The following is a 264593-nucleotide window of genomic DNA, read 5'->3' as shown; positions in this document are numbered from 1 at the left end:
GGTGAGACAAAGCAGCCTCACTGATGAGCGCGGTGGAAAACGCGGTCTTAACCATCCCAGCTCTGCCACCAGCCGGCTGGGCAACCTTGGGCAAGTTTCGTAAATTCTAAGCCTTAATTTCCTTACCTGGAAGGTAAAAAAATTTAAAAATTGGAATGTCATATCCAGCACCCGGGTTGCTGCATCACTTAATGGGGAAATGTGTAACAACACAATGCTTGGTCCTCTACTAATGTGAAGGAAGGAGGGAAGGAAGGAAGGAAGGAAGGAAAGAAAGAAGGAAGGAAAGGAGGGAGGGACGGAGGGAAGGAGGGAGGGAGGAAGAAGGGAGGGAGGGAGGGAGGAAGGAGGGAGGAAGGAAGGAAGGAAGGAAGGGAGGGAGGAAGAAGGGAGGAAGAAGGGAGGGAGGAAGACAGGAAAGACACGGTTGCTTCTGGGTCAGTGGCCTGATCTAAGCAAACTTATATTTTCCTTCTCTGGTCCTTAGTAAGAGTTTTCATATCTAGAAAATGAAAAAATGACCTTCCTAAGTAATCAGCAAGACTCTTCGTCTGTGAAGCTTCTTATTTTTTCATATTAGCTGGATGGCGATCGATTGTGGCAGATAAAATGTTCGAGTTGGAAGGAGAACAATAAGAAGTTCGGCTCAGGAAAGCACACCAATTAGTGTCCCTTCAAAGCAGTGGTTCTTATCCATATTTTTGGTCACACATGTAAGATGAAAGCTATGGACACTGTCTCAGGAAACATGCTCAAGGGCACATGGGTGCACATACGGGTGCACCTACAAAACACACACATCTACACAACGCTGACTCAAGTTTGCAAACAATTTTAAGGGGTCCATGGCTGGTCCCCTCTGAGAGTGGTCTACAACTCCCTTTTGCTTTCGAGAATCCAGGACCCAACAGGTGTCCATCCATGCAGAAGACCAGAGATCCTACAAAGCAAACCAGGCCACTGGGAAGTATGTTCCTGGTGTGAACTACAACCCAAGAAAAGTGCTAGAATATCTGTATTTAAATATGACTTTTTTTTTAATAGAGTGTCTATTGGACCTGAACTTACTTAGAACACACCCTGGAATATGCTGAAGCAGATGATCTATGAGTTTCTTTCCACCTTTGATGTTCCTAAGCAGAAAGGAGGAAAACGGCTTTCCTATGTTCGAGGATGAGAAAACTTAAATGATTTAGGAGCAAAAACAGGACAAATACTTGAGATTTTGCTCAATAATAAGCTAGGAGTGACTACACAATGCCTGCCAATCTCTTCATCCCTTCTATTAGGCCCTGCACACTGAGCAACCTTGCTTTGTGGGACCCAACCACCCTGAGCACATTGGACCAGGGATGCTGAGGATGTGACCTGGCAGCTGGTCCCTGCTCAGGCTGTGGCCATGATATGGATCTGAAAAGCTTAGATGAGATTGCTTGATTATTACCTTCACAAATGCCATCTTGAGTCAGAGAGAAGGCAAGTCAGGGCCAGAAGAAGCTGAGGCCAAGTTCAAGGTGAAGTTTTAAGGAAACAAATGAAAGTTGAGTGGAGGACGACCCATTGGAAAAAAGAAGCAAAGAAACTAAACAGGCTTTAGGAGCAGAGAAGGGGCCATGAAGCTGACAGAGAAGTCTCTAGGGCTAACCTGACTCCCTGCCTTTCCAAGGGCACATGAATCTCCACAAATCCTCTTACATATCTTGAGTCTTTGCTTCTTGCAACCGGAGAGGCTTAAATATGTAATGTGGTGTCAAAACTTGAGGGACAATGTCTTGAAAGAAAAGAATATATTTAATTCACCTATTCATTTAAACAACAAACTATTGCAGGCCAGGCCTTGTGCCAGAGCATAATATGATCCAGTCCCCATCAAGGAGCTCATGGGGTGGGTAATGGGGGAGAATTTGAACAAAAATATGTTCTAAACCAAATCTATACATAATGGCGGTCCAGTCAGTGCAACACAGAATTTTGTAGAAGGGCACTTTATGCAGCCTGAGTGGAAGAGATCAGAGAGACTTCCTAGAAAAAGAGTCCTAGAAAAAAGGGTCACTGCCGGTACATCAGGGTACAGCCAAAGAATAGGCACAGAGGCAAGGATTAGCATAGTTTGAGGAGGGTGGCAAGGAATGCATTGGACACAAGGTCATGGGAGACTGGGAAAAGGGAAGTGGGCATGAATCAGACAATAGTTGGCTTTGGGTCAGGGATTAAACAGAAAGCGGAAGAGAGGGGCATGAGGGAACTTTCTGGAGTGATAGAAATGTTCTATATCTTAACAGGAATAGTGGTAACACAGGTAAATAAGATTGTCAAAACTCATCCAACTGTACTCTTAAAATTGGGTCATGATATGGTCTATAAACCATACCTCAATAAAAGGATGGACTCTCAAAAGCAAATATTATCTTGCAAAATGGTAGAGGGACATGGTACAAAAATCAGCTCCTCCCATGACTCAGTCAGGTAAGTAAACATTCCATCATCATCATCGTCACCGTTGTCACCAGTGTCATCAAAGTCCTCCTCCTCATTAACAAAGAGGTGTTGTTCAGGGCCTAAATCGGGATCATGTTGCCCTGGATACCATTCAATATGATCTACATGGACCTGAACCTTGTCCCCCGTAGGATAAACCTTATCCAGGCACAATGGTCATCCCTATGGCAGTGTCCCTTAAAAGCCAGGTCTAAGGTCACCTCCCAGTAAAATGTCCCCGGCCAGCTCAACAGTTTAGCTCAGTTCACTGTTCTAAGTGCTGAGGAGATAAGACTTTAGAAAGCCATGCTCCCAGCTCCCAGCTCCCAGATCAGGAAAGGAGTCAGAATGTTAAATAGTTTATTCCCACATGGTGGATATATCATATCACTTCCAGGTAAAGACATCATGAAGGTTCTTCTCAGAGGTGGGGCAGGGTTAAGGTAACCCCTAAAAGATGTCAAGGCACCCAGAGAATGACAAACATGGAAACCATTGCTATTATCCAGGAGCACCTGGGTGGCTTGGTCAGTTAAGCATCTGCCTTCAGCTCAGGTCATAATCCCAGGACCCTGGGATCTAGCCTGGCATCCATGGGGCTCCCCACTCAGCAGGGAGCTTGCTTCTCCCTCTTCCTTTGCTGCTCCTCTTGTTTGTCCTCTGCCAAATAAATAAAATATTTTTTAAAAACACACACAAAGAACAAAAAGGGCTGGGAGGCCAGAGCCCCACTGGAAGGGCTGCCTTGCAGAGCTGTCATCTTAGAGGGACACAGCCATTGCTAGATAGGATGCCAGAAGAATACTCTGACTTGCTCTCCTCCTGATGCCTCCCATTGCTCAGTTCTGACCAGAAGCCAGGGGGCAGCGGAGCCTGGATGATGCATCCTGTTGGGGTCAGCCTGCTGGGGTCAGCCTCCAGGAGCACAAAGCCATGCAGATGAAGGCAAAGGATTCAGAGGTGGGAGGGACATGGGGTAGGTAAACTGTGAAATAGCAGCATGACATGCTAAATGTCTTTGATAACACAGAAGCCCGGAGGCTAGTTGATCCTGTGTCCCCCAGTTGATCCTGTGCCCCCTACCCCCAGAGTTGACCCTATGTCCCCCAGTAACAGCCCCTCCCCTACCTGCACAGATGTCTCCCTGACTCAAACAGAAATCATGTTGAACTCATCTGACTTCCTGGCCAACTACCCCTTGTTTGCATTTCATATTATTTTGTCTTGTTTGAATTTGTTATGGGGATTGCATTTGCAATCCTACCAAATCATTTAGAGAAAAAACATCTTACATGCATGAATGTTTCTTCCTAGCACCTGCTAGAGAGGCAATAGCTCATGAAAATATATTCTGTAGGGAAACCAGAGGCCCCTCTTTTCCCACAGTGAGCCTACCAGACCAGCCAGATAGAATCTTTCTGTGCACCCATTGGTCAGCTCTGGTTCAGTAATAAAGCAAAGTGTGGGTGAGACACACACCCCCTTCTCTCTGTACTTTCACCTTCAACACAAAGAAACTATTTTAGACCTCAGCAAGCTGGCCACACCTGGTGGCTCTGGCTGTTTGATTGGGGAGAGTGAAAGAAAAAGACTTGGAACCTTTGTGGAAGGTTCCCTGTCTCTTCCACATCCAGGGATTGCTCAGAAATTATCTTGGCCCATTAGAAGCCATCAAAAGTACAATATATCATGAAGTACATTCCTATGAAAACCCTATTCTTTATCTTTTTTATCCTAAATTACATTGTTTGGATAAACCCAGAGATCATACCTTTCACATGGATCACCAGAGATAAACAGGTAAACAGTACAAAACCACATCTTGCTCGGTCCCCCCCCCTTCCTTCCAACTCTTTGGGGCACACGGCTGTCTATCTATGGACTGGGTCATGCTGGAATGTAAGAATGACATCTGCTACTTTCTGGTAAAGGGTGCTATTACTTTACATTACAGTAAATTTGGAACTGTGGAGTTTTTAAAAATGACATTAAGAGAAAAGGCACTTTTCACAACTCGAAGTAGGCTTTGGTTTTAAGACAGTGTTGGGGCTAAGGGGAGGTGTGAAGGCCTCAAGGCACAAGATGTGTGTTCTGGGCCCTGCTCTATTTCTCATAGGATGTGTGACTTTTTTTAGACAGATTTATTGAGGTGCAATTGACACACACCAAAAAGCACCGTATTTAAAATATACAATTTTATAAGTTATATACCATATATGTGAAACCACACCTATGATCAAGTAGGGGACATATCCAAAACCCCCAGAAGTTTCCTTTGCGACCCCCCTCCCTGCCGTCCCTAGGCAACCACCCTTTCTGTCACTATCAATTAGTTGGATCAAATCACCTAATCTCTGATCAAGTCACCTAATCTCTCTGATTCACTAGTTTCTTATTAGTAATAAGAAAGCATCAGATTTGATGAATTCAGAAGTCCTCTCCTAATTTTAAAATCCTATGACTTTAGTATTCTAAGTAGAATAAAAAGCTCCATCAGCCCCCAAGGCTGGCAGAGTGAGATTTAGTGCTCCCTGCAAAGCAACACCCCTCAGAACCTAAACCAGCCTCCCCAACAATGGGATTCCAAGTAACAGACATTCAAAAGTGCAGAATGCCCATAGGATGTCACTCATATATGGAATTTAAGAAACAAAACAGATGAACATAGGGGAAGGAAAGGAAAAACAAAAATTAAGATGAAAACAGAGAAGGAGGGCAGCCCGGTTGGCTCAGTGGTTTAGCGCCACCTTCGGCCCAGGGCCTGATCCTAGAGACCCAGGATCAAGTCCCATGTCAGGCTCCCCGCATGGAGCCTGCTTCTCCCTCTGCCTGTGTCTCTGCCTCTCTCTCTCTCTCTCCTCCCTCTCTCCCTCTCTCCCTCTCTCTCTGTCTCTCATGAATAAATAAATAAAATCTTAAAAAAAAAAAAAAGAAAACAGAAGGAGACACACCATAAGAGACTCTTAATCATAGGCAACAAACTGAGGGTTGCTGGAAGGGAGATGGGTGGGGGGATGGGTAACTGGGTGATGAGCTTTAAGGAGGACACATGATGTGATAAGCACTGGATGTCAGATGCAGCAGATGCATCACTAAATTCTACCCCTGAAACTAATAATACACTGTTAACTAAATTGAATTTAAATTAAAAAAAAATAAACTAAAAAAAGTGCTGAGGGCCACCATCTACATACCCCAGCCATTCCTGTCACAAGTGATCAAGAGGGGTGGGGATGAGAGGCAAGAAAGACCCCAGGAAAATGTACCACTCGGCACTCCCCAGTAGTCTTGGATTCACTGAAACCCTCTTCTGTTGTCAGACATGCCAGGCCCATCCTGTGAGTGTGCTGAAACCGCCTGCACGCCAGCCCCCCAGTTCCTCTACTGACACTTGGATTATCCCCCTGCCTGTGCAGGTGGCTCGGGCACCACAGCACCACAGCTCGGGTCCCCAGCCCCTCTTCCTGCTGCCAGCAGCCATCACCGTCTTTCTTGAAGAGACCAGAGGGCAGCAGAGAGCAAATGTCTTTTTCAAGGCTTTCCAAAACAAGGGATTTTTCAAAATCCGGGCCCCTTCTGCTTTCCCCTTGGTTTCCCCAGGAACTGCAATGTCTGAAAGGGTATGAGAAGACAGCCCACAAAGAAAATAAAAACAGTAACCCCTGCAAGAATATCTTTTAGCCTCTATAATTTCCACTTTTTTCAGATATTGCATTTGAAAACTACTTCACCCCTGTTCATTTATTTCTCTTTGCTCTCAGGTGTGGGTCTAAAAATGCTTTCTCTCCCTTCTTTCCTTCTTCTCTTTCTCTCTAGTTAGATAGAGAGACAAAGAGAGATAGAGGCAGAGAGATGTCTGGATACATCACCTGATACTTCCCCTTTATCATCTAGCATTTATTACATTTTCAGTAACTATTCCTACTTTCTGTGCTCTCTGTGTTGGAGAATATTCAGTTTTGTCCAACTAAGCCTTTCTCGAGCACCATGGCTGGGAGTGGGGTACTGTGTTAAACACCTATGGTATGAAGATGAATAAAGATACAGTCCTCCCTTTAGGGTATTTCCGATGGGAAAGAAAGATATAATTCTAGGATCAGAACCGTGGAAAAGCCTGTTCTGCTTTCCCTCTCTCTATTTCTCTTTGGCAGCCAGTCCTTCTGGGTTCAAACCTCAGGCCACTTTACAGATACCAGACTTGGTGTCTTGTGAAAAGTTCAAAACCTTCAAACAGGAAGGAATGAGGAGTGGCTGCTAGTGAGTATGGAGTTTCTTTTTGGGTGATGAAAATGTTCTGAAATTAGACAGCTGGTGATGGTTGCATGACCTCGCGAATTTACTAAAACTGCTGAACCGTACTCTCCAGAAGGCAACATTTATGGTACGTGAATTGTACCTCAATTTTTAAAAGTGCAAACCCAGAGAATTAATTTTCCCAAGCCATTGCTATTAGAACGTGCCTCCCTTTCTCAAAAAGTTTTAGTGGCTCTCATTCACCTCCCTAATAAAGTTCATTCTTTCAGGGTCAGGCCCAATCTGATTTTTCAAACCATGGTTTCACTGCTCCTCAACATGAGGGTCCTTTTCTAGCCAGGCCTGAAATTTGCTTTTTCTCCAGCGTGTCGTGGATTTTTTTCACCATTATGTCTTTTCTCTTGCCAGTCATTCTGCTGATAATCCCTTTGTGCGTGTATTTGACAAATGAAAGGCTCTCTGCTGCCTTCCATCAGAATCCAGATCAACTTGCATCATCCATCAAAGGGGATGCGTCCCTGCTCCCCACTCCTTCCTGGTTGAGTCTATACCACCTGTTTTCCACTCATGACTTTGGGTTGTAGATAACTGAGGATTATCTTATATCCCCCAACTCATCAATGAGTTTCACCAAGAATAAGGGCAGCCGGTGCCTTGTAAGTAGTGGTTTCTCGATTTGGATTTTTTTTAAAAAAGATTGTATTTATTTATTCATAGAGACAGAGAGAGAAACAGAGACACAGGCAGAGGGAGAAGCAGGCATCATACAGAGAGCCTGATGTGGGACTTGATCCAGGATCTTCAGGATCACGCCCTGGGCTGCAGGCGGCACTAAACCGCTGCACCACCGGGGCTGCCCCTCGATTTGGATTTTGGTTTTGGTTTTGGCAGGAGGTCGATCTGATTTTTGGCATTGCCAATATCTGTGGTATAAATGCTTGTACTGATGTGACATTAGTGACCGCATATATACTGCATGGGAGTCGGAAGTCCTTCTCTGGTGTAGCACCAAAGAGTGCTAAGGATTAGCAAAACCTGAATTGGGGCATAGTTAGGTAAGGAGCAATTAGTGAAACCACTATAGACACATAGAGATGGATGGAAATTAAGATGGGCACACTAATGCTTCAGCAAAGTTTGACTTAAACGTTTTTTTTTTTTTTTCCTCTTCCTCATTTTTAAAGCCTCCTGCTCCCCTTCAATTGTTTTTCTGTGGAATCTTTTCTTCCAGGAACTTGGTGTCGATATTGACATCCTGTTGACCTCAATGTATACTTGGTAATGAGACTCAAATGGCTGGCATCACCGGCACTAGTGATGACACCACCTTGAAGATGTGACCAACCCAGCTGGCATTACGGACTGGATTCCTATGGAAACTGCCCAGATCCTGTATTTTTCTATAAAAGCCCTCAGCTTTTTACCGCAAGTGGGTCTGCAGTTTTGAAGGCATTAGCCTGCTATGCCCTCCTTTGCTGGGCAAAGTAATAAAACTATCCTTCCTCTTTATCTCCAAACTCTGTGTTATATTTCAGCTCCAGAGCACAGAGGTCAGTTTTCGGACTCAGTGGGAAAACTTTCTAGCAATTAGAATTGTGCATACACTAAATAGGTTATCTCTTGGACCGGGAAACTGAGTGTCATTGGAGTGTTCATAGTTTACATGACCATGGTCTAAGATGAGATCTACATCACATTTAGTGGTAAACTATATAAACCTGTCCATCTCTTCCAACTCTAAGACTTTCTGGGTCTCAGATAGATATGGCTCCAAGGCCATATGACAGAGAAATGGATTTTGCTATAACTCATCCAGCGTTACCATCAGAGATTAGGCAATCACCCATTAGAAAGTTTTCCTGGGGGGGGGGGGGCCAGGTGGCTCAGCGGTTTAGCACCTGCCTTCAGCCCAGGGTGTGATCCTGGAGACCCAGGATCGAGTCCCACATCAGGCTCCCTATGTGGAGCCTGCTTCTCCCTCTGCCTGTGTCTCTGCCTCTCTCTCTCTCTCTCTCTCTCTCTCTCTCTGTCACTCATGAATAAATAAATTTTTTAAAAAAGAAAGTTTTCCTGGCTAACCTCATCTACCCTCTCCCTATAACCTAATGAAGCCTTCCCCTCTTAAGCTCCCTCTCCACTTTGCATTATCTGTGTGAATTTTGCATACGAGTATTGGATTTACAGGGTGGTATCTGATATCCTGAGAGTGGATTTGATCTCTCTCAAGGCAATGCTCATTGCTCCCAACCATCTCCAAGGAAAGAGATGCATTCTAAATCAGGAAAAGGAAACAATAATTCCCAAAGTCCACCTTAGGTACCAGTCTACTGCTGGAACTCATTTGCCTGCTATATGAGAACAAGTCTCTGGCCAAGATAAAATGGAATCTGTAATCCCCAGGAATCAGGCCATTTTTTGTAAGAAATTTTTTCTAGCTTCATGCGGCTTTCTCTACTTCCCCTTTATCATCTAGCATTTATTACATTTTCAGAAACTATTCCTACTTTCTGTGCTCTGTGTTGGAGAATATTCAGTTTTGTCCAACTAAGCCTTTCTCGAGCACCATGGCTGGGAGTGGGGTACTGTGTTAAACACCTATGGTATGAAGATGAATAAAGATACAGTCCTCCCTTTAGGGTATTTCCGATGGGAAAGAAAGATACAATTCCAGGATCACGTAGAACATGATATTGCGAATCCGAGAGGCAAAAGGAAGAGTAAAAAAGGGAATGGTGGTAAGGGCTTGCTCAGAGGCAAACAGTGATAATAGTTGTCCATAACCAGCATTAGTACACCTGCTTCATTCATTAATTCCCACCACAACCCTATGAAGCAGATGTCTATCATTAATATCCCCATTCAACAAATAAGTAAGTGAGACTCAGAGAAGGTAAAAAACAAGCTGAAGTCCATGCACTTACTAAGCAGCAGAACCAGGCCTGGGAACCTGGCAGCCAGGCTCTGACTTCGTATCTTACTGCCCGGCCATGCTGGGCTATCCTGATTAGCCAGACCTGGGTCATGTGCTCACCCCAGAAGTAGACTGAGGCTTAGGTGGTTTCCCCCCAGAAAAAAAATCATAGTGTCAAAACCAGAAAAAAAAGAAAACTGGTTATTGGGCAAGGAAAATCAGCAGTTGTCCACTGCAGAATCATTTCAGGAGTGCAGCTCTTCCTCTTGGATTCTCTGCTTGGGATAAATTTTCCATAGATGGTATCTCACTGGGTGGAACCTAAAACACATTAAATTGCTCTTGATATAGGATGCCAGGTAGTTTTTCAGCAGGATTGCATATTTACATTCTGTTTGCCAGAATAAACCTATCTCACCACATCCTTATTTGTGTTAGATGCTATTATGTTTAAACCTAGATAATTCTGGGGCACCTGGGTGGCTCAGTTAGGCATCTGCCTTGGGATTGGGTTGTGATTGCATTGTGATCTCTGGGTCCTGGGATCAGACCCCGGCGGGGTGCCCTGCCCAGCAGGGAGTCTGCTTCTCCCTCTCACCTTGGCCCTTCCCACTGCTAGTGTGCAACCCAGCTCTCTCTCTCTCCCTCTCAAATAAATGAGTAAAATCTTTTGTAAAAATAAAAATAAAATAGGGGCACCTGGGTGGCTCAGTGGTTGAGTGTCTGCCTTCAGCTCAGGTCATGATCTGAGATCCTGGGATCGAGTTCCCCATCAGGTTCCCCACGGGGAGGCAGCTTCTCCTGCCTATGTCTCTGCCTCTGTGTGTGTGTCTCTCATGAATAAATAAAATCTTAAAAAAATAAACCTAGACAATTCTAATTTTATTAGATTCTGTATTTATATTTGCATCATCTTCCCTTTCTCCTTTCTAGAGCAGAAACTCTAAGTAAGAGAGTATATAAAAGTTGATTCAACACCAAGCTCTGAATCAACAGATGAGCCAGTTAGGGACCCTGGGGGTGGGGAAGGACAGGTGTGCCCACTGATCCCTGCAGTGTTAGGGGACAAAGGGCTGGGTCTTAGAGAAGAGAGAAGCAGGAGGTCTAGCTCCCGCCTGGGGTTCAAATTCAAAAGGTACTTCCTATGTAAAACCTTTCTAAAAAAATCATTTATGGTCCCTTCACCCGTGTTACCATATTAAAGGTAGATTTCATGCCAATAAAAAAGGTATGTGTGTATCCATAATAATAATAATAATGATAATGATAAAACAGCTAGAGGGATGCCTCAGAAGCTCAGTGGTTGAGTGTCTGCCTTTGGCTCAGGGCTTGACCCCGGCCTGGAGATCCAGTCTGTGTCCCTGCCTCTCTCTGTTTGTCCCTGCCTCTCCCTCTGTGTCTCTCATGAATAAATAAATAAAATCTTATAAAATCTTATAAAATCTTATAAATAAAATAAAATAAAATAAATAAAATAAAATAAATAAAATAAAATAAAATAAAATAAAAATAACAGCTAGAGGGGCACCTGGCTGGCTCACTCAATAGAACATGCTACTCTTGATCTCGGGGTTGTGAGTTCAAGCCCCACCTTGGGCATAGACCTTACTCTTAAAAATAAATAAATAAAAATAAAGTGCATTACTTAAAAGAGAAAAAAAAATCAGCTAAGAAAACTGTTGAGACATTCTGGGGTGCCTCATTATGAGGCCCACATCTCCATTTTTCTAAATCGTGAGGATAACTCTATCAGTAATGCTGCCGGATGCACACGTCAAAAGGACCAGTAGGGTGCCCCCAAAGACACTGATCGAGGTTCCACCGCGCGGGGCCGGAGCCCCCTTTTCTTTCCCGCCAAACCGCGGCCGGGCGTCCAGACCATAGAGGCGAGGTGACCTCCAAGGTCCTAGAGAGGAAACGCGACTCTCGGAGGAGGGACTTCCGCCGGGGGCCACTTCCGGTTCTGCTCCGCCCGCCGTAGCGGGATGCGGTGTTCCCCGATGGCCGCTCTCGGGCTCCCGGCTCTGCGGAGGCGAGCGAGGTGGGCGCGGGCCCCAGAAGGCGGGGCGCCAGCTCGGAGGGACCCTCACGCCGCGGAGCTGGGGGGCTTCCCGGAGCGGCCACCCTGAAGCCGTGGCGCCGGGGCCTCTGTCCCCGAAGTGATGCCTCGGGACGAGCCCCTCGGAGACCCGGAGCCGGGGCTTGTGCCCTTGGGATGACTTCTCGAGGCCCTCGCGGTGGAGTTCAGGGCCCGATCCCGCCTACGTGAGACCACGACCTCCTTGTCCACTTGAAACAGGCTGGTAACGGGAACAGAAGCAGGTGCCTTAGTACTTCATGGTGTCCGGGTCGGGGAGACGGGAGTCGGGTCCAGCCGGGAGGCACGGCGGCCGGGGAGGAGGGGGCAGGTGCGGGTGGAGGGGTGAGAGTGCCCGCCCTGCGGGAGGGGAGGGGGAAGGCTCGGAACATGCCCCGACGCTCGCCGTGCCGGGTTCCGGGTCTCCCTGCCACCCGCAGACTGCCGGAGCGCTTGAACTCCATTGTCCTCGATTTTATTTTTATTCGGATATTAACAAAAAAAAAAAAGTTTTGTTTATTCCTGAGAGAGAGAGAGAGGCAGAGACACAGGCAGAGGGAGAAGCAGGCCCCATGCTGGCCCCATCCAGGATGACGCCCCGAGCTCAAGGCAGACGCTCGATCATTGAGCCGCCCAGGTGCCCCTCTCCTGGGTGTTTTGTTTTGTTTTTCTTTTTAACTTGTTTTTTTATTGGTGTTCAGTTTGCCAACATATAGCATAACACCCAGTGCTCATCCCCTCGGGTGCCCCCCTCAGTGCCAGTCACCCGGTCACCCCCACCCCCCATCCCCCTCCCCTTCCACCACCCCTAGTTCGTTTCCCAGAGTTAAGAGTCTCTCATTTCTGTCTCCCTTTCTGATATTTCCCACTCATTTTTTCCTCCTTTCCCCTTTATTCCCTTTCACTATTTTTTATATTCCCCAAATGAATGAGAACATATAATGTTTGTCCTTCTCCGATTGACTCTTTGACTCTTTTCACTCAGCATAATACCCTCCAGTTCCATCCATGTCGAAGCAAATGGTGGGTATTTGTCGTTTCTAATGGCTGAGGAATATTCCGTTGTATATATAGACCACATCTTCTTTATCCATTCATCTTTCGATTGTCCTGTTTTTTTTTTTTAATTTTTTAAAATTTTTATTTATTTATGATAGTCACAGAGAGAGAGAGAGAGGGGCAGAGACACAGGCGGAGGGAGAAGCAGGCTCCATGCACCGGGAGCCAGACGTGGGATTCGATCCCGGGTCTCCAGGATCGCGCCCTGGGCCAAAGGCAGGCGCTAAACCGCTGCGCCACCCAGGGATCCCCACTGTCCTGGGTTTTAAGGCGAGGATAGCGTCTGCCGTCAGGCCCGCCGTGTGTTGACCATAGGTGGGTGAGAGTGGGATGGGTTCTTTGGTGAAACAGATTCACCTTCGCTGCTGTCTTAGAAGATCGTGTTGTGGAATATTTCACATAAAGCTTTTTTTTTTTCTTCTTCTTCTTCTTTTTTTTTTTTTTTATTCATAGAGACACAGACACAGGGAGAATCAGGCTCCACGCAGGGAGCCCGATGTGGGATTCGATCCCGAGACCCCAGGATGACGCCCCAGGCTGCAGGCGGTGTTAAACCGCTGCGCCACTGGGGCTGCCCTCACTTAAAGCTTTTACCATGATGTGCTTACCATCGTGGGCAGGTTCAGTGTTGGATTTGGAGTAGGGTCAATTGGCACAGTTACTAGTAAAAACACTGAACTGTTCTGAAAAGCGCTGCAGTAATGGATTAATTCGTCTGACTTTGTTTAGCCCCCTGTTTCTCAAGCATTTTGAGATTTTTGAGTAACACCCTATTAATAGCTCTCCAGTGGGGGGGGAGGGTGTTTTCTTTTTGTTTTGTTTTGTTTTTCCCAGAACACATTTTGGGAAATACTGACAGATCATTCACTTGGACACAGACCTGCTCAGAAGGCACTCCCCCTTCTCAAATTTCAGAAGTACTTTTTTTTTTTTTTTAAATCATCTCACTGGATTTTAGGAAGGCTAGTTGGTGTTTGAGAAAATGGTCCATAATTAACAAGTATTGCAAACCATGTAACATTTGGAAAAGGAAGTAAACCCTCTTTGGCTTTCCTCCTACATAGGTCATGGACAGTGAATAATATATCAATATTATTGAGCAAAATACTGTCAATATATAGTTATAAAACAATGGGAATAATTTAGGGGGAAAAAAAAAGCCGGTGAATTGTTCCTAGTGAAAATTCTACAATTAAGCCGCCTTAATGACAAACTGAGGAAATTTGTTCATGGACTCCTAGAAGGACCTACTTTAAATAGAATGTAGCTAAAAACCATTTAAGGGAGTTGTATGTGTGACATTAAGTGACATTCACTGGAAACTTGCAATAACATAGAATAAAATGTAATACAAGGGTTGTCTTGAACTTTGCTCAGGATTACTTAGTTACTGAAGTTACTGAATAAGCTCTTAATGAGGTAGTTTCATGTATTTGGCACAAACTTCTGTCAGAGCTTTGAAGTAACTTTCTAGGACATTACTGAATTTGCAATTTCGAGCAAAACCTGCTTAAAGATGAGGGTAAAAATAGGTTGGAGTGCCCTGGCTCCATTGTGTAGGGCCAGAAACCTAGTTTCACTAGTTTGCACAGAGATAAGCAGGCTCCAGGAGACAGACTAATGCTCACCAAACTCAAAAGGGACTGATGTATAAACCTAGAGTGTGAGTGAATTCCTTTCTAGTGAAAAATAACAATTTTCAGTCATCTGTATGATTTTTTTTGCCAACAGGGTGTACCTTCCTGAAAGAAGATCTATGTGGGGGACCAGACTGTTACACTAGGGTGTGTTGTATGGAAGACAACTAGCATGAAATCAACAAGGAGAATGCTAGCCAAGTTTAATGGCATCAGGTGTCTTCACTCTACAGATAAACCTATCAGATCGGCTAGATATTTATTTCCATGGGTAAAAGGCACTCTCTCCCATGGTGCTAGAGGCAAGATAAAAATTTGTCTTTTTGAATATCCCTTTTGGAGACTCTCTTCCCATATTCTTTCTCAAGCTAGAGTACAAAGCAATTAACTTGGTTTAAGCTCTTCTGTTAACAGCTTCTCTCCAGCTGTCCCTCCTTGAAGTTGCACCCTGGTCACCGAGTTAGGATTTGAGGTCCTTTTAAATAGCCTCTTTGTCCTTTCTGTTGATGATTGATTTCATTCTATATATTTGATCTCTTTCAAAGTTTAAGTATTGGGACACCTGGGTGGCTCAGTGGTTCAGCATTTGCCTTTGTCACAGGTCGTGACGCAGGGTTCTGGGATCGAGTTCCGCATCGGGCTCCACGCAGGGAGCTTGCTTCTCCCTCTGCCTGTGTCTCTGCCTCTCTGTGTCTCTCATGAATAAATAAATAAATTCTTTTTTTTAAAAAAGGCTCCCTTTGAAGTTTAAGTGTCGATTGGCCCTGTTGTTGGTTCGAAGCCTTGGGAGCTTCCTGGGTGAAATTTGAAACTGTTCTCCATACACAGCGCAAGGAGGGACCAAAGGCAAAGTGCAGATTGCCAGGTAATAAGCAAGGCTTGTCATGGGTGGTGGTAAGATGAGTAGATTGCATCCACCCACCAGAGTCTTAAAAACTATTCAGAAGCCTTAATGGGGATGATCGGTCATGTGTACTGTCCAGATGATCTCAACACACATTGCTGTCTCAAGGTTACATGCTTGAAAATGGCTCCCACCATGGGAACAGAAGGCAGAATGTATACTCTAAGGGTGAAGGACCCGATTGCGCAGGTCCAGCCTCAGGGTCAACTGGTAATCAGTGTCCTCTTGATGATTTCCTCCAACACCCATTTAACCCATCCAAGAACCAAAACCTGTGTTTATCTATTTACTCAACTTTCTTTTATGACACTACTTGATGTTAAGACTAACTGCATATAGTTTTCTAATCAGATAAGACCCTTCAACTCCATTAGGTACAGAGTCAAAATTCCATTTGCCCATTGTTGCAATATAGCTATAATTATTTAGATAGCTCTTAGGTATTTTCTCCCATTTCTAATGATAAATTCCAGTAGTGACTGGCTTTCTGTATATTTTATATGTGCTTCAAACAACAGTTGTCGGGATCCCTGTGTGGCGCAGCGGTTTGGCGCCTGCCTTGGGCCCAGGGCGCGATCCTGGAGACCCGGGATCGAATCCCACGTCGGGCTTCCGGTGCATGGAGCCTGCTTCTCTCTCTGCCTGTGTCTCTGCCTCTCTCTCTCTCTCTGTGACTATCATAAATAAATAAAAAATTAAAAAAAAAAAAAAAAAAAAAACAACAGTTGTCATTTATCTACATTGGTCATAACATACTTGAAGAGTGGCCCTAAAGAGCATCTCCAGGAATTTGAAGAGCTGGTTTTTGGGGTTTGACCTCAACAGTACCCATCTGACAAATGAATACTCAAAAAGGACCCAAGAACCTAGGATCCCCATCCTCCACCTGAGCAAGAGAAGGGTGGAAAAAGACGACTGTTGGGGGCAGAAATGCAACCAGGAGAATAACACCAGGCAAGAGATCTTATGTCAGTGCTTTAGAACATTCTCATACCAGGTGATGCCAACAACCTATGAGATTTTGAGCAGGCTCCAAGAGCTCTGTTATGAAAGGCTGAATCCAGACATTCACGTGGAAAAGCAGATACTGGAGCTGCTCACACCACAATAGTTCCTGATTATTTTCCAAGAGGATGCCAGACTCCTGTGGAAACCTCACCCACCGAGTGCAGAGGGTGCTGCAATTGTTTTAGAAGCTCTTGGGGAGATAGTAGGGTAAGAGGCAGGAGGTTTGGGCATGTGGAGAGTTGGGGAATGGGGATGCCGAAGGCTAGGACCACCAAGCTACAATAAGATGCGCAGTCCTAGCAGTGGGAGGAGATGCTAAGATGGTCTCTGCCAGGCTGGACTAAAAATACTGGTCACTGATCTTACTCCCTTAGAGCTTACCCTACATCTTACTGCCCTTGGAAATGAGTGAAGATTTGTCTTTGTCCAGGTTCCTGGCACAAAACCCTGGTAATCTCAGCAGTGTTGAGAGTGTCTTTTGGATGCTGAAGAGATGGCTGGTGGCTGGAGGCCCTGAGGGCTGATACCTAGAAAGACCAAGGCTTGACTAGAAGGTTGGAAGTTTCAGCCCCATCCCCTGACCTCTACAGAGGGGAGAGGGGCTAGAGTTAATCACGTATATCCAATGATTTGAACAATCATGACTACATAATGAAACCTCCATAAAAACCTGGGTTCAGGAAGCTTCAGGGTTGGTGAACACATCCAGGTTCTGGGAAGGTGGCTCACCCTGAAAGAGCTTGGAAGTTCCAAACACACCACCCACCCTCTTGTACTTTCCCCTGTGCATCTCTGCCACTTGGCTGTTCCTAAATTGTATCCATTCAAATCAACCGGTAATAGTAAATAAAGTACTTTTGTGAGTTCTGTGAGTTGGTCTAGTGAGTTACTGAACCATGTGCATGGGGTGGTATGGATTTACAGCCAGTCATCAGAAGTCCTGGTGACCTGGGACTTACACTGGCATCTAAAGTAGGGGCCGTCTTGTAGGACTGAGCCTTAAACGTGTGGAGTCTGATGCTAACTTCAGGCAGTGTCAGAACTGAATTGAATTGTTAGACACCCAGTTGGTGTCAGAAAACTGGGGAACTGATTGCTATCAGGAAAGGAAACATAAAACAAAAAGCCCTCATTCATGAATATAGATGCAAAATATTCAATAAAATATTAGCAAATAAAATCAAGCATCCAGGGGCACCTGGGTGTCAGTCGGTTAAGCATCTGCCTTCAGCTCAGGTCATGATCTCTGGGTCCTGGGATTAAGCCCCAGGTTGGGCTCTCTGCTCAGTGGAGAGCCTGCTGCTCCTTCTCCCTCTGCCTCTCCAGCACCTCCCCACACTTGTGCTCTGTCTCTCTCTCAAATAAAATCTTTAAAAATAAATACATAAATAAAGCCAATCTTAAAAAAAAAATCCAACTAGGGTTTATTCCAGAAATGCAAGGATGATTCGATATTCTAAAAATCAAGGTAATTGATCACAGTAGAAAAAAATTCATAAAACTACGTCTTGTTGTGCTTCACTTTATCATACTTCACAGATACTGTTTTTTACAAACTGAAGCTTTGTGGCAATCTTGAATCAAGTGAATCTATCAGCTCCATTTTTCTAATGCCATCTGCTTGCTTCATGTCTTTGTGTCATTCTGTAATTATCACAATATGTCACGTTTTCTTTTTTAAAAGATTTTATTTGTTCGTTTATTTATTTGAGAGAGAACGCAAAAGGAGAAGAAGCAGCAGACTCCCCACTGAGCATGGAACCTGATTCAGGACTCAATCCCAGGACCCTGAGATCATGACCCAAGTAAAAGGCAGACATTGAACCAACTGAGTCACCCAGTGCCCCTTGAAAGCCCTTGAAAGAGGGCTTAACTAGCCAACTAATCCAGAGAGAGAAATTTAATTGAATCCTTCTTACGAAATCAGTTCTATGATTGCTAAAAAGAAAGAACGTAATCTTTGTCCTCTGGGAGCTGGGGTAGCAGTACTCAAGACAGAGATCAACACAAAACACAGGATAAAATGTGTCCCGCGTGGGCCTTACGGATCCAAGCCGCACAGGACCTCAGGGGGAGCAGAGATTATCAGGATGGTCAGGGAGTGCTTTCTGGGGGAAGGGGACTTTGAAGGGAGCCCTCCACATGGCCAGGCAGAGAGGAAGGTATACATTGACCTGGCTGCGCTGGAGGAAAAGAATTGGGCAGGGGAGCCCAGAATTGGAAAAACTCGACCTGCCCCCCACCACCATCACCCAACCCACCTGCTCCTGAGGCTGGAAGGCAGGGTGTGGGACAAGGTCCTAAGTCAATGTGGGGAGTGGGGGCTGGGATTCCTATTTCATCATGTCGCTAAGCCAGTATTTGCAGCTGAACCACCATCCTGAGAAACCAGCTAGAATCAGGTGCAGAGCTGGGATCAAGTGCGCTGTCAGTTGAAACCAGTCCAGACACAGTGGCAGCCAGCCTGTGAGAAGGGCTGGGGCCCAGGTGGCACCCAGGTGGCACCTAGGGCTCCTCGTGCAAAACCGGCTGCACGCTTCATCTGCACAGACACTTTCTTGGCTCACGGATTGCTCTGGATCGGTGGCAGCATCTTGGCCACTGGGTCAGCCAGATGCCCACCGCAGCAAGGGAGCAAATGGGAGGGGGAGGCTGCTTCACCCAGACATGGGGGGCTGAGGAGCCATGGGCTGTGGGGGTCACTCCATGTGGAAGCAGCCAGAGATGCCGTCTTCCCCAACACACACGCACACGCACATCCTGTTAAGCCAGCATTAGTTTCTAATGACACGGCCAAATACTTCCTCCTTTCACTCATAACTTTTCAGGTTATAAATAACTTTTACAGAAAATACTATATTTTACTGGATGAAATGACCATCTTCTTACTAGAGAGTCTGGTTTGGTGGTTGCGTGTGTGGGGGTCCTAAGCAGCAGATGGAGGAGTTTTACCCACTTGGCCAATTAGAAATTTAAACTTCTCTGATAATATCAGCAGGTTGCTTTCTCTCCCTTTGTGTTGAAAAAAATCAATCTATGAAGAATTGGAATCTGACCTTCAAAGGGGATCAATAAGAACTATTTTTACATGGCCAAGGGAAAAGAGGCAGATTTCTTGCCAGCGGGGTCGGGGGGGGGGGGGAGGGGTCACACTTTGTACAAAGGAAGGTTTTGCTGGGGAGAAGGGAGCGTGTGTGTGCCATGTAGATTTTTCAGGAGTTGCCATGGTCTGAATATTTGTGTCCTGCAACAGTCATAAGTGGAAACCGTTAAAACCAAAACCAAATGAAGACCAGCCTCGAAAATTCCCTAAGCAGAAAAAGAAAAAAAGAAAAAAAACAGTTTAGTCATACAGGCAAAGGTTGATGTAGCTTATTTTGCAAGGCTAACTTGACCGGGTCATTTCTTGCTTATGCCTCTGGAAATTATCAGCAAAATGTGAACTGTTTCCCCAGGCTGACGTGAGGTAAGCGCTGCCGACTTCCTCATCATTTAAGAAAATTCTATTATAACCAATAACTGTAAAGAATAAACAGTCACTGCCTCCATGCTTTCTAAGCTGTTTTTTTTTTTTAAGATTTTATTTATTCATGAGAGACACACAGAGAGTCAGGGAGATAGGCTGAGGGAGAAGCAGGCTCCATGCAGGGAGCCCGATGTGGGACTCGGTCCCAGGACCCCAGGATCACAACCTGAGCCAAAGGCAGATGCTCAACCACTGAGCCACCAGGTGCCCCTCTAAGCTGTTTTATAACAGTATGTCCCTGAGCCTCATGCTCTGCTTTGGTTTGAGTGCTCCCAGTTTGCAAACTGTCTTTTTGGTGTGGGCACAATAAACTTTTACTAATTACCACTGCGGTGATTTGCTAGTTTTATTTCTGTCAAGTCTTTGGTCGATGAGATCATGCCCTCATAAAAGAGACCCCAGGGAGCTCCCTTGACCCTTCCCCCATGTGAGGACACAGCACAAAGTCTACGACAGGGAAGAGGGCTCTTACCATACCCGACCATGCTGGCACCCGGGATCTCAGACTTCCAGCCTCCAGAACTTCGAGAAATACATTTGTATTGTTTATAAGCTACCCAGGCTGTGGTATTTTGTTCCAGCGGCCTGAATAGACTAAGACAAAAGTCTTCCCACTAGGGCACAGAATAATTTTCCTCTGACCTTTTCCAATGTAAATTCATTTAAGTGGTTCCCTAAAAGAGAATTATAATGAATCTCACATGCAGAACATATGCCTGACTCCTAAAGTCTCAGAGGTGACCTTGGCCATCTCCTTGTCTTTTTTTTTCTTTTTTCCATCTCCTTGTCTTAAATGAGCACTGCCCACCAACAAGAGAAAAGTCCACCTCGATTTTCAAGCTCTCCTCCAGAAAGGGTGTTGCTGGGGCATTTCTCTGGGCTCCCCTCAACATGGTGTTCTGTGTGCATCCCTCCTGAGGTATCTTCTCTTATTAGACACAGTGAAGACCACCCCCACCATTACCCCCATCATGCACACACACACACACAAACACACACACACACACACACACACACTCACACACAGCATTGTCCAGACCACAACTTCCTGGCTTTCTAGAATCCTGACTTCTCCACAACTAATTCCTGAGGCCGCAAACAAATGCTGCAAGAAAAAGGTCATCCTTAGCCTATCTGACCCCACAACCAGCCTAGCATTTCTTTTCAGATTCCAGCTGACTGAGGTATGACATCAAGCATTTCAAAGAATCCAGACCATCACTACAAGCATTTCAAAAGCAATAGCATCAATATCCTGTCCACCCACACTCATGGTTTCTCCTCATATTAAGTGGCTGTCACTCTATAAGACGTCTAGGAGCAGAGTGTTCCCATAAACCAGAGAGGGCTTCCTGGAGACCATACTAATCATGGCCTTTGTTGTGCAAAGATGTAATAGGATCCCAAACCACTGCACTCCCTTCCCCACGAGGGACTCACATCCTAACTCCACTGCTGCCAGACACAGTCTAAATGCCCAAGTCCCATAAGCCTGGTTATCTGTGTCCAGCCTCAAAAAGTCCTCATTTTTGTTATATCCTCACTAACCACTGAGAACCTTTCTCAAGTATTCAAGAACCTCCCTCTAGAAACAGAACCGCCTGTTGGCCATCACCATCCGACTCTGATCAACAACTGACACACAAGAGATCCACAGCGTAGTGTATGTCCTCCTGCTCCTACATCCCGCCCTCCTCCGACACCCTGTCTGCCTCCAGAACACCCTTGCATTCTTCAAGACCCAGCTAAACCACCACAGAATCTTCAGAATCCTTTCACGATATTCCACCCAGAATAAAGTGAACGATCACACTTAGGCACCTCCTCTATCCTCCAGGTGTCTGTCATGTGATGAGCGGTGATGAGCCACTGGACTGGCGTATGTGGCTGTCTCCCACTACTAGACTAGAAGCCACTTGCAGACAGGGACCGTGTCTTGAATGTCTTTGCTATCCTAGCACCTAGCAATGTCCAAAACACTGAAGATGCCCCATAAGTGTTTAATGCATGGAGGAATGTAGAGATGACACAAGCAATTCTATATCCATCCAAGCCTCCTTATGATCGCCACTCCTGGGCACCTGGGTCGCTCGGGTTGAGTGTCTGCCTTTGGCTCAGGGCGTGATCCTGGGGTCCTGGAATTGAGTCCCACATCAGGCTCCCTGCTTCTCCCTCTGCCTGTGTCTCTGCCTCTCTCTGTGTGTCTCCCAGGAATAAATAAAATCTTAAAAAAAAAAAAAAATCCCTGCTTCTTGTAGTCCTTGCCCAAGTGTCTCCCCTACGTTGAAGAGAAAAACATTTTAGAGGCCTGGAGGAATGTTTTGTCCAGCTCACCCCTAGCTGGTCAGAGCTGCCGGGACAGGAGATAGGCTGCAACAGGAGCAGAGCCCTGTGGGTGCCGGCGGCCACACGAGGCTGCCTCATCACGTTCTTCTGACTACTGCGTGTCCTCAGCTCACTCCCTTAGGCAAAGCTCCTGGATTGCAGACTCTCCACCTCTTTCTGCCACTTTTTTTTTTTTTTTTTTTTTTTGAGAGAGAGAGATGGAGAGGAGCAGAGGGAAAGGAAGAGAATCTTAAGCAGGCTCCACACCCAGCACGGAGCCTGATGCGGGGCTTGATCTCATGACCCTGACATGACCTGAACTGAAATCAAGAGTCAGTTGCTTAACCGAGTGAGCCACCCAGACGCTCCTCTTTTCTGTCATATCTTAAGTAAGACCAGGAGCCCTCTCTGGTAGGGTGCCAGAGATCAGAGGCAGCAGCAGGGGGCTGGTGGGCCTGTCTACCCAAGAGTTGCCTTGTGCCTGAGTTGGGGAGATGGCAGCCAGAGGAGAAAGAAGTGACCTCCTGACCAGTTACCTTTCTCCCAGTCCTTGACGACCCTGTCACTTCCTAGGCAGCCAGAGTTGCAGTGCACACAGGAGGACTTGAGTGAACTCTCTCAGCTCAGGGAAAAGAAGACAACCCATGCTTGCAACCAAGTGCATGCCTCCTGTGGCTCACATCAGACTGGGCTTTTGCACTTGGTTTTGTTTTGTTTTTAATATCTTATTTATTTATTCATGAGAGAGACAGAGAGAGAGAGGCAGAGACACAGGCAGAGGGAGAAGCAGGCTCCACGCACGGAGCCCAACGTGGGACTCTGTTCCCAGTCTCCAGGATCACGCCCGGGCTGAAGGCGGCGCTAAACCGCTGAGCCACCCGGGCTGCCCTGCACTTGGTTTTGACCTTGAATCTGACCACATCACTCACCTGCTCCAAATCCCTCCTTGGCTTCTTCAGGGGGAAATGGGACCACCTTTGGAAGGCCCAGGAGCTGTACGATCTGGCCTGGCCTGGCCTGCCTCTCCAGCCTCACACCCACCCCCCTCGCCCCCATATGCTAAGCTCAGCAATAGCACAACCTGCCTCCAGACTCAGACACGCCGCCGCCCCACCTGGGTCTTCCCTCCGCCCTCTGTGCCACAGAGGTCCTCGCCTCGGGGCGCCTTCCCCTACTCCTCACACACGACTGGAAACTCCTACGCCCGCTGCGGGCTGCACACTTTGTGTTTTTACTGTTGCAGCGACACCAGCTTCACTGCACCGCACCAGGTCTTCCAGTCTTGGTCCTTAACAACGGGGTCAGAACGGGACCTATCTCGCGGTGTGGGTGCGAGGGCCGATCCCGGGGAGCGGCGGCAGGTGGCCGGGGGAGCGAGCCAGGGGCGGGGGAGGGCAGCCGGGACCTTCACGCGCAGGTTACCCGCGGATCACCGGAGCTGGTGTAGGGCCCCTCGGACAGGCTCTTCGCCCTCCAACATCCCGCCCAAGCACTGCTGGTTCTGGAGGCCCAGGGGCGGCTTGGAACCCTGGAGAGGGAACGTCGTTAGTACAACACGCGCGAGGCGCTCAAGCCCCAGGGGAGCCCTCCACTCCCGGCCCCGCGCCCCGCACCCCGCACCCCGCGCCCCGCGCCCCGGGCCCAGGCCCCCGACCGCGCTCACCTTCTGCAGAAATGCCATCCTCGGCCTGTACTGCTGGCCTTGGTGTCGGATCGTCATCCCGGACCCCGCGCCGAGTCAGAGCCAGGACGCCCGCGGCCGGCAGCAGGGGAAGCCCCCGGCGAAGGCGGCCGCCAGCCCCGCACGCGCCGCGGCGTCCCCGGGGGAGGAGGGCGGCCCCGAGCGCGGGGCGGGGGCGGGCGCGGGGGCGGTGGCGGCGGCGGCGGCGGGAGGCGGGAGGCGGGGGGCGGGGGGCGGGGGGCGGGGGGCGCCCCTCCACCCGGCCTCGGCCCCCGCCCCGCCCCGCCCCGGGAAAGCCGCGGGGCCCCGCCAGCCAATCAGCGCGCCGCGCCGCGGGCTCATTAGCATGCGCTGCGCTGCGCCGCGCCCACCTGCCGCCAGGGGGCGGGGTCCGGCGCCCCCCCCCCCCCCCCGGCCCCCCCCCCCCGCGGAGCCGCAGGTGAGCCCCGCGGTCCCGGGCGCCGCCGGGGAGGCTCGGTCTCAGACAGCGGGCTTCGGACCCCATCCCTAAACCTGGGGGAGGTGAAGACCGTACACCGTGGGGTCCGGATCCCGGGCTGGCCTGCCGCCCGGTCCCTACCGTGTGGCCCTCAGCAGGTTGCTTCAACTTTCTGAGCATCGGTTCCTCATCTAACCGGAGGCGAGCGGCTGAGTGGTGAGAAATGACACCTGTCTGTTCAGGTGCTTTGAGGTCAGAAAGAAGGGCGGAGGTAACCGGCAGTGGAGTATGGTGGCCGCTGAGGTGTGATGCTCACCTGCCGTGGGCTGGCTGCGAACCCTGGACTTCCCCTAGCTTTAGCATCTCAAGCAAGTTATGGAAACTCTTCTGGGCTTCATTTTCTCCATCTGATCGGTGAGGCTCGTGCATCCTCCTTATCTGTTTTTTGGAGGGGTGGGCGGGCAGGGGCGGTTTGGTTTTAAGATTACTGAGCTAATGCACGTAAAAGGCTCAGCGTAGTGACTGACATGTGGTGAATAGCAGGTAAACCATAGTTTCTCTCATGTCTCTTGGGACACTTTCTTAAAAATCACCATGCCTAGTGGCTCCCCTGTATGCATAGTCAGAGAGGTGTCATCTCGGAATAATATGAGAACTCTAGTAGTAGTAGTAAATGGAGGTAAGGGTGTATATGTATATAGACTCTGGAATCGGGTCATTTGGGGTCAAGTCTCAACTCTGGTACTTACTAACTAGCTGTGTGTCTTCCGGCAAGTTACTTAACCCTTCTGTGCTTCGGTTTCTGTAAAACGAAGATGGTGCAATGACTGCCTGCTTCAGACAGTTGTTAAGGGAACACGAAGGAGCAAACAAATGAATATCAGTTGTTACTATTATTAAAATTTATATGATTAGAGACGCCTGGGTGGCTCAGTGGTTGAGCCTCGGCCCTCAGCTCAGGGTGTGATAGTGGGGGTCCTGGGATGGAGTCCAGCATCGGGCTCCCCTCAGGGAGCCTGCTTCTTCCCCTGCCTACATCTCTGTGTCATTCATGAATCAATAAATAAAATATTTTAAAAATATATCTGTATCATAAAGAGTGCATAATAGTAAGCACAAAACTTGAAATGAAATTAAGCTCAACTTGACAGTTACTTCCTTCCCCTTGTTCTCAATTTCCTCATCTATAAAGGGAGGGGTAGGACTAACCAATCCCTGGCAGGGTGAGACCTCCCAGGTCAGAGACACAGGATTCTCAGGATCCAGGACATGCCTGAGTTTCATTTCCAGAGCCGGGCAGCTGGAGCACGACACATGGAAGCCACTGTCAGAAGCGGGCAGGTGGGTAACTGCCATAAGCGGTGCCCTCAAAGATCAACTCTTCAGATAATCTGGTTCCCATTCTGGAGGAAGAACCAAGTTCCTCCCAAGCCACCAAGATATCTTAGCTCTGACTTTAAGTGCTGGAAAACGGTTCCAGAAACCAAATTCCGAAGTCTGGTTGACTCATAGGGAAATGACTTGACAAAAAAGCCAAGAGCTATGGCTCCCAGTCCTAGCAAGGCCACTGCATTGGTGTATGACAGCAGAGAAAGCGCTCATTTCACCCCGATTTTCAAATTTATTGGAATGGGTTGTGCAAAGTAATTACAGAGTCTGTTTAAATGTGTGGGTACCTGTGGTTATTTCTTCACTATCCTCTTTTGTTGCTTTCGGCTCCCTTTTTTCTTGATTAGATTGGATCATGGATTACCTATTATTGTGAGACTGTGTGTGTGTGTTTACTTGAGAACCAGGTTTTTCTCTTTTTTTTTTTAAGATTTTATTTATTTATTCATGAGAGACACGCAGAGAGAGGCAGAGACACAGGCAGAGGGAGAAGCAGGCTCCATGCAGGGAGTCCGACGTGGGACTCGATCCCAGGTCTCCAAGATCACACCCTGGGCTGAAGACAACGCTAAACTGCTGAGCCCCCCGGACTTCCCGAGAACCAGGTTTTTATGTAAAAGTTAGGACTTTAAGACCATCTAGTTTATGGATATTTATGTTGTTTAGGTGAGTTAACAGATATGAGAGGGCTCTGTAAACTAGAACAAACTTTAGGTATGTAGAATGACCACCTGCGTCACTTGACACCTCTTCTCCTGACCACTTTGTGGTCCCACAGTGACCATGTTTGGGTGGTAAATTACACACTCACCCTAATCACATGTTACTTTACACTCTAACAATAGCCTAATTGAGCCACCACCTCATTTCCTCGCTGTGGGAGACATCATGGGGCATCAGAGAGAGAATATGACCAGGACTCGGGACATGGATTCTGATCACAAATCTATTCCTGACCCATTGTGGGACTTCAGGCAAGACACATCAGCTCTCAAAGCCTCAATTCCTGGTCAGAGTCTCCAGTGCTTCCCAAAGCTTGCTCTACCAAGATGCTTCTCAGACATTAATGCACACACTAGTCTTCTGGGGATCTTGTTTAAGCGCAGATTCTTATTCAGCAGGTCACTGTGAGGCTGAGATTCTGCATTCCTAACAGGCTGCCCGTTGATGCCCTCCATCCGAGTAGCAGGGGTCTAAAAAAGACTTGGTCCACAGACTATAAATCAATATGACATTTAAAAAAATACAAGAAAGGGATTATAGCAAAACACATTCAGAAATTCATATGCCTACTATACTTTAAAGGGATTGGGGTGCCTGGGTGACAGAGTCGGCTGGGCATCGGACTCTTGGTTTCAGCTTGAGTGGTGATCTCAGGGTCTTGAGATCAAGCCCCACGTAAGGCTCCATGCTTGCCGACCCACCCCCAAAATAAATAAATAAATCTTTTTAAAATTTTAGAAAATAAAGGGATTGTTCACTGCAGGGCCTTTAACATACTTCCAAAGAGAATGACTTTAGCAACTCGGAAGAAAAGATTTTTCATAAAGACAAAAGTGTCTATTTTATAAACGGATGTAACAGAGCCAAGAGGGCAACCAGTGTTCCCAGGCTCATGCTCAATCCCTCTCCCACATGAATAGATGAAGTCTTTGATTGCTTGCCATATTTAAACCTCATTGCAGGGAAAATGTTTCACCCGCAGCTCCCTCCACATCCCCAACCCCCGACCCTGGCTGGTATTTTGGATTATGTTGCTCCATCCATGGTTAACTGATCAGAGACAATGAAGTAGCTGACCCAGACCATCACCAGTCCATAGACTGGCCAACAACCTGTAACCTGGCCAGATGTAAAATGATGACCTGGGGAACCAGATTATCACTCTTGGAAATGGCCACTTGAGCCAGTTAGTAGGCAAGGCCAAGCCTGAAGAGAAGCCCCAAGCTGGAATCAGGCCCATGAAGAGGTAAAGCTATAGGTGAGCTGAAGTAATGAAGGAGAAAAACTGGGGAGCCTGGGGTGGATATGAGAACAGAAAAGCAGACCAGAGCAATGTGAGGGAACCCCACGAGCTCTTAGAACCGGAAGTGTAGGCCACAGGTGGCTATTATTGGGTCACAAAGAGAAAATCATATCATCCTTAGTTTTTGGTGGAGGTGGTGGCTCCACCTTACAAGAATGATGGAAACATTGCATGGTTGTGCTTCAGCCAGATGTTTGTGGACCAGAGGGGAAAAACATGAACTTTGCTTCCTCTCCTCCAGGAAGCCCTCAGCAAATTCGCATCCAATTTGTAGCAATAGAAAGACTTTATTGCAATCATATCTTCTCTCTGGCCAACCTCACCCTGTACCTACCCTGGTCTTGACTCCATATTTCATTTGTTTTCCTTGCCTTAATTTATAATTTATAATTTACCATTGTGTATTATGCATCTTCTGTATGCTGCACTGACTTAATTGTGAAAGGAGATGTGGTAAAAATAAATAAATAGATCAAATGAGAGCTAACTTAAGTGGATTCATGTCTGAATGATTGTGTCCCTGATTCCCCCTTAAATGTTGGTGTGGGCATAGATTTCATCCTACTAAAAATCAGAATGATTGGATGATAACATTGAGGACACGGCTTTCAAAGATGCAAAAGAATGGCTAATACATTAGAAAATCCCATTTGCATCCCAAAGTTCTCACCAGTCTGAGCTTAATCCTGGGCGCCTTTGAGAGTTGATCAAATGCCCTCACTGAATCAGCATCTCTGGGCAGAACTCCAGTGTCAGGATTTCTAACTCCCAACAAAAGACCTCATAAGGACTAGCCACGTGAACATCTTTTTGAAAAAAAATCATTAGTTGATCCAAAAACTGCTGCCAAGGTATTGGTCCATGCTGTTCCCCTGCTATGTATCATAGGAGAAATTTCTTTCAAAGTGTAGTACCAACAAAAATTTAGTCTCCCCTGCTACCCTGCAAAAAAAAAAAAAAAAAAAAAAAAAATCCCACAATGTTTCCTTTTCCCTGATCAAGAGATATGTGTATCATGTTTCTTTTTACATCCTGATCAGCAGAACACTCCCAATCAGGCATTACCCTACTCGGAACAACAGGAATTGACATTTAATTTTTAATTTTTAATTTTTTCTCCACTCTGTTTTCCTATTTGACTTCATATACTATTGGTTTTATTGGCTGGGTTTTTTTTTTCTTTTGGTAAGCCACAACAACGTCTCTGAAGTGACTTGGGATATAAATAAATTATATATGAAATGATGAGTGGGAGGTGGCTTGATGAACTGCACAAGATGGGGGAGAAAGGAAAAAATGAGCAATCTGAACACTCTTCAAGATTCATAACTTTATCGAAATTGAACCCACATTGTTTTCTTTTAGTCCATGATACCTGCTAAAGGGAGAATAGTGTATTGAAAGGTATTTGACTTTGATAAACATCTTGCTCTCCCTACAAAACGATTGATCAGAGTACATCTGTCCATCTGAATTGATTGGCTTAGCTTGAAATAGAAGGATGTCTCATTCTGCAAGCCTGGATCTCCTCTCTCCTCCCTGCTCCTCCATCATTTCCAGGTGAGATGGGTGAGGGAGGGAGGCAGGAAGGGGGGAAGGGAGGTAGGTAGGGATGGACGTGGATGGGTGCCAGGACTTCAGGGATTTCAGAATAACCTGACCTAAGTAAGACCTCCTAGTCATCCCCAGTATGCCATCCTATAATTAGGAAAGTTTCGCTCCATCCTTTCCATCTTAAGGAGTAGAGTTCCTGCGATGGGTCCAGAGGGGAAATTTCCCAGAAATACTTGTTAGAAATCGTCAAAGGGAAATATGACAATACTGTCCCATCTTCTGAACCCTCTCCCCATAAAACACCACAATCTGCCTCCCTTAAACCACAGCCAGGTTTAGCAGGGTTCTGCTAAATAATATCAATGTCCTTGCTGTTACAAGTCTCTTTTTTCCACTGTCAATAGACATGCTCACTACCAAAAGTTTAGAAATAGAGAAGAGCAAATTCTAAAAAATGCAATAGTATGTAATCTGGGAAAAGAGATTTGAATGTCCTGAAATGCAAAAGGACGTACTGGGAGGCAGGAGACACGTATTCTGGTCCCAAGGCTGCTACAGCTAGTGGCCTGGGGCAAGTGATTTATTCTTGATTTTTTTCCCTTATAAAAGGAAAAGTTTGGGCCAGACACACCCACTGTTCTAACACCCAGGATCACAGAACAAACAGGCAGATCCTGTATCATGACTGCCTGGGTTTACACTCCCAGTGTTATTATATGTGAGTTGTTTGAGCCGAGGTAAATTTCCTAAGCTATCCATGTTTTGTTGTCACCAACTATAAATGAAGGTCTTACATATTGATGGTGTGGTGAACTTTGGCTACTATTATTATCTTCACCATGGGCCAGTCGGCCTGTCCAGCCATATCTAATGTCACACAAGACCTCTTTTCTGAGAACCATATGCCCTGTGTTGTCTACACGGTTTCACCTTGAACCCCCGTGTCACTCGGGAATCTCAACTTTGTGATGTCCAAAAGTAAGTGAATAATCCCCATGCATTTCAAACCTATGCCTCCTTCACTGTTCCCTATCTCAGCAAATCAGACCCATACCCACCCACTTGCTCATCCCTCAAGCCTAGGAGTCGACCAGAGACCTCTTTGCCCCTTCCTTCTGAGATCTGATCAATCAAGTTATATTGACTGTCTCTTTAGTGTTTCTTTTATTTTTTTTTAATTTTTATTTATTTATGATAGTCACAGAGAGAGAGAGAGAGAGGGGCAGAGACATAGGCAGAGGGAGAAGCAGGCCCCATGCACCGGGAGCCCGACGTGGGATTTGATCCCGGGTCTCCAGGATGGTGCCCTGGGCCAAAGGCAGGAGCCGAACCGCTGCGCCACCCAGGGATCCCTTTAGTGTTTCTTTTAAAATCTACTTCTATCATCTCCCCTGCCACCAGCTCAATCCAAAGTATCAGCCTCTCTTGCTTGGGCAACTACAATGATGCCTAATCAGATCACATTCATTCCTGGCCCCGCACCTACTTCTAGCTTCCAATTCTTTCCTCTCATGGTGACCAGAGCAATTATTTTTAAACTCTGTATTTGGACATTTCACCCTTCTGCTTTGAGGGCCTCGGTTATCCACTGTAGTTCTTAGAAAGAAGCCTATTTGTAGTGAGTGCTGCATGACCCCAAAACCCATCCCATGTCCCTCTCTCCTCATCTTTATGCCTCTGCCACACTGGCCCCCTTCCCATTTCTGGAAAATCCAAGCCTCATTCTGCCGCAGGCTGTCACGTATGGCCAAAATTCTTCTTCCCTTACCTTTTACCTGGCTAGCTTCTCATCCTTTGGGTTCTTGCCAACATGTAACTTCCTCAGGCAAAAATCGTCCGTGACTCCTCCCCCCGACTGGTCTAGGTCCTTCCATTATGCCTTTTCTGGGCCCACTTTCCATATTTTTTTTTTAACTTGGTAAAGGAAAAGGTTGGATTTGTACACCCACGTTCATGGCATCTTTGATCACAATAGTCCGGAGATGGAAGCAACCCAAGTGCCCCCTCCCTCTCATTTCTCTCCATCGATGAATAGATAAGTAAAATTTGGCCTACACATACAACCGAATATTTTTCAGCCTTTAAAGGGAAGAAAATTCTGAAACCTGCCACAGCATGGTTGACAATAACATGATTCTCTCCGTGTTGCTGGAATGTCAGTCCCAGGAGGGCAGGGGCTTGCTTCTTTTATCCGAGTACCATAGCCAGCCAGTGCTTGGCGCCATGCCTGGCATAGAGCAGGCTTTCAATCAACACATGAGAGAAGAAGGAGATTCAGAAAGACACGCAGAGAACAGACATGAGGGAACCGTGTGGCCCAAGGAGTCTCAATTTCTGTCTGTTGAGCTCCAGCCCGTGAGAGGCCCAGCTGTCCCTTTGACTTTGCCACCTGCCCCTTGGATTCACGGACATGTCACTACAATCCCTTTACCTAGGGTGGCATGAGGGTCTTTCTGTTTCCCTGGAACAGTGCTGGAGGCATCGCTTCTCCTTCAAAACCCTTCAAGGCCTTTCAGGCCTGATGACAGCAATCACAAATGCCTGTGACATCAGCCAGTTATGAGCCAGGCACTATTTTAAGTGTTTTATTATTTATATTTTTAAAGATTTTATTTATTTATTCATTAGAGAGAGAGAGAGGCAAAGACACAGGCAGGAGGAGAAGCAGGCTCCATGCAGGGAGCCTGTGTGAGACTCGATCCTGGGACTCCAGGATCACACCCTGGGCTGAAGGCGGGCACTAAACCACTGAGCCACCCAGGGATCCCTATTTTAAGTGTTTTAAAGACCGCTCACTTCATTTTCCTGACAACCCCCAGAGGGAGGTACTGTGACACAGTCCCCATTGTTCAGGCGAGAACCTGATGGGACAGACACAGAACTAGGAAGTCGCAGAGGTGAGGGATTCAAATCTGACAGTCCAGCCCCAAAGTCCCAAAGTTAATATGTAATTATTATACTGCGTTGCAACCCCCCCCCCCCCCCACACACACACACACACGCTGGTGAGTTCAGTATAAATGTCCTGTGAAGACACAAGACACACAGCATAGCTAGATGCAGGGAAAGTTGGTTCTCCCTGCTCGAAGTGTTCTTCCTCCACTGTGGCCCTACAAGAAAGCTACAATTATGATCCCCATCTTACAGTTGAGGAAACTGAGTCAAAGAGGCTTAGAGTCACCAGCTCAGGTCACGTAGCCTTGAACAGTAAGCAGCGGAGCTGAGACTCCCCTTCACCCCCACCCCAGGCAGGCTGGTTCTAGAGTGAACACTCTAAACTCTGCACCGGGCTGCTTTGGCCCAAGTGGACACCAGCTGATGACCCCAAAGGACACTGGCTACCAACAGGTCCCAGACTCTGGGGTTTTGGGGTGCCCAGTGTTCCTGTGCCGGGCACAGACTCGGTCCTCGGGACCTTCAGCCCCTTCCTTCTGCTTCTAGCAGACAGCATCGTTCCTCAGGAACAGATGGGGGAGCCCGAGCCAGCGTCCATCCTACAGTGACTTTCCAAAGCGAGGGGCTTTCCAGGGTTCCGCCCAGCTGCCTTCGGCCCCTGCCTTTCCCGGGGAGGGCTCCTTCTGGAAGGGCGCCGGAAGATGACTGATCTTGGATAAGCAAAGGAAATGAAAGCGGGAGCACCTGCGAGCATTTTGACATTTGTGGGTTTCCCTTTGTGTATGTGGACAGGCTGTGCCAGATCCCAGCCCCTCCTCCCATTTCTCTGCTCAACTCAGCTTCCCTGCCTCCCTCCCCTCCCCCCTTTCCTCCCTCCTTTCTGGCTTTCTCCTTCCCCAGCAACGCTAGCTGGCACCTTGGCCTTGGAAACAGTAGCTCTGCCCCTTTGCCTCCTCTGTCTCTCTCTTCGGTGGGCAGCCGGCCCTGCTAGGTTCAAAGCCAAGGCTGCTCTACAGACAACAAACTTGGTTTTTTGTTTTTTTGTTTTTTTTTTCCAATTTGAACCCTGAGAATTTATCTTCCTCAAAGATTGCTAGCCTCCCTTCCTCCCAAACTTTCTATGACTCCCAGTTGCCTCCCCAATAAGGACCACACCCTCCTCCTGACATTCCAAGGTTGGCCCACCCGCACCAACACTCCCCAAGACCCTGTTCTACTATGGTCAGTTCAGGTGACTTGCTTCCCCCCCCCCAGTCCCCGCACATGTTTTGTTTTGTTTTTAAGATTTTATTTATTCATGAGAAAGAGAGAAAGAGAGAGAGAGAGAGAGGCAGACTCCATGCAGGGAGCCCGACGTGGGACTCCATCTCAGGACTCCAGGATCAGGCCCCGGCTGAAGGCGGCGCTAAACCGCTGTGCCACCGGGGCTGCCCACCACCACCCCCACCCCACCCCCGCACATATTAACCTGCTTTTGGCTCTGGCCTCTCCCTCTGCCTGAATCCCCTCCACCCCATCTTCTGCAGTTGCTGCAACCCCAAAGCCCCCTTTGGGAAGGTCTCCCTGCACCCCCATCAGAGCCATGTTTCATTCTTCTTCTTTGGCCCTGGTGCCTGCCTGCTTGTGACACTGGCTGCACCCAGAGTGCCACATCCTCTCTGGACTGCAAGCGTCCCCAGGGGTGCAGCCGGGGGCTCCAACCACTGCCTCACACCCCTCACCCTGCCCCTGCATTGCACACTTCTCCACGACCCACCTCTGCCCGGCTCTAGAAACCCCCTTCCTAAACAGACTCCCCTCTGTCCTCCCTCAGTTCCTCTCCCTGCAGAACTCTAACTCCCAGGACACCACCTCTCTACTTTTCCCCTTCCCCCCCTACCCCCTCTGCCCCTAGGCCACAGCACTGGTTGGTTCCCTGCTTCCTCGGACACAGTTCCCTCTGCAGTTCTCCTACACATCAGCCCTGCTCTCTTCTCAGGCCTGACCAAACCTCCATCAGTCTCATTCTCCACAGGCCACATGGCATTAGTTTGGCTAAGCAGCTGGCAGCCTTGACCCCCTCCCCACCCCACCCCCTCCTCACACTCATCTCTGAGAGGGTAAGCTACAGTTCTCCTGTTTAAGGCCACCGTGTCCAGCTGTGTGTGCTCTTGGGTCTGCTTCTTACTCTCTCCTCTATGACCTTGCTCCGTCCTGGTACTCTCTGCCTCTGTCTCTGTCTCTGTCTCTGTCTCCATCTCTTCCCTTGGCTACAGGCCTTGCCAAGAATGGTCTGGTAAGGCTGATGGTATGGATTGAATTGTGTCTCCCTTGCCCCAAAAGACATGTCCAAGTCCTGATACCCAGCAGTTCAAAATGTGACCTTATTTGGAAATGGGGACTCTCCAGAGGAAATTCAGTTAAAATGAGGTCAGGTGGGCCCTAACCCACTATGATTGGTGCCCTTATCAAAGGGGGAAGTTTGGACAGAGGGAAGTCAATGTGAAGACACACAGGGAGAAGAGGGCCAGGCAGGTGGAATGATGCATCCACAAGCCAAGGGGTGCCAAGAAGTGCTGGCAAACACCAGAGGCCCAGCAAAGGGGGACTCTCCCCTGAAGCTGAGAGTGTAGCCCTGTCCACACCTTCACTTAGAACTTGCAGCCTTCTGCACTGAGACAGTGCCTTTCTGTTGCTTCGAGTCACCCAGTTTTTGTACTTTGTTAGGGCAGCCCTGGGAAACTCTTGTAGGTGGGGATGCTGACCCTAGGAAGGGCTTCAGCATCTCCTCGCCATGAGGCCAGGGGTCTGATGATACCAGCTGAATGTGGAGCCTCCCTGAGAGCCCGCTAGAATACTAAGTGCCTCCCTACTGAGTTAAAATTGTGCTCTCAGGACGCCTGGGTGGCTCAGTGGTTGAGCGTCTGCCTTTGATCCCAGGGTCCTGGGATTGAATTCTGCATCGGGCTCCCCACAGGGAGCCTGTTCTCCTTCTGTGTCTCTGCCTCTCTCTGCGTCTCTCATGAATGAATAAATACAAATCTTAAACAAAAAAATTGTCCTCTCAACTGGCTCTAGTAACCCCAGAGTTCCGTACCATGTGGTAATTTATAAACCTGAGGTTCCCCCCAAGACATATCCTAAGTACACTCAAATCCCCAGCTCCAACTCCAGGACCTAATGCCAGCAGGCTCCCGGGGCTATGCACAGAGTCAGTCGATTCTGGCCAGCGAGGGTAGCAGGCAGCAGCAGCCCATGGAGAGTTTGGGGTTGCAAGAGGCATCCCCAAGCCTGGCATGGCTCTTCTGCACATCCACGCAGGCCGGCCCATGGCACACATTCAGTCTCATGCCGCAGTCAAGATAACCACGCAAAAGCGAGTGATGTGCCGGGGGGTTCTGCAGACTGTTTCCCAGGGGTGACTCATAGTTCCGCAGAGAGTCTCAGGCTGGAACAAGAGCCTGTGCTTTCTTTCCCTTCTTCTGTCTTTCCAGGAAAGACAGGAAGCCCTTGGAACAGGACGTAAAAGCAATTCTTTTTCATCTAGCTTGGCATCCTGCTTCCAGATGCAAGAGGCCAAGCAGGCCGCAGGGATGACATTCAAGTGACCATGACCACGATGTTCCTATTTGAAAACAGGAGCCCAGCAACCGTACTCCTCCTCCCCTGTCCAGGCCTTTAAAGTGGTCTGATAATACATTCTGATTTTATCCGTCTTCCTCACTAGATGTCAGCACCTCGGAAGCAGGGAACCTGTCCTATTAATCTTTAGGGGCTGAGATTCTGTTCCTAGCAGGACGTCAACAAATGTGTGGTAAAACGAAATTTTAAAAAATATTTATTTATTTATTTTAAAGGAGATGGAGGGTGAGAGGAAGAGAGAGAAGGAGAGAATTCCAAGCAGATTCCCCACGGAACGCAGAGGCAGATGGGGGCTCCATGTCACCACCCTGAGATCATGACCTGAGCCGAAATCAAGAGTCAGATGCTTAACGGAGTCACCCGGGCACCCTGGTAAATTGAATTTTTAAAGCAGTTATTGAGTTAGCAGGTCAATGGTGGAGCAAAGTGCCACAAAAGACCTACTCAGTGGAGGTTTGCCTGCCACCCATTCTGTCAGGCTCCTTCTTGCACTCCTCATGGTGACCGTCTTTTAAAAAAAAATTTTTTTTTTTTAGGACTCCTCGGTGGCTCAGCGGTTGAGCGCCTGCCTTCAGCTCAGGGTGTGATCCTGGAGACCCGGGATCGAGTCCCACGTCGTGCTCCCTGCATGGAGCCTGCTTCTCCCTCAGCCTGTGTCTCTGTCTCTCTCTCTCTCTGTCTCATGAATAAATAAATAAAATCTTAAAAAAAAATTTTGCAGACAAGTTGTTGCCTTACTTCCAAGGTGGTCACTCCCATCCTGCCAAGTTGGTGCTGGCTCTTGGGTGGAGGCTTCGGTTCTTCTTTACATGGACCCCTGCATGGGCCCCTGCATGGGGCTGCCTGAGTGTCCTCACGGTATGGTGGCTGGCTTCTCCTCCAATGAGGGATCCAAGAGAGCAAGGCAGAGACACGGTGCATGGTATTATGAAACTTCATGCCACAAAAACCCATCAGTTACACAGGCTGGCCCTGTTCATTTGGGGAGGGGCTACCCAAGGGTAGAGACTCACGGGGGGCCATCCTGGAGGCTGGCGACCACAAGTCCTCAATTGGGTAGCAAAGACATGATGAGTTCCATAGGAGTTCAGGTGAGAGGGAGAAAAATGAAATGCTCGAGAATGTTTGAATTTTTTTTTTTTAAGCTAGATCTTGACCATTTCTTTTCTTCTCATATTCCTTACGTCTGTTAGCACTTGGGAAGAGAGGATGGTATGACTTTTACAACCAGAAGGGCGAGAGGGAGGCAGGAATTATGGAGAAAAGCTAAGAAGGGGTGAGCAGGACCTGTTTAGGGGATCGTAAGGGAGAGACTGACACTGGGGGGGGGTGGTGAAAAAAGTCTAGAAACAAAGAAGCAGCTGGCTTTGCTCAGAAGAACCCCAAAGCCAAGTAAATAGGCTGAAACTAGCTGCGGTAGGAAGTAAACGTTGAGGGCATCAGGCTTGGGCTAAGCACATTTTCAAAATGCCTGCAGGCTTGTTTGATGTGGGGGAGTTGAGGCTGGGTGATGGATTTTTGAAGGTGAAAAATATTCTCCTGTAAGGGACATTCACTTCAATGTGAGCACGCCCTGGCGAGGTCAAGGCAATACCAGGAAATGGACTTTAATAGCTTCCTTATATCAGGGTAGGAAGCTTCAAGCTGATAAGAACTGCGGAATCAAGTATCCCACTTGGAGGAGGAGTCTCCCCAAAGGAAGCGTTGGAGTGGGAGATAGTCTGTGTTTACACAGCACGCCAGCGATGTCTGCAGTTTATACAAACTGTACATCCTCAGGCCTGCAGAAGATAGACCCGCCTCATCTAGAAAAACCCATGTCAGCTGCCCAGCCAGCACTGGGAGGAAGTGCCTGCCCAGACCCACCCTGCCAGGAGCCTCAGAGCTGCCTGGACACACCGGGGGCTGGACCTTTCTTGCACACTCTTGCCCCCATGCTGGACACTGCAGTGCTGGGTAGGACCACGACGGTCACTTACGTATCCCTTTCATGTCCTGAATGGACCTACCTGTTGAGCCCTTCCAGTTATTCCCATCAGCATTAGAGAGGCCCTCGTGACCACCCTAAGACCTGACTTTGGTCCACGTATCAAGACAATAATAAAACCTAATGTTTGTAGATCAGTGTCCCCGAGAGCTCTGAGGTTGAGGCTGAGGGATTTGCAGGCCCTGGAGCGCTCCGTGAGCTGAGAGAGGAGGCGTGGGCCATGCATTTCTGGATTTGAATCAGCACCTGCCCTTGAGCCTGACCTCAGCGAGTGCATTTTACTGCTCAGAGCTTCAGTTTCCCCTTCTGAGAAATGGGGAGAAGGCTAACAGATGAGGAGCTCTTGGACAGTGCCTAGCATCTGGCGAGAGTTGGTAGACGATGACCACCACCGTAATCTCATTTATTAGTCCATTATTCCTCCACGCCTCCTGGGCTTCATCTGGATGTTATAATCCAGCCCAGAAGGCCTTCCTTCCCAACCCCCTCTTCTTCTTTCAAAGCTGTGGTTCCAGGGGCGCCTGGATGGCTCAGTCAGTGAAGTGTCTGATTTTGGCTCAGGTCATGATCTCAGGGTCCTGGGATGGAGCCCTATTTTGGGCTCATGCTGAGTGGGGAATCTGGTTGTCCCTCCCCCTCTGCTTCCCCCACCCCATTTGTGCTCTCTCTTTCTTAAATAATCTTAAAAACAAAAACAAAAACAAAAAAAACAAAAACAAAAGCCCTGTGCTTCCAGAGAGGCCCCACACAGAGCTCCCTGGCTGGCTGAGATGTTCTCAAAGGTCTGGGCAGCTGTCCCTGCTGCCACCACTTAGCACAGTAATGGCTGGTTGACCAGTCGGCTGTGCCCACTGTAAGCTCCTCACAAACTCATTCTCCTCATGTTCTCCCACATGTAGCACACATGTGCCTGGTCCAAGCAGGCACTCCCCACATGTCCAGACAATGCATTGCGGGGTGTGTTTCACAGTGCCAGGCCAGATCCGACTGTGTGCCAACAGCCCCAGGAGGCTTGCTTTTGACCTGGGCCATTGGCATGTGGAGACAGGAGATGACAGCAATTAGGGGGGCCCAAGGAGCAGCTTCCTTTCCAGCAGAGCCTTCCCCCTTCCATCTAACAAAACGTGAATTCACAGTAGAAGTAATGCTTTTCCCAGAGAAGATGTCAGGGGTATGAAAAACTAGCCAGGGAATGGAAGGTTAGACCTTTCCTCTGGTTTGTAAAAAGTCCTTAACTCTGCTCCAGCCTAGACCCAGCACCCCAAAGGGTTCCCTAGAGCTAAGGAGTGTCTTCTACAATCTCAGAAACTCTGGGCAAAGTCCAGGGTCACCGCGTGATTCAGAGGGTGGAGTGGGTGTTATAAATTCTACATTTGTATAAAAAAAATCCATAAAAAACACAGTCTCCCAGGCCTGGATTCAGCCATTTGTCTTAGGGGAATTGCTTTCTGATAAGCACCAGCATCCTCCTGGTCCCTTAAGCCATTCCATGTCAACCAGGTCCCCCAAGCGTACAGCCCCCAAACCTCCCACCATCTAGCCCCTTTCCTTACCCCCACTCTGAAGAGTCTCATCACTTTCTAATCCCTGCTGGGTCTCTGGATGGTTCTCTTCAGTTCCACACTAGCCAGGTGCAATCACTCACACCTCAATTACCACAGCCATCTCCAAACTGCTTTTCCTGGCTGCTATCTCTCCCCTCTCTGTCCCCTCATGGGCTCCATCTGGAGTGACAGGACACAAGTCACCCACCCCTTGCTTAGAAATACTCCAGTACCAGGCACCTGGGTGGCTCAGTAGGTTAAGTGTCTGAGTCTTGATTTTGACTTAGGTCATGATCTTAGGGTTGTGAGATTGAGCCCCACAAAAGGCTCCACACTCAGCAGGGAGTCTGCTTGGGATTCTCTTTCTCCCCCTGCCCCACCTGGTGCTTCTGTGCTGCTCTAAGTAAATAAACAAACAAACAAACAAATAAATAAATAAAATCTTTAAAAAAATACCCAGTGGCTCCTCTTTAGTCACAGAATAAAATCATAGCATTGTAACCCGGGATCCAAGCCCTTCCCAACCTGATTCCACTATGCCTCTTCAACCTCAACTGGTTGGTTCTGATCAAACCAGCTCCTGTGTTGTCCTGGACACACACCAGGTGCATACCCACCTGCCTGGAATGCTATTCCTCACCCCTTTCCTTGTAACCAGCCATTGAAGGTTTCTGTCTATTTCTCATGGGTTGGCCTGGGAATTAACCACTAGCTCCATGTAGCTCTTGAGCACTTGAAATGTGGCTACTGACACTAAGGAACTTAATTTTAATTTTTTAAAAAGATTTTATTTATTTATTCATGAGAGACACAGAGAGAGAGAGAGAGAGAGAGAGGCAGAGACATACGCAGAGAGAGAAGCAGGGTTCCTGAGGGGAACCTGATGTGGGACTTGATCCCAGGACCCCAGGATCATGCCCTGGGCTGAAGCAGATGCTCAACCATTGAGCCACCCAGGGGCCCCAGGAACTTCATACTTCAATTTTTTTTTATTTTAATTAATTTGGAGACTGATATTCAACTCACTTATTGGAAAATATTTGTGTTTGGAATCTACTTTTGTGAATCTACTTCTTCCACTCTAAATTTTATGAAATCTAAACACAGACCAGATAGATATCTCTGATGACAATTCAGCCTCTGAATTGAGATTGCCATGAATGTAAGATGCACACTGGGTTTTTAAGAATTTGTACAAAAAAAGAAGAATATAAGATATCTCGTTAATAATCTTTATATCAAGGGATCCCTGGGTGGCTCGGCAGTTTCGCGCCTGACTTTGGCCCAGGGCGCAATCCCGGAGTCCCGGGATCAAGTCCCGGGATCGAGTCCCGCGTCGGGCTCCTGGCATGGAGCCTGCTTCTCCCTCTGCCTGTGTCTCTGCCTCTCTCTCTCTCTCTCTCTCTCTCTCTCATAAATAAATAGAAATAAATCTTTAAAAAAATAATCTTTATATCTATGTGTTGAAATGATTTTTGGGGTATATTGGGCTTAATAAACTAGATTGTTAAAATCAATTTCACTCCTTTCTTTTCTTTTCTTTTCTTTTCTTTTTTCACTTTTCTAATGTGGCTGCTAGAAAATTTACAATTACATATGTGACTTGCATTATATTTCTCTTTAACAGCCATACTCTAGACTCCAGATCCCTGAAGCCATGATTAGTAAGTTCATTTAAAACTTAGCATATGTGGGCTGCCTGGGTGGCTCAGTTGGTTAAGCATCTGACTCTTGATTTTGGCTCAGGTCGTTATCTCAGTCAGGGTCATGAGATTAAGCCCATGCCCTCTCCCCTGCCTTTTGGGCTCCATGCTTAGTAGGGAGTCTGCTTGAGATTCTCTCTCTCTCTCTGCCCCTCTCCCTACTTGCTATAAACAAACTCCTTTTATAAGTGCTAAAAAAATTAGCATATGTAACTTTGCATTCAAAATTTTTTTTAATATTATATTTATTTGAGAGAGAGAAAGCGTGCACACTAGTAGGGGGGAAGGGCAGAGGGAGAGAGAGTGAGAAGCAGACTCCCCACTGAGAGGGAGCCCAACTTGGAGCTCAATCCTAGGACCCCGAGATCATGACCTGAGCCAAAGGCAGACATTTAACCCACTGAGCCACCCAGATGCCCCTAAAAATACTTTTATATAACAAAATCCTTTTAACAGCTTTTAACCCCCAATGCCTCACAGCAAATGCTACTATTATCTGACAGCTATTTGGGGCCAGGTCCTTTGTGATGTGTTTTACATATGTGATGACACTTAATCCTCCCAGTAACCCAGGGAGGCGTGGGCATAATTGGCTCCATTTTTCAGATAAGGAAAATGAATGAAGCTCGGAGAGTTTAGGTGGTTCATGCCAGGATCCTGGTGATAGATGGATACAAGAGATAGCAGAGCTGGTATTATGAGCCCACACATGCCCAGTTCTTGCTGATGTTCTGTGTGACCCCGGCTCATGCCTGATGAGAATGGGCACCCACTAAGTATCTGCCGTCACTCAGGTTGGAGTTTTTCATGACACTCACGGACAAACTCCACCATCCTGTTGGCCTCTCTGAGAGCAGGCTACTTGACTGACATCCATCATGTGACGGTGTGTCCTAATTGCCCCACCCCACACATGCCCTCCAGCTAGGTCAAGGCACTCAGTAACCCATACTGTGATATTACCTAGCCATTCCAGGTTAGCGTAGTAGGTAGCAAGGTCTGGGTCCCTGGTTCTGACAAGTCTGGCTGAGCCGAAAATGTGCTCCCTATTCCTTGTATAGATCCCTCCAGTGCTGGAGGGCAGCAAACCCAGCTGGTCACCCTTAGAAATGTAGGAAAGTGTCTTGGAAGTAGGCACATGGTTGCATAGGCCTTTAAATTGCATACAGTTAGCGAGCCTTGCAATAGGACACAAAATAAGTTAGCTGTGTCCCTTGCCTCAAAAGGCCCACATTCTTGAGCAGCAGGTGAGGGAGGGACAATCGTGGCCTAGCATCACCTGTACTGTGACGGGGCGGAGCGAGGATGCTGTAGGACCACAGGGGCCAGGTACTTCCTTTGACCAACCTGGGGAGGGAAAGAGGGACGGGAAGGGCCGGGAGGAGTAAGGAAGCAAGGGAGCTGGGGAGAGGAGGGTGGGAGATGGGGGAAGATAGTCTGGAGACCCAAACAGGGAGAACTTCAAGTGTTTCCACCACTGCTGGCCAAACTGGAAATATGGCTGGTACTGCGAGAACAGGCGTGAATTTTACCAAAAGAATAAATTGCCAAAAGAAACATCTCCCTAAGAAAATGCTATTATTTCACAAGAGGGTTTACTGCAGGTTGGACAGAAACACCTCCTAGCAGGCTGTCAATGAAGTGCCCATGGGACGCCTGGGTGGCTCAGCGGTTGAGCGCCTGCCTTCGGCTTGGGGTGTAATCCTGGAGTCCTGGGATCGAGTCCCGCATCAGGCTCCCTGCAGGGAGCCTGCTTCTCCCTCTGCCTATGTCTCTGCCTCTTTCTCTGTGTGTCTCATGAATAAATAAATAAAATCTTAAAAAAAAAAGTGCCCACTATTATTATTTGCTCCATGATTTATGGAGAAGGTTAAATAACTAGGAGTAAGGCCATGGAGGAGCAAATCTTCTGGGGACCCAAGACAGAAATGGAGGTCTAGAGTTCATTCAGATTTTCCATCAGAACTCACTGTACCTTCCCCTCTGTGAGTCTGTTGGGTCAAGTATGCTTGTCCCAGGGGAAGTTAAATAGCCCCCAATCCCAAATCCTTAATTGTAACAAATTAGCATCCATGCTATGTGATTCTTGGAGAGAAAACTGCCTAAGGCAATAGGTGTTAATCTTTCTAAATCTGAGCACCTAGCCCCTTCTGCCCTCCTAAATGCACAGAGTTCTGAAATTACAGAGGATGAGCTCACCTAAAGGGCATCACACCCTGCCTGGGGCAGTCCCGCACTGCTCCCTCTCTTCTTAGAGCTGGGTTTAACTTCTGGAAGCCCTTAGCAGAAATCCAGGGTGAGGGAACGACTGAGGACTGTATCTGCTAGTCTATAAAGCACTCATTGATTGACTTCTTGCCCAGAGTGGCCTTGGGCAGGGCAGTGATAACCCCAAAACTTTGCAGGCTTCTACCAGAGGGATGCAAAAGTTCCCAACCAAGGACTGGCTCATGGATGACTTAAATGCAGTATTTTCAGCCATTTTCTCCCCTGGGATCCACTTCAAGAGCCCGGGAGCTTGACCATTTCTGAGGATTAGTTTAAGCTCCATGTCTGTAAAATGGGGGCAATTTAGAGCCCCCTAGCAAGTACTGCCCTTAGCTCTGGGCAAGAGAAGTCTTTACTCCCCCTGTGCTTTAGAGGGTCCTGCTCTGGCTCTTTCCTGGTGCTGTCCCTACTTGAAGGATAAGACCAAGGGACCCACCCAGCAACTGGGCTTCTCCCAGAACAAAAGCCAGGTACCCAGGATGCCAAAGTACCTTATTTAAGCAGGCCAACTCTGTTTCCCTGAATGTGGCTCTGTCCTCAGGGGCGACTGCACCACTGGTGTGCCCATTGTTAGGCCCAAGGGCTGTCCAGTGGTGTCTGTTGGTGGGGGTGCGGTCAGTGCATGGGCTTGTCGGCAGAGGTATCCACATGCATGTCCACGAGGCATCCCTCATTACCCATGACTTTCGTGACAAAGACACCAGTTCGTCAATTGGACAATTAAACATTTGACAAAAGGACACATGGTGACATGACTAAAAGCCTGCTCTGTTATTTTCTATAACTTCCCCCCAAAAACTCTAAGATTACTAGGTCTGCTTTACAGATTGGAAAACAAAGCCCACGCTCTTAATTCACTGTCCCAACATCTCCACTTGAACCTCTGCTCTCTGAGCTGATTCCTTACACGCCCAGTACTAATGGGAACTAACAAATCCTGCCCTTGTTCAGAGTTCAAATTTGGGGGATAGTCCCCAATATACATGTATTTTCTCATTGTTGTATTAGATTCTTTTGACCAGAAAGAGGTCCTGTTGGAAGGGGGGGGGGCACATCAGATGCTATGAATGAATCTGAGCAGAAGAATACCTTGAAACTCAGAGAGAAGAGCTCAGGAAAGATCAGGAGACTGTTCTGACCAGGACAACATGGCTAAATCTTCAAAGCATTCTTGAGGAAGTTTGGATGCTCCTTCTTCAAATAGTCTAAAACTGAAACTCTCATTTCTGGACAGAGATTGAGTGTTTGTTCTATAATCTGATTCTCAGGACAAATCTTTATGCATAAATGCTCCCATTTTACAGATATAAAGGGCGAGCCTAGGGGCAGCAGGGGAGGGGTTGGGGGGAGCTCAGCAGTTTAGCGCCAGCTTCAGCCCAGGGCGTGATCCTGGAGACCCAGGATCCAGTCCTACATCAGACTCCCTGCATGGAGCCTGCTTCTCCCTCTGCCTGTGTCTCTACCTCTCTCTCTCTCTGTGTGTGTCTCTCATGAATAAATAAATAAAATCCTTAAAAAAATAAAGGGCGAGCCTCGACTATGTTGAGTTCTCACCGAGTTCCTGCACCCATATTACATTCCATCTCTGGGAAACCAGCAAAGCGACCAGCACACAATCTGATATGATTTGTATGATTTAGGCAGAAAAGAGGATGACCTCACTACTTAAGAGATTTTTTTTTTTGACAGTTCTGTGTATTAGCAAAGACAGAGGGAAAACAATCCTAAGTGCAAAATTGCTTGACACAAAATTGCTTGACAAGGGGAGCAGCTTCCACCTTGCTTTTATTTCGTCCTCCCATCTTCTCCTGGGAAGGCCTGCATACCCCTCCCAACAGCCAGGAGAAAGCTAATGACTAAAGCAAGATATAGAGACCTTGGTGACAATGCTTCAGCTTCTAGACCTTCGATTCTGTGATTCTGACTCAGCAGCTGCCTTTCCCTGAAGCTGACCATGAGCTAAGCTTGCTTTTCCTTAGCAGCTGACACAGGAGTTTGGAGGCAGAGGTGTGGGTGACATCATTTGCTTCAGGAGCCCGGCTGCCACATTCTGACAAAGTCTGCACGGACCATTACTTCTCTGGGTGAGCTCTTACTGCTCAATGGTCACCTTGACCAGCTGACCCACCCTCGTATTCATACTGAGGAAAAGGCCGGATCTACAGGCCAGGCCATGACGTGTGATGCTACCTGGCTAGCCAGCTGGCCAGGAGTGTGGTTCTTGAAAGCAGCAGGTCTGAGCCTGCAATCCAGTGTTCTGATTGAAACAAAAAAAACAAAAAAACAAAACAAAAAAAACCAACCTTGCTTCCACCAGGTTGGGAGCAGAGGATTTTGAGATGCAGGAAGAAATGGAGACTTTGAAGCCTTAAATCTCTCTGGAGAAACAGAACTTATGTTAAAGATACCTGTGTCTGGCAAGGGGCAGTCCATTTACAGGCAATAAAACTAAAAGTATCCCTCATCTTTAAAAGCTCTGAGGGAAAATAAAGGAGAAGGACCGAGCAGGATGTTTTGAGTTTCTCAGAAAGAATCTCAGATTTACAGGCAGAGCTTTTTGTTAGTGGCATATAAATAGACTGCCCATAAATGAGTCCGATGCAGTAAGCAAGGTGTAAGGGTTTAATATGGGGGCTGGCATGTGTCTTTAAGACAGTACAGGCTTCTGACTTCAGATAAGCCGAGTGAGGTCACAGCTGGTCAACAGCAGCTCATGGTTCTTTCTCAGAGGCTGAGAAAAACACAACCAGTAATTAAAGTCATGTTTTCCATTAATAACAACAACAAAACCCCCCACCAACAATGCAATTCCACATGCCTCGTTTCATAAAAACTTTCCACATGAGAGGCAAATTTCATCACACGCAAAACGTTGCCTCCTCACATCTCACTCACGTTCAGGGAACGTCTGGGGTTTACGCATCGTGTAAATACTGCCATAAGCTTGGCTCCTCTTTTCTAAAGTCTACATCAGCCACCTGGAACATTTGACAAACCAGGGGCTGAGCTCAAAGTATGGAACATCTTACCAGAATCAGCCTGAGAGCTGGTGAACTTCAAGATCACAGTCAACTGGAAAGGGGCTGGAGAAATAGACCAACCGACCAACCAACCAACCAAACTACTGGATTCTGTGGTGCCTCATGGTTAAGCACAATTAGCTTTTTTTTTTTTTTTTTAGGTTTTATTTATTTATTTATTCATGAGAGACACACAGAGAGAGGCAGAGACACAGGCAGAGGGAGAGGCAGGCTCCCTGCAGGGAGCCCAATGCGGGATTCGATCCCAGGACCCCGGGGTCACGACCTGAGCCAAAGGCAGATGCTCAACCACTGAGCCATCCAGGTGCCGCCACAGATAGCTTCTTGTTTCTTAAGCCTGAACTTCATCCAGCTGGACATGTGGGGCACAACTGCAACTGTGGCGTATCTTTCTGTGGCAGAAAGAGCACTGGATTCAGAGTCAAAAGAGGGAGGGCCTTCTGGTTCTGGCTCTGCAACTGGCCAGGTTGAATGAGGCTTAGAGTGTGTCATTTTTTTTCCCCCTCAGCCTCCCAGAGTGAGACAGGAGGTGAGTGAGGGTGATAATGGGTGTTCCTAGTCAAGCTATTGTGAGCAGAGAATGAGATAAAGTAGGTCAAAGTACTTTGGGGTGTTTAAAACATTCTACACGTAAGGGATTTGTGTCATGGGAGGGCTAGGGAATCCCCTTCCTTTTCTAGTGTGAAAAAGGAAGATATGAAAAATCCATGCCTGTTTTATATGTAAGAAAGGATTAGAATCCACCTATTTTACATTACTGATGAGGCAAAATGGAGTTGTACAGCAAGAATGTCGGATGTGTTGTCATCCTTATTAGAACATTAACACAAGGTTTAACCATCAAGTAATGTGACTGATTTTTAAATAAACATACCTAAATGGGTGGTGTCTTATCCTGAGTGGTGAATAGTCACCTGGACAGGGGAAGCACTTACTTAAATTGTATTTCCCATCATTCAAAAAAAGTTTTTTAACTCTGCTTTTGGAATTGTTCCTAGAGCCTCTGGCTTATTTTTCTGAATATGTCTGAGGGTGACAAATTTTTGCCCTTTTTGGATAATAGTGGTTTTTGTAAATAGCCCACAGTTATCTGGCATGAAGGTTGGTCAATGAGCTAAAAAATACCATTTTTTTTAATTGTAAAAAAGCTGTGACTATAAGATAGGAAGCCTATCTTACAGTTCCAACAGAAGAGTTGCAAGTAGTTGGTTTCAAGGATTGGCAGTATTGCTGGAAAGGGCTGGTATCCTCCTGAAGTGACCATGTCAGAGAAGAAAAGCCATTGGGAAATGTGTTTCTACACTTTTAGTCACATCTTCACTATCTTGTAAGACTGTTTGCCACCAGACCTTCGGTTTCCAGAAAGAATAGAGCATTGCAACTAATCAACCATTCATTTTATCACAGCTCTTCAGGGCTTTTGAATCCCTCATTTGCCTGTGGATTAACTGGCTAGCAACAAGACAGATGTTTCCAAAGAATGAACATCTGGCTCTACTGGAAATACAGCATCTAACAGATTCTGTTCTAACCAATAGACTCTGTACTCCTTTAAAAAGTTTGGATTTTTCCTTTTCAGTTGTGAAACAATCTATATGGAAATGAAAATATCACGAATATCATTACAATGTAACCAGAAGCAACTGCCAGAGTAGATTTGCTTCTGGTGCAATAACTTACATTATTTTAAAATAAACACGATCACAGGTTCATTCATTGACTACTGGACTTCAATGTTAAATTATGCCTTTTATTTTTTTTATTTTATTTTTTAAAATTATGCCTTTTATGGGAAATAACTATTTTCTCTAATTCATATTGTGGTAAAATTCACATACCATCAAATTCATCATGTGACCATTTTAAAGTGTACAGTTCAGAGCATTTAGTACATTCACAATGTTCTGCAGCCGTCACCAATGTCTAGTTCTTAAACATTTTCATCACCTCAAAAGGAAACCAAACTCTGTAACCATAAGCAGTCACTCCCCTCACTCCCTCTGCCTTCCCTCCTTCAGCCCCTACTGATTCACTGTTTCTATGGATTTGTCTGTTCTGGACATTTCCTAGAAGTGGAACCTTACAACATGTGGCCTTTCATGACTGGCTTCTTCCACTTAGCATAATGTTTTCAGGGTTCATCCATATTGTAGCATGTGGTCATTATTTCAGTATTTCAATTTCAATTAGTATTTCATTTCTTTTTAATGGCTGAAAATTCCATTTTATGGATATACTACATTTTGTTTACCCAGTCATCTATTGATGGGGTGTTTATATCTTTTGGCTATTCTGAATACTGCTGCCATGAACATAGGTGTATAATTTTTTGTTTGAATATCTGTTTTCAATTATTTTTTATATATGGCCAGGAGTAGAATTGCTGGCTCATATGGCAGTTCTATGTTTGACTTTTGGAGGAACCACCAAACCTCTCACTCACTTTTATGCTTTTAATTTCAAGGTGGCTTGATGACAGAAGCAGTTGGACTGCTATAGCTGAACCTCGTGCCGGGCCCAAAGATGTCCATTTTTCAGAAACACCGACTAGAGCAGCTACAGTTGATCTGAGCCAACCTCGTTCTAACACAGGGTTACAGGCAGGGCTTTGAACAGCTTTCTCGGCTGCTCTGCATGTCACAACATGAACTGGCTGGGCAGGAATACCTTCTTGCCTCCTAGGCTCCCTTGGTTCTCCATTACACTGCACACGCTTTGGGAAGAAGAAAAAAAAATATATGTTAACTACCTAACTTATAGGCTTCTCTCCTGATTTTGCAGAAGAGTTCAGACTAGCATCTGGAGTCCACCTAGAAACGGTGCATGTGGCCTTTCATGACTGGCTTCTTCTCTCTCCCCTGTCGTGGGCAGAGGTCGGAGGACAGGACCTCCTGAACACAGTTGAGACTCTAGAGAGATTTGCCATCCAGGGTAGAGTTTTACCATCCATTCTGCCTGAAGGCACCACCCAGTGATTCTGACCCTATCAACCCATAGATACTGGAGCTGAACCTACCGTACTTTGTATATTATAGATTGTCCATTCTATGGGCTTGGGCAGGACAACAGGAGATAATCCTACTATAGCCATTCTTTTACTGCAGCCTATTTACTGAGTCATGCATAAGGCTTCTCAGCCATTAAGCCAACCTGACAGTAAACTGGCACTGATTTTTTAATTTAAACTTGTCATGGGCAGCTCAGAGTGCTGACCTCTTACCCCAGCTCCCTAACGCACGGGTAGCTTTGGAGCCACAGAGGCCCCGATCAAACAGCATTACCTTTGCACTGCCCAGAAGAGAGACAAACCAAAGCGGCTGTTTCCACTTGCAATGAAATACTGAGAATAAAGAAGCTGGTTTCCGGGGTCCTTGCTACGCACGCAGTCTACCAACCCAGCTGTCACTTGTTGCATGTCCCCTTAGCAGCCCTTTCAGGTGTCCTGGCCTGAATCTGCTGTTAGGACAGAACAAAAAAAAAAAAAAAAAAAAAAAAAAAACAACTGCCTTGGCTGCTCACATCCTCTGTAATCTGGCAGGAAACCGAAAATTTGCCTGCTCCGGTCCTCAGTCTTGTTTGCTTATCTGCTTCCTTGTAGGGAAGAGTCTGCTTCTCGGTGTCCGGTTTAGGGGGATTTTCACCATGACCTCACTCGACGCAGCCACCCTGCACGCTGGCTTCGGTGCGGCAATTCGGGTGGGAATCCACATTAAAGAGACGTGATTAACAACCCTCCTCCCACGTCTCCGATGAACGTCAACTCCAGTTCCTTTCCCTGAAAGGAGAATCTTTTTTTTTTTTCTTTTCTAAGATTGTATTTATTTATTTATGAGAGAGAGAGAGAGAGAAGCAGGCTCGCCTTGGGGAGCAGCCCCATTCGGGACTCAATCCCGGGACCCCAGGATCGCGCCCTGAGCCAAAGGCAGATGCTCAACCGCTGAGCCACCCAGGTGCCCCTGAAACAAGAGTCTTTTGCAGGATCCGAGAATACCCAAAAGAGGTGGGGGCTGGAGAGTGAGAAGGGGAGGACTGATGATGCTTGGATGTCATCACTGGGCATCTCCCAGGCTTGGGGAGACCACCCCGGGGAAAGGCACCAAAGCCTTGCAGGCTCGCGCCCAGGCTCTCGAAAGCGGGCGCGCGGACGGTGACAGCAGGCGGCGGGCGCGGTAGGACAGCCCCAAGGGCCGGGTCTGGGAGCGGGTGCCCGGCCTCCAGCGCTCGGGGAAGCGGCCCCCCGCGCAGCAGCGGGTGCAGCTAACTGGAGGCAAACAGAACGTCGGGCCCCGCCCGCGCGCGCCGGGGCCGGCCGGAGCCCACGTGACCGCTCCCAGCAGCCCCGCCCCCGCCTCCCACTCCCGCGCGCGCCCAGCGGGCGGCAGCGGCCGACGCCCGGGCCGCAGCGTGACTCCTGGAAGCCGAGCGCGGGAGGGGGCGGGGGCGGGGCCGCGGCGTGCGTGCGTGCGTGCGTGCGCGCTCCCGGGAGGCGGCGCGCGCGCACGCGCGGGGGCCACCGCCCCTCCTGGGCCCGCCTCCATCCCTCCCTCCTCCGCTCGCCCGGCCCGCCCTGCGAGTCACCTCTCTGGTTCCCTCCCTCCCCGGGCGCGCTCGGGCCGCCGCAGCGCTCCCCGCCCTCGAGCCTCGTCGCAGGAGCCGCCCGCCGCCCGAGGAGGAGGAGGCGGTGGAGGGAGCCGGAGGGGCCCGCCGAGGCGGCGGCGGCGGCGGCGGCGGCAAGATGGCGGACTTCCTGCCGTCGCGGTCCGTGCTGTCCGTGTGCTTCCCCGGCTGCGTGCTGACGAGCGGCGAGGCCGAGCAGCAGCGCAAGTCCAAGGAGATCGACAAATGCCTGTCCCGGGAGAAGACGTACGTGAAGCGGCTGGTGAAGATCCTGCTGCTGGGCGCGGGCGAGAGCGGCAAGTCCACCTTCCTGAAGCAGATGCGGATCATCCACGGGCAGGACTTCGACCAGCGCGCGCGCGAGGAGTTCCGCCCCACCATCTACAGCAACGTGATTAAAGGTGCCGGGCGGGGGGCGCGGGCGGGGCGCGGAGGGGGCGCGGAGGGGGCGCGGGCGCGGGCGGCGGGGCTGGGCGCCGCCCTCGTCCGCTCGCGTCCCCGGCCGGCGGAGGACCCGGCCCGGCGGGCGCGGAGGGGGCGCGGCGCGGGGTGCTCTCGCCCGCGGGGGGCGGGGGTGCCCGGGGCCGCCCCGCTGGCCTCCTCGCCGGCCGGGCGCGGGTCACGGCTGGCTCCCCACACCCCCCTCCCCCGCGGGCCTCGCCCCCCTCCGACAGGGAAGTGAGGCGAGCCGGGCGCCTCGGGGAGTGGGGCGATCGCCCTGCCAGGCCCGGAGACCCGAGAGCCAGCCCCAGACCCACACACCCCGCGCCCCGCGCCGGCCTCGCCTCCCCTCCCCTCCCGTCCCGTCCCGTCCCGTCCCCGGGTGGGTGACCCGAGTCACATGGGGTCGGGGCTGCTCCCAGCCCCTTGCCGCTCCTGAGCCAGGGCGTTCTGGAACCCTCTGCAGAAGGAAACTTTTGCCCGAGACTTGTCAAGGGCGGAGGGTGACAGCCCCTGGGCCCTTCTGGGCAGAGATGGGGGAACCTCAGGGAGTCCTGCGCCCTGTGCTGGCATCAGGAAAGAGTAGACCCGTACAGTTAGTCTGAAAAAAAATCAGCATCGGTGGTTTTTCGCCCCATTGTCACGGTCGAGCAGGATGTTTTGCCTGTAATCACTATGCAACACGTTCCACTCTCCTTTTTTTTTTTTTTTTTTTTTTGCTTTAATAATTGCGGTGGACGGAAGGGAAGGGGGTGGGGGTGGGTACCACCACTTGCTCTGCTACTTAGATGAAGCCTGTGCGTTGGTATGAAGAATCTTTGGCCTAGAAAGTGATGCGGAGCCTGTGCAGGTAGAGTCCGTGAATCACTGTCGGCGTGGGTCATAGGCTCTGCTTCCGTGGGAGAGTGTTTCCACGATTAAACTTTGCTCCTAAATAAAAGATAGACAAGGGATTTTATTTCTGGGCTCTCAGAGCTTTGGAAAAGATGGTTCTTATTTTATTTCAGCGATAGTTAGGCTCATTTTTCTCAGCATCAAAGCATCTTCCTGCTTTCTGAAAGGCGGCTTGGCAAATTTGAGATACATAAGGTGCATCAGGAAACCACCATCTGGGTAGCGATTGTCCTTGTTTCAGATTTCAGCAGATTTGCAAACAGTGTTTCTTTAAGTGAGATATTTTTGTTGTTGTTGTTGTTCAGGAAGTTCTTAAGCAACTCCTTCTCATCACTTTCTTTTCCTCCCAGGATTGAGTAGAGGAAAACTACCCCCCTCCCTCACCCCTTCTCTCCCTCTCTAGGAGGCGGGGGTCGTGGAGTAATGAGAGGAGAAGAGCGCTAGGCCAGGGGCTCACAGATCACAGCCAGCAGCCTCTGAGTCCTGGCACTGCTACAGTTAAGCTGTATAAAACAATCGAATTTATCCCATCTTACTGTTTAGCACAAAACTAATTAAGGTCTCTGTCAAGGCTGTGGGCTCCGCCTTGCCAGTCCTTAATTGAAGGTACCTTTGTATCCTGATGCAGCTGAACTTAAGGAACTATGTCAGTGAATAGAATCAACATGTTAACTGATTATGAGCCACGTAAACACCTGGTCTTTACTGTGCACTGGGTCCTAAGTGTGACCTACTTTGAACGCTGGTTATGGGATGAAGTAAGTCACTAGATACCTAGTTTTTGTGTTGGCATGATCAGAAAATTGACAGCAACACGGTTTTTCAGTTATGGAGACAAATGACTGAATAGGCATGCAACTGTTAATTAAGATGAACCAAAGGTAACAGTTTAGTGATTAGAGATAATGGGCTTGAATTCATCTCTGTGAGTTGAAGTCTCTGTGTATACTTTTGGCAGTTGCCCTTCCTCCCTGTTAGAGAAATCTAAGGCCTTCCTGTGACTTATGCTTGGTTTGGGAGTTTTTGAGTTTTGAATGTGTTCTTAGAGGACTTGGTGTTGGGGCACCTGGGTGGCTCTGACTCTTGATTTTTCTGCTCAGGGCGTGATCTCAGGATTGTGAGATTCAGCCGTGCGGCAGCCTCTACACTCAACTTGGAGTCTGCTCGGGATTCTCTCTCCCTTCCCCTTGGCTCCTCTGCCCTATCTCTAATAAATAAAATCTTAAAAAAAACCACAAAGAAGACTCAATGTTGGGTGCTTGGGTAACAAATAAACTCCAAGTGATAATGTTTGACTCCTGGCATTTCATAAATATCTTTTTGAGGGGCTTAGAAAATCTTAGCTGCAGCTGTTGTTTCCCAAGCCTGGACATCTGGCTGTGCAGTGTGATTTCTTTTTCCTTCACTGGTTTTGGTTCTCTTGTGACTACCTTCTATTAAAAGTTTATAATAACTTATTTTATAAATGAGAGCATGTTAAAATTCTTCAGAAAGAGCAGTTGTGTTAAGTAGTATTTGCTTTTCAAGGCTCTAATTTTGTGACTGTGAACAAGTGTTAGTTTTTTTAAGCTCTGGGAAGTTACGGGTGTTTGTTTCGACGTTGGCCTCCATTTGTGGAGGAGGTAGGCTTGGAATGGTTAAGCTTCAGAAAAGAATACTGGAATAGAATCATTGAGGATATCTAATGACTCCTAGCACACCTTTTTCTTTCTTTTTAAACAAAGGTATGAGGGTGCTGGTAGATGCTCGAGAGAAACTTCATATTCCGTGGGGAGATAACTCAAACCAAGTCAACGGAGACAAGATGATGGCGTTTGACACCCGGTCCCCCATGGCGGCCCAGGGAATGGTGGAAACTCAAGTTTTTTTGCAGTATCTCCCTATCATAAGAGCACTGTGGGCAGACAGTGGCATACAGAATGCCTATGACCGGCGTCGAGAATTTCAACTGGTAAGAGATCTGTTCTTTTACATTGTTGTCATTTTATTTTAATGACATGTACCAGAAGCTGATTCTAACATACTTTTTTCACTGACTTCCACATTAAAATGTCTCCAGAATTCTAGTCTCAGAAATTTGGATTGGAATATAGAGGAGTTTCTTACTGAGGCAAGATAAAAATAAGGTAAACCCCATAGATTTGGTGAAGCAGTTATGTTTAACTGGTCATTTTTCCTTTTTGTAAGTAAGAGGATAGTGATTTTCTTAGACATTTTCTCCTAATTTTATTCTAGTTTTGAAAATAATCTCCTCCCAATTGCAGCAGTGATATTCATCCTTTTAAAAAATTCATCTTCTACTCTCAGGCTGAGAGCCCGGTAACTACATCTAGTTGTTCAAGTGTGTCTTTTATATGGTCTTTTGAGGTACTCATTTTATGATACAGATTAATTCATAAAGAGTTTGAAGCCCTTGATAACATTTAAGTCATTGTACTTTATATGTTTGCATAGTGTGTGTATTTCTCTAAGGTTTCTCAGCACATATTACAAAATGTTTCTTCGTTAAAAACATAATCTTAGACTACGGTAAAGCTTTATAGGTGTTACAAAGCACTGTAGGTAGGGTAGAAAAGAAAAGATCTGATCTAGTTTAAAGATACAAATAATTATTGATACAATAATTATTGATAGTAAAGATACAAATAATTATTGAAATTGATTTTTTTAAATCAAGTGTTTTGCAGTTTAATTGTGAATGCTTTGATTGTGTTCTGGGTTTTATTTGCCAAAGACCAGAAAGATCCCAGGAATGATAACAATCTAGACTGTAGGCAGTTTGGAGGTAGTTCAGATTTGAAGTGTTTTACTGTAATATGATCCTGAAAAAGTGACAGTTAAAAGTAAAACTGCTTAGAAAGTTGTTTAGTGATGTCACTGGCATTAAAGTGATACACATTTATGGGTGTGGCTACAAAATGATACACAGCCAGCAGTCTTTGCTATTACAGTTTGTACTCAGAGCAGCCTTGGCTACTAAAAAGTTCTAGAAACATGTTCATGACAGCATTTTAAAACTGATTTTAAATCTTAACTTTCTCTGAATTACGGCTCTCTCAGACACCATATAAATGTAGCACTTGATCACCTACTGTCTTGTATAGTTCTCCTCTTTGATGTGTGTATCTTGTCAAATAATTTGTCCATTAATCAAAGACTCATGTTATTATTAAAATCAGGTCACTGGCAGCATTCGTCATATATTGACAATTACGAATTTAACTTGACAAGTGACCTCTGTCCAGTTCTCAGGCTTGTGGTTGATTTTTGTCCTTTGGTCAGTATTTCTTAAAACTGATAGTTCCTACACATACTGCTGCTCCTCACCTGTTGTCACCCTCCCTCCTGTTTTTAAGTGCTGTTTATTCTCCTTTTTAATTCATTGATCACACTTTGCACTCTAAGGTTTCTCAGGATGTTATTCATTCTTCCAGGTCAGGGGAGAACCATCCATCTGTAAAAGCATACAGTTCATATTGATTGGATGAATAAATAGCTGTACTCTAAGAGTTTCTGTAGGAAAGTTTTTTAAGTCCATTTATCTAAAGTTGGGCCGCACTTACACTTGAATTTGGATATTTACATCTTAATAGTTTTGTATCAAGACTGTCATGTTGGGGCGCCTGCATGGTTCAATTGGTTAAGCATCTACCTTCAGCTTGAGATCCAGCCCCACATGGGACTAGCAGGGAGCCTCCTTCTCCCTCTGCCTCCCCCACCTCCCTGTTCATGCACACGTGCTCTCTCTTAAAAAAGTAAAATCTTTATAAAAAAAAAAAAAAAGACTGTCATGTCATCGTAGTCAAGAAAGCATTCCTAAGTATTTGCCATTAAGAACAAACAGCTAAAACCACTCAGGATGAGGACCTACATGTTTTTTACTTGACCCAGTTAATGCTTTAGCAGCAAAGGTCTTGAGCACAAGGAGAGACAGGTTCCAGAAATACTTTTTGCCTCATAAAAAGTAGGGGCAAAATAAAAGAGGAACAGGGAGAGATGTAATTTTAAACCCCTGGAGGACAGGAATTTTTTTCCTGTGTATATCCTTGGTGGTGTTAATGGCGCCTGTCATATATTGGAAGGGTTGAGTCACTACGTCGAATTAATGATTCTTGTGCTTATGGATGCTGTGTGGTGCTTGACACAGTGTTAGACACAGAGAAGGCACCTGGCTCATTTAAAATTTTTCTCATGATCCTCTTCGATTCCTTTTCTTTTCTTCTCTACACACATCAAATCCCAAGTCCTGTCTTTTCCACCCTTGAAAAATCTCTTGCATCCATTGCCTCCTTTCCCCCTTTCCATTAATGTCTTAGTACCTCTTACTTGGACTCCCAGATAATCTTATTCAAACACAGCATGAGTTTGTTCAAAAAGCTATACTCATTCTCCATTACTTCCAGAACAGAGTTCAGCCTCTTAGAGTCAGTGTATTCATCAGTTTCCACATACCTTGCTTTCTATCTGTCTGCTTCTGTGGTGGCTGTCTTTATAAGGTCTTTCTGTCAGGGTTTTTCATTACTGTATCTACGCAGTAGGTCTTACCCTTAACGTAGAAAAATGGTAGTATTTCAGTGTGACCAAACATGGTCCATGGACCCCTTGTATTAGATTCACTGGAATGCTTGTTTAATAAAAAATGAAATGAAACAAAAACAGAGTTCTAGACTCCCATCGCAAGAGGATCTGATTCAGGAATCTGGGATGGGACCCAGTGATGTGTATTTGTGGCAGACAGTCATGGATGATTTGGATGAATTTGCTTCTTGGCCACCCTGAGGGACAGTGCTTTAGGATCAGAGATTTCTCCAGCCCTCCTGGCTGAAGCGTTTCTCCCTGCCCTGTGCTCTCCTTTGGTTGCCTGCGCTCCACTTGTTTGCACTTGTATTTGGTTCTCCTACTTAAGTAGAAGCTCCGTTGGTATGCCTAGTTCATCTTTTTCTCTCTTGCTAGCATAAGCCTGACACTTATTTTATTTCCTCATTTTTTTAGACATTCTGAATTCTAAGTTCTTCTGGAAAAAAAGAGACATCCCACATGAAGTGTCTTCTGGGAAATAGGAATCATTTCTGGATGCTAGCTTGTCAGTTTTCTAGGAGATGAGAAGTCATTGTCTTACAGAGTCATAATTTTCTTTTTATGTTTGCCAGTGTATATTCTTGAATCTTGGATAGAAAAAGTAAACCATCAGGGGAAAAGGGAAGAGTTAGTAGAAAAATAAAATGTCTTTTTTTTGTTTGTTTTGAGTAATGATTATTAAACTTAGTATGCAAAGTGAAATGCAAAAAAAAAAAAAAAAAAAAAAAACCCAAACAGGAACAGTTCTTAAGCCTTTTTGTGGTTTTTCTTGCTTAGGACGAACAACTGCCTTGTAATCAGTCTTGGGGCACAGGGACTAGGGCAGTGGTATCGCAGCTTAGGTTTTTAACCAGCCATTCATTTGTTAGTAATAACTTCGGGTGCAAACATGAATGTTTTCTTTTCCAAGTTCCCAAAGGCAAACATTTCCTTTTCTGGTTAGTTTCATTATGGGTAAACTAAATAGTTTACTGTAGAAAAAGAAAAATCTAAGATTTACATTGCTGTGATAGCTTTTAAGGTACCTTCCTAATTTTTGTAAAGTTGCTCACAGAATAATACAGCCTCAGAAGCGGTCTCTTTTAGTACTGGTTTATATATTTGTGATACTGAGCTTTGACTGTACATTGACTATGGCCTGCCACTGTACAAATGAGAGACCCTCTCTTTGGAAAAACTTGTGTGGCTGTGTTTGGGGAATTTGGTCACTTAGAAGACTGGAGTTGGGAGTGGGGGGTTGGCTGGGAAGTGATACAACTGGAGATGTGGTGCAAAAGTAACAAAATGACCAGGAATCACTGCCAGTTAATTTTTTTTGGATGTTTAATATCCAGTTAGTTATTAAGAAATATAAGCAACGTTCCTAGAACTGGTTCTATAGGGCAGGAAAGTATGTGCCTGGGAGGGACACTCCAGGGCTTCCTAGTTTCTATAAACACTTGAACTTGTCAGCATTAATACAACTTCCTGTAATGATCTTTGTAATTCCTGAAACCAAAGTTACTTTCTTTGTTATTGTGGTACCTTTAGTTGGACTTAATTTTTCTTGCTCAAGTAGTACAGTTTGTGCTGATGATAGTTAACACTTCTCCAGGCCCATGAGGTCGTTTATCCCTTGAGACAGAGCTTCTCTCAGTCTGGGCAACAGAGTAACTATTTAGTCTCACTCACTGACCTGGAAAGAGGAGCTGAGTGCTAATAAGTAAAATAGAAACTTCAGTTTGGGCTCAAATATTTATTCCTTTATTTGTTCTGCAAAATGGATTTGAAATACTATAGAATTAGAGGCATTGGTTTATTCTTTAATTCTAATTTGGGTTGGCTTTAAATAGTGAATCAATTACTACTTTTCAGTCATGAAATACCATGTTTCTGTTGGAGAAGGAATTGATCTATTTTCTCTGAATAAAAGTCAAAATAGGACTTTGATTTCAAGCTGCAAAAAATATCCTCTGATTTTAGGATTATGGTAAAATATTTGAGCACATATAACAAAAGAAGTATTTATACTGTAGAGATTTTTAAAATTCAGGCCTCTATTGATAGAATTGCCTTCTGGTGAATTTGATCAGATGAAAGTGGTTTCGTTTTATCCAAATCTTAGAAACCCAGAGATATTTATAGTACTGTACATTAAAAACAGAGGATTCTTTAGGCACATGCTGATGGTTTTAATACGACTTTGTGAGATTGTGTGTGTGTGTGCATTTACATGCATATGTATCTCTTCATATATTATGTCAGTGTGTTCATGTTTATATCTTTATTTTATTTTTTTGTGAAAGCTTAACTAGTGGGATGTCTGGGCTCTAGGTGCTGAAGGGCATTGTAAAATACAATGCCTGCTTTCTTTATATTACTTTTTACTGCTAAATAAAACTAGTGGTGTAGTAATTTATGCTGCTGTGAAAGTGTTCATTAAACACCTAAAGGATGAAGCAAGAAAATGGTTTTGTTATGGAAACTAGACTTTAGTTTCAGAATTCCTTACTAGAGTGGACCTAACCCGGGAGAAAGATTCGTGGCCTCTAGTTTAAGAAAACCATAATTGCCCAAGGCCTCCCTTAATTAAATATTCCCTGTTCATCTTTCATAGGTAGGCAGCAGCCCAACTAAGCTGGGGTACCTAATCATATTAGCCCCAAACAGGTGCCAGTTTCTTTCTTTAGAAAATTAATTCAAAGACTGATAATTATATCACTTTTTAATACCTTATATTTTATAAAAATTGCTTATATTTTTCAGAGTCCTTATCACATATATTATCACATAATCCTTCAAATACTGTGAGAGGAGTGAATACATGCTTTTGTCTCCATTTCACAGATGAAACAATTCAGATGTAGAGAGGTTTCTTGATGCTTCAGATCATAGCTAGTAAAAGAGGATGGAACCCTGATCAGCTGTCCACAGTGCTGGCCAGTGGACCATTGTGAACCACTCAAGCATTATATCTGTAGAGCATTCTTTCCTTCCATGCCCAGCCTCTTCTGGCCAACACCCATGCACACAAATAATTAACATTCCCCTAGAAAGTTCTAGCACACTGTTTTGAATATGTGTAAGGTTTTATTAAGACTGCATGGCGTTCTACTGATGGATACACAGTTCTTCTATTCTGAACTTTTATAATGTCCTTGTGCCATTCCTTCTTTATTAATTTAGATTATAGTTATGATCCACCATTCATCATGATAAAGGCTGTTTGAGTCTTCACCTCCCTGAAATACTGGTGACCCTCAGCTGATGTCCCATCAGTGAACATGGTTTATAATGTGTGTCCTGAAAAATGAAAGTTTAATGGCAACCTGTTACATGAAAGGCAATTAATATATTTTTCTAGGAAAGTGTCATTTGGAAATTGGCTCATATTTGGCATACAGTTGCCCAGATTTGCACTTGGTATGGAGAAGGGGGTATCAGAACACTTGTATTCTGTTATTTTAAGAACTCTGCAGTGTTTCTCATGTAGTCGTCACAGTTTTTTTTTACTGCTTGTGAGCATTCCAGATTGCAGTTTGTTGTAAGTTTTTATTCCAGTTAGAAACTACCTTTTATTTTTTAAGTGCATATTTCTGGATATTGACAATTATTTTTATTATCTTATTTGAAAATACTTGGTATTTTCTAGCTGTATGATAGAGTTCACTTTTTTCATTATTGGGAATATATATATATTCTTTTTTTACAAGATGCTTTTTTTTTCCCCCCCAAGAGAATTTTTCACATCCACATTAGCAAAGCATTATTAGAATGGGCTGATAGGGATCAAGAAAATAGTGATTTTTGTTTTGAGAACCGGACTTTAGTGGCCTTGGCTAAAGTTACTGGTCTGTTGCAGTGATAGTAGTTGTTTATCTTAATCTTTCCAATTTAATCTCTTTCTTTGGCAAAATGAATAGAAAAGATTTTTAAATCCGTGCCAGGAGTGAACTGTTTCATCCCCAACTATTACACAAGAGATGTAGAAAACTTTAGTAGAAGCCCTCTTCATTGATTTATTTTGGCTTTAGGTCTAAGTCATAAGATCTGTATTCTTGGTTTTGCTACATGAACCTTTGTATCTTCTAAACAAATTAGAGAATAACCATATTCAAATTCATTGATTAATTTTACATGTTGTAAAACATTTTTACAAATCGTTTTAATGTGATGACAATAAACTTTGACATGTGGCTATCTGCTATGCACTGGGATGACGTGGAACTGGATGACCAGCTAGAACTTGTGTCCTGGCTCTGCCCTTCGGTGTGTGATCTTTAGCCAGTCCCTCAGCCTTTCTTTTTCTGAAATTGTAAAAGGGGGACTATTTGAGGACCTATTATTATTAGTTGTAGAAATTACATGAGGTGATCCATATAAAATAAGCCTGTGGCACAGTGCCTGACTCCTATTAACCATATTATTAACATTTGCTGTTAACATTTCTAATAAACCCTATGCAGATAAACCACAAGTAGCTTTTTTTAAAAAAATAAACCCCTATAGACATTGATTTGATCCCCTCTCTGAACTTGATTACCAATATGAAAATCCTGGAATCCAAAAAAATGCAGACTATGACTCATGTTCTCATTACACCGTATGTTGTCTCTACGGAAGGTAGAACATCCAAGAGAGAATTGAGCTCCTCAGCATTGCTGTATTGGTTATTGCCTTCTTGCATCATGTCACTTGATTTTTAATCTGATGTGTAGGCTGAATTAACCAAATCCTTATCTTCCTGCTGGCAGCACAGTGGGGGGTAGCCTTTGGCAGAGGTGCAGGTGCTCTGCCTCTCCCACGGAATGTGCTTTTCTGCTCTGTCTCTGCGGTGACCCTCCACCCATACACACGTGTTCTCTCTCCCTTCCGTGTCCCGTGCCTGCAGCTGGTCGAGGCTTTGCGAGTACGCAGGTCGAAGAGGGTATTGGGACTTCTTTCCCAAGGTAAAAAAAATATATATATTCCTTACAAAATACAGAAGAGTGTTTTTTAAGATTTCACATTACTTTTTGTGAAATTTTATAACTTTTGATCATTATGTGTAAAAACCATGTAAAACCATTAGTCTAAGGGAGAAATACCTGTTTCCTTATGGAGCAGAATAAACAAAATTTCAATCTGTTCCCCTAAAGAAAAAAAAACACTTTTTACAGATTTTGGTATTTAAGAACAGTATCAGTCAACAAAACAGTGTTAATTCTATTGCTAAAATAGAATACTGTCTTTGAGTTTCTTGAGCCAGAGCAGCCATATTTAGCCTGTTAGTAGGATATTTCTCTTCTCTTTTAATCCTTCTAGAAAGGTTAAGAGGGCTAGACTAATGAACAATTGGTGTGAGAGACTTTCACTTTCCTTTTCAAGAGTCCTGGTTACTCTTTTCTTATTCCCTGGATAATCTTTTTAAAAATTATTTTTCTGTTAAGCAAGACACACTACCTAGTAGGAGTTGCATAGGGAGTCTGTCATCTTACTTCATTGTATGATTTTCATTTAGGCTTCATGATGTAAAGTGTAGTTGTATCAATTTATTGATATTAAGTAAAAGAAAAATGGAAGCTGCTAGGTTTTCCTAGTTGCTAGAGAGTCACAAGTTAATTGCTTGACCAACTCCATGCTATAAGAGGTCTAACAAATGAGAAGATCATGCTTTTAAATTGCTGTTCAAATGTGAGATGGTCCCTAAATTCCTGTTTATTGATTTTTAAGAGCCTAAGTAAGTGAATGCTGTATATTCACAAAGCTGATCTATCCTTGTTTGTTAGCTACAGCTTCAAAAATTATAGGGACTTTATACCACTTAAATGCTACACACTTCAATTCTAGACTAAGGCCAGAAGAATTATATGTACTTGCTTAATTTTTTTCCTTGACTTTTTAAAATTATGTTATGATCACATGTTGCAACCAGTTTTAAGTTTGGTGTTAAAATTTAATAAGAAACCAAGATTTTTCACCTTGTTAAATAGCATTTTGCACATTGGGCTATAATGTAAAATACCTTTGTTTTGAAAAAGAAGGCTCTTTGTTTTTTTTAACTTTCATTCTGTAGAAATGCATTCTTTTGAAGGGAATGTGTATGTTCATCTTATTTTATTATTTTTTTTGTTTAAGTTTTATTTAAATGGTCTCTATAGCCAGTATGGGGTTTGAACTCATGTCCCCGAGATCCAGAGTCATGTGCTCTTCCAATGAGCCATCCAGGCACCCCTCATCTTATATTTTTATATGTAATTATATTTTGTACTAAATGTAAGTATTAAGGTTTAGAGCATTATTTTGAGCATCCATTTTCATTATGGTAATTCTTTTCTCAAATAGATAAAGTGAAGAGCAAACATAAAAGACACTGTGGGTAAGAAGGCCTCGAATAGCAGATTTCAGATCTGTTCTTTAACAAGTCTTAGTAACAGCTAACTGATAAAGCTCTCAGCAGCTATTCAGTAACATGTTATTGAACACCTATTAATGAGCCAGGCCCTTTTTACTTGCTGAATATTAGGTAGTGAATCAAATGAAAGCAGTATCTGTTCCCATTGATCTTGGTAGTTGGAGGAATCTACATTAATATAAACAAACAAATAACTATTCACACGTGGTAAATGTTTTGAAGGGCCAGAAGAGGAAGTGGTAAGTAAACAAGAGATTGGTCTGAGGAGGGGACCTGTAAGTAAGGACCCCGTGGATGAGAAAGGGGCAGCTGGCGAAGACAAGGAAGGTTCAGCAGAAGGCATAGCAGGTGTGGGGACATAGGTGGGGAAAAGCTTTCCGGAGTGTGGAAATTGGGGGCAAATGAAAAAACAGTGATCAGTCAGCAAATATCTGTCAAGAGCCCCTGGATGCTAAGCGGTTCCAGGGTTAGGAGACTATTGCTGAATGAGCAGCTTGTCATCAGTGGTAGCTGGAAAGATGGAGAGCAACAGTGGTTTCAGGGAACACTTTGTAGCGAGAATCATGGGGATCTGACAGATTGAAGATGAGAGGAGGGAGGGGAGGCATATGTGAAGAGTGACTCCGCTTGTGATTTTAATAATGAGGTGGATGGTGGTACTTTTTGCTGAAATGAAAAGATTAAAGATTGTGTGAGAAAGTAATTTGAGGGGGAAGATTAAGACTTTAGTTTGGACATATTAGGTTGAGATCTCTGTGAGACATATGGATGGAATTAAGTAGACACTTTGTGATGCATGAGTCTGGAATCCAGAACAGAGCTCTGGCCTATAGATAGAGATCCAGGAGTTACTTGTATTGGGGTGATATTTAAAGTCTATAGAATGTGTACATTTACTCAAGGAAGGGGTGTAAAAGAGGATAAGGCTCAGGATGGAGTCTTCAGGAACCTTTAGACCACTTCAGAACATTCAGAGAGGGGAGGGGATGCAGGCAGACACAGCCAGAAAGGTAGGAGAAATTCAGGCACATGTGGGATGCCATGGGAGCCAAAGAAGTGTTTCGGAAAAGAAACAAATGGACAGCAGTGCCTCCTGCCACTGTGGTCTAGTGAGGCAAAAAATAACGGGAAGATTATTGCTGACTACAGCAGGTGACCTGGTGAGGGAGAAGCCTGGCTGCAAGGGCTCGAAGCGGGAAGAGAGGTGAGGAAGTAGCAAAGATTCACTTGAGATGAATCTGACTGTTCTCATTTCCCTTTAGCAGTACTTTCAGCCACCTGGCTTTGGTAGGTTGGGCTTTTTCAAGACTTTCAGAGTTCAAGAGGAGATTGTGTTTATATTAACCAGTTTCTTTGAATCTCATTCTCTCAGAAGCAGAGTTTTTACCAGTTAATAATACTGTTAATGTTAGGCCTGGCAAACACAGAAGAGTTTTTTACTTCATACTTGATTGTTTTACTTATGACCATTTCCTGTTCAGTGAGGGCAATAACTTGATCAGTTAAACACATTTGTTCCTTTGTTCCTTCAGCAGATATGTATTGAGTACCTGCCCACACAGTATTCTGGGCTGAGTGGGCCTTGGGGGCTCAAACTGTGTGTGTGGCTGCCTTCATGGAGGCTCTCAGTCAGGTGGAAGCCAGATAAGTCCACCCACGGAGGTTGCCAGTGATAGGATAAATGCTATAGTATATTGCATTTGCTGCTTTTCTGCCAAGAATATCCAGAATCGCTAAGTGTTTACTAACCTAGAAAAGACCTATAAAAGAGTACCTGAGTCCAATTCACTTCATTTTATACATAAAACATTAGGTCTGGAGAGGTTAAGGTTATAGCTAGTTTTGATTAGAGCCGTTATTCAAGCTCAGGGCTGTACGACTCCATAGCCCATGTCTGATACTCCCTACCATGCTTTCCTGCATCCCTTTAATAATATGGTTAACAGTAGTAATTTGGAAACAGGAACTGATAGGCCAATATAAATTTGGAACTATTTCCCACATTCATCAGTATTCAGAAACATTCACAAGTTGTATTGCTCTGCTGTCTGACATGATTGATTGGCACATAGGGGAAGGGAAGGTAGTTAATGCTCTGGTAGGCTGTGTGGAGCTTCTCTGTTGCCAAGAGTTTGGGATGATGAATTGAACAGTAACCTGGAACTAAAGTGATCTGGATTTTCCCCTAATCTGCTGTGTGATTTTAAGCATAGAATTTCTTTATTAATGTTGATTGTTAATGTTAATTAATTTTGCAATTATTGCATGTTTGAGTTGTGGGGATTTCAAGATGCATTGTAGCACGTCATCAGAGAGCAGAACTTTCCATCTGGTGTGCATTCACAAGGACTCTGACAGGCCCCTCTATTTAGATAGCAGGGGAATTGAAACTGTATTTGGGAAGTATGTCCTGTGTTGGAAAACTATTCTTTTTTCCTTTTTTTTAACACTTGAGGTCATTTCTTTTTGAAAATTAAAAAAAAAAAAAAAGTACTACTGAAGATTCTAGTTCTGGCAAAGCTTAATGTTTCTTTATATGCTGCTGGGATTATATATAATTGACCCTTATCAAAAAAGTATTTTAACTTCAAAGAATTTTTACAGAGCTCAAACCTCTAAGCTTTTTAAGTGTTATGGTTATGTGGAAACTGAAAAGTAGGAAAGTTTTGGTTTTGTTTTTTGAGGAAATTACTTACAGCTTCCAGAATCCAGATTAGCTCTTTTTAAAGTTTAAATTTTAAAACCTATACGTATGTCCATTGTAGAAAATCATCCAGTTGGCCCCTAACCACCATCCTAAGACATCTTTGTTGACATTTTGCTGTATTTCCTTCCAATATTTGAAAACAGTATTGGAAGTGGAGTTAAACGTTCCTGTACTTTCTGTACAATTTTATGTCCTGTTCATTTAATATTGCAATGTTAGCATTTCCTGGAGGAGGTGATTTTCTCAGAGAACTGATAAGGCATCTTTCAAGAAATGGATGTGAATTTCTGACTTACATGTAAAATTCTTTCTCACCTATATTTTTTTAGGAACAGAACCTGGTGGTGCTAAATGGTAACATGGAATATGGGCTAAATCTTACTGTGTTGCCACCCAGTCTGTTGGACCTAGCACCCCATCTCCGCCATATTAAACTTTTTCCTCATATTTAAAATTTGTATTTAATGTTTAAGGGAAGATTTTATTTTATTTTTATAAAGATTTTATTTATTTATTCATGAGAGACACAGAGAGAGGCAGAGACACACAGGCAGAGGGAGAAGCAGGCTCCATGCAGGGAGCCCAGTGCAGGACTCAGTTCAATCCTAGACCTCCAGATCATGCCCTGAGCCGAAGGCAGACGCTCAACCACTGAGCCACCGGGGTGTCCCTGAGGGAAGATTTAAAAAGGAACACTGACTTCCACTCAAGCCTATATTATTTTAAAGAAGGGGCTGTAGAGTTTAGAGAATGATTGATACTTAAGATAACAAAATTGAACAGTTTATGTGTGTGAGGTCCATGCACATGAGTAGAAGATACATATGTAACTATACACACTCATTAAATGTAGTGCTGCTACACTTTTCTCTCTTCAGGATGAAATGTTTTAATAAAAATAAGGTTCTTTTTGTGATTTCTGTAGTAGAATTACTAAACTGTATGGTACATTTTGTATGAATTGGAATTTGACAGGACTACAGGAATACTCTTAGAAAACTATGATCATTAGCCTTAAATTATTTTGATGATAAGCCTCACTGAAAAACTAGATGCAAAAAGGAACATTATTAATTTGTGAGCAAGAGCAAGAAAACGACATTTACAAAATAAAGTGAAAACTTAGTTCTGTCCAAAGATTTTTTTAATTTTGTGCACTAGTTTGTTTTTATAGTTTATATACAAGGAAAATGGAAATTAACTGCCTAAATTAGGCAAAAGTATTTTTGGGAAATTCTATTTAGGCTACTATAAACTATCTTAGATTAGTCTGAAGAAGTATTTAGTTTGAAAAAAATGTTTTCAATACTGGGGTGGTTTTTAAATAACTAATTTTTGGCTCTTTTGTACGTTTTAAGTGATAACACACAGAAAATGCTAGCCAGAATTTGAAACTGCATTCAGTTGGAATCTACTGAAGATTGACCTGTTTTCCTTTGACAAAAATAACTTCCATATTTTTGATATAAGTAAATACTGTCTTGTTGCTTGTGGACCAAACATGCACAAGTGATGGTACTTTAAGTAGGCTTTCATAATGAAGGTGAAAATATGACCCTCATTCAAAACATGTGCTGTGTATCACATCAATACTTTATCATGCTTTTTTTCCAGAGAAAAATGAATAGGGAAAGCTATTTTTTAAAACAGGGTAGGTCTTCTCAGAGATACAGAATAATAGGTCCTTTGAAGGACAGGCAAAATGAGATTGTTGGAAGGGCACAAAATGAAAGAAGAGCTGAACCTGCCCCATGGCAAGCTCAGAACCAAGGGGAGGGTTTTGTGTGTGCCATGTGTGCATGTACTGTGTGTAAAACTAGCCTGTTTATCATATTTTAGTTTGAAGAAAAAAAAATTAATGATGGGAGGAGGGGAGACTGGAACTCGTTCGAGTATATTTCAAATATTTGAAATAGGATGGTTTCAAGGTCTTTTCACTTTAGAGTCATTTTCAAAGCTATGAACAAACTCTCATAATTAGGCTAGGTTTTATGTTTACTGTCTTTAGGAAATTAAGTATAATGTTAGAATCTTAGATTTTAGATAAATAGCATGAGCAGAGCAGTATCTTGGTAACTTTCATATTTTCATATGACTATGTGACGAGAATAGAGAAAGGACAAATAGGATGAGAAACTGAGTCTTTAAATAATAAAAAATGTTACCTTCAGCCTTTGTTATTAGCCACATCCTCAGATGGAATGAAGAGTCTTCTTCATTCATTAACTAGTTTTAACCCCAAACTTTTCTGGTTTTGTGCCTTATTTATATTTGGCATTTGATTCTTACTGCGAACTTACATAAGTAAATGCTAGATGGAAAGGCTTATATTGCACAAAGTCTATTCATAGAATATTGCCCTAAGTCTCCTTATTTAGATATGGCTTCACCATATTTGCTGGACTTAAGTTACTAGTATACAAATATGAATTACTGATTTAAAAAAAAAAAAAAACATATAGGTTGGGGCGTCTGGGTGGCTCAGTTGGTTAGCGTCTGTCCTTGGCTCAAATTTTGATCTCAGGGTTCTGGAATCAAGTGCCCCCCCCTCCCCATTTGTGCACATGTGCTCTCTTTCTCTCTCAAATAAATAAAATATTTTTAAAAATTAAAAAACATATAGGTCAAATGGATGTTTCCTTTTGAATAGGTTTCTCTAAATGTATGCTTAATGAGCCTGCCTAATGAAATAAATATTCAGGAGGCTTTGATCTGGCTTAGTTTGGGGGATTATAAGACAGATGAAAATTTAAAAGACATATTATGGGCATACCAAAACTTTATTATGGCAATTGAGGCAGTACAATATGGCAGTACAATTCACAGGTGTAATCAATTTGAGGAATAAACAGATTTCTAATTTTCTCTCTTATCTCTTGTTTCTTTTTTTTTTTTCCTCTTTGAAACATTCCGAACTTGCTTTTGAAAGACTTAATATGTATGGGAAGTGTGTAAACAGCTTTAAACCACAGGACTTAGCCATTTTAGAACACAGACATCTATTTTGTAGTTTACTAGTACTTCAGGAAACGTTTTGCTGTTTATAGCATTTGGCTAGTGGTTGGTTCTCTATATAAAGAGAAACTGGGTATTAACTTTGAGTTATGTCTCATTTTCAGAATCACATGTATACCTAGATTTCAGAAGAAAATTTCTCACTGCTTAAATACCTTGGTAATATAGATTTTCTCTACTATTTCTTGTACTATTATGTTTATTTTTAAAACAAAACTAGGGGCACCAGGACGGCTCAGTTAGTTGATTTTGGCTTAGGCCATGACCTTGGGGTCCTGGGATCAGTCCCTGCATCAGGCTCCCTGCTCAGCCAGGAGTCTGCTTGTCTCGCTCTCCTCTCCCACTGCTCCTCTCCCTACTCACGCTTGCACGGGTACGCATTGTCTCTTTTTCTCAAATAAATAACTCTTTAAAAAAAGAAAATGAAACTCTTCTAGGTAATGATGGTCTCATAACTAAAAGGGCCTCAACATGTAAAAATGGGATACTTTTTAATTCACTTTTTTTTTCCTAATTGACTTTTTTCATTGAGTTTTCTGCCACTTACAGGCACACCTAATTGGCCTGCAGTTAAATTGTAAACATTTTACAGGATTAAACGATGGCAGTTTATTTAGTAGTACACCAAAATCTAATACATTACTTATACTTTGCATATGATTGAATTTTATTTGACCCTTTCATCCCACAGTGTAAAGTTTACCTGTTTACCAGATAAAAAGATAGAATTCTTTTTATCAAGCACCTTGAGTTACTTTATCTTATCATGCAAAGTAGAAGTGTCTGTTGTAGAAGTAAAATTATTTTGAAGATTTAATTGAGGTTTTCAGTTCTTCAGGGTCCTGTGCTAAAATATAAGTAGTGGTTCTAATCATTTTTTTCATTTGTGCTTTTATAGCAGTTTCACAGTGTTATACTTGGATTACCAGGCTCATCAATTTTGATCATAAAAATTTCAGAGAGTTAGCTCTGAAGGCTGTAGAGTCTGGCAGACATTTGAAAATAGGCTCTAGGGATGCAGAAAGGAAGGCAACTAGAATGGTAGTAAGGTATGTCTGAGTTACCAAATCAATTTTTAAAAAGAGAAAGAAAGGGAAAGCTCTACTTGTAGGCTTAAGGCCACTGTTTATGTCATAATTCAGATCTGTCAAAGGAAGGCCTAATGTTTTACCTGTGAGACCTAGTTGAACGAAAGTGATACTTGAAACTTACTCTTGCAATAAGTTAAAGCTAAGTAAGTTTCTAATCTAGTTTCTTAATAATCTTGGCATTTTTGCAAGGCTTAAAAAAAACCACAGCTGATTTCGTGTAATCAATACTAAAAGTCATGAAATTGATACAAAATCCAATTTTGAGTAAAATGGGTATCCAGATCTGAACTGATGCTGGAATGGCTACATTAGAGGCCCTTCGTTAGGAGCTTATTAATAAGATTTTTGATTTGGTAGATTTGTGGTGGACCTTAACCAACTGAGCCACCCTGTGACCCTGGGAATTAGTATTTTTAACAAGCATATTAGAAGTGCTGAGGCACTGCCAGATATAAGACAATAGGTCTAGAACTGAAGTCAGAAAACTGTTTCTGAAAAGGGCCAAGTTTTAGGTATATTTTAGACCTTGTGTGCCAGCAGACAAAGTCAAGGGCATTATGTAGGTATTTATATAACAAGAGAAAACACAATTTTCCACAAGTTTTTTTGTTGGTGAAATTCAAAAACAGAATAATAAAAATTGTATACAGTGTTTTGTAGTGTAGGTTTACTAATGAGAAGAGTGGAATTCTTTTGGAGATGAATAACATTTTGCTTAATTGGGGTTCAAATGTTAGTGTTCCCTATCATCAAAATTAGTTGCAAATGTTCATTAATGCTGATCTGTAGTGAGATTTTACACATTTTTCATCCTTGAAAAAAAAAAAAGTCTTTTCATACAGATAGGTACTGCCAAATGAGCATATGATTTTAATTGCTTGGAAGACATTTATAGAATTCTGTTAGATTCTTCTTGGTTTGCCTCCTGGCATGTTATTTACATTGCAAATTACCCGTTTCCAGTTGACGGTTATGTGGAAGCTCCACATTGCGCAGTAAAGTGGATTTTTAAAATATGAAAATCCCCTTTGTACTTGCATTGGGGTCTGCAGGATGCTATAGGAACTATAGTTTAATTTTGGAAAAATGTAGGCTGCCAATTTGTGAGGATAGAGGCCTCACTTCTTGTTTTACTTTTGAGAGCAAATGAATTATATTAAAGCGTATTGAATGAATAGTATAAGTGTTGCAAAAACCGTTTGCCTTTGAATTTGGAGTTGGATTCCTTAAGGTATATAACCAAGTCTTATCTAAAGCTAATTTCCGGGATCCCTGGGTGGCGCAGCGGTTTGGCGCCTGCCTTTGGCCCAGGGCGCGATCCTGGAGACCCCGGATCGAATCCCACGTCGGGCTGCCGGTGCATGGAGCCCGCTTCTCCCTCTGCCTGTGTCTCTGCCTCTCTCTCTCTCTCTCTGTGACTATCATAAATAAATAAAAAAAAAATTTTAAAAAATAAAAAAATAAAGCTAATTTCCAAAGCCATTCATGGTCTGCTTTAGTGACAGGGTCATTCGTATTCAGAAAAAATCAATTTCATCCGTTCTAAAAATCTCAGTAAAAATTTACCTCTGCTAAGCTATTGAGCAGTGTAATAGGACAAACCAGAATATTCAGATTCTATTTTTTACAAAAATTTATGGAACTGATGACAAGTTCGTGGGAGTGAATTAAATTTATTGTTGACACTTCTGGTTCAGAAACATGATAGACCCCTATGGTTCTTCACACAAAGTACCTAATCATGCAATACGGAATCATTTTTACAGTCTTTCTAAATTTGTCTTTTTTCTGCTGCGCACATACTTTTACTACCATCAGTTGTAACACATACTGGCATATTGCAATTTAGTTTGTACTGCTTTAGACTTTTCTCAGCTTCTTTGAAAGGATTCTCATCTGTAGTTCTCCCACACAGACTATTCAGACAGGCGAATTTTTCAGTCACTTCAGACTTGGCACTGATTCCTGGAGTAAACAACCACTGAGCAGTGAAGGTAGTCCTTGCTCAACCAGCAAACTGGAACCACTTGGAAATTGACTTTAGTTTCAGTCTCTTTCCATCTTTTACTTTTGCAAAGAAATCCTGCTGTGATGAACTATTCCCTTTCACATTTTGTGATTTCTGTTGTTGTTTTTGCTTTCCTGTGAGTTGGGATTATTTTGAAGAGTGTTTAGTCTGGTAATGTGGACGTGCATTATATTCTCTTAACAGAACCACAATGTCACTGCATAATAAACACAGTGCTTTTCTGTCAAATTTGCTGTATCAAAATTATCCACATACCATTGTGCCTCAAAAGCAGGACATTTAAAGTCCTCTTTTGCTTTTTGTTTTGATGGGTATATGTTAGTAACATAGTAAAAAAAAAAAAAATCATGCTATGGCACTCCCAGTGACATTGAGATATTTTCAGGCTATAATTGTGTTAGTGCATTATGTCGTGCAAAGTGAAGAGAGCTCCACACACAGCCTGTGTCATGACCACTTGTGGCTCCTGCGGCGTGGAGGAGCCTTAGTGCATAAATAAATGACTGAGGTCGTGCTCCGATATAGTTTTATTTATGGACACTGAAATTTGAATTTCATATCATTTTCAGATGTCATGAGGTATTCTTTTGATTTTTTTCCCCTCAGCCATTTAGAAATGGGCTACATGAAAACAAGCAGTGGGCTGGATTTGGCCCTGGGGGTCATTGTTGGAGGATCCTTCCTCTAGAATATAGTTACATAAGAAAAATAATCGAATAGCTCTCAACCAGCCTTTCCTTCTGCCACAATAGTAATTTACTACCACGGCTGTACTTGCATAGATTTTTCCTATAGTTCTGCAATGAGGGTAATTTTTAAAATTCTTATTACACATTGCCAAGTTGCTATATCTAGAATATGCATGCCTTGCTTTTTAAAAATTTGTATATAAATCCAGCTTAAATTCCACAGCCTTTTGAAGTTGTAAATTCTACATGCTGTCCTTTATACATTTTAGCTATGCAGAAGAGAGATTGGATAAATCTGTCACTTGTTCAGGAACTGGGCAAATAAACTGCCAAGCTTCTCATACTATGACTACACATTTGTTTAATATAAATTACATTCTAATTTGTGTTCTCAGCTTCTCTGTTACCTTTAAACTCAGGGCCTCTTATTTTGTCTCAAGCAAAGAAAGAATCCTTATAACACATAATTTTTGTGAATAGGGGGAACGACATTGAGGTGATTCCTAGTTTTGACACAACTTACAAAATACAGTTTGTAGAATGAATAGGATTTTTTAATTCAACAGGACACTGGAGCTAATCACCTCTCTCATCTTATTCTTGAGGTAACTTAAAGCTCACTGATACTATTTTGTGTCTAGAACCCAAGCCCACTGGCTGCCATGCCATACCCAGTCAGTACTCTGAAGAGAGGAAAAAAGAACCAAGGGATGACATGAAATATCTTATATTTTAAAAGTCATAGGTGTGAAAAGCCTTTTTGCAATTTTATGAAAATTTCTCTTTAGTAACATAAAACAAAGTGGGGAAGGTAATAACAGAGTCTCAGGTCATAACCAACAAAAAGTGAGTGTTAGGCCCATGATGTGTCTTGTCCAACACATGAAGTTACTTCTATATTAACCAAGAGATTTTAATATATGTGCTGCCGAAGTGGGCACTCTGTATTAACCAAGAGATTAAGCAACATAACTTGAATAATGAGTCACAACAAAAGTGAATTTAAGATTAATAGATGCAGAGATATAGGGAAAGGAGAACTTAAATTTAAACCAATTGTGTAAACTGAAATTGTTGCCTAGAGCAGAACTTCAATAATTATCCATGGAACCATGAAACTTCCTCATTTTATTGACATTAAACTGAGGCCTGGAGAAGTTTAGAAATTTGCCAGAAGTTTAGAAATTTGTGTTAGAGAAAGGACTAGAATTCACATCTTTTCCTTGAAGTTAATAGTAGACAACTGGAAGACTTTTTGGTCACTTCTGAAGCTATTAGGAAAAAAATATTTGAGGGAAATTTCCCCCTGGGAATTCATACTTCATTCACCAGACATTTTTGGGGAGGAGAGAGAGGAGGCTACCAGGTGTTGGGTGCCGAACTAGGTACAAAATTTGCCTAAGAGCAGTAAAGCAGGAACAGAAGGTGACCTTCAGAACCTCTTAGGCTAACACAGAACAGAGATTCTAATACTCATTTTCTATGTCTTTCGTAATTACTTTTTATTTTTATAAAGATTTCTTTATTATTTATTCATGAGAAACACACACAGAGAGAGGCAGAGACACACAGGTAGAGGGAGAAGCAGGCTCCATGAAGGGAGCCTGACATGGACTCGGAGATCCTGGGACTCGAGGATCATGCCCTGGGCCGAAGGGAAGGCAGGCACTCAACTGCTGAGCCACCCAGGCATCCCTGTCCTTTGTAATTAGATTGCAAACAACACATATATTTTTTTTTAATTTAATTTTATTTATTTATGATAGGCACACAGTGAGAGAAAGAGAAAGGCAGAGACATAGGCAGAGGGAGAATCAGGCTCCATGCATCGGGAGCCTGACGTGGGATTCGATCCCGAGTCTCCAGGATTGCGCCCTGGGCCAAAGGCAGGCGCCCAACCGCTGCGCCACCCAGGGATCCCCAACACATATTTTATATTTTTAAATTTGGAATTGTTTTGAGATTATAAAAAGACAGATTTTCTCTTTTTTTTCTCCAGTAACACCTTCTAAAGCTACTGTGGGAGATTTCTCCTATGAAAATACTCATCCTTTTATAGCACACACATGTTTGCACATGCTCGTGTGTGTGTGTGTGCGTGCGCACATGCCTTTGTGTGCATGAGTTTAAATTTGCTTGTTCACACTAGCTTAATTTGGGGGGGAAGCACTGACCTCTTAACAAGGAAACATTAGTTTACAGTCATGCACATTAAAAGGTTCTGAAGCCGTTTTTGTGTCCCACTCTGGATTTTCTGACTAATGGAAGGATCCATAGTATTACCTGTGGTCCAAAATGGTGAATTAACATCATTTTTTATGTTTGGGGAGTTATTTTAACCATGATCTGTTTTTCATAGGAATAATATTTTAAAGTATTTATACTCTGAATAGATACTGGCTGAGTGATAGTGGCATAGTCAAAGTATAATCATTTGGCAATAGGGCACTTTATTTGGGACTTTAAGTACTAGAGATAATCCACACTATCAAATGTGTGGAAATTAATTATAAATATTTTATATAGTCTCAAGTGCACAAAGGACTGTGTAAATTACACCAATGAAGCTTCCTTCGGTAGAATTTGAAATTTAACAACATGCACATGGATATATCACTAATTACTATCATTTAATTTGGGTGAGATTGCGAATTCCCAATAAACAGAGGCCTGTAGTAATTTGAACCTAAAAAATCTCAGATACACTCCAAGAGAATGCACTTAAATCAGGATGCATTAAGGAAAAACACTTTTTTTTTTTTTATATTTGTAACACCAAGAGATGAACAATTAGGAACAATTTTCTTTTCCTTTTTTAGAAAGAGAATATAGTCACTCATTGAGCTACAAAGCTGTCCTTTCCATATTTAAATAGAATAGTTAAAGCATACGTAATACAAATGCATTTTTATAAATCTTTGAGTCCAGATTTGTTCATGGAATTACAAATTTTTTGGATTTCAGAAAGATAATACAGTGCATGTACTGTTTATTATGCAGTATCCATAGTTTTGCAGCAAAGCATTTGAATAGTTTTACTAAATAGGAGAAATAAAGACTGTAAAGAAACACATCAGTTCAGGTCAGGTTTTGCTCACAGTTAAGTGCTGGAGGTAAGCTTACCAAAAAACTTGTAGATGAGGGGCTGTCATTTCTTTGCAACCTTCACTCTGTGATCTCCTATTGTAATTTAGCATTTAATGGTGTAAATATGTCATATGTGGTGATTATATTAAAATAATAATTATTTGATGAATATAATATCATTATATTAGTTTACTAAAGCTTATTAAATCATTTCCCTAATGATAGGTGGAAAAGTGGACTTCCAAACCTTACTATCATAGGTAGCACTAAGTAAAGTATCTTTTTGTTTGTAGCATTTTGTTTATATTGAATAAATTCCTTACAATGGGTAAAAAAAAAGTTCATTAAAAGTTTCCCTCATACTACTTAAAACTTTCTCAAAACTTTGAATTTGCAATCTCACTAGAATGAGTATAGCAGCTTCTCTGTACCCTTGGAAACAGTGGGTTGGTCATAAGCCTTTATTTTTTTACAGGGGAAAGGGGGAGCTTGCTGCTTTAGACAATGTGCTCATCTTAAGGTGACTTTAACTTTCATTTATCTGGCCATTAGTTAAGATAAACAGTACTAATTGAAATATGTTTTTGTTCAGTTGAACTTACATTGTCAATTTGGATATGGAACCTGTCGTTCTCTGTGGTACACAGAGCCCCATTGCTCTGGGGGGAAGGGGGTCTGAAATGAGAAGCATTGGGGATCACAGCGTGGAGCCCGTCAGAGTTTGCACCTTAGTTTATTACAGACTCATCCGCAAAAGATATCTTCTCTGATCTCGACTTAGTTTATTTTCATCATAATTTCACACTTGTTGGGTAGGAGAGAGTCAGTAGAACCTTTGTGGCAGTGAGTAGTAAGCATCTTAAAAATGTTTAATCTCTTTGCCTTAGTAATTCTTTTGAGATCACTCAGCGCATAATTCAAGAGCACATACAGCTCTACTCAAAGCTATTTATCACAATATTGTTTTTTTTAAATGTTAAAAATGTTTATTAAAAACAATGCAAGTATTCAGCATTAGATCAGCAGTTATTTAACTTTTTACATAATAAATACCGGGAATTATTTTGACTATTAAATTTACTTAGGTTATTTAAGTGGAGAAATCAGGACACAAACTTGTCTTTAATTATTTCAACAATGTGAATTATACAAAAAGGCATTGGAGGAAGATGTCCTGAGATGTTAACTGTGATCTTTCCTGAGTGCTGGAAGTGATGGCTATTGCCTCTTCCGTCCTTTGTACCTTTATCTATCAGTTTCCACAGTGAATTTATAGCAGAACCTATAGTCGACCAAGATCTTCAGATGATTTCTCCTATATGTGAAAGAAGCACTACCTTCAGGAAGTTGTAGAAGCAACAGCCATGGGCAGGCGGAGTGCAGGGCTCTGGTGGTAGAAAATGAGCCGGAACCTAAAAACACAGGGAAAACGTCCTGAAAGAGCCCTTCTTGCCCCACATGGCTCCCCTCTTCTCTGTCCTCTGTTCAAGTAGTTCCTCCTTGGATGTATTCTTATATAGTGTAGATATTCAAAATTAACTGGAAGTCTAATAGATATTGGGGCCCAGAGAAAGTAGGCTGGTCCCTCAGGAAGAGACCCAAGGAGACATGAAGCCTACGGCAGCATTCAAAATCTTCTGGAGCAAAGCGTGTCTGTCCAGACAAGTGCCTCTTACTGAAAGATTTTACGGTGTCCTCACCTCATTTCTGGTTTGCTCTGTCACTAAAGATAACCACCATCAGTGTCAACTTCAGGTAGATAAATGTAGACAAAAAAAAAAAAAAAAGAAAAATGTAGACAGAATCCCCCATAAATTATAGTTGTATGTTTATCTCAAAAGCAGTTTTTACCTTTTATTTAATTACATCTTCCCTTTGGATATCTAGATTGTTCTGTCACTAAGTGTACATGTCATCTTGTCAACCAAGAGTGTCACTGGGGGACTGCCTATGGCATTTGTGAAGTTGACCAGGCTGGAGCTCTGGCAGAGGCAGACGTTGTATATGTTCTTAGTGGGGTTAGTTGTACTGTCTGAAATTTGTAACTAAACAAACTGTTTGGATTCAGTGTACGACCAGACAGTTTAATGTAAACTGTTGTAACAAAATCTTCAATTTCTAAGCTCTAATAACTATTTTCTTCTTGTTTTAGGGTGAATCTGTAAAATATTTCCTGGATAACTTGGATAAACTTGGAGAAGCAGTAAGTTTTTGTTTATGTTTATTGCCATTTGAAAGCAGTAGTCAGGATATTAGTTGGGAGGTTTAGAAAAATTATGTATTAAGCTGTTTGCTTCCTCCTCCTTCCTAGTGGCAGTATCCAGACTGTCCCTGCTTCATTTTTTTTTCCCCTCTGTTATCCAGATCTCTGCCATTTCTGCGAGGAGTGCTTTATCCACCAATTCATGAACATAAAACTGTTTAGAGAAAGTTTATATTTGAAAATGAGATTGTACATTATCTGTTCTACCTCAGGGTGTGTGTGTGTGTGTGTGTGTGTGTGTGTGTGTGTGTGTGTGTGTTGGTAAGCAGAAACAGAATACAGTGGGTTGATTGATTTCAAAACCTTTTAGCAAACGCTGTTTTTCAGTTGAGCAAAGGCCTGCTGAAGAGACTCCATGAAGGAGGAGAAGGAGTCGCCCTTGGAAAGAGAGTTGATGATTTTCCTCTTGGCTGGCACTGTGGCTGGCTCTGGCCGCCTGGGCCTGCTACAGACAGGGCAGCTGCTCTGTGTTCTCGGGGGTGGACTCAGGCCAAAGACTGGAAGAAAGGTTGCTGTGCTCAGAAAATGTTTGAAAGTCACTGCCCTAGAGTCATTTGTTACCATCTAGATTTACTGAAGCATTATTTGCCTCCTCTTAAAGCAGATTTCTGGTAATACCTTTTAATATAGTCTTACACGTTCTTTGAGATTCACTTTAAAAATAAAACTGAAAGAAACACGAAATGAAGAACCCACTGCAAGTAGGAAAGTGACATATTCAAGGACACATGATAATCTACCTTCTTTTTGCAAGATAACATTTAAATTCCCTTATTTTGGATTTTACTAAATTGCACTTGTCTGCACTTAAGCCAGTGTTTTTTTCTCATGCCTCTTTCCTAGATACTTGTGTTCCAGAAGTTGGGCTCTCCATATTAATGGGTTTTTACTCAGTCCACATCATTGAAACTTGGTATTAAGAGTTTATTTCATTGTCTCTTTCCATCTGGTTAGATTGTGAACCTTAGAGTTACATTATAGACCCAAGTGGAAAGAGGAAAGCCTTAGTAGGTAAACTAATTTTTAAGAGTTATTTAGGGCAGCCCGGGGGGCTCAGCAGTTTAGTGCCGCCTTCAGCCCAGAGCGTGATCCTGGAGACCCAGGATCAGGTCCCACGTCGGGCTCCCTGCATGGGGCCTGCTTCTCCCTCTGCCTGTGTCTCCGCCTCTCTCTCTCTCTCTCTCTTTCTGTGTCTCTCATGAATGAATGAATGAATGAATGAATGAATGAATGAATGAATAAATAAATAAATAAATAAGTCTTTTTAAAAAAGGAGTTATTTAACAAAAAAAGGGGGGGGGTATTTCATATTTTCTAACCCAAACAGTGCTGATTTGACCTGTTCTCAATTTGCCTCTTCTTGTAAGCTTTCCTTGAATGTGCCATTCAAATTAGGTCCCTCCTCTTGTGTTCAGTATCAGCCCTTACTTTTTTCAAAAATCATTGCTCTTCTACAGTTGGTTTATTTATTTATACGTTTACTTGTCTTTTACCTGTCTCTTGCCATAAGGTCAAGGACCTCATGTCTTGATTGTGAAGAGTTTGGTTCTGGATGCCTAGTAACGATGCTTGGAATACAGTAGGCACTTAACAAATAGCTCTTGAATTAATGACTCTAGGCCAACTCTAGTCAGTCTGTATTAGTCTTAGGTTGAGAACAATTCTGAGGCCACATCTGTAATAAAATAAAAAATGTGCGGTGATTCATTTGGTAGGTATAAAGGAGGGGAGAGTAAACCGGCTGTGTCACAGATTGGCCATTCATTCTATGCATATCAGACAAGTTCCACGATTGCCTTTGCTTCTCCGTCTCTGATTGAAGTACCAGGGCATTGAAGCCCTGCTGTGTGCCAAGCCCCATGACCCTCTGGGGAGTGGAACCGCACAGGGGCCAAGGATGTGGGCTCTGCAGCCAGACCACTTGGGTCCTGAGCCCAGTTCTTTCACAGACTAGCTCTGTGTGACCATAGGCTTCTCTAAACCGTAATTTCTTCATATCATGGACATAGAAAGAACCTGACCTCAGAGTTGTGGGATAATTACATGAAATAAACCCCATGTCTTCATCTGTTCAGGCTGCCATGACAAAACACCATAGACTGGGTGGCTTAAACAACAGACATTTAGTTCTCATAGTTCTGGAGGCTGGAAGTCTAAGATGAAAGTACTAGTATGGTTATTTTCTGGTGAGGACTTTCTTCCTGACTTGCAGACTATAGCCTTCTTTCTGTGGCTTTTTCACATGGCTTTGACTCAGTGCATTCATGTGAGGAAACAGAGATCTCTTACTCTTCTTATAAGACCACCAAGACTATCTCATTAGGACCCTACCCTATGACCTCATTTAACCTTAGTTATGTCCTGTAAAAGCCCTTTCCCAAAATACAGTCACATTGGGGTTAGCATATGAATTTTGGGGGGACATAGTCCATTCAGTCTGTAACACTCAGGTATTCAGAATAGTGCTTTGCATGTAGTAAGTGCTCGTTAGCTGTTGTGTTCTTTGTTCCCTGTTTTTAAGGAATTCATTCTAGTCAGAGACAAAATTATACATAAAACAAGCAGAGGACAAATAAATGATACCAGTCATGAAGATAAGTATTAGTTCGGGCAGCCCTGGTGGTGCAGCAGTTTAGCGCCGCCTGCAGCCCGGGGCGTGATCCTGGAGACCTGGGATTGAGTCCCACGTCGGGCTCCCTGCATGGAGCCTGCTTCTCCTTCTGTCTATGTCTCTGCCTTTCTCTCTCTCTGTGTGTCTCTATGAATGGATAAATAAAATCTTTAAAAAAAAAAAAAAAACTGTCTTAAAAAAAAAGGTAAGTATTAGTTCATAGAATGGAGAGACATATTCTGACCCGGGAAGTTGGAGCTACCCCATAAGAGTAAGTGAATCTAAACTATCTGAAGGATGAGATGAATTTAGATATGTAAAGAGATGCGGCCCACCAAGACGGGAGACAGCTGGATATGTTTAATTTTAGGCACATCCTTCGGCAAAGGACCTGTGACGTTCTTGACTTTAACTTATAAAACCAGATTTTTAGAAGGCATAGCTTGGGTCTGGATACATTGTTTATTGTAGTTGTACAGTTGTGCAAGTGAATGGTCATGTAATGGTACCAAGATGTGCAGCTTTGGCAAGTCTTGATGTGAGGCTCTGTGGTAAGCCTAGACAATGTAGAGCAGAGTCTCCGGTTCCAGAAAACTAGGAGTAAAGAGGTTCATGAAAACCAGTCAGCAAAGTTTGGATCGGATGCAGTGAGGTACCTCCAAGTGAGTTCTAAAGTTATGACGCAGGAGGGTTAGTTTGAGAGTGGCTTAGGGATGGAACCAAGAGATGCGAGACATTAAGGGCAGGGAAACTAGTGAAGAGGTAGTAATCCACACCCAAGATGCTAAAAAACAGGAATAGCAGAAATAAGGAGAAACAGGGTTTGAGATAAAATAGGTAATGCAGAGAAAAGTCCTTAGTCTTCCCCCTAGACGGGGGAGTCTTACCGCTGGGATTGTTAATGGAGCAGGAAGTAGAAAGGAGAACATGCTGGTTGGCTTAGAGGAGTTGGTTAGGAAGAAAATGAGTTTTCTTAATTGAATATGTGTGTTTGTGAATAGATTGTCAAGTGCAGAGTGAATGGTGAGCATTTAAAAATGAGAGAGCGGCGGAGGGGGCCTGGCCCGCCTGGGCAGCTCAGTCGGTTAAGCAGCCAGCTCTTGGTTTTGGCTCAGGTCATGCAGGGTCCTGAGATTGAGCTCCACATTGGGCTCCAAGCTAGGTGTGGAGCCTGCTCCCTTCCCCTCCCACTCCCCCCCCCCCCGAAAAAATAAAGATAATAAAGAAGATAATAAATAGTAAGAGAACCAAGGGACGTAACAGGAGCTCACCCAGCTATCTCAGCCTTCTGGATTCCTTCTCTACAGCTAGACTGTGCGGCGCATGCACAGTATGCCGGCCGGCCCAGGAGCACTTCCCTGTTGAGCTCATTTAGGCCTCACAGCCCCCTTGTGAATGTTACTGTCTGTATTTCACCAATGAGGAAGTGGAGATGCACTAGGACTAAAGGACTTGGCCAGGGTCACACAATTAGTATGTGAAGAGCTGGCTCTGGAACTGCCAGTTCTCTACTCCCTGATTCTGCCAGAGCAGCTAACAGTTGATTACATTGTATTGGTTTGGGGGCTTCCTAGGAATTAGCCTTAGCTTCCTAACTAGATTGTTAGCTTCTAAGTGAGCAAGAAGAACTTACAATTTTTATGGAATTGGAAAATTAACAACTACCCAGAGCTGGCATGTTTCTGAAGCAGTTGGCACACGTGCACTGCAAATTTGTACTGCGTTTCTGGAAAGCAGTTGGGCTTTAAGTGTCCAGTGTCATCAAAATATTCATAAACTTTGGCTTCCTAATCTTATTTCTGGTTATTCAGTTTAGGAAATCGTCCAAAGAGGGGAAGGGATGGTTACGTGTGTGAGAATTTTAATTGCGGAATTTCTATTAAGCTAAAAAATTGGAAGCAGCCTTAATGAACACTGGTCGGGGGTATGTATATAAATGACAGTACATTAATCCATTTGGCACATTTATACTCCTTTAAAGTGAAATACAACTGTCTCCGTGTGCATAACAGTTCATGATGAAATGTTAAGTAAAGTAGGGCAGGCTAAAAATTGTGGATGTGCTGATTGTAAGTAAAGTAGTTAAGTATGTGAACAGAAGCTAAAAGGAAGCCTGGAAATGCCAGCATGTTTTATGGAGGCCTAGCATTAGTTAATAAATGGTTATGGATTACATATAACTGAGAACTGCCTACTTTTTTTTAATGCTTAACTCCATAGAACCATTTTGAAGAAATAGATTGTAATGAAATTTCAAAATTATATTACACTATTTGGAAAAGCATAAAATACACCGTTGTAACAGTCAGCATTGTTTGAAAATCTTGCCTTGATTTAAAAAAGGAAAAATTGACCTTGACAATGAGCATTAAAAAGCTCTCCTATTCAGTATTGCCAAAGAGCCAAGTCAAAGTTCTGGAAACACAGTAGCCTGAAAAGAAGGAACCAGTTATACTGCATCTGGAAGTACGCTGTCTGGAGTAGCTGGTGACTTCTGAGACTAGTGACTTCTGAGACTAGCAACTTCTGTCTGTCCAGGGTCTCAAAGCTGACTGGTCCGCTTCACAGAGAAGGGCTCATCTGGTTTTTGCATAAGCTCTCCTCTGGGGCGGCCGGCCCAGTGTGGTCCCCTCCACCTACTTCACAGGCCCAGGCACTGACAAAGTGACTCCTTGTGTCAGAAGTGAGAAGGTGGGAGCACAGCTGCTTGGGCCGGATGCTGGAAGCACACCTAGGAGGCCACCCGAAGTAAATCCAGTGCATCGGCTTTAGTAGAAGTGCCGTTTGCCATGCACATGGTGTGGCTGCAGTGATCAAGTGGAGTGACCATTGTGGGAGTTTTATTCGTGGAGGGTAGGGCACAGGAAAGGATTGTTTAGAAAGAGCTAGAGAGAGGTAGCCAGAACTGTGCGCCAGGAGGTGGCCTTCACGAATTGGCGCTTCAGCCCTCCTTGCTTTTCACAGAGAGACAAGAAGCAGGTTGGAGGAGTGAGTAGGAAGCCCTGGGCCACTCTGGCCGGAGCAGAGGGTGGGTCAGTAAGGAGTAATATTAGGGGTAGAGACACGACAGTAGGCAGGGCAATGGGACACCTGAGAGTTAAGACTTCAGTCTGGGGATCCCTGGGTGGCGCAGCGGTTTGGCGCCTGCCTTTGGCCCAGGGCGCGATCCTGGAGACCCGGGATCAAATCCCACGTCGGGCTCCCAGTGCATGGAGCCTGCTTCTCCCTCTGCCTGTGTCTCTGCCTCTCTCTCTCTCTCTCTCTCTCTTTGACTATCATAAATAAATAAATAAATAAATAAATAAATAAATAAATAAATAAATAAATAAATATTAAAAAAAAAAAGACTTCAGTCTGAAGATACTGCAGTAGTGAAAAACATAGAATTTTGAACCAGTCTTCATACCCCAACATTTTAATATATCTTGGCATTTTGTAATGAGAATAATAGTGTACTGATGCTTTAATTCAGCCAGAAGTTATTAAAAAGATAAGTTTGTGTGGCGCCTGGGTGTCTCAGTCAGCTTAGCATCTGACTTCTGCTCAGGTCATGATCTCTGATCTCAGGGTCCTGGGGTCAGGCCCGCCATCCCTGGCCCTCTGCTCAGCAGGGAGTCTGCTTGTCCCTCGGCCCCTCCCTCTGCTCATGCCCTCACATGCTTTCTCTTTCTCATGAATAAATTTTAAAAATCTTTTTTAAAAAATTAAAAATAAGTTATTTGCATATCCAGTCATTCAACCAGTTAGTAGTTCATCAGAAACGTTAATTACTTCTGGGTTACTGAGTGTAAAGCAGTTTTTTTCTTTTCCAGGATTACATTCCATCGCAACAAGATATTCTGCTTGCCAGAAGACCCACCAAAGGCATTCATGAGTATGACTTTGAAATTAAAAATGTTCCTTTCAAAATGGTTGATGTGGGTGGTCAAAGATCAGAGAGAAAACGATGGTTTGAATGCTTCGACAGCGTGACATCAATACTTTTCCTTGTTTCCTCAAGTGAATTTGACCAGGTGCTTATGGAAGACCGACTGACCAATCGCCTTACAGAATCTCTGAACATTTTTGAAACAATCGTCAATAACCGGGTTTTCAGCAATGTCTCCATAATTCTCTTCTTAAACAAGACAGATTTGCTTGAGGAGAAAGTGCAAATTGTGAGCATCAAAGACTATTTCTTAGAATTTGAAGGGGATCCCCACTGCTTAAGAGACGTCCAAAAATTCCTGGTGGAATGTTTCCGGAACAAACGCCGGGACCAGCAGCAGAAGCCCTTATACCACCACTTCACCACTGCCATCAACACAGAGAATATCCGCCTCGTGTTCCGTGACGTGAAGGACACCATTCTTCACGACAACCTCAAGCAGCTCATGCTACAGTGATGGACAGAAGACTGCCCATTTTAATCCCTTTTGTCCTCTTGATTGTGTTCTGTTTGTTTTGTTTTTGGAAATAGCAGTTTACAACAGGAATGAGAAAAATCTTGATTCTAAGTTTAACTTCTTGGAAATCTTAGTCCTCCTCCTGCAGACTTTGGTTTGTGGCTGGCTGAAAGCTGCTGAGTAACAATCGCCGATACCTGTCGATGTTCAGTCTTTGATCTGTTTCACTGTGGCTTCCCTTTGAGGGGGTTCTAGTTTCCTGCCAAGCCTCTGACTAAATAGAGTTCAGGCTTTAGCTTTTTCCACTTCTCAAACTGAATTCTGTAGTGCCAAGTATGGAAGGTGTCTTCGAATCTCTTGGTATGAGGTTAAGAATATTCAGTTCTGACACAAGCAAGGTCCCTTTTTTCTGTCCTGTGCACGGCAGCGACACTTGTGCCTCGCTTTACGGCGACCTGTTTTGAAAGGGCTATTGGAAAAAAAGTTTGATCTAAGGACTGGCATTCTGTAGCTTTACACAGATTTAGCCTTCCATGTTTTTTTTAATTGCTTATATAGCGACAGTTGTTTAGTTTTAAAATTTCTGTGGTTTCTGAAGGTAATGTTCTTAGTGTTTTAAAGTTTACATAAGGATTCCTGGTCTGATGCTAATGGAAGTTCACAAATGGTACGGGGCTGGGGGAGGGGAGCAAGAGGGAGCCAATGCCGTACAGAGTATTTTGATGCAAAGTAATGAGTGAAATATAGTGTGCCCTTTTCATATTTAAATATCATATAATAAATGTGCCATATGTGAAACATTCTGGCCGTAGCAGCAGCTATAAAAATTGCAAGTAACTTGATAACAGAGCTTTCTAAATAAACATACCGTTTCCAGGATGTTACGTGCTTTACGCTCAGACTTGTATGTCCTGTCTTGGAGGATTCGGGTCCTCACTGCAGAGAATCACTGTTGTACCATCACAGAACATCTTTCTTTTGCTCTCCTGTCTATTCCCATCAACTCCAACTGTGGCATATATGGGAGTTTTTATTTGGAGCTTGCCAAGGTCAATGTTTTCCTGTCAGATGACTCAAGAAGGCATTATTTGAGATTTGTGTTCATTCTTGGTGTGTCTCCTAAAACATACACCTACATGTTCATATCATTATTGCTTATGAAATTCTAGCTTTATTGAGGTACATTTTGAATGTTTTGGGGATACTTCTAAGAATAAGCAGTAATTTTTTTAGGTCACACCGAAATATGATTGCATTTGACCTCACCACGTATGAAATGAAAGTATACCCTTGCAGCAGCTTTGTGATCTCAGATGTCATGGTGAACTCATCAGAGGAACTGGTTTGCAGTACTGAGAATACTGCCTTGTAGGTTGTGTGTGGTGTTAGACCAGGACTAGAGAGGCAAATGCCCAAGGCTGATGACAGTTTGGAAAATCTGACAGCTTTTCTCCTTTTCCTGAAAATTGTGATTAAGACTGTGATACCTGTCACTTTACTGTAGAGCTGTGTTCTCAGGTATTCTGTTGGCTAGAAAGTCCTTGAAAGATTGGTCAACATTAAGGATCATGCAGCCTTTCCAAGATGGTGGCTCTTGGTTGGTCTGCAGTCTAGTGTGAGAGTAGGACTTTTCAGTGAGCTAACCAGGGATTGTTCGTAACTGTTCTTGACTTTTCTTGCATTTGAAATTCCACCATCATTTTATCCATAGTAACTTTCAGTGTTTTCATGCCTTGGTCATACACGAGCTACAGACACGTAGCCCTGCATCATAATGCAAGTCTTCATAGTATACAGTTCGTGCATGTTTGAATAGTTCTACATCCAGTGCTTCTTGCCAAAAAGAATATAGTGTTTAAATTCACAGAATTAGAATAACTTCAGTGCTAGTGAATGTCTGAATATGCGCACAGTAACATTGGGACTTTTTGCTGGAGAGTCTTTGTGTAAATTTCGCAAATAGTTTAGTTGAATGGCCCAAACCATTGAACTTCAGTGAAGGCTAAAGTAAGTTCCCTGTACAAAGAGCAAACTTGGTCTTATTTAGGTTATATTTAAGATCTGTGATACGAACCATAAATCTTGCCTGACAAAGCAGCAATCACCAAGACTACCACCAAGAAATGTTACAACACCGAATAGATATGGTATGATTTTGGGAATTTGCAACTTTCTTTCCTGATGTTTGTGATGTCTCAACTTTTTTTTTTAAATAAAATCTAGACTATATTTTGAGGCAGCAGATTACTTCTATTTAATGGCAGGCTTGTTTAGACAGTGGAAGTGTGAGGTCTCAGTCTGAAGCCTTCAGCTCCCCATTTTTTACATACTGTATTTAAAACCAATTGAAGGAGTCTTAATACCTGTATTATAAAAACTAGATTCTTTTGAAATACCACTATATGAAGAAGAAAATGAAATTTAGTGAACCAGATTGAAAGGGGGCTCATCACTTTACTATGCCAATATCCCTTCATCTCTAAAACAGTGGTTTAAAGTTCTTTGAAGTGTGTTTGCCTTTTTAAGTCTTAATGGTTATGATTTGGAATAAAATGTGCCTAATTCTCTATTACATTGTGTTCCTAAATCCAAATGTCTTCTCGTTGAATTCTTAAGAAATGTCACAAAAGTGTCTTCATTGGCCTTGAAGAAATGTATAAGTATACAGAGTTGCCTTATAAATCAAAGAACACCACAAATTTGGGTCTCTGTTTTTATAGGGAAATGGTTTTGCCAAATGTTTTCTGAAGATCCACATGATATAAGGCTTGCCTCTGCCACTTAAATATCATTTTTTAATGCCCCAAATCATTGCTTCCTGCCAAATAACTGTATGAAATCAAAGTCTTCATGTTAATGTTACTGTCTGGAAAAGGTGCTTGGTAGCTGCAGAGCAACCACAGCCAAAGAAGGTGAGGTTGAATGAAAAAGATCACCCGTTTTTGTTGTTTTCTTTGAAGTTGCACTGGTGCATGTTTTACATAGTGAAGATCCTCTGGTTAATCTCTCAAGCTGAGGTTGTTTAGGGAAATCCTTTTTCAGTTGGTGGCAGTGGTTGGTTTAAAGTTGAAGGAAGTAAGAGTATGTTAATACCAGAAACGATTAGAAGTATTGATTTAGATGCAACAGAAATGATTACGCCCTGTCATTTTCTTGTAAAGAGAGAATGAGTAAATCTTAACTCCCAGTGTGTACCCAAGTACGTGTATTTATGCTTTTGATGAAATGTATTCTCAGCCTTAGTACACATATCCGGTTATGCCTTATTTATGTGAAGAATAAAGTGACCAAGTCATGTTCTGTTATGTTCTGAAATTCAAATCACTATTTGAGAAGGCCTCAAATTGGTGCTTTCATTATGTAATGATTCATTTAGACGAAACCCCAAACCACGCCATTTGAAACAAGTTTCTCTCCGTTGCAATTTGTAGCAATGTTATTTCTGTATATGTAAAATAAGAAGGCTAAGGATCAGTGTTAACTCTTAATTTCTTGTTTGAATCCATGAAATCATGCCTGTAAAGCTCAGTCAAACATTTGTAACAAACTCCCCAATAAATCTAGAGAAAGTTTGCTCTGTTACCTTTTTATTGCTATTAGTTTTCTTGAGGGAATCAAGAACAGAAATTTTGCATGTGTCTTTTTCAGTTGGAAGTTTGACCTAGAACTAGGTCACTTTATGTCGTTTCCCATCATTTCATTCGTCGCACATGTTGTGCTGCTTCCCTGTAAGGACTGATTTTCTTTTATTGATAGGATGCAGGCTGGCCTTTCAGCCTAGTAAACATGAAAGGGGGGGCTTGTATGAGAGTGGGTGTGTATGAGTCTCCGTGTTCTGAATAAGGCAGAAGGTAAAATATATACCCATTATTTTATGGTACGAGGTTAGGGCTTAATAAGTTTATAATAGAAATTGAAGTCTAAACCTGGACATTTTAAACAGGTTGGACTTTCTGGCTTTTTCAAGTACCATCAAAGCAATGGTAGCCTTAGGCTGGTAAGTGACTATTAACAGCATTAGAAGTACAGTGTTTGTACCACTAGCATTCTTGTGTCTACTTGAATGTATAGTTAGCATTTAAGTAAATATGTTCCTTCTTGTGGCATCCAGGTCTGACCATCCGGTTTCAAATGCCAGAGCTCATACGGAACAAAAAGAGTTAATGATTGGGCAGTATTTTCTGGGTTGATGGGAGATTTGGGGACCTTTCCAAATCTGCTGTTGATAAAAAAAAAATTCCAGATCAAAGTATGCTAGGACCCACTATGCATACATTTTCAATCTGTGAGTGTGGTAATAGAAATATGCTACTTATTGGGTATCTGATTTGGATTTGTATTTAGAAAGCTTGTTTATAATGTTTCTTGCCATAGTAAGTGATATATTTGTCCTCAGTTATGCCCATATGATGGTACCAGGGGGGAACAAAGGGGGGGAGGTAGGGGGTTAATTCCCGGAAAGTATATGTAACAATGCAACAAACTATATACCATTTGCTCTCTCTTTACCTCTTACTTGAAAGCAGAATGGCAAAATGTTTTAAATGGCTTTTCTGTACCACTCTACCGTGATGAGAGCTCATTTACCACAAGAAGCCTTATCAAGAAGTATATTTTGTAACAACCTCACAGATACTGTACCCAACAAAACATGATTTGTATTAGCTTTGTATAAAAAATACTTGTGACTTAGGTTTTTTTATACGTATTAAATCTTTTTATAACTTTCCAGAAACTAAGAAGCAGGTTATCTGATATTGCTGTAAATTTTTTTTTTCCTGTCAGTGCTTTAGTTCAGGATTGGCAATAAATTATTTCTAAAGGAGGTCTGAAAGTGGAAAGAATGGTTTGATTTTATACAATGAATCGCTAGGCATTAAGGCTTTTTACTTTTGTACATATTTTGCAAAAATTTTGCCTCTTGCTATTAATATTTGCTTTGTAAAATTACTGACATTAATAAACATTTATAAACTATTCAATACTACGATGTTATTTAAACCAACAGTTTGATAAATGAAAGTGTAAAGCAGATACTTAGTTAAGTTTGAAAACAAAAGCATAGTGATTTTTAAAAAGCACCGAAATCTCTCTGCACAACTCCAACAATATTTCACCTTCCTATTAAGCTACAAACTTTTCCTTACTAAAAATGGGGATGTGGACCTCATCCAAACAAGCTCCCAGGCACTTAATATGTTTGGACGTGGCAATGGGGAAAGGAGGGCTACTCCTTTTTCTCTCTGCTCCTTTTAAGATTGTTCAACCAGGGATCCCTGGGTGGCGCAGCGGTTTGGCGCCTGCCTTTGGCCCAGGGCGCGATCCTGGAGACCCGGGATCGAATCCCACGTCAGGCTCCCGGTGCATGGAGCCTGCTTCTCCCTCTGCCTATGTCTCTGCCTCTCTCTCTCTCTCTCTGTATGACTACATAAATAAATAATAAAAAATAATTTAAAAAAAAATAAAAATAAAATTATAAGATTGTTCAACCAACCCGCACTAGTCCTGGTTTGTCGGCCTGCAGGAGTAATGCTGTCGGGTTTATTGTAATTGAAATGGTGATTTAAAAACAAATCCACATATTACCACTCATTTTTCTTGTTTCAATCAACTATTTTAGATCGTGATTTACAGAAAATTTACAAAGATCATAGAGTTTCTCCGGTATTCCACACCCTTTCAATAGTTGCCCTAATCATCATTACATCTTGCCTTTGTCTGGTACCTTTGTCATAGTGAACCAATACTGAGACTTTATTATTAACTAAAGCTCACACTTTATTCCGATTTCCTTAGTTTTTTCCCTGCTGTCCCTTTCCATTCCAGAATACATCCAGGACACCAGATCACATTTAATTGTCTCTTCTTCGGCTTCTCTTGGCAGGTTCTCAGATTTTCCTTGATTTTGATGACCATGGCAGGTTTGAGAAGGAATGCTGGGTGGCTGTTCTGTAAATTGCCCCTCTGTTGGGATCTGTCTCATGTGTTTCTCATGATAGACTCGATTATGTTTTGGGGACCGCAGAGGTAAAGCATCATCCTCATCAGATCCTATTAGGCATACCACCCATCTTTTTCCTTTACAGCTTCAGCTAAGTGGGAGGTTCTTAATAACTTTTTTTTTTTTTAAGATTTTATTTGTTTATTCATGAGAGACACACGGAGGCAGAGACATAGGCAGAGAGAAGCAGGCTCACTGCAGGGAGCCTGATACGGGACTCCATCCCAAGACCCTGGGATCATGACCTGAGCTGAAGGCAGATGCTCAACCACTGAACCACCCAGGTGCCCCTGTTAAATAACTTTTGACATGTTCATACCTTTGCTTAAATGACATATATCCAAAACAGCATGTACTTTCCCAGAGGAGAATGAAGGGCCTTTCCCCACAATCGGGATTGTATAGCTGATTCGGATAAATGTTCCGTGGTGATGGCTGTGCCCCAGAATAATTGGCTCCAGGCCTTAGGGACAAAAAAGAAATTCTGTTCCGAGGTCTCACCTTGAACATAAATTTCACTGTTGGTCCCAAGAAAAATGGAGATCGAAAGACTTGGACTTAGAAATATCTACAAATCTGCACACACCTACAAATCTGTACCTTGAAAACAGGCCGTTAAAGGCTTTCTTTGAGAGATTTAAAACCTTAAAAAATTGACACTTGAGCATGTAAATCCCCCAAAGAAGTCAAGACATCTTTAAAAAAAAAAAAAAACTTGGGACACCTGGGTGGCTCAGCGGTTGAGCATCTGCCTTTGGCTCAGGGCGTGATTCTGGGGTCCCGGGATCGAGTCGGGCTCCCTGCATGGAGCCTGCTTCTCCTTCTGCCTGTGTCTCTGCCTCTCTCTCTGTGTCTCTCATGAATAAGTAAAATCTTTTTTAAAATTAATTTTTAAAAAATAAAGAAAAAATTTCCTTACTGTTGTTGGAAATAGAATATTCCTTTGTCAAAGGAAGCAGCCAAGACTCCAGTATTGTCCAGTAAAGTGTTTTTGGCACCATCATGGATAATTGCCATGAGATGCTCTCAAAATGACCTGTTCCTTCGCCCACAGTGTGGGTTGTTGGAAGAGAAAAGAGAAGACTTTGGTTTCAAGAAGGCAGGAAACTCAAGAGTTTATAGGTTAAACCGGAGGTTTGTTTTGGTGATGGGAAATTTGGCAAATCCTCATGAAACAAATGACCGAGGACAGTGTTTTAAAATACATGCTGTGATTTTTCCTCAGAAATGAGCGGGGCGACCGAAATACAGTCCTGTGGTTGCAGTAAGGAGTCTCCAAATGAAAACACTGTGCAGCTATATTTCACAAGGGTCCCCCTTCGAATACCAGAGGGAACAAAAGGCTCAAACAAGGATTTGATACAAACTCACTATTCAAGGCGGCTGTGTGAAGCTTCTCTGTTGGCGGAAAGAATAAGGAGGGAAGTTGTGTCCAGAATTAACATTTATACTGAGTGGAGGAGTGGGTTGGTTTTCCTTTTCCCCAGGGAGGTACATTGATGGGAAAATGTAAGCCACCGAGGCTTTTTAAATGTTGATTATCCTTTTGCAATTAACTGCCCTGCAGCTTTAGACTTGGGTTTGAATTCCGGGTCCCCGTCAAACATCACAGAAGACTGGGAACATGCCTCTAAGATGAAACTGAGGTTAAACTGCTGACCTTGGGAATGAAAAAGTATACTTGGTTTATTTTTCTATTATTCTGCATGGAAAGCCCAATTCTTGTGAACCTTGCGGGATTTAATTAGTTTATTATAACATCAGGATAAGTTTGTCAAACCTTTATCCTGAATAAAAGAGCATCCCAGCACCTATGGCTCAGCAATATTGGCGACATGGCATATTGAAGTTAATTCTGGGGGGCACCCGGGCGGCTCAGTTGGTTAAGCGTCTGCCTTCGGCTCAGGTCATGATCCCAGGGTCCTGGGATCGAGCCTACTTCTCCCTCTCCTTCTGCCTGCCGCTCCCCCTGCTTGTGCTCTTTCTCTCTCTGTGTTATACAGATAAGTAAAATCTTTTTAAAAAGTTAATTCTGGGGACACCTGGGTGGCTCAGCAATTAAACATCTTGCCTTTGGCTCAGGGCATGATCCCGGGGTCCCGGGATCGAGTCCCACATCAGGCTCCCCACCGGGAGCCTGCTTCTCCCTCTGTCTGTGTCTCTGCCTCTCTGGGTCTCTCATGAATGAATAAATAAAATCTAAAAAAAATAATAATTTTGTACATGCAATCCTTGCACGTATGTAGCAAGTTTGTAGTTTGGGGGAAGATGCTATGAATCTGTAAAGAGGACTCCATGCCAGGCTAAGAGCTGGATGCCCAATTTCATGGGAGTAAAGAGCCCCAATTTAACACCGGCAAACTGTACAGCACAACCCCTTCTAAAGTGCACAGAACAAAATTGCATTCGACCCCCTTGCCCAACATTCAAGGGATCTAGTGTCAACCTCTCTTGCCAACTGACCTTCCCTTCCAGCTGCCTTCACCCACTAAGTGAGCACTGCTGCACCACCACCGCCACCCCAAATCCCCTCTCTCTGGCTCACTCTGCTCCAGGCCAGCTCCTGCTCATCTTCAAGCCCAGCTCTGAAGATCACTGCTGGCTCGCCACCCACCCTGGGACCAGGAGCGGTTTCCTTCCTTTGGGTACCGCTCCCATCCTACTCCTCTCTCAGGACACGTCAAGCCTTCCACCTTATTTTAGAGCCGTTTCTGTTCCCATCTCAGCAACTCTGCTGACGGTTAGACTAACCCATCATTGCTCTGCAGATGCTCTTGCTAAGCTCCCCGAGTGCCCATCAGACACCTCTGTCTGTTCCTAAGAGTAACCAACACAGTGTCCCCTTGTCCGGACACTCACAGTCAAGTCATGACAGGAGCCTGAGTGAAGCCAGGCTGTGAAGAAGAAGTAGCTTCTGAGTTGACTGTCACTAGCTTCAGGAGGGACCTGATTCGACTCCAGATCGAAGACATCAGGAGGTTGAGCTAACAATAATGTCTTCCGTGTTCCTTCCTACATTCCGATTCTTGAAAGCCTTCTAGAACATTCCAGCATGTAGCAAAAATTATTTATAGAAGAATATAGAATGTTATAGTACAAAGTTCCTATGACAAGGTCTTTATTTTTCCCTCCAAAAAAAAATTTTTTTTTAAAGAGGGAGACTGTAAGGGGAAAATTATCTCTGAAGATGGTGAGGGTAACTCAACAGGTTTTGAAAAATTTGACCCTCAGTGTTTTGTAATTTTTTTCCCTGAGCTCTGTCCTCCAGGGGGAATTTCCCCATCCCAAGGGCGCATTCGTCTTTCTGAGGTACTGAAAGTTAGAATCTGGCAGCCTCTGAGAGTCATGGGCACTTTCAGATTCATTTGTGTTACGGCCACCATCTTAGTTGAGCCTGTTATGAAAAGTACCACAGATCCAGTGGCTCCCAAGCGACAAAAATGTGCTTCTCACAGTCTGGAGACCAGAAGTTCAAGATCAGGGTGGGAGCACGATGGGGTCCTAGGGAGGGCCCTCCTCTGCTTTTGCATTGACAGAAATAGCTAGTTGGCCCCTTTTTCTAAAGGTTTTGAATCTGTTCATCAGGGCTCCACCCTCATGACCAGATTACCTCCCAAAGTCCCCACCTCCAAATACCATGACACTGGGATTAGGGTCTCAACGTGTGAATGGGAGAGAGGACGCACCATTGATGACTCATAACAGTCACCAAAATGTCATCAGGATTGGCTTGAATCCAGCTTGATCTTCTGCTTTTTTTCCCCCCCCTCCAAGAAGAACCATTTTTTTTTCAGTGATCAATGCAGAGATAAGGGCCCAGCAGCTTCTGAGCATCTTCTGTTTTGACACCATTTTTGGTATATTTTTTTTCACATACTGTGAAAAACGTTTGGTGAAAAAACCACCCTAATCTCACCACTGTGTCATCATCACTGTAAATAATATTGATGTTTCTGTCTAGTAACTTTTCCCTGTGTATGATTCAGTAACATGTCCTTAGCGTAAGTCCCAAGGATAATTGTTTTAAGTAGTTGCGTATTTCACGCGGTACCTGCCTAGATCTTTCTACTTGAACTTCTCGCCCAAACCAGAGATACCAACTGTTCTGACAACAGCAGCAATGATGACGCCCACTTTGTTCTCAGATGCTTGCCAATCAGATTATTTGAGAGCCTGACTCTTTCTCCCAGGCAGTAGTGCTTGGTTCTGAAGTCCTCCTATGTTCTCATAAATCCAACATCTCAAAGACCTTCCAGATTGTCATGAGAATTGAACCCACATTTGATTCGAGGCACCGTAGAACAGAACAGTCAAAAATTGACTCCATATTGTGCAGATGCCTGGTATTGCGTGAATAATTCTCAGTTTGGGGACGATATCTCAAAATGTGAGAGTAGATAATTTTATCCATTTAGCGATTAAAGAAAAACAAAAATGATTTTATTTCTGCATTGTAAATTTTTTTTTTATTTATGATAGTCATACAGAGAGAGAGAGAGAGAGAGAGAGAGAGGCAGAGACACAGGCAGAGGGAGGAGCAGGCTCCATGCACCGGGAGCCTGACGTGGGATTCGATCCCGGGTCTCCAGGATCGCGCCCTGGGCCAAAGGCAGGCGCCAAACCGCTGCGCCACCCAGGGATCCCTGCATTGTAAAATTAAGCTTCATTTTACTTCTGTTCCTAGAATTGGAGGGCTTTTTAAAAATTAGTTTTGTGTGTCCAAGGACATTCTCTAGAACCACAGGGCTTATGTCCAAGGATATCCTCATGATTGTTTATAAAAGCCAGCTCAAAACTATCCATGACTGGCACCCAAAGGGCACTCAGCTACCAAACCTGGGGGGTTTTAGCCGCCGGTGACTTGATACTTGTCTTTAGTCCCATCCTCAAGTAACCAAGGTTTTTGTAACAATGTCCAAATAACATTCAATAAGTGCATGAAAAGATGCTCAACACTATTAGCCATCAGAGAGATACAAATCAAAATCACGATGAGTTACCACTTCAGACCTATTAGGATGACTAGAGTTTTTAAAAAATGGGCATAAGTGTTGGTGAGGATGTAGAGCAATTGGAACCCTCAGACATCGCTGGTGGGATTGTAAAATAGTCTGTAGCCCCTTTAGAAAACCGTCTGTCAGTTCCTCAAAACATTAAATACAGAATTGCCATGTGATCCAGCAATTTCAGTCTTTGGTCTAAACCACAGAGAAACAAAAACATGCATCCACACAAAGATTTGTACGTGACTATTCATACCAGCGTTATTTATAATAGACAAAAAGTAGGAACGGCCCAAATGCCCAACAAATGATGAATCCATAAAATGCAGCAAATCCGTTCAGTGAAATCGTAGTTAATAAAATGAATAAGGTACTACTGATCCATGCTATAGGATAGATGAACCTAGAAAACATTAAGTTAAAGAAGCCAGACGCAAAAGGCTTCATCTTTACAATTGTATTCTATAATTCCATTTATAGGAAATGTCCAGAAGAAGCGACTCTATAGATACTGAACATATATTGATGGTCGTCTAGGGGAATCAGGCAGTGCTGCTAATGGGTATGATCTTCTTTGGGGGATGATGATAATGTTCTCAGATTGACGTAATGCTCACATAACTCCGTGAATATGATAACAGCCACTTATGGAACTGAATTTAAGATGCTTAGAGTCTAGGGGCTCCTGGGTGGCTCAGTTGGTTAAGCTTCCAATTCTTGATTTCGGCTCAGCTCAAGATCTCATGGATCATGGGCTCTGAACTCTGCAGAAGTCTGCTTGACATTCTCCCTCTGCCCCTCCTCCTGCTCTTGCTCACACTCTTTCTCAAACAAATCAATAAATCTTAAAAAAAAAAATACATGCTTACAGTCTAGTGGGACAGAAAATACATGTGCATAAATAATTAAAGCAGGATATACAGTAATAAATTCCGGGGACTAGATAAATTGCTGTGTGTCTTCAGAGAAAGGCAATTACTTCCATCAGGCTGGAACTGGGGACACTCTTGTGGAAGAGAAGGCCTTCCCAGATGACCTACACATACCGGGACATGAGAGTGGGGTAGGCTGCATGCCGGCTGGATGGGACAGCAGAGACACGAGAAAGCAGTGTTCACTGAGCAGCCTCTGTAAGGGGCGAGAAGTAAAGAGGACAAACACGTCCCCCTGTCCCCACCCCGAGAAGTTCACTGTCCAGTAGGGGAAACAAAACTACAAAAGGCTGTGATAAAAGATGAGTACGTCAAAGGGAGGTTCTGTGCAGAGGGGACAGCATGTGCAAAGGCCGGGAGCTTACAAACGGGAGGGGCAGTAAAAACTGTCCCTGAGAGTCAGAGGCCCAGGCAGGCAAAGCCCACGGCAAAATATTCATTGTTCATGAGGCTATTTCTGCAAATTTTGTGTAAGTTGAAACTTTCCAGAATAAAAGGTTAGAGGGGTGCCTGGGTGGTTTAGTCCGTTGAGCGTCTGTCTTGGGCTCAGGTCATGATCCTGGGATCCTGGGATTGAGCCCCGCCTCAGGCTCCCTGCTCGGGGCGGGGGGGGGGGGGTGCTACTTCTCCCTCTGTGCCCCCCTCCCACTTGTGATCTCTCTCTCAAATAAATAAATAAATAAATAAATAAATAAATAAATAAAATCTTTTTTAAAAAAAGGAAGAAAAATCTGGAAAAAGAGAAAGACATCATGGCCTTGTGGAAGTGGTGTTGTAAGTATTAAAAACAGTTTCAAAGCCTAGACTCGAGTGGAGTCCCTACCAGAAGGCGTGAAGGGCTGAGCCAGGCCAACTCCACGACCTCAAGATGCGTTCGCCTCTCAGCCAGTCGTCGAGTGGCCTCGTCACAGTGAAGCCCCCCGGGGCCGCCCACTCTCAGCAGCCTGTGGGTGGCCCATCTCTGGAATGGCTTCTGTGCTCAGTCATACAAGAGGTCCCAACCACCAATTCCAGCAAAGGACACATCTCATTATGTTGTTTTCACTCAAGCTTTCCAATCCAGATGACCAGATAACAACTTTTCTAGAGAATTGTTGGGTGGAGATGGGGGGGGAGGGGGCTTTTTCCTTTTATTTTGTGAGCTTGTTTAAGGAATGACCAGGGGGGATCCCTGGGTGGCGCAGCGGTTTGGCGCCTGCCTTTGGCCCAGGGCGCGATCCTGGAGACCCGGGATCGAATCCCACGTCAGGCTCCCGGTGCATGGAGCCTGCTTCTCCCTCTGCCTGTATCTCTGCCTCTCTCTCTCTCTCTCTGTGACTATCATAAATAAATAAAAATTAAAAAAAAAAAAGTAAAAAAAAAAAAAAAAAAAAAAAAAGGAATGACCAGGGGATGCTTCTGTAATTGAGAAACCAAAGCTTGATCTTGGAAGCAAGACGTGCTTGGATTCACATCCAGGCTTCCCTTACTAAGCTGTGTGACTGCGGGCAAATGACGTAGCCTTTCGGGGCGTCTGTGACAGCCTCATCTGTCACACTGCCTGCCCGACGTTGGTTATTAAACATTAAATGCAGAAACTCTGCGGTGTCAGGAGTGAAATAGGACTTGGGGTTGCCTACTCTTTTCGTCTTTAAAAATGTTAGATTTTTATCTTCATTTTCCTCTTTTATCCCCTTCGATTTCTTTTTCTTCTTCACCCTCCTTGCCCTCTTTGTCTCCTTTTTCATTTTAACAATCTTGCCCTCAAACAAAACGGAAACCAATGTGTGAAAGTCTCAGCCGTAATACTACCTTTGCCACCCAGAGGTGATACTTGAACTGGAAGTCCCTGAGAAAGGAGTTGTGTTGATATTTGGTTGGGGGGGAGGGTACAGATATAAAAATCTGACTTCTATTAATTAAACCTTACATTAAAAGATCTGTAAGCAAAATACATGGGCACCTCCATCTTTTGATTGCCACAATGGGTAGGAGGTGTTATTGAATCAATGGCCATTGATTTCGCTCTACTCTATTTGAGCTCTACCCTATTTTTACTATGGAAAAACACCAAATAGGTCTTTTTTTTTTCTTAAATTAGCATTATGTTCAGGCAGATCCTGAACATTCCTCAGTGGGTGAAGGGTTTGACACTCATTTTTGCAAACATGTTTAATTCAGATAAGATTGATACAGAGAAAATGAGGCCTCTAGGTTGCCCCATGTCGTTTGGGCCCTTAGAAAGTGAACACCGGGGGCGCCAGGGTGGCTCAGATGGTTAAGCATCTGCCTTCAGCTCAGGTCATGATCTCCCTTGCAAACCCCCCCTGGGCAGGTGGAGACATCACCGGATCAGGGGAGGTCCCCTGACCAAAATGGGCCCATCCAGCGGCTGACTGGGTGGCCCACAACACAGCTCTCCCGAGGAGCAAGCTATTAGTTAATCAGACTAGCTCTCTGGACAGAGACAGACAGACAGACAGACAGAGACAAAACAGAGCTACATTGTGTCCTGGTAGCTTTCCCGGAAAGGGCTTGAATACCCTCCCCATCCTGAGGGGAGCCCCGACGGTTCCCCATTGCTCCCCATCCTTACACTGGCCCCGGGCTGCCTACACAGCTCAGAGGGCACAAGGCAGAGGCAAAGGTGCACAGTGAGCAGGTTTCCTCCCCAACCCTTTGGCTTTGCATCTTTGCGTTCAGATGTCTACATTTTAAAATTCCTTTTTGTGGTTGTATATTTCTAGGTGCCTTCCTGAACTTATGTTGCTTTCGCGGGGCCAATCCACCCGAATATCCAGAATGTTCTCCCCATCTCAAGACCGTAACTTAATCACACCTGCAAAACCTTCCCCCCGCCCCCCCCCCCCCCCATATGTGGTGGCATTTGCAAGTTCCAGGGATTAGGACTTGGACATCTTCTGGTGAAGGGGCAGGGGGTGAGGGGCGCTGAGGGGAGTGTCCCAATCAGCTGTGATTCTCTGCCTCCACCTCCCATTTGCACCAGAGCTGTATCCTCCTTCTCTCCAACCTTCCCTAACAGCAAACACGTCCACTTTCCCGCCCAGCCCGGCTCCCCTCTGACTCCCTATCTCTGTGACAGACACATCATTTTCTCCATGACCCCACTAGGAGCTGTCTGTGACCCCTCCAGCTCCTTCCCTACCCTGACCCCACCCCACCCCACCCACACTTTGTATTAGTCACAGATGGCAGGATCACGAAGGGAAACTTCCCATTGAATACTTTAGGTTCGCAGAGACAGAGCAGAGCCTGAGAGGGAGGTGGTGACTTGGCCATGTCACGTGGTGATTTAATGGCAAGGCCAGAGGAGAGCTCAGGGCCCCCAGAACCACCTACGCTGGCTGCCCATCCTGGTAAAAGTCCTCTTGAGAATGGTGCTCCCCATCCTTCCTCTCCAGCCCTGCTCTCACCCCCTCTCCGAGGGGTACTGCAGAGGCCACCTGGGACCTCCCCATCCGGCCTCCCCATTGGCCAGTCGCCCCAGCTTCTGTTCCCTGCTTTTGCCTGACTTGGGTCACCCCCGTGGAAGTAGTTTCAGCATCTCCCTGTGACACAGAAGCCAAGTCCAACGAGTCAACAAACATTTATCGAGTGTCTATGATGAGCTGGCTGCCTGGGTGTGTGGGGGGCTTGGGGGGGAGCAGAGAGGATCCATGATGAACCAGCCCCAGGCCTGGCCTTTGATCACAGTGTGGGCCATGGGCTGCCTCGGCCCAAGCATTCACCTGTGTCACCTGCCTCTCCGGCCTTGCCTCCCCGGGCCCCCCGTTGCCCCCAAGCTGCCCACCTCTGCAGCTGGAGTACCTGTGCTCCTGCTTCTGCAAGGTCAGGGGCTGGCCCCCCATGTGCAGAATGCCTGGTCCCCTCCTTCCCCGGCAATGCGGGTGGGGTCTTCAAAGCCACCGCCAGGCCTTGCCCATGAAGCCCGCCCTGCACTCCGGTCCAGAGCCCTGGATCGACCCCCATCACCAGAATGTGGTTCCCTCCTTCCCGTCCTGCCTCAGAGCAGTTTTCTGCGTCCATCCCCGCTCCACTCCACCTGCCTCTTGTGGTTTCTGCTACCGCCTGGCAGGTGCAGGGGTGGGGGCGCCACAGTGGTCTGTCCAGCAGAGGCACCCCTGACTTGGTGGCCCCAAAGCCCCCTATCTCTGAATGCTGTGCAAGGGCTGAGAAACCCCCAGGGGTGCCTGTCACCCATTCCCACCCCAGAGACTGGAAAGCTGGGGTCCTCGGGGGAACTCCTGTTCGGTCCCCGGTAGTAGGCGCTCCTGCCTGTGGTTAAACTGAGCCCACCCTCTCTTTTGACCCTGAGAAACCCAACCAGCCTGAAGGCGCAGATTCTTGACATTTCTACGGGCCTTTTACCCAGTTCCTGTGACTGGGGGGCTTCATTACCTATCACTGTATAACAGATGACCCCCCCAAAAAAAAACTCAGCGGCTTGAAACACCAGAGATGCAATTTGCATCTGTGGGTTGAGGATCTCAGCAGAGCTCAGGGGGGCGGCTGGTCTCCGTCTGGGTGGGACATCCCAGATGAGCCTCCACCACCCGTTGGGTGTCTCCCCTGGCTTGGCTCCCAAGTCGGGGGTGGCGGGATCAGGGGTAGCAGGGGCACACATCAGGCCCAGACCTCAGCTCTCCTTCGCAGACACTCGGGGCCTGTCCCTCACCGTGAGGCCTCTCCGATAGGGGAGGCAGACTAGTTTCCCCCGTAACGCAGGGAACTCAAGAGCAGAATCCGAATCCACCCAGCTTTCCTTTTCTTTTTTTAAAATGAAAGACACAGAGAGAGAGGCAGAGACATAGGCAGAGGGAGAAGCAAGCTCCCCTTAGGAGCCTGATGTGGGACTCGATCCTGGATCCCCGGGATCATGCCCTGGGCCGAAGGCAGACGCTCAACCTCTGAGCCACCCGGCGTCCCTCCACCCAACTTTCATAAGGCATAAGCCTAGAGCTGCTGAGGTGTCACCTCTGTCACATTCCATGTCTTAAGCAATCCAGACTCAAGGATGAATAACATCAATGCCAGGAGGGCATGAGTGCCAGGAGGTATGAAATCCAGGGATGGGGCTCACAGTGGCCACCACTGTGACAACCTCCTCTCCATGTCCTACCTTTCCAGGGGGAGTCTAATTCTTGGAGGCATGGAGGGGCGGCTTCAGCCCTCAGCACCCCTCCTAAGGGCTGGCTCCTAGGAGTTGCTTCACCTATGTTCATTTACTTGAGAGAAGAGTAGGAGAGCCATATGGTGCCATCTGAGTGGGCTTGTCATACCTCAAGCCCCTTTGTCACCAAGAGCTTTCCTTTGAATCGGTTGAAGGGAAAGGAAGTGTAGCATTTTGGGCCACCTTCTTATACAGATGAGAAAACTGAGTCTCATTTGAGTTATTAGCTTATACATTTGCTAAAGGCCATATAAAAAAAGTAGCAGGTGAGACTAGACACCCCAGGACTTCTTTTTTACTGAAAAGTAGGGAAATAGGGGCGCCTGGCCGGCTCAGTTGGTGAAGCCTGTGACTCTTGATCTCGGAGTCAGAAATTCGAGCTCCACATCGGGTGAAGAGCTTGCTTGAAAAGGAAGAAAAAAAGAAAGGGAGAGAGAGAGAGAGAGAAAAAGAAAGAAAGAAAGAAATAGAAAGAAAGAAGGAAAGAAAGAAAGAAAAAGAAAATTAGAGAAATAAATTTACTTTTCAGAAACTCCTTCCCCAGCCAACTTCTCCAGACTGTATCTAGTCTATAAAACAGAAGATATCCATGCTTTCTTCCACAGGCCACCTTCACCCAGATACTCACTGTTATGCTTGGATATACCTGATTATTTCTCATGCCCTTTGCTGGAGCCCAAAAACGAGTTATATGGTGGCAGCGACTATCTGGGAAGGCAACTCACTCCAGATGTGATAAAACCAGTTCCCTGGAGGACTGGATAACCCCCCACCTTATCTCCCAAGAGAATATTTGGAAACATTTCCATATTTGAAAACTGTACTTGAAAAAAGTTTTGGTGACTCTGGGTGCTTTTTTCTGGCTCATTTTCTGTTTGCTCGTTTCTTTCTTCTAACTTATTTTTCCAACCTTAGCCTCTTCTTTGCCTCTTGCCGTCTTCTACACTCTGCCTGAAGGAAGTCACCAGATACGCCTCATCATCTCTCTATATTTTCCTTGTGTTCAAGTCATTATCTCCACTGAACATGCCAGACCACGCTGTCTCCACCTGGTGATTTTTTTTTTTTTAATATGCATGCAGATACCACCCCTGCAAAGGGGCCTTTCTTCATCCAGTTCCCTCCAAGCAAATGTGATCTCCCTCTCCTCTGAGCTTGGAACACCTGGGGGACCTTCTGTGTGGATCACCTTTGGGGCCCCTGGAGGGGGTCACTTGCACATTCTACACTGTAAGCTCCTGAGGGCAGGGCTTGTGATTTACCAGACTTTACTCTCTCTGAGTCACCCAGCACTGTGCCTTACATGGGGAGGTATTTGCTATTTGTGTGGAATCTGGCTTTGTGCATATAGAATTACCTTTCTTATCTTCCCAGAACTGTGTATAGGTTGTGTGAGCGAGCAAGGAGGTCACCCCCACCTCCAAGAATTTGGAGATAGGAAACAAAAGATTTCCCTTGGAGATAGAGTTGCCAGATTTAGCAAATGGAAATACAGGATGCCCAGTTAATTAGAGTTTCAGAGAAACAACGAATAATTTTTTTAGAATAAGTATGCCCGATGCAATACTTGGGACATGCCTAGACCAAAAAATTATTCGTTGTTTCTCTGAAATGCAAATAACTGGGAAACCTGCATTATATCTGGCAATCTCACTTTGAGAGTTAAACCGCAAAGCTAACACATCTGGAGGAGAATAAAGAAAGGTAAAGTCACCTTCGGAAGTCAGAATGGGTCCTTCAGCCAGGCTTGATTGCAATTGGAGAATATGAGGAAAGCATATTTACAGAAACACTTGAAACCTCCTATTGTGACAGATCTTACGAATGTGCCAGTCAGGAAGGCGGTTGGCCAACGATGGAAAATGGAAAGGTGCTCTGACCTCATTGCGGGGACAGACTTACCAGGCCTTTGAGTGGCCACTGGGGTCACCCCAAAGTCCCCACATTTACCAGGAAAACTTGTTAGAATCTGGTGTCCCATTGCCTCCTGGGACTGCATGTGCTGATCTGGGACTATGTGGATTTAGCAGGGTGACAGTTAAAAGGCATTGGGATTTTTCTTTAAAAAAATTTTTTTTTGAATTTTATTCATTTGAGAGAAAGAGAGAGCACGTGTGGTGGAGCATGAACAGTGGGGAGCGTCAGAAGGAGAGAGAGAAGCAGACTCCCCTCTGAACAGGGAACCTAAGGTGAGGCTCCGTCCCAGGACCCCGAGATCATGACCTGAGCCCAAGGCAGGTGCTTAACCACTGAGCCCCCAAGATGCCCCGGTTTTGGGGTTTTTCTACACCATTTTCTCTGTGCTGCTGGATCACCCCCAGGTGACACCCAGTGTCAGTAAATTGTGTACTTTCAGTTACCACATTCTGTTCTGCTGGCTGTTTACCACAACAAATGGTAGAAAGTCATTTCTTCAGGCTTGAAGTATGAGATCATATTAAGGGAGCACCTGGGTGGCTCAGCGGTTGAGCATCTGCCTCCAGTCTGGGGTGTAATCCTGGGGTCACGAGATCGAGTCCCGCATCGGGCTCCCTGCATGGAGCCTGCTTCTCCCTCTGCCTGTGTCTCTGCCTCTCTCTCTGTGTGTCTCTCATGAATAAATAAATAAAATCTTTTTTTTTTAAAAAAAAGATCATATTAAGTAGCATTTACTAAGTGCTTCCTATTATAGCTTACACAATCCTTATAACAACTCCATCCCAGTTTCAGAGATACAGAAACAGACCTAGAGAGATGTCGTGACAACCCGTCCCAGGTCACACACTCAGTAAGTGGCACAGCTGGGACTCAAACCCATGGCTTCTTCCCATTATTGACATTTCGGCAAGCATCTTTCTTCACACACACACACGCGCACACAGACACACACACACGCACTATGTTTTTATATAAATAGGCTCAAGTTATATACACTGGAAACTTTTTAAACCTTTTTTTTTTAATTCAGCAAGGTTTGGGAAACATCCTTCCATGGCCCCCAACTGCCACACCATAGTATCACGCATAGGAGAGCTCTCAATGTTAATAAATCCTTTGACAACTCAAAGAACAAACTCAGGAAGACTCCAGATATGAAATCCAATGATGAAGGAGTAAGAAATATTCACCCTTGAAAGAAATATCCTCACGCCCTCTCACATGGAAGGCCATCAATAAAAGTCTCATTAGTTTCAAAGCCACCGGAGAACCACCCACAGCAAGCAGAGTCTTTCCACGTTCTGTGTTTTATGGGAGGACACTGAAGTTATTTGAATTTCCATTTAAAAGGCTTTACCCAGATCACGAGGCTGGATCCTGAATCAATGGAGGTGTGGCTGTCAAGCCAGAGACTCTTTTTTTTTTTTTTTTTTTTTAAGGATTTTATTTATTTATTCATGAGACACACAGAAAAAGAGGCAGAGACACAGGCCGAGGGAGAAGCAGGGACACAGGCCCAGGGAGAAGCAGGGACACAGGCCCAGGGAGAAGCAGGCTCCCTGTGGGGAGCCTGATGCAGGACTGGATCCCAGGACCCTGGATCACGACCTGAGCCAAAGACAGATGCTCAACCACTGACCCACCCAGGCGCCCCAAACCAGAGACTCTTAATAGGAGGAAAGAGAAGGGTCTGTAAGGAAGCACGATGGGGAGACCCTGGCCAGTTCTTTTACACCTGCTGTTTCAGAAGCCGGTCACTGTCGGGACTGTAAATTAACCCCTGGCTGGAAATGGTTATGAAATCACTGCTTTCTTACTTTCCATCGTACATGTCTCCAAACCCCTCCCAGGAGAGTTCCTGGCCTACAGAGTTAAACCACCCCAGTGACTCACGCCAACGGGCTGTTTTGTCAGAGTGCGTTTCCATAATTAGAACTTGTGACTGACAAGTCCAACCACGAGGATATATCACAAGGACTTGTCGTGAGTGCCGATTTCTTAGCAAAAAATGACCTGCTAAAATGTCAGGGCTTTGCGTTTTTGCCTTTGGGGTTTTGCTACGCTGTTAGTAATGTGGTCAGCTTCTTGTGATAATAACCAGTTGTCAGGGGGCTTTCCCAAGTCTTGTTTCATCATCTCAGCCGCCCTATGGGGTAGAGATTCTTACTGTCCCATTTTGTGGATAAAAATACTGAGGCTCGAGCTGCTGAAGTCTTTTGTCCAAGAGGGGCGCGCAGTGGTGTCTCAACTTGAGCCCAAGTCCACTGATCGTGGATTCTAGATTCTCTGCTCCTGGTGCACAGGGCTGAGCTTCCAGGATATTATGAAGTAGTTTGGTTTAATCCTCATGATCTCTACGGAACCTCCCCGCCAACAACCAGGGTTGTCAGCCTGTACCTCATTCACTCGGGGCCCCCGGTGCCTGCTTGGCTGACCCAGGCCACCGGGCAGCCCAGAGAGAGCAGTGACCCAGAAGGGCAGGGAGGAGAGTTTCCAGGCAGGAATGCTCTGTGGTGTCAGATGCCAGGGGTGATACGGCGGATAATGTGCCACACTTTGTTGTGACTTTGTACCTTTGGTACATGCTGTACCCTTTGCCTGGACCATCCTGTACTGGTCAGTCCCTACTCCTTCAAGACTCAGCTTCAAATATTGCTTCTTTCTCCGCAGGTTGGAAATAGCATTATGTTTAAAATATAACACAGCGTCATTATTTTAAAAAGCCAACACAAATAAAATTAAATAAATAAATAAATAAATAGCCAACCCAAGGTAACAAGTTTTTAAACTTTTTTTTTTTTTAAAGGAAACTTTCTTTTTTTTTTTTTTAAATTTTTATTTATTTATGATAGTCACAGAGAGAGAGAGAGAGAGAGAGGCAGAGACACAGGCGGAGGGAGAAGCAGGCTCCATGCACCGGGAGCCTGATATGGGATTCGATCCCGGGTCTCCAGGATCGAGCCCTGAGCCAAAGGCAGGCGCCAAACCGCTGCGCCACCCAGGGATCCCTAAACTTATTTTTGATACACACATTGAATATGTATGTGTGAATTTTATACCTGATGTGTGTCATTTACGTGTTTCTGTATTTGCAAATTTTACATATAAAATATGTACATTTGTATATAAGGATGTAAAATATCCAAGTGGTATCATATTGCATATGGATTTTTTTTTTTTAGATTTTACTTATTTATTTATTCATGAGAGACACACAGAGAGAGGCAGAGACACAGGCAGAGGGAGAAGCAGGCTCCACGCAGGGAGCGCGACGTGGGACTTGATCCCGGGTCTCCAGGATCAGGCCCTGGGCTGAAGGCGGCGCTAAACCGCTGAGCCACCGGGCTGCCCGCGTTTGGATTTTATAACTCTCATTTCCATTCGCCATATAGTGGATACATTTTATATGTGTCAGTAAGTACTGATTTGCATAAGATTTTTTTTCAGAATACTAAAAACAAAAACATAAAACTAGTAAACACTCATAACAGCAAATAAATAATCCTAAAAGACATGAAGAAGAAGGTAAACAGCACAGAAAGCCCTCCTTCTAGAGAGAACCATCGTTAGCATTTTGGCAAACATCACCTGTGCGCACACATACACTCGTGCCGTTTCATAAATAGGCTCAAGTTATCTATTCTGTTTTGGAAACTTTTTAAAGAATTCAGCAGGGTCCTGGCAATATCCTTCCATGTCAATAAATGTAGCACAAGATTAATCTTTTTCATGACTGCATCATATTCTATCGTGAGATTATAATTTTACGTACTTGACTGAGATGCTAATGATGAACGTTCAAGTTCTCAGGATCTTCAACAACATCATGATGAACACCCATGTATATGAAGTATTCTCTCTGGAATAAGAGGAATGGATGGAAAAATCAGTATTACAATTTGGGAGCTTTCCTGTGATTACAGTGATGCTTAAATAACCCATACCACGACAAAGTGTAAAAGTGTAGCCAGGGGCACCTGGATGCCTGTGGTTGAGCATCTGCCTTAGGCTCAGGATGTGATCCGGGGTCCTGGGATCGAGTCCCGCATTGGGATCCCCAAACAGAGCCTGCTTCTCCCTCTGCCTGTGTCTCTGCCTCTCTCTGTGCGTCTCTCATGAATAAATAAATAAAATCTTAAATAAATAAATAAATAAAAGTGCAGCCAGTGGGCAGAAGGACCAGAAGTGACTTGTCCTTCTGTCTACTTTTCTGTCCTTTCCCGTTTTCCTAGGTCTCATGACTGTCTTTCATCACGTCGACTCCAGTAGAAACGTGTGTTCACGTGGCACCCAAGGCCGAGTCTTTGAACCACTCAAGCGTCAGCCCTGGCGGCCTTCTGCCCCTGGTTTCCTTGCACATGCTTGCTTCCATCACTGGGCCTCACTGCCGGAGGGTGGCCGGTCCCTCCACCCTGTCTGTCCATGGGCAGCAGCTGGGCCCCCTGCAGGGCCTGGGGCTCCCGGGGTCGCCCCCTGGGGTGCTCTCCCCACCCCCCGCAGTGACCACGGCCTGGGCCCCTGCAGGTCATGAACTCAGCAGGTGGAGCTTGCAAGGGAGAAGCTGGGGGACACACCAGGGCCTGGAGGCCTTTCCTGCCTGAGCGCACAGAGGGCCTCCCAGAACCTCCAGGCCCGTCTCCCTGGGGTGCTGCCGCCGCCCTGACCTGGCCACAGGGAAGCTGGCTGCTTCTGGGCAGCAGCCGTCCCCTCCCCCAGAAAGGCTAAAGGGACGCCGCAGAGGATGTCTTCAGTATTTCCATAGAGGTCACCGATGGAGTGGGCTGTTTTATGTTTGCTTAGTGCTGAGACACTTCCTCTTTCATTTGTGTCTCATTCAGGCTCCCCCCCCCCCCTCCAGCCTTCTTGGAGCCTGAAAAAGGGGAACGGGAAAGAAAACTGAAAATTTCAGATGTGGCTGCAAGGCTGGAGCCTGTCTCGGGGGGTGCGGGTGGGGGTGGGGTACGGGGGCAGCACCCTGCAGAGGGCCCAGAGGCCCCTCCGCCTGCCTCCCCCCCTCCCCTCATGCTACCCTCTGTAGCTCCCCCACCCCAGGTAACCCTAAATGCTCCCGCTTCTTTTCAGGGCGCAGCGTTCTCAAAGCAAAAACCAAAGTCAGCTTTCATTCCCTTCATTGAGCTGATTGTACTCATTTGCAAGAAAGACAGATATAGGTAACACGAGTGCGTGTGTATGTGTACACACTCGCCCATGCACATGCGTGCACGTGCACACACACACACACTCACACACACTCAGATTGTGGCAGCTTTTGGAAACCCGTCTGAGGCACAGAAAGTAACTTGCCTGACATCAAAGGACTGCAAAGGGGCCACAAACAGCAAAAACCTTAGAGACTGCCTCGAAATTTCTGCATGATTGACGATAAGCATCTATTTGCTCCAGTAAGTTGAAGTAAAACTGTAACATTTTATTTGTTCCGGGAAACAGTAACTGAAGTCGCAAATCATGAATAATAAAAGATAGAAGAATCCTCTTTTCACCTAATGGGCTAAAAAGATCTCTTGCTTTTCTGGCCATTTCTGCTAATGGCCTCCCCCAACGTGGCGCTACCCGAGCTGGCCCTAGATGGGGCTAATCGAGCCTCAGTTCCCAAGCAGGACGTGGTCCAAAAGATCATTTAGAAGTTGGTTGTCTGGAACGCAGAATGCGTTTCCCCTAAAATCTGCTGTTGCCAGGTTCCCCTGGCACCGTGCTGTCCATGTCCAGCTCCTCTAGAACCTGGGCCCTGCGTCCTCAAGGGCAGGCTATGGGCCGGGGCAGAGGGAGAGAGCAAGTCAGCTCTCACTCTCCGGATGTAGCCCCGGCTCAGCACCATTTAAATGGAAGTGAATTTTCTTTTCCATCTTCTTACCTCCTTTGTAGCATCCAGGTCCCAGTACCCAGATCCCCCTGGATCACAGCACCCTCCCCAATCTGCCTTATCTGCTCTGGGCGGCTCTTCTGCTGAGGAACTCTGTGACCCTAAGTGACTTACTTCTTTCCACTTCCTGAGCAGACTTCCATTTCCTCAGAGCAGCTGATATTAGCTAAGGGCTGGAGGAAAAATCAACTGAGCAGACACGAATTCATACTAGCAGGTAAATGACTGAAACCCTCAATGTATTCTCATGTTAAAATGGATTGGTTAGGACACTTGAGAATCATCACAGGGAGTAAGTTAGAGAGGGTGAAAAACAAGGGAGTTAAAGATTTAGAAACTGTACACTTATTAGTGGGACGCTCACCCTGTTTCCAGAACGCTGGCAGTCAGGAAACAATCCCCTCCCCCTTTTGTTATTTTTTTTTTTAATGGTAGGGTCACAGGTTCAGACACTAGGGAATCTCCCCTCAGTGAACCAGCTGGTCGTCTGCCAAATCACCCTTGAGAACCCCCAGTGGATAAGCTGCTTTCATGTACACAAAACCATCAACCAGCTTTGTGTGCCTCATGATGAAAGCTTAACAGATAGCCAAAGATCATCAGATGTTTGTAGAAAGTTCTAACATGAAAGAAAAAGACAAAAACAGAGGAAACTGCAGAACTAAACTTCAGAAGTAGCATAGTTCATATCCAGAGAGAGACAAGAGAAGACATTTTACCCATTAAATGAGAAAAGGTGCAAAATAGTAAGAACAAGAAAGAATGCTTGGCTATTAAATAATAAAATGTTTGGGAAAAAATACCCAAAAGACAGATAGATGAAAGCTGATGAAGACTTCAGAAAATGTCACAAAAAGATAGATGGAAAAATCATGAAGAAAAGATATGAAAATGAGAGGATCCATCTTGAAAGTCCCACATCCAGCAAATATGGAGAGAAGGAAATTTCTCCCAATGAAAATGAAAAGAGACTCATGATTGAAGAGCCCACTGAGCAAGAAAATGTAACGGGGGAAACAAAGGCTCAGACCAGGTCATATCTTTAAAAAACTTATAGAGGTGCTTGGCTGGGTCTGTCAGAAAAGTGTTCCAATCTGGGTCATGAGTTTGAGCCCCATACTGGGTGTAGAGATTACTTAAATATTTTTTTAAAACCTATAAACAATATACTTTAAAAACACAGAGTTTTTCAGGACTGTAAGGATAAAGGGAGGATTCTAAGATCTTCCTGTAAAAAAAAAAAAAGAGGCAGGTAACATACAAAGGATTAGGAATCAAAACGGTTTTATTATTACAAGTCAGAAAAAAAAAGAAACAAACCCTTCCAATGCTGAGGCAGGATGATTTTCAACCTAAAATTCCATACCAGCCCAGGAAAACTCTCAGTCAAGTATGAGGGTAGAATAAAAACATTTTTACATATGCAAGATTTCAAAATACTTATTTCTATGTATATATATATTTTTTTACAAAAGGATCTAAAGCATGTGCTACTACAATCAAAGGAGTAAACCAAGGAAGAGGAAGATAAGAATTCAAGAGACAGGACCTAACAGAGCAGAGTACAGCCGCCGTCCCAGGGAGACCACAGCAGGCCCAGAGAGGACCCGTTCAGGTGGGAACAGGGGATAGAGAGTCGCAGGATGAAGGATCTCAGAAATAACAACAGCAACTGATGTGCTGAGGCTATGTAGAAAATATTGACAAGTGTAACAGAGATGATAAAGCATTTTTTTTTAACAATAAAGAATTAAAGGAGGCCTAAGAAACTTGATAAATGAATCTTTTATAATTAAAAAAAAAACAATCAACAGAAATTAAATGACGATTAACTCCAGGTGAAATAAGAGAAAAGTTATATATACATACACTTTATATGTTATGTATAATTACATATATATATATAACATATATATCTTTTCATTCTAAAAATAAAGCTTAACACACATGGGGTACTAAATTTTTTAAACAAGAAGTATTACTTTGAGATTGTACAGAAATGTGGTATCTTTCTAAAGTTTGGGAGCAACCAGAAAGGTTTTTTTTTAATCCAGAAAGTGAATTTAAGTAGTTCAAATGAAAAGAAAAAAAAAAAAAAACCCTGTTGATGAATACATGAGTTGAATGAAAAGCCAATAGATAACTTTTATGTTCCAGATACCTTGAATGAAAGTCTTTAAGCATCTCACAGTCTAGAAAGGGAGACACTGGGGATCCCTGGGTGGCGCAGTGGTTTGGAGCCTGCCTTTGGCCCAGGGCGTGATCCTGGAGACCTGGGATCGAATCCCACGTCGGGCTCCCGGTGCATGGAGCCTGCTTCTCCCTCTGCCTGTGTCTCTGGCTCTGTCTCTGCCTGTGTCTCTGGCTCTCTCTCTCCTTCTATCTCTCAAGAATAAATAAATAAAATCTTTTAAAAAAAAAAAAAAGAAAGGGAGACACTGAAGAAATGTTACGATCATCGTGATAAGGATGATGACAGTGGTATGCACAAGGCAATGAGCACTGCAGAGGATGGGGTTTTGTGTTGCAAGAGGTGGGGTGAGGGAGGGCTCTAGGAACGGGTGAACACTAAGCTCAACGAAGCCCCTCAGGATGTCAGAAGGCCACGAGATCAAAGGTAAAATGTTCAAAGTAACTCATTTGATCCCCCAAACTGGGGAAGGTCTGTACTAGTATCATCTCTGTTGTACAAACCAGGGAAGAGATGCATAAGGTTAAAAAATGGATGCTGGGGGATCCCTGGGTGGCGCAGCGGTTTGGCACCTGCCTTTGGCCCAGGGCGCGATCCTGGAGACCCAGGATAGAATCCCACGTCGGGCTCCCGGTGCATGGAGCCTGCTTCTCCCTCTGCCTGTGTCTCTGCCTCTCTCTCTCTCTCTCTGTGACTATCATAAATAAATAAAAATTTTTAAAAAATGGATGCTGGCCACATGCTAATGAACAGAGGTGGTTCCAGGATTCAAACCCAGACCATCATCTTAGCTCCTGTGCTACCCTGACTCTTGGGATGTCCGGAGATTTGCATTCAGTCAAAAGGCACAAATACCAAGAAAGCCAAGAAGTATCTCCGATACAGTGAGAGTGGTTGACACTCTCAGTTTAAAACTTTGGGGCCAGGCGGGATATGAACGCGTATTACTGAAGAATGGGTTTGGGTAAGGGCGGACATCCGCACGGAGGTCAAAGGATGATGTGGGACATTTTAAGGTCCAGGGAGCGTAAACAAATGAGAGACCGAGGTGATCACTGGAGCTGAAAAGGTCAAATATTTATGAAGTTACAGTCCCCTAAGGAGAGATGACAAGGGATTAAGGGTGAAGATAACCTTCAGACAGGGTTGAAGTCATCCAGAAAAACGCATGTGTCCTTCCTGGAGCGCGGCAAGGACGATTAGGATGAAGAGAAACCAGCCGGGGACCCCCGGGGAGCTCAGTGGTTAGGCACCTGCCTTCGGCCCAGGGCCTGACCTGGAGCCCCGGGATCGAGTCCCGCGTCGGGCCCCCTGCATGGGGCCTGCTTCTCCCTCTGCCTGTGTCTCTGCCTCTCTCTCTCTCTCTCTCTCTGTGTCTCAGGAAGAAATGAATAAATTCTTTAAAAAAGAGAGGAAAAAGAAACCCCAGCCTATGGAAAAACGGCCTGGCCTGGACTTCAAAAGAACAGAAGTTGCTTGGTCGTCCTGAGCCAAAGGCTTGGAAATGAAGACCAGGGCTCAGGCGGGTGTTTGGGTGAAGGCTGGGAGGGAGGAAGCGATGACCAGGGAGGAAAGCTGAGGTCCCTTCAGGCGAGGTCCTGGGAAGAGAACTGTGGGGAAAGGCACCTGGACCTGGGTTCCTGGGGGGGGGGGGGGGGGCCCTTTGTAGGTAGCTGCTGGGGCAGATGGAGAACGGGGTGGGCCTGGGTGAGAATGCGCCGAGCGGGGCACGAAGGGGCTGTGGAGGGCGCGAGCAGGGGTCGGGGCCGGCTCCTTCCTCCAGGCCCAGCGGTTGCCCGGCCCTCCCAGGGCCACCCAGGGGCTCGGTCCTCCGCGGCACCGGCGCCTCGGCCTTATCAGCGCGAGCGAGGCAGCCGGGGACGCCCCCCCTCCCCCGCGCTCCACGGTTGCCGCCGCGCCCAGGCCGCTGCAGGCGCGGAGGGGAAAGCCCGGCGAGGACGGCAGGCGGGGCTCACCCTGCGGCCGCCGCTGACTTATTTCGGACGCGGCCGCTCGCGTGAGTCACGCCCAGGGCGCCCCGCAGGCCCGCGGGCCCCGGCGCACACCTGCGCGAGCAGGCAAACCCGACGGAGAGCCGCGGCCGCGAGACCCGGCCTCCCGCTGCGCGCCCCGCCCCTGCGGCTGCCCCCGGACCCGGCGCGGGAGCAGCGCGCCCCGCGGGGACCGACTCCGGCGAACCGCGGACCCGCTCGCGGATCCCCGGACGGCGCCCGCCGCACTCGGCAGCGAGGCGCGAGGGGGCGCGGCGTGTGACGTGGGGGCGTGGCGCGCGACGTGGGGGCGTGGCGTGCGGCGAGGGGCGTGGCGTGCGGCGAGGGGGCGTGGCACGGGCGCTGTGCGCGCGCGACGGAGCGGTGCGTGGCGCGATGGGGCGTGGCGTTGCGGGGTGCGGGGCGCGGCGCGGCGCAGGGGCGGCTGCGGGGGGCCGGCGGTGTCCTGGCCTGGGGGTGAGGGCCGTGCGGGTGGAGCCGCCCGCCGTGGGGGCTTGGTCGTGGGAGGAGGGGGGACGGTCGCGGTCGGCGGGGGAGGGACGATGTGGGCGGGGCGGCGGCGGCGGCGGCGGAAGCAGGGGAGGACGGCGGGGGCGGGGGCGGGGGCGTCTCCGGGGAGTCAGGCCCTCCGAGGAGGCTTCCTCTGGGCGGAAAGACCAAGGAGACTCCCCGGGGGATCCCCCCTCTTCACCCCGACCGGGGACCGGCTCGCGGTTGCACGGGCCCCGGCCCATGGTGCGGTTGCTATAGCAACCAGCGGGGGTGACCGAGTGGTCCAGGTGGGCCCAGGATGTGCTGGTTTTAGCGCCGACAGCACTGCAGACCCCCCAGCGCATTTACACGATCCTGTTGTGCCCCCCGCGGTTCCGCCCAGGGACCCGGGCCCGGCGGAAGGCCGACCTTTCACATTAACACAGCCTTTCTAATGACCGTAGGGTGAAGGCGCCCGGCACAGCCCCTTCCCGGCCAGGCCCAGGCATGCCCGTCCCTGCAAGGCAGACACCTCGATGGGACCCTACCTCCCTACAGGTAGGTGTAGCACGCGGGAGGGCACGTTTAGCTGGGGATTTTGTCCTGTGGGAGAAGTGAACTTTCGGCCCAGGTGTGGAGCAGTGAGGACGATCCTATGCACATGTCAGAGCTTTGAGCATAGTGACCTCCGTCTGGGAATTCGGTGCATGCTCCGGAACCCCTAAGGTTCTGATGTCCAGCCAGAACACATGTTAGCTTAAAGTTTCCCATCAATTCTCAAACATTAAACAGGGGAGGGGGGAGGGAGATCTGGATGAGTAGGAAATAGGATAGGCTCCAGTGAAGTCCAAATTTTATTATTTTTTTTCCTTTTCTAAATCAAAAAGCCTCGCGGTGGAACAGCTGTTTGACGCATTCAGAAGAAAGGATGACAGCCCTACAGAGGAACATGATGTGAATGGAAGAGACCTGTCATTGTGAGTCTGGCTTTTGATTAGTCACCTGATGTCTTCCCCTCCGGGTGACATGGCTTTGAGGCAATGCACTTCAGTGGCTGAGGTCTGTTACCAGCCTGCAGTTAAATTACAGAAATGGCAGGACTTACATCAGTTCTCTTTTTGTGTTGTCTGGAACATCTTTGAGTCACCTTGGAAAAGATGAGTATTTTTCATGTGGCCCTAATGACTCCATTCGTAATACTGTTACCCTAAGGACAGAAAAAAATAGGAAATCAGGTCATCCTCTTTCGGTTTTTATAATGGGAGCAGGTTCCATAAGGAGAGGAGGAATGAATTTCATGATTTTTCTTTTCACTTTTTCAGATACCCTTCCCAAGAAATTGATTGGAAATGGCAAAGGAACACAGTTGTTTGGTGTTAAAAAAAAAAAAAAAAAAGGCAATCAGTTTTTTCCTTTTAGGGAGAAATGAGAGATGTATGTGGAGGATAGGTAGATTAAAGTGACTGGAATGGATTTACATGGTGTATTTGATTACTTGTGTTTCCTGGTAGATGCAAACAGTACGGCACTCTGAACAGACTCTAAAAACAGCTCTCATCTCAAAGAACCCAACGCTTGTGTCACAGTATGAGAAGTTAGATGCTGGCGAACGGCGTTTGCTGAACAAAGCCTTCAAGGCAGACAATGATCTCTTTGGACCCATTACCTTGCATTCGGAATCAGATTGGATCATCTCCCATCCTGAGGCTCCCCAAGACTTCGAACAGTTTTTCAGTGATCCTTATAGAAAGGCACCATCTCCGGAGAAACGCAGTATTTATATACAGTGCATTGGTATACACTGTTAACATGACGGATTTGGGTTGGTTTGCGACAGGGCTGTTGCCAGGGATAGCCTGGGCTGCTGATCTCATGCAAGTGGGTAGTTTTTATGATCATTTTTTTGACATTCGTTACCATGTGGAAGTTATGTACCTAAATAGCCCTAAAACAGGACATTTTGTGTCTTTGTAATTCATATTCAGATCAATGAGTGATAAAGGTTTATTGAAAATTTAGCGGTAGTTTGCTTCTCATTTCAGATTTCTAATTATAGACTGAGATGAAGACTGAATGTTTAATCACCTTAAAGTCTGTCTTTACATTTTTTTCCATCTTACAGGATCTCTAGGAAACACCAGGATTATCAGTGACGAATATATTAAATGGCTCAAGGGCTACTGTGAAGCATTTTTCTACGGCTTGACAGTAAAACTCCTAGAACCGGTTCCTGTCTCTGTAACGAGGTGTTCCTTTAGAGTCAATGATAACACACAAAACCTACAAATTCACGCAGGTGAATTAAACAACTTTACAATTTGAATTGAGTAAAGGAGATATTGGATCGATACATGTATGGATATATATATGTCTCATGTATACATTTTTTTCAAATAGGAGACATCCTGAGGTTCCTAAAAAAGAAGAAACCTGGAGATGCCTTCTGTATTGTGGGAATAACCATGATTGATCTTTACCCAAGAGACTCCTGGAATTTTGTCTTTGGACAGGCCTCTTTGACAGATGGTATTCCTTTTTGACATTGTTGGTAGAAATTTCCTCAACCTGAGAATATTTGAAAATGTTGATAAAGGGAAAAAATTCCAACCAATTATAATTTTGATACTTAAGACTATAATAATTCTGGTGCATCATGCTGTGCTCAGGAAGTGTGCTGTGGATGGATTCTGATATTCTGGCTTCATCCCTATGATCTTAAGGCCAATGATAGCTATTTCAGAGAGTCCTTTTGAGATAGTTTACCTAACAGTGAACTGATACATAAGAAGTGTGTGTTTATGGGTGGCATATATATAGGCATTCAGCACAACAGATGGTAAATATCAGTAATTCACTAGCAAGGTGAATTAAAGATATTAAGGATGCTTGAAATATCATTAACATAGGGGCACCCTGGGTGACTCAGTCGGTTAAGTGTGTGACTCTTGGTTTCAGCTCAGGTCATGATCTTAGGGGCATGAGATCAAGTCCCATCGCACTTGGAGAGAATCTGCTGGAGATTCTTTCCCTCCACTGGTCCCTCTGTCCCTCCCCTGACCTGTGCACTGTCTGTCTCTCTCTCCCTCCCCCCCGAATAAATAATTTTTAAAAACCCCCTATCATCAACGTAAGTGAAAATCTTGCTAATTGGTTTTCAGTTGTTTTTGTAGTTCTCTAGTATAGATAAACCATAGACTGATTTACAAGTGTGCAAGCTTCTTATTCTGTGTCTCGTGACATTTTGTTATTTTACTTGAAAAAAATGTCAACTTCAGTTTTCGACTTAGATACAGTAAACTTGGCTCATTAAGAATTCTATATGGTGATACTGAGGGTGGGAAAGGACCTGGAAGCAAATACTATTTTTGCCTAATTGTTTTTCTTTTTTTCTTTCTTTCCACTTCTTTTCTTCCCATCCTTCCATGTTTGCTATAATTTCTCTACCCTCATTCCTTAGGATCTGACAGGTTTGAAAGGGAAAGTCCAATGCAGTAAGGGGAGTGTCATCCATTTCATTCTAGGGGGAGTAGGTACCCAGGATGGTATTTTCGGAGTACCAGTTCATGGACTGTCCAGGTACTACATCGGCCTCGGGGTTGTTGGAGGTGGGCACCTTCTTTAACAAATGTTTCTTTCTACTAGATATCTCCCTTTGTGACACATTCACTAGAGGTGGGAGCCCAGGGCACCACAGAGCCTCTTCTTCCCCCTACTCTTTCATTGGTGACTTCCTTTACGTTCCTACAGTGTTCCCCCCACCCCCACCCTCCACCCCACCATCAACACACTCTTGGATATTCTGGCCACTGCTGTCTTTCTGATTTTTGTAAGAGCCATCTTTCTTTCAGAAATAAAATTTTTATTTATTTTTTATTTTTTTTATTTTTTATTTTTATTTTTTTTATTTATTTTTTAAAGATTTTATTTATTCATTCATGAGAGAGAGGCAGAGACACAGGCAGAGAGAGAAGCAGGTGCCATGCAGGGAGCCCGATGTGGGACTCGATCCTGGGGCTCAACTGCTGAGCCACCCAGGCGTCCCCAGAAATAAAAATTTTAAAATAAAGATTGTATTAGAGAGAGGGAGAACACCAGCTGGGGGGAGGGGCAGAGGCAGAGAGAGAAGCAGACTCCTCGCTGAGCAGGGAACCTGACATGGGGTTCGATCCCAGGACCCTGGGATCATGACTTGAGCCCAAGGCAGATGCCTAACTGAGCCGCCCAGGTGCCCCTATCAGAAGTAAACTTTCATGAGCTAAATTTTTATCTCCCCTTTCATAATTAATCTGACAGTGATGAAACATTAAAGATATATTAAAACAATTTCTCTAGACATTGCTAGCTAAGTTATCTTATTCCTGGTTGAGGAGGTCAGGAGACATTCTCCTAAAATGTTTCTACTGTAAACACCTCCACCCATTTAAAAAGTAAGTTTCTTAAATATTGCATGGCCTAAGAGAAGGTGTAGGCTAGCAGCACTGAAGTGCCATGTAATGAGACAGTATCTTACTACACGTGACTGTACTCTCCAAGGGTACAATAGAGAAACAGTTAATTACTAAAGAAAATAAGCTCCCATTCATAGGATTATTAGAAGGAAAAAATGTTCTTGCTAAAGGTATTGGAGGGATGTATGCCCACATTTGTTTGGCCAGAGCACAGACGAGGTCAGCTGTGACATAAGCAGATTTTGTTTTTTCCTAACTTTCAGAGTGCTCTCTCTCACCCTAAATATCAAATACCAGGCAACACTTCCAAGGGTGGGGTGAGGAGTGTTCTCTGTGGGTCAAGGTGGATCCAACAGACTTACTATGAATTCATTTCTTTAACCCCCCCGCAAAAAAAATGCCATATTACTTTCAAATAACAACTGGAAGAGACATAAATAACAGTGATAATGTAAGCAAGTCACATTCTAAAGCCATGCCCTTTAGAATGCGTTGTGCAGCAAACCCTGTGCTCCGTGTATGCAGGGATGGTTGAAACAAGCGTCAGTATAACAGGAAGTCAGTTAAAAGGGTGTTTATTCTGGTCATCCGACGGCAGCCACACAGCAGAGTCGTGCTCCGAGTGAGGAGTGGGGGAGGGAAGAGGTTGTCTGAAGGCATGGTCTCCCAGCATCAGGGCAGTGGCACGTCGGTTTCCCTCAGCATGGCACCAGGAAGGTGCAGGAACCCTCAGCATAGACCCTGGAGATCTGTTTATTGTGTTCTGAAAGAGTAAAGTCATGGGTGTGTGGTGTGTGTGTCACCACTTCTCCTTGCTCCTCTTAGAGTACTTCATTTGGACTCGGCTTTGAGAAAAAGAGGGGGTAAAAACAATTCTGGAACTTTGAGTTTCTCAATAATTTGATCTCAAGACCATTGGGTTTTACAGGGCAGAGGAGGTTGGATGGCAGAAGAAGATGTGGAGAGGGAAATCTGAGGGCAAAAGCCCTCCTCTGTCGTGGCAAACCTGAAGCGTATTATTGGACCGTGTGAACGCACTAGCACGGATTTGCACCCAATGACTGGACGCCCAAGCGGGCGCTCTTTCTTGGTCTTTCATTCAGAAATCTTACTCCCCTTCTGTTGTTGCTTGTTCCTCCTTTTATAGGTGTGGGGATATTCAGCTTTGCCAGGTATGGCAGTGATTTTTATAGCTCACGCTTTGAAGGCAAAGTGAACAAGCTGCGGAGAGTATCTTCAAGCGACTATTCCGTTTTTGATAACTATTATACTCCTGAAGTGACCAGTGTTTTGCTGCTTCGTTCCTGTAAGGTGAGTCATTTAAAAAAAAAAAAAAAGAAAGAAAAGAAAACCCACCAGAGTATTTTTTAAAGAGCTCTTAATTCCTGCATTGCGTTATCAGCAGTCGTTAAGGTAATATTATACATGAGGTTGTATCATCTATAGGCGTTTGGTGCCTATTGTTTGAAGTTATCAATAAAAATGTAAATGGATGCCTTAATATTGGAATTGACAGTATCTGTGCTGGCTTTCTGTCTGGCTAGTTACATGCAGCCTTGGCTGTACCCACATCCTCGCCACTAGTCTAATTCCAGAAGTCTGGTATGGGTAAGGTAACGGACTCTTCGGAGCTGTGGTGGTCATCTAATAAAGCTCCCCTTGGAGGGCCTCTGCTCTCAGGCAGAAGTCTTGAGAATGGCTTCCTCTTGGGCTCCAGGCTACCTTCTACTGTGGTTAGTTCTAGTCAATCTCCCCAGCCCTTGCTATTTGGAAAGCCTATCTCCTAACTCCCCTCCCTGCCTCAGTAGCCAGAGACACAGGCTTTTCCTGCAGCCAGGAAGTTCTGTTCTCCTAAGTACCCTTGCTTGGGGTTTGAGAGCTACGGTGTGTTCAGAGCGTGTACCCTGCATCAGTATCACCTGGTGTGTTCATTAACATGCTAATAGCCCCCTCCCTTCTAGACCTACTGACTCAGCATCTCTAGGGGAAAGTCCCAGAATCTGAATTGTAACAAGTGTCCCACTGGCCTGGAGCAACAGCTGTCAACCAGGGGTGATTTTTGCCACCCAGGGACTTCTGGCAATATCTAGAGATATTTCTGGTTGTTGCAGTTGGGGCCGGGGTGTTGCTGGTGTCTAGTGGGTAGAGCCTGGGGATGGTGCTGAGCATCTACACTGCACAGGACAGTTGTCCACTCCTCCCCACCCCCCACCGGCCCATGCACAAAGAATGATCACACCCCACATGTCAGGTGTATCAAGGCTGAGAAACCCTGCTCCAGGAGAAGTAATCAAGTATAGGAAGGAAAGCAGTAAGACATTTAGGGAAATGAAGGATTAAGTCTTTGGGCAGGTTGAAGTTTTGGTGATGAATGTAAATTTGTTTCTTGAAAAGCAAGAAAAAGGAGGAAGGTCTAACCCTTTGATGATGGTGGCGCTATAAAGCCTTGATGTGAATGTCTTGCAGACTTTAACCCATGAGATTGGACACATATTTGGACTTCGACACTGCCAGTGGCTTGCATGCCTCATGCAAGGCTCCAACCACCTGGAAGAAGCTGACCGGCGCCCCCTCAACCTTTGCCCTATCTGTTTACGCAAGTTGCAGTGTGCTATTGGCTTCAACATAATAGAAAGATACCAAGTAAATGAGGGGAAGAAAAAGAGGGGGAAGTGGTTATATAAGTAGCAAACTACCATTTTCTATCAGGCCCTTCTCTGGAGCTATAATTTATCGGAGGAAATTAGTGCAAAGATAAGCAGGAAGCTGTGGTTTAAAAAAAAAAAAAAAAAAAAAAAAAAAGAGCAGGCAAAGAAATCTCTTAAACTGCCCTGCCTCTGAGTGCCTTACACTTGTAGTTCAATGAGAAACAGTGGAAGACGTTTCTGTGTTCCCCCTTCGCTGGGGGAGAGAGAACATGACTTGGGAGAACAGGCTAATGTTTTTTTAAAATTTTTATTTATTTATTCATGAGAGAGAGAGAGAGAGGCAGAGGCAGAGACAGGCAGAGGGAGAAGCAGGCTCCATGCAGAGAGCCCGACGTGGGACTCGATCCTGGGTCTCCAGGATCACGCCCTGGGCTGAAGGCGGTGCTAAACCACTGAGCCATCCGGGCTTTTTAAAAAAAAAAAAAAAGATTTTATTTATTTATTCATGAAAGACAGAGAGAGAGAGGCAGAGACACAGGCAGAGAGAGAAGCAGGCTCCATGCAGGGAGCCGGATGTGGGACTTGATCCCAGGACTCCAGGACCACGCCCTGGGCCAAAGGCAGATGCTGAACTGCTGAGCCATTCAGGGATCCCCCAGGCTAATGTTACTTCGTGTGGCAGTTCATTTTTTTTTTAAATCCATAAGTACATGCGGAGATGCTTAATTTTTCCAAATGTGGGACAGAGGTATGCTCTTCACTCAGAGGAAGGGATGGACTACTTCAAGGAGGAAGAGGGAAAGTACCTAATCTCAGTATATGTGTGCCTGTCTGAGTGTCCGCACACCCACAAATAGGTCCGTATCCATCACGACCCTGCTCGAGGGTGTGACTACTCCTGCGGGGATCTTCACATGTACGTGTCTGTCTCCACCTGTGTGCACACTTACTTAGGGACCCACTTTCACATCAGATCCGAAGCACTTTCCCAGTGCCCTGTGGAACATTCGGCATGTTGAGAAAAGCACAGTCCTCCCATCCAGAAAAACCTGAGAGGATTGGCATGTTTCTCTTTAATCTCTTCTGTGTACACTTCTGACCGTCACTTGTAATCATAGTTTGTGTAGTTTTTTTTTTTTTTTTTTTTTTTATTTAGTCATGAGAGACACAGAGAGGCTGAGACACAGGCAGAGGGAGAAGCAGGCTCCCTGCAGGGAGTCCCACGTGGACTCGATCCTGGGTCTCCAGGATCAGGCCCTAGGCTGAAGGCGGCGCTAAACTGCTGAGCCACCCAGGCTGCCCCGTAGTCTTATTCCATATTCACAAACGTCTTTATCAAACGGAACATCTTACTGGGGTAATAGAAGTCACGGAGTTAGATAATGTGATTTAGAAGCCAACATTTTTCTCCGGCCTAAGACTATTTTGCTCTGATTTGTTAACATGCGAATCTGCTTTCTGTTTTTCAAGGCGCTGGTGAGGTGGATTGATGATGAGTCGGCTGACACCCCCGGAGTCAGCACGGAACACAGTTGTGAGGATAATGTGAATTTACCAAAACCTGTGGAAGCCTTTAAGGAATGGAAAGAGTGGATAATAAAATGCCTTGCTGTTGTCCAAAAATAAGGACCTTCACATAGTTATTGAAATAAACACTTGCACATTATGCTTTCATTTGGATGGAGTACTTCATTAGAACAAACTGTTTACTGACTCTGCCCTGTGTCAAGTAACAGAATGGAACTTTCTTCTTCTTTTTTTAAATATTATTTATTTATTCATGAGAGACACACAGAGGCAGAGACACAGATGTGGGGAGAGGCAGGCTCCCTGTAGGGGGCCCAATGTGGGACTTGATCCCAGGACCCCAGGACCACGACCTGAGCTGAAGGCAGATGCTCAACCGCTGAACCACCCAGGTGCCCTAGAATCTTCTTTAAAGCACCCGAACTGGGATGCCTGGGTGGCTCAGCGGTTGAGCATCTGCTTTCAGCTCTGGGCATGATCCTGGGGCTGGGGATCAAGTCCTGCATCAGGCTCCCTGCGAGGAGCCTGCTTCTCCCCATGCCTGTGTCTCTGTCTCTCTCTGTGTCTCTCATGAATAAATAAATAAAATCTTTAAAAAAAAAAGCACCTGAACATAGAAATGAGGCTTATTTTGAGTGCTGAAAACTATAAACACTCTCTCGCCCATCCTAGTAGCCTGGTCTGTTGTAGTGAGCACACCATGTCCATTCTTCAAATATGTTTACGTCTCATAAGAGACCTAGTACTAGCGGATAAGTAACCATTATAAAGATCGCTTTATATGCCGCAAGAAAGGGTTTCCAAGAAACATAATTTCCAAGGGGTGATGTTTGGTTCATTTCTTAGAAGAGGTACTCACTCCCCCTCTAGACCCAGGCAAGTCACTTTCTCCACTTAACATCCCTGATCCATGGACTGTCCTTCCCACATGGGCTGTCTTGTCTCCTTCCATTCACTGGTTGTCCTCTTGAGCCTGAAAGAAGCAATAGCTCACTTGGGGTTTTAGCAGCTTACAAAATGTGACCTCCTCTCAAAAATATTGACACGTGAAAAGAACAGTAGGACTTTCTACAAAAGACAGTATTTGTGAAGGGTCTTGCACACAAGGCGTTAAAACAGGCCTTGTGTTTGTGAGCATTGCACTTTTCCCGTTGGCTGAGAGCAGGTGTTAGGTTTATTCCTACAGTAGGATCATCCTCACTTTGCATTGGGAACTGTTTACTTGAGTACAGGGGAGAATGTGATGGGCTTACCTGTCGCTGTGTCAGGAATGCCCATGATGGCCTGTCAGACTGTGCACATCAGCCGGACTCCCTCCAGAGGGAACAGGTTGAAAGCCGCAGACTTCACAAATCACCTCTGTGAGATCAGTACCACTCAGAAATCTAGAAACCTGACTGGACCATTTGAATGAATGCCAGGGAGCAGATTGCATTTCCCACGTTCTCATCTTCACCTGGAGGATAAAGCTTCTGGGTAATTTAAAATTTTGAACTTTGGAACCTAAATTCTTTCCCTGTTCCTTTATTCATGCAGTGCGATTGAAAGCACCTATTATAACTGAACCCGTGGTTGCTCTTACTATGTTCACTTTCTTACTTGTTTAGACCCCTGAAGGTCATTTAGAAAAATGGTGATTTGTGTTCAAGCTAATTGGAGGGTGAACATTTGGTCCTTCTAATATGAAAAAGCGAACCCAAGGGAGTGTGGACTTGTATGCATTCTGTTAGGAGTTTTGTTTCCTCCTTGAAAAAAGGTGCTTTTATTGTCCACCGTGTTCAGTTTTCTTCTGTTTTCCCACAAGGTAAGCACAGGTTTAGTCCTGTAGGTCACCGTGAGTTGCACACCTACAAATTCAGATTTGGCTAGCTGTGTAAATCAGGGGTTGTGCTTGCTTGAGCAAGACGTAAGGTCCATTTGAACCTACTCTACACCCAAACCAGGAAAAGCGTCTCTCATTTAAAGGATCAAATCGGCCCTGTCAAAAGTCGGACAAAAGTTTTATGTAATAGGCACTTCCTCAGCAGTCATCAGTTGCGTACGGTGCCGCCCTGTATTCTAGGGTTCAATTTAAAGAATGCAATTTGTTTCCTGCAACTAACTTGTAGGTACTACAGGTAAATCTTGTTCTGAGAAACGGGTTTTCACTCGGGCAAACGGAAACCCACGCAGGGTTTGCTCTGCAAATGCTGCACCAACAAGGTATTTACGACGGAAGAGAACTGGTAGCTCTCCGCGCGGTCTGAACACCTTGGCGCCTGCGGAATTAGCAGTCTCCTTCCCGGTCAGGGCAAGGATCCGGGGTCAACGTCTTAGTCCGCAAGCCCTGTAACGTGGGCTGGTCCGGCTCGCCCTCCGATGCCCCCGCCCCTCCAGCGCGTGCCCGGCCGCGCCCCACCCCCGCCCCGCCCCCGCCGCTCGCCCGCGCCGCGCGTCCCCGGCCCGCGCCCCCGGCCCGCCGCGCAGCCTCCCCGGCCAGGGGCGCAGGAGCCGAGAGGAGCCCGCGGCGCGGCGCGGCGGAGCCGTGAGTGCGAGCGAGAGGGCGGGGGCGCGTGTGCGCGGCGCGGGCACGCGGCGGAGCCCCTTCCGCGGCCCCGGGCCCGAGCTAGAGCCGCTGGGAGTTAGAGCCGCTGGGAGCTAGAGCAGCCCTGAGCTAGAGCGGCCCCGAGCTAGAGCGGCCCCGAGCTAGAGCCGCCTGGAGCTAGAGCCGCCCGGAGCTAGAGCCGCCTGGAGCTAGAGCGGCCCCGAGCTAGAGCCGCTGGTAGCTAGAGCGGCCCCTAGCTAGAGCCGCCCCGAGCTAGAGCCGCCAGGAGCTAGAGCGGCCCCGAGCTAGAGCCGCCTGGAGCTAGAGCGGCCCCGAGCTAGAGCCGCCTGGAGCTAGAGCGGCCCCGAGCTAGAGCCGCCTGGAGCTAGAGCCGCCCCTAGCTAGAGCCGCCGGGAGCTAGAGCGGCCCCGAGCTAGAGCCGCCCCGAGCTAGAGCCGCCTGGAGCTAGAGCGGCCCCGAGCTAGAGCGGCCCCGAGCTAGAGACGCCGGGAGCTAGAGCCGCCCCGAGCTAGAGCCGCCCGGAGCTAGAGAGGCCCCGAGCTAGAGCCGCCCGTAGCTAGAGCTGCCAGAGCTAGAGTGGTCCTGAGCTAGAGCCACCCCGACCTAGAGCCGCCCGGACCTAGAGCCGCCCGGAGCTAGAGCCGGCCTGAGCTAGAGTCGCCCTGAGCTAGAGCGGCCCGGAGCTAGAGCCCCTCGGTGCACGACGGAGAGCGCGCGGGCCGAGGTGCGAGCCTCGGGGTGCAGGCGCCACGTGGGGGCACGCGAGGGCAGGCTTAGCCGCACGTTGTCCGGAGTCTTTCTGTTTCAGCCCGTAGTGCACCTGCGCTTGGAGACCGCTGTGCCCCCCGACGCAGGGCGGGCGACCCCCCGAAGTACGCGGAGCCCGGAGGCCGCGCCGCGGGGGCTCGCCGGCTGCTCGCTCGCTGTGCACCTGCTGCTCCTCCGCGCGGGAGCACGTACCTGTGAGGCCGCGTCACGGGCGTGACCCGGCCGCGCCCTCGTAGGGAAAGGTTTTGCGGGGCGTCGGCAGTCCCGAGGGTGCTGCTCGCCCCCCGCGAGGACGTGGCTGGCTCCGAGCTCCAAGGCCTCCGAACGGCCTGGCCCTTGGATCTCGCGGTTACTTCCTGCGGCCCTGGCCGGCTTTTTGCCATCTCCCGTTGCCAAGGGCCTGGGCTGTCCCCTAACGGCGTCTTCATCCTTGGAATGCAGAATTTTGTAAAGTGCTGATAATGAGGATGTCACTCAGGTCATTTCACACGTGAAGACACAGGCCCGCAGTAGCCAGGGGAGCTTGTGCGCCGCAGTGGCAAAGAGAGACCCGGCCCAACCCCCTTCCCGCCCCAATGACGAATTGGGCTTCGCTGCCCTGTGCTGCGTGACCTCAAGAGACGTAAAATACCACAGGCCAGAGACCTGATTTTTTCCCCCCCAGATTGTTTATAGAAGAGGTTATAAGATTGAACTTTCTTTCAGCCTCTTTTCTGCTCAAGTGGGGCCATCTGGCGTGGCTCAAAGTCAGAGAAATCAGTCCATGCACTCTGCCTTAGCACCAGAAAAGAGATTTAAGATCCAGAAAAGCACTTGCTACCCATGGAGGCATTAAAAAAAAAAAAAAAAAAGCATCATTAAAAAAACATCTACTGGAAAATAGGTTAAGTTAAAACAAAATCTGCTCCAGCAATATGTTTAAACTGAGCCCTCCATCTGCATCCCTACCCTCGGGGTAATTTCTTCCCACTGTTTGTTGAGTCTGGATGGATCTATGTTTTCCTGCTGACAGCCGATTGGCTCGTCCAGCCCTCCTGCCGGGCACTAGGAGACCCATTCTCAGCTGTGGGGCCAGTAGGTGGGATCGCAGTGCTTTCAGTGTCTGAGGGCCACCCAGCTGCTTTGTAGCAGCACAGACTGTCTTGAGCTGTAATTGTAAATAGATACCATTTGTTTTTCCTCTTGAAAAAACCAGTGAGAAATGAACTTATTCATTCATTCAACAATATTTTGGGAGCATCCCCTACTATGTGCACCACTATCTGCACTATGTGCACAGGCCCTGCTCAGAGCCTCAGGAACGTAGCCATGAACCAAAACAACTACCTTAATGGGCTAGTGCAAGAGACCTAATTAATGTGGGAAACAAATTACTCCTATAACTTTTTTTCAGAGTCAAGCGTAGACACGAGGACTGTTTTGGATAGGAGAGGCACGGAAGCCTCCTCTGGAATCTTTGGAGGAGACTAGAATAAAGGGTCACATCACGTACATGTCAAAGGGAAGGGTGGACCAGGGAAAGGGAAATAGAAATGCTAAGGCTGAAGGCTTTTTCAGGGCCCAGTGAGGAGGCCAGAGCAGCCAGGGGGGCGGGAGCAAAGAAGTAAGAGCTGGGAGTTTAGGAAGAACCCATTGTTAGGGACTTTAGGTTTTATTATTTATTCAAAAAAAATTTTTTATTTGACAGAGAGAAGGAGAGAGAGAGAGAGCACAAGCAGTGGGGAGAGGGAAAAGCAGACTCCCTGCTGAGGAGGGCGCCCCATGCAGGGCTCAATCCCGGGACCCTGAGATCATGACCTGAGCCCAAGGCAGACGCCCAACAGACTGAGCCACCCAGGGGCCCCAGGGATTTTAGGTTTTAAATGTGATGGTGACTGATTTGTGCCCTAAAAGGATTATTGTAAGGCTTCTATATGAAAAATTAAAGCAGGGAAATTAAAGCAACAGTGGAATTGGGCAAACCAACTAGGAGATTATTGCAATAATCCAGCTAAGATGATATGGGCTTGGATCAGAGGTACCCGTAGAATTGGCAAAGGCAGGTTCTGGATATATTTAGAAAATAAAGCCAATAGGATTTATGGAGGAGCAGGTTTGGGGAGGAGGGTCAAGAGTTCTGCTGAGGACATGTGACGTTGGAAATGCCTGGTTGGCACCAGGTGCTGTCACACGGGCGTTAAGTCTGGAGCTCAGCTGCAAAGTCGGGTCTTACAACAGGAGTTGTCAGTGTAGAGAAGGTACTTAGAGTTTTGGCTGAATTCTAGGGGAGTAGGTTGCTAGGAGAGTTGGCGTGCTTCTCTTTTCTTGGGTTGCTGGAAAGGTATATAAATAATACAAATACGTGGCCACCCATGTGTGTTTTCTCTCCATAATATTTGCTGAGCTGTGTTTTAAGAGCCTTTATAGATAAAATGTGCTGGAATAGCAATTTTGCTGTCAGGTTTTCCCTCTAGGAAATCCGTAGTCACTGAAGTTAGGTTGATTTGGATGTGAGAGTTTTTCTTCCCTGAAAAGCGAAGTAAGTAGCAGGTTCTTGAACTTGTCCTTTTTCTTCTGCTGCCGCCCTCAGGGAGTCCTTACAGGCCTGGAACACCAGGGGGCGCTAGTCTCCTTGCTTATCCAGCGGCTGGCCCACCTGTTGGCGATTGGCGCCCTCTGATTAACATCTGTATCAAAGAAAAATCTGAAAACAAGTACAGTTTCTCTTTTTTTCAGTGCTACGCGTACCTATAGGATTGACCTTTTAGCACAAAACACGCCCGAATTGTCTTTAAATTGGTCGTTTCCAGTAAAGCTCATAACCATATAAAATTTTAAAGGCAACAGTATCTGAACTGCCAGCGAGCCTGGTACTTGGGAGCTTTTTAAAATAAGCATTGGTGATTCTTTCTTTCTTCCTTTTTCTTTTTTTAAATATTTTATTTATTTATTCATGAGAGACACAGAGAGAGAGGCGGAGACATAGGCAGAGGGAGAAGCTGGCTCCCCATAGGGAGCCCGATGTGGGACTCGATCCCAGGACCCCAGGATCACACTCTGAGCTGAAGGCAGACGCTCAACCACTGAGAATATTTTTGAGAAAGAGTGCGAAAATCTAAATGCAATAAATACCTCTAGGTGACTTGAATGGGTAAGTGGGCCATGGGAACCCTGACATAAGATCTATTTTCTATTTTATCACCAGGTATTAAGCTGCAGGAAAGGCAAAGCCATGTACAAAAGCTACATTATGCATTATGGGAGGACAAAACCAGTAACTTTGTTAAAAAGGCCTGGAAACATTATATCCATCAAGGGTGCATTTGTCTTAAAAAGAGCACATGATCATAACTCAGTTTTGCCACTGGAATAATTTTACTTTTGGGGAGGGAAGTAGTGTTCATTTAGATGAAACATTAGTAAGTCAGCAAGGTTAAACCAGAAGCTCTTTAATCCCAGGAAATGAAAACTTGTAATTAACGTGCCATCAGCTGTTTGATCTTTCCTGTCTTTGGCACCTCTGATCTAAAAGCCACTTTGACCACAGGGATCCCTTCCTATATTGGGCAGGACGTTCCTTTTCAGAGGGGTGCCACCAGTGGCACTGACCCTTCCAGGGCCACCGAGGCACGGAGCAGGGCTCAGAAACCACAGTCCGCAGGCCAAATCCAGCCCACTGCCTGTTTTTCTTTCCTTTCTTTCCATAAACTAATAGGGGTTTTTGACACTTTTATGTGGTCGGGAAAAAAAAAAACCCACCAAAATAATATTCCATGATGAAATTAAAATTTCAGTATCCATCAATAAATTTTTACTGAAGCAACCATGCTCATTAATATACATATTCTCTTTGGCTGCTTTCATGCTACTGCTGTGGGGCTGAGTAGTTGTGGCAAAACCCACATGGCCCAGAGGGCCATAAATATTTACAGTCTGGACCTTTGCAGAAAAAGTTTGCTGACCCTTGCCATGGAGAGTATGCTATTTACTTAGAGGTCAGAATAGCTTTTAGTCTATAACTGGATATAGATAGTCTCAACGATGTAGTACTGTTGATAGGCTTAGCTATTACTCTCTGGTGACCATGATATAGTTTCATTCATATATTTTTCATTAAAAAAATAATCAAGCTCTGCAAACACTTCTTGGACATGTTTATGTGTCTCTAGTAGAATTAAAAGATTTTGCAGAAAAGTGAAAAGAAATTATTTATCTGAAGTGCATCTTCCTTGGGTGTTTATAACTTTAGTTGGATCAAACAATGAACGCCGATGAGTCTATAAAAAAACTAATCAGTCTCTAAATAAAAAAGCCATACATTTATTGCAAATCTAGAAGTACCAGAATGTCACAAATACAGAACAAATCAGCAATCCTGTTTTAATTTTCTTCCAAACATTTAAAACCTGATTATTGACATACTTAAATTGGCATACATTTTTTTTCATGCAGTTAACAGAATGGACTTAGAGCAGATTGCTCAGAAATCAGTTATAAATATTAAATTGTATTGAACATTCATAGTAAAAAATGTTGTAAAGTGCTGAAGTCATGTAAGTCTGCAAAACTGCCACAAGCTCAAAGTCCTTCTCAAGCAGTGACAGAGATTTGCTACATCCACCTTGTGTTAGGTGTGTCTGTTTTCGACGGACACTTTGTCATTTTCTCCCCCAACCCCCAAAGTTTTACAGATTGTCCTATTTCTATGGCTGATAAAATGCTATACAAAATGTAGCAGGTGGTGATGAACTATGCCACTTTCATTTCAGTGCAGAGAAATATTCAAGCTTGTGTGTACCTGTAACCAAACTAGGCTTGTTATATTTTTTCCCCCTGAGTTGTCATAAATTAACAGTAAAGATGAATAAAAGATGGAGCAGCGAGCGACCATCACCTGTAGAGTGAGATTCAGTACATATAAGTAGCCCACACTTGCTCTCTTTACAGAAAAATGATAACATGAGAAATACTATACATGTAGTGTAACTCCAAAAACAAACAAAAAACCCCAACAGCGACTAGCTACCTGATAACTCTGGCAACTTAGAGCAATCGAGGTTTATATAAGATGTAAATCGCAACTTATAACTTAGGATGGTAAAATACATGTCTCTGCTACCCCATGTGAAATACAGAAATGCTTCAACAATTAGCTGTTAAAAAAAGAAAGTCAGAAATGCTTCAACAATTCAATGAAATATAATTCCGATCAAAGGAGATCCTCAAGTATTCTTAGGTGATAAAACAAATTATTTTAAAAAAGCTAAGGCGATTATTTTTTTCCCCTTCAAATAGCACATGTGGCTTTTAATCAAATTGAAGAATCATTACAACCTGGCCCTCTGATGAGAGTAGCTTTACAAGATAAGAAGTATTCTTTGAGGCATTTAAAGGATCGCAAAAAGGAGGTAAAAATGATGCTTAGGTCTTGGATTTTTGTTTCTTTTGATTAATCATCCTAGAATAACTTAATAATAAATAGTGGTTTAAATTAAAGACACTACAGTCACATATTTCTGAATAATTAAAAGCAATAGGAAACACATTTTCGAATGTCATTCTCTATATTTCTGTGTTGAAATACTTCTGGTAATGACTGGCCATAAAAAGAAGTGGTAATCTTCACATTTATGAAGTTCAAGTTATGTATCTTTTTAAAAAATTTGTGTTTATTAGCCAAATGTTTGGTCTTGGACTGTACTTCATTCCCACGGAATATCTGAAACACTGAGAGGCCACAGTTGGTGAATGGAGACCTCAGTGTTTTCCAAGGGGTTTTAAACAATGTGTTCATATTTCTGAAAATGAGAAATTTTAAAAGTGACTTAAGTTTTTTGTTTGTTTGTTTGTTTGTCTGGAGTGGCCAATTTCATTTCAATGATCTGGGCTGGCTGTCATTTTGTAAGATAGTTGTTTATCACACGTGAGAGCTCTTAAAACCACTTCACCAATTCACGTCACTATTTTAAAATTGGAATGTGAACCACAGGGTCCTTCTTTGTATCTCTGTGTTGCTACTGAATACAACCAGATTTAGGTACAGAAGAATGCTGGGTTGTTTTTGTTTTGGCTTAAGAAACAAGCAAAAAAGAAAAACTTAAAAAAGAAAAAAAAAAAAGGATGTTGGTAGTGCTCACATGTACATTCCCTTTAAAATGTAGATTGAAGTGTGGGTAGAGTGGATAGCCCCTGTACCTCCCTTGCCCCCCGTCCGCCCACCTTCCAGCCAACAGGGTGGCCGTCCTTATTTGAAAGCGTGTCATACTGGCTCCAGTTTCACGTGAACTTTATGCTCATTTTTCCCAAGGTCCATTTCTAGAAAGTCTTCAGGTATGTCTTGTAAAGCTTTCCCACGAGGATTCTCCACCTGTGCTTCCCCTGCAGGATGAGGCTGGCACAGTCCCTTCTTACAAGGTCTCACAAGCGCGAGGCACACGGCAGCCACACACATGCCAGCTGCACAGGAGTAGAAGGCTCGGCTGTAAATCTTACTCTGGTCCACCAGCAGACCTGAGAGAAATTCATATCTGTTAGCAACATGGGCACAAACCCTCGCTCCCCCAGGCTCCCCTCAGGCTCAGAGGCTTCTCAGGGGCTCAGCCTTCTCTGTTTTTATCTGGTTCTTCTAAAGAAACAAGAGTGTTGAAGGCATGAATCACTTCGGGGCTGGGGAGGAGAGATAAGCCAGGACAAACACAAGGGCCGAGACAGCTGTGTTGCTAGCATGTTCTTCATGGGCTAATCTGTGCTCGTAGAGAATAAAACTTGAGACAGATTAAGCCTGCTTCTCTGAACAGGAACTATTTCCAAGAGAAGGAAGAGCTCTATTATTTTCCCTTGGGTTCACTTCAGGGATCTTATCCAATGAGATACAACTTCCATCATAATAACTTTTGAGGACCTAATTCAGGGCTAAGGTATGGAGCTCACCCAATCCTTCCTACAAGAAATGTTGTGTGGCAATCAATTAAGTATTTGGGGAGCGCGCTCTGGTTTAGTTCCCTTGTTCCCTTCTTAGAAGGGAAGATGACTTACAAAAATGTCCCTCCGTGCTGCTGTTTCCAAAAGTCGGAGGCTAATGCAGTTCTACATGGATGGGGTCCCCTCTGGCACATCCAAGGCAAGGTGGTAGCAGAAGCTCGGGGCGGCCTGAACTGCAGGCGTAGGTTCTAATCCCGACTTGGTCACTAATTTACCGTATGGTGGTTGGCTGACCTTCAATTTCCTCATATATAAAATCAAGAGAGTTGGCTCAGCTAATCCTGCCAGCTCTGAAATTCTATGGGATGATAAAAAGCAGTGTTTTTCTTAAGACCGTAACGAGAAGTGAGCACCACTGATAAGGTGCCAGTAGACAAGGGTTGGGGTTTTGTGTGTTCAGATTACCTGCAAGGGGTGGTCCGGCCAGTCCCGCTATACTCTGGATGAAGACATACACTCCCGCAGCAGAAGACATCTTCTCGATTCCCACGACATCGTCCTCGGCTAGCAGTGGTATGTGGGTCCCCCCGACGGTCCCGACCATGAAGCCAAAAAAGATGCTACATGACATCAGACCCCAGAATTCGGTCGCGAAAGTAAAGGCAAACAGAGACACCATCAACAAGATGACGCAGATGAGCTCGATGTAGATCTTGCGGATGGGCTCTCTGTTGAGGACACAGCCAGCTCCGATCCGCCCAAAAACTTCAGCGATTGCCATTGCAGATAGCAAGAAAGCGGCGCGCTCCTGCTCAATGCCCAGGCTGATGCCCAAGGGAATGATGTACAAGGAAGGTGCAAAGAACCCCAGTGTTGCAAAAAGACCAAATAACGCATAACAAATGAAACTCTTGTCTTTCAAGATTGAGAAGTCCAGTAAAGGGGCTTTCTTATCGCTTGGCTTGGAGCTGGTCTTCACCTGGATCTGCTGCATGTCGGCCTTCGGCTCCAGTTCTACGTTGGCTTGGCTAGGCACATTCTTCGGTGAGGTAGTTAGTTCTACTCCTGAGTCAATGGAATCGATTGAGGTGCGTGTTTTCTCATTTTCGAGCATATATTGCACTTCTCTCCGATGTTCGTGCGCGGTTGCTTTCGGGGACCCTGGTCCTCGGATGATGATCGGCCTCAGCAGCGCGCCGCAGACGATGATGTTCAGCTGCAGCAGGCCCACGAAGAGGAGACTGTATCTCCAGCCAATGTGGTCTTTCAGAGCCGTGATTGCTTCAGTAGGGCGGGAGCGGAGAGGAAATAAAATCTAAGGTCAGAAACAGACTCAAGGCCCAGGAGAAAATACCCAGCAGAAATCAGGATTCAGATGTAGTAATAACTGTCCTAAGAATTTACCCAGCAGCGTGACCGCAGTCCACCTGTGCTGCATCCTCCGTCCTCGGTTTTGATGCTCTTATGAACCAGTAAAGGAGAAAATGTGCACAGGGATCATCCTACATAAAGCAAACCCTGTTGGCTGAGGTTTAGAGGGTGCATTTTGCCAGGTGGAGGCCTAAGAAATGAACTAAGTTGGTGACCTACTTCCAGGTTTGGCGAACAGCGGCCTGCAGGCCAAATCCAATCCGCTGCCTGGCTTGGGTAATAAAGCTCCCCTGGAATAAAGGGCAATAAAGCTCCTTTGGTGCTGTGACCGCAAGTTTGAGGGGTTCTGACAGCTACCTCTAGTCCATGAGAGCCTAACGTATTTACTGTCTGGCCTTTTAAAAATAGAAATTCCCACATCTGAGCTCGAGATCATTGTACACTCGCCCATTCGATCCTCAGCAGGAAGGGGTTAAGTAAAAAGATAAAGGAAGACTCCAAAAAGCTCGTGATTATCTCAGAATGAAATGATGACACAGTTCTGCTCGGCAGACTCTCCTTAGCTGCCGGAGTCCTGCCCTTCCCGCCAGTTAAGCTGGGGCCTCGGCTGCAGACCGGGGCAGGCCGGACACTGGAATGTGAGGCTGGGGGAATGGCCACAGGGAGAGCCCTGCAGGGAGAACTGAACGATGCTGGCCCTGCGAGACCTGCAAGTATCTTTGTAATCATCCCAGAAAGGTTAAGTGATATTCGGTAGAATTTTATTATATTCCAATTCTTTGAGAGCACACAGGTATGAAGACGTGGTAAGCTGGTTATCCAGGAGATAGGCTTAGCAAGGCAGCCCGACACTCCTTGGAGGGGGGATCCACTCACTTTAAGCCTGTTTTCCTACCTCCTATCCCTCCCATTAATGTGGAAAACTTCAAATTGCAAAGTATTTTAGGCTTGGGTATTTTTTTTTGTACTTATGTATGTATTTATTTATTTTTTAAGTAGGCCCCACATCCAAGATGGGGCTTGAACTCACTACCCAGAGATCAAGAGTTGCCGGCTCTAAGACTGAGCCAGCCAGGCACTCCCTAGGCTGGGGTATTTTGAAAAGCGTCATGCTCCTCTGGCAAAAGTGGGTGCAATTTTTCTTTCCCCATTTTACATTTCTTGAGTGCCTACCAGGTCCTGGGGATGTGCCCCGTGTTAGAAAGAAAGCCGACCGAGATATGCTTTCCACCCTCAGGGCGCTCACAGACCACTGATTCTCCTCTCCACATTTTATTTTGAAAAAGTTCAAGTGGACACTAAAGCAGAAAGAATGACACCGATGTGCCTGCCCTCCTGCTCTTCGCCTAAGTTCTACAGTTAACATTTCCTGTGTCTGTCTGTATGTTTATATGCACACACACATTCATTTTGCTCAACTATGTGAAAAGCTTCAGACATCATGACATGTCCCCCCTAAATACTTCTGCACTATCTCCTTTGAACAAAATGTAATCCACTGACACATTCTTCCAGAAACCGCAGAGTACCCTTCGAGATCTTATGACCTGCTGATACACAAGGAAGTCTTTGATTTGATAAATTGTTTCATCCCTCTTGCGAGGAGCTTCCCAACGCCCAGCCCCAAAATAACCTAACCAGTCGCATTTCACCCTGGAGACCGAGTGCTTGCTGGAGCGGTCTGGGAAGGCCTGTGTACAGTGATGTTAGCCATTCCAACTGCGGCCCAGGGGGCCTGGATCCACCATTCCAGAGTCAAACCCTGGTCCCCACTGGGGCCTAACAACAAGGAACCAAAATCCCTCTGTGAACCCAGGGAGGATCTCAAACTAGTCTTGAAGAGACAAGACATAGATCAGTCTTCTTCCCCGTATTGGATCAATCCTTACTACATTCCTTTCACCTGCCTTCTCACGGTACATGGAATTCACCGAAATATCCTCTATCTCTCGAAGGACCCCTGGCTAGGCTCCATCTTGCATTGCACTTTGTGCATCACCTCCTAAATGCCCTAACCTGCTTTCTATCTCCCAGAATAAAGGTCAGCAAACTCCAAATGGTGGTTCAGATGGAGCCTCACATGGTGATCAAAGCAGACTTCTACTGGGGACCCTTTGCTAGGCCGGGACGAGAGGAACCCTGACTGCTGCTCCATCCTTTGCCCCTGACCAGCAGGAAGTAGTCACGATTGGTCATCGTCCTGCTTCCCTAACAGCATTTGGGGTTACCTCTTCAGGGCAGGGAATGATGAAGGATGGCTGGACTGCAGGCAAGCAGAGACAAGCTCCACCCCCCCCACCACCTCCCTGCCCTAAGAGGAAACCACCTTTAAAGGATTTCGCACCACCCTAGAAGGAGCCCTCCACCCTTTCCCACGGGATAGATGGATGACAAAAACCTGATTCGATGACAGGCGCAGGGAGGGTTGATTAGATTAAAACAGTCTGCCAGTGAGCCCATAGAAACCCCCAGACTTAGAAACTCTGGTGGCAACTCTCTTGGGTCCCCTCCTGCCTTGGGAGCTTTGTACTGTCACTTTGCTATCACTCAAACCTTGCTTTGCTGGCCACCAAAAAAAAAAAAAAAAAAAAAAAAAAAAAAACTAAAACTAAAAACAGCAGAGTAAGAAATGAATCTGGGTCTCCAAGGTTATCGGCCTACTACTTGTTAGACTACTTGTTAGACTACTTATAATTCACCTACTAATGTTGAGGTAGCAAAGAAACCAGGGGTAAAAATTTTGCTGTGAGGGCGCCTGGGTAGCTCAGTCGGTTAAGTGTCTGTCTCTTGATTTTGGCTCAGGTCATGATCTCAGGGTCATGAGATCGAGCCCCGTGTCTGGCTGGGTGTGGCATCTGCTTGAGATACTTCCTCTCCCTCTGCCCCTTCCCCCTGGTGCATGAGCACAAGCTCAACTGCTCATGCTTTCTCTCTCAAAAAAAAAAAAAATTTTGTTTTGCTGTGAGATTACCCACAGACAGAAAATAAAACTAATAACTTTATTAGCATATTTTAAATCCATGTTGAATATGGCACTTTTAATGAAGGAGAGAAATAATAGTGTGAATAATCTCAAATCATTAAATTATTTATTTTGGAAAGGATGTTTCAAGCCTTCCCACTGAATATGCATCTTGCACCTTCCTATTTATGTCAACTTGGATTAGTATTACAGTGTCTGAAATCCTAAAATGAGATTAGTGAGGACAGATCCTAAAAATGTGCTGAAGGAGAGAAGGCAAATAACCTTTCCGTATGGATACAGTTAAAGTCACCCATCAGCCCACTGTTGGCAGGAACGGCCGAGTGGCTTCCCCCAGCCCACAGTCCCACGTGGACTACTGTAGTTGCCTACCTGGGGCGAAAGCAAACATCGCAAAACATTCTCCCGTGGAAGCAACTGCAGTGACCATGGAGCGCCTTTTGTCAAAGTACTGAGATAAAATGGTGACAGTTGGTAGAAAGCTAAAGCAGTATCCCAAACCTGAAAGGAAGCCGGAAAAAGCAGTAAGAACCACATACAGACTGATACCAGAAGGGTGCATTCAAAGATCTGGGATTTTTGTGTTTATTTTTGTTTTAATATTTAATTCAACGTATGTATTATGTGTGTACTTTTAGGGATTACTTAGTATTTTTATACTAAGTACCATATCAAAAAGACATTTTTTGGTTTCCCAAAAGATTTATGTGCCAACAAGTCAATGCATGACAATTTGAAAATAATACTGAAAAAGTTAACAACCAGACAATCTAATCTCTTAGAAATCCAAACAATGCGTTTCCTAAATAATTCCTGGGCAAAAGGGGAAATAGAAGCTGCCATTATAAACTATTCAGCAGGGGAGGGGTGTTTATTTTTTAAATCATAAGTTCTGGGAGCCAAGAATTTCATTCTGGAAAAAGGTGCTGTAGTAAAAAATAATAGAATAAAAATAGGTTTCATTAGAGGTCTAGAGAAGCTGTAACCACTGTTTTGGGGATGCTAGGAGTATAACTGCTTTCTGCTTTTTCCCCCTATTTTTCTGCATCAAAATTTATATAATTCACAATAGGCTACTGTTGAATATAGTTTTTCTATAAGACTTTGGAAATAAATGACCTTTGATAAGTGCATCAAAAGTACAAATTTTCACTAAATACACGTATCATCTGTAAGTAATGAGTGGACTTTTTTTAAAGGGAAAAAGGTATCTCAGATCCCTGGGATGACGCCCAGTGCGCTTGCTGCCCTCTCCCCGACAGCCCAGAAGCCCTGGACTCCCACTGTGGGAATACCTGCTAAAGAAACTCACATCTTACTTTGTGAAAATGGTGTCTTTTGGCTGCAAGCTCATGCAAAAGAGAAGTTATCTTTCTTGTTGGTCAATATTTTTTTAAAAACCCATCAAAGAAATCTCAGGCCCTGAGTCCCTTGGAGTCCATCCAGCCCAGTTCAGAACCATCCATCTGGGACACTAGTAATTTCAAAGGGAAAAAAGATAAACGGAGACAGAAGTACTTTTTGGGTTGGACCCCCTTATGCCCCATACCCCTTCCTTGTTCTTCAGATTGAGTATTTGGAGAACTTTTCGAGCCCAGGAGCAACACTTACCGGATATAATGCCGATTGAGATGTACATGTGGTACAGCTCCCGGGAGAAGGAGGCCATCACCATTCCCATGCTGACAAGCAGGCCCCCGGACACCACCACCAGACGGTGTCCGAAACGAGTGCTCAGGACAGCAGACAGGGGAGCTGTAGTGACGGACCATAATGTGACATTTTAGTTTTATTTTTTTAATATTTTATTTTTTAGAAAGAGAGCAAGCAGGAGGAAGGATGAGGGGAGAGGGAGAGAGAATCTCAAGCAGGCTCCACACTGATCATGGAGCCTGATGCAGGGCTCGATCTCACCCCAAGATCAATACCTGAGCCGAAATCAAGAATCAGATGCTCTATCGATCAAGCCACCCAGGCACCTCCATAATGTGATATTTTAACTCCAAAGACATAAGCGTTAGCTTTCTTAAAGTTTCTCTTTTTGGGGCACCTGTGTGGCTCAGTCGGTTAAGCATCTGCCTTTAGCTCAGGTTATGCCCCAGGGTCCTGGGGTAGAGCCCCTGAGCTCCATGTGGGGATCCCTGCTCAGCTGGAAGTCTGCTTCTCCCTCTTCCTCTGCCTGCCCCCCCCCCCCATGCTCTCTCATCTGTGCTCTCTTTCTCTCAAATAAATAACATCTTTAAAAAAAAAAAAGATTCCTTTTTTAAGTCTTGCACATGGAGAGTTAATGTGCAATATATAATGCATTTTACACAATGGTTCTATTTGTTCAACTGGATAGTATGTTCTTTGGGCTTCTTACAGAGAAAGCCAGAATAACAGTATGAAACTTATAGCAATATTTTTAGATGAAAGCAATATAAATTCACCATGAGCACCTATAAAGTTAGATATGCATTTAATGTATGTTACTGTCATAAAAATGGGCTTTCTCATGATGGCTTGAACCATTTACTTTTTCTATAGTCACTGCTTTGGAGTCTTTATTTATTTATTTTTTTTAAAAAGCTCCACTTAGGCTCTTTTCTTTTCTTTTAAGATTTTATTTATTTATTCATGAGAGACAGAGAGAGAGAGAGAAGAGAGAGAGGCAGAGACACAGGCAGAGGGAGAAGCAGGCTCCATACAGGGAGCCTGATGCGGGACTCGATCTCAGGACTCCAGGATCACGCCCTGGGCTGAAGGCAGGCGCTAAACCACTGAGCCACCCAGGGATCCCCTTTAGGCTCTTTTCTAGCTCAGTTACATTTGACTTTTCTGAAAATTTTATGAAAGTACAGTGAACTCTCTGTTGAACACTCCAAAAGGAGGAGAGCCGAAGGATAATTCAGAGTGGCTGATGAATAATCATCCCTTTAGCTTCTATATTCCATATCCTGCAGACCATGTAAATCTGACAAATTAGTTTCCTAGTGATATGTTATTCAGGCTGACCCTGATACTGACTTGAATATACTGAGATGAGGAAACCCTTGAGAACTGAGTAAAAGAGCAACATAGAACATACTCGATAGAGGAGGAAAAAAAAGGACTAAATTTTGTTGGCTTTGGTGCATATATGACTCTTACGTTAGTAGACTATAAGCCAATATTGAATATTGCTCATAATGAAACCACTCTCATCAGTTTTAGGTAGTATGTTGGCTCCAAGCATTAATTATTATAATAATAGCATTTAGGAGAACTGCCTTCTGGTGTTATAATAGTATTAACTGGAAATTTCTTGTTGACTGTATTGTTGTTTTTGGTTATAAAAGAGCTCAAAGTGAAGCTTTGGCAGTTTCTTTTTATTTAGATTATCAAAGGTAAACTTTTCGTTCTAATTATCTCTCCAAGGGCAGCCCCGGTGGCTCAGCAGTTTAGCGCCGCCTTCAGCCCGGGGTGTGATTCTGGAGACCCAGGATCGAGTCCCACGTTGGGCTCCCTGCATGGAGCCTGCTTCTCCCTCTGCCTGTGTCTCTGCCTCTCTCTCTCTCTCTGTGTCTCTCATGAATAAATAAATAAAATCTTTTAAAAAAGTAATTATCTCTCCAAGAAAGTAAACTTTGCACAATTAAACAATTAAGTATCTTAATACTCAGTTAAACTGGGACTAGGAACTCTTCTGTGAAGCTTGCGGGAGAGAGTGCCGGAGTAGTAAGAGAAGTTTGGTGCTCGGTAGGAAAGAACAGGGGAGCTGCCTCTGTAAGACAGTATATGGCTGAAAACTATAGTTGAAGAAAGCAAATTTTAGAGGCAGGAGTTCCATTGGGAGGCTATTAGGGTAAAGTCAGTGAAGTGTAAGGTCAATCCTATTAAGTTTCCGTGAGTTCAGTAGTTGTGTTTTCTGGAAGCCCTTGGTGTGCCCCCCTGGCAGACGGATGGGCCGTTGTGAGAATCAGGCCCATTTGGGACCCAGTGAGAACCAGCATGTTGAAAGTTGTACTCAGATCCCACTTTCTCCGACGCTGCTGGATGTGGGGGTCCTGCACCTGGTTAGCCAATAAAACCCTTGAGGGAAGCAGGAGTCTGGAATTCAGAGTGTCCCTCCTGGTTGAGATGTGTAACCTTACATTATATCCTGTTTCCACATCCCCTCATTCTACATGGATCTACATTTACAAGTTCCTAGCCTGTCTGCCAAATGCGTTTATGAGACCAGGTCCTAGAACATCAAGTGCTTTTGCACTTGCTTCTTCAGAAAGTGACTCTACAGGCTGGCCTCAGAGTCATCTATTGTGTCCTAAGAGTGTGCAAACAGTAGGTGTTTAATGCATGTGTGTACACATCAAGGATGGCAGATAAAGCCTTTTCCTTTGGTACCTCTTGTCTCTTGTCAACCCCTGAAAACCATATTGCTTATTTGAGGCTAGAAAGAGTCATATAAGGAAATGCATCGCAAAAATGATGGGTACCATTGTGTAGTTAAGCCAAGGGAAAGTGGCACATGCTTACATGTTGTTTAAACAGAAAGAGGTACTGACCTGTAAATGTTAAGACAAATACACATATTGATATGACCCACGAAATCCTGCTATTAGATTCATCGAAACTGTCCATTAAGTCATTAAAGAAGACGCCAAATGACTTGATGATGCCGTAGGTAAAGACTTCAACGAAGAAAAAAGACACAGCTACCACCCAGCCCCATCCTCCATCAGGCACTTGAGTATAAACATTGGCTCTGGAACAAAGCTGTGATGTCTTTTGGGTCATTCTTAATCTGAAATAAAAAGTGAAAAAAAAATTCAGACCAGCAATAGCCCAAGGGGTGATGGTTTTGCTACTCTTTAGCAAACATAACAAGAACTACTGACCACATCTCTTAGGCTGATCAATATTTAAATAATGTGCAGTTATTATAAAGCCTTTGGCTAGCGATTATCTATTTGTCACAGCTGGGAAGTGTTACTTCCAAATTCTTTGGTTCTGGAGATCTGTGTTGTATATGGAGCCCCCCAAAGAATTTGGAAGTAAGACTTCTTAGCTGTGACAATAAATGGGAAAAAAGAAAAGGAATCAGAATGGCACAGGTGGAAACACGCTGAAGGACACAGAATGGCCACCAGACCCAAGTATTGATGTTGATCTTGAACTTGAAGACAAGCCAGGTAAAGGAAACCTGAGCTGATCATGAGGAGGGTTGATCAGAAATGAAGCCTAGACACTGGGAGGCTACGAGGCAGACATTGACCTTCCATCTAGCACCTTCTGTGGGAGAAGTGTGCCTTCAGACACGCTATGCATCTCTACTTGATGCTACTGGCCATTCAAGATCATTGATCACATTTCCCGCTCAGTCAGCAATATTCTGATTAGGATCTGGTGTCCCAGGTGGATGTACCTACGTGAACAGAATGTAGCTGTAAATAATATATATAATATGTATATGTTAAATACATATATACATATAAACGTGAGAACTCCTGTCTTCCGGGAATTTGGTTAGCAGGAGTGAGTTCCTCGCAGTTGACCACCGCTTGCTGTGTTAGCAACTGACAAATACCCTTGAATACATTGACCAAATAAAGCACTACAGACGTGCAGGGCCCCGGCAGCCAGTTAGCGTCACCAAGTTAGCCCTGACCTCAATATACTTTTCCATTTGAACTTGCAACAAACATCAGAACAAACAGACCTGTGCCTGTGACACCACTAGTAAGGCGAAATGCTGTATTTAACACCAGAGGGAGGATGGGTGAACTTGAATCTTCCCAATAATATCTAAAATAATACATGAGTCCATGGTCTTGGAACACTTGAATTTAAGAATTCTCTCCAACCAGGTGCCTGGGTGGCTCAGTTGGTTAAGTGTCTCCCTTTGGCTCAGGTCATGATCCCGGGGTCCTGGGATGGAGCCCTGTGGGCATGCTTCTCCCTCTCCGTCTGCCTCTCCTCCCACCCCATGCTCTCTCTCTCTCTCTCTCTCAAATAAATAAAATGGGGTAAAAAAAAAAATTCTCTCCAACCATACAGTTGTATACATGTGAATTTTCAGGATGTGTGGGTGTCTTTTCCTGGCCGTAACTTGTGTTCAAGTACTGAGGCAGGTTTCACTGATAACGCAGGGCAAATAAGAGGACACCACCTCATCTCTCCAGTAGACTTGCCAAGTTTGGGGATTAGGATCTAATATTTTGAGTTTACTACATAAATCTTAAAAAGCAGCAAATCTGACCCAACTTAGTAGTGTTCATCCTATCGATGGCGCCGTTCCCACGGTAGCTGGGTCTCTAAAAGGACAGTGCACTCACTTTCTGTCCTTAACTGTTAAATATTTGATTGAATGAAATAGGGCATAAGATGCTTAAAAAAGCTTATGTTCTCTGCAGCAAAGACCTCTGCATTTTGATGTGCGTCAGTGTGTCTGTCCTGAGAGCACTTGCAAAGGGGGTGGGGGTGGGGGGAAGGCCAGCAAAATGCCTCGAGATGTAGGCTGAGCATCAACAGAACAGTTTTGCCATCAGTATTCCCCAACATGGAAAGCAGCTGATTTAAGGTGGAAGGCGGGAGCCCTCCCTCCAATGAGGTTTTCACAACACCCTTCCTTCATTAGGCTTTCAAAATTCACTCCCAGGAGGAGGGCTGCTGGGGCAGAGGAGTGAAACAGTGCCTGGCTTGAGATCTAGAAGACATAAAATAAAATAAAGTAAAATAAAATAAAAATAAAAGTATTTCCCAGTAATAGGGTCTATCTAGTATTGCGTGTTTATCCCTAGGGAGAGGTATGGGGGGAGGGTAGGGGAAAGTGATGTGAGCCCAAAGCTTCGGTCCTTAGCTTCACCCCTTTCAGTTCATTCCCCTACCAGGCTATTAGTTTGGGCTTTTCCTTGGGGAGCCCTAGACTCCTTTACTAGCCTAACTGGCTCCATGCATCCGGTACGATTAATCTCTTTGAAATGCTGCACTGTTATGACATTTTTCTGCTCAGTCCTTTTCAGTGGCTTTCCTCTTTCTGAAGGATACGTAAAACCCTCGGATTAGCCTGGCTTTCAATGCCTTCGTCGTGGGACCCCACCCTATCCTTGTAGCCTTCTGGCTTCCAGTTCTAAGACTTGACTCAGGCCATGGTCCAAACGGACTCCTCCTTGCCCTACCGTCTCTAACCACCTTGTCTGGGGCCACACCCTCCCCCACCCCTCCAAGGGGTTGGCACCTGTCAGGCCCTGCTCCATCAAATCTTCCTGCTTCCATAATGCTTCCTTTTTTTTTTTTTTTTTAAGATTTTATTAATTTATTCATGAGAGACCGAAAGAGAGAGAGAGAGAGAGAGAGAGAGAGAGAGGCAGCAACACAGGCAGAGGGAGAAGCAGGCTCCATGCAGGGGGCCTGATGTAGGACTCGATCCCCGATCCCGGGATTACATCCTGAGCCAAAGGCAGACACTCAACTGCTGAGCCACCCAGGCGTCCCTCCATAATGCTTCCTGACCCACTTAACCTATGGGGCTCCTTTCCTGTGACAGGTATCCCTTAGTTATGGGGTATGGTTTACTTGTGTTTATCTTACTGGCTCAGTTAAATTATAAGCTCAAGGAAAACAAATCCTAGGGCCTTTCTCTGTACCTTCTTCTCCCTTCCTTCTTCTGGACCCTGCACACAGTCTGTGTTGAGTTTTTCAGCGAAGTATCTATGAGGGGCCAGGCCCTATGTCAGGCCCCCCAGGGTTACTACGTTGAGACACAGAGTGGTGGTCTGCTCTATGGACTTAAATCTTTGTGGACGGTAATGACAGGAATCCTAAGCCTGAAACGCAGAGTAAAACCATCTGCCATGACCTTCCAGAGCTCAGCAGGTTTGACAAGCAGTTAGACTAAGTGGCAACCAAGCCCAGCGACCTATTGGCACAACTGTTCTAACCCAGGAGGGTGCCCGTATGACTTTGGGGCTCAGGCCCAACCTGAATAAGAACGCATCGGGATAAAATTGATCAAGGTCCCAAAGAGACAGACTGAAATATCTCCCTAGCCTAAAACCACTATGGGATCAAGGGACAGAACCTTTTCATAGGACTGCATTTAGGACAGGATTGCAATTTTTGTATGAAGAGGGGATTACCCTATCGTTAGAAGGTTCTGGTGATGGGTCCCTGTCTCACCCTTTCTTTGCCTGTCATGATTTGCGGTTTGGACGTGTGAAACAGGCGGAGTTCCCATCAACCAGTAGCCCGGAGTGGTGTTACAATGATCAGACGTTAATGTGGAAAGAGGATTTGGAGCTCATTTGTCCGTCTCATCGTAAAATCTTACATGCTTTTTGAAGGGGCGGGGGAGGTACTAAACCCAAGAGAAGGCACTCGACCTAAGTGGTCCGGAATCAGATCTCCTGCCTCCCGGGACCCTGCCCTCTCAGTCTAGGGGACAGCATGTTGAAGGCTCTGGTAGAGATTGTGAGGAGTGCCTTTCAGGGACAAAAACTCTCTTGCCCTGTGTGTGTAAAGAGTTCTATAAACTGTTATCGCCACCGTACTCTGTGACTTTGAGCAAGTCAACTGCACCCTCTGGGCCTGGGATCCTTGTTAAGTCCAATGAGGTTGGCCTGGAGGATCTTTTAAGGTCTCATTCTAAGTTAGCGGTTCATACTTTCTTATTCAGTAGGCCAAACCTGGGTAGCCCAGGGAACCCGAGCACAAGCAGGAAAGTGCAAATGCTAGATGGTTCTTGCAAGTGTGAGTGATAAGTAGTTGGACCCTGCTTAGATCTGATCTCCAGCAGGTGGTTAGATGGCAGACTTGACTGCTCTCTGGGTACTTTCTGAGCTCCCTCTGGGTGTTTTCCTTTTTCTTTTCTTTCTTTCTTTCTTTTTTTTTTTTTTTTTAATTTTGCTTTACGTCTGTGCTACTCTCCTAAAGCAAGATCCAAGTAGAACGTTCACCTACATGGTTAGGTTTTTGGATGACAGCAGCTCTCGTATGATCATTACTGGGAACATCATAAAGGGACGATGACACGCCCAAACCCACTCCTCAAACGTTATGCCTCTATCACCTTAAAGCATCGCACATCCTATTATATTCAGCTTTGAAGACAAGACCACAATATAGAATAATCATAGAATAACTTGGTTTCTAAAACATACTGGATGACATCTGTGTTTTGCACGTAGGATCACGTATAGGGCAGACACCTTAAAGGGCAGTCGGCAGCTCTTTCTAGACCCAGTGCCCAGCGGGGCATTTGGCACATAGTATGTGCTCAATAAAAGCTCCCTATACAAAGTAGAGGTCCCGGGGTGCTGCAGAAGCAGGGCCCTGCCCTATCCTTCTAAAAAGCAAGTAAGGAAGTCTCTGCTTGCAGAATGGAATTCCCTCCCTGGACTCTTCTCCTTTTTCTTATGTCTATTCATTCTGCAGGCCAACTGGCTTTTAAAAAGTCCACCTCCACAAAGCTAGAAACAAAGGCCTGAATTTTGAACTCAGTGACTTTGAAGCCTCTATGAGTTCCAGAATATGAAATACGGTCTGTTTCGGTTTTACGGTGATGTGAACTTAGCTTATGTACGGAAAGGGAAATTGGTTTCCTACGTGGGGGTCTAACTGGTGAATCATGCTGAGTGGCCGAATCACTTTGCTCCTTGATTTTGTGCTGTCAGCAGGTAAAAAGAGTTTTGCTCATGATCTCCGATCTCTGCCTGCCCTAGGAATCTCCAGTTTTAGCACAGCTTTTAGCCTGACCTGCTCAGAGTTAGACTTTTCATCCTTCTTAACTCTTGAGCGCTTTGAGACAAAGCCCATGGGTTGGTTGTCTTGCAACCCCCCTCGGGCTTTCTTTGTTGAATGTCTGTTTACTATTAACTGGCTGCACAATCTTGGGAAAATCACTTAATCCCTAAATTTCATCATCTGTAAGGTAGGGATTAGACACAGCGTACTTGAGGGTCTCTCCCAACTGTAAAATTCTATGACAGCGGGGTGGGGGAGTGGGGGGTGGGGACAGGGGTGGGGTTCCTGGCAGCCAACTCGCCTTCTACCCTCATGGTTTTCCAAAGGAAATACAGTGACAAAATACACTGGGCAGTTTGGAGTATTTCCTGTGAGTATGTGGTTGTCTTACCCTTAAATAAATGAGGATTGTGCCAAAGCGTGGAAATCTGCTATACCTAGGAATTTCTCCGGGAGTCGATTTTTGGAGGAAAAGATGTGATCTGGGGGGTATCAAGAATGCAAGCTATTGGATTATCATAGAGCATCAGAGCGTTAGTCCAGGCTCCGTTCAGAGCAAAGTTCAAAATGCAGCCTTTGGATGGAAATGGTGGTGAGTGCTGGGATAAGCCAAGCCTCTCGGCAAACGCACTGCCAGTCTCTGTTCTTCTGAAAGGCGTAGCCCGGAGAGAACAGCTTTCGACAAGTTGTTTCCAGCCCCAGTTGTCCAAACCAGTCTGTATTTAGGTGAAGTTCATTTGAATTCTCTACTACAGAAGTCCCAGACCTAACCTGAAGTCCCCCTTCAGCAGCTCTGAATCCCTGGATACAACCGATTCACCCGTTTTACAAGATCACGATGTTGAAACCTGAACCCCTAGTTTAAGTGTCCTCCTCAGGAGTTCCACTGAGGAAAGTCCATTTTTGGAAACCACAGAAGGAAAACTCACAGTTAGTGGTACTCATTAAGACAGAAGGAGCTTTTCCACTTGGCTGCATTGTTTATTTACCTACTGGAACTCTGTATCTTGGCCACCCTTCCCTTAATTCGGAGAAGAGGTATTTCTTTATCCCTGGGGCAGGATGTATCGCCCACCCCAAAAATGCCGCGTAATGGTGCTTGGGACATGGGAAGATGCATCCCTTAGAAATTTCAGCATAAGCACACTTGGTAGTTGTTTTTTTTTTTTTTTTTCCTTTTTGTAGACAAGACACTCATCTTCCTATGATTTGCAAAACAGTAAGATAACCGAGAAACCTCCTTCCCTGGGGGTGGGGGGGTGGTGGTGGTGGTGGTGGTGGTGGAGATACCATCTCCTTCAAGGAGTGTCTCACTGTGCAAACAAAACCAGCTTCCAGGTGGTCAACTTGTAATAATGCTCTTCCCGGGTTGCCTCCGGGGAGCTTTCTTCTAACACTAACGCCCCCCTGCGTTGGGTGACATTCTCCGTGCCACCTAAACAAACTTCTGTCACCTGTCTGCTGGGGGAGGGTGGGGGTTTAATTAAAAAAAAAAAAAAAAAGGAAAGGGAAAAAAATATATATATGCCCTGAAGGAAAGAACCCATTTCCTCTGCAAAATCATCGTCCGCCACTACGGCCCGGCTGGGCCACCCGGGCGCTTTCCTGCGGTTGGCAGCCCCCGCCGGAGCCTCGGAAGTTGAGCGGGACCAGCGTCAGGCGCTGACAGCTCCGCGGTCCAGGTGTGCGACCCGCCCTGCCCTGCCCTGCCCTGCCCTGCGGGGTCAGGCGCGCTGCCCCGGGCGCGCGTGCCGGCTGCGGGCGGGGGACAGGGGGGTCCGGGGGGCACCCAGGGATTCCCACTCGCCCTCGCGCTGCCTCAGTGGCCGCCCTGCGCGCGCGCCAGCCTGGAAGGTACCTCTGACATTTCGCTCTGGTGACGCGCAGGCAACTTCATGCGGAAAATCCACGCAGGGCTCATCCGGGCGCCCCCCCCCCCCCGCCCCCGGCTCGCTCGCCCGGTGACCCGAAGCCCCCAGCCCGGAGCGAGCGGCCACTGCGGCCGGAGCCCGCCTGCAGCGAGGTCCGGGACCCCCGACCGCCGGGGCCACGGGGCGTCCCGCTCTCAGCTGCCCACACTGGCGAGGGCGCGTCCTCCCGGTGGCCCTGGGCATTCCCAACTGTCAGAATATTTTTTCAGCATAAGCTCTCCAAGATGTTCGGCTGCGCAGTGGTCGCCTCCCGCCTCTCCCGCCCGCCACCTCCGCCCCCCCCATAAATAAATAAAATAAAGCTCCCCGCACCGATTTATAAAAAAAAAAAAAAACAAACAACCCCACACCCCACAATCAAACTTTTAAACATGTAAAATAATAAAACCAACTCACCAAGTTAGAAGGGAAGAGAATAAACCCCAAAAGGCTCCCAATAAGGCGGAGGCTTGGCCTCCCCCTCCTTATAAGCCGCTCGGGAACATGAGAAAGGTTTAACCCCTTAGGGCGTGGGCTCGAGCCTACGGCAGACGGGCCCCGGCGGCGGAGCACCGGGCGCCCGGCCCGCAGCGCCCCGGCCCCGGCCCCGGCCCCGGCCCCCCACCCGCGGCCGCGCCTCGGGCGCCCCGGCCACACCCTCCCCCCGCCCCCCTCCCCGCCGCCTGCGCCGGGCCCTGCGCGCCGCTGCCCGCGCCCCGGCCCCGCGCCGCTGCCTATCCCTTATCCTATACCGGCTGCAGCCGGTCTCCGCCGGCCTCGGGGGCGCGCCGCCGCCGACCATGTGCTGCGAGCGCCGAGCGCCGCCAAGGAGGGGGCCGGCCTGGCGCGCGCGCGCCGGCCCACGTGGACCGGGGCCGCGCCAGGCGCGCGTCCGCCCGGGGCCCGGGCTGGGGGTCACGGAAGGTAACGGCGTCGCCGCCCGGGCCCTGCGCCGCCGCCGGGGTCCCTGGCACGCGCGCCCCCCCCCCCCCCGCGGGCGCGGCCTTCCTTGCGCGCGCCCTGCCCGGCGGGACCCAGCACCCCCCACCCCCGGCCGGGCGCGCGCGGGGCCCCGGGGCCGCCTCCCTTCCCGCGGCGCCCCCCGCGCGAGGGCAGGACTGGGCGCTGGGGAGGGGGAGGGGGAGGGGGACGGGGGCGCGCCGGGGCGCAGCTCGGCGCCCGCCCCGGGCAGAACAGGTTCCTGCCAGTTTGGGTGTGAGCCGCGCGCGCGGCGCCGCGAACCCCGAGTTCCTCCTCCTGCGCCCACTTCCCCCCGTTTCGTCAGCTGGCGCCTGGTTCCCCGTGGGGGTGCGGGGGAGGGCGTGCCGCAGCGGGCCCCGGACAGCCGGCGGCCCCGGGAGCCTTGCTTTCCCCGCGTCTGCAGCGGCGTCCGCGCCGCGCGGCAGGGATGGGAGCCGCGGGCTGAGTCAGCATCGGCGCTCGGGGCGCGCGCATCCTCCCTCCCCGGCGGCGGGCGACGCGCGCACAGGTGCACGGCCGCCGGGTCGGCGGAGAGCCCCGGGGCCGGAGGGACCCGGACGCCCCCGTGCCCCCCCACCCCGACATCCGCGACCCCAAGGTCACTGTGAACTCAGCAGACGACGCCCGGGAAGCCGGTTACGGTCTTGTCACGGGGACAAAGCAGCGGGTCGTGTCCCGGGCATCCCCGAGCCCGCGGGGGCGCAGACCGGGCTTCCTGGCCTCCACCTCACCTTCCCGGGGCCAAGCGGACACCTGCTGGGAAGCAAGGGCCTTGTTCTCCGCGTGTCCCCGCCGACTGGGGTGCGGGTTGCTGCCTCCATTGGGGTTGGAGAAAGTGGTTCTGATGTCAGAAACTCCAGGGAGCCTACTTGGGGAGCGCGCGCGCGCGCGCGGGGTCGCCACCGGGAGGAGTCGGGGATTTGAGTTTTAAGAAAAATCCCTTTGCAGTCGCTGCCTGATTTCTCTCCCTTAAACGTTGCTCTGTGCTCTTACAAGCTGTGGCGTGGGCTAGGTGGGGAGCAGGTGTCTCCGTGGGAAGTCCCCTGTTGGCGGCCAGTGCGTACAGCCAGGGGGCAGCTGAGGAGCTTTGCAACCTTGCGGGAACACCTTCACTTCTTGGGAGCGTCACTGTCCAAATCCATAAAATGGGGTCAGTGGTGGTAGCCTCAGAATCGAAGGCTTTATGATGCCTGTGAAGTGCAGATCAAAGTGACTGGCATGTGGGGAGTCCCAGGTGCCCATTAGCCCTTATTGTTGCTATTATTTTTTTTTTAAATTTTATTTATTTATTTATTTATGATAGTCACAGAGAGAGAGAGAGAGAGGCAGAGACACAGGCGGAGGGAGAAGCAGGCTCCATGCACCGGGAGCCTGATGTGGGATTGTTGCTATTATTTATGGCTTACCATACCGATTGCTGACTCCAGCACCCCTCCAGTCCCGCAAAAGATCCTTTTTTTTTTCGAGTTGTTCTCGAAAGAATCCAGACGTGATGATGTTTAAAAAATGACTCGAATCACTGAAATGGCAGCATTGCTAAAACGGGACTGACTCGAAGTGTAATCTTGGACATTTAGGATCTTGCCTTGCGTTAGGACCTGCCACTGTTCTTAGTATGGAATTGTCATATTTATGGCACAGTATCTACTGTATTGGGTATCGGGAACCTATGGGTGTAGCCCATTACTTATAACTAAGCGATTCAAATCAAGTCTGGGAAGTTCCTGGTGCTTCAGATTCTCGATTTAAAACATTAGGCAAATCATGCCCAAAGCTCTAGGTGTGAATGAATAATTGAGAAAGTCACATCTGAGTATTTGACCAGAGTGAAAGCACAGTTCTCTGGGGAGGCATTACTGCAATGATCATCATAGGAATACTAAATTGCTATTATTTTAATATTAGCCCTTTTATTGATTTTTTGCATCTTTTCTTTTTTCCCAACGCTGTATTAAATGCCATACATACATGTGATCTTTTATTTTTTTAGGATTTTATTTATTTATTTATTTATTTATTTATTTATTTATTTATTTATTTCTGAGAGACACACACAGAGAGAGACAGAGGCAGAGGGAGAAGCAGGCTCCCTTTGGGCTCTGGGATCACGACCTGAGCCAAAGGCAGATGCTCAGCCACCGAGCCACCCAGGTGTCCCCATGTGATCTAACTTTAACCTCATTCTGCAGGGGTAACATTCTGCCGTTGACACTATCCCCATTTTACAGATGAGAGTTGTCAAGGCACAGAGCACCGGAGGGATTCACCCAAGGTTTCACAACACTTATAGACACACCCTGGCCCTTTTTGTTGCAGAACCGCATCCAAAGATGACATCTGTCACCTGCATTTGGGGAACAGAGAGGAGGTTGGAAACCCAGTCTCTCTCCGGTCTTGCCAGCCACAAGCCAGTGACTTTTGCTCGCCCTGGTTAGAGGCTGGCTCCACCTTGGTCCCTTTCCTAGTGAGACCAAGCGTGAAAACCCCTGCTTTTTTCACTCCTCCCGAGAAAGCAAAGAGAGGGAAAGCACTGCATTACCATGCTAATCAAAACCCCCCCAAACAAAACTAACTCTGTTTAGTTCTAAATGCGAACAAAAGAACCCTTGGAGTCTGGACGACAGAACCAGAAAAATCAGGATTTGAAGTTTAGGGTTCAGCTCCCCTTTTAGCATCTCCTCTTGTGTCTGCCATAAGCCCAGTGGCAGCAGAGCCCCTCCGGTGCTTCATTTACAGTGGGCAAGGCTGTGATGATGCCCTTAAAAAGTCCCTCAACATCTTCTGGGGAAATAAATTGGCTCCTGAGGCTATCCCCTCTGCTCTCTCTCTCTAGCCATCTTGCTTTGGGTCATTTGCATGAGAACAGATTCCTTTGTGCAAAGTTGGCCAGCCTGTTCTCTGTCTACGTTTATAGCCCTTCTAGTCTTCATGTTGGGTTGCTAGGCAGATATGACCCTGGCTTGCAAATAAGCTCACTGCATTTACCAGCCCGTGAGAACTTAAACTTGGGTAAGTAGACTGAAAGGAATCCTGTGTGGAGCTCAGAGAGGAGCAGCCTGCTTTTAAGGGGCTGGGTCTTCGGAGCAGCCATGAAGAGGGGCAGCATTTGAGGGGATTCCTATGAGGAGGTGTTGGTCACCCCCCCCTTCCTGTTTCTGCACCACCACCCACTATCTCACCTGAGGGCCTGTGCCAGGTGGTGGGGTGGGAGTGAGGGTGGGGAATGGGAACCATGTGTATTTGAAGCAAATTATTGCTTGAAAACGTTAATATCTGCTTCTCCAGACAGCAGAGAAACCCACAAACTTCCGTGTAGGAATTCCAGGTAGATGTGTTGGGCTTATCTTGTGGGTTGGGGAGCCTCCTCTAACCCCCACATTTAACAGTTTGAGGGAAGGCAGGATGCTTCAAATGAGAACGCATGCTCCCAGGGTGTGTGTGTGTGTGTATGTGTGTGTATGTGTGTGTGTGCAGATTTGCCAAGGGACCTGAGGCACAGATAGTTTTAGGGCAGTCGGGTTTCAGAACATGAGCTCTCTGCGAAAGCCAATTTGTCTGAGAACCCACTGTGGGGCAGGCCTAGCGCTGGGTTAGTCTTGCATGGTTGGCTTCTCCAGCATAACCAGAGCCAGGATCTCACCACGGTGCACTGTTCCAGCTGAAAACATCTCTGGGGGGAGTATTGAAATACTGTGTCAGGGAGGCCTCTTTGTTCAAGTCAGTATGTCCCATCCCCAAGTCCATCTTGTAAAGATGCTTTGGCAGTAGTAATAGCTTGTCCAGATATACCACATATGTTGTTTGATGATAAATGATCACTTATAGTAAAAATTGTGATAATCCTTCAACCCAGAAGGGATTTTTTTAACCTTGAGATGTAAATAACAAAATTTCAATTAGCACACAAAATCTGTGTTCAAGAGACCTAGGATCATTAAGTAATTTTTTTCATTAAATAATTTTGAACATACAAGTATATCGTATTGAGATAGAATGGAAATACAGTTTTGAAAAAGAGAAAAATGAAACGATAGGAAATTTCTGACCTAATGAGAAGTGTTCCCATGTAATTTTTAAACGAGTGATGATGGTTTTCCTATTACTCTGATGTTTATCTTACGCTGGATACATTTGAAAGAGTGGTTTAAAATAGTTTTACTGAAAAAAAATGAAATAGTTTTACTGTAAAAGTAAAAACCATTTACTGTAAAAGTAAAAAACAAACATTTACAGATATAATTGAAACAATATATTTTGCAGCTAACATGAAACATTGAACATAATTTAGAACTGCATGAGGGTGGGGGCGCCTGGGTGGCTCAGTTGGCTAAGCATCTACTTTCGGCTCAAGTCATAATCCTGGGGTCCTAGGATTGGGCCCCACATTGGGCTCCCTGCTCAGCGGGGAGTCTGCTTCTCTTTCTTTCTCTGCCCCCCCCCCCCCCCCCGCCCAGCTGCTCATGCTCTCTCTGTCTTTCTCTCTCTCTCTAAAATAAATAAATAAATAAAATTTTAAAAAAGAAAACACTGCATGAGGGTGGTATGGACTGAATGTGGGCCCCCAGCAGCCCCCAAATTCAGATATTGAAACCCAAACTCCAACGTGATAGTATTTGGAGATGAGTCTCTGGGAAGTGATTAGGTTAGATGAAGCCATGAGGGTGGGGCCCCAAGGACGGAATTAGTGACCTTAAAAGAACACAGCCTTGGGGGACACAGTGAGAAGGCAGATGTCTGCCAGCCAGAAACAGAGCCCTCACCCAACCGTGCTGGGCTTCCAATCCCAGGCTTCCAGCCACTAGAACTGTTGGAAAATGGATTTCTATTGTATAAGTCACCCAGTCTCTGGCGTTTTGTTACAGCGGCCTGTGCTGACTGACCCCGAGAGGGCTTATTGTTTTTTCCAAAGTCTTTTAGAGGATACCCAAGCAAAAAAATCTGCAGGCCACTGTAGGACAAGAAAGCTGTGGTCCCCACCCTCTTGGATAAATTCTCCTTGGGGTGAGAAAACAAACCTGAGAGTCACCACAGTGGGCCTCGTGAGGCCAGCTTGGGGCTGTGTAATTGAGAGGTACTATGTAAAGCACACGTGGGCATCGGCTCTAGACCTTGAATCCCAGGTCTGCTCTTGACTAGTTGAGCAAATTACTGAACCTCTGTCTACCTCGGTCAGCTCATCCATGAAAGGGGGGATAATAATACTGCCTAGGGGGGATCCCTGGGTAGCTCAGTGGTTTAGCGCCTGCCTTTGGCCCAGGGCATGATCCTGGAGTCCTGGGATCGAGTCTCACGTTGGGCTCCTGGCATGGAGCCTGCTTCTCCCTCCTCCTGTGTCTCTGACTCTCTCTCTCTCTCTGTCTATCATAAATAAATAAATAAATAAATCTTAAAAAAAAATAATACTGCATAGGGCTGTCATGTGGGGGGCTTAACGTTGTGTTGCTAGGTTAACTGAGTTACCATGTGTAAGGATCTTAGCAGGTTAGTGATGTGCCTGGATCATGATGAGGTTCCTTAACTCTTGGCTGGAGGGTTGAGGCCTCTAGAGAAACCTAGAACCAGGAAAGACCTTACAAGGATTGGCAAGGGGGACAAGGAGGGGAAGGAGTGAACAGCAAAAGGTGCTGAGTTTGGGAACCAGAAGGTCCCCTCCCCATCCATGGCCTCTGATGATCTGATCTCGATCATGCCTGGTTACCATTCAGCCCAGCGTTGATGATGCATCACTGGGTACGTCTCGTTAACTCTGGAGGGAGTTTTACTTGATGTCAACCCTGATATTTGTTCTTAGCCTTCTCAGTCTTGATAATCACTGCTCCTCTGGTTTTGCCATCCTCTTACTACTTAAAAAGAGAGAATGTCACCTCGAGGAGGTCTCTAAAAACCGTCTGAAGCCTGTTGTAAAGATCCTCACGACAAAAGAAAAATCAGGATCGTCAGAATAAAGTGATCTTCATCACATTGCTTTCAGGAGTGAGCACTTGCCGTGTTAAAAGCTTAAGACACGGGTGCCAGGCACCAAGTCTAATTGGCCACGTTGGAAAGCGTGTGGGACCACTAGGTTTTGCCCCGATTATATCAGGCTTTCTTTGGATGGTTGTTGGAGTTGCTCCACCCACCATGTTGCTCAAGGCCAAGGAATAAAAACCTGCTCTCCTGCTACGTTTCTTGCCTAAAGGGAGATGCTGGCTCTCCCCCCTTCTTGTCTAAACACGCACAGCCTGTCCTGCTGCTCCCTGGAACAATACACAGTGCTAGGCTTCGATTTTAACCCGTTAGGACCTGTGCATCCACTCATTTCCAGATGGCTGGGGGGCAGGGGATGGTTCTTGGAAGCTGGAAGGCTGCTCCAGGCTGCGCTATGGACATGAGGCCAGGAGGGGCCCTGTCCTGCCGTGGTTGGTGGAGGGCTCTGGCCTCCTCGGGGGAGCCCTCATGCTTGGTAGGAGTCTGCGGTGCAACTGGAGGCAGGGAGTGTCCATCCTTCCTTCCACAGCCATAGCTCTTCCATCTGGGCCATCTCTGCTCATCACAGCCCACTCACGGGCCCTGATGAATGTGGTTGTTTCCCAGGCCCCAAAACCACACCCCAGAGAACGCGGTCCCTCCTCTCCGACTGTTTACTGTCTAGTTCACAAGACAGGACACACGTGTGATCATTACCTAAAGTAGCATTTCCACAGGTGCGCTTTTACGAGGGAGGAAGCGGAGCTCACAAAGGCCATCTGAGGTTAGGGACATGATGAGGCTGAGCTGAGCCTTCTGGGCGGGACAGAGCAGGCTTGGCCATCGTTGATCATGTTTGATGCATTTGTTCAGCAAACATATTTTTAAAAATGTTTTATTTATTTATTCATGTGAGACAGAGAAAGAGAGAGAGAGGCAGAGACACAGGCAGAGGGAGAAGCAGGCTCCATGCAGGGAGCCGACTGTGGGACTCGATCCCAGGACTCCAGGATCACACCCTGGGTCGAAGGCAGGTGCTCAGCCGCTGAGCCACCCAGGCGTCCCTCATTCAGCAAATATTGATTAGACTTCCTCTGGGCCGGGTACCAGGATTATGCAGCCCGTAAAGCACATAGACATTCCTGTCCTTATGCAGCTTACAGCCTAGACTTGTGACTTCTCTGGCTGGAGCACCTAGCCCAGGGTCAGGGGCAAATCTTTTTTTTTTTTTTTTTTTTTTTGTATTTCTGATATTAACATGTGACTCCCACTTTTTGTTGGCATCCAAGGGGGGGATTTCCTTCACACCCACTCTGCGTCTTGGCTTGACCCCATACTGTTAAACTGTCTAAAACCAGATTTGCTGGCAGGTAGGCGGAGTGTTGCAAAGACCATGTCGACTGTCACCGAGTCTCCCCGGGCACAGGGACCTAGCTCAGGTTTGGCCAAAACCGCACAGACCACCATGGGACTGTGTGGCGAGGAACTACAGTTTTTTTTTTTTTTTTTTTTTTTTAAGATTTTATTTCGGAACTACAGTTTGGAGCTCTGAATACACAAACCAGAAGGACTCTTCTGGCCCGTTTGGCCCGTTTGCGACCCTGGTGTTTATGGCTGCGGGATCTACGAGGAGGGCACACTGGCAAACGGTTATGGCCAAGATGGCCAATGGCTACAGGGAGTCGGGATTTCATCATCGACCCTCAGAATAGTTTTGCTTCATATCAATTTTAGTGATGCTTTGGGCTTTCTAGAGCTTTTTCAAAGCGTTCTCATATTTGTGATCATCTGTTTCTCTCAACACAACAGAGGGGCAGGATAACAGTGGCCAATGTTTCGGAACACTTATGGACAGCAGACACTTGTGTTGGATTATTTCATCCTCGTGTTGTGTTTGGGGTGGAGGAAGTTGACTGTGGCTTTGTTTTTCAGGGAAGTGGGTAAACTGAGGCAGAGAGTTGGTTTTTCATTTTTCTGTTTTGTTTTGGTGGGGGTTCATTTGTTTGTTTGGTAGGTATCCAAAATCACACAGGTAGGAAATGACTATGCTGAATCCTGGGTGCGCATTCTTCTGGAGACAGGTCACCACATCCCCCAAATTGATTTCCAAAAGGCAAATTTGCCCAGTAACTGCTTCACTGGATCTCTCCTTACTTCCTATGCCCTGAACTCAGCCTCAGAGGTTGTTGGTTAGAGCTTAGCTAGAATCTGTGTTGGTTGGCTCGGGCTGCCGTAACAAAACACCACACACTGCGGGGCTTACACAACAGAACCGTATTTGTCGCAGTTCTGGAGGTGGGGAAGGCTTAGATCAAGGTGCCAGCTGATTTGGTGCCTGGCAGAGGGCTCTTTTCCTGACTTGCAGAAGGCCACCTTCTTGCTGTGTCTTCACCCGTCAGAGAGAAAGACCCAGCTCTTTAGTTTCTTTTTTTTCTTTTAAAGATTTTTATCTATTTGTTCATGAGAGACACAGAGAGAGGCAGAGGGAGAAGCAGGCCTAATGCAGGGGATCTTGATGCGGGACTCGATCCCGGGACTCCAGGACCATGTCCTGAGCTGAAGTCAGACGCTCAATCACTGAGTTACCCAAGTGTACCTCCGGTCTCTTCTTATAATGGGACTAGTCCCATCGGGAGCGTTCCACCCTCACGACTTCATCCGCCCCAATCCCCTCCCCAAAGGCCCCATCTCAATACCATCACATGGTGGTTAGGGCTTTAACATACACATTTGGGGAGGACATGAATATTCCATTCATTAGAGAATCCCGCATGTTTCATTATAGAGGTGGAATAAACCCTGGGAAATCATAAATCTGCAAAAATAGGAAAGATAGCACATGACATTTAGTAGAAAGCTTCCAATTCTCATGCAGGGAAAAATGAAAGTTTGCCACACGGACCGCTGATCGATCTTAACATGACAGGGAGAAGGACAGATGCAGGAGGTGGGCCTGCCAAAAAAAGTCAAACCTGGATCAGATTTCACCATTAGATCTACAGGTCAGTTAACAGGGAATTGGGGGCACGGGGACATTTTAAATCACACCATGGGTGCAATCAAGTCCAAAATAGAAATGTTATGGGACAAACAACCAAATTTATTTTCAAATATGTTCCAGGGAAGAGAGAGGAGGAACTTATACATGAAAAGAGAAGAGATGGGCACCTGGGCGGCTCAGTGGTTGAGCATCTGCCTTCAGCTCAGGTCGTGATCCCGGGGTCCTGGGATCGAGTCGCACATCAGGCTCCCTGCATGGAGACCTCTTACCCCTCTGCCTGTGTCTGTGCCTCTCTCTCTGTGTCTCTCATGAATAAATAAATAAATAAAATCTTAAAAAAAGAGAGAGAGAAGAGACACATGAACCATATGCAATGCATGGTGAACTTTGTGTGGGTCCTGATTAGAATTTTTAAAAAATTGTAAAAATGTTTACAATGAAAAAAAAAATTGGTGAGACAGCAGAATTTAAACACTCATTTCATTTGATGATAGTAACAAATTGTCGTTAACTTTGAAAAGTGGCTACGAAGAGAGCTGCAGTTATATTTTAAAAGAATTCTTATCTTTTAGAGAAACATACAGAAATAATGTCGGATGGAATTATGTGACATTTGAGGTTTATTTCAAAATAATCCAGTGTCTTGTGGAGGATCAGAGAAAGGGAAGTAGAAGGGGAGACAGATGAAAACAGGCTGGCCGTGTGCGGATAGCTGTTGAATCTTGATGCTGGTTAGGGACGCATGAGTTTCTCAACTTTTGTATGTTTGACAACTTCCGTAAAATTTACTTATTATAAATGATAAGTAAATACTGCTTTGTAAAAAGTCCTTAAAAACTTAGCAAACAGGGAGTGGATGAAGGAGTGGAATCAATTCAATTGACCTTGAATCCTTTCTGCTCCACCACATTTCTCACGATATTTCTTCTCGAGTGGAGGATAGAATTTTAGAGAAAGGATGTCACTCAGAGCCCCATCCTCTGATGGGCAGAGAACTTTCTCTGTTCTTCTGACATGTGTTCAAGGACCCAGATATAATTTCTGCTGGGCTGCTGAGCTTTTAGAGGCATGGCATGATGCCACCTTTGCTCTCCCAAATTGGCTCCTGCCACATGGCTTCCTTCTGTGACAGTTCCAACAGGTGGTTCTAGCGAATGCTGGCTGGGCAGGATGTCATACGTGGATGAGTGTCCTGGCTTTGTTGGCTTCACAGAAGTAATCTTCCCAACAATAGGGTCTGGCTTGCTCCAGTGATAAGATATATAAGCGTTGGGGATCTACTGTACACCGTGATGACTGTAGTTAGCACTGTTGCAATGTATATTTGAAAGTTGCTAAGAGAGTAGATCCTAAAAGTTTTCATCACGAGGAAAAAACCCATTTCTCTCTCTCTTTTTTTTTCTTGTAAATGATGGATGTTCACTAGACTTATTTGGGTGATCATCTCACAATATATGTAAGTCACGTCATTATGTTGTATAACCTTAAACGTATATAGTGCTGTATGTCAATTACGTGTCCCTAAAACGGAAAGAAAAAGAAACAGAAAAAGAAAATGCCTTTGCCTCTTCTGTGGAGCTAAGACTGAGACCCTCCCCCCTAGATATGCTCAAAGAAAACGATCTTTCCGAGTTGGGGCAGCCCTATACTGACATGTTAGGGTCTCAGGGCAAAGGAAGGGACCACAAGGATTTTTTTTCCCCCATAAGGATGTTTATTACACATAGACATTAAATAACCTGAATTTGTCTTGGTTCTCAAGGTAACTGGATTCTCCTGTCCACTTGGACCTGGATTTGGGTGAGGACACCTTCAAGGATGTGCTCACTGTTTAGAGTCACATGAGGGCAGGTGGACCCCAAGATGGAATGCCACCTCCTTCAATTTTGAGTGCCGGGCACTGAGCTTGCCTTCCTCTCTCTGCACTGTGTCTCACCTGGGCTCACCTGCACTGGTGCCACAGACTCCTGACTTCTCATCTTCTCTTACCTGCCACCGTGGCAGAGCAGGGGAGGAACTCTGGTATATGTAGGTCGGAACTCACCCTTCCTCCCCCCACTGTTTTTACAGTGGCTTCTTTGCTGCTCCTCACATGTGCCAGCCCTTTGCCTCGCTGGATTCCCTGCCTGGCATTCCTTTCCCACACAACTTCCCCTAGCTGCATTGCTTCCTCCTGCAGAACCTTCTGGAAGGATCTTCTGGAAGGACCTTCTCCATGAGGCTGTCCCTGAAGTCTTCCACTTTGCATCTCATGAGCTGCTTCCTGCCTTAATTTTCTCCCCAGCCCTGACGTTTTGCTCATCATCTTTCTTCCCACCCCCTCCCAGAAAGTAAGCGGCACGAGGGCAGGGTTTTTGTGCCCTGCTCACTGCTGTACACACAGCCGGAGACTGGTCACTCTGTCCGCGTTTGCTGGGTGGATGACAAGGCACGGGGTGGTGGGGGCATCCGTTCAGACTACATGCAGGGGAGCTGGTACCCAGGCCCCTCGTGGTGGTCCCCCTGGGACTCTGGGCCCTGGAGGGCACATGACCACGCTCTGATTTGGCAGGTAAAATAACAGTGATCCGCCGCCAGAGATCACACTCCCCCTGTGCCTCTGTCTTTTTTGGCCTCAGCTCATCAGAAGCTTTGTCTCTGGAAAACCAACAGAGCCCTTTGCCAGAAAGGTCTGTCCAACCTTCTTGTTATTTCAGCTGTTTCCAAGGCCCTCCAGCGGGCTGCTTGGCCGCAGGGAGGCCCTCGGGGAGCCAGGTCAGGTGATGGACTTCCAGGCCTGGGATTCAGACACTGCAAAGCGCATCTTCAGGTTGACTCATTCCATTCCATTCTCAGCCCTTCTGGCCGACAGCTGCCCATCGGTCATTCCACAGCTTATGAACACCCGTCCCCAGAAGTGAGCCCGGAATGGAAAGAGAGGCCAAAATTTAGCAGACCTCCAAGCCTTGCTTTACAATGGGGGTCATGAGAAGAGCACAAATCATTGCTAAGCTGATGGGCAACCCAGGTTCACTCTAGGGCTGCCCAAGGAGCATCGATACATGGCCAGTGGCTCATACTCACGCTCAGCAGGGATGTATCCCTGTTTGTCCTGCTTGGCTGGAGCAGATGGGCCTTCCTTATGGGGTTGGTTGAGTTAGGTGGTCAAGTTCCTTGCAGCCCAGTGGAAGGAGGTAGGGATGCTCTACTTGCCAAAGATTCCCCTTTTTCTTCCTTAGCCCACAAACATGCTCCCTGTCCATTCTCTCTTCTGAGAGGAGCAGGGTGATGCATGAAGAAAGTTGGGAAGATAACCTCAGTTGAGGCACTGAGCATAAAGTCTCAGCCTGCGTCTTTTACAGACTTTTCCAGCAGCTTCACTGAGGTGTAATGGACAAATAACACTTGGGTGTGTTTACTGTGTTTAGTGTGATGCTTTGATGTACATCGACAGAATGAAATGGTGTCCACAATGTCATCAGCACGTGCATCACCTCACCCAGTTACACGTGTTTTAAATTTTTTGTGGTGAGGACATTTAACATCCACTCTCTCAGCAAATTCAAGCGTGCAACATGGTATCATTAACTGTAGTCCCCATGCCGTACCTTAGATTCCCCCCAAATTGCTCATCCTGCATCCCTGAAGGTCTGTGCTCTTTGACCAACATTACCCAACTTATCCCTCCACCCTCACCCCAGCTGCTGGCAACCACCACTCTCCCCTTTGCTTCAATGTGCTTGTTTTTTTCCGATTCCACATATAAGTGAGATCGTGCACTATTGGTCTTTCCATGCCTGGCTTATTTCACTCATCATAAGGTCTTCCAGGTTTACCCAGGTTGTTGCAAATGGCAACCACTTTCTTTTCCACGAGTCTTCTTTTTAAAGGCAAAATACAATTCCACTGTGTAGATATTGTATATGCAGCACTTTTTTTCTTTTTTAAAAAATTTTAATTTTATTTAATATCAATTACTTAACAGTATGTTATTAGTTTCAGAGGTAGAGTTCAGTAATTCATCAGTTGCATAGAACCCAGTGTTCCTTCTATCACATGCCCACCTTAATGCCCGTCACCCAGTTACCCCGTCCCCCTACCCCTCTCCCCTACAGCAACCTGTAGTTTGTTTCCTAGGGTTAAGAGTCTCTCATGGTTTGTCTCCCTCTCTGATTTGTCTTATTTTGTTTTATGAACCCATTCATGGACACCTAGATTGCTCCCATACGTTGGCGATTGTGAATAATGCTGCAGTAAACACAAGGGGTGGATATCTCTTCATGGTACTGATTTCATTTCTCTGGGTAGATACCCAGAAGTGGAATTGCTGGATCATATGGTCAGTCTATTTTTAATTTGTTGAGGAACCGCCATCCTGTTTTTCATAATATCAGCTTGGATCTTAATCAAAGTCCGCGGCTTCGGGTCCGTTCTTTGAATATCTGGTTTGCCTTTTCACTGTAGTTAAAAAAAATAAATGGGGAAAGATTAAATATCTCCCTGGAGATATGGGCACGAAGGATAATGCAATGGTGTACTGGCTAAATTAGCTTATTTCCATTCAGTGAAAATTTTAAGTATTAATGATTCTCTTTGAAAATCCTCAAAGGAATGTTTTATCATGGAACCGTTAAGAAAAACAATCTGTTTATGTTCCCACCTTCATTTTAGCTTTTTTCTTAAGTGAATTTTTTCCCCCTGAAGTCCTTCGTGTTGGGTCATTCCAAAATGGATTATTGACGAAGAATGAGGCCGCTCTAGTGTTCCAAGCTAAGTAGCTTTAAGAAGAAAAGCCTCCAATGATTGTTGCTCATGGTCGGAAGCCAGTAGAATGAAGCTGGGAATCAACCAGCAGGTCAACAAGTGTTTGTTGGGTGCCCTCCTTGTGCAAGGGCTCTTTCTTCTTCTAGAAAGGGAGAAGTCTTTGGGGCCTCAAGATCAACAAATACTGGTTGAATCTAATTGAGTTTGAAAGAATAACTCTCCTCTTGGAAAACAGAGGAATTTGCATTTCTGAACAATTGATTCATTGGCCTCCAGATGACCATGACTGTTTACTTGAACTCTCTTTTATTTTGATTAAGTATGTATCTGCCCATCCTTTTGAGTTTATCTGGGTCTTACAGAATTTACATGCCTCCAACCACCCCCATCCACTTGGGTTGGCAGTTGAGTTGACTGGCTGGCTCTGTCAGTTGTGTGTTCCTTCCTCAAGGGCAGGGATACACAACTTTGAATCATGTCTATCATAATCCCAGCCCTAGTAGCATCTTTATGCATTACAAATTGGTTCTCCTCTAATCCTCTTAATGGCTTGGGCGTCCAACGGGTTTTCCTTTGGTCCAGAATTTCAAGTCTATGCCTCCTTACTGACCCTGTAAATTTAGGGCTTTCAAGTGAAGTAGGGATTATATGGTTTTCTTCTGTGGTTCCCATTTGCAACCCGCTGTTGAAAAGCCTTACCTTCAATTCCTGTTTTTCAAAACTCAACTGATTTATTGCTTTCGGGCTTGTCCACTGAAGCTGCATCATCTCCAGTAGGTTAAGCATCTCCAGTTAGGTTAGTTTTCTTCTTGGACAAGAATCATGATGTTTTTATTTCCAAGCCTCCTGGTACTCAAAGTGTGATTTAAGGGCTAGTAATATAGGCCTCACCTGGGAGGTGAGGGTAGTTAAAACTACCCCAGCCTTGCCTATTGAATGTGTATTTGATAAGACCTGTAGCTGATTTGTATGTACATCCAAGTGTGAGAAGCCCTAGTTGAGCATGTCTTTAGACTTTATTAAAAATTACATTGTTGAGATATAAAGGGCCAATTTCCATTAACATTTTTTGGAAATGGGTTTTTCTGACATTTATTGTGAAAAATTTCAAACAGATAGCAAAGTCAAAAGTTCTACCATAAAGTACCCATATATCCTCCACCTAGATTATACCATTGATTTTCTTTACGTTTCTTTTTTTCTCAAATTAATTTCCATCAATAATTTTATACAGAAATATTAATTGACAGCATGACTGTTAGAATCATGTCTTGGTAACAAAGGTCTCAATCTTTCTTCTAGAATTTTCAATGGATTTGATAAGGTCACAATTCGTTTGGGGATGTCTTGTGAATCAGAGAAGCCTGGTGGTGTGGGAGTGGGGGTGGGAACCGGGATTTTGCCGAGTTGGATGCTGGCCCTTGCCCCTTCCAGGGCACGAGGTCTCAGTGTCCTCACCCATATAGTGAGCGGGTTGAGAGACCTCATCCCTACTGGCGCTCCCAAACCTGTGATTATAGGCCCATTGCAAATATTATTATCATCACGATTCCTCAGGTGGAGAAACTGATGCGCCAGCTACATATTTAACTAAGAAGGAAAACATCTGTTGGCATGGGAAAGAGATTATTTCCTAAGCTACTGAGTAAAACACAGCTGCACTGGCAGTTTCAACTCTGTTTTCTTGTCAGTTTCTGTTCTTTCAGGAAACCTTACAGAAACATGAAGCCCTCAACCATCTGGAGCTGAGAAACTCATTCGAGGCTGACTGCGGCTTCTAGAACGTCCAGGTGTTCTGCAGATGTGAGAACTTAATCCCGCACTCTCCAGCTGGAGTCCGGAACAGATGCGCCACTCGTGCTCCAGCCCTAACATCCCTGAGCACAGAAGGGTTGTTCACGAAGTGGCCAAAGAGCAGTTGTTGCCACTGTTGTCTGATGCCTGCACACCGCCGGCCTCTCTCTCGGAGCTGCAGTGGGGCAACCACATTCGAGGTTGCAAGTGTCCTGACTCTCCTGAATTAGGATTCCAGGTGGGGGCCTCATTTCTGTAGCCCGACCATCCCTACAGGCACCACCACCAACACGACGACCACCACTTGCAAACTCCACCACTTCTTGCATCTTCTTGCAAACTCCACCACTGCTCTCCAGGGACACCCTCCTGCCCTGAAAGGGAAACAGGGGGAAGCTCTTGGAAAAATCTTTAGCTGTGGCCCATCGTCACTCCAGACAGTTATTACCCTCCCCTTCTCACCATGGGCTGGCTTTTTCTGAAGGTTCTGTTCCTGGGGGTGACTTTCTTGGGATGCCTTTATCCCCTTGTGGATTTTTGCCCCGGTGGGGAAACAAGAGGCCAGAAGCCGAATTTCGTGATCATTTTGGCAGATGACATGGGGTGGGGTGACCTGGGAGCAAACTGGGACACAGAAACGAAGGACACCGCCAACCTTGATAAGATGGCTGCAGAAGGAATGAGGTGAGTCTTGAGGATGCCAAGCCAGCATCTCTGTGGGTGTCTGGCTCCCTGCGGGACGGGGCAGCGGAAAGCACTTAAAGACCAATTGATGGGTTCGTGCTGATTTAGTTAATTGATTAATTCGGTTTGAAACTAGTACAGCATCTTGAAGAAATCCATCCATTCATCCATCTGATAACATTAGGGATGTGTGTGTGTGTGCTAGGAGCTGGGAATACGGAGGTGAACAAGATCCCTCGGGTACTTAACATCTGTGGGAGGGGATGAGTTAAAAGGAAAGTAGGGACTACAACTGAGCACATGAGCCCGCATCAGGGATTTTTGGGAATCTGCAAGGTAGGCCGTGGAACCCAGCCTGGGGCCAATTCAGGGGAGCAGGTGACCTTTGAAGATCCACTGAGTCAGCGAGGCCCACAAAGGTAAGAGGACTTGTCTGAGCCGATGGGACTTACTGCTCCATGGAAGGGCACACCATCCAGGGAAGGGCCTGTGCATCCGAGCGGGTCTGGAGTTCATAAGCCCCCTTCCCGCTCGGAAAGAGAACACGTATGAGCCTGCTGGGTAGAACACGTTTAGCCTGCTGGGTAGGCCTCTCAGGCTGACGCCAGTCCAGCTGCTGGTCTAGCTCAGATTCCCACCTGCGCTGTGTCCTGTGCCTCCGTCCAGTGGGGTGGGGATCGGTCCGGCTAGCTGGTTGGGACACCACGTGGGGCATCACCGCAGTACTTCAGCCACTTGTAGCCTCCAGCCTGGGGCTTCCCTGGTGATAGAGTCTCGGGGTCCCTGCATCTGGTCTCACCCACTCGAGTCCGTCCTCCTCACCTTGGCCAAACTGAAGGTTCTAGAACACTCCTCCGTTCCAATCTTTCAGTGGCATTTTGTGGCCCTAGGGATGCAAACCAAGCTCTGGACAGCAGCTTCCAAGACCAGCCCCTCCTCCACATTGGTTCTCAACCTGTGTCCCCACCCCCACCCCCCGACCCTCTTGTTGCCTCTGTCTGGCTCTCCCCTATGGGCCTCCGTCTTCCAGGGGCGCTTTCTACTTCCTCTGCTGCATCAGTTTCTTCCTTCCTTCCTTCCTTCCTTCCTTCCTTCCTTCCTTCCTTCCTTCCTTCCTTTCTTTCCTTTTCTCTTTCTTTCTTAAAGATTTTCTTTATTTATTCATGAGAGACGCAGAGAGAGGCTGAGACATAGGCAGAGGGAGAAGCAGACTCCCCATGGGGAGCCTGTGTGGGACCTGATCCCAGGACCCCAGGATCACACCCTGAGCCAAAGGCAGATGCTCTGAGCCACTGAGCCCCCCAGGCGTCCCTGCTTGGTCAGTTCCTACTCACCACCTGGGGCCCTAGTGCCTCTTGAGGTCCCTGGGAAAGCTTCTGGGGATGCTGCCCGGGTTCCCTGCTGGAGTTCTCTGCCAACCCCCTTGCTACTTTTCATGGTGATTGTGTAACCACCTCACCCCCTGTGTCAGGTTGGATAGGATGCTCCCCACCCCCCAATTCATGCCCACCTGGAACCTCAGAATATGACCTCGTTTGGAAACAGGGACTTGTTTCCTGTTTTTAGTATTTAGTTATGGATTTTTTTGAAGATTTATGTATTTATTTGAGACAGAGCACAAGTGGGGGGTGGGGGAGAGAGAAACAGACTCTTAAGTCTTAAGTCTTAATTAAGCAGGGAACCCGATGCAGGGCTCCATCCCAGGACCTCAGGATCATGACCTGAACCAAAGGCAGACACTTCATCAACTGAGCCACCCAGGTGCCCCTTAGTTATGGATCTTAATGATACCACCCTCCATGGAGAGTGGGTCCTAAATCCAATGACCACTGTGCCCATATAAGAAGAGGGAAGGATGCAGAGAGATACCCAGAGGAGGTGACCTAAGGCAGAGGCAGGGAACGCAGTGATGTGTCCGCAGGCCGAGAATGCCAGGGATCTCTGGCAACCGCAAGACGCCAGGAGAGAGGCGTGGGACAGATTCTCTCTCTGAGCCTCCAGAAGGAACCAAGCCTACTGACATCTTGATTTCAGACCTCCAGCCTCCAGACCCTTGGGAAAATGACATTTCTGTCATTTGAAGCCTCTAGTGCTAATTTGCTCTGGCAGCCACAGGAAAATCATACAACTCCCTTCTGGCCCTGGTCTTCAGGAGGAAAAATGCCTGGTCTCTTCTTCCCCTCTTGTATTCCTAGCACAGAGCATTGTGCCTGGCGCCCAGTAGGCAGTTGATAAGTCACTGTTTATCAGTGAATGGGCTTTAGGTCAAGATACCTTGACATGTCACCCCCAATTTTGCATGTTGGATTCCCACCCCCTTCCCCGGGAGAGATTTAATCCATTGCATTTTACTAAATCCTCAAAGGGAACAGGATTGCCAAATGCTTAAGAACTTCTGCTTTTAGTGTCAAGTGGGTTCGTGGGGGAAGTATCTGGCCCATTATTTAAACCGAGATTTCTGGGGCCTGGACCTTCCCCTTACGGCTGTCCCCACCCTCTCATCCTGTGCAGAAACAGCACCTCGTATGCAGATGCAAGCACCGTTTGGTGGGCTCTCCCATTTCTTCCTCCCTTTATGAAAATATTCTCTCCATTTGAGCCTGTGACAGGGGCCAGGCGGCTGGCCCTCTGGCCCCATGTCGGCAGCGGCTCTTCTCTCTGTGCTTTGTTGACAGGAAAGCAGGCTTCCTGTGAGGCCACGGGTTGATTCATCGCTGGCTTCTCCCCCTGCCTACTCACGGCCAGTGGGGAACCATGACTTTCAGACGAGAACTGGTTGCCAAACAGGGTCTCTGGGTGACTTGAGAAAGTGTCTTTGTTTTTTTTATTGTCTCTTTTTTATTAGGGTATTGTTTCCTAAGACTCTCACAACAAATGACTATAAACTGTGCAGCTTAAAGCAACTCACATTAATCCTCTCACAGGTCAGGAGGCTAGAAGTCCTGAATCAAGATGTCGGCAGGGTTGGAAACTTCTGGAAGCTCCGAGGCAGAATCGGTGCCCTGCCCCTCTTGCTTCTGGTGGCTGCAGGCGGTCCTTGGCCTCCCTGGGCCTGTGGATGCATCACTCTGTTGTCTGCCTCCACTCTTCCATGGGGCTCACCCTGTGTGTGCGTGTCTAAATCCCCTTCTTCTCATAAGGCTGCCGTCACTGGCTTTCGGGCCCATCCTAATCCACTATGACCTCATCGCAACTTGATTACATCTGCAAAGTCCTATTTCCAAATGAGGTCATATTCCCAGGTTCTGGGTTGACGTGAAATTTGGGGGGAGATGCTAGCCAACCCAGAACAATTAGCTGTCCCGCATATGTCTTTAGCCCTGCTCCTGACATCATCTACAATGTGGCAGGTGCTTGATGAACGATTGTTGCTTTGAAGACTAAATATCCTGCTTAAGAAGTTGGTCTCAGGTTCAAATCCCAGCTCTACTACTTTCCATCTATGTGACTCTGGACAAGCTACATCATTCCTTGGGGAGAGTGGTAGCACCCCTCTCATAGGATGTTGTGGGGATTAGATTAAGTCATCCATGCAGGCAATTAGCACAGAGCCTGGCTCATGATAGACACAAATATATGTGAGCTATGGTTATTTTTGGTATTGGTCTTAGAAATAATATCTACATCAACATTTGAATTGTTGATGTGAATTGGCTACTCTGCATAATGAAAGATTTAAACGGTAAATCGTGGAAGGAGGAGTGGGTTCCAGAGACAAATCCCTGTTAATCTGGATGTGGACCATCCACACTGAGCCAACATCTGTATTTGAATCAAATGTGACAGTTGTGATAATAGCTAACCCGTCCTGTGCCTATGTGAGGTTCCAGGCTCTGGGCATCACTCTGGTTAATTCTGGCCGCCACCCGATGTTTCTCTTCTTTCAGAAGAGATGAGGTGAGGAAGTCAAGATCAAGCCATTTGTCCTCTTGGGATCTGCTTGAGTCTGTTCAGTGCTAGACCAAGTCCCCAAGGCAACACTTAAGTGTCTCCATAACATTTCTTGCCAGCACACACCATTAATGTGGATTTTTCTTCTTCCCCATTTGGGTATGGTAGATGCGATTTACCAAATTTATGAATGGAATGGGCCCCATTCACAACATGACCCGGATGTCATTGTTGCAGAACAAAAGGATTCCCTGGGGAAAGAAAGGCAGAGCTGTTAGTGCCTCAATTTTGGTTTCTTTACAGACCTCTTAACTTCCATTTATGTAGCGGTGAAGGAGGGATCGTGGACTGAAACCCCGCAATCTTGAGGGTTATGACAGAGCTATGTCATTTATGGTAGCTCAGGCCTAAGAGCATCCTCATCATGTTATCACACAGGGGTAAACTGAGGCCAGAGAGAAGTGAAGTATTTTTACTACTCTGGTTGCTTTCCAGCAGGTGGGGGCAGGTTATCTAGTTTGCACTTGTCAGTAGGTTCACCCGACAACCTGACTTTCGCCCTTGACCTGGTGGGCTGGGCGTTTTGTCACTGTCCTGTGCAAATCTGAGCTGAGAGGTACTGTTGAACATTTGAAAGTTTAAGAATAATAAGATAATCCAAAGAAAATAAAAATGTCAGAATTCAGGTGAAAAGGCTAGGTATTTAGTTATCAGCTAAAACTTAAACCACTTGGAGGGTCTCCCAGGCTGGCTCAGAAGGGAGTTGACAGGACACTGTAGGCACATTCACTTGTGCAAATTGACTTGCAAGTACGTTACCTTTGCACCTTGATTTCTTTCCATCCTGTTCCGCCCCTTCTCAGTCCCCAGTCTAATCTGAGTCAAGTCAATGCTGCTGCTGAGTAGAGGCAGTGACTTAGTTAGGAATCAAAGATCGATATTCACCCCTGGAAGGTCAGAGGCTCCCAGGGGCTTGAGTCTGTTTCTAGAAAGGGCCTCCGTGAAGAATGAATTGATCTGTCAAATCACTCAAACACCTTCTGTGATTTCTGTTCTCAGCATTGGCTTTTGGCAAACGTTCATTCATCCTGTTACCTCTCAGAGTTTTCTCAGCTGTCCCACTGCCTCCGGGGTTTTGCAATGATCCCAAGGAAGCTGGGAACCAGGCTGCCATTCATAACTGCAGGGGATGGTAATGAGGTCTTCCTGAGAGCTAGGGTAGAAAGAACATTCTGAGTGAGGCTTATCTTGATAAGGGAAAGTTTCCCTCCCCACCATGCAGTCCCCTTCCAGCTTTATCTCCATCCGCTGGTACAGTGATTCACTTGATCTTAGCCAAAAGGCTGAGAAGCGATTGGTACAGTGATTCAGACTTAGGGTTGAGGGAGAAAGCCTCTTGGCCTGTGATCTTCACTGCTGACTTCGAGAAATCTGCTCAGCATCCCAGGACAGGCGATTTTATCTCTTGGCCCTTAGGTCAGTAGGTCCAATGGACATAAAATCATGCAATGCCCACCTACCAACCAGGCCAAGGTGAAGCGTACATGAAAGGTTCTGTAGGATTTAGCCACGTGGTTCTGTGTAATAGAATGGGGACCTGCAGGAATGCAATCATCTAGATAACACCTAATCTTCGAGAAAAGGAGCTGAGATATTAGCCAATGAGGCCTTGGTGCCAGTCTGGTTCACAAGTGCAAGTTCAAAATTGCCTGTCTGACGGCTATTGTGCATTTCTGTGAAGTCTCCCAACAAGAGTCATTTGACAAGGAATCTCTGCTAAGACACCATCATAGGACAAATGCTGGAAGATCCGAGCCAGCTGTGCCCTAAGAGGCTTCCAGCCAGGTGGCAAATAAGACAAAAGAAGCAGCTTTTATTTTTATGTATGTATTTATTTTTGCAGATTTATTTATTCATTTGAAAGAGAATGAGGGATGCCTGGGTGGCTCAGTGGTTGAGCGTCTGCCTTTGGCTCAGGTCATGATCCCAGGGTCCTGGGATCGAGTCCTGCATTGGGCTCACCATAGGGAGCCTGCTTCTCCCTCTGCCTGTATCTCTGCCTCTCTTTCTGTGTCTCTCATGAGTAAATAAATAATAAGCAAAATCTTAGAGAGAGATTGAGTACAGGGAAAGGGGCAGAGGAAGAGGGAGAGAGAGTCTCAAGCAGACTGTGCTAAACACAGAGCCTGATGTGGGGCCTGATCCCATGACCCCAAGATCACAACCCTGAGATCATGACTTGAGCCAAGACTAAGAGTCAGACACCCAAGTGACTGTATCACCCAGGAACCCCAAGACATGCAGCCTTTAGCATGCAGAAGGGAGATGTGCTGTATGAGCAGGAACCCTGTACCTCCTGCCCCAGGGCTTTAATAACCTGGATAGAATGGAACTGAATTTGAAGCCTCTGGGATAGAATTAGCACATTACTTATCCCTTGGTCACAGTCAAGAATGAGAAAGGTCCATGCTGGGCTTCTTGCCTTTTGATGAGAGAACCCAGAGCAAGAAGCATGTTGAAGACAGCCCTATGGGGCTGCAGGAAGAGAAAGTCCATTTCTCCCGAGGGAAGCCAAGAGGTACTTACTTGATAAAGGACCTCACTGTTGAGACCTTAAAGAGGAATAGGAATTAGCCAGAATAAGGGGGAGGAAACCATGTTACAGTAAGAGGGAAAAACTTGAGCAAAGACCCAAAAATGCCCTTTCACTGGACACATATTCCTGGAGGTTCCCCCAGGCACTCACCCAGGTGCTGGGAATGTATCCCAATCCAAACAATAAGAAGCCCTTACTTTCCAGGGTGACCATTCCAGTGGTTGAGTGTGACTGGGACGGAGGTGGAAGTGAGGCTGGGCCAATGGACCTGGCCTCTGGTGAACGGCCTTGTGTGCATGCTCAAGTGTTTGGACTTGGTCCTGGAGGCAGTGGGGGCCTTGAGGAGTGAAGTCATCGGCCTGCATTTGAGATGGATTGCTCCAGCTTACCAGGGGTGGCCCATGCTGGCAGCTGGGAGGGCAGTGGGCAGATTGCAGGAGCCTCCAGGATAGTGTATGGCTCAGGGTTGTGGCAGTGGGGAGGTGTCCAATCTAGGAGGTACTGGGATGCCTGTATGTGCACGTGTGCGTGCTTCTTGTCCTGTGCCTAGTGTGTGTCCTTCCTGGAGTGTGAATGTACTCATATCCACAATGAGAATGTGGAAGGGGAAGCGGGAAATTGCCAAGGATCATACCAAGCTCAGCTGCCATAATCTTTTTTTTTTTTTTTTAAAGAACAGAGTATGAGTGGATGGAGGGAAGGATGGATGGATGGATGGATGGATGGATGGATGGATGGAAAGATGGAAGGATGGATGGATTAAAGAAAGGATGGATGGATGGATGAAAGATTAGATGGATGGATGAATGAAAGACTGGATGGAAGGAAGTATGGATGGGTGAAAGGATGGATGGAGGAGTAAAAAAAAAAACCACATCAAGTTTGCTCTTTGCTGCCACACTTGCATGTAGTTTACAAAGGGCTTGCCTATCAGTGCCCTCAATGACCCCACCTGACAACTTTCTGAGCGTGAACTTGGCGGTCTTCCCATTTCACAGAAGGCAACACGGAGGCCATGCTGTGCTCGGTGAGTCCCACCAAAGTGTTTCTCCAGCTCTCACCTCCCACTTCATCCCTCTACATGCAAAGGCCACAGCAAATACTTTTTAAAACCTGTTTCCGCCTCCAAGACTTTAAATTATGAATGGAGCAAAGATAGCCTTTATTCCAGGCACACAGCAATTTAGAGAGTTACCACGGAAAGCCTCATCATCTATTTTAAATGCCTCCTAAATGAAGACTGGACACGCTCAACCTCGCAACATTATGTCCCTCCAGGGCTTTCGGGGCAGCGTTTCCAGCACTGACGTTTTCCAATCCTAATGCACGTAATTTATGCGATGGCAAGTTGCTTTGGTTTCTGTCTGGCTGTGTCTTCATTTGCGCCGATTTTCCTGTTAACAGGCTGCTGTAATGTCTGGCTCTGTCTTTCCAGCTTGCCTTCACAGTGTATTTTCAGACTTTAATTAGGACCCCTGTTGGTGAACTGGCCTGAGCCTGCCCAGATAGATTTGGGGGAAAACAAAAGCTTTCCAAATAGCAAGACCATTTTATCGCTTATTAATTAGTCTCTGCCAAACAGAGACAGAGGCTGGGAGAGAGGAAAGGTGATGGGCAGGTCAGTTTACTGGGCCACCTGGGGTGTTGTGAGTTTTTTTTGGGGGGGGGGGAAGGTAGCAAGAGTATGGTCAGGGCTCTCCAAAGACCTTGCAATAAAGGAGAGAAGATTGTTTCCGAGCGTTAAGCTGTGTGAGCTTTAACCCAAGGTGGGGAAAGAATTGAACCCTAAAAAGCATCAGCGTGAGTGATTTTGTGCAAAATGGACGAATGTATGTTTTCCAATCAAATGACCCCTTCAAGTTTTGTTTGCTCGCTCACCGGATGTTGCTGGGGTGGTTCCATGCCAGCAAGGCACACCGCTGGGGGCTGCGCTTGGATCTCTAACCCTGTCCTCGTAGGACCCACCGTCTGGGGAGGACTGGAGGTTACATGTGTTGGAGGAATGCACTAACACTGTTCCCCCGAGGGTGGTGGTGTGTGTTCCAGGGGAGCCCACAGCCAGGCTAGTCATTAAAGACAGGCAAGCAGGGACAGCGTCTAGGCAATGGGAGTACTGGTCAGCTCGGGCTAGTGTAACAAATACGATAGAATGAGTAGCTTAAACAGTAGGAATTGACCAGAAAAAAAAAAAAACAGTAGGAATTGTTTTTCATACTTCTGGAGGCTAGGAAGTCCAAGATCAGGGTGCCAGTGGGGTCCAGTTCTGCTGAGGACCCTCCTCCTGGCCGCAGATGGCCACCTTCTCTCACTGTGTCTCACATGGAGGAGAGAGGGAGAGTGGAAGAGAGACCTCTGGTCTCTTCCTCTTGTCAGAAGAACACTAATCCTATCATAGGGATCCCACCCTCCTGACCTCATCTAAACCCGATTACCTCCCAAAGCTCCTACCTGCAAATGCCATCATATTGGAGGTTAGGGCTTCTATGCAAACATTGGGTCCGTAGTGTCGGGGAAGACAACTGTGCATCCCAGACCCACTGACAAGCCTCAGTCCACAGAGGACAGAATTTCCCTAAGCTTAGTGGACTGAAGAGTTTTTCTGTGGCCCATTAGAATTCTCGTAGCATTGATTACCTCCACACTCACCAAGGCAAACTTTGGATTCTGATTTCCGCTGTAATTCATGCACAAGAAGAGAACCTGTTGACTGCTCTGACACTTTGGTTTCTGCACCCATCCCTGGAAGCTAGTTGGGAGACGGGCATTCTGGTGTCTCTCTCAGGCTCATATGGGTTGTGTGGATGTGAGTCAGGCCCTTGGGGCTGGCACCACCAAGGGTGAGTCTCGGGACCTCCCTAGCCCAAGACTAGCCACTTACCCAAGGCAATTCCCTCTGGGTTTACCTTACCAACCTCTGGGTTGGCCTAGTTCCAGCCACCTTCTCTCAGATGTGAACAGAGTAGAAGGAGCATGGGATTTTGGCTGGGCAGGCCTGCGTTCACGTTCTAGCTCTGTCATTTCCCCAATACGGGGGCCTACAGTCTTGCCTGTGGCACAGTGCGTGGGCAGGACAAGCTGCATCTGTACCCGTGCCAACTCTGTGGTCTCGGGAAAGCTGCTTGAGCTCTATCTGCCTCACCTCCCTTACCTGTAAGATGGGAATCCTCGTGATTTGAAATCATATATGCAATATGATTGGGGTGGGAGTCACTTGACAAATGACAGCTATTTTTACTCTGATAAGACAGACAAAGGTAATGCCTATTTATACCTTAGGTCTCCGCTTCCGTGTAGCTTCTTTTGAGAAGCACTTGCTTCCTCAACACGCGTGTATGTGCGCCTTGTAGAGCCCAGGAACACCCCGTGCTTCCTGTCCTCAGAGCTCTCTCACACATTGGGATCCTCCACCACCCTTATTGAGCTTTGGGCAACATGAGGGCAGGGCTTGACAGTGTCCACTGTTGTATTCTGGGCTCCTATCCTATTGCACGCACACCGTCATAGCCAGGACTGATTCTAAGTGGCAGCAGCCCAGCTCAGCCAGCCTAAGCACAAAAGAGGCGAAGCTTTCGTTCATAAACTAAACTCTGCAGAGACCCCATCTTGTGTCTGGGCTTTTGGGCCGGTTGCTTAGTCTTTCAGGTTCCTCCATATGATGGGAGAGGTGGCCCTTGCCCTACATCCTCAGAGCTTGCGGTTCAAAGGGAACGAGAGAGCTATTCCTCACTGTCCGGTTCAGAAAATTCCAGATTGAAGGACACCTGGGTGGCTCAGTGGTTGAGGTCTGCCTTTAGCTTAGGGCATGATCCTGGGGTCCTGGGATCGAGTCCGCATCAGGCTCCCAGGGAGCCTGCTACTCCCTCTGCCTATGCCTCTGCCTCTCTCTCTGTCTCTCATGAATAAATAAAATCTTAAAAAAAAAAAAAAAAAGAAAGAAAGAAAAGAAAATCCCAGGTTGGATTCTGAATAGCCCTGCCTGGGTCACAGGCTGTGGGCCCCATCCTTGAGGATGAGAGGTTGTGCTACTCGGCTTAGCCCACGGCAGAGTCTCATGCCCATGCTGGGGCGGGTGGGTGGGGGGTAGGACGCAGGCGTCAGCCTAAGAGTCCTGTGGAAGGGGTGGGTGGGGAAGATGCCCGCCTGGTCCAGCCCAGATATTGTCAGGTGAATGTCTACCTTCAGACAGGAAAGGCTGCCAGGAAGTTTCATGTGCTCTAGAAGCCAAAGTCCAGACTCATCATTGGGGGGGTTGGCTGGAGGATGGGGAGGGGGGCGGGAGGAAACACAGTGATGATGCTCACTGGTGAAGGACAGGTAGGAATTTGGAAGGACAAGAGGAAGAGGCAGACTTTCTGGGCTGAGGTGTCACAGAGTCGAGGTGTTGGAGAGGTGTGTGTGGGACACGTGGGAGGGAGGGGGGGGCAAGGGCTGCCAGCTGCTCCGGGAACAGGAGTCCTGTTGGGCTGAGCTCCTGGGCTATGTAGGGTGGAGGGGTAGGGTCCTGGAGCTTCTGTGACAAAGTAGGACAAACAGAGTGGCTTAAAACAACAGCCGTCTCTCCTCTCACGCTTCTGGAAGGCTGGAAGTGAGAACTCAAGATGTTGGCAGAGCCATGCTTTCCCTGAAGTTCTAGGGTGGTTTCCTTCCTCGCCTCTTCCAACTCCTGAAGAGGAGTTCTTCAGCTCGTGGCCGTGTCACTCCATCCTTTGTCATCATATGACCACCTTCCCCCTGTGTGTCTCTGTCTTCTCTTGGCATTCTGTCTCTCTCCTCTTCTTATCAGGACACCAGTCAGAAGAGGTTGAGGACTCACCCCAATCCAGCATGACCTCACCTTGACTATTACATCCCCAATGACTCTATTTCCAAATAAGGTCCCATTCGCGGGTCCGGGGTGGGGAGGCTTAGAACTTCAACCTGTCTTTTTAGGGGACACAGTTCAGCCCACATTAGGCAGCAGTGACTCAGGAGGTTGAAGAGGTAGGTTGAGCCAGAGCATGGAGGGCCATGATGGCCACACAGAAGGGAGTCACTGAAGACTTGAGGTCTGGGGATGGCCTGACCCACTGGTGTGCATGCTAGCAGGGGCTGGAGGAGTGAGCCTGGCATCTCAGAAGGTCACCGAAGTGATCTGGGTGAGGGACAACGGCTGTATAGCTGCCGGGCGACATTGTTTGGAGTGGGAGGAGCTGAAAGAGGTGAGAAGTGGCGGAAGGACTTGAAGATAGTATCTCAGTCTCCAGCCAGGTTTACTGGGAGGGATGTGGACATGGGGTCTTGGAGGGAGGATGCTGAGCTTGGTCCTGTGCACACTGAGGCTGAGGTGACATGTGACGACATACCTGTGGCAGTGAATGTGATGCCTGGGTAGTATGAACAGCAGCCGGGGGCCCCGCCTCCCCCACACCCCGCCCATTGGTGCCCAGTGCACTGCTCTCCTATACACCTAGAATGTTCTCTCTCCCCCCCCATTTAGCGAGTCCTGACACCGATTACCTTGACTACTGTGAATTTTTAAATCCAGGTAGAGAACCTGGAACTCTGCTAGATGCTTTGTGCACATCATCCCATTGAATCCCTCAAATAAGCTGGTGAAGTAGGGGTGTTATGCTCATATTGCAGAGGTAGATACTGAGGCCTAGAGTTAGTTACCTGTCTTATCTCACACTAGAGGGAGTGGAGGCTGGGATTTCACACAGAGCTGTTTGTCTACATGTTTATCATTCCTATCACTCTGCCTCCCATAGCTCTTGCTTTAAATTTCTCTGACGAGGCTCATCTTGTCTTCTTATCCACATGTCCTAACACTTCTAAAGTTGAGCTACTCAATGGAAAGGCTGTGGTTCCTACCACTAGCTCCCCCAGCAAGCCCTGATGTGGTTGGCTGACCTCCACTGAGGCTCCTGGCAGTTGGAGGTGACCAGCCGGGTGCCCTACCCCAAGGGCCTCTCCTATGTTGTGCTCTCAGAGGATTGCTTTCCCTGGAATTGTACAGGACACACACACCGTTGGGGTAAGACTGCCCTGGGGCCTCCAGTTGCCTGGGGCCTCATCTGGCTGTCTCTAGGGCTGAGAGGAACCCGATCTTGGAAATCCTGTGGCCCATTTGGCCCTTTCTGTGTGCTCCAGCTCCTGGGCTGGACAGCTCTGATGGAGGGGTTCTAGACCACCATAATGACTTTGGATTTACTCAGATTGTAGTGAGAACTTATTAGAGGGCTTCCAGCCGGAAATTAATGTTAGCTGATAAACAGTTTTTGAGATTACTTTGGCTGCCCCTTGGAAAATAGGGGGAAGGGGAACTGGGAGCAGGAATGGAAGTGGGGAGCAGGGTTGCCACATACAGCTGGGCAGATTGTGCACTGCTCAACGCCGGACAACAGCATGAATGGCATCCCCGGCAATTATACAACATGATGGCCCTGGGGAGACAATATAGACTATGGTGCTTGTCTTGGTGCAAGATGGTAGAAGCTGGGACTAGGATGTTAGCAGGTAGGCGGAGAGAAATGGATAGATTCTAGATCTCTTTGGCAGTAGAGTCCTATTAAGAATGTGCTGATGGTTTGGCTGTGGAGGAGGAAGAAAAGAGAAGAATCAAGATGACTCCTTTGGACTGAGTAATCGAGTGAGAGGTGGTACCATTTGCTGAGATGGGGAAGACGGGAAGGGGAGGAACAGGTGTGCAGGGACAAATCTAAAGCAGAACCAGATAAACTTGCAGAGACTGGCAGAGAAAACAACCATGGGCCGCATGGGAGCAACGTCTGGGGCCCAAGACAGTGGGCCTTTCTCTTCTTGCTCTGGGAAGCCCAGTGGGCCAAGGGACGGCTGGGGTCTGAGACAGAACGGGTAGTAGTGGGCAGGGCCGTACTATGGGCGTGTGACCTGTGCAGCCACACGGGGCCCCGTGCTTTAGGAGGGCCCTGCTCTTGGCTTAAAGCCCTGTTGTTCTCTTGCACAGGGCCGGGCAAATTGCAGTAAAGAGATGACACCAACAGGCCTGGGCCAGCCCGCACGGAGCTTACAGAACATGTAGATTCAACCCAGGGTGAATCCCGGCGCAAGAGATGCTCACACATGCTGTGTATGTAAAGTGCCTGGGTTGATAAGCGTTAGCTGGGAGTGATAAGAATTATTACAAGGGACATTTAGGAGTGTGAGCTGGGAGGGGTCATGGGCCTCAACCTGGGGAGGCAGAGACGGATGTTTGTCTTGGGAGCAACAATGTGCTCTGCAAGGTGGAACCTGGTTTGGAATTCGAAGAGTGGGAGCTGCCTGCCGGCTGCCTGCACCAGCCAGGACTCCTGTGTCCCCAGGATGTCTGGCAGGCGGGGATGCTTTGGAGAAGCCCCCGCCTGGGAAATGGGTGCGTAGCGATTGAGGGAGGGAAACAGTGTGTCTTCCAGCCCCGGGGGACTGAGGGCCCAGAAGAAATGTCAGCAGGGGTGGGAAGCCAGCGCCCCTGGGCTCCCTGAGGCCTGGAGGGAGGCCTCGCCCCACACCTGTTACCCAGCGGTGCATGCCGGGGCACCCACCTTCCCTACCCTCGTTCAGTCAGATGGAGGCACCCACAGCCTGCTTCCAAGAGTGGCTGCAGGCCCAAGCCTGCGCTTCTGGAACTTCATGGTGCCATGCCACTGCTCCCGGATCATGGCCCCTCGTTGGCATTTGTGGCCTTGAAAGATGGCCTGAGGGAGCTAACCCACCTTCTGGGTGAGTTCTGTGGGGTGGAGGCTGTGGGAACCAGCAGGTGTGGGCTGACGATGGGTGGCTGGCCCCGAGGAAGCCCCATGGAGAACTCTTCTTTCCAGAAACATGAATTCCCAGAACCCTGGCCTGCTCCAGAGACCCCAGAGGTGCTGAGTGTGGCCTCTTAGTTCCAGGCAGGACTCCAATGAGACCAGATGATCAGGTGCCTGGTTTTTCTCTTGAAGGCTTTTTGGGATTGGAGGCTCTCGGGCCAACCCTGAATTAATCAAACCAGTGTTTTATCGTGTTATTTCAAGAAGCTCTTCTGACTCCCGGTTAGCAATTCTCTCATTTCACAGCCAGCTGCATTTTGGAGATGTGTGTGTGTGTGTGTGTGTGTGTGTGCGCGTGACCCCCACCAGTCTTTGGATGAAGTCTCAAAGCTTCTTCTTATGCCAGCACCCTGCTCCCCCTCCCTTACCTGGAGTCTGAGGGACTGGGCATGTTTCCTCTCTGCTTAAAATCCTCACTCTATCTCTTGGAGGGGGTCTCCTCCAGACAGGCTGTGCAGTGGGTACCCCCAGCCCCTCCCCTTCGGCTTTCCAGACACACTCTGGACTTCCTAGTGGAAGCAGTGTGGTTAAGTGGCACCCACATGGGATTTGGAATCGGATGGGCCTGAGTTTAAACGCTGCCATGGAAACCTGGCTGTGCTGGGTAACGCTGGGGGCCGGCGTGGAGCGCAATGCCTGGGTACAGACCTTGGCTCCTCCGTGCGCGGCAGTGTGTTGTGCTGCCTCAGTCTCCCCATCTATAGTGGGAGTGCTGACCGCAGCACATCCTAGGGCTGCCGTGTTAGATGAGTTGACACCCGTAACACGGTGCTGCATAAGGGATCACAACCATTCGTGGTGAAGCAGAAATGACCTAGAAAGGCTTTTGTGCAGAAACTAAACTGTAAGGTCGCTGTTCCTTTACTTCCTGAGCAGCTGTCACAGATCTGCCCCTGCTTGCTGTCTACTCATTATTTTGGGGTTAAATTAGATGAATTGGTACATCACCACCTGAGTTATAAATGAGCATTTTCTCATCTTGAGGACTGCAGACCCGACACCCAGCTTTGTGGGCCTTTTCTCCTACCTGAGAGTCTCTTCTGGCATTTGTCTCTGAATCCGTAAGCCTCAGATTGCTTGTTTTTTTTTTTTTTTTTCATTGAAGTGACATTCTTATGACATAAAACTAACCACTTTAAAGCAGACGACTCTGTGACATTCAGTACGTTTATTGTTTTTTAAGATTTTATTTATTTATTCATGAGGGACACAGAGAGAGAGGCAGAGTTACAGGCAGAGGGAGAAGCAGGCTCCATGCAGGGAGCCTGATTTGGGACTCGATCCCAGGACCCCGGGATCATCACCTGAGTCGAAGGCAGATGCTTAACCACTGAGCCACCCAGGCACCTCTAGAACATTTAGAATGTGGTACGGCTACTGCCTCTATGCAGTTTCAAAATATTTTCATCATCCCAAAAGGAAACCCCATCCCCACCTACGAAGCAGAGTCTCCATTCCCCACCCTGCCTCCAGCCTGTTTTCCGTCTCTGTGGATTTTACCAATCTGGGGCATCCGTATAAGTGAAATTGTACAGTATGTGGCCTTTTGTGACCGGCGCCTTCCACTCGTGTCATGTTTTCAAGGTTCACCCATGTCGTAGCAGGTGTCAGTGGTTGGTTCCTTTTCGTGGGTGAATACCGTTCCAGCGTGTGGATGTGGCGCATATTGTTGGTCCACACCCCCGCTGAGAGCCAGCTGGGCCACGGCCACCGTCCCGCCACGGCCGGTAGGAGTGCGCAGGATCTGTCCGAGTACCTGCCCTCACTTCTCCTGGGGAATCCAGTCCTGGTGGTGGAATCACTGGGTCACCTGGCCATCGGTCTGCCAGATTTTTAAAGTTTGCCTTATGATCTCTAGGCTCTAGTGTAGTATATTGAGAGAGAGAGAGAGAGAGAGAGAGAGAAAGGGAGAGGAACAAGGGAAGAGGAAACCACGGCGTTGCCAACACACCTTGCAGTCCTGACTGCCCTCCAGGGCCATGACCCCTGCAGATGCCAAGGTCATGGTGAAAGGCAGGGTGTCCAGGGCCCTCCCTGCTGGCTGTCACCGGGCTAGGGGTAGCTGCGTCATAGGGCGTCTGGGAGGGGCGTGAAAACATGACAGACTTCCAGGGCTTTCCTTAGGCAAGTTGGCCCTGGTGGCTGGAGAGAGGCCGTAGGTGGGGTCCCTTCTAAGCACTGTGTTTTAACCCCCTCTGTCCCAAGTCTTCTGCCAGAATTGTGTGCTCAGAGAAACAGGGATTTGCATGCCTTCCTTCCCCCACTTTCTTGTCCCAGGCTGGCTTCTATGAGGGCATAGAAAAAAAAAAAATGTCTCCAAGTCGGTCTAAGCACCCCAAGCAAGCATGGCCCTGGGTGGGCTGCCCGGGCAAGTGACAGTCTCAGTTGAGAGCTGCTGTCAAGTAGTTTGGGGCCACCACCGTCCAGGGGTTATGGCAGAGACCAGAGGCCCGAATGGAGGTGGCAGGTGGCGAGCCCGCCAGGCTCTGTGGTATGTGGGAAGGGAGTATTTAAACATGCACTGCTCTCTCTGACCTCACCCGTTGCTCTCACACAGGTCCCTGATGTCCTATCTCATGACCCTTCACATCATGACTCTAATGCTTGCAACCCCCATGAAACCTCCAAAACTTGTGGTGAACCTGTTCAGGGAAACTCTGCTCCTCTGCACACCGCACCCCCCCCCCCCTTCCAATCACACTTCCCAGTAATGGTTATTTTGAGGTTTGGTTGCATGTTCCATGAAGTTGCTGGGAAGACACCTCCCCTTCCCTCCCCGCTCCATCCTCTCCCCTCCCCTACCCCCTGTATTTTAGGAGCTGGAGATAAGCAGCCAGCAACGTAGGCAAAGCCCTCCTCACAGGGAGCTTGCATGGAGGAAGGATGACTCAAAACGAAAGGATGCAAAAATAAACCAGATGATTGGGGTTGGGGTCAGTGCTACCAAGTAGGCCCCAGGGTGCCTGATTAGAGCACAGCAGAGGCCCCCTTGCAGGGAAAGGGGGGAGGAAAGGCCATGCAAAGATGAGGGAGAGCGTGCCAGGCCGAGGCTGACCTTGGGAAGGAGCTGGCACTTTGCAGACCCAACAGAAGACTGTGTGCTGGGGCCCGCGGAGGGAAGGAAGGGGAGGCCCATAAGATGGGCTGTGCGGGACCGGGTGTTTAGAGAGTGGACCAGGCAATCATCTCAGGGTATTAAGCAGTGGTCATAAGGGCACTTTAAAGCCCCCCTGGTGGGGATCCCTAGGTGGCTCAGCGGTTTAGCACCTGCCTTCAGCCCAAGGCATGATCCTGGAGACCCAGGATCAAGTTCCACATCGGGCTCCCTGCATGGAGCCTGCTTCTCCCTCTGCCTGTGTCTCTGCCTCTCTCTCTGTGTGCCTCTCATGGGTAAATGAATAAAATATTAAAAAAAAAGAAAATGAAAAGAATAGTCAAATAAACACCACTATACTCAACCGTTAATACCATTCTGCCATTTTTGTTTGTCCTTGTTCTATCTATAAATAAGGTGGTGGTGTTTTTCCTGAGCCATGTGAAGAGTGCAGCTGTGCTCTTTTATTATAAACACTATAGCATGAATCTCTTAAGAATAAAAACATTCATAGTGTAATAACTTCCTTAGTGTAATAAAAATGTATTCTTTTAAAAAAAAGATTTTATTTATTTATTCATGAGAGACACAGAGAGAGAGAGAGGGGAGACACAGGCAGAGGGAGAAGCAGGCTCCCTGTGGGGAGCCTGATGTGGGACTTGATCCCAGGACCCCGGGATCGCACCCTGAGCCAAAGGCAGATGCTCAACCACTGAGCCATCCAGGTGCCCCTAAAAATACATTCTTAATGTAATAAAAAATGTGGTATACATAGACCACAGGAGACTATTCAGCTGTAAAAAAAGAAGGAAATCCTGCCATTTGTGACAACATGGATAGACCTTGTGGACATGATCTTAGGTAAAAGTAGAAAGACAGGGCAGCCCAGGTGGCTCAGCGGTTTAGTGCCTGCCTTCAGCCCAGGGCCTGATCCTGGAGACTGGGGATCAAGTCCCACATCAGGCTCCCTGCATGGAGCCTGCTTCTCCCTCTGCCTGTGTCTCTGCCTCTCTCTCTCTGTGTCTCTCATGAATAAATAAATAAAATCTTAAAAAAAAAAAAAAGAAGGAGAAAGACAAATATTATATGATTTCATGTGTATGTGGAATCTAAAAAAGCCAAACTCACAGATGCAGAGAACAGATTGGCAGGTGCCGGGGGTGTGGGTGGGGGAGACAGGTGCAGGGGGTTAAAAGGTACAAACTCCCAGTCATGAGATAAGTAGGTTCTAGGCATGTAGTACACAGCATGGTGACTCTGGTTAACAATACTGTATTGTATGTTTGAAAGTTGCTAAGAGACTAGATCTTATAATCCTCATCACAAGAAAAAAAAAATCATAGCTATGGGAAGTGATGGCCATTCACCAAACTTACTGTGGCGATCACTTCCCAGTATATACATGTGACAAATCATTATGTTGTACACCTTCAGTGGATACAATGTTATATGCCAATGCAACTGGAAGAAAAAGAAAGAACAAAAACATTCTTCTACATGGTCATAATCAAGAAAATGGACAGCGATCCCCTGATGTCATCTTACATCCAGCCCACACTAAATTTCCCCGATTAGCCCTCAAATGTGCTGTAAGTATATTTGAACTGGGATCCAGCCAAGGATCATGTATCACATTTGGTTTGTCTCTTTAATGTCCTGTAGTATAGAATATCCCCCTCTATCTCATTTTTCCCTTGGATATTGACTTTTTGAAGAACTGCACCAGTTGTAGAATGTCATAGAATGTGCAGAATGGTTTGCTAGAATATTTCCTTGTGGTGTCATTTAATTTGTTCTTCTATTAGTTACATTTCCTATAACCTGGACATTGGGTCCAGAGGTCTGATTAGATTCAGTTTAAATATTCTTTTTTTTAAATTTTTATTTATTTATGATAGTCACAGAGAGAGAGAGAGAGAGGCAGAGACACAGGCAGAGGGAGAAGCAGGCTCCATGCACCAGGAGCCCGACGTGGGATTCGATCCCGGGTCTCCAGGTTTGCGCCCTGGGCCAAAGACAGGCGCCAAACCGCTGCGCCACCCAGGGATCCCCTTTTTATTTTTTTATTTTTTATTTTTATTTTTATTTTTATTTTTTGTTTTGTTTTTGTTTTTGTTTTAGTTTAAATATTCTTGACAAGAATCCTTGATGAGGGCAGCCCGGGTGGCTCAGCAGTTAGGGCTGCCTTCAGCCCAGGGCGTGATCCTGGAGTCCTGGGATCGAGTCCCACATTGGGCTCCTGCATGGAGCCTGCTTCTCCCTCTGCCTGTGTCTCTGCCTCTCTCTCTCTCTCTCTCATATGAATAAATAAATAAAATATTTTTTAAAATCTTAAAAAAAAAGAATCCTTGACAAGATCAACTTCTTATCATCCCATCAGGAGACACACAAGGCAATTGCCCTATTACTAGTGACATGAAGTTTATTCATATTTCTTGATGGTGGAGAAATGGCTAGACTTCTTATATATTTCTCCACAGTATCTAAAAAAGGGTTGAGCATCCAGCAATGTGTAATAAATACAGCTGGTTCTTGTTATTGGCAGTCGTTGCTCTATAAAGTCACTGAGAACACTGAGTTACGGAATACTGAACCATTGCTTCTAGGGCATCTACGGAGCTAGGTTCCTGTGGGCCTTTTGTTACGTTTTTGTCAACAGATCAGTACAGAACCCTGTTTTATTTATTTATTTTTAAAGATTTATTTTACTTATTTGAGAGAGACAGAGAGCAAGAGAGAGTGAGCAAGAGAGAGAGCATGAGCAAGGGGAGGGGACGGGCAGAGGGGAAGCAGACTTTCTGCGGAGCAGGGATCACAACGCAGGGCTCCATCCCAGGACCCGGGGATCATGACCTGAGCCGAAGGCAGATGTTTAACTGACTGAGCCACCCAGGCACCCCCAGAACCTTGTTTTCTGTGTGTTTCTGTTTAAAGACATCTTATTTAACGGAGTTTTTGATTAATTAACATTGAGCTGATGGCCAACAACACTGTAATTCCTTCCTGAATGAAGCTTATCTAGCACTTGTATTTTCTCTCTAAGGCACATGACGTCTCTCTAAGGCTGTAGTAGCCAGCCCTTCATCCCTACACTTGAGGGCTATTTTGCCATTTTATTTTATTTTTTTAAAGATTTTATTTACTCATGAGAGACACACAGAGAGAGGCAGAGACACAGGCAGAGGGAGAAGCAGGCTCCCTGCGGGGAGCCCCATGCAGGACTTGATCTCAGGACCCCGGGATCATGCCCTGAGCCAGAGGCAGATGCTCAACTGCTGAGCCACCCAGGCATCCCCATTTTGCCATTTTAAACAGTAGAATCACCAACAGAAAGCACAAAAATGCAAAAACTATAGCATGCAGTAGACTGTGGAAAGTAGGACACTTGCTTACAGTGTGAAAGCCAAAACAAGAAGGGGTCACCTTTGTCATCCTCAGCTAGGGATGTGCATATGGGGAAGTTTTGGAACGCCTAGGAATGACCATGGGTGACCTCATAAGAACCACGAGTATTGATTTTGGAGATACAGACAGATTTTAACAGGTCGATGAGTTCAAAATGTGGAAACTTTGGATAAAGAGGATCCATAAATATACTGGATTAAACCAATCCGAGCCAGCCATGTGACCTTGAGTTAGTTGCATTACCTCCCTGAGCTTCATTTTCCTAACCTGTCCCTCTGCAGGGTGGTCTTTGAGCTTTTCCCAACACTGGAATCCTGGGAACTGGGTGGGAATTGAGCTTCTCCTGGCCTGGCTTTCTGTGGATGGAGGGACCCCAACCCCTTTTCTTTCCCGGCAGGTTTGTGGACTTCCACGCAGCTGCCTCCACCTGCTCGCCCTCTCGGGCCTCCCTGCTCACCGGCCGGCTTGGCCTCCGCAACGGAGTCACGCACAACTTTGCGGTCACCTCTGTGGGGGGCCTTCCGCTCAACGAGACCACCTTGGCTGAGGTGCTGCAGCAAGCCGGCTACGTCACGGGGATGATAGGTAACCCCGATGCTCCACAGCCTGGGATCCCCATCTCCCACAACACTTCTTGCAGTGCCTGCTTCGTCTCTGTGTAGCCCCGGCATGCGGCCACCTCTTCTGCTCCTCTCTGCTTGTCTTCATTTCTTGCTGCGTAAGGTTGGAAAGCTTTCAGCTGTAAGTAACTGAAAACACCTAACAGGGAACGAAACCATACATGGAGATATTTTCCTTCTATTATAACAACCTTAGAGGGGAGTGATGGCCTTCGTTGGCTCGGCAGCTCAAGAAATCCGTTTCTATTTCTCTGCTCTGCTATCTGTAGGATGGTAGCCTTTGTCCTCATGCTTGTTGCTCTTGGTTGCACCTCTCACCAGAACCTGGCTTCACGGGAGGAAAGACAGCGGGGAGGAGGTGCGGGCCTCGTGTGTTGGCTTCTACCCGGAAAGCCAATCTTTTCTCAGACTCGCCCCACCTTCCCTGCAGAAAGAAATGCACTTAAGTCTTATTGGTGGGTTTGTGTGGCCACGCTCCGCTGCAAGGAAGCCTGGGAGGCCGGGCTCAGGGTTGTACTGATGGGCTTGGATTGGGGCATGTGTCTCTGATCCCCTAACAAATCCAAAGTTCTGGTAGCGGGATGAGTGGGGGCGGCATGGGGGCAGGTGAGGCAAGCAGCAGCACCTGCCACACAGGCCTTTTAGGATTTTTGTGGGTCCTTCTTGCTCAACATTTCCTACATGCGTGGCAGCGGGCTAGGTTTTTATTTGCGTCAGGGTACGGAGATGCCTTGATTGGCCCCGTGACAAGTGTGACGAAGCCGAGGTCGGTGCTGCCTAGACGGGAGCAGGTGGGTCCAGACAGGTGTGACTGCTCTGATGCTTGGGCTTCACTGCTGCTCCTCCCTCCGGAGGCCAAGGCACCGTGCCAGTCCCAGCAGCGTCCTCGGGCTGCCTGTGCTTGTTATTCTGACTTTCCGAGAGCTGGGTCCCGTGGGGGTTCCTGCCTCGCTCTCCAGTATGTGAAGTGGCAAGGGAGGCTGTGCAACCAGCAGGATGACAGCGCGGGTCCCCGGGGGCAGTGATCGTGATCGGTGCCTGGAGCTCCCCTGTTCACCTGCAGGAGGCTCCAGTTTTGGGTGTTGGGCCTGTCTCCTCCTCTTCTGGGTCAAGGAGCCTGACCAATTCCTACAGAGTGGAGTGGGGCATTCGTGGTCCCAGGGGGGCAAGCCCCAGTGGGAGGAGGTATAAATTAAGATCCTGCTTTTTCAATCCCTTTCTGGCCATACCCCGAGGTATCAGGTATCGTTACTGTGAAGCCTCCCTGTGGGCTGAGTCTTCTTAGCGGCCCCATCACTTGCATCCGAGTCATGCTCACAGGCAGGAAGGGTTTGGCCCTTGGGGCTCCCCGACTCTAAAGTTTCATGAGGCAACACGGGACTGGGATCTTCCTGAGCTGAGCTGGATCTCACTCACCCTTCCCTCTTCATACCTTTGAACTCCAAGTGAGCAGCTGCTTACATATTAACCGTTCAGGGGCTCCGGTCTTCCCTCACTGCTCATTCCACCTTTTGCAAATTAGAGCGAGAATAGTCAACTACAACCATGTGTTGACAAGATGCACTTCCTACAAACATGCTTATGGGAAAAAATCAACCCCCCCCCCCAAAAAAAAGAACATCAAGACCCTTTGCCCCACCCACACTTTGCTTCTAACCTTGTCACGGTCATGTGTTTTCACCTAGGTTTTTTTTTTTAAGATTTTATTTAATTTATTCATGAGACACAGAGCAAGAGGCAGAGACACAGGCAGAGGGAGAAGCAGGGTCCATGCAGGGAGCCCGATGCAGGACTCGATCCCAGGACCCCTGGGTCACGACCTGAGCCAAAGGCAGACGCTCAACCACTGAACCACCCAGGTGTCCCATTTTTACCTAGTTGAATACACCACTTGGTCCTCCTTTTAGCCCCTGCCTATTGTTTTATAGTTCTATGTAATATAATTTTACATATTTACAATAGTTTCAAAAATTTTAGAAATAAGTTAAACACTTTAATATAAGTTAGGGTTTCCATGTAATGCTTAGTCCAAACCTATATTACGTTTCCAAACCTACAGAGCAGTTGCAAAAAGGGAACAATAGGCACTCACATGCCCTTTCCCTAGATTCCCTGATTATTACCTTTTGTTACGTGTGTTTGCCTCTAAAAGATAGCTTGGTAGTATTTTGCCCAGACCACGTGAAATAATTTCCGTAGCCATATGCTTCCTCGGTGGCCCGTTTCTTTCCCTTGGGTGTCATTCAATGGCCCTCTTTCAATCTTTGCACCACATTCTTTTCTTTGCCCCTTGCCTCATGGGTGGTTTCTCTGGGGTCCTCAGAGCAGAATTAGCAGGTCGGGGAGTTCAAACAGGGCCAGGGCTTCTGGCACACATCACACAGTCATTCTCCCCCCTGAACAAACACATGCACAGAGCGAGGAGCAGCCGTGCGAGTCCAGGTGAGCATCTCTGCGCTGGGACAGCCCTGGGAGGGGGAGGTGGTCTTCGGTCCGGCCTCCTCGGGCTGCTGCTGGTGGCCAGAGAGGAAGGTGATGGAACCAGGAGGGAAGCTGGCATCTCCACGGCTGTCCGGGGCCCCACGCTTGTCCTCTGGGCCTCTGCAGTCCTCCCTGCACAGGAGGACAGAGCAGGTGCGAAGACGTGGGGCTGCTGTGGGCACTGAGCCCTCTTGCAGGAGCAGAAGCTCAGCCTGCTGGCTCCTTTGGGCCCCCAGTAAAGGCTTGTCTTCCTTTTCTCTGTGTGCTTTCCTGCGGAGGTCCTGAGTCATCCCTGCTTGCTTTTTTTGTCCCCTTGGGGTCCCTCTGAGTCCCAGAGAGCAAGGCTTGGCTCTCACACGGCATTTGCAGGGTCTCTGCTTGTCCTCTGTCAAGGGCAACACTGATGGAGGAGCGAGTATGTGTGATCAGCCCCCCCAAGGTACTGGGAGCCCCCGCGGGGATTCCTCTGAACGTCTGTCTCTTGCTTTCTTACAGGCAAATGGCACCTCGGGCACCATGGCCCTTATCACCCCAACTTCCGTGGTAAGAATTCTTTGGGGGAACGTGTTACCTGGGAAACAGAAAGCAAAGACCTTGGTGGGATAGGACTCCAATAATGTTGAAGCCATCCTGCTCCTGGGGCACATCCCTCCTGAGTTAGGGCATCTTCATCTCAGGGTCACTTAAGAGCATTTGGGGGACCCAGAGCTCCCGTTGGTCGTCTCACATTCTTCTCTCCTGGCATCTTTCCTGCCCCCCGCCCCTCCTTGGTGCCTGCCAGCCCTCTGGCTTTCTCATCGTGAGCCCATCAAGTGTCCACATCTTGGGACACATTTGGCACCTGTGAGTTCCTGACCCGTCTAGTGTGCGAAGAAGTCAAGCTTGTCCAGCGGGTTCACAGAAGCAGGCCCTAAACTCAAACAGGAGATGTTCCCTCTTGCCTTCTTCCTGCAGCTATTCACTGCCTCAGACTCCTGACTCTCTGGCCTTGGGGATTAGGCCAGGATCAAGCTGCCTGAGCCAATTATCTGAAAATCAGTTTGCTGATTGATGAGTTCTCTGAATGTCCAATTCCCCAAATGATTATGATTATGATTATTATTATTTTAAAGATTATTTATTTATTCATGAGAGACACAGAGAGAGAGAGAGAGAGAGGCAGAGACACAGGCAGAGGGAGAAGCAGGCTCCGTGCAGGGAGCCTGATGTGGGACTTGATCCCGGGTCTCCAGGATCACACCCCGGACTGAAGGCGACGCTAAACCGCTGGGCCACAGGGGCTGCCCCAATTCCCCAAATTATTGATGGTTTTTCCAAAGTTGTGGTCACCTCTGCGCTCCTCCCTGACCCACCTCTTCTAGTTCAGATGGGAACCCACAGACGTTCTCTTGAAAGTGATTTATTGTGATCTCAACTTCTGAGGCTTCTCCCTGGTTCCTCCCTGGCACGTGCTTCCCAGCTGCTCTTGCTATTTTATCAGCAAATGGGTGGCCCTTTCCTTAAATGTGGTTCTCTCTTTTGCAGACTTTCCCCCAAGCCCCAATATCTCCCTCTAGCTCCATGGGAAGAGGCTGCAGTGCTCTCTCCTAGACGTGAGGAACTGTTTGCATCTGAAGATTTTTGCATTTCAATGGCTTCTAGAGAATCGGCCTGCAACCAGCCTTCAGCCTTGGGCTCCCATTGGCCAACACCTTGTCCAACTCCTTTCTCCCCTCTGGGGCTCCCTCCAACCCCCTGTCTTCCCTTGTGCCCTGTTTTTCAGTTGGGCTTCCATGGCATCTTCCACATATGCTTTTTAAAGAGTGACAGGTGAAGGAAGTGAAGACCTGGTTTTTCCACTAAAAATGACCACAGACCCTATTTTTGCCCCGCATGGTGTTGCTTCCTGCTTGACAAATGAGGAGGTTGAACTAGACTGAGGTGTTGACAACTTGAGTGTGTGTTTCTGGAGTCTGGTGCTGGGGGGATGGATCCTGAGACTGGATCCTGCTCAGCAGGAAGTGGTGCCATTTTGGATTTGTGGTGTCTCCCATTGGGACTGAGAAGAGAGAGCACCTGCTATACATTTGTGTCCTTGGACCAGATGGTCTCAAAAAGTCTGCTGCCTCGGGCATTCAGAGGTTTTCTTGATTCCTATCTCTGAGTTCACTTGTGTCCCCTCCTGCTTCTTGTACCCCTTTCCTGGTGCACTGTCCCATACTCCATTACCCTCATCCAAACCTCTTATAGTTTAATCTATATATCTTACTTCCCCTTCAATCCCTTGAGGGCAGAGTATTTTATTCCTTAAAGTGCCATGCATGTACTTGATTTTCATCAAATACTTAGCGAGTGTGTTCATAATTGCCCTGGGGACGGTAGGTGTGCAATACTTCTCTCCACTTCCTCCCACTCTGGGTTAACTCTAATCCCAAGATGTTTTGCAAATCTAGTCTTACAGCCAGAACCCAGCAAGGTATTTTCTTTGCATACTACAAAGGGATATTAATCAAATCCTCTTTTAATTACATACTCCATAGCACTGCAGTATTAAATCATAGAAAATTAAATTTTTGTCCTAGGTGTAAGAATGCAGGCTCATAGAACAGAAGCCAAGTGGGGGTGCTCACCAGTTGCTTCTCTTCCAGGTTTTGATTACTACTTTGGAATCCCATACAGCCATGATATGGGCTGCACTGATACCCCGGGCTACAACCACCCTCCTTGTCCGGCGTGTCCACGGGGCGACAGACCATCAAGGTAATCCCATCTAAGGAACTGGCAGTGGGCTCCAGAGCAAGGTGAAGTCCTAAGGGTGTAGTCCATTAGGAGTAAATGAGGAAGGTCACAGGAGACAATTAAGCCAGTAAAAAAGAGTATGTTTAGTGCAAATTTAAATGCATTATTTGCATGGGGAGTGAGAAAACTTCTAGCAAAGGTGAGATCAGCAAAATTATTTTATTGGACTTGTCCAGTTTCCTGGGATTTTTTAGCTCAGCTGGGAAGAGCCTGGTGCTGCCATGGACTTACCCTGGCAAAGCCTTGCTCCCCCTCTGCCTGCTAAATACTCATCTGGCCTAGACACCAGACATACGAGGGATAGAGAGAGGGGAAGAACACACACAGGGCTGCTTACAATCTCCCCCCCCTCCCCAGTCCCCCTGGCAAAGAAGCCAACATTCTGGCTCTGAAATGCCATGCAGTCACTCAACAGGATGCTTGAACATCATATTCCATGAGATGGGGAAATCCTCAAGCCATACTAGTAAGGGAAAAAAGCAGAAAACAAATCATTAGCAGTGTGATCTTAACTACCTCTGTATCCACACCTTCACAGCCCTACCGAGTGGGACTCAAAGGAAATCAGCCAAAGTGGTAACGGGCTCACTCCCTCTGGTTGATGGTTTATTTCTTTTTTCTTTCTTGTTGTATTTTCCAAATATTCAGCAGTGAGCATGTAGTGCGTTTGTTATAGAAAAAGATGCGGGAAGCCTTGGGTGGCTCAGCTGTTGAGTATCTGCCTTTGGCTCAGGGCCTGATCCCAAATTCCCTGGATTGAGTCCTGCATCGGTCTCCTTGCATGGAGCCTGCTTCTCCTTCCTCTGCCTTTGTCTCTGCCTCTCTCTCTGTGCGTGTCTCTCATGAATAAATTAAATAAAATCTTAAGAAAAAGATGCTAAATTTTATTCAGGTAATAGAGTCACACAAACCAGGTGCCCTGCTTGCTCAGCCCATGCTCTGTGGTTGTTTATAAGGTCACAGGTGTCTGAGCCACTGGGGGAAGACAATCTCAGCTGGCTCCTTAATAACACAATAGTTAATATAGTAATGGCCATTTATTGAGAAATTGTTATAGTCTAGGCACTCTGCATGTTTGTCTGCAATCCACATGACCTGACTGTTGTATAAAGCAGGTATCTGACCTGATTTTACAAGTGAGGAGCCTGTAAAGGGACAGGTCAGGATCTGCTTGCCCAGGTCATCCTGCAGCTGTAAGAAGTGGAGGTGATGGCTCTGGTCTGGGTCCCTCTGAGACCAGAGCCCACGTGCTGCTCAAAGCATGGGTGCTTGCCTGGCAGCGTGGCCATCACTTGGGCGCTTGCTAGAAGAGCAGCACAGAAGATCCCCCAGGCCTCAGGTCTGCATTTTCAAAAGATATGCAGGTGATATTTGTGTGCACGTTGCGGCAGGAGACGTGAAGCCATAGCACATCTTGCTGCTGTCCCTACCACCTGTGGCCTGTTACAGCACACCTGTGGGCACACCTGGACATATTGTGACATGACCTATGTCTGCCAGGTCCCTTTAAATCCACGTTAAATCAAACAGAAAAAAAAAAAAAGGGTTGGCTTGGTGGGGGGAAGGGGGAGAGACTGTGGGTGATGGAGGAGTTGCCACAAAGTCATAACAACCTGAAAAACTTGACACTGACGGCGCGGTTGGCATTATGATGCCTAGTGCGGTGATAATCTTTTCTCCCTTTTTCAAAAGTTGTGGTCCTTGGCGATTATTTATCCCAGTCTGACCTCGTGTCCTAAGCTTTTATAAAGGGGCATGTGTGCATCTAGGTACAATGGGGGTTTTCATGTCTTTCCAGTCCTTCCCTGCACCATGAGGACAGTTTCCTTCTCTGAGATGTCTCTTGGTTCCCCTTCTCTCCCCATGTTCACAGCTCCTCCCCCTGTCCTCTGTGGCAGCCAGGGCTGAGGGCCTGAGTGATGAAGGGGTTGCTAGTATGCTGGGCAGCATGCAGGAGCGCCAACACTCACTGTCTTGTTCTGTCCTTTCGAGACCTCATCAGAGGTCACGGGCACTCGTCACATAAGGAGAGTTGGCCCTAAGAGCTTAGGTAACTTGCTCACAGGTCTAGCTCACAGCTAGAGTCATTACTCAACCACTCATGTTGGGGCATTCACTCTCAGGTTCATCTCCATCTGTAAGACCAAGGACTGGGTTTTTGTTTTTGTTTTTTTGGTTTTTTTTCCAGAAGATATAACTGGCTTGAGTCCCACTTTTTCTAGTTGCTAAAGCTTCTCCAAATTCTCCAAACATGCTTTGAAATATTTAAAACTATCCCCAGTCATCTGTGTTATTGTCCAACGTCATTTCACATGAAGTCCCGATGGTTGTCCTAGGAAAGCACCAAGCATTGTGCCCCATTGACAGAAGTCATCACTTAGGGAGGTCCGCGGAAAAAGCCGGGAATGGGGATTATTGATGGGCTGTGGGACTCTGCTTGAGTAATTTAGTTTGTTTGGAGCTCAGTTTCTCTCCCAACCAAACGGGAGTAATAATGTACGCAGCTCACGGAAGTCTTCGTGAGCTTTGCCGAGTGGCCAGGCTTGTCCGAGGAGCATAAACATCTGTTGGAAGGAAAGGGAAGGAGATATTTTATTGGTTTTGTACTTGGAGGAAATGGCAGACTGGAAAAATCATCTGGGGCCAGGTTATTAAATGTTTTGTATTCACGTATATCGCTGCATAAAAGCGTTTTGCTCTACACCGTGGCTACTTAGGTTGTGGAAGTGAATACCGTCTGTGGTTTCCACACAGAAGCCTTGAGAGGGACTGTTACACGGATGTGGCCCTTCCTCTGTATGAAAACCTCAACATCGTGGAGCAGCCCGTGAACCTGAGCAGCCTGGCACACAAATATGCTGAGAAAGCTATCCAGTTCATCCAGAATGCAAGGTAAGAGTCCCCTGCCCCCCACCCCGCACCCCAGGGCTGCCCCCTGCTCCCACCCACCATGTCCCCTGGCCTCAGCACCCTTCCCAACCTCGGTGGAGTTCCATCGCCCAACAGAGATGGATGCATGCATGTTTCCTATAAATAAAACTAGACAACAGTTTCCCCTGGAATCTCCAGGCCTGGGTTCAAGGCTCCTCCGGTATGTTCCCAGAGTTCTGGGAGCTTTCCCCTGCCCCTGCTCAGATCATGCACTATTGTCATCATCGTTTTGTCCTCTCCTATAAGCTCCTGGACGGTAGGGCCTGCTGCTGGATCCTGGGCACTCAAGACGTTTGTTGATTCATTAATTGGCAGGATGTATTAGCGTTGTACTGCTGCTATAACAAACTTATCACCAACTTATCAGCTAAAACAACAGCAGTTTATTCTCCCACAGATCTGGAGGTTGCGTGTCCAAAATAAGTCTTATGGGGCTAACATCAAGGTATCAGCAGGGCTATCTCCTTCTGGAGCTTCCAGGGGAGAAATGTTTCTCGCTTCGTCCATCTTCTGGTGGCTGCTGGAATCCCATGGCTTAGGGCCACAGCATTCTAATATCTGTTTCTATTGCCCCTTTGCCTTCTTGTCTTCTGTAGTCAAATCTCCCTCTGCCTCCCTCTTTTAAGGACACTTGCGATTATGTTGAGAGTCTTCCAGGTGAATCTGAGATAGTCTCCCTATCTCCAGAACCTTAATTCAATTGCATCTGCAGCATCTCTCTTGCTATAAAAGGTAACACTCGCAGACTCCAGGGATGAGCCCCAGATACCTTTGGGGGCCGTTATTCAATGTAACACACAGGGTTTGCAAATTCTAGCATCTACAGGGCCCTGGTAGCTTACAGAGGGAAGCAGGCTGAGTGTCAGGCTTTAGGGAGTGGTGGGGGCTGTGGTGAACTTGAAAGCACAGGCCCCATCTAAGGGAACAGCTGCTACCTTGCTCTAGCTGCCCGTGGCTTCTTTAGGGGATGGGAGCCAAGACCGTCAGATCCTTTTATTTCATAAGACACACAAGATACCTGGCCCGGGTGTGACATCTCCCGATCTTTAAATGTTAGAAATGACTAATTAAAAATAACGAAAACCAAAAAGCAGAAGCAGGCCACACCCCTGGGTGCTCATGCACAGGCTGTGGGGTGTAAGCATGTGCTCACATACGGTCACCCTGCCCCTGCCACCTTGGCCTTGCTCTGACCCTTTGCTCTGGCCTCTAATGAGCCGCTGTGTGCTCAGCTCATCTTTCTCCCAGGACTGCAAACTCCTCCAGGGCAGTGGAACAGTTTCCAGCAGGTTCTTTGCTATTCCCTATAGCCTTAGCCTAAGAGGGCGAGAAAAAAATGTGTCACATGCCTGTTTGCTTGTGCAGAATTAAAAAGAGACTCCACCTGTGGATAACTGAGTGTATCAGTCTTTAAATGTACAAGAATCCCTCCCAACCCCTTGCTCAGCCGCAGATTTTTCTAGAGAGCAGGGCAACAGGCAGAGCAGAGGCAGCGATTTATTCTCGATACTAAAAACTACTTATGGCCTAAATCTGGGGAACAGCTTCAGGGGCCACACCTTTTAAGTGTTTTGGGGCTCTCAGAAACACTGGCCTTTTTTCACATGGCTGAGATAAAATAGGCAAGCCCCTTCTCCCATCTGGAGAGCTGAACACATGTCTGTTCCCTGGAGCTTCGAGATGGCTCGGGTCCCTGTGCCCTGTGACAGGTGGACGCTTCATGGCTGGTGGGGACAGTCTGCAGTGTTGTAGACAGCAGAGCACTCTCAGAGGGGGAGTGGGAGCCCACTGGGGATGGGGGACGGCTTCAAGCTCTCAAGTGGGCACAGGGCTGTTCATCCACCAGTTAACTAATCACTTACCAGGCAGATGCATGAATAATCTCCTTATCGTATGAAAAAGGTGAAGAGTTTGCTAATTTATTAATTAGCTATTTTTAAAAAAGATTTTATTTACTTATTCATGAAAGACACACACAGAGAGAGGCAGAGACACAGGCAAAGGGAGAAGCAGGCTCCATGCAGGGAGCACGACATGGGACTCCATCCCGGGTCTCCAGGATCAAGCCCTGGGCCGAAGGCAGACGCTCAACCACTGAGCCACCCGGGCATCCCTATTAATTAGCTATTAAGTGAAGAGTCACATGAATCCCTTGGGTGTGCTGATTTCTTTAGGATTTTTTTTTTTTTTTTAAATTAGGAACTTTTCTTTATTTATTTATTTATTTATTTTTTATTTTTTATTTTTTTTAATGATAGTCACAGAGAGAGAGAGAGAGAGGCAGAGACACAGGCGGAGGGAGAAGCAGGCTCCATGCACCGGGAGCCTGATGTGGGATTCGATCCCAGGTCTCCAGGATCGCGCCCTGGGCCAAAGGCAGGCGCCAAACCGCTGCGCCACCCAGGGATCCCCATTTCTTTAGGATTTGACTTGCCAATTCATCCATGATTTTTGGAGCATCAGCAAGAAAGGCCCCCAGATCTGTACTCCTCCTCTGTGACGCTTGCCCCCGGGGCCAGGCCCTCACCAACCTGGGCCCGTTTGTCAGAACTATGGGAAGTCTCCAGAGTGGGGTTTCCTGCTCCTCCTTGGCAAGAGGCCCACCCTAGACTTCTTTGAAAATTTCTACTCTCTTAGATCTTTATCGAATGCAGACCCCTGACCTAGCAGCGTGCCCTAAGCTAACCCCGGATCTGGGTGTTTTAAACAGCAGGCGTAGCTCTTACCTGGCAAAAAAGGAGAAAGCAGATGTCATGGGCTCCTGGGTCATGGAGCTGCCAGTCCCGTGTGCCTCCCAGGGTCTGGGATGATGGCACGCTGAGCCCAAATATGAAATACGGGGCCTGACAAGGATGAGGGTGCTGGGCTCAGGCCTGAGCGATAGCTTAGGGTACTTGAAGTCAGAGTGCGTGGTCGGCAAGGCAGAGTGTGAGGCAGAGTGTTCATCACTCAAACAAGGTCCTGGGGGGACACCTGGGTGTCTCAGTGGTTTGGCACCTGCCTTCGACCCAGGGTGTGATCCTGGAAACCCCGGATTGAGTCCCATGTCAGGCTCCCTGCATGGGGCCTGCTTCTATCTCTCTGCCCCTCTCTCTGTATCTCTCATGAATAAATAAATAAAATCTTAAAAAAAAAAAAAAAAAAAAAAGAACAAGGTCCCAGGGATACACAGGTGCCAAATGAGCCCTCTCCACCCCACCTGTCTGGGCTGGAGCCAAGGAGCCATGTCAAGGCTTTGATTCCCTCCTGCACTTGACTTGACCCTGCCCCGGCATTGCTGTCTCCCTGCTGGTCTTCCCCTCACCTGTACCCACCAACCTGCCCCCTGCATCAGGGCTCCGTGTTCGACTATGAGCTCATGCCCCCCCCCCCCCAACCCATGCTTTCCTCTCTCTCCTGTGCAAATGGTCCGATGAATACAGAGTGAGGAAAAGAAGGAGCTAAGGGATAGTGGGACCTGGAGTCTTGCTCTCCTGCAGCTTCTCCCTGGCCCTGTTGCACCTGCTCCAGCAGCCACCAGCACAGCCCACCTGTAGCCCCCCCATCTGTAGGCTTCAAAGTCTTAAGGATCTCTTGCCTTACCCAAACCCGGCTCAGTTCCCCCATTACACTGTCCCACAGCGCCCTGTATATAGTTCTTCTCCATCACTCCTACTAATTTGCAAATAATTATCGGATTACTTTTTTAGTTGCATTTTCCTCTCCTGTTTCCAATTAGATGTGAAGCTCCAAGAAGTTGAAAATCATCTCTATCATGTTCCTTGCTCTGTGCCCACTGCCCGAGGGCTAGTTAGAGCTTAATAAATATTCCTTGACTGAGTGAGTGACTTTATCTTGCCCTGAAGGCGTGCCGGTGTTGTGCTAGGGATACAAACGTGAATTAGATCTGTCCTTGCTTTTGAGTGGCTCCCAGGCTGGTGGAGAAACAGATTTGTGGGAAGCTGGTGTTAACAGTGTGTATTATCAATACTGATGAGTACGGTGAGGGAGGGGAGCAGGACACCATCCGTGACCTGGGAGCACAGGAGGCATGTTGGTGGCTTAGAGCTGGATCTTAAGCACTAAGTATTTATAGGCAGGATACCAGGGAGGTGACTGCCAGGAGAGGAAGAGCATGACCAGGGCACAGGAAGGCAGAAGGTGAGGTGTTTGAGAAGCTGGCATATATAGAGAGGGTCTCTGAGAGGAAGGAGGGGAAGGCTGGAAGGGACCCAGGTTGGGAATGGCCTTGAATGCTGGGCTGCTGGGTTGGGGCCAACCCAGAGGGCTATAGTTGAGCTCCTCCCATGTGCTTCTAAAGAGGGAACTGGGTTCACAACTGGGTTTGAGAACACTGTCTGTAACACTGAAGCCCCGAGAAACATGGAGAAATGTGGGGGGCAAGCCATTCCAGAGACACCCCTTATCCAGAGCCAGAAACCAACCAGGCAGATGCCTACCCCTCCTTGCTACCCCTGGCCGGTCTGGCTCTCTGGCCAGACGCCCACTGGGGGCCTTTCTTGATAGGTGGGTGCCCCCCACCCACCACTTTCTATTTCTGATCAGATTATTATTTTTGAAAAAGATTGTATTTTTTATAATAAATTTATTTTTTATTGGTGTTCAATTTGCCAAAAAGATTGTATTTATTTATTTATTTATGAGAGACACACAGAGAAAGGCACAGGCAGAGGGAGATGCAGGCTCCCTGCGGGGAGCCCGATGCGGAACTCGATCCCAGGACCCCGGGATCACGACCTGAGCTGAAGGCAGATGCTCAACCACTGAGCCACCCAGGCGCCTCTCACATGATTTATTTAATTGCATTTATATCTTTTAATCTTTAATCATTGCCGTGTCTAACAACTCGCTTGCAAAATTCCTGGAGTTGGGGCGTGCCTTATGGTATCTACCTGTTAGAAAAAAGCGCCCCCTCTGGGTGGCTGCTGATCCCTGCTGGGGCACCCAGGTTGGCCAGGGCACTGCAGGGCTGGAATTAGGCATCTATTCATCGTCTCAGCAGGACGTCCTGGTGCAGGACACGACTTATACAACTGTACTTTATTGTCCCCAGGAGAGCGGGCAACAGACACTAAGTCAGCACTACCCAATGGAACTCTTCACAAGGATGAGAATGTTCTCTATCTGTGCTGTCCAAGAGGGTAGCCACCGGCCACCTGTGGCTACTGAGCATCTGACAGAGTCGGCTTGGGCAACCGAAACATACAATTTTAATATATGTGTATGGTGATAAATATACATAACGTAACATTTACCTTCCTAAGTGTACGTTTCGGTGGCATTAAGCACATTCACGTTGTTATACAACCATCACCACCATCCATCTGCAGAACTTTTTTCATCATCCCAAACTGAAGCTCTGTACTTATTAGATACCAGTTTCCCCTTCCTTTCAGTCCCTAGTTCCCATCATTCTACTTTCTATCTCTATGAAGTTGACCACTCTTGGTACCTTCTCTAGGTAGAGTCATACAGTATTTGTCCTTTGGCGACTGGCTTATTTCACATAGCACAGTGTCTTCAAGACTCATCTGTGTTGTAGCTGCTGAGACACTGAATTCTTAATTTTATTTAATTTTCATTCACTGAGGGGTGCCTGGGTGGTTCAGTCAGTTAAGCACCTGCCTTCGACTCGGGTCATGATCCCAGGGTCCTGGGACTGAGCCCCACATCGGGCTCCCTGCCCAGCAGGAAGTCTGCTTCTCCCTCTCTCTGCTCATGCTCTCTCTCTCTCTCTCTCTCTCTCTTCCTCCTCTCAAATAAATAAATAAAATCTTAACAAAATTTTTTCATTCATTGAAATCTAAGCCACATACAAGTTGTGGCTGCTGCTTTGGACAACGCAGCCCTGGAAATATTGCAGAGAAACTGTTGGTTAAGATGAAGAGGAGTCCCCTGTCTCAGGACTTGTGTTCTGAGTTTTATGCCTGTCGACAGGCACAGCCCTAATCAGGGAGGCCCGGAAATTGGGATGCAAGAGGCTCTGCAAGGTGTGGTTTGAGGCAGAGCTGGGGACACTCAGAGCTATGGGGTGGTGTAAATTGGGGTAAGCTAAATAATTGAGAGCCAACTTGAAAATACAATCGTCGGGGAGCTGGTGTAAAGGGAGCCATGCTCCGATCACCTCTCTGTACCAACTTGATGGCATTGTCCTTTTGTCCTTAATACATACCCTGAAAGATGTGCTCCCCCATAGGTGTGGTCTGTGGAATGGGGCTCCATGGAGGTCCCTGCTGCTTCAGGAGGGGCGAGGCTGGAATTCTGCGGCTGGCTGGATCCCGTTCCTTACCTGGGAATGGAGGTGGGGGACAGCCAGGAAGCAGAGGCCGCCCAGGCTCCCTCCACTCCCAAGAGGGGAAGCGTCAGGGTCCAGACGGGGGCAGCCAGCGCCTGAGCCACTAACAGAGCCTTGACCTAGATGTTCCCAGTACTCATGTGTGTCCCTGGAATTGCCTGTGGTCAACATGAGTCATTCATTCATCTCCTAGAAAGGGCCGAGGCTGGGAATGGATGACGACCTGGATGCCACGAAAGAGCAGATCCGGTTTTAAAATATGTTTGTACTGGATTCTAGAGTGTGGCATTTAGGAGCCAAGGCTTTGCTGTCAGCTGTGGCATTTTAGGAGCCAAGACTTTACTGTCAGCCAGATGAGAGTTTGAATCCAGATGGTATCACTTACTAGTTAGGTAGCCGTAGACAAGTCCTTTTCGTCTCCCTGGGCCTCTGATGCTTCATCTGGGAAAGGAACTAGAGGGTTATTGTGAGGGTGAAAGTAGGCAGCACGAATCGGATTTCATAAGCTCTCAGCCAATAATAAAGGACAGTGACAATTATTACGATGACTCCCAGTTTGTAACTGGCTGACTCGATGACCTCCACGTTCCCTTGGAAGGTTGTAGACCTGTGTGTATTCCTGAGCACATGGGGCAGACGGTGTTCTGGGACTTTTCTCTGAGGCAAAGGAGAGCCACGGAGACACTGGACTAGCCAGCAGGGCCTTCCGGAGAGTTACCTCTTGCCTTTCCCATTGCAGCGCCAGCGGAAGGCCCTTCCTGCTGTACATGGGCCTGGCCCACATGCACGTGCCCATATCCAGGACCCAGCTCTCAGCAGACGCACGGGGTCGAAGGCCATACGGTGCAGGTCTCCGGGAGATGGACAGCCTGGTGGGCCAGATCAAGGACAAAGTTGACCGCACAGCCAAAGAGAACACATTCCTCTGGTTCACAGGTGAAGTAGTAAAACCCAGCTAGCTCCCTGAGATCTAATGGATAACCCTGCCCATGCCCCCTTGGAAGAGCAGAATCTGGCTAAGGGATCCTCTTTCACAGGGCAGGGGCCTGGCTTTGAACTTGGTGTCCTGCTAGTGTTTGTTGGCCTGAGCGCTGAGCACCTGTCCACTGGGGCCTCCGAGGCTGAGCCCCTGGAAAAGTTTGTGCAGAGAGCAAGGTACCCTGCTGGCCTCTTCCGTATTGGTTTAGGGCCATCTGGGTAGTGACTTTGACATTGCAAATCCGTGTAGTCCTCGGGTGGTTCTGAGGTTCCCTCCTCACCATCGTCCCAGTCCCAGAGACGCCAGCTGCCACCGGTGGTCACACCTTTTGGCCGAGTGCGCTGAACTAGTGAGGTGTTTAAAGGGCCAACGCAGGCATTGTGGGTCCTGGGTGCCTTTCTGGAATTGGGGGGAGTGGTGGTTGGAAGCGCTGCTCTCGGGGCAGGCAGAGACCTGGGATTGAAACTGCTCAGAACTATTGGAAAAGGCACTTTACCTTCTCTGAGCCGGTTTCCTCACGTGCAAAACTGAGCTCACACTAGCATCTACTGCTTAGCGTGTTGGACGATCCTGAGATCCTGTAAGGGAGGCGCTGGGTGCGTCAGGCTCTCAGGAAAGAGCTGCAGGGCTGAGGATAGTAAAAGCAAAGGAGAAGGTAAAAGCATCTGAGACAAGAGGCTCGGCCGCCCTGGGGCTCACCTGGGCCAGGGAAAGCCCACCTCTTGGAAGCCCAGCCTCATAGAACAGGTCATTCTTGGGGGGCAGGGATCATGTTTGATTTTACAGCTTCTTCTCCTTCCCGGCGCCCTGCTCTGCACGGAGATGTGGGACCAGGGAGGGAGCATCGGCAAAAGTGTCCACAGGCCAGTTGATCGCTACCTGTTGCTTCTTTTGGTTTCCAGGAGACAATGGCCCGTGGGCTCAGAAGTGTGAGCTGGCAGGTAGCGTGGGTCCCTTCACTGGATTGTGGCAAACTCATCAAGGTAGGGGCTCAACTGGGGTTGGTGCATCCCACTGGGGATGCTGAGCCCAGGTGGGGCTGTGGGGTCTGTCTCGGGGAGGATCAACTCATACGCAGGCTTCTTGGCCATCATCATGATACTCAAAGTTGCTCACCAGCCACCAGCTCCCAGGGAAGGAATAAACTGAGAGATGAGAGTTTCTATTAAGCTTGGACCCACCCCTTTCTCTCCTTCTATCTCCTTCTGCCCCCGGGCTCCCTCAGGGCATGAACTCTGAGTCCAGGAACCTTCCAACAAATACACTTTACCTTGAACTTTATCCCACTGCCTTTACTCATCCTCCTTCTTTTCTTTTCTTTCCTTTTTATTTTTTTTTCACTCATCCCTCCCTCCATCCAACCATGAATTCATTCCATTCATTTAGGAGACATTCAGGGCATAATACACAAGGTTTTGATATACATAATCCTTAAACCTTACAACGTTGGAAAGTAGGTAGTAGCGCCTCTGTTTACAGATGAAGGAGAGCCTCAGAGACATGTGCTCGGGGACCTCACCTTCTAACACAGCTACTGCCCTGGGGACAATCTGGCAGAAAGGACCAAAGGCTTGGAACACAGGCCGGTGGATGCATCAGTTCTTCCGGATTAGCCAAGTGCAAATGCTGTATGTGAAAGGATGCTCACTGCATGGTTTTTTAAATATTTTTTTAAGATTTTATTTATCTATTCATGAGAGACACACAGAGGCAGAGACATAGGCAGAGGGAGAAGCAGGTTCCCTGCGGGGAACCCAATGTGAGACTCAACCCCCAAATCCCGAGATCACGCAGTGAGCTGAAGGCAGATGCTCAACCACTGAGCCGCCCAGGTGCCCCACATAGTTTTTAAACAAACAAACAAACAAAAAAAAAAACCAAAGAGTTGGGCATTACCCAAGGATCCAGCAAGAGAGGAGTGCTTAAGGAAATGGTGACATGCACTTTTTTTTTTTTTTTTTTTTTTGGTGACATGCACATTTGCGGAAATTCTAAGGAACTGCTGAAATGATACATATTATTGACCTGGAAATATTTATCTTAAATACTTTTCAGAGAATAAAGCAGGTTACAGAGCGATATGTAAAGTATGATCTTATTCTATGAAAATAAGCATAACAATTCTCAGAAAAATCTTGAGAGAGGTATGGGCAGTTGATAAGACATGAGAGGTGGTTACCTTTGGGGAGGGGAAGGAGGATCTAAATGTGATTTTTTTTTTTCTCACAAAAACCTGGTCTTATGTGTCCTACAAGATTAAAATAAATTTTTGGAAGGTGCTTATATCCAAGGGGTTCAGAGGTGGGCTTGGGGGGATCACCCCCTCCCCGGGCTGGGCTTTCCCTACTGACCAGCTCCTGAGCTATGGCATTCACTGTCTCCAGGTCAGAGGACACAGACTGTTTTTCCTATTAGTCTGGCAGTTACCTAGAAAGTAGAACTTTTGTGCATCTCACGGTTGGGGACGAGAAGGAAGTGCTGATGCTTCTTTTTTTTTTTTTTTTTTTTTTTTTGTCACCTTTAACCTGGTGTCTGTTCAGATCTCTTGAGAACTTCACAAGTGGGTGGCTGCCCTTGACTATAGCCAGGTGCTGTGCCTGGAGATTCCAGTTGGGGATCAGGAGAACTGGGGGCCACCTCCCCCCGACCTGCTTGGTGACCAGTGGGCTTCATCGGTCAGGGTGTTGTGTCTCTCTATACGTACTGATCTCTTTGACTAGTCCCATTCGGGAATGTTCTCTGGAAAAACAAGCAGACAAAGGTGCCAGGACTGGGGGTAGAGAGATACAGTGGGAGCTAGGAGTGGTTTTGCATTAGCTGATCCTCGTCTCCATACCTGGGATACCCTCAGACCAGGCTACTGGCCCTAATGCTCAGTTGGAACGCCTGAAGGAGCCTGGAATTGGAACTCTCCAGTGTAAAATTCCAGAAAGCTATGGAGACCTTGGATGGGGTCTCCATGTACCAGTAAGTGGCTCCTCTGTAGATAGCCCTCTGTTCCCTAAGAAGGTGACCTCTGATCTCCTATCTAGACCAGCCTTATCTTGTCTCTCTCCCCTTGATGACAGTTTTGAAATCACAAATTAGGTTTTGTGATGGGGAGTGGGGTCCTGTTCTTTGAGGGGAGTACTTTGCCCTGTGAGAAACAGAATTATGACGGGTGCCTGGGTGGCTCAGTCGGTTAAGAGTCCAGCTCTTGGTTTCCGCTCAGGATGTGATCTCGGGGTTGGGGGATGGAGCCCCACATAAGGCTTGGTGCTCAGCATGGAGTCTGCTTGGGATTCTCTCTTTCCCCACCTGCCCCTCCCCCTGCCCTCTTTCAAATAAATAAATAAAATCTTTTTTTTTTTAAAAAAAAAAAAACACAATTAGGGGCACCTGGTGGCTCAGTGGTTGAGTGTCTGCCTCTGGCTCAGGTCGTGATCCTGGGGTCCTGGGATCAAGTCCCACATCTGGCTCCCCACAGGGAGCCTGCTTCTCCCTTTGCCTATGTCTCTGCCTCTCTCTCTGTGTCTTTCATGAATAAACAAATAAAATCTTAAAAAAAAAAAAACACCCCACAATTATGATGAGCTGGGCAGCCTCCACTTCTCCTTTTCTTGGTTTGACCTTCAGGCATTTGTTGAGCACCTACTCTGTGCCAGCAAGTGGGGATGCAAAGATCAATAAAGCCCCTGGCTTTATGGAGTGATGGTCTAGAGCAGTGTTTCTCAGATTTTATTTTTTTTAAAGATTTTATTTATTTATTGGGGAGAGAGAGCAGACACACATAAGCAGAGGGGGAGGGACAGAAGGAGAAACAGACTTCTGATAAGCAGGAAGCCTGACTCCAGGCTCGATCCCATGACCCTGAGATCATGACCCGAGCTGAAGGCAGACAATCAGCTGAGCCACCCAGGTGTTCCTGTTTCTCAGATTTTATTTATTTATTTATTTATTTATTTATTTATTTATTTATTTAGTTAGTTGTTGTTGTTGTTGTTGTTGTTTCTCAGATTTTAACGTGCAGACAGTCCTCTGGGGATCCTCTAGTTCAGACTCAGTAGTTCTGGGATAGCCATGAACATGTTGCATTTCTAACAGGCTCCTAGGTGACACTGAAATGTTTGGTCCAGGAATCACCCCTAGAACCACCAAACTAGAATATCCACGTGGAAACCATATGAATCTAGAAGTTTCAGATGGAGACCAGCAGTTACCAAGCTATGGCCTTGGACCGGCAGCAGTAGCGCTACCTGAGAACTTGTTAGAAGTGCTAATTCTAGGGCCTCACCCCAGACCTGCTGAGTCACAAACTCTGGGGAGGGACCCTGCAACCTGTGTTTTACCTTGTCCTTCAGATGATTTTTGGTGCAGGTTAAAATCTGGGTGCCACCTGTCGAGAGCTACCCTGTCTCGTACACCTGGCGCCCTGGCCATGCTGCAAGGGCCCAGAAGCCACATATGGCTGGTGGCTACCATAGTGGACAGTGTGAACAGAGACCATTTCCATCACTGCAGGCAGTTTTGTTGGACTGTGCTGGGAGCCTCCACTTCAGCAGGAGATTGTAATATGGGTAAGGACTCCATGATAAAGAGGAGCACGAGGACATCTCATCCACATGAGAAAGACACAGGAAGGCTTCCCCGAGTGGTGTGAGTTTTGAAGAATGAGTAGGCCACAGCTAGGGATGTGCAGGGGAGGGGGCCATGAGCAGCCTGGGGAAGCGGCGGGAAGAGCACAGCACAGGAGCTGCCTAGTTGTGTGTGTGTCCAGAGCTCGTAGAAGTGGGTCATGTAGGGGGAGGCGAGGCCAGAGTGAGAGCCGGGGCTAGTGGTCAAGGGACTTTTGTTTCAGACAGACCATTTAGGCCTTGATTCTAAAGAAACATGGATTCGTGGAAACGTTTTGTGAGTAAAGGCGACATTTTTCGATTTTTTTTTTGAAGTGAGATTCTGGGACAGAAGATGGACCCTCTTAGTGTGTACAACCCACTGGCATTGAGCACATTCACTGCAGAGCCCTCAGACATCTCCCCGCCCCCAGAGAAAACCACATACCCCTAAACACTTGCCTCCCATCTCTCACTCTTCCTGGCCTCTTGCTCAATTATAAGACATCCCTCTTAGGTTGGTGGGGCTGGGGGCAGAGAGAGGGACAAGGCTAGACCCGTTTCCACCAAGCCCTGCGTGATAAATGAGGACAGCAGGTGAATGAATCCCCAGCCAAATCCCTGCACTCAAAGAATGCCAGGGTAGGAGGACACCTCCGCGATCTTTGTTCCAACCACCCTGTTGGCCACACGAGGAAACTGAGGTGGAGCAGGGCGAAGGGCTTCCCGAGGCCAGCCATTGGCCAAGGGGGCCTTGTCATCTGACCCCCACCAGCTCATAACTCAACCTACACCATGGCTGTAGTCACACCTTGTTCTACTCGGCTAACTGCTCAGCCGTCTGGAAAATCCCGTGTTGCTTCTTTGGACTTCACGGTTGTCAAGAAAAATGTCTTTGGCTCCCCTAACAGTGTGAATCTTTCTAAATCTGCAGGAGGCTGAGTGGAGAGGTGGAGGGAGCTCATGGCTTTGGAAGCCCCAATGGGGCTCCAATCTCAACCCCACTTACGAATCGGTGCCCACCGGGCCCCTCCCCTGGACAACCCAGTTTCCTCCCTCTGCAAGGTAGACCCCACTCGCTGGATGGATGGGAGCATCAGATGGGGTGCTGCCCACCATCATCAGATGGGGGCACCCAGCCTTGTGCGTGTCCTCTACTAACCCCCATGATTCTCCGTGTCTTCATTCCCAGCTGAGTCAACCGGTTGGTGTTAATTAAGCTAAACTGGTCAGTATTAGCGTCTAGCCCTACCGAAGACTGCGGGCAACTTAAGTAACATATGGATGACTTTCCAAGTGTTTGGAGCCTCAGTCTTGGAAACTTTGCTCTGAAGCTGGATTTCAGTCTTCTCATTTCATACTCTGGCGAATCTGGATCTTTTTACTTGGAACACATGTTTTACAATACGTGTACGTCGGGGGTCACCGCAGTGCCTTTGGCGCCAAGTCCGGTTCATTGTGGGATAGTCTGTTAACAGTCGTCGGGAAAGCCAAACCGGTTGGTATTACGTCTGGCCCTCCCAGAAATAGCTAGTAGCATCTGAGGATGAAAAATGAATGAAGTATCTCCAGGAAACAGTCTGGCTTAACTATTTTTGAAAATATAACTTTTCCCCCTCTCAGCTGCTCTAGATGTTGCTTTACACGGAAACGGAAAATGGGATTTTTCACAGCTACAGCATGTGTGCGTGTTTCATCTGATCCAGCAGAGCCAAACTCTTCATATCGAATAAAATTATAATATTAATCACTTAAAAAAGAGAGAGAGAGAGAGAGAGAGAGAGAACACTCTTTCTCTAGGAGCGAGGCAGATACACCTGTGGCTTCCTGTGGTGCCAGTGGGGCAAGGAGCTGAGTTCTCAGTGGGGTGGGGGCCGGATGCCATGCTCTTCTCAGGAAAGCCTGAAGGTGAACTTGGCCTAGGGGGTGAACACTTCCCCTTCCTCATTCTCCAAACCGGCTTCCTTTTGGGGCTCCCCCACAGCCCTCCTCCTCCTCCTCCTCTCTGCTCAAAGCACCGCTTGGTGGGTGGGGGGGCTCTGGAAAGTCAGATTGAGCCTGCTTGGTGGGTGGGGGGGCTCTGGAAAGTTAGGCTGAGCCTGCGTGGCAAGAGCTGGGCGCCAGGGCTCAGGTCACGGGAGGGAGGCTGGGGGTCCCTCTGGACCGCCTGCTCCTCCTCGTCCAGGTTCCTCTTCAGTGGGATGCCTTCACGTCCTGCTGTAAGGGGCCCGGGTCTTGAGAGCAGATGAAAGGGAGAAGGCAGTCAGTGTTTTCGCAACGGAGTAGGACAAACAGTACCCAGAGCCCTGCTTCTTTCTCCCCGCAGCCAGCCCGCTACGTCAGGCCACGCGCTGCCTTCCCCTGTTCCCGGGGCCCCAGGCCCCCCTCCTCGTCTTCCCTTTCCTTTCCTGGCCAAGCCGCCTTGCTCAGCTGATGGGATGAGGCAGCGTCTCCTGGAGTCATCTCTGCACCCTGTGCAGGAGTGAGGATGCTCCTCTGGGCTTGGCCTGCACCCCTGCAGGGATGAAGAGAAACTGAACGCGGGTGGAGGGGGTGCTGGGCCCGAGCAGAGCAGAGCGCCCCTGCTTTCTCCCAAAGAGGACCCGCGGGTGCCTGCCCCCTGCTGCCCCAGCGTGGTCCTGGCCCGGAGCAGCAGGCCCTCCCTTCCCCACTCCAGACCTATTTCCTACCCGGGACACAACCAGCAGCTTGTTTGCCCCCTAACCGACTGCTCCTCTGTCTGGAAAATCTTTCCTTGTTTTATTTGAAGAGCAGAACTGTTCCTTCCTCCCCCTTGGTGATGAGGAAACATTCTGTTGAATTTGGCATCCTCAGCTTCTAGGAGACCTTGGTTGTTTGTAATTTGATGCTATCAGGTTGTTGCGTAAGCTTTCCCACTGGGAAGCGGCTCCGCATCCTGGGCCTTCTGTTCCGCTTGGGGCAGGGGGTGGGGTGGAGAGAGGTCAGAGGTGGGGCTGGGTGAGGGAGAGCGGACAAGGGATGTTGGCTGTTGGCCCTGCTGGGGGGCAGGGCCAGCTGGTTGGGGGACCCAGTGGAAGTCAAATTGTGTCTCCTTCCGGGACGTTGGCCGGGACGTTGGCTTGGAATGTCCCCATCACCCGGCTCAAGGCCACCCCAGGCCAGCCAGAGTCCCCCATCCAAACAGAGGCCCGTCTGCCCTGTGTTTCTAGAAAACTAGTATGCTGCGGGTATCCTTGGCAAGGACACGTATTTATATTTAGAAACGAAGGCTGCTTCTTTAGAAGGTTAGAGAATGCACACTCCTCGGGACAGGCGTGTCCTACCCGAGTCACAAATACAAACGCCAGGCAGGTAATGTGGACGAGCAAATGTTTGTTTTCCTAAGTGGTGGGCAGCACGTTAGGGGTTCAGCAGACTGCAGAGAGGGCCCCGTCTAATGACATTCAGAATGAGTTCAGAAAATCCCGTTCGTGCCAAACCCGACTGTCAGAGGGCTGAATTCAGCGTGTGAGCTGCCAGCTTGCAACTTCTGCTGTTTACCCTCCGTAGGTTGTTTCGTTTTTGTTTGTTTGTTTGTTGAGCTTCTTTGGACGGCGTCTGTCAGGCACTTCCTGCAGGCGCTGTGCAGGGGGACCTTGCTTTGGAGCTTGATACACATGATCTTCTGTGGCTTTGCCCACCTCCCCCCCGTGAGATAGGCACAATCATCTTTTCCCCTTCAGAGCTGAGGGAGGGTAAGAATCCTGCCCAAGGCCACATGTCGAGAATGGCCCTGGATGTAGAACCCAGGCCTGCTGGACTCCAGAGGCATCCTCCCTCCCATCTTGCTAATATTCCCCAAACTCTGCTCCTCAGGCCACTGGCATTGGAATCAGCTGGCATCGGAACCCCACTCTAGGCTTTATTAAGTCAGAATCGCTTGGGGGGGGGGTCTTCTGGTGGTTCTCTTGTATTGAGCAAGCCCCCTCCTTTAGCCGGGCTGCCCTTGTGACTCAGTGACGTCGAGCAGGCCGCGAGGGGAAAGACCTCCACTTGCAGGCGCGGGCGGTGGCGGGGAGTCATGCTGGGCCTCCCCGTCTGCCCTGCATCACGGAATGCCACTTCACTTCCGCAGCCAGGGGAGGACAAGTAAGCAAATTCATGAATCATGGTTCTGTTTATGTTTTGGTTGCTGAGGCTAAATATTTATGGCTTTAAGTAAGAGGCTCTGCCTTAATGAGAGTCATAACTAACCACGGGCGCACTAAAATGTGTTCTCACGACCATAAGACGTGCATTTCTCCAAAGAGAGCCAGATGTAACGGGCACTTTGAATGGGCTGGTGCCACTGATCGAAGTCTGAAGGTTTATCTAAACTGGCCAATAGCTTTTGAAATCCAAAAGTGCACACGAGTTCGATTGATGGGCTTCGCTATGAAGTTTACTGAGAGTAACAGGCTTACATTTATGATCCTATGGCATAAAGGTGTAAAGGTGTGGGCAATATGAAACACACGCTTAAAAAGCGGGTAAGCCACATTTAATTTTTTTTTTTTAAGATTTTATTTAGTTATTCATGAGAGACACAGAGAGAGAGGCAGAGACACAGGCAGAGGGAGAAGCAGGCTCCTCGCAGGGAGCCCGATGTGGGACTCGACCCCGGAACCCCGGGGATCACGACCTGAGCCAAAGGCAGATGCTCAACCGCTGAGCCCCGCAGGCGTCCCAAGCCACCTTTGATTTTGAAACGCACTGTGTCCACTTCCTGATTTTGCCCCTTGCTCTTGTCCTAGATGGGCGCTCTCCCATCTTCAGATATTAACTGTTTTTAGATATTTACCTTTAGAAGATAGCAATGTCCAGGTACCATCCCAGGCAAATGAACTCAAAATTTCTGGGAAAGGAAACTTGGCCTGGGTATTTTTAAAAAGCTCCCCTCGTGGGGCTGGGGGGGGGGGGGGCGGGCACTTGATGGGATGAGCACTGGGTGTTATGCTATATGTTGGCAAATTGAACTCCAATAAAAAAAAATTTTTTTTAAAGTAAATAAAAAATTCAGCATTTTGAAATGAAAAAAAAAAAAAAAAGCTCCCCTTGTCATCCTAATATACATTCAGGGATGGGTGGGAGCCACTGTGCTAAAAGCTTTGATGGGTCAGGGGCTGGCTATGTAGTTAGACTTGGATTCAAATCCTGGCCCTGGTGTTTGCTAGCTATGTGACCTTTGACAAATTGGTTAATCTCTCTGAGCCTCCGTGTCTTCGTCTCAAAAATGGGGATAATAGTGCCTAGTTTGCAAGGTTGTCAGTAGGATTACATGGGATAATTCAGGGAAGCACTTAGCGTCATGCTTCGAGGTACTTTAACTTGGTGCATAGGGAAGGCTCAACAAATACGAGATATTGTGGTTACTGTGGTTATTACGTTTAGCTCAGAATGAGTTTCCTTTCGTATCATTGCAGAGTATTGGGGGGCAGGGGCTCAGCCTTAGCTGTGCAGATAAACTGAAGGAAACACTGTTAGATGTTTCTGAAATTCAGACTCCACAACTCTGGGCACCCCACAGAGGATGCCAGTGGGATCTTTTTAAGTTTGTCCACTATGCAGTCAGCCAATGAGCTACTGGGATTTAGAGCAAGACAATTCCATGCTAAGGGGGATTTAAGAAAAAAAATTTAAATTTGCAATTAACACACCACGTTATGTTAGTCTCAGGTGTACAATGTAATAATTCAACAAGGGAGATTTACTTTTTTTTTTTTTAAGGATTTTATTTATTCATGAGAGACACAGAGAGAGAGAGAGGCAGAGACACAGGCAGAGTGAGAAGCAGGCTCCATGTGGGGAGCCCAATGCAGGACTCGATCCCAGGACCCCCAGGATCACGGCCTGAGCCGAAGGCAGACACTCAACCACTGAGCCACCCAGGCATCCCAGGGGAATCTATTTTTTATAATTGCTTACTCATTCTCTGGACTCCTTTAAGATAAATTCTGCTACAGTAGGAAGTCTGTGGGCCTGGCTGGAATATGTAATTGTGTCTTTCTGTTAAAGCCAGAAGCCAGGGTGCAGCCGGCGCTGGCTGGCCGGTTTTGACGACACAGAGTGGGGATCGCTCCTCAAGTGGTCATACTGGGGGGCTTCTCCCAGCCATCCTCTTCCTCCTGGCTCCAGAACCTCTCCATGTGGGCTGTCCACTGCACTGACACACATACTTTTTATAACTGGCTGGATTCCTTCGAATCCCTCCAGCTTTCCACCCGCTCCTGAAATAAGGCAAACGTATTGAACAATTTTTTTCTCTGAGAACCAAATTAGGAGGATCGGTTGCCTGAAAAAGAGCCACACAAAAGGTGGTGGGGGACAAGCAGAGCCCCTCGTGGTGAAGATCAACCAGCAAATGTATTAATGGGGAGCTAGTGTGTTCTTCTGGAAACATGCTGGGGGCAGAGACCAAGCCTGGTACCCATGCCCACCGCCGGGCAGGCCCTCGGCTCCTGCCTTCCCGTTGGCTGTCGGAATTCTGGGCTTGCCTCTCAGCACTGGGGGCTTCACTGGTCCTTAGCATCTGGCCTCAAAGACTAAGCCAATCTGTTTGAATTTTGTGCAGCGTGGATTTGCAAAGAAACAGGCTCCATGCTTTCACCCACCTGTCCCCCCAGGCTTCCATACAGATGTCCCTCCCCGGGGAGGGGAATTATCTGCAGAGCTCCAGCACGTGCAGTTGGGATGCTTCCTCTCTGCTCTTTGGCCTTGAGCTGCAGCTTGAGTTATGCATTCCAGGGCCACGTGGGAGTGCATTTCAGGCTTGCCGCAGCTCTGGATTCTGTCCCATGTGCGTGAAAAATTGAGAGTGGGCTCCGAACGCATTTCTGGGAGGTGTGGCTTTCGACAAACTAGCAAAGAGCTTCCCGCTTTGCCTGCCGAACTCCACTTGGTTTTGAGAGTCCCACACCCCTGAGCATAAACAGTCCATAGATGTGAGTTGTTTTATGTTTTGTTTCTTACTTCAACACTTGGGGGACTCCAAAGCTGGTTAGGAGAAAATCCCAAGAATGCTGAGCATTTCCGGTGGGACGTGCTGGGCCAGGGACATTAGAGGTTCTGTTTGCTGCAGTGTGAGTGCAGAGCGACAGACTCCTTGGTCTTGCACCCCCCTCCTGCCCATCATCGCCGCTTTCATAGCCATGCCAGCCAAACATGGGGAGGTTGCATGACCACGATATGTGTGCGCCACATACAGCGTCTGCCTTGGAAGGGCTTCCTACACGCTAACTTTGTGGAATCCTTGGCTCAGTGGGATGAGGGTGGGGTGTGTGTGGGAGTGGTGGGATGGTCATGGCTAATTCAACGCTACATGAATTCAGGATGTTTCCATAAAACATGACCTCATCTCTTCCAGCCCGCTGGTCATCGTTAGACTGGTGGTCACTTTTGAGTAGTGGTTATGAAAATAATTCCTTTTAATCACCAAAGTGGAAATTCATAGATTGCACATAGATTGTTCTTACCCCACCCACCCACCCCCAAGCCCCCCAAGAGGCAAGAGGTCGGAGCTATTACTAATGCTGTCTCTACAACATGAGAACAACTCATTAAGTCAAAGAAAAACAAAGCGAAGCGAAGCAAACAGAAATACAACAATAAAATCCATGCCAGGTCAGTTGTTGGGCGTTGAACAGATCAAATAGCTGGGGGAGTTTCTGCCTTTCTGTCTTTTCAAATAATTGTATATATATATATATATTTTTTAGCCTAAACAGTCACATGAGCAGTAGGAAGACAAAGTCATTTTTATTCAACATATTTGTTAAATACCTACCATTCCTGGTTGTAGGAGACTGATGGAGTCTCCTGGTGTGGAGATGACACCATCAGCGAGTCAATGAACAAACATCAGACAATTAAAAGTGTTAAAAGTGAAGTCATGAAGAAAATAAAGTGACCTGGTTCCACAGAGAGTGACAGCAGCACCTGTTTATATATGTTGAATCCAGGAAAATAAAAGCACAGAATGCAAGATGTTAGCTAGAGGCGTAAAAATAGCTGGTTACTAAAGAAGTCATCCGTTTGTTGGAGGGATCGGAAGCTCTCAGGGTGCCTTTAGAAGAGGCCCGTGGTGCTAGAGACCTGACTGCATGTGTCCTATCGCAGGGGGCAGTCCAGCCAAGCAGACCACCTGGGAAGGAGGCCACCGCGTCCCGGCTCTGGCTTACTGGCCTGGGAGAGTTCCCGTCAATGTCACCAGCACTGCTCTGTTAAGGTATGAGACCCAAACTATCTTGAAATGTTGGGATTCAGAGCAAGAAAATCATGAATCGACGTTCTAATGGCCAAAAACCCCAAGAAGAGAGACCCCCTTCGGCCACCTGCCCTGGCCAGGTGTTCCCAGGTACCTGTGCTACTTACAGCAAGAGTGGCTCTTTCCCAGCCATCCTCTGGGGGTCATGTTGGAGTGAAGAGGGGCCTGGGTGGGTTTCATGGCCTCGACGTGGAGAGAGGACGGTGTCTGCTGACGCTGCGGTGGCAGAGAAGTTAGCAGCAGCATCTCCCTTTTTGGTCTGGGCTCAGCTGACGGGAGAGAATAGACCATAGAAGCCATAATTATTCCATCCTCGGGGGTGAGGGCAGGTGGCCTCAGGATGCCTGTGTGAAGCCAGCTTATCACCAGCAATCACATGGGCCCAATAAAGGAATCTAGGTGTCCCCCTGCCCTGGAGGGGAGGGAGAGGAGGTGGCCCCAACGGGCTGACCAGGAAAGAATGAACCCTAGGTGAGGACATGCCTACCTGTGGCCTTGAAGCCTCCCTTTCAGTGAGATGAACTGATGGGCTGCTCCCTTTACTAGAAGGATGACTCTAAAATGTGATAATATCCCACCCCCGACTCTTATCTTGTTATTTTTTTAAATTTTTATTTATTTATGATAGTCACACAGAGAGAGAGAGAGAGAGAGGCAGAGACATAGGCAGAGGGAGAAGCAGGCTCCATGCACCGGGAGCCCGACGTGGGACTCGATCCTGGGTCTCCAGGATCGCACCCTGGGCCAAAGGCAGGTGCCAAACCGCTGCGCCACCCAGGGATCCCTTATCTTGTTATTTTAAGGCAGATCCAGGAGGCCATCTCCTCGGCACAGCACGTGGTGTGGTGTGCCATTCTGAGGGCACTTGCATGCAGCTCTCTGTATGACCCAGTCTTACGATGGGAACTTGTCACTCACTCCGTTGGGGACTTCCTCTCTGCGGTTCTGCACTTGTACTCACTGACAAGGGGGACTGGGTGCTACTCTTGTGCTCAGTTAGAGACGAATGGGCTGGTTAGAGACGAATGTGTTAGTTCCACAGGCTCTCTCATTAGCCGAATGAGTTGTAGCCTAAAGAACACAGCCTCACAGAGGAAAACAAGGCTCCTGGGCTCCTTCCAGCAACCCCAGACCTGGTGGGGAGCAGGGAGGAAGACTGGAGCCCAGGCGAAGGTAAACAGCTCTGATGACCAGAGGGGGGGTGGGTTAGGCACTGTCCCTGGCAGCCCGGGGTGGGGTGGGGGGTACGGGGGCAGGCCCCAGGGCTCGGCTCAGCCCTGCCCAATACAGTCAGGAGGGGGCAGCGTGTTGTCAGGGGGGTGCCAGCAGGTGTGACAGCAACAGCGTGGGCTGGAGTCCGTGATGTCAGGCTGGCCGGGAAGAGGGCCAGATGGGCTGCTTTTTATGGGGCTGACTTGGTGCAGTCGGGCCAAGTGTTCACAGGCTGGGCCGCACATGCACAAATAACTGGGCAATCTCTCAAGTTCCAGCCCCAAAAACCGAGCGCGTGCTTCTCATCTGAGAAGGCTGTTTGCACCCACAGTCGGCCGTCGCAGCAGCAGTGCAATAACATTGCTCCGTTAATGATTTAAGGCCTCCGAGGGGGCACCTATCTTAGGGGATATAGCCGGGTGGCTGAAAAAAAGTGAGTCTTGGTACAAGATAACGTTTGCTTGAGGGCCCCTGGAGTTTTGCCAGGACAATACCAATGTCACCCCATCAGCTCCCCGTAACATGGTTTTTTTTTTTTTTTTTTTTTGGCGTGAAAGTAGACTCAACTGTAGCAGGAAAGTTTGTGTCCATAGAATTCACCTCCTAGCTGTTGCCCCACGTGAATCGATCCACGTAAAGCAAGCCGGGGTGGCGTGTCCTTACTGCCAGGACAGGCCACTGTGTCTCTGCTGCTCTTTTCCGTGACTCCTGCAGGCTCAGCTCTAAGGAGGATAGCCTCATGATCCGTTTTTAATAAACCGAGGAGACTGCTTCATGTCCTTGGGAGCCCAGCCAGGCTCTCCCACCCAGGGTGCTTATCACCTTTGCCAGCACTTTATTCCTCGGATGGATATAGATCTTCTTCTAGAACAGAGATAACTCCCCTGAGCCATTCAGAGCTCAGGCCAGAGTCCCTTACACCTCAATTCTGGTGGCCCTGAGAAGTCACGGAAGAGAGTAGACAGCTTGATATAGATACTCACGTGAATACACAAACGTAACAAGTGTGTTGGGGGGAGGGGGATAGCAAGGGAAGAGGGATCCACACTGACTCCATTGGTTCCCTTTTAGAGATGCTCCCTGTTAACGAAAGTTCCACCGCACACCCATGTCATGCAGTGAGGTCAAAGAAAGGCCTCGCCGTCTCCTGGCCCCCAAGCCCAGTGACACAATCACAGAGTGAGGGAAATTCATTCATTCATTCACCAAATTTTTATTGTTGTGTCCAGCTGTGGGGCAGGCATTGCTCTGGGGACTGGGGATGGAGTAGTGAGCAGATGGGGCAAAGTTCCTGACAAAGGTGAGGAGCTAACCTGCCCCCAGGAGAGCAGGGCTTTGGTTTCACACGTCAAAAGGGGCCGGTGGTTTGAACCTCAGACTCTAATGCGGGACAGCTCAGCCTTGGCACTGTTGACCTTTTGGGCAGGCGCATCCTGTTTGGAGGCCTCTCCTGCACACACACCGTAGGGTGTTGAGTAGCCTCTACCCACTTGTTGCCAATGGCAACCCCCCCCCCCCACCCAAGTCGTGACAACCAGTGTCTCCAGGCAGCACCAGATGTGCCCTGGGAGGGCAGACTCGTGCTCGTGGAGAACCATAGTCTGTGATCTCTCATCGCCATATGCAAAGAGGTGAAGATTGTGCCCTGCGTCTCGGAGCCGGGAGACTGCCATCTGTGTTCAGAACAGGGAATCCCAGATTCCGGGGACAAATACAAGGTGACCGGATCTCTAAAGGTTCCGCTTAGCCAGGAGAGCACACAGTCCCCTGGGCTGCCTCGTGGCTCTCTCCGGATACCTGCAGTGCTGTCAGTTGTGTGGAAGGGTGACTCGCCTGCCTCTGTACTGTCCCCAGGCCCAGGAGTCCATGTTCACATCAGTGTCCTGTGGTTTAGGTGTCACCACGAGAGCAAGGTCTAGCCACATATCTCCTTTCAGGGTCCCCCACTCTTTCCTGTGGACAGTGGGCAGGGGAGCAGGAGATGGGGAGGGGTCTCACACCCACCCCTGCTCCTAGCTGTGCTCTGCGCTGGGGGGGGGGGGGCTCCTGACACTCTGAGACCCCCATGTTCCCTGGAAACAGTGCAGTGGGGGTTCTGCTGGGCTCTAAGAGGGACCCAAGGTGGGGGTCTGGGAGCAGCTGCAGCCTCTCAACCGTTCGCAGAGGGGCTTAGGCCAGGAAGGGGTGCATACCTGCTTTTCCCAGGGCTTGCGAGAGGGAAATCCGACAGGAAGAGACTAACAACTAAATGGGGAGCTGCTCCCACGTCCTAGGGACAGTTCTCACTGTCCTGCGACCTGGAGGAAGTTCTGCTGTCTCCTCCCTCTGTGTTCAGGCCCACGCACCCTCAATCCTTCCCCTGGCAACCCCCTTGTCCTTCCCACTTCCCGTCTTCAGATCACACCGCCTTTTCCCAGATATAACCTCCCCAGCTTCTAGGAAACACCTCCCTTCCCAGCCCTTCCCTCTGTCCTGGGATGCTCTCCCCCTAGGACAGCCCAGCACGGCCTGTCCCCAGTTTCCAACCACACATGGACTCTGCTGCTGGTCAGCCCCAGCGAGCTCCTGGCGGGACCCTTGGACCCTCCGGCATCCTCCTCCTGGTGGGTCGCCCGCTCTCTACGCCCAGGTTCCTATGGCAACACCTTGGATAGGAACACAAACATGCACACTTCCTCCGAACAACTTTCAGTGCCCTGGGATGGCTGAAGCCATATGAAGAAAGAAAGAAACGCTTTTCATATGGGCAGCGGAACCTGCAAAGGCGGCCCCCTGCCCACTCTGATGGCAGCATTTTGTGTCACTGTGCAGAGAAACCTCGGGCCCAGGGGGGTTCATCCCTCCAGAAGCCAGGGCTGACTTGTCCCTTGGGCTGGGGAGGGTCAGAGCCAGGCCCATGAAATTTTTAGGGATACAGATTTTTAATTTCTTCTAAAATCAGAAAGAGAAAAAAAAAACCAACTTTTATGTTGGAGAAAATGGTTTAATATCTACTATTTCTATATGCGTCTTTCAGTCAACACAGTTATGAAATATGATTTTACATATTTTGTATGGAAGCAGCAGCCCACGAAGATCCCACGAAAGTCAGAATGTGGCCCTACACAAAGCCTCCATCCCAAGTGGCATCAGCCACAGAAACTTGAAAATGTAGGTTCTAGGTTTTTTGTGTCTCTTTCTCGAAGCTTTCGACGACTCCCAGGACCAGTTTCTGGGGTGGGTTTTGAGGTTTGGAGCAGCTGGGCTCCCTTCGGTGGCTTCTGTAGAACACTGGTTTCCTCCAAACTCACACCTAGGCTGGGGGCCCAGCTCTGGGATGGGGGTGCCCACCTCCGGGCTGGCACTGGGACTGTAGTGTGCCCAGGAGGCCCTCCCTCTTCCAAGGCTAACCTCGGGGGCTTGGCTTCCTCTGAGACAGAAGGAAAGCCTTGGTGGTAGCTTGGGCTTGGCGGTCAATGCTGGACTGGCGAGTCGGGTCGTCGGAGATGTTTGAAGACTCTCGTGGGCCGAGGTTTTCTTTGTCCTCTGGGAGGACGAGGTACCTCTGAGGATCCTGAGCAGTTCTGCGATGCTAGGGTCCCACAAACAGTAGACTTCGGGCTTTATTCCATTAGGATGTGAAACCTCATGACACTGGGGGAGAAAAATATAAGATAGAAAGAGAAAGTATGCCGTACACTCCGATCTCACACGGATCCTGTTTTTCTTGCTCGCTGTTGTGACCCATCTGTGGCACCAGCCTCTCTTAGGGGTGCTATCTAGAGAAAGCTAGAGCCAAGGGGCCCCAGCCGTGTGGCCTTCTCGGACTGTGCTGCAGTGCTCGGCGCTGCCCAGTTTGTCCCAGGATCCTTGGACCCTGGGCGGGTTTCTGGACTGTGCCGGACTCCGTTAGTGCTTACTCTGCACTCCTTGACTTTGCCCGTGTGAGATGCCAGCTCCTGGAACACGTATCTCGAGAGATAAGCCACCAGCTGTGTGGACCGTGAAAGTTGAAGGCAACCCAGAAACAGTCTGTGCCATGGTCCAGGGAGAGGTTCTGTCCAGGGCTGTAGGCAGAGCCACACGGTGGGTAGAAGCTCAGTCCTTTCCCCAGCCCCTCTTGCTGGGCAGAGAACCCCTCCCTGAACTTCAGGGTGATGGCAGTGGGAAGTGCGGCCCCTGAGGCCTCCCTAAAAGTGTGCCCGAAGTGTGGCACTGTGCCCAGCCTCAGGCCAACGGGGCCTCTCTCCCGGGGGAGTGCCCCTCGCCCTGGCCCTGCCTTCCTGACTGCATCACATCCCACTGACTCAGTTGGCCTGGCCCGTGGACATAAACAGCTTTGTTGAAAGGACAGTCCATTTGTTTATGCTGGAGAGGTTTTTTTCCTGACAAAGCACAGCAGGCTGGCAGGAGATGTGCCCTAGAAGAGAGTAAAATTGTGCCACATGACTTTAAAAAAATCACATTAACAAAATTCACCAAGATGGTAACAGTGGCTACCTTCGGGTAATGCACCCATCGTGCATTGTTCTCTCTTTTATATTTCTGGATGTTCTATTTTTTTTCACATAAACATTTACTATTTTGTAATGAGGAAAAAGTAACTGAAATAAAGGGGTGGAATGTGTCACATACTATGGCATTTTAAACCAAGACTAAATATTTGTGATCCAGAGACCCGTGGAAGGAATAATGAAGTGTATGTTTTCCAGCAGGTACCTGCCACACAGTGTCCCCTCTCAGCTAGTGGCTGCGGCCTACCTGGTGACAGGTGGAGCCCCTTTGTTCTTAGGTAGTTCCATAAGGGTGCTTTTGTGAATAATTATTTTTTAAAACATATTTTATTTATTTGAGAGAGAGAGAGATGGAGAGCACAAGTGGGAGGAGGGGCAGAAAGAGAGGGAGAAGCAGACTCTGTGCTGAGCAGAGTGTCCAACACAGGACTCGATCCCAAGACCCTGGGATCATGACCCGAGTTAAAGGGAGATTCTCAATCATTTGAACCACCCAGGCACCCCTCTTGTGAATAATCATAACACAAACACCCAATGAGCCCTTCTAGAGTGCCAGGTCTTCTTCTCTATGCCTTATCTGTGTGCCTCATCCACACTCTCTAAAGTGGGCACTATCATCATGCCCATTTTAGAAAATAGAAAATGAAGGCATTAAGAAGCCAGATAGATACAACCCTGGGATTCGAGTCCAGGTAACTCTCGGCCACCGGGCCTGGGTGGGAAACCACTGTGCCATTCTGCTTCTTCCAGAAGAAGAAGAAATCCAGGTGGAACCCAAAGAAAGGACAGGCAGGCAGAGGAGGGGGCCATATGGGAGGATGTGGATGCTCAGTCTGGGCTTGTTTGGGTGGGCCTTGACCACAGCATGACCAGGGAGAGAGTCTGGGAATAGCCGGGGTCAACGCTGTCTTGTTCTTTCTGTAGTGTGCTGGACATCTTCCCCACTGTGGTAGCTCTGGCTGGGGCCAGCCTGCCCCAGGACCGACACTTTGACGGTTTGGATGCCTCCGAGGTGCTCTTTGGCTGGTCGCAGACTGGGCACAGGGTAAGTGAATGGGGTGTGTGCCCTTCTCAGGCTCTTCAGGAGATTGGCCAGCTGCCTCTCATCTGGGGCTGCCTTTGTGCAAAGAGAACCATCCTTGGACGCTACATGGAGGTGGCTGCTCCAGACCTAGTTTGAGAAAGGCTGATAGATGGCTCCTTTGAGACAAACCTCTCTTTCTACCCCACCCCTTTCTCCTATGATCAATCCGGTTTGCCAATCCAGACTTAGTTTAACACCTTGGCTTAGAGCAGGTGTATGGGGGTGCTTATTCCCCATAACATATGATTTATTTTCACAGATACTGAATGTTCTGAGACATCATAGGCACCTGGCACATTTTTGTTGGATGAGATGGCTGAGTAGTGTGAGTGACTTGTGTATCGTGGGGCTCCCCGACTAGAATGGAACTTTCCCGAAAGCAGGGATCTCACTGGGAATTCCCTGTGCGCCTCACAGTGCCTGGCACCCACGGGCATGCAATTAATACAGATCTGACGAATAAATGAATGAACAGACACATGAATGAAACAGCTCTTGGACGGCAGGGCCAACGAGGGCTTTATGCCTCTGACCTGCCCCTTGGCTCCTGGACGGCCCAACATGTGACTCCGCAGCCCCTGCACTGGCTTTGGGTTTCTGCTTCCCAGGGCCCCAGGGTCCCCTCCTCATGTGTGCTGAAGCACTCGGGGGCAGTGACAGCCCGGAAGCATCGGGCCCAGTGGCCTTTCCATGTCATTTCCGTGTGTTTTCCTTTCACCAAAAGGAAGAGGAAGTGGGAGGAGGGAACCCCAAACCCCTTTGTAGGGCCCGGTGAGAGCACATGGCTTCTCAGTTAGGGACCCACACATCAAAGGGTCTATTTGCGTCTCTACCGAGGGTCACATGGAAGTGACTCAAATGCTGTCAGATGTGCGGCGGCAGTCACCCAAGCCACTCCTGTGGCTGGGCCGACCCAGGGCAGGCGGCCCTCTGGCCCTGAGAGGGCCGCCCGTGCTTCTGTGAGCATTCGTGCAGTTTCTAGGGCTCATCAGACGTGCCTGAAATGCCCTGCGAGGAAGCACTACTTCTCCTGGCATATGGAATCTTCTAGAACTGCAGACCCTTCCAGGCTGAGCTGTACTGCTGAGCAGCGGTGAGGCCGCAGGAAGATGGTTTCCGCCTCGGGGCTGGAGGTTGGCAGTGTGTGACCCTGGGGGGTTACGGAAGACGTCAGTGCAGAGGTGCTCCCGAGTGTTTATTAGCACAGCTACTAATAGAATAATTGGGGTCACCAGGAAGTGCTTCAAGGACTCTGGGCTCCTTGCCGTGGCCGGTCTGCCTGTGGCAGCCAGCTCCTTCGCGCTCGCTTCCGCTCTCAGGCAGGAGAGAGCTCACTCCGGTCGCTGCTTTGCGTGGGGTCATCGAGGCCCGGGCTCGGGGCCTCACGGTTACTGGTGTGGTGCCCGGCGGTGGCTGGGTGGGGGCACCAGGCAGGAGGACGGGACCCAAGCCCCAGCAGCGTTGGGGGTTCACGTGGGGGACGCAGGCGCGTGTGTGCAGCTGGAGTCCTGACCACACCCCAGGGCCTGGAAGGAAACAGCCTCCCGACCGCCCGCCCGCCGGAAGCCACTGATGGTATCTTCAAGAGCAAAAGCCTGTGGGTGCTGGCACCTTCGGGCCACGCCCCCCTTCCCAGGACCCTAGATTCCCACAGAGTTTCGAGTTTGAGGGCAACACAGGTAGTTGTGGGCTCTGAGTCTGGTCTTTTCCGGCCACCTGCCGAACAGACTAGAATAAATTGTCTTGAGTTTGCAGAAGGGAGGCCAGGAGGTGAAGTGAGTGATCACACACACACACACACACACACACACTCACACACACACACACACATCTATCCATGTGGATACGCACATACGTGTCCCCCCCCCTCCCCCCCGCCCCGGGGAGATTTTGAGAAACACAATTTAATTGTGTTCACCCTCGGCTGTGTCCTGGGCTTGCAAGGATCCTACCGCGGGCTTCGTTTAGAAAACACTTCCAGTTTCAAGAGGCTCAAAGTAACTCCTAGATGATCATCTCAAAACAGGATGCAAATAGGCCTGAGCAATGGGGCTCTTCCTTATTTTGCAAATGAAGTCACCGCAAGTGGGAAGTGCTGAAGCCACCTAGGGCCACGCGCCCCCTGGCAGCCTCCCCAGGCCCTAGGTGCAGGCATTTAAAGGCCAATCGCGGGCTGTTGGGTTTCCTGCAGAGCGGCCTTCTCGGCCTTCTTCTCATTGTCCCCTTGGAGGTCTCTGGGGAAGTCGGGTGGTATTTAAAACCCGCAGCAGCTGCCACCAGGCTGCGCGGTGGGTCTTGCACCTGGGTCTGTGTCTGGGCACCGAGGGCAACCGCAGGAGAGGGGGAGGGGAGACGGGTAGGGGAGGGTGCCTCCAATATCCCACTGGGGGCTTGCCTGACTCTCGAATGTGAGCTGGAGGTTGTCACGTTGCCTTTGGTCAAGTCACATGGCAGCTCCCGGTGGCCACCAGCAAGTCCAAATTTTGTTGGCAAAGGGAAGAAGACTTTCATGGCTCTGCACCAGCCAGTCCAAACCGGCCTGGGGCTGCTGTGGGTCCTAAGACACGTGGCCCCTCCCTGGAAGCTATACATAGAGGGGACAGGAGCTGGGTTGCAGGCTCTGGAACTCCCATCACTTCTCTTAGGGAGGCCCCTAGTGGTGAGAGGCGCCATCCCCAGTGGCCCACCACTTTTGGAGACAGAGCTTTGCAGCCCCACCTGAGGGACTGGGGGAGCCCTCCTTGTGTGTGTGAGTGTGTGTGTGTGTGTGCACGCACACACCACATATGCACCAGCCTCCAGGGCCTAAGGAGATGCTCCCTGCTTAAAACGACAAAGCAAAATGAAACAAAGCAAAACCAGGTAAGAAAGGCAACCAGGAACGTGCACCTGCTTTGCAGAAGACACAGTCATCTTTGAAATTCGGACGGGGTGTCCTCCCTGCCCTCCCCCGAGGACCTGAGGACCTGTCTTGGGCTGTGGTTCATGTGCACATTTGCCAGCCCTCTTCCTCTGGATGGGCACCCCAGCGCCCTGGCCAGTGTGCCCCCGAGGAAAGCAAAGCCCATCCCTGTCTCGGGGAGTGAGCCATCCTCAAGTTTTGCTTCCTCTTCCTCTTGGATTTTGGAAGTTGCCTCTGGTAACGCCGCATAAATATCCTGGACGTGGCAGGAAACTGATGGAGTTTCTGAGGCTCAAACGATGCCCATGGCTTGACCTGGCGGCGGACCGGACCGCGACTCCCACCTCCTGGATGTCTGAGTGCGTCTTAGGTCGGTTGACAAGAGTCCCCCACTTCCTGCCCTCTCCAGAAGGAAACCAAGCGGCCTCCTGCGGTGACGGGCTTGGCTTCCTGCAGGGCTGGCAGGAGAGTGGGTTTTGAGTTACGACTTCTTTTCCTGTTTGGAAGGAGCCTGCTGTCATCACGCTGGCCGGGGACCTTGCGGCGACTGTCACGAGAGCCCAGCACGGAAGCTGCAGGTGTGGGAGGAGCCCCGCCCTCGGCGGCATCCTCTCAGAGCCCGGGAACTTGGAGGGACAGCTGTTTACTGCTCCAACAGATGTTTCTCATTTTTTTTTTTTTTTTAGCCCCATGGAAACTTTGAATCACGTAAGCGCCTTTCCAGTGATATATATCGGTCATGATTCATACCAGGGCGGTCTCACGCTTCCAGCCCAAACCCACCAACCGACCAAGGACACTGGTCATTTATTTTCTACCAAATCCTGCCCTTGGCAAGCCTGAATTAGGTGTTTCCGCTTTGTAGGGTGATTCTTTCATCTCTGGCCCGATGACGGAGGATTTCCTCAGTCCGAGTGGGGTAGGGTTGAGTCAAAGGTGAGGCTGTCCATGTGAGGCCGCGCCCGGTTCCGAGACATCACGCCGAGCCGTCCTCTCAAGCGTGCCTTCTTAGGCCACCCTTGCTCGAGGGAGAGCGAGAAAATCACCTGGATGCCGAAGTCGGTTCTCCAAAGAGATCCGAGGAACACCTGCGTCCGAATCCCTGGGAAGGTCTGGAAGGCATGCAGGTTCCCAGGCCCTATCTTGAGCCTGAGCGCTGGGGCCTGGGCCGGTGTGTGACCAGCACAGTCATCTCTCACCCCATCCCCCTGGCACTTAGGACAGCCCCGCAGCTGGTTTAAAGAGCAGGTGCTGTGCCGTCTTGGAACTCTCCAACGTTGAACCAGCTTTCTCTCACTTTGATTTTGCAGTGGCCCCTGCACATGCTGTAGCTGGTACTGGGCCTGCGAATCTGACCAGAGGGGGCCAATCTAAGTAACTGGCCAAATAGCTATTTCATGGAGGCATCCGCTCCCCGGGGTGGGGTTGACCAGTGTGGACCACAGGCCCCAGTCGGTCAGCGTTTGGGACCAGGGTAGGGTGGGGCGGGGGTGCTGGGCCGGGCACCATGACAGAGAAAGAAATGCTTTCCAGGGAGTCCCCGGGAGCCTGGCTGGTTAGGAAGCTCTGCTGCTCTTTCTCAGGTGCTGTTTCACCCCAACAGCGGGGCTGCTGGAGAGTTCGGAGCCCTTCAGACGGTCCGCCTGGGGCCTTACAAGGCCTTCTACGTCAGCGGTGAGTCGGGTGTGCCGTGCACCATCCTCCCTCAGGCCTCCGGCAGTGAGTGTGGGCTGCCCTCCTTCAGGGGCGCTCCCGGCACCCAGGGGCCCCCCAGCACAGGCCCTCGGCCCCCACAGATAGGAAAACAAAGTCTTTCTACCATTCGCCGAAATTTCCAGCAAGCCCCGAGCTAGTCAGCACACTTGACACAGCGCTTTCCCCACCAAGAACCGTTTCATTCCATTGTTGTGCTTTAAATGCCAGTTTGGCCGAACATGAAATGGGAGCTTAGAGATATTTTAAAGTGTAATTTACTTGACAATAGACTGTTTCAGAAAATAGACTCTAGAGGTTGAGTTAGCAAACCAGCAGAAGGCTCTGCTTCTTGGTTCATTCGCTGACCGTCTTCAATGTATATTTTAGAAATGTGATACTGGGTCAGGATGGTTCTCAAAACCTTTCAGTGGCTTCTTGCTGCCCACTGAATTCAGGTTCCTTCCATCCTGGGTCCCTCCACTTTTCCAGGGTCAGTTCTCCAAGGGCAATGGCCTTCTTCCTTGGCCTTGTATCGAAATCTCTCTCCACTGCGAGGCCCTCCCATCAAATTCTAGTACCTTGGTCATAAAATCCAATCTCATCTTGCCAGCTGCGTATGATTTGGAAAAACTCTGATAAGGATCACATTCTGCTATCTATGCCAGTTATTTGGGTACATGTTTGTTTTTTGGGAGGGGTCCTGGGGGGGTTCACATTTTATTTCCACTACTAGTTTTGAGCTTTAAATTTTTTTTTTTTTAATGTAAGAGAGAGAGAGAGAGAGCACAAGCAACAGGGATGGTAGAGGGAGAAGCAGGTTCCCAGCTCAGCAGGGAGCGGCATGCAGGGCTTCGTCCCAGGACCCGGAGATCATGACCTGAGCTGAGATGCTTAACTGACTAAGCCACCCAGGCGCCCCTAGTTTTGAGCTTTGTAAGGTATTTCATTTTTGTGGTCTCTAAGTGCTGAGCACAGCATCTTGAACCTCGTAGGGACCCTAACGTTTTTCTTTTAGTGAATGAAAAACAAAAACAAAACAAAATCCAGGACCTGGTGCAGATTCCAATTTGATTCAATTATTTAACATCAGGGTGTTCCAAAGAATTATATAATAAAGAACGGAAATGATTATCCCTGACTGTAAATCCGTGATCCTGGAGAAAACATGGCATAAACACAAAACAAGTTCTTTGAGTTCGTAACTTGAGGGATATTAAAAATGCCACAAGAATCGTTGATCCTCCAAAACCTACAATGCAAACCAGTCAGATATTTGTTATGCTTTCAGGTGGAAAGTTTCCAGATTACAGTCCTTACATTACATTATCTCAGAGGTATGGCTTCTCCAGGCTGAGTTAATTTCAGAAGTCACGGCCCTGCCAGAAAGCCCTTGGCACCGCGGTGTTGGAATCCTGAATGTTGCTATGAAGTAATCGGGCTGTTTAGAACGATCACAATCGGACAGGAATTATGATACCCAGGGGAGGGGAGGTCTGTTCTGAGGAGTCACCAAGGTCCCAGGAGTGTTAGCATGAGGATGCGGAGGGCAGACCTCTCAACAGCTGGTGTGTGTGTGTGTGTGTGTCTTGAGCCGGGGGTGGGGCGTGTGACACACATGTTCTGACCCCTCCCTTCCCCTTCTCATTGAGAATCTGCATCCCTGTTTCTTAAAACTGCTTTCGGATAAACTACATGTGTTGACATCTACTACATTAGGTTAGAGGACGATGCGGAGGGACTTTATGGATGGATTTTCAGGTTGCTCCTCTCTGGCTCCCTCCTCCTTCCTGGGATTTCACCCATCAGTTCTCTTCCCTTGTGGCAGCCCTGAGCCCTGGCCCCTGACACCTCAAGCTAAAGAGACGACAGCTTTCTCCCTGGGCTCTTACTGCTCCAAGCTGCACAGACTGAGGGGGGTCCTGTTGCGGGGGCAGGGGGCTGCACAAACTCCTAAATGCAGACCCAACCCACGGAGACCTCTGTCTTTCAGTGATCAAATTCTTTCTGGTCTTTGCCTGCCTTGGTAATTTCCTCGTGCCTTCAGGGTTTCTTTTTCCCCCTAAATATGTCTAGAATTCCAAATTGTTCTCAATAGGGGGGCTGGTCCTATGCAAGCTACCCCCCATGGTTCTCAAAGTGGAAGTCTTAAATTTTTCCAAGAGGAGTCCAGCCCTTGCTCCACTGATCACAAACCTCATTCACTGCCCTTTACTGGCAACGAAGGAGAGCTTAATCTGGACTCCAAACTTGGGGCAAAGACAGTGACTCTTTCTGAACGACCCGAATGTCAACCACAGCAGGAAAACCATTAAGGAGGGCTGCCTTAAAAGCTGTGTGGTTTGCCCATTCTTCTCTCCCTGTTGGGGAAGCCAAGAGTTTCTCTCACATATATCAGTGCCAGGAAGAGCTGGGCTTCCCCTGAGCCGCTGAGAAGTTTCTACCCTGTTGTTTGGCTGCTAGGAAGCTCGGATGCAAAGTAGGCATTTGGGATTTACTGTATGTCTGATGGCTGTCCCTTGCCTTGATTGCTTTCATTTATTCAATCATATTATATTAACTCCTGTCTGATACCTTAACTACTTTTGTATGGAAAAGGCACAAAAAAAAAAAAAAAAAGAAAAGAAAAAAAAAAGTCACCCGAATCGCTAACCGCTGCTGCCAGTACTCCATTTTTGTTACTCCTCTTTGGAGGCTGCCTTCATGGCCAGATTCGAATTCATGTAAGAATCTCAACTGCAACCCAAAGTGAAATTACTCACCTCACCTTCCTGCCCAGTCCACCAAACTGAGGATCATGGTGTTCAAGAAATCAGTGTTTGGAAAAAAAAAAAAAAATCAAATTTCCTCACAAAGGGTAGAGATGAGAGATAGCTGGTTGACTGTCGAGTCATACTGGCTCTGAAGGCAAGTCCCGGAGAAGTTCCAGATCACTCTGGACAAGAGGAGCATCACTGGTCTGAGCACCAAAAATCTCAAGGTGACTTGACAGGCAGAATGGTCACTTGAATATTCAAGTCCTGGGATGTTTGGATTAATGTAAAATCAATCAGAATTCTCCTCTTTCTACCATAGGGCCAAAGCTGGGTCTGACGGGGTATTTGCTGTCACCCCCCTCTCTAGGCGGAGCCAAAGCCTGTGATGGGGACGTCGGACCGGAGCAGCATCATGAGCCTCCCCTTATTTTTAACCTGGAAGATGATGTTGCAGAAGCTGTGCCTCTAGATAGAGGTAGCGCCGAATACCAGGGCGTCCTGCCCAAGGTCAGAGAGGTTCTTGCAGATGTTCTTCTAGACATTGCTGGTGACAACACCTCCAGAGCCGATTACACTCGCGATCCTTCGGTGACCCCCTGCTGCAATCCCCACCACGTCGCCTGCCGTTGCCAAGCCACCGGATGGACCGATTTCCCCACGGGCAGATGTTAGGAAGCGAGACAGGGCAAGTTCACACTCCAGCTCCGGATGCTGTAAAACTAAGTCTCAGGATTTTGTTCTGAGGCTCGAGCTTTGCATTCCCCCCTCCCCGCTTGAGAGAACAGCTGGGTGGGCCTAGAGCAGAAAGCACCCAGGCTTTGCCGTTAGATCTGGATCAAAGCCCAGCTTTTGAATATGGGCATTTAGCCTAGCTTGCAAGCTGATTTTGAGGACGAAAGACGATGATACTTGGAGATGCCTGCCATGTCACCCGACACAGAACAGGCACTTAATACATTTTAGTTTTTCTCTGTACCCAGTTTCGCTGGTCCCATTAGCATAGATTCATCCCAACTGGGATCTAGGGCAGTGCTTCTCCATCTCTGATCTGCATACGTATCACCTGGGATCTCATGGAAGTGCAGATTCTGACCCAGTAGGTCTGGGGTGGGGCCTGAGATGCTCCATTTCTGGGCAGCTCCTGGGGGAGGTGGGGGTTGCCCTGAGTAGCACCAAATGCAGGCTAGGACAAAGTTAGATGTTTCCGGGTGTCATCGCTCAAGAGCCCACAGATTAATCCCCAGCCCTACCCGCCTCCTCCTTCCCTTTAAAGCTCAAACGACTGTATCCTAAAGATTTTAGGCATCTTCCTGCTTCCTAAAACCAAGAAGAAATAAAAAATTTAAAACCTCAAAGATGCATTGCCATGATTTTATTATTAGTGTCCTGAATGGGACTCAAAGGTAATAAATGATTTATTCCAATCACTGCAAAAATACTTTGCGTGGCTGAAAACAGTCTCTCGCTATACGTACGTAATATACAAGAAATACAATTCAAAGAGATTTTCCTATAAGTACATTTTTACACGGCATACATTTAAAAAGGATGCCCTTTATCGTATAAAGTTCCGGTTATAGACCAATATGGTTAGTTAGCATTGACACTATGGCTGTAACATATTTCGAGTAGCAGGATGTGTATATAAGGGTCTCCCGTACCCACTGGCAACGAGGGCAGAGGAGAGTTTGGAGAGCCGTGGACCATGTCTCGTGGCTTAAGCAGGCGGCACCTGGGATTCCTGCCCCCCCTTTCTGCACACACAATTTGTACTCCATTCTTCCACCTTCCTGATAGGGGGGGGTTTCCTGATTTGAGGTGCGCTTCTCATCATGACTGCTTCGTTTTGCCCTTCTGACTTCCACGGCACAAGTTTATCTACCAAAATCAAAACAGAATGGCCTTACTCCTTCCAGGTAGAGGCTGTTAGGCAAGGCTGCATTATCAACAGATCTGTGCCCATGCGGGTCAGCAGGGGGAGGCTGGCACAGTTTTTGTGTATGTCCATGGACTGACCCTCACTTGTGGCCACAGAAAGTCCACCCGTCTTGCGTAGGTGTGGACGAGTATGGCACAGTTTCAGAAAATACTGACTATATATAAAATACGTGTGTATGTGTGTGTATTTATATGTATATGCATGTTTGTTTGTTTTTTAAAAGGCTCATCTTACTTGTAAACACAGACTGCTAAGTCACTATGAAAAAGTCAGTAAATACCCTTGGTCCCACTTCCCTTACTCTTGCTCATAGGAGTAAGACCACTGTCAGAGAATGTGTAGATTTGTAAAGGTTGGCGTGTTTTTACAACAAAAGCTGCTTCCTGAATATGGCACCTTTCTAATGTACCAGAAATGATCAAATGATCAGTTCTCTTTTCTCATTGTGGATGGAGCAAAGGAAATCCCCAGGAGATAAGAGTGACCATATTCAGGAAAGTGTGAGTATATTACAAAAAAAAAAAAAAAAAAAAGACCCTACTCACAAGGACTTGTGTTCTGAAGGCAAAGGCCTGGGGAGCCCCCTCACGAGATTAGGCAGGCAAGCCTGTGTTTTTAACCATGCTGACTCCAAGATCACAATCCCGGAAGTTTTTAAGGGATGTGGGTAGAGGTGTGAATTTTGGCCAAGTATGCGTAATAGGCATGCTGGCGCAGAATAATGGCAGGGAGGGGAGTTGTCCAGCATCTCCTCTCCTGTTGGACATCGTTGCCAAAAGGATGGGAGATGGTCCATGTCGAGAGGACATCCCAGTGGCACTCACGCCTCTGGTCTCCATGAAATGAGATGGAGAAGACTGTCTGCTATGACATTGGGAGGTTGTAGAAGCTCAATCCTGTCCTCCCTGTCTGCCTGGAGGCTGGACAGCAGGGCGTCTGGGATCTGTTGGCTTCCATGACCCCAACCGCTGGCTCTAGGGTCTACCAGGGGCCTCATTCAGTGATCAACGCTCTCGCTGGCAGGAAGCCTTCCTTGTGTCTAAAGAAAAATCCCAGAGGCAAGTTAAATTGACTTTCTCACATTTGGTCCTGAAGAGGGAGACAGGACAACCGGCTCCTACCCAGCTTCCTGGCAGTGTTTAGGTGAACAGGCCTCTCAACAAATTCTACCACTAGATCTTAAGCATCTCCATTGTTTTTTTTTAAACTCCAAACAAATGATCTACACAGTGTACCTATTATTTTATACAGGTTTTCTTTGGCAAGGGACCGCCTTCTGAAAGCCAGTATCTGATGTACCCCAATTTGTACAAAAGGTTTTAGGGTTTACTTTGATTATAGCTAAGAATCTAATTAATAATCTAATTGTCTTTTGGAGCAGTCACAGACTTTCACCACAATCACTGAGATGGAACCTAGTGAGTGGCCAAAATCACTGAGATGGAACCTAGTGAGTGAAGGTTCTAAACCTGGGCAGAGTAGGACACGTATATCCCCGCTCTATCTACTCTGCTCTGGTTCCCAGAAGACACAACTTCAGGTAAGTGACCACCAACTTTTAGGGGGCCGGAAGAGCTCCCTTTATGGCTAGTCAGGGCATGAGAACCCAAAGGCAAAGGAGGCAGCAAGCCAATGGTTGTTTTTATATTTATAATTCGTATTTTTAAGAACCACTGCTCTCCAGCCCTAAAATATAAATCGTACTTGTTGGCACTGCATCTGGCAGTCTGCCTCTTAAAAGCCAGAAACATAAATCTCAAGCTGCAGTCCGTAGAGCCTTCGTGGGCAATCACACACCCCACCCTCCCATATCACGCACAGAGGACTCTAGAACAGCCTTTTAAAAAAAATAAAAATTAAAATTAAAAAGCTGACTGGGCTTACCGGATTGTCCCCGGATTTATAGGAGAAAGAAACTAGACCTGCCTTCCATCCTTTTGCAAATGAGATTTCAACTGACATTATAAGATAACGGTCAGGAGAAAACATCATATACCAAGACCTAATGGGCCCTGAAGCAGGGCCCGATCTGGCTCCAGGAGGCTCACTCAGTTGACTCTCTAAGTCTTGGTCCAAACACAGCTTCCATGTCTCGATGATTTTAGGTTCACTCTCTGTGCCACTCTCTAACCGCAGCTCACGAGAGCGGTCTGGATGGTGCTCTAAATGGAAGCTTGAAGGATCAGAAGGATCTGCTAAGCTAAGCTAAGGCAGCCACCCAGGGAGAGAACCCTCTCGTCAGACGCGGATGCAGGGAGAAGCCAAGCCTTGCACCCAGCCAACCCCGGGGGCTCTTGCTGCCAGAACAGCTGAAGCAAGATGCAGGGAAATGCCGGGGAGCTCTCCACCGAGGCTCCCGCCCTCCACCCGGCTGCTGGGAGCCTGGGGTCCGCCCCATTAGAGCCGCGCAAGGGTGAGGGTCTAGCTGGCTTACAGAGCGCAGCGGCCCAGCCCCGTTAGGTCGACGTCTTTAGCAAAAAGGCAGCATTCTGCAAGGACATCCTTAGGAGCCTCAGGCAAACGGGTTTATGCAGGCACGAATTCCTACCTTGTGAGCAGCACAGAGAGTGCTAAAGAAGCCAACTTAAGGATTCCAGGCCTCTGGAGGTAGCGAGGCCACCGAGACTCCCTGGGTTAGTATTCGGTTATTCTACTGCTGCCGGCTTTAGCCTGACACCTGATGGCTGGTCTGTCGGGCCCGAGGCACACAGCACAGCGCATCACCTAGGGCTTTCTGACTAGTGCAGAGGAGGTTAGTTGTTACAGGACTAGATAACAGGGCAAGTGACTTCGCCTCTTGCATGAGGAGAAGGCTTCCTTCTAAGCACACAGACTGAGCCACTCGGTTAGGGGTTCCTAATGCTCACAGGGGGGAATTCATTCTCATCATCAAGACACACTGGTCCCGTCGCAAACTCATGTTCAGGAATAATCTCTCCTCGGAGGGCTCCGCCGTCCTCAGAATAACCTGGAAGCCAAGAATGAGACGTGAGAGAAGCCCGGCGGCCTGCTGTTCTTATGCTGTGACCCGGGGGCGGGACCTCCAGGGAGACCACAGAGGCTGCCTTTGCCTTCTAAACAGGAGAGACTGAGCTTCAGAGGAGTCCAGGGCCCCACCGTGTGTGGCATCCAAGCCTCCGGACGGGCTGGCCTCACCCACCTGTCTACCCTAGACACCTCCGACTCGCTACTGGTTGGCAATTCTCAGAGAGGCCAAGGGTTGACACGACTTGTTGGGGGAGGCGATAATTTGGGGCTGCACCTGCCGGGTTTGGGGACCCAACTTTTAAAGGCTGTTCTTGCGGTCGCACCTGGGAGGAGATAATTGGTTCGGGGAGAGCATTCCATCTACAGGTGACCGTGAAGACAGAGGAAGTGGTGTCAGAAACAGGCCCCCATGGTGCCCCACCGCCCCCCTAGCCCCCACCAGGCCCCCACATCCACTCACCTGGCACCGTGGAGGCGGACCAGGTGCTTGGTCTGGCTACAGTTGCTGCGTAAGACTGAGGTAATGAAGGTCTGAGGTCATTTTCTTTATTTTCTTCTGTTGTTCCTGAGCTAAGCAAGCTAATTGCAGCAATTGTGGGGGAGGGGAGGAGAAAAAAAGAGATCACATATCCAGGACACCGTCACAAGGAAAAGCGCTGGGCAGCTCAGGCTTGCCCACTCGAGTTTAAAGTACAGACCTATGAGTTCAAGCTGGGTCATGTGACCCCGCCAGTGGCCTTGAACAGCTGGGGTCCATCACGCAACTTCACAATGGACCCCTTCCTCTTCTATGCACTAAACGAAGACTGGCCCTTTGCTCTTCCTGGTACACCCTGGCAAGGACCCTAAGACACGCTCACAAGGGGGGGTGATCTGTGGGTGAGGGGGCAGGGGCAGCTCACGGTGTCCTGGCACAGCAGGGAGAGGTCGCCTTGTTCTCGGTCATAGACATCAAGAGAACTTTTCAATTAAGCGTGGTCAGTATTTTTGAGCACCCAATGTACGAGGAGGAAAGGCCACAGGAAGACATTGTGTTTCTTCAATTGTGTGTTACTCCTCCTGGCACTTTTCCAGAAGTGCACAGCGTAGTGAGGGTGCCTGACATCGAGCCCAGCACAGAGCAGGTGCCCTTAGAGGTTTGCCACCGAGATGGCCGGCGAAGAGGACAGACAAGCAATGGCTCTAAAGCCTGTCGTTCTTGGCCAACTGACAACCTGACACAAGCGGCTCTTAAAAAGGCTTTTTGAAAACTAGTCTCTTCACCTGTGGGTCTTGATTAAGACACATTCTCCTCCGTCCTGAGGGTCCAAATTGTAGATGTAAAGGTGTCCATCGGATGATGCGACCAGCAGCCTTGGCAATTTCTGGATCCTAAGAGCCAAGGAAAACACATGCTGTGATTACGACAAAGACGAGCAACAGGCCAGCTTCAAATGACAAAGCCTCACCCACCCTGGCTGTCACAAGCTGCTTCTCTTGCCATCAGGAAACGTTTACCCAGTCTGCTGGCCCCGGATTCTGGGTTTCTGGCTATTTCTTTGCATTCTGACCTAGCGATCTACCTTGAGGATTATTTCTTGTCTTTGAAAATAATTGTGTGGGTGATACAAAACCATGCGTGTGCATGCTATTACTCTATGAAGAGCCACTGCCAGCAAAAACATCAGCTGACCTGAATGGGACACAGCCTCTGGCTTACGTGTGTTTCTGCCTTTAACAGTGACAGAAAGGACAAAATTAGCTCACCGCGTTGCTGGCCAGTTTTATCAGATTTAAAAAAAAAAAAAAAAGTTTACCTTCTTTAACTCTCTTCACTAAAATATCTGTCAGCCCCATAGGTGTCTGAGGCTGGACCGTGGAACTAGAGCCTTTTTAGAGAGTTACATAAGAACGGGAATTGTTTTCAAGACAGCATTATGACCAGAGAGCTGAGGTTCCCATGCCGACTTCCAGCTGTCCCCAGAGCACAAATGATGACTAGGAGGAAAGACAGCGGATGGACACAGCGGGCTTCGATTCTGCACGCCCTTCCTCCTGGCTATCTTGTCTTTTTTTTCCTCTTTGTACATGTTTGGGGGTTTTGCACTTTGGGCAAACAGCTCTGTGAGAGCTTATTCTTGTGGAGGGTGGGTGGTGCCGTACGTACGTTGAGAGAGTGCAGATGTTCCTCTGACCCGAGAAGTTCAGACGTCCGGTGGCGAAGGCCCTGTCCTGGTTCATCATGTCTGACACCTGGGTGGGGAGGTAGTTGGAAGCAGCCATGAACATCTTTCCCATGTAGCCAGTCCAGGTCGAAGGCTCTTCTGGTCGGCTGGGGGAGCAAGGCACAGGTGGAGGTGAGCCGGCCCCGCAGGCCTGGGCATCGGGCCAACGGTCCACACGCCCAGGTGCAAGGAGCTGTGCTCACTGCAACAAAAAGGAACTGTGCCTTTAGCATAATGTTCTACCCCCAGGAACAGCCCGGGACGTACTCTTCTGGCAACAGCAAAAGGACAGTGAGTGCTCGTTCGTCCTTCGGAAGGGCCATTGCAAAGCTGTTAAGAGGTTCCCAAAGCTACCACTTGCCTACATTAAAGAAGTTGCATGTAATGATTAGTCTGATTTCCAGATTTTTAAGAAGGGGGCTAGGGTCGGGAGTGAGATGGGATCGATATCTGGACTCTGAAAAGGAAGCTCAAGCCTGTCCAGGGCTCGTGGAAGAACAGAGCGATCTCGGTGTCAAGGCCTCCCTAGCCAGACTGAGTGGGAAGCAAACCTCCGGGCAAGATGCTTTGGGTGGTGTGTGATTACAGCCCTGAAGCCACCCTGCTCCCCGGTGATTCACGACGACAGTAGAGATAATTCACGGGGACCTGGTACATCCCCTGCAGTCATCAAAGTTCATCCCAGGGCGGCTGCCAGGCAAAGAGGGTGGTTGCTCTGTTGGTGAGAGGTGAGAATGGGCAGGAGCACACACCCTGCCTTCATGCTGTGCACTCCTGGGAGCACCTGCTGAGGCCACCGGTCCTCAGGGCCAGAGCCTGGTAGGGCACATGCGCTGCAGCCGAAGCGCCTTGGGGTTTACTTCTCACTCTGTTTCCCAACCAGCTGGGTGGTCTTTGGACAAACCGGGTTAAGAGCCGCTCGGGGGAGGAAGGGGCTGTTCCTAGCTATCTGAGATCCCTGACGGAAACAGGAGAGCCTGGATGGGGAAATGAGTTCAAATGGCAACTTCCTGTCTGAAGCACCAATAACAAACTCCGATGAAGACATGGGGTCACTTTGTCACAGCACCTTGGATTGAAGGTCATCCCAGCAGGCCAGCCACCCTCCTAAGCTCTGAACAGCTCCCCAAGAGATCCAGGCTTCTGTTTTACGAGCTGAGAAGTGATAGAAAAGTCCAGAGAACAGATAAAAGCCCTAGGGAGAACACGCAGGGTTAAAAGTCCAACACACACTGCGCTCTGCGATGCACATGACCAGGGGTGGACACTCACGGGGTTGCTGGGACACAGGAGCAGGGAGGGGGCAGCCCCTGGGGTTTCCGACACCAGTGCCGGGGGCAGGAGGGGAGGGATGAGGTTTCCAGAGGAAGAGCGCTGCACTAGCCCGCGGAGGGAAAAACGGAACCAGGCTTTGGTTGCTGGTGCCCATGGATGGAGCTTCAGAAGGGGGACAGAGGCCAGGTGCCGTGTCACATGGACACACTAATACACACATAACAGCAGCCGCGTAGATTGTCAGACAGACACATGCCATGCTGAACACACGGAACAGAGCCCATGTACCATGACCTGCTAATTAGGTGGAAAAAGTAATTTTCTCGTAGAAGTTCTATCACACGAGAAGAATTCTTTCAGTTACAGAAGTGGGGCCTCTCCTGGCACAAGTGTGAAACCCAGCGTGGAAGTAAGTCCTTGGGACATTTCTCGGACACCCCCGGAGTGTGCACCCAGGAGCAGCCCTAGAAGCTTGGCGGGCTGTTAAAACGTGGCCTTTCTTGTAGACGGAGGCCAGCTTTGAGCAACACGCTGCTCTGAACCCCAACTGCCTCGGTTATGAAACTGCCTTCCAGGACTACCATGGGGAGCCGAGGGAGGAAGTGTGTGACAGTACTCTGTAAACTACAAAACGCTCTATCGATGTGCGAGTGTCACTGTCATCGCTAACTCGACCGCCTGCCTTCCGTGGGTAATGAGCTCATCGCTAACATTTCATGTTTCAATTTCCTATGATGGCACCCAAGAGTCAGGAGCCATGAGGTGTCTGAAGTCCCCTGAGGAAGGCATGACCTGTTTACTGTGCTACCAGAAGCAAGATCTTGACCTTGGGAAGAGGACAAGAGGCCAGGGTGACACTGCCACGGAGAGTGGTTGGGTGGGAGGAGAATCCCTCACTGTTTTGCTGCTTCCCAGTGTAGGAGCTCCAAGGGTAGGCATGGACATGCATGTAGCAGGTAGTTATATTCTAGTGCTCACATGCTACAGCAGAATTTCTAGGAATGGCCTCAAGATTCCACACCCTGGTCCCTAGAACATTGTGACAGTGACAAAAATTGTGACAGTGACTGTGTTATGTTTATGGCTCAGACCACCGTAGGTAGAGAGATTATCCAGATGGGCTTGATCTAGTCCCATGAGCCCTTAACAGCAGAGAGGTCTCTCCAACTGGTGGCAGACGAGGAAGGCAGAAGGAGAAGTTGGAGCAATCCAGAGGACAAGAAGGAATCCGTGCGACACTGCGGGATCGAAGGCTACGTGAGAAGGGAAGCAGGTGGCCTCTTGGGCTGAGGGCCACCAAGCATGTGGGCATCTCACTGCTACCACTGCAAGGCCCTGGATTCTCACCAGGAACAGGACTGAGTTTGGAAGAGGGCTCCAGGCTCCAGATAAGAGCGTGGCTGCCTGGCACCTGGATTTCTGCCTTATGAGACCCTGGATGGAGAACTAGGCCATGCCACCTCGGGCTAGCGACCTACAGGGCTGTGGCATAATGAACGTGTGCTGCTTTAAGCCATTATATCTGGGGTCACTCATTACAGCAGCAAGAGGAAACTAATACACACGCCACTGGCTGCAGGGGAAGGCAGCTGCACTCCTGCCACTGGTACAGCCACAGGCACTGGGGGTGTCTCCCATGAGCCCAGAGGCAGGCAAGATGGCGGGGATTCACATATTATTGTACCCATAGCTCTGCTGCCTCATTTTTTTTTTTTTAAAGATTTTATTTATTTATTCATGAGAGACAGAGAGAGAGAGAGAGGCAGAGACACAGGCAGAGGGAGAAGCAGGCTCCACGCAGGGAGCCCCACGTGGGACTCGATCCCAGGACTCCAGGATCACGCCCTGGGCCAAATGCAGACGCTCAACCACCAAGCCACCCAGGCGTCCCTGCTGCCTAATATTTCTTAATGTCTACCGTGTGCCAGGCATCATGCTAAACACGTTGGCTCAAGGAACTCACTTAATCCCCATGACAAGCCCAAGAGGCATTGATGATTATTTTGTACGGAGGTACGGGAAGGTTAAATTACCTGCCTGGGTCTCTCAGTGCAGGGCAGCCTGGGCCAGAGCTGGGGGTTGAGCTCAGGGGGGTGGCCCCGGATTTTGTGCTTCCACTCATTACACCACCGAGGTTTGGTCAGCATACGCTCACCACTTCTGGGAAGGCAGAGCCGGTAAGGCCGAGTGCATGGCATTCGGAAAGCGAGGAAACCACTTACGCGGGCAGTGGGAGCACAGAACCACCTGGCTCCTCTGGTCGGGCACTGACTTACCTGTTAGTGAGGTGCTCCAGCTTGAAGATGTGCACGGTCTCGGTGTTGCTTGAGGCACAGAGGAACTGCGAGTCCATACTGAACACGAGAGAGCTGATTGTCACGTACCTAGAGAACACGGTGACGTGGAGATGGACTAGTGAGCCCGACAGGGGAGGGTGGCTGCTTTACAGTTCAAAACCCAGCTTTGTAAGAAAACTGGACATGTCCTGGGGAGTCTAGGTATTCCAAATCCCCCTGCCGTTGTGTCATTCCTAATTTAGAAATTCACTCTGGAAAGATTCGTAAAGGGCCATGGTCTCGGGTGGGAAGAAACAAAGCATCGCCCCTTCCTGTCACCTTGGACGTCTTCCAGCGGCTCTGTGCACCGATCCAGCTGCAAAGGCTACCGCCAAGGGGTTCCCCGCCCATCACACTTCACGGATTACTTTTGGGTTGTGACTTGCCTGCGCTCTCGTTTCTCCTTTGCTCGCTGCCCTGGCACTCATCACAGAAGGTTTCCCGTGGCTGAAGCCCTGTGCTAGGACAGCGGCCGAGCTGTCAGGTGTACTGAGCACCCAGCACAGCGTCTAAGGCAGGTGACCTCCTCCAGGGGAGAGGAGGGGACAGAGCCACCCTCCACGCTCTCCCTGGACGGCTGCAAGCCACCCACCACGGGTCTTTAGTGTCTACTGTAACATGGGTTTCACGGTGGACACAGACCTTTTCATGCCCCTTCGAAACTCGTAGAGCTTTTGCCCATCAGGTACAGAGAACACCCGGATGACAGTGCCCTGAAAAAGACAGCAGGGGGACATTTCAGACCATGAACGGCTTCAGACCAAGATGTCCCTTCAGAGATGAGCCTGTTTTGTGGGTTTTGAACAGCTGTCTCTGAGGAGGAAGCACGAAGTGTTGGGCATAGAGGCTTTTTTGTTTGTACACTGCCACAGAAGTGATTCTTGGGACGGGTGTGAAACACTGTTCCCCTTTCCCTCCGTGCCCTGGCTCAGGGCTGCGTGTGCGTGTGTGTGTGTGTGTGTGTGTGCTCAAAATGCTTGGGCTTCCTGGAATAGCCAGTCTCCGCCTGTCAAAAGACACAGGCTTTTCATGGCATTTGAAATTCAACTGGATCACCTTCCCTGCCCATCCCAGACAGAAGAGATCGATCTCTCCTGCTAAATAGCACAACATTTTGTTTACACGGTTCATGAAATGCAGCCTCTGTCTGTTTCCAGGGAGGATGTGCATGCGTGTGTCTCACTAAGACCACACGCTTTTGTGTCAAGTAGCTTGCATCTTGCATAGCAGAGGCCTTTGCTCTGTTGAATTATGTATCCACATACACAGCATGCATGGGTCAGAGGCTCCCCTCGGAAATGGATTCCAGGTAGGCCCAGAGACCAGTCAGTCCTTGTCCCCAGCCCCATCTCATTGGATCTTTGGCCCCAGGGAGCCGCCCGGCAGAGCTGTGACAAGAGAGCCAGTGGAGACCGGCAAGTGAACTCACTTTTTCGGAGGCGCTCGCTAGTTTTGAGCCCAAGGCATTGAAGGCGATGGCGGCCAGCGTCCCCTCGTGGGCAGCAATCGTGCAGACTGTTTTCTGTTGGTGACAAGGGAAAACAGACACGGATGCTGGGGCAGAGGGAAGATGCATTTCCCCTCCCTCCCCTCCTTCGGAGATGCCCTCCCGCCTTTGCTGGGCTCCCTGTGTCTCTCTCTGCACCAGGCCATTTATGCAGGAGCCATACAGCCTCTTCTGGTCTATCCAGATCCTGCCGCAGTTCCTGCCCTCCTCCTGCCCTCTGGAAGATGGACAGACAACCGCAGGCCCAAGGCGCAGCGATGCTGCCGCGGCTCACCCTGCACGCCGCTTTCGGGGGCTTCCCGCAGCAATCGTGCCCTGCCCTGTGAAGCCGCGGGGGGCACAGGGCGGGAAGCGTACATCCGTACACTGTCACCTACTTCAACCTGACAATGGGCACCTGCTGGCTCGTGGTTTCCACTCCACTTGTCTACATCTGCCTCGGCCGGCGAGCCGCCTCGCAGGTTGACTCATGGCAGCCAGGACGGGTATCATTACCTTCTCCTCCATTCCCAGCCAGACTGTGGCCAAAACAAACGCCCTCGGTGTCGCTTCTCCCTCTACACCCCGGCCCGCCGCGACCCAGCCTGCTCATCACCTGCTACTGACCACGCAGCCAAGCCGGTGGGCTGGGTCAGCTGGGTCACTGCCAACTCACCAGGGAGTGTCCATCGTAAAGCACAATCTCGCCTGTGGTCAGGCTTCCAGGGTAGGCCACATACGAATTGGAATGGTTGATGGAGAGGGCACAGAGACCTGGCAAAGAAGGGACAGCAGATGAAGAGGCCACGGAGAGACCAGGCCTGGAAAGGGCATCTGGAAACAGCGCAGCTACAGTGCCACCTACTGGCGAGGGGAGGGACGGCTTAGCCGACCTTTCCTGCGATCAGGGAATCTCTACGGTAAAATTCACACTTGATGCTGGCCAGGTCTCTGCAGCGAAGCAAATAGAACTCAGAATACTGAAAAAGTTCTTCTTGACATTTTACCACGGGGCTCTGAAACCGCATCTGTTTCTCTTTCATTACCCTCTAAGGCTCTAAGAGACTTGACGGAAATAAAGGCTGTATGTCTCAGCCTTCCTGCAGGTGACTACATGCAGCTGGCCACTCATAGCCAGTTGGGGAGCCCAGGGTGGAGGGTCGGGGGGAAGGACCTATTTAGAAACTGTTCATTTCTTTTTTTTTTTTTTTTTAAGATTTTATTCATTTACTCATGAGAGACACACAAAGAGAGAGAGAGAGAGAGGCAGAGACACAGGCAGAGAGGGAAGCAGGCTCCATGCAGGGAGCCCGACGTGGGACTCGATCTCGGGTCTCCAGAATCATGCCCTGGACTGAAGGCGGCACTAAACCGCTGAGCCAGCTGGGCTGTCTGAAACTGTTCATTTCTAAGCCAAATAAATGTCTGCCTCAATGAGGGAAATGGGCACCTCAAGAGACGCAAGTTCATTTGAGGGCTGAACCTTCAGGTAAGATGGATCTCTGCCATTGAAATAAGCTAAAGAAAGAGGACATTTTGGTCTTAAGGTGCTTTGACAATATTCCGGGAGAGCAAACAGCCAATCACATCACTGAACCGATGTAGACAGTTTTTGTTTTTAAGGAGACTCAAGGTGGGGGTAGTTCTAAAAGTGTTTAAGTAAAGGATTTTCACAGCAGTGGTCTGGATTAATAGTAGAGGTGTCTGTGACAGGAGTGAATTCAAGGAATTAGTGGAACCAAAAGCATTACCAGAATTAGTGGAACCAAAAGCATTACCAAAAGCAAACCACTAATTTTGGTTCCATTAGTGGAACCAAAAGCAGAACTTTGAGATTAGGTAAGTGTGACCTCTTTTTAAATGAAAAAGGCAACTGACAACTTTGTCACAAGTTAGGGTATGCGTGTGTGTATATATATATATATATATATATATACATACACACACACATAAATCGTGGGTGTAGAGCCCACCCTTGTGGGGCTTGAACTCACGGCCCTGAGATCAAGATCTGAGTTGAAAAACCAAGAGTCAGACACTGAACCGACTGAGCCACCCAGGCACCCCACAAGTTTAGTATATTAAATGGTTTCTTAGACAAGTATAAGAAAAACTTTACATCAGGCTAAAATGCACCCAACCTAATCTGCTGGGGGCAGGGGATGAGCAGAGAAAAAAAAAATCCAACACTGAGAACTGAAACCGAGGTCCTCCTTCCTGCTCTCTGGCTTTGATGAGGACAAAGCCAGGGCTGTGTTCTTATCACTTGCCACACAGAACTCTGAGGGGAACATGACTGAGCCCAGAGCCCTTACCTGCATGCTCTGGCATCCTGTAACCCGGTACAGGGTCACTCTCAGCCCCAGCCTTAGGGAGAGACTGTCCTGTATCTTCCCAGTTTTGCTTGGGGAACCTCAATTCCCCCATCTTCTCTGGGCTCCTTGCAATCCAAGTGCAATTTCAAGAGCAGCTAGCAGGTGGAAGGCATTCTGGTCTTGTGAAACAGGCGGGAACAGCATGGGAGGTTGGGTTGGCTTGCATGGTGGGTTCCCATAGGGCTACTTAGCAGAAGAGATGGTAAGACTGGACATGGTAACTGGGCAAGGACTTGAGGACCATGCCAAAGAGTTAAGATCTTAAAAATGCAGTGGGTACGCGCCAGAGGTTTCTAAGCCCGTGTGTTTAAAAAAAGCAGTGTTAATCAAGACCACAACGAGGTACCACTTCACACTCACTAGGATGGCTATAATCAAAAAGACAGATAATTGGAACCCTCCTACGCTGCTGCTGGGAATGTAATATGGGACAGGGCTTTGGAAAACAGTCTGGCAGTTCCTGAAAAGGTTAAACAAGGAGTTATCATATGAACCTCAAATTCTACCCAGGAGACATTAAATCATACAGCCATATACAAAGCAGTATCATTCCTAAGAGTCAAAAAGTGGAAACAACATAAATGTCTATCAACTGATAAATATGGGTAAATTCCCTTATGATGGAATATTATTAGATACAGAACAAATAAATGTTCTAACATGTAAGTGAAAGAAGGCTGATACAAAAGGCCACATATTATATGATCCCACTTACATGTAATACCCAGAATAGGTAAATCTAGAGAGACGTAAAGTAGATTATGGTGACCTGGGGCTGGGGGTATGGCGGATGGTGGTTAAGGGCTATGGGGTTTCTTTTTGGGGCGATGAAAATGTTCTAGAATCGGTTGTGGTAATGGTTACACAACACTACAAATATACTAAAAGCTATTGGATGGTGCACTTTAAATGCGTGGATCATACAGGATGTGAATTCTAGCTCAACAAAGCTGTTAGGAAAAAAAAAAAAGGAGTGTTTTAAGAATATTTGTTTGGCAGAGATGGGCCGAGGATATGGAGTCAAGACCCAGGCCTGTCTTCGACTCTAACTCTGGCTGAGTGATTTGTGGCCTTTTGAGGCTCACACGTTTATTATCCATGACATGAGGGGGCTACAGTGATCTTTCCAGCTTTAACATTCTAAGATGCCAAGTCTTCATTTATTTACATCTTCCTCTGAAAATATCAAGGCCCATCTGTGTGGCAGGGAGAATGGGGAGGTTTTTGAGCAGAAAGCTTGGACTTCCGAGTTGCCCTTTAGAGTTCTTTTTTTTTTTAAATTTAATCGAAGTATAACTGACATATATAACATTATGTTTCAGATGCACAACATAATGATCGGATATTTGTATATAATGTATCACGAGTGAGGGATAGTCTAGTGAGTCTAGTTAACATCCGTCACCATACGCAGGAAATTTTCTTCTCATGATGAGAGCTCTTAAAAGCTTACTCTCTTACCAACTTCCAAATATGCCAGTGTTAGTAACTATAGTCTCCATGCTGTACATTACATCCTCATGACTTAGTTATAACTGGAAGTTTGTAACTTCTGACCCTCTTCGTCCATCCCCCCTCCCTCCCCATCTCCCCACCTCTGGAAACCACCAATCTGTTCTCTGTACCTTTTTTTTTTTTTTTTTTTTTTTTTTTAAGATTCTGCTTATAAGTGAGATTATACAGTATTTGTGGTATTTGTCTTTCTTTGACTTAACCCACATAGCATGATGCCCTCGAGGTCCATCCATGTTGTCCCCAATGGCAAGATTTCCCTTTCTCATGCCCAAATAACGTTCCATTGTACATATGTATATACCACATTTTCTCGATCCGTTCATCCAATGGGCATTGGTGTTTCCATGTCATGGCTGTTCTAAATAATGCCGCAGTGAACATGGGGGCGCAGATGATCTTTTTCGAGTTAATGTCTTCATTTTCTTCAGATAAATATCCAGAAGTGGAATTGCTGGGTCACATGGTAGTTCTGTTTTTAATTTTTTGAGGAACCTCTGTGCTGTTTTCCAGAGTGGCTGCACCAGTCTGCGTTCCCACCAGCAGTGCATGAGGCTCCTCCTTCCGCTGCATCCTCGCCAGCACTTTGTATCTGTCTTTTTGATATTAGCCATTCTGATGGGTGTGAGATGGCCTTCAGAGTTTTTGTTGTTGTTGTTGTTAAAGTGTAGATATCCCAGAAAAGAAGAAAAGCTTACATTTCTTCGAGTAACATCAAACCTTCGGTAGTATCTGACAGTGGGATGACACTAGACTCTAACAGGGAAAGTTCGATGGCCAGGGCAGGCGTACTCTGACACATTACACCTTATCTGAGAGCTTTGCCTCTGGGCTTGCGCATCTGCCAATCCACTTGAATTTAGCCAAGGGATCCTGCACACCAACCTTTGCAGACTTAATGAAGGTCCCCAGAAAGGCTTCCCACGAGTTTCTTAGATTTCACAGTTCTCAGAGTCAACCAGCTACAAGAATGCATTTTTATTCCTTCTGAAGCCCCCGAGGAAAACATCAAGAGCTCACTTGAGGCTTAGATATTACCATTCTCCTCGTCCTGTTTCCCATCACAGGTGTCACACTAAGCCTACTCCAGGAAGGAAATCAGCTTTGTCTCTGATATCATTTTACATCACAGAAAAGTCATAGTGTAAAAGACTTGCAGAGTCCAGAAAATACAAAGCAAGAGAAAAAAAAAATCACTCATTGGTCTAAAACCCAGAGGCTTTTCACCATTCTCAATATTCAAGCATATTTTCTTCCAGTCTTTTTTCTATATAGGAATTCGGTTTTGGGCAGCCCTGGTGGCGCAGCGGTTTAGCGCCACCTGCAGCCCGGGGTGTGATCCTGGAGACCCGGGATGGAGTCCCACATCGGGCTCCCTGCATGGAGCCTGCTTCTCCCTCTGCCTGTGTCTCTGCCTCTCTTTCTCTCTCTCTCTGTGTCTCTCATGAATAAATTAAAAAAAAAAAAAAGGAATTCGGTTTTGATGTGGTTTTTGGGTTTGCTTAAGAATTGACACACAGTCTCATGAATCACTGTCCGCTCTAACTTCACTGAAATTGTTTGGCTGTAATTCTTCTGCAGTGGGAAAAGAAGTGCCTGTGATTGGTGCAAGAACCGATGGGATCGTCGGCTGGAATGAGAAGGAAGTCCCATGATTCTAGATCATCCTCACCTTGGTAGTTATAGTATGACTTGACAAACTTCAAGCAAATTAACAGCGACTTATACACTGCAGTTCCCTCTGGGTCGATTGATGTCTCAGAAGATGCTTTCCAAGTTTCACAAGTAGAAATCTCTGTATTTGCCAACGTTCTAGAGCCACTTACCCCACCTGTATTACCCTTTTTCAGAAGCAGCGCTGGCTTGGGCACAAACCGCTCCTTTGTTCTACCACACACACTGCCGTGTGGTATAGACGGTTCCCTCGATGTTCTGTAGAAGGTCTTGTTTACGGCACCGCCGAGTTCTGCAGTTGGCAGAGCTTGCGTGGAGATCTCCACCCTCACTGCTCAGCACACAGACTGCTGTGCTGGCAGGAAATTAACTTCGAGCCCCGTCTGGCCAAACCCTTTAAAGGAAACAGCCTGCAATCTTTGACACAACAGGATTGGCCGTGACATAAACACAGACGAAAGGAAGGAAATTTACAGCCGCATTAGATGCTGGGTGCGAAGCAATGGTAGAGCTCTGTGTATGGCATTTATTTATAATTCACTAGGTTACAATCCACTTGGCATCAGTGCGCTCCAGCCAGTTGGACAAGGGACTCCATTTCTCTTGTGTACCCATTAAGCATTTATCAAATCGAGAGCCAGAGTTTCCGTCTTACGTCTCCGTTTAGAAAGTGGATGAGAGAAGGGCGACAAATAAAGGAGACTCCCCGTGTCTGAAAATTTTACATTCCTGGGTCTGACGGCTCAGAGTCAGCTGAGCGAGGAACTGGTCGTGTCCCTGCAAGTGCAGCTTTGACCATGTCAGGCTGCCCTCCAGGCAGGGGCTGGCTAGGGAGCGAGCCTCGCCTTTGCTCTCCCTGCCTGGACGTTAATCCGCCCCAAAAGAACTCTGTGGGATACACATTATCGTCTCTCTTTTGCTGGAGAACAAAGGGAGCTCAGTGGAAGTTGAGATGATAATTATAAATTGCAGGATTTGAAAAAGTCTTGGGCTATCTCTCCAAAGAACACCAAAGGTGTTGAAAGACCGTATTTGGGTCTTTGCAACCCGCCCGTGGTCTTTCAGAAGGAAATGCTAACTTTGTCCTTGAATCCATTCATAACGTTTATGGGAGGCAGAGAAAACACCTCCCACTGTTTCTAATTTTTCTTGTGATAAAATTATTCCTTTACAAATCATACCCATTCTCTCTAACATAAAATACAAGGGGCCCATCCACCCTTTCAAGCCTTCTTTACACCCTGTTTAAGCTGCAACAAGTGAGGCAACCAATGACTTTTTGGAGCTAACAAAAACACTTACATTTGTTATAAATTAAGAGTAGATGGGGAGAAACTGCTTTTCACGGGAGGAGTGGGCCCAGTCCTGCGGGCAGAGCTGTCTTGCAGGCTGAGCATGTGAAGCCAACCGCAGCGCTAATACACAGACCCCTCTGCTGGAGAGGGCACTGACCATGCCAACCCCTGCCTTTCAGAGAAATAGAGAACCAAGGCAGCTTCTAGCTTCCTGGCCACCTGGGTGGTCCCTTGCCCGAATCCATCAAGGTCTAACTCAGGTCCATTCCTGCATGAGATCTGCTCTGATTTGGCCACAGAACTGCTCCTGCCTGACCTATAGAAGAGCACATGTTCCTTTCAACTGTTTGCACCCCTCAGTCCCACACTGGGTCTTAGCCCTGCAAAGTGCCAGAGCATTTGTCTTATACTCCATTACACAAAACACATTTGTCTCCGGGGTCTCGTGTGGCTGGATTTTGAGTCCCTGCTGGGTACGTGCCCTACCTATACCTGACAGCACCTGCTGTGGCTCCAGGCACACGATACATCTTCAGTACCTACTTTCCCCGATCAGTTCAACCTCATATTTCTGGAACAAAAACCTGACCATCCACAGCTCCTTCACTTACCATCCTTCATTCTATGAAATATGCTTTAAAGTCATCATCTCACAGAATTTTACAATGGCCTCAATGCCTTTGATCTTTGAAAATATATTCTTTCATGGCTGAAATGTTAAAGCACTGAAGTTGACAGTAAAGGGCCATCTATGTAACTGAGAAGAGGGAAGGAGAGCAAGCATAGGAGATTCTACTGCATGGTGGGCTGGGAGCTGGTCACTTTCACAAACTTGACCTCTTGTCATTCTCAGGTGATCCTGCAAGATAGCTATTAGGTATCCCATTTTACAGAGAAAAAAATCTGAGGCCCAAAGGGCCTCGGGACTTGGGTTGGGCCATACAGACCCTGCAATTCAGTGAAAGTCAAAGGATTAGGAAACTGCTATAAACTGGAGGAGCCACTTACTGATCCTAAACTGGAATACAATCCCCAGATATTAACCTGAATCCCTGGAGACACCAGTTGTTCTCATGTGAGGACCCCCTACCCTCCCACATGATGAAGGGCTTCTTTTTCATTTACTTCTTGCTTAGTGAACCCCTATGCATTATCTGCTCTTTCAATCTACCAAATCCAATCTAGTCCCATTCTTACATGGTGCGCTGGTTAAACAGTGTGAGAACCGAAGGATTTAGTAAAGACCAGTATCCTAGCACTTCACCCACGTAGAGAGATTTCACTTTAAAATCATAAAACACATTCTTCATAGCCTTTTTCCTACTCCTGCAGACACACCAAGTCAAAACCTGCTTCTAATTATTACACCTACTCTGTACTGAACAATCACAGAAAATAATTAGGGGTAAACATGTTTTAATATCAGATGCATGAAATCTCCTACGCGTCTACCTTAAGTGTCTTAACACATTTGCTGAGAACGGGTCCCAGATGAAAGGGGTTTCTGGAAGGCCGCAGCTTTCCTGAAGGATGCACTGCTAACATAATTGGGATTTGCCACCATGAAGAGAAACCTCCCAAGTAAACACCACTGAGACTCAAAACCCATAAAAATACTGCCTTAGGTTTTCCAGTGAGGAGGGAATCCAGCCTGTGAAGGGAGCAGGTGGGGATGAGACAGGGGTGGGTAGGGAGGGGGGCATCCCCCCTGATTTTGGAGCTCACCTGTTGGGTTTGCAGGAATATCCAGGATGGTTTTCAACAGCTTCATGTCTTTGATGTTGTGAATGTAGATGGCCTCCTCCAGACACACCAGCAGCCTCTGCAATCACACAGACTCATCAGTCCACTGGGCCAGTTCCTCCCAAAGGAACCAACCAAACAGAAATCACTCATCTTTCATGTAAGCCCTAAATTTGCTTCAAAGCCTAAAGGAGGAAGAATTTCAAGGATCGATTTGAAGATTATGTTTATGTACGCACATGCATGCATGCACACATTATCCACCTGAACAGAACCATAAAACACAAGATCTTAAAAAACTTCATTTAAAATTTTAAAAAGATTTGTGTGGAGGTGCCTGGTTGGCTCAATTGGGTTAAGCGTCTGCCTTCGGCTCAGGTCATGATCTCAGGGTCCTGCAATCCAGCCCTGTCTTGGGCTCCCTGCTCAGTGGGGAGTCTGCTTCTCTCTCTGCCCTCAACCTCGTGCTCTCTCTCTCAAATGGATAAATAAAATCTTAAAAAAAAAAAAATTGAGATTGTGTGTTTGTGTGTGTGGTACTTTCCCTTCTCTTTAGAACTGGAATTCCTGGACACTTCCTGATCAGACTCCCTTTACTATTTAGGACAATTTTGGGTAACCTTTTTGGTTCCTATTCCCACCAGACAGGCTCCCTTTCAATGTCCATAATGAAGTCTCCCTCTTGCAGACATGGGTTTCTTTACTCCTCCTGTATTACCAATCTTAGGCTTTACCCCCTCCAAAGAACTGCCAGCTTTACCTTTGTTCCACTCAACTCTCCTCCACACCTACTTTTTAAAAAATTTGTATTTATTTATTCAGGAGAGACACACAGAGAGGCAGAGACACAGGCAGAGGCAGAAGCAGGCTCCCTGCAGGGAGTCTGATGGGTGACTAGATCTCAGGACCCCGGGATCATGACCTGAGCCAAAGGCAAATGCAACTAGTGAGCCACCTGGGTGCCCCTCCACACTCACTTCTGTGTACTCTCTCTGGCCCTGGTATAGGGAATTGGAAAGCCCTTCTGCCCTCCTGTGTACACTCGGCCCCAGGGTGCCCCCTGCTCAGGGTCCCTCCCAGCTTGGCTCCTTTCCCTCTCCAGGGCAGGGAGGCCCTTCTCTTCCTTTTCAAATGAGGATTGTCAGGTGTAGAGGTTCTTCCCAATGGCCATGCTCCTACCAAGTGGAAACGGGCCGCGGGGTCGATGTTGGGTGTGTAAAGGAGCGGAATGTATAGCTCAGTGCGATGTGGATGCTGGGTGCCAGTGAGGGGCTGTTGGGAAGGAGTTTTTGGTTGGGTAGCTCTTTCCTCACTCTAAGCAGCTGCCCATGACCCCTGCACAAGCCTGACTAGCTTCCTCTAAGCTGGTGGTTCTCAGGCTTTGATGAACCAGCCGAGCACCTAAGGGACAAGGCCTGGCCTCTCCCTGGAAATTCTGGTTTGGGAGGTTTTAAACAAGAACGCTGGGTCATTCTGCTGCACACCTGAGTTTGAGGGCCACTGTTCTTAGGCCAGATCCTTTTATCGCACAAGACAACACTTACAGAGGAAGGCACCTAAAAATACTATAAAAGTCCCTAGGAGGTTCTCCTCCAAGGGACTAGACTGCCCTACTGTTTTCCCAGTATGACTTCTCACGGCTCAGAAAAATGAAGACCCATCACTTTTACCAAGCAGAAAATAAGATGTAAATGTCTTCCTCAATTTTAATTAAGGCTCTGTGGCCACAAGTCTGAGCACCAAGGGGTAGGAAAAAAAATCTAATAGGGTCTCAAAATTGATGGCAAACATTCGCGTTTCTCTGAGAAACAAAGTCCCTGAAACAAAGTCCTTGCCGTTTGCCAGCACTTTCTATGGTTTGGACTATAGTAGTATATGGTAATGTTCTTAGGTTTCTGACGTCCTCCTGTATCCCCATACCCAAGCCCCAGGACACTGGGTCCTCAACATATGCCTCTTGTAGGAACAGCCTCCACATCCAGCTCATGCCACCTGTCGGCATCCGTCCCACCAGCTGTCATAGCACCAGCTGCTCTGTGGCCCACTCAGTGAGTTTCAGGTCACCCCTGCTGGCCACAGACAAGAATTAAATGGGAGGGAAACAGAGAGATAACAGCAAGGGGTAAGAGGAGGCATCGTGTCCCAAGTTCCTGCACAAGAGTCTTCTGGGGCCAGCGTGACCCTGGAAACTGCTCTTTAGTGACCAACGTTCAGCCCTAGCAGAACCCTGGGTGGGCCTTCGACTCCGCTCGTTCCCAGTCACCTTGGCTCTCATCAACTGTTCTAGATTTTAGAAGTAATAACCCCTTTTAATGATTAAGAAAATATTGATAGCATCTGCCCTCAAGCATCAGATTCAGAGGTAGCTCCAGAGGCTTCGATCCAGGGGATGTGCAGCTGGATAACCCAGGGCCCCTCAGAACAGATGGTCAGACCACCGTCACAGTTTACACATGGAAATACATCAAATGTGTCCTCGTTATGCCACAAGATACATCTCCTCAATTAAGGACAAGGGGCATGACATTAACTGAGGGTGAGAAATCCCTTTACTAAATATTTTTCCTTTCTATATCCTTAGAAAAAAATAGAGATGTTCTCTCTGCATAACTCCCTACACAAATCTTTGATGGTTTCCTGTTGTTTTTTAAAAAAGGAACTGCACTGCCCAAAGACCCGCTGACTCCCACAGCAGGCAGGATGCGCAGCACTCACTCCTGTTCATTTCCTGCAGGGGGCGGCAGAGCCCTGGCATCATGGGACCCTGGCCCCGCAGGGAGGGGCTGCAGCAGGTGCCCAACCCCAGAGCTGCTAAGGCCCAAGCCTATGTTTTTTTAAACCCCCCCCCCCTCCCCCCAACCAGGGCACCTGAGTGGCTCAGTTGGTTAAGTGTCTGCCTTCAGCTCAGGTCATGATCCTGGGGTCTTGGGATGGAGTCCCTAGTTGGGCTCCCTGCTCAGCGGGGAGCCTGCTTCTTCCTCTCCCTCTGATAAATAAAATCTTAAAGAAAAAAGAGAAACCTCTTAGGAGAAAAAATGCTAAGGAGGAGAGAGGTGTCTAAGTGGGTTCCAATGAACCTGCCCATTCACAGCTGAGTAGTGCTAGGAGCACTGACCTTCTAAAGATGTTGGGGCAGGGGAGCCTCAAAAGTCACAGATGTTATACTGAGGACAGGGTGGCACTGAAAGGCTAGCAGACTCACACACTTGAGTAATCCTCTGTCCCATTTGGTAATGAAAATGTCAGAGAGCAAGTAAGAGAGAAATTACAGAAATAAATTCCATGGGTACTATTTGAAGGTTCTGATCTTTTAGGACTTTAGCCTAAACAATCTTTTTTTTTTTTTTTTAAGATTTTAAAAAAATTATTTATTTCGGAGAGAGAGCATGAGCGGGGGTGGGTAGTAGAAGAGGGAGAGGGACAAGCAGACTCCCCACTGAGCAGGGAGCCTAATGCGGGGCTCCATCCTAGGGCCCTGAGATCATGATCTGAGCCAAAGGCAGACGCTCAACTGATTGAGCCATCCAGGCACCCCTGGCCTAAATAATCTTAAAAAGACAATCAGGTGCCAAAATAGAGATTTTAATTTTCATATACTGGCTATCACTGCATGCAAAGATAAAAAAGTTTTGCAATGAAATTTAATGTGCTACCAACAGATTTTAGAGAGAGCCCTTGAGCCAAGAATCAGGCTTAAAAACCTTCAAGTCAAAAACTCTCAAATTGCCTTTCCCTCCCTGGCCAAGAGCCTGGGCTTACTTCCTTCTTTACTCCTGCTCCTTACTTAAATAGCCCCACATCCTACTTCTTAGGCTCTCTTCAGTACACTGCTTTATATAGACCTAAGTGGGTATCCAATCAAAGTAGTTGACCAACTCAACGAAACAATCTCTTCCTTCTCATAAACGGAAGAGAGCACTTTATTTGTCTCATTTGTTAAAAAAAAAAATATTAGCATTTAATAGTTTAGGTAAGAAGACAAGAAAACATTGTCCTTGATGAATGCAATGACCTCCATCATCCTGGAAATATTGAACAGAAAGATCTGCACAGTCATATAAAGAACGTTTGTTTACTTATTTAATAGGTGGTCAGGAAATGGATATTCACTGAGTATTTTTTTTCCACCAGGCACTGTCTTTTCTACTAGGCCTACAGTAGTGAACACAACAGATACAATGCCTGCCCTCATAGGATTTAAAATCTAATGATTTAAGATATACTCATTCATAGCCCCAAATATTTATTTAAGGAAATTTTTTTTTTAAGATTTTATTTATTTATTCATGAGAGACACAGAGAGAGACGGGGGGGTGGGTAGGGGGGGCAGAGACACAGGCAGAGGGAGAAGCAGGCTCCACGCAGGGAGCTCGATGTGGGACTCGATCCTGGGTCTCCAGGATCATACCCTGGGCTGAAGGCGGTGCTAAACTGCTGAGCCACCGGGGCTGCCCAGGAAATTTTCTATTTTTAAAAAGAACATATTATATATTTGATATAAGAATAATCCTTCCTTTGACAAAAAAAGAAAAAAAGAAAGAAAAAGAAAAACACCACAAGTAAGATCTGTAGGGTGAGCCAGGACAAAGAAATGGGAGCATGAGCCTGGACACTTGAATCGCTGGGAATGTCCAAGGAGAGAGCAAGAGAATGGGTAGTTTTACAACTGCTTTCGGAGTGAGCTGGGGAGGGGAAGGCACACTCATCCTCAGGAATTTTGTTCTAAGAGGCATTACTGCTCACAGGACTAAGTCACAGCCAGATTTCTACCCAGCCTACACCCAGCAGAAGAGGGTTCACTCCACCAGTGGCCAATGTTCGAGAAAGGACATGAGGCTGAAAAGGGCCAGGGAGGCCACATCACTGAAATGAGTACCCGGAGTAGGCTTATGATGTTCCCAATCATACTCGGCCTGAGTATTAAAATCCTTTTTAGAATCTGATGCTTGGTTTAGAAACATTCATCTTTACAGGTATTCATCTTTCTCTTTGGTGCCAATTAGCAGAAGCCCGGCAACCCCAAGAGGTCTCCCCGAATGTACCTGTCGGTTCAGCCTTATGGACAGGATATTGCTGGAATAGCTGTAATTACAGATCTCTGTGCCTTTCTTGAAGTGATAGACGTTCATTTGCCGTGGCTTTGAGTGACTGACCACCACCACCAGGCTGCTGGAGAACAGGCGCTCCACGATGTAAACGTCTGGGATTTCGTCTGGGAGGGAGAGCAGACTGAGGTCACACAGATTTCAGCCTCCCCTGAGCTGAGCTGACACCAGTTAGCTGAAGGCCTCTAGGTCTTGCAGACTGGGCGCCCTCCATCAGCACACGTTTACAATGATTTTTCTTTCCCCCTGCAATGAAGCTTTAGCTGTTTCCCAAGGTAGCGATCGATTCCAATTGCCAATAGGTATTGGCCCTTGCCAATACCTAAAGAAAATGTTGGTGACCAGAACCCAGAGTCAGGTCTTTCAGAGCTTCCCATGATCCTGTGTGCGGTAAAATCAGCCCTAGGGCCCCACTGTTTGCTCTGTGAAACATATTTGGGAGGTTTGGCCACTCTCAATCTAACTTTTTTCCCTGAGAGGTTTCAAAGGAGTGTTTATTCTGGGGAACCTCTGCTTTCAGGATTCCGGGCCCTGTTGCCAAGAGGTACACTATGGACAGACACCACCATGGTGGGGGTGGGTAGTAATCTAGTTGAATCTGTAACCTCTCCCCATCTTGCTGTGCTCCCTGGCCCTCTCTGCAATCCCTTTCCCATTGAAGACAAACTGGACATCTGTGTTATGACCAGGGAAGTACTTCTGTACTCAGAAAGAAGGTAAATAAGTAAGCCTCCCGAGTGCCCATAGGTAGACACCTCAGTGTTTTCCTGAGAACATTCTTTTTGTATGCTTGCCTTCCTTGTGCTTAGGCAGGTCTCACAGGGAATGACACAGGACAGATACAGAGTCAAGTATTCACAAAAATAGTGTGATAAAAGTAAGATCTTATAAATATATTAGGGACCCAATGTATTTATCTACCAAACCTTTCTTTCCAGGAAATCCAAAGATTGTGTATTCTTCACTATTACGATGGCATAAATTATTACTTACCCTGAGAAAGTAAGAGAGTCACACATCTAAGCTGCATTTTTTGGTAATATTCCTTAGAAGTACTTGAACATCTTCAATATGAGCTATGCAAATGGGACAGTGTTGCTTTATTAAAACAAAGGAAAAAAAAAAAAACCAAAGAAAAGACTTCCATGACTGAATGAATGTTAGCAATATTCTACAGTCCCAGTACAATGGCCAAAAAAAAAAAAAAAAAAAAAATCATAAGTGACCTTCTGGTTTGACAATTATAAAAACCAATGGCTGTGCATAGAAGTGTATGAAGAAGTGTCAACAATATGGTTTCAAACAAAGGATTTCTTAATATAAAAAGAAAATGTTACCTAAGATATTGCCAAATCAGGGTGCTTACTTGTGGGTTTTTTTTTTTTTTAAACCAAGTGGAGGCAATGATTTACATTTAAATCTGAAAAATACTGACTCCCTCAGGTTAACAATTAAGGTAGAAAAATGCAGACAGCTCAGGAGCACCGCAGATTAAAGTCTGGAGGGAGGATTTGGTGTCCCTGAGATCTCACACACACACACTTACTGCTTCCATGGACTTGGTCCAGATGCTCCACAGAACTCAAAGAAAACAGCTTATAACCGGCTTTGGTTCCAATTGCTAGGGATCTGTGGAAGATAAAGAGAGCATGGGAATGACAGGAGGTACTGTATTCCAGCCACAGATCTGCTGAAGATAGACATTCCCCTTCCCCCCAGTCTCCTAGTAGACAGACAAACATCCATCCTCAGGTATTTCGATATTTGATAACTATCTAAATGGTGAGGCACACCTTGTCAGGTAGGCAGGTACATTAAAATGACAAAGCGCAAAGATAACCGCACACACAGAGATGTGAAATGGTTAAGAGATCTGAAACTCATCCATAGAAATGTCAAGCCTACCAGCGACTATGCTTTCCCAACTGGACAGAAATAGGAAAAATATAAAATATAATGCTTAAGAATACTCATCCTGGTGCTACTCCCAAGACGATTAGGGGGCTCCTGTTTGTTTGAGAGGTACTTTACCAAGAGGTAAATTTTCTATTTCCTTTTTTTTTTTTTTTTGCTTAAAAAATAAATACCTGATCATAGTGGGCACAGTCATTAGTAGGTACAAATTAATGGATGCATCCTTTCATTGCTTTTCACGAAAATATCCCAGATATTTTATAACAGTAGCTCTCATTCCCAAATGTATATTAAATTCACTTGGGAAGCTTTTAAAAAATACTAATTATTGTTTACTGTTGCTCTTCCAACCGAGAGCTTTTTTTTTTTTTTAAGATTTTATTTATTTATTCATGAGACACACAGAGAGAAGCAGAGACACAGGCAGAGGGAGAAGCAGGCTCCCTGTAGGGAGCCTGATGCAGGATTTGATCCCAGGACCCCGGGATCACGACCTGAATGAAAGGCAGATAATCAACCACTAAGCCACCCAGGTGCCCTCCAACCCTGAGCTTTTTATTTAATTGGATTCTTTCTTTCTTCTCTCCTTCCCTCCTTTTTTTCTTTCTTTCTTTTCTTTCTCTCCCACCTCCCATCTCTCTCTCTCTCTTTCTTCCTCTCTCTATTTTTTTTCTGTTTTTAGTTCAAGTACTTCAGTGTGCAGCCAGGGTTGAGAACTCTGCCTTATACCATGTTCCACAAAGCTAGTATCACAACCAAACAGCAAAACAAAAAATTAAACACCATCTGAAACAATACGGGCTAAAAAAAAAATCTTTTCTTATTTTCTCACTTTCAACCAACAGATAAAGACAGAGTAAACCCCAGTTGCCTTGGCTTTAGGATGAAAGCAAAGGAGTCAATTTTGTTCAGCAGCTGGGATCCCCAACCAGCTCTCTCCTACTTTGCCTTTAGCACCTCACTGATGAGCAAATCCTCACAGAGAGCACACTCAGAATAAGCAGTCTGATCTTGAGCACTTCTACCCTTGGGAAGATGCGATGTCAGAGCTGAAACGGACCTTAAAATGGTCCTAAGTGGACCTAAAAATTAGCCCGGCTTCCTCATTTAAAACAAATATCTGAAAAGGTGAGATTTGTTCTTCACAGGGAAGCATATACGAACAGAAGCAGTTTACTGGGGCAAGTCTGGATGGCCAAGGCTCTGGTTTCATTAGCCTAAAAATAAAAAAGAGGAGGTCACGTGATTTTCCCTGGAATTGTTTTTTTTCTACCCAAACGTTTGTTCTTCTCTGGGTCACAAGGATAGGAGAATATGGTCAACTTTTAACCAGTGAGGAAGTTGCCTCTGTCTCTCAGTCCTCCAACCTGCTGGGGGGCTAACGTGGTGTGCTGGACATCCGCATGAGAGCAGCTGTGCACCCAGAGCTGACCAACAGTAACTGGAGAGGCAAGCCAGCAGCATCTTAAAACTTCAAAACACAGCTCCAGGCAAAAGAATGAAACTGGACTAGCTGACACCATATACAAGTGTGAACTCAAAATGGATTAAAGATTTGAATGTAAGACCCAAAGCCATGAAACTCCTAGGAGAAAACACAGGCCGTAAGCTCCTTGGCATGGGTCTTCGAGATGATCTTTGGATCTTACTCCAAAGGCAAGGGAAACAAAAGCAAAAATAAACAAACAGGACTACGACAAACTAAAAAGTTTCTGCACAGCAAAGGAACCCATCAACAAAATGAAAAAACAATCCACTGGGTGGAAGAAAATATTTGCAACAAGGGGTTACTATCTGAAATATATAAATTCACATAACAAAAAAACAATCTGATTTAAAATTGGGAGAGGATCTGAATTGACATGCAGATAACCAACAGGTGCATGAAAAGATGCTCAACATCACTAATCATCAGGGGAATGGAAATCAAAACCACAATGAGATATTACCTTATACCTGTAAGAATGGCTATTATCAAAAAGATAAGAAATAACAAAGTGTTGGCGAAGATGCGGAGGAGAGGCAGCCCTCGTGCACTGGTAGAAATGTAAACTGGTGCAGCCACTCCAGAAAACAGTATGAAGGTTCCCCAAAAAATTAAAACTAAAACTATCCTATGATCCAGCAATTCCACTTCTGGATATCTTTTTATTTATTTATTTATTTTTTATTTTTATTTTTTCATGAGAGAAAGAGAGAGAGAGGCAGAGACACAGGCCGAGGGAGAAGCAGGCTCCATGCAGGGAGCCCAACATGGGACTTGATCCCAGGACTCCAAGATTATGCCCTAGGCCGAAGCCAGGTGCTAAACCGCTGAACCACCCAGGGATCCCCTCTGGGTATCATTCTGAAGAAAAAATGAAAACACTCCAAAAGATATATGCACCCCTATGTTCATTGCCATGTTATTTATAATAGCTGAGCTATGGAAACAATCTAAGTGTCCATCAGTGGATGAATGAATAAAGATGTGGCATGTATGTGTGCACATATACACATACACACACACTTCTCAGCCATGAAAAAATATGAAATCTTGCCATTTGCAGCAACAAGGATGAGAGTATTTTGCTAAATGAAATAAGTCAGATGGGGAAAGATAAATACCACATGATTTCACTTACATGTGGAATCTAAAAAAAAAAGAACACCAGAAGAAAGCAAAACCCAGACTCAGAGTTTACAGAGAATAGGTTGGTGGTTGCCAGATGGGAAGGGTGTTGGGTGGGGGGGTTACGAAATTGGTGAAGGAAATCAGGAAGAACGAACTTCCAGTCATAAAATAAATATGGGGATGACTGGGTGGCTCAGTGGTTGGGAGTCTGCCTTCGGCCCAGGGCATGATCCTGGAGTCCCGGGTTCGAGTCCCACATCGGGCTCCCTGAGTGGAGCCTGCTTCTCCCTCTGCCTGTGCCTCTGCCTCTCTCTCTGCATCTCTCATGAATAAATAAATAAAATCCTTTAAAAATAAAATAAATGTCATGGGGGCTAATGTACAACATGGGAAATACAGTAGCTAAAATCACATTAACTTTGTAAGTCAATAGATGCTTAGAACACTGATCGTGGTGACCATTTCCCAGTGTATACAAATGTCTAATCACAACAGGTCATACACTTGAAACTAATATAATACTGTATGCCAATTATACCTCAACTTTAAAAGGCTCCTTTTTATTTCTAGGACTCAGAAAAAATGTTTTAAAATATACTCTGTAGGAACTACTGCTTTTAAACTTTTTTTCACACAGGACTTTTTCACATAAATATAGATGCGTTTAGTAGCACACTGAGGTTTCTAAAACTTGCAAGTGAGGGAAAAAAATGTAACTAGAGTCTTGTGATATTAACCATAAGGTCTGGCAATTTAAAATAATTTTCAAACGTAAGCCCTGCTCCTAGAACAGAAGGATTTTATACATGAGAAAATGGCAATGTGATTACTGTTAGGTTTTAAATGATTGATCAATGGCCACAAAAGATGCTGAATCGAGGAGCTCAAAGCAAAATCTTATTTTATCTGTAAGGCCTTCCTGCAGGAAAAAAAAAAAAAATTCTCATCACCTCTCACAGGAATAGGGCTTGGGACAAATACATACCGCCAATCAAATGAAAAAATGTACCCAAAGTGTCTAGCACAGTGCCAAACATGAAGTATGATCCAAGAAGACTGGCAAGGGTTAGCTGTAGTACTGGATTTCAAACTCAGCCTACACTTACAGAAAAAGACACTCTGATACTCCTAAGTGCATTCGTAAGGGGCTTGACTTATTTTAAAATCCAATGTCATACCCTCTGTGGCTCAGAGCAACTGACTGTGACAAAAACTTTTATTTATAGGTGAGACAGAGCTGTCCAGCAGAGCTTTCATCCAAGAAAACAGAACTGACAGTAGAGACGAAGGAAATTAACTTTCCAACCACCCAACAGCTTTGAAAATAACATTTTTTACCCAAGTGCTACAGAAAGCTGGGACTCGAGAGTAAAAACCAACATGACAAAAAAAAAAAAAAAAAAAAAAAAACCAGCATGATTTTAAAAAGTCTAACAAACAATATCCACAAAGCCGAATTTAGAACATTTACTTCCAATAAGCAAACTGACTCCTCTCCTTGTCCTGTGTTCATTTGGGAAGGAAAACATTCTGGCATTTCAACAGCCATCCTCTCTTGCAAAATGCTTCTTACAACACGTCAAAATTTTATCTACACCATCATTTCTGTAAACTGCGGGTCTCAACCCATCAGTTGATCTTAAAAACAGTTCTGTGAGTTACAAACACCTTTAAAAGAGGGTCTCACACATAGGAGGGGTAAACACTGCTTAATGAAGCACTTTTCAGGGATATCCTATGCATGTGGGTATAAGGGAATGTTGTAATATGTTATTTCTTATCATGGATTATGGTTAAAAGAAAAAAAAAAAAAAGCCTGAAAGTCACTCATAAGTCACTCATGCAACCAAGCTGTCCAGCTACCCTATTACCCGATTACACATCCAGTTTTTTTTTTTTTCCAACAAAGGCATATTGTTTGGCATAGGGTGTTTTTAAACTGAAATACAAAGGGAATGGGAGCCAGATTTACTTATGGTACAGGATGGCCTTAATTACACCGCTGAATGTTCAATATTAGCACAGCCTCGTCACAGGCAGCCAAGGCCCAAGCCTGAAGCCGGCTCCAAAACAAGGAACACAACAGAAAACTGGTACAGCAGGAAGTGGGAAACTGGAAAGTGGACATCCCTGCTTGATGCTCTGGGTGCACATTCCAAAGGCATGATTCCATATGGTCCCGGGGACTGGCGTCTAACAAGTCCAGGCCGAGAGGGAAGGAAACAGGCGTTTGCTTCTCAGGGAGGGAATCCTCGAGATGTCTGCAATACAGCTCGGCAGCTCACTCTCTGGCCTGAGTCCAAATGTGCACATCGAAGTGAAACATTAAAAATCCGCTCAAAAAAAAAAACAACAAAAAAACCAAAAAGCAACAGGGTGGAGCTCGTGGGGGGGGGGGGGGGGGTCCGGGAAAGGGCTCTTGGCCTCGGGGGAGGGGAGGGGAGGGGACTCTGCCTCGCCGGAGGGGCTCGGTGAAAACAGGGAGAGGAGGGCTGGGAGGGTTTCTGACGCCCCGAGGCGGCCGGCCAGGTGCCCCGGGCTAGGCTGGGGCAGGGGCTGGCCCGGCCACAGGGATAGGCTGCCTCTTTGTCCCAGGCCCTGCCCAGATGCCACGTTGAGATGCTCAAGGACAAATGGGAAAGTTTTCCCCGTCTTCCCATCTTCTTGGGCCCCAACAACCTAGCCTGGGGTCAACTCGCCGCTGGCCGCTCCCCTCCCACCTCCTTTGTCTTGGCTTCCCCTCCCCCCCAGGCCCCCCGCTCGGGTCGCTCACCTCCGCCCCTGCTCCGGCCCCGCTCGGCCCGCGGACTCCCTCCCTGGCTCTGGCTCCGCGGCCCGCAGCGGGGGTGGGGGCGCTCGGAGCCCCTGCCGGGGAGGGGGAGGGGGAGGAGGAGGGGGAGGGGGAGCCCCCGCCCCCCCGCCCCCCTGCGCCGAGCCAGCCCCGGGCCGCCCGGCCAGGCCGCCGACGCCCTCTTGGGGCGTAGGCCTGCGCCTCTCCGGCTGCAACTCCGCGGCCAGGACCCGACCCCCGCCCGCGACCTCCCCCCGGGCTCCCCGCAGGGCAGGCGCCGCGGCTTACGTGCAGTCCTGGTTGAAGGAGAAGCAGCTGAGCGCCGCCCCGACCCCGCCCGGGGGGCTTTCCGCCGCCTCGGCCTCCATCGGGGGCTCGACCCGGGGCAGCCGCAGCTCCGAGCCGGCGACAGCCACCTCAGCAGCCCGCTGGCGCCGGCTCCGCGGGCCGGGTCGCCTCCAGCCCCCCTCCGCCTCTGGCCCCGCCCCGGCCCGCCTCGCTCCGCCCCATCCCCCCCGCCCGGCCCCGGCCCCTCCGGCGGGTCCCGGCCAAACCTCGCCGCCGAGAGGCGGGGCCCCACCGCCGGCCGCCATTGGCTACGAGCCCACGCCCACGGCGCCGCCTTGGCCAATTGGCGACGGCTGCGGGCGGCCCGCCCCGGTGACGGCCCGCCCCCGGCTCGGTGAGGCGGCTCCCCATTGGACGAAGGCGCGTGACGCAGCGCTGCAGGCCACGTGGTGGTGTTGTCATTGCCAGATGCTGCGAAGCGGGAGTCGGGGAGCAGCAGCGCGGCTGAGGCCTCCGCCGCCGGCGTCCGCGGAGGGGCTGCGGCGACCAGGG

At 47.1% G+C, this 264593-nt stretch overlaps 5 protein-coding genes and 3 long non-coding RNA genes across 18 annotated transcripts; 5 read left to right on the top strand and 3 right to left on the bottom strand.

The window, feature by feature from the left end:
• Nucleotides 1-11622: 11622 nt before the first annotated feature.
• On the top strand, nucleotides 11623-17200 carry LOC140597703 (uncharacterized). The gene is made up of 2 exons (XR_011999558.1): nucleotides 11623-11965; nucleotides 14511-17200. It is a non-coding gene; the product is annotated as an uncharacterized lncRNA (long non-coding RNA).
• Nucleotides 17201-24282: 7082 nt separating this feature from the next.
• LOC112920733 (uncharacterized) lies at nucleotides 24283-28206 on the top strand. The gene is made up of 2 exons (XR_003235117.2): nucleotides 24283-24713; nucleotides 26119-28206. It is a non-coding gene; the product is annotated as an uncharacterized lncRNA (long non-coding RNA).
• A 22432-nt stretch (nucleotides 28207-50638) lies between these two features.
• On the top strand, nucleotides 50639-90084 carry GNA13 (G protein subunit alpha 13). The gene is made up of 4 exons (XM_025999638.2): nucleotides 50639-51345; nucleotides 54004-54230; nucleotides 78001-78051; nucleotides 84535-90084. Exons 1-4 carry the CDS (start codon nucleotides 51063-51065, stop codon nucleotides 85105-85107), a joined length of 1134 nt encoding a protein of 377 aa, XP_025855423.1. The 5' UTR covers nucleotides 50639-51062; the 3' UTR covers nucleotides 85108-90084.
• Nucleotides 90085-102541: 12457 nt separating this feature from the next.
• Nucleotides 102542-114461, bottom strand: LOC140597702 (uncharacterized). The gene is made up of 3 exons (XR_011999557.1): nucleotides 112173-114461; nucleotides 107903-107989; nucleotides 102542-102612 (listed from the first exon to the last, which is right to left on the bottom strand). It is a non-coding gene; the product is annotated as an uncharacterized lncRNA (long non-coding RNA).
• Nucleotides 114462-114482: 21 nt separating this feature from the next.
• Nucleotides 114483-123447, top strand: AMZ2 (archaelysin family metallopeptidase 2). 4 transcript variants are annotated; one of them, XM_072746750.1, is made up of 9 exons: nucleotides 114483-114577; nucleotides 115150-115243; nucleotides 115573-115662; nucleotides 116197-116479; nucleotides 116808-116981; nucleotides 117083-117211; nucleotides 120281-120444; nucleotides 121600-121776; nucleotides 123252-123447. In XM_072746750.1, the coding sequence occupies exons 4-9, from the start codon at nucleotides 116197-116199 to the stop codon at nucleotides 123405-123407; spliced, it is 1083 nt and encodes a 360-aa protein (XP_072602851.1). In that variant the 5' UTR covers nucleotides 114483-114577; nucleotides 115150-115243; nucleotides 115573-115662; the 3' UTR covers nucleotides 123408-123447. The 4 variants fall into 4 exon arrangements, with proteins under 4 accessions (XP_072602851.1, XP_072602852.1, XP_072602850.1 ...); XM_072746751.1 differs by having other exon boundaries at nucleotides 114550-114609; XM_072746749.1 differs by lacking the exon at nucleotides 114483-114577 and adding an exon at nucleotides 114592-114670.
• A 2290-nt stretch (nucleotides 123448-125737) lies between these two features.
• ARSG (arylsulfatase G) lies at nucleotides 125738-231857 on the top strand. Of its 6 annotated transcripts, none has more exons than XM_072746756.1 (12): nucleotides 125738-125832; nucleotides 165847-166633; nucleotides 187822-188009; nucleotides 191021-191068; nucleotides 193153-193264; nucleotides 196058-196195; nucleotides 203269-203465; nucleotides 204411-204491; nucleotides 216216-216324; nucleotides 222993-223113; nucleotides 227638-227728; nucleotides 230870-231857. In XM_072746756.1, the coding sequence occupies exons 2-12, from the start codon at nucleotides 166413-166415 to the stop codon at nucleotides 231172-231174; spliced, it is 1611 nt and encodes a 536-aa protein (XP_072602857.1). In that variant the 5' UTR covers nucleotides 125738-125832; nucleotides 165847-166412; the 3' UTR covers nucleotides 231175-231857. The 6 variants fall into 6 exon arrangements, with proteins under 6 accessions (XP_072602857.1, XP_072602856.1, XP_072602859.1 ...); XM_072746755.1 differs by having other exon boundaries at nucleotides 125750-125832; nucleotides 196061-196195; XM_072746757.1 differs by lacking the exon at nucleotides 125738-125832 and adding an exon at nucleotides 150327-150408 and having other exon boundaries at nucleotides 196061-196195.
• On the bottom strand, nucleotides 130899-151450 carry SLC16A6 (solute carrier family 16 member 6). 3 transcript variants are annotated; one of them, XM_072746753.1, is made up of 6 exons: nucleotides 151197-151450; nucleotides 142399-142637; nucleotides 139487-139630; nucleotides 138248-138376; nucleotides 133987-134802; nucleotides 130899-133110 (listed from the first exon to the last, which is right to left on the bottom strand). In XM_072746753.1, exons 2-6 carry the CDS (start codon nucleotides 142628-142630, stop codon nucleotides 132860-132862), a joined length of 1572 nt encoding a protein of 523 aa, XP_072602854.1. In that variant the 5' UTR covers nucleotides 142631-142637; nucleotides 151197-151450; the 3' UTR covers nucleotides 130899-132859. The 3 variants fall into 3 exon arrangements, with proteins under 3 accessions (XP_072602854.1, XP_072602853.1, XP_025855425.2); XM_072746752.1 differs by lacking the exon at nucleotides 151197-151450 and adding an exon at nucleotides 150237-150343; XM_025999640.2 differs by lacking the exon at nucleotides 151197-151450 and adding an exon at nucleotides 149902-150093.
• A 2-nt stretch (nucleotides 231858-231859) lies between the features above and the next one.
• Nucleotides 231860-264215, bottom strand: WIPI1 (WD repeat domain, phosphoinositide interacting 1). The gene is made up of 13 exons (XM_025999644.2): nucleotides 264042-264215; nucleotides 257981-258063; nucleotides 256372-256541; nucleotides 251312-251408; nucleotides 243407-243504; nucleotides 242674-242766; nucleotides 241887-241957; nucleotides 241185-241292; nucleotides 237576-237740; nucleotides 236693-236800; nucleotides 235890-236008; nucleotides 235309-235409; nucleotides 231860-232380 (listed from the first exon to the last, which is right to left on the bottom strand). The coding sequence occupies exons 1-13, from the start codon at nucleotides 264119-264121 to the stop codon at nucleotides 232333-232335; spliced, it is 1341 nt and encodes a 446-aa protein (XP_025855429.1). The 5' UTR covers nucleotides 264122-264215; the 3' UTR covers nucleotides 231860-232332.
• Nucleotides 264216-264593: the final 378 nt, after the last annotated feature.

This window comes from Vulpes vulpes, chromosome 2 (assembly GCF_048418805.1).
Source record: "Vulpes vulpes isolate BD-2025 chromosome 2, VulVul3, whole genome shotgun sequence".
Classification (NCBI taxonomy): domain Eukaryota; kingdom Metazoa; phylum Chordata; class Mammalia; order Carnivora; family Canidae; genus Vulpes; species Vulpes vulpes.
The sequence above is the reverse complement of the archived record's forward strand: the minus strand, read 5'-3'. Positions and strand labels throughout refer to the sequence as shown.

What these genes read in the sequence shown, in the direction of transcription:
- WIPI1 (XM_025999644.2), bottom strand. Translation starts at nt 264,121, where the DNA reads ATGGAGGCCGAGGCGGCGGAAAGCCCCCCGGGCGGGGTCGGGGCGGCG. An exon ending in TCCTTCAACCAGGACTGCAC is followed by an intron (nt 258,064 to 264,041) that starts GTAAGCCGCGGC and finishes TATCTTCCACAG; the next exon opens with ATCCCTAGCAATTGGAACCA. An exon ending in TATTCCTGCAAACCCAACAG is followed by an intron (nt 243,505 to 251,311) that starts GTGAGCTCCAAA and finishes CTTCTTTGCCAG; the next exon opens with GTCTCTGTGCCCTCTCCATC.
- AMZ2 (XM_072746750.1), top strand. Translation starts at nt 116,197, where the DNA reads ATGCAAACAGTACGGCACTCTGAACAGACTCTAAAAACAGCTCTCATC. An exon ending in ACAGGCCTCTTTGACAGATG is followed by an intron (nt 117,212 to 120,280) that starts GTATTCCTTTTT and finishes CTCCTTTTATAG; the next exon opens with GTGTGGGGATATTCAGCTTT. An exon ending in TGCTGCTTCGTTCCTGTAAG is followed by an intron (nt 120,445 to 121,599) that starts GTGAGTCATTTA and finishes AATGTCTTGCAG; the next exon opens with ACTTTAACCCATGAGATTGG.
- GNA13 (XM_025999638.2), top strand. Translation starts at nt 51,063, where the DNA reads ATGGCGGACTTCCTGCCGTCGCGGTCCGTGCTGTCCGTGTGCTTCCCC. An exon ending in CTACAGCAACGTGATTAAAG is followed by an intron (nt 51,346 to 54,003) that starts GTGCCGGGCGGG and finishes TTTTAAACAAAG; the next exon opens with GTATGAGGGTGCTGGTAGAT. An exon ending in GGCGTCGAGAATTTCAACTG is followed by an intron (nt 54,231 to 78,000) that starts GTAAGAGATCTG and finishes TTCTTGTTTTAG; the next exon opens with GGTGAATCTGTAAAATATTT.
- SLC16A6 (XM_072746752.1), bottom strand. Translation starts at nt 150,286, where the DNA reads ATGGTCGGCGGCGGCGCGCCCCCGAGGCCGGCGGAGACCGGCTGCAGC. An exon ending in GCGGAGACCGGCTGCAGCCG is followed by an intron (nt 142,638 to 150,236) that starts GTATAGGATAAG and finishes TTTTTATTTCAG; the next exon opens with ATTAAGAATGACCCAAAAGA. An exon ending in GATGTTTGCTTTCGCCCCAG is followed by an intron (nt 134,803 to 138,247) that starts GTAGGCAACTAC and finishes GCCCTACTGAAG; the next exon opens with CAATCACGGCTCTGAAAGAC.
- ARSG (XM_072746756.1), top strand. Translation starts at nt 166,413, where the DNA reads ATGGGCTGGCTTTTTCTGAAGGTTCTGTTCCTGGGGGTGACTTTCTTG. An exon ending in CGGGGCGACAGACCATCAAG is followed by an intron (nt 193,265 to 196,057) that starts GTAATCCCATCT and finishes GTTTCCACACAG; the next exon opens with AAGCCTTGAGAGGGACTGTT. An exon ending in ACCAGCACTGCTCTGTTAAG is followed by an intron (nt 216,325 to 222,992) that starts GTATGAGACCCA and finishes TTCTTTCTGTAG; the next exon opens with TGTGCTGGACATCTTCCCCA.